General features: G+C 45.5%; 2 protein-coding genes and 1 long non-coding RNA gene across 12 annotated transcripts in view; 2 read left to right on the top strand and 1 right to left on the bottom strand.

Moving 5' to 3' along the window:
* The first annotated feature begins 66,240 nt into the window (after window positions 1-66,240).
* TNFRSF19 (TNF receptor superfamily member 19) lies at window positions 66,241-185,028 on the top strand. Of its 7 annotated transcripts, none has more exons than XR_007154420.1 (11): window positions 76,364-76,670; window positions 86,477-86,569; window positions 88,343-88,453; window positions 102,710-102,888; window positions 113,416-113,501; window positions 146,942-147,106; window positions 147,552-147,677; window positions 151,377-151,479; window positions 152,054-152,459; window positions 156,689-157,151; window positions 184,980-185,028. XR_007154420.1 is itself a non-coding variant. In XM_047868908.1 (11 exons), the coding sequence occupies exons 1-10, from the start codon at window positions 76,632-76,634 to the stop codon at window positions 154,912-154,914; spliced, it is 1,347 nt and encodes a 448-aa protein (XP_047724864.1). In that variant the 5' UTR covers window positions 76,364-76,631; the 3' UTR covers window positions 154,915-154,923; window positions 156,689-159,594. The 7 variants fall into 7 exon arrangements, 6 of the variants coding, with proteins under 6 accessions (XP_047725100.1, XP_047725175.1, XP_047725026.1 ...); XM_047868908.1 differs by lacking the exon at window positions 184,980-185,028 and adding an exon at window positions 154,876-154,923 and having other exon boundaries at window positions 156,689-159,594; XM_047869144.1 differs by lacking the exons at window positions 76,364-76,670; window positions 184,980-185,028 and adding an exon at window positions 66,241-66,780 and having other exon boundaries at window positions 156,689-159,594.
* Window positions 185,029-201,604: 16,576 nt separating this feature from the next.
* The window catches only part of MIPEP (mitochondrial intermediate peptidase), a 159,742-nt gene continuing 72,988 nt past the window's right edge, over window positions 201,605-288,358 (bottom strand). The window contains exons 15-20 of one of the 4 annotated variants that reach the window (XM_047868678.1): window positions 274,425-274,499; window positions 271,504-271,623; window positions 231,224-231,345; window positions 228,096-228,169; window positions 207,399-207,483; window positions 201,605-201,872 (exon numbers count right to left, since the gene is read on the bottom strand). In XM_047868678.1, coding sequence (XP_047724634.1) covers window positions 201,845-201,872; window positions 207,399-207,483; window positions 228,096-228,169; window positions 231,224-231,345; window positions 271,504-271,623; window positions 274,425-274,499 — 504 coding nt within the window. In that variant the 3' untranslated portion in view covers window positions 201,605-201,844. Of the gene's footprint in view, window positions 201,873-203,819; window positions 206,883-207,398; window positions 207,484-228,095; window positions 228,170-231,223; window positions 231,346-271,503; window positions 271,624-274,424; window positions 274,500-288,358 lie in introns of those variants that run through there. The other 3 variants (XM_047868685.1, XM_047868744.1, XM_047868804.1) reach the window with 3 other exon arrangements.
* On the top strand, window positions 211,315-212,172 carry LOC125171970 (uncharacterized). Its single transcript, XR_007154529.1, has 3 exons — window positions 211,315-211,512; window positions 211,713-211,838; window positions 211,990-212,172. It is a non-coding gene; the product is annotated as an uncharacterized LOC125171970 (long non-coding RNA).

Consider the following 288,358-nt stretch of genomic DNA (forward strand, 5'->3'; position numbering starts at 1 on the left):
CCATTTCTATGAAATGTCCAGAAGAAGGACATCTACAGAGACAGAAAAATAAAATAGGAATTGCCTGGGGCTGGAACTGATAACGTGAAGTGGCTGCAAATGTCTAGGACGGATCTTTGGGGTGTGATAGAAATGTTCTAAAATTAGACTGTCGTGATTCATGCAATCCTGTAAATTTACTAAAATTCATTTTGTTGTACATTCAAAATAAGTGAATTTGTATGTACATTATACATCAATAAAATTGTGTTTAAAAGAAGAATTGTGGGAATGCGAGCTGGTGCAGCCACTCTGGAAAACAGTATGGAGGTTCCTTAAATAACTGAAAATAGAACTACCCTACGGCCCAGCAATTGCACTACTAGGCATTTATCCACGGCATACAGGTGTGCTGTTTCGAAGGCACACAGGCACCCCCATGTTTATAGCAGCACCATCAACAGTAGCCAAAGTATGGAAAGAGCCCCAATGTCCATCGATGGATGAATGGATAAAGAAGATGTGGTATATACATACAATGGAGTATTACTCAGCAATCAAAAAGAATGACATCTTGCCATTTGCAACTAAGTGGATGGAACTGGAGGGTATTATGCTAAGTGAAATTAGTCAGGGAAAGACAAAAATCATATGATTTCACTCCTATGAGGACTTTAAGAGACAAAACAGATGAACATAAGGGAAGGGAAACAAAAATAATATAAAAACAGGGAGGGGGACAACACAGAAGAGACTCTTAAATATGGACAACAAACAGAGGGTTACGGGAGGGGTTGTGGGAGGGGGGATGGGCTAAGGAAGTAAGGGGCACTAAGGAATCTACTCCTGAAATCATTGTTGCACTGTATGCTAACTAATTTGGATGTCGATTTTAAAAAATAAAATTAAGGGGCGCCTGGGTGGCGCAGTCGGTTAAGCGTCCGACTTCAGCCAGGTCACGATCTCGCGGTCCGAGAGTTCGAGCCCCGCGTCAGCCTCTGGGCTGACGGCTCAGAGCCTGGAGCCTGTTTCCGATTCTGTGTCTCCCTCTCTCTCTGCCCCTCCCCCGTTCATGCTCTGTCTCTCTCTGTCCCAAAAATAAATAAACGTTGAAAAAATAAATAAATAAATAAATAAAAATAAAATTAAAAAAATTTTTTTAAATAAATAAATAAAAGAAGAATTGATAGGCGCCCCGGATGACTCAGTTGGTTAAGTGCCCGACTTCATCCCAGGTCATGCACCATCTCATAGTTTGTGAGTTTGAGCCCTGCATTGGGCTCTCTGCTGTCAGCACAGAGACCTCTTAGGAGCCTCTGCCCCCCTCTCTGTCTGCCCCTCTCCCATTCACAGTTTCTCTCTCTGTCTCTCTCTCAAAAATAAATAAACATTGGGGCACCTGGGTGGTTCAATCAGTTAAGCAGTGGGATTCTCTCTGTCTCTCTGTCTCTGTCTCTCTCTCTCTCTGCCCCTCCCCCATTTGTGCTCTCTCTCTGTCTCAAAAATAAACTTTAAAAATAAATAAACTTTTTTTTTTTAATTTTTTTTTCAACGTTTATTTATTTTTGGGACAGAGAGAGACAGAGCATGAACGGGGGAGGGGCAGAGAGAGAGGGAGACACAGAATCGGAAACAGGCTCCAGGCTCGGAGCCATCAGCCCAGAGCCCGACGCGGGGCTCGAACTCCCGGACCGCGAGATCGTGACCTGGCTGAAGTCGGACGCTTAACCGACTGCGCCACCCAGGCGCCCCTAAATAAACTTTTTTAAAAAAAGAATTGATAAAAAAATTAATTGGTCAAAGCATAGACATGTAGACTTCTGTAAGTAACCAACAGGAGTGAAAACAGAAACGTTCTCAAGAATTATCTAGGAGCAGTGGGACAGGCTGAGGAAGAGTGAGACGGGACTGTTGTTTATCCGTTTTGCCTTTCTATACCGTTTCGATTTTTTTAAATCAATGCACGTATTACCGAACACCTTATGAAAGTTTTTAACAAATAGTTAGATTCCCCGATGCAGAAAAAAATGTCCTGCTTGGAATCATTTACAATTTAAACGCGAGCAGTGATGTCATCTGGGCGGATGAGCAGAATTTATTTCTTCTCCTAATGACCCAGGCCAAGCGGCAGACTCTCGTACAAGCCGCTGCTCCCGACCCGAGGGGGCGCGGGCTCCACGGAGCGGAGTCCAAAGTGCACTTCGCTCCCGAAATAGAACAGGGTAAAAAGGAGACACAGCATGTGATCGTCCCGGGAACAGCATTTGCTAGGGCTGTGTTGGTGGCGGCCATGGATTAACGGTTGCAACGTAAGTACTTTTCGGGGAAGCGAGCGCCCTGAGCAAACGAGACGGCAGAGTGAAGTCGCTAACGTCACCAGCCGTGTTCGTCTGTTGATGTGAGAACAGTGCCAAAGGAACCGGCTGTGAGCCTGGGTGTAAGCCTCGGGAGACAGCCCTTGTAACGTGAGCCGAAACCGACAGGGCGGCCCTCGAGAGACTGTTGACAGTGGAAACAGATACTAAGGACTTTTTGAGACAGGAAGTGATGGGGACGATCCTGAGGCCTTAAAGCTCCAAGCTGATGGCCTCGCGGTCGGTTCGGGGACCAACACACTCAGCGCCCAGCTGGCCACAAAGCGTGGGTGGGGGGGGTAATTTCTGTATCATTTCATCAAGTAGCCAGAAACTTGAGACACGCGTTCCCCTGAAAACTAAGCACTCCGTGCCCAGGGGTAACAAGAAGCCGATCCGAGTGACTGCGTACAGCCAAGCAGAACGTGGCTTACATGGTGGCTCCAAACGCGAGACCAAGAAATGGGAATAGGCCTGCCTTTCTGCCAACTCCACCCGATCCAGTATTTCCCTGGTGAAAGTGAAACCAGACCTTCCAAGGGCCTGTCTCTTGCCCTGAACTGGCCTCAGGAGTTGGCACATTACCTGGATGGGCCCGTGGGGAGCCCTATAGGCACTGAGGATAAGGTTGGGTTGCCCCTGCCATCTGCACACTCCCAGGTCCCTGCTCCAGGGCAGAGCGAGCAAGAAACCTGAGGAGAGCAGTGATGGTCAAGAGGCACCTGTCAGACACAGTGAGGGTGGAAAGGGAAGCATGATGTATGAGTCGGGGAGAATGCCGTACTGCCCACCCCCCAAAGGTAGAAGCAGTCTCCTAACTGTGATTCTGACACCCGTTCTGACTTGTGGGCCCTTTTTACCACACCACCAAGCAATCCACTCAATCCGGACACTATCTACCTGGAGACGGCACCCCACCCCACAGGTTGAGGTTCAGTCCCACTGGACTGTCCCCTCCCCCACGTCAACTTCAGATGCCAAACAGTCCAGTTTACCACTTGCGCTTCTGACCGACTGGCTATGGAATGGAGGGCCCGCCATCTTCTCCTTCGGTTTGACCAATCTTGCTACAGCAACTCACAGAACTCGGAAACATGTTGCTTACTAGATAACCAGCTCACTATAAAAGGAGGCAACTCGAGCGCCTGGGTGGCGCAGTCGGTTGAGCGTCCGACTTCAGCCAGGTCACGATCTCGCGGTCCGGGAGTTCGAGCCCCGCGTCGGGCTCTGGGCTGATGGCTCGGAGCCTGGAGCCTGTTTCCGATTCTGTGTCTCCCTCTCTCTCTGCCCCTCCCCCGTTCATGCTCTGTCTCTCTCTGTCCCAAAAATAAATAAACGTTGAAAAAAAAAATTAAAAAAAAAAAAAAAAAAAGGAGGCAACGCAAGAAAAGCCCGACGGGAGAGATGACTAGGGCAAGGAACGCAGGAAGGGGCACCACGGCCCCCAAACCTCCATGTGCTGACCAGCCCTGAAGCCCTCCGAAGCCCATCCTTTTTTTAGTTTTTAGGTCTTTAGGAAGGCTACGTTACCGAGGCACGATTGATTAAATCATTGACCATTGGCGATCAACTCAAGCTTCCCTCCCTCTCCTTTCCCCAGAGGTAGGGGGAGGGGTGTAGGACTGAAAGTTCCAACCCCCCTTCTCAAGGTTGGTTTCCCTGGCAACCAAACTCCATCCTTAGGTGCTTTCCAAAAGGCCACCTCATTCACAGAAATTTAGGTGCAGTTGACAGGAACGTCAAGACACCTTGCTCATGCTTATCACTTAGGAAATTCCAAGGGTTTTAAAAGTTCTGTGCCAGAAGGGTGCCTGGTGGCTCAGGGGGTTAAGCGGCCAACTTTGGCTCGAGTTATGATCTCGCAGTTCATGAGTTCAAGCCCCGTGTGGGCTCTGTGCTGACAGCTTGGAGCCTCCTTCAGATTCTGTGTCTCCCTCTCCTCTGCCCCTCCTCTGTTCACACTCTGTCTTTCTCTCTCTCTCAAAAATAAATAAACATCTCAGGGCGCCTGGGTGGCTTAGTTGGTTAAGCGTCCAGCTTCAGCTTAGGTCATAAGCTCCCAGTTAGTGAGTTCGACCCCGCATTGGTCTCTGTGCTGACAGCTCAGAGCCTGGAACCTGCTTCAGATTCTGTGTCTCCCTCTCTCTCTGCCCTCCCCTGCTCACGCTGTCTCTCTCTATCTCTCAAAAATAAAGAAACATTAAAAAAAAATTTTAATAAATAAATAAATAAACATTAAAAAAATTCTTTTTAAAGTTCTATGTCAGAAACTGGATGAAGACCAAATAGTATATTATTATAAATTACAATATCACAATAATCCTCTCAGCTCCTATTTATATCATGCAAAAACAAATCAAACCCAGCAAGTGTGTATATTGCTGTCCATAGTTGCTGATCAGTCGTCACCCAGATGAGTCAGATATAAATCTGTTAGGTGCCACTTACTGTGGATGGCTAAAGAATGCTGCAGGAAAGAACTTCTTACCAATAACTGAGTCCCGATTCCTAAACACTTCTCATTGTGTCCAAATATACGCTTTAAAAAAATGTTTATTTATTTGTGAGGGGAAGGGAGGGACAGAGAGAAAGGAAGACCCAGAACCTGAACCAGGCTCCGAGCTGTCAGCACAAAGCCAGACGTGAGGCTCGAACCCACGAACCGTGAGATCATGACCTGAGCCGAAGCTGGATGCTCAACCGACTGAGCCACCCAGGCGTCCCAGATATTTGCTTTTTATAAGTTGAAATATAAGCCAGATTCCTTTCATTTCCGATATCATCAGAAGTTTCTGACAGATGCCTCACGGCGATCAGATTCAAGCAGCCCTCCCCGCGGCGTAACTGCAGATCACAGAACCCTTGAGCCTTCTTGGGGCGGACCAGTGGTCGAGTGGGCTCGTACTGGGCTCAGATCCAGTCGGGGTTACCTCGCCGCTCTGGGATCTACTTGCTGTCCATAAACCTGGAAGGTTTCATCTTTTCCATCTACGTAACTTCCGGGGATGCCGTGAGCTTAAGTGTGCGCACACGTGTAAAGCACATCGCATGAAGCTTGACGCCGATAATGGTGAATACTGTTACAATTACTCGTGTTTTACAGTGGAGCGAACTGGGGCCCAGGGAGGTGCAGGGGCTCGAAGTCACAAAGAGTCAGGTGGCAAAGCGGGGATCTGAAACAAGGCTCTCGGTAGTCAGGCCGCTGTACATATCCCATGAGCGAATGTAGGAAAATCCGGGTTATGAGAAAGCACTGCAACAGCTCTTTCGTTGCGACTCCATCTGCTTTCACACTATCTAAGCCTTTCCCTTTATGTCATTCCAAGGAGAGGCTCGTATGTATGGGTATTCACGTAGTCTTCAAGAACGATGACATTTGGGGGCTCCTGGGTGGCTCACGTCAGTATCCAACTCTTGGTTTTCAGCTCTCACAGTTTCGTGGGTTCGAGTTCCCCCTCGGGCTCCACGCCAGAAGTGTGAGACCTGCTTGAGATTCTCTCCCTCTCTGCTCCCTCCCCCTCCCCCACCCCCACTGTCTCTGTCTCTCTCAAAAGAAATAAATAAACTTAAAAAAAAAAAAAACAAAGAGAATGGTGACATTTTGAACTAACTGCGTATATACGAACCAGGCTTTTGAGAAAGCTGTATTTTGTGAAGGGTGTGAAATAGAGACAGCAGGTAGTGGGAATACACAAACCAGAAAAACTTTTCCAAACAGGTGAAGTCATTGGTGAAGGAGTAGATTCAAACCTTTATAAGCCTCCTGGGCATTCTAGTGGCTTCCTGAACAGTTTTTATGAAACTTGATAGTAATTATTACATTTCTGAGCCATCCCGCCAAAGTTGTGGAGCTGTAAAACCACCCAAATTATGCACCCTGTAACGTGGGAGTAATGATGTAAGGAAATTTAAAACCAGAACGAGAGCCTTGTTTTCAGTCCGAGCACCGGCTGATCTCAAGATTTACATAAATGCCGAAAGGAAAGAACGCTGTCCAATTGGGTATGGAAAGGACAAGGAATTCCTTTCCTCTTTCTGTCACCACAGCTGGGACACAAGTGCTGCTGTTCCCCGCTATTCTGGGAGGAGCCATGAGGAGGGAATCGGGGATGCGTCATGGATAAGTACGGTGGGCCAGTCCTGCCTGTGGCCCCAGCTTCAGCAGTTCCTAAGCGTCGGGACTTTGGGCGAGTGTCCTCATCTATAATATGGGGGAAATGGTAATACCGATCTAAGTTTGTTTTGCGGGACCTTCTGTTTGTTTTTGCTTTTGTTTTTTAAGTATAGTTGACCCACATTGTTACGTTAATTTCAGGTGTAGCACGTGGTGATTCAACATACTTGTACCTTATGCTGTGCTCCCCACAAGCATAGCTGCCATCTGTCACCATACGACCCTGTTATAACATCATCCCCCACGTTCCCTGGGCTGCGCCTTTCATCCCAGTGACTTATTTCGTCCATAACCGGAACCGTGTATCTCCCCCTCCTTACCCACTGTGCCCATCCCCCCTGCCCCTCCCCTCTGGCAACCATCCGTTTATTCCCTGTACCCGTGGGCCTGTTTCTGCTTTTGCCAACCTCCTAACTTTGTGTGAGGATTACACGGGATGTGAGAAAACATTTGAAAACTGCCTCGTCCAGGGATGGCACACTGCCTGTTCACAGTCGTCCAGCGGTACCCTCTTTTTTCAAAGCAGCGAAACGATACGCTTTTACGTTTGAAAAGATGTGGCCACCGTGAGGCGAATAAAGCAAACGGGAAAAAGTGGATGGGACCCCCAGGAACCCCAGCAGCGGGGGGCAAGGCTCTGTGCTCAAACCCTAGCTCTTCCCCGGGCGCCCGTGATGCATCAGCTTACAAGGGCTGGCCATCGAGTAGCAGCAAATTCCAGGTCCGTTATCTCCATGTCCTTTGAACTCGAATTTGGAACACAGTGCTATAAACTTTCTGAAACCAAGCATGTCACATTAAAATGGTAATTGTCTTTTTGAAGCTACTTTTGAAAATGCTTATTTTCTTCCGGGGGGGGGGGGGGCAAGAAAACAACACCCATTTTAATGTGGTTCCAGTGAAAGAGCAGAGCTTTGTTTGTTATGAAACCATCTGAATTAAAGAACAGTGTTCAATTATGATACATCATTTTGCCCAAAACAGTCTTTGTTTGCTTATTTATTTATTTTTGGAATCCCATTTCTATTTAAAATTGTCCTCCAACCAGTTGGAAATGGAATTCTCAGAGAAAGCCAATTGTGAACCAGAGGAGCCGGGAGCCTGATTTTCTTCTGGCTCTATTCATGAGCGCTGGGGGGCCTGCATTCTTTTCCCTTCTTTCCAGGGCCGGAGCTCTGTACACAGTGACTCCCTTGGCTTCCCGACAAGCCCCTGGAATGCAGGCATTCAGCATCTGCTGCTGTCACTGACAACCCCCGCTGGCCCTTCTGGCTCACCCCCACCTCTCCTCCAACTGCCTGGGTCACTTTTTCTCCATATTTAACTTTCCACAGGGAGTTCTTTACCTACGCCGCCTCTCAAAATTGTTTCCTGAAGTCACAAACTGACTAGTCTGTGAGGAGAAAATGCAGAAGGGACTGTAAGAAAATACTATGACAAAAGGCATGGGAAATCTATCAACTCACTTTCTGCCCTATCGTCTATTTAACAACATTCATGCAGCTAGAAGGCACTTTCTCACTTACCTTTGGACCCCAGGTTCTGCTCCCCGTGGCCGACCGTTGGGAAATCTGGTTGACATGCAAACTGAGCATGACTAGCTCCCTCTGATTTTCTCTCGGGCATAAGGGGAAAGTACATGGGATCATCATCTACTACAAAGGCTTGTGGGCACATAAGGGGAGCGTGCCTGGTGAGGCAAGATGCAGAGCATTTTATGGGGCACAAAGTAATTACTTTGCTCTCAATGGCTTACACAGGGTACATTAATGAAATAATAAATAACAACAGAAACCAGCGTATTAAGGGTCAAATGTGTGTGTGTTGCTGTATACATATATAGATATGTGTACACTAAGTATGGATGATGGGTTTTGTTCAGTTTCACTTTGACATTGGTTACGTGAGCCCATCAGCACGTGTGTAGGTGTGCGTTGGAGAGGATGCTAATGACACAGAACATCTTAAACACTGAATTAGGAAAATATAAGAATAAATGATCGGTGTTGCTTTCTTCTCACTCATTTATCTGCATTTGTCCAACCCAATCTGCTGACACATCTCTTCGTTTTAAGCCCCAGGTCAAGGTAATTGTTGAACTCCAAGATTTAGTTAAGCTCACCACAGACAGTTCCAGAAGGTTTTAACTCCCTGACAATTCACCAAACCCAGCACCACCCAAATTCCCTGCTGGGACACATATCATCTGGCTACTCAGCCCCAAATACAGATGAAGGATATGGTTTGCACCTTCACTCCTCTGTGCCCCAACAGAAAGTTACAGAAAGAGACTAAACATTCCTCTTCACCTTTATTTCAGCCCATTTTATTCCTCCAGAAAGGAAAAGAATTGGAAGAATTATCATGACTTTCCCTGGCCCTATTTTGTTGCTGTTGCCGTTGCCTTTCATTGAACATACATCTCCTGTCCTATTATTTCCTTTTCTTGACATAGCCAAGCAGCCAGACTGAAGAAGATATCCAATAAATCTCCTTTATTCCCTTTACTTTAAAAGTAAAAAATTGGAGATCTGTAAAAAGCCAACGGAAAATGGAGGAAGGAGACCGATCAAAGAAATAATGCAAGAATCTTTCTCAGAGCTAGGAGTCACTAGTTTCTGCATGGAAGGGGCCAACCAAGCAGTCGAGAATTAAAAAGCAAAATCGTATCAGAGCACATTATCAAACATTTTCAGAATCCCAGGACAAAGAGAAGCTACAAAGATGACAACAAGAAAATACCGTATTACTTCAGCCGTCTCAACAAAAGCAATGGAAGCCAGAAGGTGATGGCGAAATGCCTTGGAAACCCTAAAGGAAAATATTTTCATCCTAGAATTACATATCAAGCCCAACAACAAGTCAAGCAGGAGCCCATAATAATCATATTTTAAAATATTTAACTTCTCAAAAACATTTTTTGTGTGCTTTATAGCCTCTCACAAAAAACTTATTTCTTACCAGAAAATAAGTTCCACCAATAAAGAAGATCTGGAATAAGAGAAATAAGAGAAGAACACAGGAAGAGGTGAGCAATGGTTAAGAGAGATGCCAGGATGACAGCTGTGTACCAGGCGTGGAGGACAAGCAGTCTAGGTCAGAGGAAATAGGAAGGTTATAGAGGAGACTTGTCCAGAAAAATGAAACTGATAGAATGCCTCCCGTATCTGGAAGAGGCAGTTTGTGAAGAATCTGGTTGAACTAACAAGAGGACAGAAAGCCCAGGGGAAAGAAAAGATCATTCGCTCTAGGAAAAATAGAACTCTGCATAGAAAGGAAAAAGTAACCATAATCCCCCACATAACTCGGCTACAAATAACATTTACATAGTCATAATGATGTAAATACAAAATGCTGAGCTCATTGTTTCACAGCATAACTATTTGGAGAGTCCAGAGACTAGGAACAAAACATGGCTAATAGGGGGAAGCGGAGTTAAATGATCATCTTTTATAGGAGGAAGGTAACCTACAATACAAAGACAGAAAAGGAGCCATGCCATTTAGAGACACTGAAGGAAAGCAACATTTACCTAAAGACGTAGAAGTGGTTATCTCAGAAAATGAGGGGAGAAGGAAATGAAACCTATTGTTTTTCACAACCAGCTCATTGGCTTCAGCTATGGGCATGTATTATTTTGATAAAAATTAAAGCTAAAACAAATATATACAAAAGTAATCCAACTAACAAAGGGGCTGCACAGGGGATTTGCTTCTGATACCATAAAACCATGGAAACCTGGCATTTCCATTGACAAAATAGTGATCCAAACTGCCTTCAATTAGGATTTAAAAAAAAAAGACTTTAGACCTATATGTTTAAAGTCATTGTAGTCAGAAATCACTGGGATTTTCTGGAATTGTCTAGAATTGTAAACTTCTGGCACTAATAAGAAATAAGAAAGAGTAGAAGTAAAACAATAGAGTGGCTCACATTCCGAAACAGAGCTGAGTTATTTTATGAAATACATATCATAATTTCAGGTTTATGGCTTCCGCGTCTATACAAAGAGTTTTCTCATAAGATAAAGCAGGCTATAGGTGACTTCTACCCAGGGCAACAATGACCTCTGCCTACATAATAATGGGTGATGTGGGAGGGAGTCACAGACTACAGGGAAGTTTCAGGAAGAGCTCATCGGGGAAATGCAGTCACCTGATGGGTGAGAAGAAACTGTCAGTACGAAACTGGAATCCAAAATAAAAGATCCGATTTGAGTACCTTACTATGAGGCAGCAGAAACCTGAAACAAATGGCGTAAACAAAAGCTGAACTTACGTGGCCTGACCGTGCATTCCGCTCCCATCCGTTTGGGTTTACTGAATGGTGCTTTGCCAGCAAAGCTGGGGAAAGGCATAAAAACAATCCCATCCCTTTTCAGGCAAGTAGTGTAATCAGAAAGAAAATATAATAAACCAATCCATGGCAATGGTGGGGGTGTATCCCGTAAAAACTCAAAGCCAACATATCCAAGCCAGGATTGACTTCTTCAATAAAATACTGCTGAGTTTCCCAAGACGGTACGTCTCCTTTTTTTCTCCCCAGAAGCATCCCAACCCAAAAAAACCTCTGGAAACAGTATCCTGGGCCAATTTCCTCACTCCAAAAACTCTACTGCAGATTGTCCTAAGATAACGTCATTAGAAATGCTAGACTAGATTCCTGGTGGATTTCATTATAAGTCTGATATAAAGTCATCTGCAATTCTAAAATAGAGCAATAAATCCTAATCTTGCCCCCCGAATAGTGGGGGAAAAAAGGGGGGGGGGTGGTGGGACTGGATGTTTTTATTTATTTATTTTTTTTTTTTCCAACGTTGTTATTTATTTTTGGGACAGAGAGAGACAGAGCATGAACGGGGGAGGGGCAGAGAGAGAGGGAGACACAGAATCGGAAACAGGCTCCAGACTCCGAGCCGTCAGCCCAGAGCCCGACGCGGGGCTCGAACTCATGGACCACGAGATCGTGACCTGGCTGAAGTCGGACGCCTAACCGACTGCGCCACCCAGGCGCCCCTGGATGTCTTTAATAAAGCATGGACTTCTTAGTCTTTCACAAATCATAATGCGCGTGCTCCTTAATTAAAATAGGAAGTTTTTCTGTTCTTCCTTTCACCCTACAAGCCATGGAGGCCTTTGCAGATAAAAGAGGTGATGCTAACCTCTTGTGTATCAGTCAGAATCCCAGCAAGAAACAGGGGTTCACGCAGAGGGCTCACTTCATACAATTTCAGCGCGAGGACTTTTCAGAGCTGTGGGTCTCACGAAGGGACCCATCAAAGACGCTGAAACACCCAGAGGTTAGCAACATTAGGGAGCCATCATGTCCCTGGCCTTGAAGTAACAAAGAGAGGAAGACGGTGACCAGAGGCCAGTAGCTGCAATCTTTGAAGGGACAGTGATTACCTGCCTTGCGGGGCGACTCAAGACAGCAAGGGGAAAAAGATCCTCACCTCCCTGCCTTCCTGCTGTCCATCTGCTTGCCATGCATCAAAGCTACCTGGAAAAAAGCTAGAACATGAAATTTGAAGGGGCCAGTCTCCCAGGATTCAGGCAGAAGAGTAGAGATGGATGGGGGAGATAGGGGGAGGGAAGGAGAAAATGGGGAATGACCAGCACCCCTTGTGTCTAAACCAAAATGGTTGACTTAGTACCACACCTGAAATTCACTTTTCAGAAGCTCTAAAAGTATGTATATTTATGTGTGCATATATGTATATATAAAACAAAGAGATATTAATAAATATATGATACACACTAACAATCTCTGTATCTCTAAAGTGATCTCAGTTTGCATACAGTCATAAAGACACAAAATACCTTAGGTTATAAAATTTCAGATGTCATAGCATTTCCCTGCCCCCACCCCAAGATTCTCCTTCAGTCAGGAATAAGGGGCCCTGGTGTTTGTATTTTCAACAACTCAGTGATTGATTCATTGCACATACAATTCTGAGAACCATCCATTTCAATAGACTATTATCAGTCATTCACTTCTTTTTTTTTAATTTTTTTTTTAATGTTTATTTATTTTTGAGAGAGAGACAGAGCATGGGCAGAGGAGGGGCAGAGAGAGAGGGAGACACAGAATCCGAAGCAGGTTCCAGGCTCTGAGCTGTCAGCACAGAGCCCGACAGGGGGCTCGAACTCAAGAGAACTGTGAGATCATGACCTAGGCCAAAGTCAGATGCTCAACCCAGCTGAGCCACCCAGGCACCCCAATCAGTCATTCACTTCTAAGGAAAAATTCATTTAAGCAGATTATTTTCCTCCTAATGACTAGGTTAGACCTTCACTAACTGGGAGGAAAAGGGCAAGAAATGGGGGGGGGGGGGAGTATTAAGAAAGGGAGAGAAGGTAAAGAGAGGAGTTCAAGTGAGCAAAGGTATTTTATGAAGGAAACAGAGAAAAAGAAGGGAGAAGCTTGGGCGGGGGGGGAATGGGTTCATAATAAGAAATGGGAATCAGAAATATGTATTTATATTAGAAGACTTATCTAGGATCAATTTAAAACCTTTAAAGATTCTAAGCACTGAAAAGATTATGACTTATCTGCTGAGAAGTTCTAAAGATGTTGACACCCTGGTGGCAATGAACATTCCCAGGGCCCTGACTTGGGTTTGTAAATACCATTCTGCAATAAAAGAAATAGGGTTCCTTGGAGCTGATTCTAGGGCTGGGGCAGGGAATATGCAACATGTGCCTGGAACACCTTGTAGCATCAGAAGGTAAGAGAGAACTCAGAAGAACAAAGAATGGAAGTGTGTGAAAGGGACACAGGATCTAGCCTGAAAGAGGTCCCAGTGGTCAAATCTGGAATAAGGAGAGCAACAGAATAACGTAGATTGGGATTATAACCCAAAGTATAAAATAAATACGCATAATTATATAAGTAACACTGAATAAATAAATGAGGGAGAAGACACAAGGTTTTTGTACAGAAGAATTCCAAACAATACCAAGGAGGTGGAGTTTAATTGCCCTCCTCTGAGGATGGGCTGGGCTTAGTTACTTGCTTTCAAAGAATGAAGAACTGGAAAGAGAAAAATAATAACTTTGCAATGGAGACATCTGACAAACCCTACCTGAAGCAGGTGGGGAAGGGTAACGTCACCAGCAGCGTCCCGTAGATATCACGTGCCCTCAATATGACACATGAAAAAGACACCTGTGATACTCTTTCCAGAAATCCGCAATTCCAGTGCGATTATGAGAAGGACATCAGAGAAACCCAAATTACGGGACATCCTAGCAAATACCAGACTGGTACTCCTCATCACGTTCAAAGTTGTGAAAGATAAGGAAAGGCTGAGAACTGTCACAGACCAGAGGAACCAAGGAGACATGACAACGAAAGCAATGTGGCCTTTGGGATGGGATCATGGAATAGGAAAAGTGAATTAATGAGAAAACATATTGAAATTTTAATAAAGTCTGGAGTTTAGTTAATAGTAACGTAACGATGTTAAATTTGAGTAATTTCAAAATTATAACGCCTATAACAAATAAAAGATCACGTTTCTAGTAGGACTACTGATACTTTCTATAATATGTAAAGCAAGGCATTTAAGACATTGGCTTGAGTCCTAACGTAATTAAATCACGAGCCATTTTTGGAAAACTAATATTGCACAAAACTACGTAAACCTTTCTGCTTCATTTTATGCACAGTAAACATCTGGATGTTTCCATTTACTTTACTGAATGAAAACCAGCTCATCCTCCAGGAAGCACAAAGTAACTACCATATGCACTCACTAGCCAAAAGTTGCGTAAATGAAAGCTCATGTAAAATTTCTGAAACTTTCCTTGAACTAAAAATAAGCAAAATGAGTTATTGATGACTAGATCACTGATAAATTCACCCCAGGAGACATTCCAGAAGCTCTGGAGATAATCATCTGCTTCCACAATAAATGTCAGACTCTTGGCCCATGAGAAATTTCACTCTCTAAAGCGGTAACAGGTTTTGATTAATGCAAAAAAATTCTCTTTAAAGGTTCCAATAGGAAGCAAAATTTGGATAACTCAAGATACTCTGAGAAATTAGGTATTGTAATAGATAAGATGTTCATAAGATGTTCCATTTACAGGACCTTCATTCTTGATAAGTCCCACGGTCCTTACACATAGCAGTGACACACTGTATACTTTTCTTTAGACACCTCCCTCTGGAGACAATTAACTGACTCAGAATCATTCTAGCTAGAGATTATTTATCCAGGGTTAACATTTGGTTATGTCTTTTTCTTCCTAGAATTATGAGATACTAATGATTCTCTGCAGCACCAGTTTCAAGAAAATACGCTAAGCCAGATACTTTCTGAATGTTTCTCATGGATTGGCAAATGATTCTGGGGTATGGGGGGAGACACTTCCCTGGGCATCAAGTCCCACATAGTGACCAAGAGCACTTTTTTCTTTATACAAGGCCTTCTGAAGTAGTAAAGGGCAGAGAGGAAAGGAGAGGGAGAGCACAATTACATAGAAACATTCGCAGCCGATTCATCCTACTAGGCGACCTGGAGTGCAGAAGCAGATATTCCCCCAGGGGACTGTTAAGTGTTTTACCTATATAAATGACTGGTGCTGTGGACAAGAAAAAGCTTCCGGGTGGCTGTTCTCTTTGCCATGCACAATGGCAGGAATTCTACCGTGTCACATGAATCTGTGCCTAGATACTTGGATGAGTTCAAAGCTTAACTTTGAGGAAAACTCAACCTCTGCCCACAGCTGCCCAACCTTCCTAGCCCACCTTGAGTTGGGATTGTCTCCTTTCATTCCAACCCTGGCCAGATTTCTCAATATTTGTAAAAGGAAGACACTCTTACTCGTCTGGTAGCCAAAACATATGGATTCTCTTAAAGACTCCATTGAAAGTCCCTAGAGAACAGGAACTGTGTCTTGTTATCCCCAAGTCTAGCACATGGCCTAGCCTGATGAACAATAAATATTCATTGACTGATGAAATACTATGTTATCACCCAAGCCCCTTGTGTAAAGTCTGATGCTCTCCACTCATTACTGATCGCTAGGAAAAGGTTGTCTCTATTAAGGAATTTATGAACATCCAACATTAGAATTCTTTAACCCGTTAAGCTTACGTTTTTGTCCTGGCTGCCCAGTCAGAACCAAATACAGAGGCCCTCCCTCATCCCTGCTGGGGAAACTTCCGAGCCCCCGGTGGATGCCTGAAACCACCGATAGAACCGTACCCTGTATTTACAGGCAGTCCCCTTACTTATAGTGGTTTGACTTGGGATTTTTTGAGTTCACAATGGTGCCAAAGTGACATGCGTTGGGTATGAGCCATACTTGAATTTTGCATTTGGATCTTTTCCCGGGCTAGCGGTACGTGGGAGGGTCCTCTCCCGTGATGCTGCGGCTCCCAGCCAGGCACACCGTCACCAGGCCCAACAACCGTTCCACACCCAGACCTCCACGGTACCTGTCACTTTCAGGATGGCATTCGATCAGTTACGTGAGCTACTTAGCACTTGGTGAAAAAATAGGCTTTGTGTTCGATGATTTTGCCCAACTGTCAGCTAAAGTCAGTGTTGTGAGGTAGGATAGGCTCGGCTGTGACGTTTGGTACGTTAGGTGTATTAAAGGCATTTTGACTTACAATATTTTCAACTTACCGTGGGCTTATAGGGATTAACCATAATAAGCCTCTTCCATCTTCCATCATAAGCTGAGGAAGATCTGTACTATGTTTTTTTCCTATAAAAACATACCTATGGCTCAGTCGGTTAAGCACCCAACTTGAGGTTTCGACTCAGGTCATAATCTCACGGTCGTTCATGAGATCGAGCCCCGCATCAGGCTCCACACTGTCAGCAGGGAGTCTGCTTGGCATTCTCTCTCTCCCTCTCTCTGCCCCTTCCCCGCTTGTGCACACACAGACTCCTTCTCTTTCTCTCTCAAAATAAATAAATAAACATTAAAAAAAATACCTATGATAAAGTTCAGTTCATAAGTTAGACACCATATGAGATTAACAATAACTAATGACAAAATAGAACATCTCTAACGATATACGTAACAAAAGTTACGTGAATGTGGTCGCTCTCGAAATATCTTAGTGTATGGCTCTCACCCCTCTTGTGACGACGTGAGATGATAAAATGCCTCCGTGAGGAAATGAGGGAGGTGACCCAACGTTAGGCTACTACTGACCTTCTGATGATACAGGTAACTAAATACGGGTAACTGAAAACTGCAGATAATGGGGTCACAGTAATGAGACTAACCAGATATTTTCCTTTCTCATTTTGATTAAACTTACTGTTTAATTATATTCTATCCTAAGCTGCCTCAAATTTGAAAAGCGAGTCATCATTAAATAAATTAACCCATGGAGAGCTGATCCATGGTTCCAACAAGGTGTCCTGTTCTCCTCCAGGAGCCGCGTGGAGACTTAGTTCCTTCCTCCCCTGTCCTGGGGGCAGGAGAGTTTTCCATTCTTCCCCTAGGGCAGTCAGGTTTTGTCTTTGCCTCTTCGGAAGCAGAAGGTCTTGCCTGTAGACTGTAGAGACTTTGCTCTCCTCCCTTAACCATTAAGGCTTTTGCTTTGTAAGAGGAAAGGTGTGTGGGTGGCATTTGTGCGGGTCCCCAGAGGCAGCTGCTCACTTCTGTCACCCTGCCACTGACAGGGGCTCCTCCTGCCCAGTCTCCTGCATGAACAGCCCGTGAGTGAGTGTGTTCTCCCTTTAGGTCTAGGCCCCCAGTTATTCCAGACAGACACGCTCACCCCCGCTTGGGCTTTAGGAATCTGTCAAGATTGTAACCGATTCCTTCTTACTTGCTTGTAGGGTGGCCGCCTCCCTTTACGCGCTGCCCAAGGTGCAGCAACTCACAGATCTGGGCTCTGCTGGAGGGGTGGTCCCTCTTTGAAATGCCATTCACTCAGTGGCCTTGTGACCTCAACTTTCTGACGGGCTTCTGAAAAGTTACCATGTTGTAGACGATCCAGCCTTTTGTCATCGGCAGGGTGGGAGCGATGCCTTTGGCGGTTTTCTACACGCTCCGTGGAAGCAGAACTCACCAGAAGTGGCATTTTCCACCGCCATTGGGGTGTGTGCATCGACTGTTTGGCTAACTCCCTCTCAGCTGTAGATTGACATTTCTATTCCTTGAGGCCAACGGCATCCACTGGGCCAGGGATCTGATCCTTTGCCAGGGCTCCCGTACCAATCAGACCCATGACTTGAGTTTTATTAGTTTCCTTAGTACCGTGCCCACAGCACTTGGGAAACCAGCCACCCTGATGTGAAGTCAGATTACACAACAGGGGCCGAGAATAGGTGCCTTGTACACAGCGATCGTTTATCATAGCAGGCTTCTATTGGGGCAGGATCTCATAAATTCTCATAACAGGATCTTTGGCTCACGCAGTACAAAGAGAAATAGAGATGAAGTCTTCTAGTAATTAATATTTGGTAACTTGATCAACACAGTCCATCCGAATAATTTAAGCCTCCGTGATACTAGCTGTCTAAAGTTACAATGAACTCGGTTTATATGAATTAGCCCATGCAGAGTTATACTTTTTCTTAAGGTTTATCATTTCAGGAAAATCTGCAATGAAGTCCGTATGGAAAATGAAGGTTTAGTGCCTTCCTAAAAGTTATTTTTTCAAACTATAGAGGCCACTACAAATACATCTTCACTAATAATCAGCTTTCTTACTGTCTTTATGTTTCTACGTTAACTTGTCCTTGTATGGTTACTGTTTCTGGCTGGTGTTACATCAGGCCTGGTAAAAGAAAGCTAAATGTCCATTTGAGCGATCATAAGACTACAGTGTGATTAACACCAACTTTCATGAAGTTGCCTGAAGATCATACCCCCCAAAATTGTATTGTTTCAAGTTTTGAAGCAAGTAGTCTTAAGTCCAAATAATGGCAGATGACCGTTGGTTTCCCAATAAAAAGTTAACAATACAGTTACACTATTACGGGGGCCCATGCGCTCCAACGTTTTCTGAGGCAATTTTTTATAGTTTAAATTACAAATACCAGAAGTCAAAGGTTTATAATCAAAGCCTTACATTCTGGTTTCACGAATCCCAGACAGGGAGCCAAACAGGGAGCACATACCTTTTTAATTGAGTCTTCTAGTCAGAGCCCCCGGCAGAGCTGAGAGTGAGACTTCCAGTAACTGGGGGCAGGGGTAGAGTCTTCCGGTGGGATTCCCCAAGGGATCCTCCAAGGAGTGGGCCTGTGCCCAACCCAGAGGTGATAGATTATTTCCAAAGAGCAGCATGGGGGCGATCACGTCTGATAGAAAAAGCATTCACTTTTGAATTTATGACGCTATGCTAGTTGAATAGAGCAAAAGCCTGTCTGACTTTCTTATGTACCCAACTTAGTAAGTTTTCTTTTGCAGTTAAGAATGACAGAGCAAGCCCGTGTTTCTAGAAGCCAAACCAGTCCAAACTTTTCTCCGGAGAAGAGACAAGGCACAATACTATATCTAAAATGAAAAGCTTGGCCAATCACTTGTTAGATCAGAAACACATGTAGAAGAAAAAAAAAGCCAGATACACAGGTATTTTATCTCAACCAAACGATATTTTAGACAAGGATATCAGCTTTCTTTAAGCATTTATAACAGATCACCCAATTTCACAATCTCATTTCTTAGGCTGTCTCTTATCAATTAGCTGAATGTTTATTTATTCTTTAATGATAAGAGTTATTTGGAATATAAACATTTTCAAAAAATTAAAATCCTCTTCTAGGCCTGTCCTCAATTTTTTCACTCATTAAAAAAAAAAAAATTTAAAGGTTTTATTTGATCGGAGACTTTCTAGCCGATGGAATAGAACATGTATTTTGCGAGAAAATATGCTCTTTGCAATCGCTTAAGTCTAGGTCCAAAGCTATTGAGATTTTTCCATCACCTTGCTTTGTTCAGATTTGTATAAGCTGTTGCAAAATACCACCGCCTTTCATATGAGTTCCTTTGTTTTCAAAGGCTATGTTTACTTACGACAGAATTGTAATTGATCTGAATTGTAATTGATCTAAGCAAGATCTAAAACTACAAGCCAAAGCATCGTTTCCAAAGGAGCCACTTGTGCTCTTGAACGTGGCCAGTTCACTCCACAATGGCATCTCTTCAATATCGTTTAGCCACATCTGTTTCACGGATTTATCTGGAAAACAAAAGGGTTATGAGAGCCTGCAAGACATTGATGTGGCCACCAAACATGAATTCAATTCCTCTGTCTTTGAAATAGCCCTCCCAAGACACGTTCTATGCATTTGATTCCATGTGGAACAGCTTAGGTAATTCAAGAGGACTTCAATATTAGATCAAAAGTGTATTTCCAGATGCCACTTTAAAATAACAAACAGAGCTTTGTAGCTTACATCCCAATAGAGGCAACATTTGGAACAACGCTTATCATCAACAGCACCAGCTTTTGCTGATTAAAAACGTGAATCTGTTCTTTTGAAAAGGCTACCAAAATATTTTGTACCAATCAAAACAGAGTTTAACGGAGTCTATTAAACGCCCACCGTCCCTTGTCCCTCTGTGAAGGCACCGTGCCTGTCCTGAGGAGAAGGAAACGCGTGACAGGAACAGGTAAGAATTTGTGTCTGGAAGAGTGACTTTCGTTAGAAAAAAATCAGAGAGTAAATGGAAGTCAGTGAAAAGAGAGAATAAAGATTTCAGGTGTAGAGTTTCCTCGTCAGTATTTCTGCCTGGTTCTTTTTCTAGGCCCTTCTCTAGTTCACTCAGCCAACGTCACCCACCTCTCCTTGACGTTTCCAGGCACTTTTGTAAGTGATCCTCTGAGGACAGTGATATCATCGTACGAAGGGGATTTCTCTCCCAAAGTAGGCACTAGGTTCTTTGAGCATCTGCACCACACCTTCAGATTTGTGCGTCCCCTACCATCTTCCAAGTACAGATCTTCTACGTAGTCGCTGTTGACTGAATGTTGAGTTGAAGCAGAGGGGACGGAATGGAGGAAAGGGACACTAAAGAATAGAGATGGAAGAAGATGTTTCTTCAAAATCAAAAAAAGTTCACAAAAACATTCTCCAAGAATAAAGAAATTTGTTCCCATTATTCAGAGCCACTGACATAGGGAATGGAAGCACTATTCTTCTAAAGGAAAGTCTTTGCGTTCCATCACATGTCCTGATAAACCACTTCTCCATCTTATACACTAAGGGTGCACGTGGAGCGGGGAGGAAGGGAACGCACCTGTTCTGAACACCAGGTGCAATCAGGGCTCCATTTATGGTCCTGCTCCCCAACCCAGGTTCCCAGCTGCAGAACATCAAGGAGCAGTGATGGAGATGAGCTGAATTTGACATCGTCATCAGTGAAGACTTCAGTCTGTCTTGCCTCCTATTAGCTTAGCTCAGAGTTTTCATCCATCCCTCCAGGAGAGGAAAGGAGAGGGGAGGGGAGGAGAGGAGAGGGGAGAGAGGGGAGAGAGAGGAGAGGAGGAGAGAAAGAGGGAAAGAGAGGGAAGAAAGAAAGACCAAATTCTTTCCAAAGTGGCAAAAACAGCACAATGAAAATGTCTCCATATATTCTTCAAAATCTCACCCAGAAAAGCCACTTCAAACACTCAAGGTAGAACATGATACTCTTGGATTATTCCCGAAGTGTGGCTCAATCACAAAAATCTAAATGGCTCCTTGGCAATAGAGAAACAAAAATATGAATAATGCTGCTTCAACGTTTCTAAATGATAGTAGCCTGGAAATGCTTCCCTCCCCCAAAAAGATTAGCCTGTGTGTCAGACAGGCGTATTGGAGGGACTGTCTCTCTTAATCACTGAAAATAATATTCCCTTTCTCACTAACTTAATCCAGAATAATCTCACATTATTATGACACTTTTAGAAAGAAAACACCTGTGTGTATCACCTGGCACAATTTAAAACTTGTTAACAAGGTGGTGACAAGGAATTGGATGCCATTTAGCAGTGGTAGCTACATGTTTCCAATAAACAAAGTTGAGTTTGAGCTCCCCAACGCCTTGCTTGCCAACAGTTTAAATACGTGCCTTTCCTTCAGTGAGAGGTAGGTCTTTGCCAGCAGGTGGTGCAAAAACCATATTGTAGAAAATATCCACAGAAGACAATAGGGTATCCCTAGCTGGGTATTCATGGTACCCATGGGCATTCCTTTTGGAAGAAGTGATGGTAGAGTTCCTGTTTTATCATCAATTGATACGCTATTGCCATAATGCGTCACCTCCTCCCAACCCGAGCCACCTTGCTGATTCTATACATTGGGGTGGACCTCACGCTGACCCATTTTAGCCATCAAGACAAACGTCACTATTGGTTCGCGTTCGCCTCATTTCTTCTTCTTTCTCCAACTGCTTAAGGTTAACGCCAGACCCGCACAAGCTCATCGGCTGTCCCCAAGGGACACAAGTTATTTGTGATGTGACTCCAAGAGTGCCATACTCTTCTTCTCACTCCGCCCGGTAGGACTCACGATGAGGGACAGGGTCCTGAGATCTGATGGATCTTGTCTGCTAACTTGAGTGTCCCTTTCCCTGCCTCAGTCTCTGCTTCCACTCGGCGAAGAGATCCCATACAATCAAGGCTGGTCCAAAGCAAACCTATTATTACTAGTGAGTGACAGAAATACTGAATCACGGGATGCGTTATGGAGAATAAACAAAATCGGCCTAAAATGCAAACCACTTGGTAAGTTAAAATGAGCATAGAACTTTTGAAGAGTTTAAAATCTGATTCTTTCTTCTCTGACCTCCTCCAAATTCTTTAACCTTTCTGCACTTCAGTTTATTTCTTTACTTACTTATTTTTGCCACCTGAAAAGGGAAAACGTGAGGTAAGTCTAGAGAAAAAAGTCCAGAGAAAAAAGAATAAACTAGACCCAAATTTAATTCTTATTCCCTGTTCCAGGCACTGTGCTTTGGACTTTCACAAACATCAGTGAAACAGCTACGGAGGTATGGTTCTGGAATTCAGATCCAAGCCTTGGGTCTTCCAGTGTGTTTCTTTTCATATACGGATCCATAAATGCTAATTCAATCCCAGGTTACAGGCTCTAGTATTCAGACCCAAGTGATCCCACAGAGTGAAAGTGACGGTGGATGTATGGTTCTCCTTCTAAGGATGCCAGTGTTATAGGGACACTGATCAGAGGAAAAGCCCCCTCCCAGACACACACACACACACACACACACACACACACACACACACACGGTTCACTTTATTATTTTTTTAAGTTTATTTTTATTTTTTCTGAGACAGAGAGAAAGACAGCAAGTGGGGGAGGGGCAGAGAGAAAGGGAGACAGAATCCCAAGCAGGCTCCACAATGTCAGCACAGAACCCACTGCGGGGGTCGAACTCACGAACCCTGAGATCATGACCTGAGCTAAAATCAAGAGCCCGACGCTCAACCAACTAAGCCACTCGGGCGCCCCTACAGTTCACTTTAAAACGGACTCCAATCTTACACATGGTCGGATGATCCTAGAAAACCTAGACATCCTGCCATGTGTCACGGAAAAGGCTTTCTGCCAGTGAATCTACTTCCTTTCAGCTTATCTCAGCGTAGGACCAAGTACTCCGACCCAAGTAGGAGAGTAGACAGTTTCCCTCATTCCCCACTCTTCCGTGATAGTCAGAGATATCCTTGGGTAACCTGGACAGGCCTTAAATGATCTCACCATTTGGATGGCCACCTGGACCACTTCCAAGCTCTGCCCGTCAGCTTTCACTCCCTGAGAGCACCTGCATTCCACAGGGGCCGGCTGCGTCCCACAACCCTGCTCAACCTGCCCTCCTCCACGTCTCTGTTCTCACCACCAAGCCCTTCCAGGAGCCACTCTGGGGACCTAACAGTCTCCTGCCCCCAACCTATAAGACTCTTGGGTTCTCAGACGAACCCTTACTTAGTTACGGTTGCGTTCAGTTGCATTTACCTGTCACAAAAAATTTAGGGCAGATCTGATTCATCCCCACCCCTGCCACCAAATTATTTTCTCCAACCTAATTCTATCCAAACACAGAACTTTATATGCTCCATAAATGCAGGGTTTTTCTTTACCTGTAGTGAAAATCTAGGTTTTCTATATAATTCTTTACACTTGCATCAGATAGCATATTTCATACTGATTCCCACTATCCACCGACTCTCATTATATTTGCAGACGTCTTACCTTAAGACACATTTTGTTCCTAATATGTTCTAATGTCACACATAAGAATGTAAATGTTTGGTACAGGTTTTATCCTTTTCATTGCTAATTCTACTTGGGCCTATTTTTTTCTACTCAACTTTTGCATCAAGTTTATCAAGTGAATGATCCGGATGACAGAAGAGCCCATATGTCATTTTTCATATTACCCATGTTATTCAGTACGTATTTACTAAACATCGACAAAAATGCAAGACACAAAGCCTAGCCCCAGGAAACAAAAAACAGTTGAAAAGTGATACGCTCAGCCCTGAAGGAGTCTATGACCTTGAAAAGGGGAAAAATTAAGAGTGTACATACAGCTCCACTAGGAAGCAGAGTGAGGTAAACCTGTCGCAGAGGCATAAACAAAGTGGTCTAGAAACACAGGGAGGGGGGATTTTTCTGGGAGAGTGCAGCCTCTGCTCTCTATCAGAAAATGAACCAGAGAGGGGATGGGGCGAGCAGTCTGTGCCATTTGAGGATAATGGCATTCACACGGCCAAAACGAACAGAGGAGACGTTCCAGGCAGGGGGACAGCATGCCCAAATCAGAGACGACCGGGCATGCTGGGGAGACGCGGTGAACTTTTTGCCAAAGCCCACCTCTGGCAACGGAGAACAGAGACAGATGACACCCGTAGGCACCGAACTGAAAAGGAGGGTGTGGGTTCAAGAGATATTTGAGCCAGGGGCACCTGAGTGATTCAGTGGGCAAGCGTCCGACTTCGGCTCAGGTCACCATCTCACAGTCTGTGAGTTCGAGCCCCGCGTCGGGCTCTGTGCTGACAGCTCGGAGCCTGGAGCCTGCTTCGGATTCTGTGTCTCCCTCTCTCTCTCTGCCCCTCCCCGGCTCATGCTCTGTCTCTCTCTTTGTGTCAAAAATAAATAAACTTTAAAAAAGATTTAAAGAACAGCCTCCGGAATTTGGCATGTGGTTGGGTAGGAGAGCCCGAGTCCACAGAGTCCCTTCTAAGCAAAAGGCAAAGTTTTAAGTCTGCAGCCTTTAGCAAATTGCACCGCATTTGTTTATACACATATCTTATTCCTTACTTACGTTTTACTCCTAAAGGATCTTTTTTCCATTTTTGCACCTATGTTCAACCGTATTTGGTTGCATTGAGAAAGGGCTATAAATATCATCTTTAGAGCATTGCTAATTCAAGTCAGGGATCGAGAGGTGCCAAGGGAGAGAGGAGAGAGAAGACCAAAGACAGATCTCCCCTCTAGGGAACACCTCCATTGAAAGGATAGGAGAATGTGGGACACGTAGTTGAAGGAGGGCCCAGAAAGAGCGAGATGCCAGAGAGTGGAGGCCACTACATCTCACAAGCCATGAGGTCAGTGGTGCCTTGTGTTGACAAAAGGGAGGGATGAGAAACTCTCATAAATGCCTAAGGGGCCCCAGGATGCTGGGCATTGGCTGGGTGAGCTACAGCAGGGAAGCAGGGACCCCGGTCTCATCTTATGGGGAGCAGTCCTCAGCTCGAGGGAGTGTTGACTCGGCACATTCAAATCTTCCGAGGTTTGGGGGCGCCTGGGTGGGTCAGTCGGTTGAGCGTCCGACTTCAGCTCAGGTCACGATCTCGCAGTTGACGAGTTCGAGCCCCGCGTCGGGCTCTGGGCTGACGGCTCGGAGCCTGGAGCCTGCTTCGAATTCTGTGTCTCCCTCTCTCCCTGCCCCTCCCCGCTCAAGCTCTGTCTCTGTCTCAAAAATAAATATATTAAAAAAAAAAACCCAAAACATTAAATCTTCCGAGGTTTTGACAAAAGCCAGAATGCAGATAGACATGCAAATATTAAAGCTTAGCAACTAACTCAAGTTTAAAAACTAAACTATGATAGTCAACACTACGTGGACCAAACAAGTCCCACCTCACCTGGAGGCAGCCCGCGGAGGACATCCGGGCAAGGGCGGTGACGGTGGGGAGAACAGGCACTGGAAGTGGTGTTCAGTGGTTAGTGATCGCTGAGACCAGACAGGACGCAGATCACGCTGCACGGGGTTAGCAGTGAGTTGAGAGTTGAGCAAGTGGAGAGACAACACATGAAAAGCCACACTCCCTTGCCGGCCTCTTGACGTCCTGAACTGCGCAGAACAGCCATCCTGGGAAAGCCTGGGGCTCAGGCACCTGCTCAGAGCAGCTCAGGTGGTTCCTTTTTCTCATTTATAGACAGCTTAGCACGGAGGGAAAATAAAAGTTATTGTTTCTCTAAAATACCTGCAGGGGCCCGAGAGCTGAGGCTGGATTTAATCAGCGAAGGTCATGCCCATTAGCATCCATTAATGTTGCTATCTGTGGTGCCTCTCGAAGCTCCGCCCGGTCCAGCAGATTCTTTCAAACCCTGAGGCGATTGTGTTTGGGCTGTTGCGGGCTGGGAAGCAAGATGAGAGCCCCAGGAGACTGAGGATACGATGCATCAGCTGGGTTCCTGCCATCACTTAGCAAACCCTCACAGCAAAAGGACTCCCAGTGAGGTGAGTCTTGCCTTTCAGAAGGCCTTTGCTTGTCAGCACACCTGGATGTTAGCTTTCCAGTGAGGACCGAATAACGAAGGCTAGTTGTTTATCTCTTCTAGAACTTGGTTACCCCAACTATGAAATAGAAATAATGATCGCAAGCCTCCCGATCCAGGAGGTTTCCTGTATTTATCATAGTGCAACATGCAACTGAATACGCGTGTGTGTGTGTGTGTGTGTGTGTGTGTGTGTGTGTGTGTGATTAATGGAGAAGTTCCATCACAAGTGAAAAAGGTTTTTAAACTGAGGTTTTTTTCTTCTTTTGGTCCATTATCTCCGAATCACAAAATAGACACACACCCCATGAGCTATTTACAACCACATCCGTCATCTCGTTGGACACATTCATAATTGTTCCATTTCAAAGAGTGCTATTTAAAGTTTATGAAGTATCTTGTTGGAAAGCTCCAGTAAACATACCTTACTTCACTGAGCATTTCTGGAAAGTTACTTCGGAATTGTCCAAGATGATACAGAGCAGTTCTGGCTCACTCAAAAGAAACAAAGGGTAATTTAGTAGCTGTGAGTTGAAACCAAATAATATTGCCAAAACAGTGTGGAGCCTCTTACTCAAGGCCTTGCTTTAACCAATAGTGATAATTCTCATTTTCATGAAAGCTAAGTACAAGTTAGGGTTTCTGAAGTCCTCCCTAAATGCACAGTTGGCTCACTTAATGTTTGATCTTCCCCATTGCTTTGATGTATGGCTTTGTTTATTTTGTGATCATTTCGTTTAAAGGCACTCTGTGATTAGTTCACTGCTATGTCCATTCTTGAAATCCTTGGGATTTGAAAAAACTACCTGTCACAGTCAATCGCTAGGAGCATTCTGCCAAAAGAGAATAATGGGATTAAAACACCACACACATGCAGGGAATATCTAGGAATAGACAGGAGTCAATTTAAATATATACTAAATAGAGCATAAATCATCGGATACCGTGCAGGTACAAGTTCATTCACACTCAAGGCTTGGGAGCCTCTTTCCTCCAGCTAGTGCTGCTGGCGGCAAAGAGCTGGCTTTTGGGTGGCCCCGGAGACATCCGTCTCCTTTTGGACAATTCTACTTCAGGGCAAAAGCGGGGCGAGAGAGGGCTTCGGGCAACAACACACTGTTTTAGCTTTCCACACATAAAGAAATATTCTTGCAGGCTTAAGAGGAAAGTGACCTGACATGCTTCCTCAGAGCAAAACCTTTCTGCCCTTGGGACACCATTTCCACCTTTACTGGCCCCAGTTTGTCTGTCTCAAAGCGAGGGGATGCCCTCGTGGTGACTGATGGTACCCCAGGTAGGGGTATTGCCGAAAAGGCACATGGGAAGCCAGTGACGTTTGCCCCTGAGACTGACTGTCCTCGGGAACTTTACACAGGTCTCATTTTGCCACGTTCCCAATTGAAATGCTGGCTATAGACCAAATACTTGTGTTCCCCCCAAAATGTGTATGTTGAGATCCCACCCCCCGAAGGGATGGTATTAGGAGGTGGGGTCTTTGGAAGTCATTAGGTCACAAAGGTAGAGTCCTTGGGGCGCCTGGGTGGCTCAGTCAGTTAAGTGTCCGGCTTCGGCTCAGGTATTGATCTCACTGTTCGTGGGTTCGAGTCCAGCATCAGGCTCTGTGCTGACAGCTCGGAGCCTGGAGCCTGCTTCGGATTCTGGGTCTCTCTCTCTCTCTCTCTCTGCCCCTCCCCTGCTCATACTCTGCCTCTCTCTGTCTCTCAAAAATAAATAAATGCTTAAAAAAATTTTAATATCGAACAACAGACATACATGACTGAGCACGCAAATATGTCTCTTTCATGACTAAACCCAGTGTCCACAAATTTGGTATATTTTCCTGCTTCTTACTGATTTGCATGCCTAGGCTGAACAGAAATCCTCTCTAGCAAGCTGTGGGCTACATTTTGAAGCTGTGGTATGTCCCTGCCATCTCTCATCACTGTCTTTGTTCTGTAATGTCTTTGCCTCGGTTCAATGATTTTACAGTATCACTGATGTGATTCTTTACTGAGCTGCTTCTTGAAAAGCAAACTGCCCCGTGTATGCTCAGGAAAACAAAAAGTAGCCAATGGAGTGGCTGAGCCAGCATAAAGTTCTCCAGGGCTGATGGCTTCCATGAAGGTTTCTTGAGCTCCTGTTGGAGCAGCCATACAGCTACTTAATTACGATGTTGTTTTTCTTGGTTGTCCCCCACAACAACCCTCTTCCTTCCGTAACTCACGGTTTCCTTCGTCCAACAGTTTGGAACCATGATTTTATATTCATTCTCTTAATAGAACTGGCTCAGTTATATTATTTCATGAGCCTAACCTGATAGTTGAGGAAGTTAAAGAGCGGGATCGCCAACGATCCTTCCAACTCTGAAGATTAACGCCATCAGGGAAGCGAAGGTACCACGTATGATTTGAAGTTGTTCATCTAGAGGGAAAAAAAGGCAAAGGGATTGCTTAAGAATGATTTGCAAGGTCTACGAAGCATGGCGTGCCCTTAGTGATGACGATTTAAGAGAGAAGAGGATGAGAAGGTCAAAATCGATGGCTCTCACAACCGAGGGTGCTTTTGCCCCCCAAAACACGTTTACGGTGTTTGGAGATATTTTTCACTACTTCAGCTGGAGCTTGGGAGTGGCTGCTACCCTCACGTAGTGGGTAGAGGCCAGGGGGATTGCTGAACATCCTACAATGCTGGGGACGGCCCCACCTCCAAAGCAAAGAAGGTCAATAGTGTGAGACCCACACTCAAAGAGACTTAAATTAAGTGGAAGGAACAGCCATCCGACCACCACTTACCGGACTGAACCACACGATGGGGGGGGGGGGGGTTCCCAATCCTCTTTTGTTCTTTCTTTTTTTAAATATAATTAACATGCAGTGTCATATTAGTTTCACGTGTACAACATATTGATTCAACCATCCTGTACATCACTCTGCGCTCACCACGAGGAGTGTGGTCTCCATCTGTCACTAAACGACGTTATTACCACCTTACTGACTATAGTCCCTGTGCTGTACTGTTCACATCCGTGACTTATTTATTATTTTCTGGAAGTTTGTACCTCTTACTTCCCTTTAGCTATTTTATCCATTTCCCACCCCACCCCCACTCCCCTCTCCTCCGGTAACTACCATTTCTTCTCCGTGTTTAAGAGTCTGTCTTGTCTCTTTTTTTCTTTGCTTGCTTGTTTGTTTTGCTTCTTAAATTCCACAGAGGAGCGAAATCATGTGGTATTTGTCTTTCTCTCCTGATTTAGTTCACTTGGTAGGGAAGATAGGGAAGCAACCCCACAGGGATGGAGCCTGTCCATCCATAGACGAAAGGATAGGAAGATGTGGCATATAAGACAACAGAATATTCCTCAGCCACGAAAAGGATGCCATCTCGCCATTTGCAACAACATGGATGGATGTAGAGGGTATAATGCTAAGTGAAAGAAGTTAGACAGAGTCTTCCCCAGTCTTCTGACCTCGAGAACATGAAGAGAGATTTCACATTCTTCCGTCGCCAGTTGCTGACGCTGTAAAATCATTATAAACCAACAGAAGCATCTTGACGTCATGTACGTGTGCATACATCAATCCCTACACATGTCACTCTTTGTCAAGATTTGGGGGGAAACTGACCTGTACGTGGTTTTCTGAAGACCCATCTCACTAGACATTCTGCTCTGGGGTTTTTTTTTTCCCCTCTTCATTTTCTGAACTGATCTGACTGTGCATTAATGTTATTTTTACTCTGCTGTAAACTCTCAGAAGCCCTTTAGAGCATAACGTGTCATTTAGGTTAATAACCACAGTCGTCATTAGATGTGCAATGTGTTCTATGTGCCCACCATGCCTTAAATTATAGACTCCGTAATAACTAAATAACTAAACTATAAATAACTAAATTTAACTTGGAAATGTTTTCTGTTGAGTTTATATAACACGTTTTGACCTGCTCTGTCCACAGGAAGCCAGAAGAGAAAATGGTAAATAGATTTGAAGAAGCTTTTCAATTCGGTGCAAACAGTAATCCACATTCAGGGTTAAATCTTGAAATTCCAGAAAGATTTGAAGGTTTTATTACGTTAACTTCTTCTTCTTCTTTTTTTTTTTTTTTTAGTATCTACCTCATTCGATTTGAAAGACAATTATCACAGTGAATGATTTTTTTTAAGCCAAGATTTTGCCAATATACATAGCTTATTTCACTAAGTGTCAAATATTTGCTGCCTTTGGGGGATAATATCTTTAAAACTAAATCAGCAGTAAATCTGCCAGGATGCTGTCTTAGATGGAGAAGATTTCTTTGGTGGAACCAATTATCTAGGACACTGTGTGGTGTAGCATCTAAGATCCAGAACCAAAGTCAGACTGCTAAGGTTCAAATCCCCCCTCTGGGGGGATGGTGGGTGTGCAGCTACATTATTCATTTTCTCTGTCTCAGTTTCCTTGCACATAAAATGGGAATAATAACAGTATCTCCCTCAAAGGTATTTGTCAGAATTAAATGAGTTAAAACAGTGATTTTCTTTTTTCTTTTTAATGTATATTTATTTTGAGAGAGAGACGGAGAGAGAGGATCCCAAGCAGGTTCCATGCTGCCAGTGCAGAGCCCGACCCAAGGCTTGATCTCACAGACTGTGAGATCATGACCTGAGCCAAAACCAAGAGTCGGCCGCTTAACCGGCTGAGCCATCTGGTGCCCCAAACCAGGGATTTTCAACGTATGATCCACAAATCAGCAGCAACGGCATTATCTGGGGGCTTATTAGATGTGCCAGTTTTCTGGCCCCACCCAGACCCATCAGAAGCCATCCAGGTAGTTCTGATGCACACAAGAGTTCGAGAAACCAAGAGTTCGAGAAACCAAGACAAACTGTAGAATGTCAAACAGTGCCTGATACATGATAAGCATTCAGTATATGCTAAATATTGTTATCAGCAAATCTGTGTAAGCTTTCCTAAGATACTTCACTAACTCCTTATTTATTTTAAAACATCTCTTAAAAACATCTATTTTTAAAACACCCTGGCTTTCGTATACTCTTGGTTTTTAGTCGAGCACAAAGTGATTCATTCCTCCCACATCCCTCTGGCTTTCTAGACTTCCTGATCGCTCTGTGCCTGCCCTCGGAGACCCTCATCTTTCCTCTGTGGGTCCCGTACGGGTCTTGTCGCTGTGGGATGAGTTCTTGTTGCTTTCTCCAGTCCCTATGATTATGTGAGAAAGGGAATGTATACCCTGATGCTAGAAGGTGCACATACATTTTAATAGTTTCCTTCAGGAAACAGATCACCCCTTTTGTAGTTTATCCCACGGCACAACTCCAGGGGGCATCATTCATACTATATTGTATAAAACCCTGCCCAAAGTGCCATCCCAAAGGACAATTTTAGGACAAATAAGGAGGAAAGATGATGCCCCGATGGCACTGACACGAATATTTTTGGTGAGGTCGGTCCTCTTGACGCTCCTCCTCGAAGTGCTAACCTTGCTCATGCAGCCGAGCTGGAAAGACTCATTTGGGACACAGACACCAAAGCAAAGAGGCAATGTCATCGCTTAGTGAAGGACTTCTGATGAGAAAGCCTTGTATGGGGGGGCTCTGATACCAATGGGATTCCTACCCTCGCTAGGTTCACAAATCAATTTAACTGACAGAAAAGAGAAAAGCAAGCTTCCTTCCAAAGGGTATAGAGGGGCGCCTGGGTGGCGCAGTCGGTTGAGCGTCCGACTTCAGCCAGGTCACGATCTCGCGGTCCGTGAGTTCGAGCCCCGCGTCGGGCTCTGGGCTGACGGCTCGGAGCCTGGAGCCTGTTTCCGATTCTGTGTCTCCCTCTCTCTCTGCCCTTCCCCCGTTCATGCTCTGTCTCTCTCTGTCCCAAAAATAAATAAACGTTGAAAAAAAAAAAAGTTATTTGTCAAAGGGTATAGAATAGGGAGGGGGAGGGAAGAAAATGGCTTTACAGTGGAGAAACCTCCCAAACACTACCTCAACCAGGTGACCTAGGTCAACATCAACAGTCATAGACCACATTGATAGCACACACCCTTGATTCTGTAGCCGTGTATTCTAGATCCAGCCTACACTTCTAGCTTTACTTCTATTTAAACCTTATATGTTGGGCAACATGACTAGAATTTTCTTAAGATCAGGTTTTACTACATTGATTCTCCGCAGAGTCTCGTGTTCTTAATTCTTTGAGAAATTGACAGAAGGAAAGAGAGAAGAAGAAAGGGGGAGAAATAACCTTTTGGAAAAATAAATGGATTTTCCTAGTTTCTTAGAAGATACAGCAGATAGGGGTGCCTGGGTGGCTCGGTCAGTTGAGCATCGGACTTTTGATTTTGGCTCAGGTCATGATTTTGTGGTTTGTGAGTTCAAGCCCAGCATCAGACTCCATGCTGAGCGTGGAGCCTGCTTGGGATTCTCTCTCCCTCTCTCTGCCTCTCCCCTGCTCTCTCTCTCTCTCTCCTTCTTAAAAAAAAAAAAAGATTTATATATATATGATATATATATTACCTATATATATATGTATATGTATGTATATATATGATATCTTATAATTTCTAAGTAAAATAATCATTAGGATATATTTTTGTTAATAAAGACAGAGAAATCATGTTCTTTCAGGCCATGGACATTTATGGACTTCATGTAGGATTCTCAGTAGTTGTGCCCTATATTTGGAACTTAGCTACGAAAGGACATAGAAATAAGCTAAAATAGCAAGGTAGTATTATGAAATCTATATTTTAATGACTTTGAAAATGAGCACAAAATACAAGCCACTCTAGAAGATGATTCGATTGACTCAAAACTTTTATAAATCTCAAAAGAAAAACCTTTATAGTCATTTTCAAAAGTCAAGTCAGTGGGGAAACAATAAAAAAACAACCATGACTAGACCAACAGGCCACCCTTAGACTGTTTTACAAACAAGTTTACTAAATTTTGGAAAAAATAGCCTTTTTAATGAACTAACTCTATTTGAAAAAGGAAGTGGAGAGCACATCATTTCATTTTGTGATGCTGCTATAATCCTAAAAATAATCAAATAACAGTGTCTCAGAAAGAATAACTGCAACCCAATCGTTGTTTAACACGGATGTAAAAATTCTGAATATTAGCAGACTGAATTCAACAATGCAATGTTATATTTCTCTGTTGCTTAAAACTGTTGTCTTTTTAGATCAACTTTAAGGGAGTATAAGTCTAGACAATAAAGTTTATGTATGTAATGTATATGTATATACTAAATATTATCGCTCCCTCTGTGGTTACCTTTTCATTTTTTACAATACTTGGAAGAACAGAAGTTTTAAATATTGTTATTACTATTTTATTTTATTCTTGGTGTTTTGGTGTGCTAACAAATTTTTGCTGTCCCAAAGTCACAAAGGCTATTTCCTGTGTTTTCTTCTAGAAGTTTTGCAGTTTTAAATTTATGTTTAGACGTATAATCTATTCTGAATTCATATTTTCAAGCAAGGGTCATTCAGAAGTGAAATCCATCTGTTTTCCATGTGCTGAAAAGACATCCTTTCTCCCATTGAATTGTCTTGGCATCTTTGTTGAAAATCAATTGACCATACATATGTGGGTCTATTTCCAGACCGTGTATCTGTGAATGTCAATGTGGGCTAAGATATGCCCAGGTAGCTGGTAAGCCATGATTTCTTGATGTGTCTGCAGAGGAGATTAGCAGCTGATTTGGTAGACAGAGGAATGAAGATTGCACTCACCAGTCCAGGCAGGCCTTATCCCATCTGCTGAGGGACTGGATAGAACAGGAAGGTCAAGGAAGGGCAAATTTGTACTCTTTGCTTGAGCTGGACATCTATCTTCTCTTACCCTCTAACGTCTGTGCTCCTGATTCTCAGATTTTCACACTGACCAAGACTCACACCATCAAGCTTTGCCACACCTCTTCTCAGGCATTTGGACTCTGGCTGGTCTTTCCACTTTTAGCTACCTGGGTTCTCAGCCTTTGGATTCAGACGGCACCACACCATCAGCTTCCCTGGTTCTCTAGCCTGCAAATGGCAGATCATGGAACTTGTTGGCCTCCATGATCATGTCAACCAATTCCTGTAATAAATCTCATATGTAGACAGATATATATATCTGTACATATCCTATTGAGAACTCTGAATAATACAGTATTCTACCCCCCTGATTTCTACCTGTCTTAACATAATTCCACCCTGTCATGATTACTCGTTAGCAAAACTTGACATCAGGAAGGTCAGTTCTCCAACTTTATCTCTTAGTGTTCAAAATTGTTTTGACTATTCCAGGTTATTTGCATTTCTGTATACTTTTAGAATCCGCTTTTCAATTTCTACCCCAAAAGCCTGCTGGGATTTTGACTGAGCTTACATTAAATCTATAGATCAGTTTCAAGAGAATCATCTTTTAAAAAACACTGAACCCTCTAGGAAGTTCTGACATACGCTACAACATAGATGAACATTGAGAATGTTACGCTGAGTAAAATAAGCTAGTCACAAGAAGACAAATACTATATGATTCCAATTATGGGAGGAATCTAGTCAAATTTATAGAAACAGAAAGTAGAATGGCGGTTGCCAGGAGCTGTTGAGGGAAGAGAATAAGGAATTATCATTTAATGTATATGGAGTTTTGTTTTTGCAAGATGAAAAATGTTCTGGAGATTGGTTGCATAACAATATGAATATACTCAGCACTACTGAACTGTATGCTTACAAGTGGATAAGATGGGGAGGTTTTTTTAATGCATATTTTACTGCGATTAAAAATTTAAAAACACGCATTGAGTCTTCAATCTGTTAATACAATGCATCTCTTTATTTAGATAGTCTTTCATTTCTCTCGGTGAACGGACCTTACAAGATTTTGTTAAATTATCATTAGGTAACTTTATCTTTTTATGTCTTTGATGTCATTGTAAAAGGTATTGTTTAAAGACAGTTTCACTACTTCCCTTACCATTTATATACCTTCCTTTTCCTCTTCCTTCCTTTCTTCCTTACCTCTTTTCTCTCTTTTTTGGCAATGTTGAACTCAAGTGGAGAAAACCGACATCCTTGCCTTGTTCCTTAGAGAGAAAATGTTCAGGCTTTTTCCATTAAGTGTGTTGTTAGCTCTGAGTTTTTCACAGATGATCCTTATCAGATTGAGGAAGTTTTCTTTTATTCCTTTTATTCCCAGTTTGCTTAGATTATTTCATATTAGTGGATGTTGAATTTTGTCAAAGAGTTTTCCATGCATGTTAAGATTCTGGTGGTTATGTGTATTCTGTTAATATAGTGAAGTATTTTGGTTGATTTTTTTTTTTTTAAGGTTGAGCCAGTCTTCCATTCCCAGGGCGAAGCCCACTTGAACATGATACATTAATCCTTTTTATATATTGATGGAGTTTGATTGGCTAAATTTTTTTTTTTTAATTTTTTTTTTTCAACGTTTGTTTATTTTTGGGACAGAGAGAGACAGAGCATGAATGGGGGAGGGGCAGAGAGAGAGGGAGACACAGAATCGGAAACAGGCTCCAGGCTCTGAGCCATCAGCCCAGAGCCTGACGCGGGGCTCGAACTCCCGGACCTCGAGATCGTGACCTGGCTGAAGTCGGACGCTTAACCGACCGCGCCACCCAGGCGCCCCTGATTGGCTAAATTTTTTTAAAGTTTTTATTTAAATTCCAGTTAGTTCATATACAGTGATTGGCTAGAATTTTTATAAGGATTTTTTTTAACTCTATGTTTACAATACATAGATAAATAGTTTTCTTTCTTCTTTCTTTCTTTCTTTCTTTCTTTCTTTCTTTTCTGGTAATGTCTTTCTGGATTTGGTATCTGGTTAATGTTCACATCAAAAAATAAGTTGGAAAGTGTTTTTCTTTTCCTCTGTATTTTCAAAGATTGATGGGAAGACTTGTGTAGAATTTGCCGATCGAAAACTACCTGGGTCTGAAATTTTCTTCATCAAGAGATTCAGTAACACATTAAAATATTTAATAGCAAACTATTAATATTTTCCATTTCTTCTTGGATCACATTGACAATTTGTTTTTAAATTTACTAACAAAAGGTCATTCATAATATCTTCTTATTATTTTTTCGTATCTGTATGACCTGTAGTGATGATCCACTCTCATTCCTAACATTGGTAACTTGCCTGTTTTTGTTTTTTTTAATTTTTTTTTTCAACGTTTATTTATTTTTGGGACAGAGAGAGACAGAGCACGAACGGGGGAGGGGCAGAGAGAGAGGGAGACACAGGATCGGAAACAGGCTCCAGGCTCTGAGCCATCAGCCCAGAGCCCGACGCGGGGCTCGAACTCACGGACCGCGAGATCGTGACCTGGCTGAGGTCGGACGCTTAACCGACTGCGCCACCCAGGCGCCCCACTTGCCTGTTTTCTTAACCATTCGAGTGTACTTCCCTTCACTCCATCTCATTGTTCGTGCTACTGCTGTCACGTATTTTCCTTCTACGCTTATTACAAGATCCAAAATAAAATGTTATTCCTACTTCTTTAATTTTTCTTGTCTGTTTATTTATAATTCCAGATAATTGACATACAGTGTTATATGGGTTATTACTTCTTCTTTAAGCTGTTGCATTCACTTACGTATTTACCATTTCTGGTGTTTTTCGCTCCTCTTTAAGACCCAACTTACTAGTATGATTTTACTTCAACCAGAGGAATTTCTTTTAACATTGCTTATAGTAGAGGCCTACTGGGAAAAAAAAATCTTTCCAGAGTTTGTCTTCAATAAAAGTAAATATTTTGCCTTCATTTTTGAAGAGTATTTTCACTGGACATACCCTTCTATGCTCTCACTTTTTTTTCAGAAATGTAAAGATACCATTGTTTTCTGGCTCTCACTGGTCCTAAGAAGTGTGGGACATTCTTAATTTGTTCTTGTGAACGTAATGTCTTCTTCCCCGCTCTGGCTGCATTGAAGATTTTTTCCTGAATCATTGGTTTTTAGTAATTTGAGTGTGATGTGCCTTGGTGTGTCTTTATTCATGCTTCTTCTGGTTGGTAGTTATTGAACTTCTTGGATCTATTGACATACAGTTTTCACCAAATTTTGAAAAATATTAACTCATACTTCTTTTTTTTTTTTAATTTTTTTTTCAATGTTTATTTATTTTTGGGACAGAGAGAGACAGAGCATGAACGGGGGAGGGGCAGAGAGAGAGGGAGACACAGAATCGGAAACAGGCTCCAGGCCCTGAGCCATCAGCCCAGAGCCTGACGCGGGGCTCGAACTCACGGACTGCGAGATCGTGACCTGGCTGAAGTCGGACGCTTAACCGACTGCGCCACCCAGGCGCCCCTTCTTTCTTTTTTTTTTTTTTTAAATTTAACTCATACTTCGTCAAAAATATTTTCTGCCCTCTTCTCATTCAAATGACATGTTGAACCATTTGATATTTTCCCAAATGCCACTAAGGCACTGTTCATTTCTGTTCAGCCTTTTTTTTTCTCTGTGTGTGCATCAATTTGGATAGTTTCTAATGCTATTTCTCCAATGTTACTGCCGTTTTTCCTTCTGCAGCGTTTAATCTGCTGCTAATCCCACTCAGTGATTTTTCTTTTCAGGTATTAGAGTTTTCAACTCTACAAGGTTTCAACTCTATAAGTTATACACACACACACACACACACACACACACACACATATGTTTATGTATAATTTAATATCTTTTTTAAGCATATTTATTTATTTTGAGTGAGAGAGGTAGGGGCAGAGAGAGAGGGAGAGAGAGAATCCCAAGCAGGCTCCACACTGTCAGCACAGAGCCCTATGCAGGGCCCAATCCCATGACCCTGGAGATCACGACCTGAGCTGAGATCAAGAGTCGGATGCATAACTGACTGAGCCACCCAGGCGCCCCTAATATGTAGTATCTTAAATATATATAAGATTATGTAATTATATATTATAGATAATTATGTATAAATTATATATTATAAATACTTATATATGGTTATATATAATACATATAAAGAAATATATATGTGTCTTCAATTTCCCTTCTGGTTCTGTACACGTCTTCCTTTAAATCCTGAACACAGTTGTGAGTTCTTCCAGGTCTAAAGCCAGGATGATAGTAAGTCTCACCCTATCTGTTCCCTTCCCTCAGGAATCGCAATCCCACACTCCCTGTACTGCAATGTATTCAAGCACCTATTTCTTGATTTTGTCCACTTGTCTAATTGTTGGTGGCAGAAGGGTGAGCCCAGTGACCACAACTCCAACGCGAAGGAAGTGGAAGGTATTTATAAGCTTTTAACACACAATCTAACTTCATCTTTACCCCCCACCCCCCACCCCCACCTCCTTTTATTTGGTCTCCCTTACCAGAATGGAAGTTCTATCAGGTTGGGGACTTTGGTCTGTTTCCTTCCTGCTATATCTCCATTACCTAAAATATACCATAAATATTTGTTAAATTATTAAAGCAATTATTTATTTTATCTGTAATCTTGTAATTCTTTAGCCAAGAAAGAGTGATAGCATATTTGTTTCAGTAAATTCAAACTTCAACACGGCACAGTCAACTTTTATAATCATAAGTCCACATTTAAGGGTGTTTAGCCAGCACATGAAGAATTATCAATTAGCATAATGTGTGTGAAAAATGTGCTCTCGGGGCGCCTGGGTGGCTCAGTCAGTTGAGCATCTGACTCTTGATTTCAGCTCAGTTCATGATTTCACAGTCATGAAGTTGAGCCCTGCATCAGGCTCTGTGCTGACACCACAGACCCTGCTTGGGATTCTCTCACTCCCTCTCTCTCTCTCTCTGTCTCTCTCTCCCCCTCTGCCCCTCCCCAGCTCACGCACACATGCACACATGTGCTCTCTCTCTTTCAAAAAAAATGCCCTCTCATTGATGGAATTAAACATATTTAGAATATGGGGATAGGCAAACGTATTTCAGAGGCATTCCTCACCCTTATAGGACATAAGAATTCAATGAGTCTATCGTCTGAACCCACAGAGATGCTTTGAGGGCTTAATCTTTAAACAAAATACACTTGGAATCCAGCCACCGGTCGAAGCAAATATCTGTTTGCTTGACACAAATCATGGAATGTTGTCATGCATTGCATGCAAAGTGCTGCTCAGAAGACCCAAATGTACAGAGGGCTGGAATTTCATCTAGAGTAGAGGACTGGGTATACGAACAGTTTTATATCCACTTTTGAATCAATATTGGTTGAGTACATGTTAGTATGTGTACAGAATTTTGTCTAAGATACGGCTTCATTATACCTGGCGGAGAGATTGTGAGGCAGCAGTTAACCTGCTCCCACCTCAAACTTCTCAGAGGCTCCTGCTGCCTACCAGACAATAACTAAGAGTTATGCAGTCCCCAATTTACATAGGCTAGTTTGCGATCGACCGAGGTGGGTTTATTCTCAAGAAATTTAACTTCAGAGAAATCTGTTCGTGTGATTCATCCTATTAACAGACAAAGTGAGGAAAATCTTATAATCATGTTGGAAGATGTATCATAGTTCTGATATATAATTTCAAACAAATTCATAATTAAAAAAAAATAGCAAACAGGAAATGGAAGAGGCCTTTTCTTAAACTTCAAAAATGTTATACCCAAATCTAACATTATTAAATGGGCCTATGGAATAAAATGAAAACCAAGGAAGAGTTTATTTTATGTATAACATATACGCAACACTCTAGAGACAGCGTTCCGGGTGGGGAAAGTATGAACTACTCAACAAATTGTGCTCCTTTTACTACCTGGAAGGAATTTGACCTTGGTTGGTTTTTTTTGTTTTTGTTTTCTGTTTTTCCTGTGGTAATCTAACAGTCCTAACAACCTTTGATAATATGTCTGAATTATTTTTTTTTTTCAACGTTTATTTATTTTTGGGACAGAGAGAGACAGAGCATGAACGGGGGAGGGGCAGAGAGAGAGGGAGACACAGAATCGGAAACAGGCTCCAGGCTCCGAGCCATCAGCCCAGAGCCCGACGCGGGGCTCGAACTCACGGACCGCGAGATCGTGACCTGGCTGAAGTCGGACGCTTAACCGACTGCGCCACCCAGCCGCCCCTGAATTATTTTAAAAGAGAGTCAAAATGAGGGCATCTGGGTGGTTCCGTCGGTTGAGTGTCCAACTCCTGATTTTGGCTCAGGTCACGATCTCATGGTTGGTGGGTTCGAGCCCCAGGTCAGGCTCTGTGCTGTCACTGCAGAGCCTGCGTAGGATTCTTTATCTCCCTGCCCCTCCCCTGCTCACGCTCTCTCTTTCCCTTTCTGGTGCATGTGCTCTCTCTCAAAATAAATTAATTAATTTAAAAAAAGAAAGTCAACATGACTACGTACCTAATCTCTTACGAAAAGTATTTCAAATACAATCTTTTTGTGTGCAATTAGTTTTATTGCATATACTGGGACACTTAGCTATTCTCTGTGGGGGATACACTGCATCTATTTCACTCCAAACACAAAAATAAATTCCAAATGCATTTAAAAATCTAAGTGTGAAAAGCAAAACAGTGAAAAATAGGAGAAAAATTACAGAATATCTTTGCAACCTTGGAATAAAGAAATATTACTTAACCAAGACAAAAGAAAGCAAATACCTTATAATTCATCAAAAAGATATATAAATTTGGGGGCACCTGGGTCGCTCCATCAGTTAAGTGTTTGACATCGGCTCAGGTCATGGTCTTGCGGTTCATGGGTTTGAGCCCCGTGTCAGGCTCTGTGCTGACAGCTTAGAGTCTGGATCCTGCTTCAGTCTGTGTCTCCCTCTTTCTCTGCCTTTCCTCTGCTCATACTCTGTCTCTCTTTCTCAAAAACAAATAAACATGAAAAAATTTAAAGAAAAGATTTATCAATTTCATTATGTTAATATTTAACTTCAGCATAAAAAATTTATCTGAGACAAAGATAAAAGGTGATCACTGCATGTAAAATCAGCCACGAATTAGTATCAAAATGTGCATGTGACATTCAGCAATTCAATAAGTAAAAGATAAACCAAGGTGGAAACCGGCAAAGTACATGAATGGGTAGTTCAAAAAAGAAAAAAATATAAATGGTCAATAAGCATTTCAAAAGATATCCAAACTCACTAGTAATCAGGAAATGGAGCTAAAAATAATAAAATATAATTTCACACTCATTAGCTGGCCAAAGTTTAAAACCAAGCACTGGGTGGGGTTAGTGGAGGAATGAGAACTGAGGGCTCACTGAGAATCAGAACAACCACTTTGGGAAACAACCTGATAGCAGCCGGCAAACCCCTAAATGCTGCATTTAAGGTATCCTTGTAAAAATCGCACATATACGTATACACTAGAGTTGTATACGAGTTCAGTGATGTCCTTTGCAGCATTTTGAAGTAGTGAAGACCTGGAAACAACCTAACTATGCATCACCAGGTCAATGAACAAACACTAACTGTTAACATCCATGTGACAAAGATGTTTGTCTCTTGCTTTTTCCCGATGCTCAGCACCTAGAACAGCGCCCGACTCTTAGTAGACTCTCAACAAGTTCTTGCTATATATACGAATAGATGAGTGTTCACACCATGTTACAGCATACAGCAGATAAAATAATCTACGTGCCTTGACACTGATGAGTCTCGAAGAAAAATGACCTGCCAGAGAATTCGTGGGGTATAAATCCATACATGTAAATTTTCAAACGCACACAATAATGTTATATTGGTGGATGGCGATGTAGGCACTTTCCACAAATTCAAAATCCATCTGGAATTCAACCAGTCCTGCCCGCATCCCTGCTAACTAGCCGGGCCAAGCCACCCCCAACCCCGCCCCGGATTATTATTGCTTCACTCCCCTAACTGGTCTCCTTCCTTGTGCTCGAGTCCTGCCTAGAATCGACGCTCCGCACGGTAGCCGGAATGATGCTGCTAAACATTTGTCAGGTCAAGCCACCCTTCTGCTCAAAACCCTCAAATGGCTCCTACCTCAAAAACTCCTTACGACGGACTGCAAGGCTGCACCTCACCCCAGCCCTCGGCCCTCTGACTCTGTTCATTGCTCCAGAGCCGCCCCAACCTCACTCCTTGAGCCTGGGTTCCCTTGGCCTGGTGTGCCTGTGGCCCTGATGTCTGTGTGCTTTATTCCTTTTCTTTCTCCAGATCTTCCTAAAATGTAATCCCGTCACTGAGTTGCTCCGTGGCGATCTTATCCCAAATTGAACACGCCCCTACCCCTCCCTGTTTTCTTTTCCTGTTTTATTTTTTTCCTTAGCACGCCTTCTCATCTAACATTCCACGTGTTTTGCCTAGTTTTCGCTCATTGTTTGTCCCTACATTCTTTCAAATGTCAGCTGCAGAAGCACAGGGACATTTGTGTGTTTCATTGCTTGCTACATCTCCAGGAACCAGAATATTGCGTGGTGCAGACTAGGCTTAGATTGAGACATAGGGGTCAGGATACAGACCTCTTTCAGAAGACTGAGTGCCTTTGGGGACTGAGAAATGGAGGTAGAATGTGGAGACAGTTCCAAATATATTGTATTGTTTTGTATTCTAAAATTTTTTTTTCAACGTTTATTTATTTTTGGGACAGAGAGAGACAGAGCATGAACGGGGGAGGGGCAGAGAGAGAGGGAGACACAGAATCGGAAACAGGCTCCAGGCTCTGAGCCGTCAGCCCAGAGCCCGACGCGGGGCTCGAACTCCCGGACCGTGAGATCGTGACCTGGCTGAAGTCAGACGCTTAACCGACTGCGCCACCCAGGCGCCCCTGTATTGTTTTGTATTCTAATCAACAACAACAAAAAAAATGAAGCAGATATGGCAAATGTTAGCATCAAAATATATTGGATGCTATAGATAAGGAATAGATGTTGTCTACTATTTTTCGTACTCTTATTTAAATTGATGGATATCTGTATAATAAAGTACACCAATCTTAAGTGTACAGATAATCACTATTCTTTTTTTTTTTAATTTTTTTTAACATTTATTTATTTTTGAGGCAGAGAGAGAGCATGAACGGGGGAGGGTCAGAGAGAGAGGGAGACACAGAATCTGAAACAGGCTCCAGGCTCCGAGCTGTCAGCACAGAGCCCGACGCGGGGCTCGAACTCACAAACTGTGAGGTTGTGACCTGAGCCAAAGTCGGACGCTTAACCGACTGAGCTCCCCAGGCGCCCCGATAATCACTATTCTGACTTCTATTATCAGTTACGTTTGCCTGTTTCTTGAAATTCGTATAAACGGATTTATACAATATATATACTCATGTGTCTGCCTTCTTTCACTCAACGTAACATCATTGAGATTTATCCACGTTTCGTATGTACCAGTAGATCACTTTTTAAAAGTTAAAGTAATAGTAATTACTATAGTATAGTAATAGTATTCCACTGCATGCATATACCGCAATGATTTCCCTCCACGGCACCCTCCCATGGCGGGCATTTGATTTTTTTCTCAGGGTTTGGCCATTATGCAGAAAGCACCTATAAATTTCTGGAACGTATTTGTTTACAAACGTACGCCCCCATCTCGCTTGCGTATATTCTAGAACTGGACCATCCGAATCTTGTATATGCCTGGATTCAGTAAAAATTGCCAAATAGTTTTCTAAAGTGGTTGTACCATTAACACCAGCACCAGCAATGTCCTAACTGCAGTGGCCCCGATCCTGCCAACACTTGTTACTGTCAGTCTTTTTAAATTGCAGCCATTCTGGTGGGTGTGTGGTGTATCTCAGTTCAGATTTTAATTTGCATTTTCCTGATGAGCAATGATGTTAAGCCCCTTTATTCACTTGTTGGCCATCCGGACATCCTCGTTTGCAAGGTGCTCCCTTTAAAATTTAGGTTTATTGTCTTTGCTTACCCTTTGTAAAGCTTCACCTGTTCTGGACAAGTCTTCTTCAGATACACGTATCGTGAATCTGGGGCTTGCTTTTATTTCCTTCCTGATGTTTTTTGATGAAGAAAAATGTCAAGTCTCGATGAGATCCAACTGCATGCTTTTGGATATTTAAAATATTGTGTAATTAAGGGGCACCCAGGGGGCTCAGTCGGTTAAGCGACCGACCTTGGCCTAGGTCATGATCTCGTGGTTGACCACGTTGAGCCCCATGTCAGGCTCTGTGCTGACAGCTCCGAGCCTGGAGCCTGCTTTGGATTCTGTGTCTCCCTCTCTCTCTGCCCCTCCCCCACTCGCTCTCTCTCTCTCTCTGAAAAATAAATAAAAACATAAAAAAAGTTTTAATATTGTGTAACTAAAAATGTTTAGTTAAAAAAAAAGAGAGAGAAAAGGTCTTTCCCCTTCCCTTGCGGTTACACAGAACATAAATGGTTGGAAGACTTTTCCTTTTGCTTCTCTTTCCTTCTTCCTTCCCTTTCCACCTTTTTCTTTCTTCTCTTTCTTTCTTTCTTTCTTTCTGTTGTTGTATATTGTATTAACTCATCTAACACCAAGACCACCATGGGGGTTAATTTTTAAATAGGCACGAGCCCTACCCCCTTCCGGTTCTCCGCGGCTCTTACCTCCCACCCGTGCCCCGTCCCGTGCGCGCCTTGCCCGCAGCGCCGCCCTGCGGCCGGAGCCAGCCTACCCTCCCGGTGGCCAGGGACTGGTGGCACGCATGCGTGAGAGGGTGAGGGGCCTGGCCCTAGCCGGGGAAGGAAGGGAAGCCTTGCCAGCGCGCCGCCGGATAGCAGGTGCTGCTGGAGTAGAATCGTGAGCCCCACGGAGCAGGCTGCAAAGGTTTGTGGGGCTCCTGCTTCATCGGGTTTCTGGAAACTCCACCTGGCCAGGGCTGCCATAAACGTGCTGTGGATGCAAGGCGCGCCCAGACACACTCGCGTTCTGGGATAAATAGTTGAGATTCCACTTGAGACTAATTAAGTCGACTCTGCTTCATCAGCTTCAGGAAGAACGAAGGGAGTGAGACGAGCTTCTCCTGTTTGATCAGTGTGCTGAGAAGCCTGCCGCTCACCCAGAAGGAATAGGGAGGAAATGAGCGTTATGGTGCATGAACTTCATGGGCTTCGCGTTCGGCCAGATTTCCAATCTCAATGATCCCCTGCACGACACCGGAGAGCTAGAGATTGCAATCGTGTTTCATGAATGCGGGGGAAACGTCTCGCAAGATGAAAACAATACCTCCGACTACCTGGCACAGCCACCACTTGGTAGACTGGAAGCTACTGGAAGCATTTCAGTTTGGAATCTAAACCCTAACTTAGTCCACGCGGAGCCTTCATCTACACGCTTTCTTCCAACTCCCTATGTCTGCTCAGGATTATCTGGGTACACATCTGTCTCTGTCACCAGATATGAGCTTCCTTAAGGTCAGGGCTATGTTTTATGACCCTCCCCCCCCCCCCACCCCCTGTGTCTAACATAGTATTTTGCTTTTATAAAACATAATAATAATAAATATTTTTTAACTGACTAAACTTCTGGCCGTCTAGACAAAATCTATTCCTAAACATTGTAGATACAAAGAAAAACAAAGAAAGTTTTTACCACTTCTTTTTTTTTTTAGATGTTGCACCTGCTTCTATTTGTTTGTTTATTTATTTATTTTCAAATGTTGATGCCAGGGGCGCCTGGGTAGCTCAGTCGGTTGAGCGTCGGACTTCAGGTCAGGTCATGATCTCAGGTTCTGTGCTGACAGCTGGGAGCCTGGAGCCTGCTTGGAAGTCTGTGTCTCCCTCTCTTTCTGCCCCTCTCCCGCTCATGCTCTGTCTCTCTCTGTCTCAAAAATAAATATAGACATTAAAAAAAATTTATGTTGATGCCAGTATAGGTAACATACAGTATTGGATTAGTTGCAGGTGTACAATGCAAGGATTCAATAATTTTATACATTACTCAGTGCTCATCGCGATAAGTGTATTCTTAATCGCCATCACCTATTTCACCCATCCCCCCACCTCCCTCTGATAACCATCAGTTTGTTCTCTATAGTGAAGGGTCTGTTTTTTGGTTTGTCTTTTTTTTTGTCTTCGTTGCTTCTTACCACTTTAAAACCAAGGACCGATTCCTTGTGGAAAATGTTCCAGAGATAGCATATGACATTGCAGAGTAAATAGACTAGAAGGAAAAAAAAAAAAAAATAGGTCCCTAACTTCAAAACTTTTTGAAGTGTGAATCTGCTAAAACTCCTATTGTAGATGCCACCATGGCATTGGTCCCTAAGCAGTTTCCAGCAGGAACATTTCTTTGGGAGTTTTTTGGCATCTCACTCACAAACTTCAACAGCTACCTCGAGTGGCAAGGTCTGCTTTGGAAAGCCAGCCACGAAGAATTCTGGAAAATCTGGCCTCCAACAGAAGGTTTCTATTTTACTTCTTGAGGTAACGCAAAGGGGCTGGTTTTAATCTACAAAACTCTGTTGTCTAGGTAAAAATTCCTTAGAAATCTCTGCATTCACTTACACACTTTTCCCTGTAATTAAGGTGCTGAGTTGTGTTACTGCTTATAATGCAAAAATACGAATTTCAAGGAATGTGACGTTTGGTCTTGGAGAAGACAGTATCCTGTTAATAATCCCTTTATTAATTCACATTGGATTGAACAAGCACAATTCTGGATGACATGGAATCTGTCTTTTTTGGATGATGAAAAATGGAACTAGGTGGGATAGTGAAATTTTCACAGGAAACTGAAACATCACACGAAAAAAATAGATTTGGAGAATAATGCTCACGAATTTATAGAGGAAAAAAAAGAGATAACATATTACAAAACAGGGCATAACTTAGAAAAGAGACTATGTACTCGTCTACCCAGTGAACGAGTAACAGAACCAAAGAGATAACAGATAATTCCTAACAAAAACTAGTCATTTAGTTATTCAACCCCTCTTTCTTGGCCGTCTTCTGCGCCACACCCCATACGAGGGGCTAAATATGGCTTCCAATTTGTACAGGGCACTGATCCAGTCCCCAAAGGAGCCCTAAGAGCAGGACTGGCCCTAAGGCAAATGATGAAATCTACAATATAACATTTACCTGAGTTTTTCTTCTCTTCTTGTTGCAAACTTCTCCCTGCCCCTTTCCCTTTCTGTGGTTAATTTTCTAATTCGAGGCCCCAGAATTAAAAACGTTCTAGGAGGGGCGCCTGGGTGCCTGAGTCGGTTAAGCGTCCGACTTCAGATCAGGTCATGATCTCACAGTACATGGGTTCGAGCCCCGCGACAGGCTCTGTGCTGACTCAAAGCCTGGAGCCTGCTTCGGATTCTGTGTCTCCCTCTCCCTCTGCTCATGCTCTGTCTCTGTCTGTCTCTCAAAAATAAATAAACATTAAAATGAATTTTTAAAAAAAGTTCTAGAAAATATATGTAGTCAGTGTGGTTACATCTTTGTGGAAATTGAGGTCAATGTATCCCCTCACAGTGGTATTCGTATTTTAAAGCTTATCTATTTCAATTGAAATGCTCGACCAATCAGGAGAAGGTGGACCCAAATTCATCAGCAGAAGATGGTGATAAACAGCCCTTTCTGTTACCCCACGGGTAAAGCCACCCCACATTTTATTATTGTGAGAAACCAGAAGGGCTAGCTTGTTTAACTGTAAGCTTGAAATGACTTTAGTTATAGTCATAGAGAAAGTCTTGAGCTGGGCCAAATGCTGCAGAGATTTACATCATGGAACAGTAAAGGAATATTCTCTCTGCAATCTGCTTCTCCAAAGACTATAGTTGGACTGCTCGGAGCGATATTTGTTAACAGAAGTAAGTTGATACAGTGGAGAGGATCCCGAGCAAGGCACCAAAATGATCAAAGGAGTAACTTGCGTGTTAAGATCAAAAGACCTGGCGGTGTGTAGATTGGCCAAGTAACGGCGGAGAGGGGTACCTGGGTACTTGATAAGCGTCTACAAATATTTAAAAGGTGTTAACTTTTTAAAAGGTGCCTCCTTGCTAGAGGACGCAAGTCCTTATTTTGCGTGCTTGGAGGTGAAACAGAAAAAGGTTAAACTAAAGAAAGAACAGCGTACCTAGAATAGCAGGAAATAGTCCCAAAAATAACAATCGAGGCTTTTGCAAAATGAGACCATGGGAAGCGTGAGATCCGCTACGTCCATAGCAGAAACTAAGCCTGAATAACTCCCTTTGGGAATCATTATATCTCACTGTACTTCTGGCCTCTGTTACCCCTCATTTGATGGGCTCACTTACCTTCTCCTACCTGCTGCCCAACGTCTTTCACATCCTTTCACATCCACCAGTGACATTACATCTACTTTTTGGCAGAGTATGACTTATGCGGCAAAGTCATATTGACGTATACAAATAGGAAAGCCTTTGAATAGTTGCCGTCACCGTATGTGTTCCCTACATAGCATCTCTGTTAATCAAACAATGCCCAGTTTAGGACGACAGAATTTTAAAAGCCAGAAACAAGCTTGAGGTAACCATTGTCATCGGAGAGGCTGAGTGACTTCTCCAAAAGGCACAAGACTGGTGACCAAACAGGGGCTAATCCCAGGTCTTTGCCACAATGGGACCTGATTCCCACCATATGGCAATACCTTTATCTTTAAAAAAAAAAAAAATGGGGGGGGCGCCTGGGTGGCTCAGTCGGTTAAGCGGCCGACTTCGGCTCAGGTCATGATTTTGCGGCCCATGAGTTCGAGCCCTGAGTCGGGCTCTGGGCTGACAGCTCAGAGCCTGGAGCCTGTTTCAAATTCTGTGTCTCCCTCTCTCTGACCCTCCCCCGTTCATGCTCTGTCTCTCTCTGTCTCAAAAATAAATAAATATTAAAAAAATGTTTTTTTTAAATGCAACCCTCTCTGACTCCGTGTGACCATCTCAGTTTAGTGATTAGCAAATTCTAGGACATTTTTTCCTCTGCCAGACTTCCAAATTTTCACATTGTTATTCCAGCTTAGAATAGATTCGTTCCAAATCGCAAAATAGGTTCGTAAACAGCACAGCTTTTGTCCTAGCGGAAAAACGACGTTGGAGCCGGGCGTCCCTGAAGGTCAACCCACCTGTTGTCGGACACAGTGAGGTGCTTAGGCTGAGGGGCAAGGCCTTCTCCCTCACACACAAATGAGCAGTCCTGCCTGCTGCAACCTCTTCGCCTAGCTCGAGCTTCACATGGGGCCCACCGAAGTCGGAGATGAGACCTTGCGCGGCCAAGGGCCATGAGCGCATTCTCGCCATAGTTCGTGACAACCCTACCAGATGAAAGTCGGGACTGTGTCGTTTCTTTTTACCTACACCCTTCACCAGCCATAAGATGACTGTGGGGGGTGGGCTGCATCGCAAGGTACCGAGTGACGTGTTGCCGGCCTGATCTCGCTCTTCATCGGCTGCCCGGTTGGTTCTCAGCTAGACTTGAGGGTGGTGGTATGAATGGGTACAACGTGGGTCCTGCCTTCAAAGGGCCCAGGGTCTAATGTGCACAGTGGGAGCGGAAACCACTTTGTAAGACTGAGAGAAATGCTACGACAGAGACAGTAGGGGTTGAAATGGGTCATTCAAGAGGGAGAGACAAGGGGTATCCATCCCCGGTGACGTTAGGGAAAGCTTCCTGAAAGAGCAGGCTATTCTGGTTGTCTACCACTCTTCCCGTTTTATTTCTCTCTGCATGTATGCAAATGTATACCATGCATATGGAGAATTTTTAATGGGTTTATAGCACAGATTGCTGTGCAACTTGCTTTAAAAAAAAAATCAACAAATAGCATAGATGTCCTTCCGTATATTTCACGTCATGTTTTCAAATAGCTAGAGAGTGTATTTCCACCATCTACTGAACCGTTGCTCGGTTTTGAACAATTGGGTTGTTTCTAATTTTCACTAATTCCTAAGGTACTCTAGATCACAGCCTCCCCCTCATTTTGGTCCCACAGAAGGTGGCTGTGTGCCCCCTGGGGGCAGGGGGGTGGACCCGGGAGGGCGCGCTTTAGTCCCTGGAGTTGGGGTCCTCTGCTGGCTGGCGTTCCCCTCTGCCAGTGCACCCCAGCAAGATGACTGGTGCTTCTCAGAAGGCCCGTAGCTGAGGGGCTGCGCTCTTGCCAAAAATCAATACAACTTCCCATCTTTTTCAGATCAAACACACTCGCTTCCAAGAGCCCTGTAAGTAACACTTCCCCCGGAAGAATGAGCGAGCTAAATATCCTAAGGTTTTTCAGCTTGGTGGGCAGGATGGGAGGAAATTGAGTGAGGTGATGGCCAACAATCGCTCCTTTGTTCACCTAACTCCCTCTGTCGTTCCAGCCAAGATGGGCAATGTGCCTCTGTTTAGTTCTGGAGAGGGCGTTCCAGGTGCCCTGATTCCCTGGGCCTCATCTCTCAGTCCTCCTAGGTTCTGACACGAAAGCCCTCCACCCGCTGCCCCCACCCCTCGATCAGGAAAGTTGGCCCCCACTAGAGGGTAACGGAGGAGGCCTTCACCAAACTTCCGTGGAGCCTCTCTGTTAGGCTCCCATCTCTAGAGAGGTGGCCAAGCCCTTGTCCCACAGACAGAGGACGGACAGAAATGGGCAGCTCTTGATGTCTCTCCACCAGCGAAGCTGAAACTGATTAACCCCCTGAGGTACCTGAAGAAAACATAACTCATCACAAAACCATGTGAGGAGTTCGTGATCAAGCCTGTTTCTCCTATTACCTTGACTCTGACCCTATTCCTTACAAAACAATGACCTTGGCCGAACTGTGTCAAAGTTGCATCAACCTCTCTCCTGGCCCGATTACTATTTCTAGTTCCTCCACATTAACCAAGAATGCCTCTGCGTGAGTCATTAGGGCAAACGGCACCACGAGCAATAATTTTTCTTCTCTGATCTCCAAAAAGCGCAGGGGTGAAACTATCATTTCACCTGCCACACAAATAATGCGGAGATGCCTACCCTTGTCGGTGGTCCTTGCGCACACACATGGGTGCGTCCCCGGAACTAGACTAGATCAGTACAGCCGTGTTGCCAAATACAAATTTACAAACCTTCCATCAGGGTACGATAAAGATCCCTTTCCCTCTGCATCGCCAGCTCTTCACAGGCGAAGGAGGAAATGCAAGGACAAGACAGAAGGAGGCAGGAAGGAGAGCAAAGGTAGGAGGAGCCCAGGAGGTGCCGTTGGACAAAACAGCTTTGAGAAGAAGACACAGGAAAGTGGAAGTCCCACATATGAGAACTAAATTCATTCATCCATGCGCCCCCTCGTTTATTCATTCAATGAATGTTCTTTCAGAGCCTGCTACGTGCCAGCTTTGGGGATTCGGTGTGCTGGGCGTATGCTGGGCATTGGGTATGCATTGCCAAACAAAATAGGATTTATGCTCCTGGAACCCAAAGTTCAGACTTTTAAAGGAATTGTGTGGAAGCTCACAGAAGGTCAGATGACCCACTGTCTTAGGAGGAAGCTCTGTCTCCATCCTATAGGCAAGGGAAGTGACATGATGCTGGAGACTGAATGTTTGTGTCCACCCCGCCCCCCACTCATATGTTGAAAGCCTAATCCCCAATGTGATGGTATTTGGAGGTGGACTTTGGGGAGGTAATTAAGTCACGAGGGCGGAGCCCTCAAAGTGGGATTTGTGCCCTTATTAGGAGAGACAAAAGAAAGCTTGCTTCTGTCTCTGTCTCTCTGTCACTTCCCCTACCCTGACCATGTGGGGGCAGACTGAGAAGGCAGCTGGCTGCTGACACCCTGATCTCAGACTTCCAGGCTCCGGAACGGTGAGAAATAAATGTCTGTTGTTAAGCCATCCAGTCTATGGTACTTTGTTACACAGCCCGGTTGACTTAGGCGCATAATCTCAAGGGAGATTTTGGACCATCCATATAGATCCAAATAGGCTCAAGGAAACCCAGACTTCATGGCATGGTGAAGAGAAACATTTGTCTTTCTTCTCGTGGAAAAGGTGAGGAGCCAGCCCACTTATGAGGGGAAACTGAAGAATTTTTCCCCGTGTGTAAATTTAGGCTGCACTGTTGCAGAAAGAGACTATACCTTAAAAACAGTTGTCCTAAAAATATTAACATTGTAAGACATACAAACACTGAAAACCCTTTAGTACGTAAGCTAAGTATTCTGAAGGTGACTTGGGGGCTTGATATTGCTGTTGAAAACAAGGGTATTCTAACTCAGAGGAGATAGCCTTTCCTAATCATAACACAAACTCCAGAAATCCGGAAGAAAGAAAATATCAAATTGTTTCTTTGTGCATCGAGGTACGGTGTGCATACTGGGGAAGGGGGTAGAAAATGAAATTAGAAATGAGGATAGGAGGGAAAATATGTAAAATAAAATGAAATGCAATTCAATAAAACACAATAGCGCAAAATAAAGTAATAAATGAGCAGAGTCTCAGATAATAGTACGCCACAAGCTAAAAATAATCGATTTGATTGATTGTGTTGTGTGCACATACGATATACGAACACAGACAAGTTTAAAACACAAGTAAGCAGATTTGGCAACAATATTTATAACATATGTAATACATAAATTGTTATTTATAATATAAAAATCATTGTTTCAAATCAATCAGAACATGTTAAATAATAGATAAAGACAGCAAGTCACAATAGTGGAAACACAATGACCAATAAATTTGTGAAAAACTGCCCCTCTTCACTTCGACGCAAAGAAGGAATGAAAATTGAGGGGGGCACTTGTTGGGATGAGCACAGGGTGTTGTATGTAAGCGACGAATTATAGGAATCTACCCTTGAAGCCAAGAGCACACTGTATACTCTGTATGTTAGCTAACCTGACAATAAATTATATTTAAAAAAAACAGTGAGATATATTTTTCACCTATCTAATTGGCCCCAGAAAGAAAAATGCTGATCAAATTCAATGTGAAGCAAAGCGAAAGTTGGAAAAAACAGTCCGTTTTCATATACTCCTGGCAATAATGTTAACTAGTATGACCTTTTTTTTTAAATTTTTTTTTTAACATTTATTTATTTTTGAGACAGAGAGAGACAGAGCATGAACGGGGGAGGGTCAGAGAGAGGGAGACACAGAACCCGAAACAGGCTCCAGGCTCTGAGCTGTCAGCACAGAGCCCGACACGGGGCTCGAACCCACGGACCGTGAGATCATGACCTGAGCCGAAGTCGGCCACTTTACCGACTGAGCCACCCAGGCGCCCCTAGTATGACCTTTTTGAGAGTAATGTGGCATTACCATAAAACTATAAATGCATGTCACTTGACCTAACAATCTTCTAGAAATCTTTCCTACAGAAATATAAGCACATTCTGACAAAAATATTACCTATGGTACATTTATATTAACAAAATAATTGGAAATATCCTACTAGCCACTAATAAACGAATATCACGCTAGCATTTTGGTATGCTTAGGACAAAAGTAAGTTTTAAAATAATACAGCAGATGGGGAGCCTGGGTGGCTCAGTCGGTTGAGCGTCTGACCCCCCCATGTAGGTTCAGGTCACGGCCGCGTGATTTGCGAAATGCAGCCCACGCCAGGCTCTGCCCTGACAGCAGATTCTGTCTCTCTGCCTCTCCCCCACTCATGCCCTCTCTCAAAATAAGTAAGTAAAACATTCCAACAATAAAACATGAAACAATACAGCAGAATGCAGCACGGTCGCCTTTGTGTGTGTGTGTGTGTGTGTGTGTGTATGTGTGTGCACAGTGCATGGTGTGTGTGTGTGCATGTGTGTGTGTGTGCACGTGCACAGGAGGCATGTGTGTTGCCCCCCGTGTGATGGATTTGGATTGGAAGTAAGGAGGGATCCTCTCCAGTGCACACGTCTCTGTCTTTGAGCTCTCGTTACAGACTCCCGGACCGATGTTCTCATCTCTGAGTCATGGTTCTCTTTTCACGCTAGACCTTCAGAGAGGACAGGGTGCAAAACCCATTCAAATTCCAACACAAGCGACCTTTTTCTTAGGAACCTCATCTGGGGACAGTGTCTTACTTTACAGTCTCTCTCCCGGTGTCAGAGACCTTCCCAATAAAGGGACCGATTGTCAGAGGCATCTGTTTCATAACGCTTTGCGCGCAGATACAATTGTGAGATAAAGCAGCAGAACGCATTTCCTGTATTAAATATCACACCGAGGCGGTACTTAGGGTAGCAACTGGAAGGTTAAACAAATAGGAGACGAGAACACGCTTGGCAGAAAACGGCACGTTCGCCACCTTCTCTAGTCGGCGTCCACCAGTAAGGAAAAGGGCAGCGGCGCTCGAGGCAGCAACTGGGAGTGGCCTCGAATCAAAAGGATATCTGTTTAGAAGTATGTTCGGTGAGCTGTTGACCGGGGTCACTTCTGAGAGCAGGACGATACTTTTACTTCTTGCTTTAATTATCAAAAACTACACAGCTTTTCAAAAAAGAGAATAAATTAGAATTATGGGTGATAGGAGTGATTTTTTCTTACTTTGTTTTTCTTTAATTATCCAAATTTCCATAACTAATACGTGTTGTTTTTGTAATCGGGGGGAATAAATCCCAATGCTGGAAATTTAACATTTTTTCAGAGCCCGACACATAAGCCTCCTGTTGGGGATTCCTATGGCGCGAGAAGCCTAGATTAATTTACAGAGGCTATTAACACTTAGGTTGGCAGGGCTCCCTACTCGTGAAAACAAAAACAGCGTTTTAGAGAGATATTTAATTAACAGAAAACAATAGTGAAATAGTGTGATCTTGTAACAGAGCAGAGCTGTAGAGTCATATGCTCTTGTGGTCGATTTTAGCCATGGGACCCTGGAAAGTGACATAGCTCTCCTGACCCTCCCTCTCGTAGCCTTCGAACTGTGAATCTAACAGAGTGCCAGGCGGAAGGGGGAGAGTTAACTGGGAGCTCTTGTCAATAACTGCAGAACGCATAAGAAAGCAAAGTGCCACCATGTTGCCGACCCGTTGGAGACCCCAAAGGAGCTGTCAGATCATCATGGAGACATTTGAGGGAGGGCTGGACACTTCACTGTCTCTGATGATAAAGGCTCTCCCGCCAGGTCCCATGTGCATGTGGCCCCAGAGTCCTTCACTTGTGGTCACTCTCCGGACTTTTTACCAGTTGGATTCCTCCACCTTTTACTGGCTGAAGTCCTCACCGTTCACCCATGTCATGTGCAGCCTTGCAAGACCATGCCCTTAATCTTAGCACAAGAATTCTTGTTCCTTCCCAGTACCAAGTTTTTGCCCCTCTCGGTAGAAGCCCACACCGCACCAGGAGAGCAGAATCACAAAATGCTGCCCCCTCCCTCCTCCCTGACATACACAGATCACCCCTGCTGTGTTCCCAGTTATTCCTCCCTGCCTCCATGGACAGTCTTGCCCTCCTCCATACGCTCAGCTTGGGCACTTATGAAAGGCCAAACGTCCTTCTCTGTTTTGGGGGACTCTGCCCCTCTGAGACCGGAGGAATCACTCCCTGTCTCGCTGTACCTGTATATGAAAGTCCTACCAGTCATTGAACTTGGTACACACTTCACGTATTATTTTGAGAGAATCTTAATTATAATCTTAAACATTCATCTAAAGAATGGCGCGTCCTCGACCTTGACTTCTAACATGAACAGGAATGAAGTATCCCCTTTAAAAACTATCATGAGGGGCGCCTGGGTGGCTCAGTCGGTTAAGTGTCCGACTTCAGCCCAGGTCACGATCTCACGGTCCGTGAGTTCGAGCCCCGCGTCGGGCTCTGGGCTGATGGCTCAGAGCCTGGAGCCTGTTTCCGATTCTGTGTCTCCCTCTCTCTCTGCTCCTCCCCCGTTCATGCTCTGTCTCTTTCTGTCTCAAAAATAAATAAACATTAAAAAAAATTTTTTTTTAATAAAAACTATCATGATACACTGAACTTTTTGTTTGTATAATACTGAAACGTCACAGCAGCAAGTTCTAAAACTCAAAGTTATCCACTTTCAGATTCTATAAAACAAGTTGCCTGCCAAAATGCAAAATATCTTTTGGCTTCAAGATGAGAAATGCTTTTAAAAAGAGGAATACAGAGTGCTTTCTCTCCCAAAGAGGAACAACTTTTTCTCACTTGTTACAGTCAGAAATAACATGTCTTTTTTTTTAGCAATGCTTAAAATAGTCAAGAGTTAACATGTGTTCCATACTTACTACGCAACAGTACTATTCTAATGTTGACAAGAACTAAGGAGCAGGGTTCTTATTATTCTCATCTTAGAGAGAGGGAATCTGAAGTTTAAAATGACTTGTTCATCCTCAGAAGTGTATGTCAAAGTACTGGACTTCAAACCAAGGGAACCTCGTGCGAGAGACCATCCACCTAAGTCGTATGGTTCTAACTAGGACATTGAAAGGTGGTAAGTTGTCTAGAACAGTTTCCTTTTCCAAACTCTTTACATCTCTTACTTGCTTTCAATAGTCTATGAAATTAGAAAAAAAAAAACAATACTAAACTCTGAGACTCGTACAATTCATATGTCTTGACTTTGAATCATGTTAGAAAAGTTCTAATGTAGTCATTTTTTACAAATTATAAATGGCAACTATGCCATGGTACATGCTTTATAAAAAGCTTTATGTGCTTTATAAAATAGTAGACGAAGTAACTCATTCCCAACTCATTTTAGGAGGCCAGCACTGCCCTATACCCAAGCCATACACCAAACAAAGACATTCCAAGAAAAGAAAACTAAAAATCACTATGCATCATGAACACACAGGCCAAAAAACATCAACAAATCGAATCCAGCAATATATATAAAGAGCTCATATATCACAATCAAATCCCAAGAATGCGAGACTAACCTAACATGTAAAAATCAATCCATGTGGGGCGCCTGGGTGGCGTAGTCGGTTAAGCGTCCGACTTCAGCCAGGTCACGATCTCGCGGTCCGTGAGTTCGAGCCCCGCGTCAGGCTCTGGGCTGATGGCTCAGAGCCTGGAGCCTGTTTCCGTTTCTGTGTCTCCCTCTCTCTCTGCCCCTCGCCCATTCATGCTCTGTCTCTGTCCCAAAAATAAATAAACGTTGAAAAAAAAATTTAATTTAATGTTTATTTATTAAAAAAAAAAAAAAAATCAATCCATGTAATTCCCTATATAAACAAACTGAAAAAAAAACATGATCGCCTCAATAGATGCAGAAAAATCATATCCTACAAGTCACCATCCATTTATGATAAAAACGCTCAGAAAACTAGGGATAGAGAGGGCTTTCCCCAAATTGTTAAGCATATGAAAAAGCCCTATAGCTACTATTATACCTAATGGTGAAAACTGTGTGCTTTTTCTTTGAGAGCAGGGCAAAGACAAGGATGTCTTCTCTTATTATTCTGATTTAACATCTAATGAAAGTCCTAGTTAGTGCAATAAGGCAAGAAAAAAGAAACAGAAGACATGCAGATTGGAGAAATAATAAAACAATCTCAACTTGTAGATAGCATTGTTTGTGTAGAACATCCCCAAAAGCTTTTTAAAAATCCTAGAACTGGGAAGTTATTCAGGCACGGTAACAGGATAAAAGGTCAGTATGCGAAAATCAATTGTATTTCTCTAGATTCGTAATGAACAATTGAAATTCAAAATTAAGAAAACAACATAATATACAACAACACCAGACAATTAAATACGTAGGTGTAAGTCTAGTAAAATATGTGAAGAATATTTATAGCAACAGATCTAAAACACTGATCAAAGAAAACCGAGAGAGAGAGAGAAAGAGAGAGAGAGATCACATTCATAGATTGGAAGCTTTTGCAATGTCAATTGTAAGACCCACACATTCAACACAATGTTAGTTAAAACCCCTGAGAGATTTCAACAAGCTTATGCTAAAATTTGTATGAAAATTCACAAGAACTAGAATAGTCAAAAAAATACTGGAAAAAAAAAGTTGGAGCATTGACACCACCTGATTTCAAGACTTATTATAAAGCTACGGTAAATAAATGCAGTGCGGTACTGACTAATAAAGACACGGGTCAACAGAAGGGAATAGAATGCAGAAACAGACTCACACAAAATATAGTCAACTGGGGTGTCTTTTGTTTTTTACAAAGGTACAAAGGCGGAGTGCCTGGATGGTGCAGTCGGTTAAACATTCGACTCTTGATCTACTCAGGTCATGATCTCGTGGTTTGTGAGTTCAAGCCCCGCATCGGGCTGTGTGCTCATTGCACCAAGACTGCTTGGGATCCTGTCTCCCCCCTTTTTTTTTTCCAATACAAGATTTTTATTTTTTTAATTTTTTAATTTTTATTTATTTTTTTCCTTTTTTTTTAATTTATTTTTTAATTGACATCCAAGTTAGTTAGCACATGGTGCAACAATGATTTCAGAAGTAGATTCCTTAGTGCCCCTTACCCATTTAGTTCATCCCCCGTCCCACGACCCCTCCAGTGACCCTCTGTTTGTTCTCCGTATTTAAGAGTCTCTTATGTTTTGTACCCCCCATTTTTATATAATTTTTCTTCCTTTCCCTTATGTCCATCTGTTTTGTCTCTTAAAGTCCTCATATGAGTGAAGTCATTTGATATTTGTCTTTCTCGGACTAATTTCGCTTAGCATAATACCCTCCAGTTCCATCCACGTAGTTGCAAATGGCAAGATGTCATTCTTTTTGATTGCCGAATAATACTCCATTGTATATATATATACCACATCTTCTTTATCCATTCATCCATCGACGGACTTTTGGGCTCTTTCCATACTTTGGCTACTGTTGATAGTGCTGCTATAAACATGGGGGTGCACGTGTCCCTTCGAAACAGCACACCTGTATTCTTTGGATAAATACCTACTAGGGCAATTGCTGGGTCATAGAATAGTTCTATTTTTAATTTTTTAAGGCTCCTCCATACTGTTTTCCAGAGTGGCTGCACCAGTTTGCATTCCTACCAGCAGCGCAAGAGAGAGCCTCTTTCTCCGCATCCTCGCCAACATCTGCTGTTGCCCGAGTTGTTAATGTTAGCCATTCTGACAGGCATGAGGTGGTATCTCCTTGTGGTTTTGATTTGTATTTCTCTGATGATGAGTGATGTGGAGCATCTTTTCATGTGTCTGTTAGCCATCTGGATGTCTTCTCCGGAAAAGTGTCTCTTCATGTCTTGTGTCATGCACTACTAAGTATTTATCCAAAAGATATAAAGATGCTTGATTCAAAGGGGCACGTGCTGAATGTTTACAGCAGAGCTATCGACAATAGCCAAAGAGCCCAAATGTCCATCTACTGATGAATGGATAAAGAAGATGTGATAGGTAGATAGATAGATAGGTAGATAGATAGATAGATAGATACGTAGATAGATAGATAGATAGATAGATAGATAGATAGATATACAATGGAATACCACTCGGTAATCAAAAAGAATGAAATCTTGCCATTTGCAACAGCATGGATGGAACAAGAGTGTATTATGCTAAACGAAATTAGCCAGGCAAAGAAAGATAAATATCATATGATTTCACTCATATGTGGAACTCAAGAAACAAAACAGATGCACATAGGGGAAGGGAAGGAAAAATAAGATAAAAACAGAGAGGGGGGCAAACCATAAGAGACTGTTAAATACAGAGAGCAGACTGAGGGTTGATGGAGCAGAGGTGGGTGGGGGGACGGGCTAAATGGGGGATGGGCATTAAGGGGGGCACTTTCTGGGATGAGCACTGGGTGTTATACGTAAGTGACGAATGACCGGTTCTACTCCTGAAACCAGAACCACATCGTATGCTAACTAACTTGAATTTAAATAAATTTTTTGAGAATCCCAAAAAATAAAAACAAAAAAATATGCAAAAGATGTGAATAGGAACTTCACCAGAGAAGACGTACAGGTAGCAAGTAAGCACATGAAAAGGCGTTCAATGTCATAGGTCACGAGGTAACTGCAAATTGAAATGATGAAATACCATGACACATTCTGCTAAAATCCAAGAAAACTGACACCACTTGACAAGGATGCAGAGCAACAGAAACCCTTGCTCACTGCATGGAAGAATGCAAAATGGTGCAGTAACTTTGGAAGACAGGCAAGTTCTTTCAAGCTAACCGTAATCTCATCATATGATCCAGAAGCCATGCTCCTAGGCATTTATTCACCCAGTTGAATTGAAAACCTACATCCACACAAACACCTGCACAAAGATGTTCAGCAACGTTTTTCACAACTGCCCAAACTTGGAAGAGACCAAGTTTTATGTAGCCAATATGTCGACGTAGTTATGCGATATGTAAACACACCATGGCACATCCATACAATGGAATGTTATTCGGCGATGAAAAGAAAAGAGCTACTATGAAGCCATGAAAAGGCAGGGAGGAGCCTTCAATGCATATCCCCAAGTGAAAGAGGCAAATCTGAAAAGGCTACGCACTGTACGATTTCCATTATGTGACATCCTGGAAAAGGCAAAACCGTGGAGACATTAAACAGATTGCTGGTGGCCAGGAGTTCAGGGCATTGGGGATGAACAGGTAGAGCACAGAGGATTTTTAGGGCGGTGAAGCTCTTCTGTACGATACTGTAATGGTAGATACATGACATCACGCATTTGTTAACATCCATAGGCTGGTACCACACAACGAATGCGCTTCAGTGTAAACTGAGGACTTCAGTTCATGACAATGTATCAATACTGATTCATTAATTACAAGTGCACCACACTAACGTAAGGTGCAAATGATACCGGACAGTGTGTACAAAGCCTAGGGGTTCCGTGGGAAACCTCTGTATTAACCACTTGATGTTTCTGTCAACCTGCAGCTATGTCATAAAATGAGGCCTATCCGTGTAAGAAAAGTTAAGCACTGGCATCAGCAAATCGCAAATTCACACCATCATCAGGCCCCAGTGGGCTCCGTTTGAATGGCTACAGTTATAAAGACTGTGTTATCAAGTCTTATCAAGGATGAGTGTTATCAAGTGTTATCAAGGATGTAGAGCAAATGGGAATCTCACACCTTGTGGACAAAAATGTAGAATGATCTAACCACTTGGGGAAACAGTTGGGCAATTTCTTTTTCCTTTTTTTTATTTTAAGTTTTTTTTTTTTTGAAAGAGAGTGAGAGAGAAGGAGAGAGCTATGCCCTATAACCCAGAATTTCTCCTTCTAGGTGTTTACCTAAGAGAAATAAAAATTTATATCCACTCAAAGACTTGTCCACAAGGGTTCATTAGCAGCTTTATATATAACAGCCAAATTTTGTGCTTTAATTCCTGTCTTCAATTACTTTCAGCAGTGTTCTGCTTCACTCAATAGTACCCCTGAACTGACATTTTGGAGACGAAAGAAACTCTCTGCCCATAGGGGAGGAAGCAGTCCAGCCAGAGTAGGGGGTGCCCACAGGAGCCAAGAGAGGTTTCTAGGAAGTGGATAGGAAGCTTTCTGGTGAGAATATAAGACTTTTGAAGTGTCGGGGGGCTCTGTCTCAGTTCCTAGGACTGATGTAATGTGGTACCTATTCTGGACTGGGCGGCTTAAACAGCAGACATAGACCGTCACAGCTCTTGGAGGCAAGAGGTCTGAGATCGAGATACTGACAGAGTTGGTCCTTCTGAAGGCTGCAGGAGAATCTCTTCTAGGCTTCTCTCCTTGGCTGATACATGGTCGTCTTCTCCCTGGGTCTATTCACGTCATGTTCCATCTGTATGTCTCTGTGACCAAATTCCAGCCTTTATGAGGAAGCTGGTCATATTAGATTAGAGCCCACCCTAATGACCTCATTTTAGTTGATTACTCCTGTAAAGACCAGCGTCCATTCTGAGTTCCTGGGGGTTAGGGTTCCAACATACGAATTTGGGGGCTACAATTCAACCTCTAACAGGCTTGAAACATTTCTTTTTAAGGTCATGTAGAAGATAAACAGATAATGGAAGGGTGGTCCCTGGCCTCTAAAGGACTTGAGGACATCCGGGCTCACCTCGGACTCACATTAACCAGACCCAGGACAGGGTGATGTTCTGCGCTGATCCTTCTGAAGATCGAGCCCAACTCAAATTTGAGTTTGCTCTCCAAATAAGTGTCGGTGTTTCACTATCATTCTTTAATCGTCACAGGGAACAAAAATGAAACTTAGCTTCTCTGTTGAGAGTTTTCTCTGCTTGATTCTCAATTTTTCTCCCTCTTGAAATTCTTGGTAAAGTACACTAACATTAAATTCACCATCTTAACCATTTTTAAGCGCACCCCTCAGTGGTACTAAATGCATTTATATTTTTGCGTGACCGTCACTGTCATCTCTGGATCTCTTTTCGTCTTGCAATACTGAATATCTGTCCCCATTGAACAAGAACTTCCAATGGCCCCCTCCCCTAAGCCCCTGGTAACCGATGTTTTTTGTTTTAATCTCCCCTTTCCCCCCACACCCCAGCTTCTGGTAAGCACCACTCCACTCCCTGTTACTATGAGTTCAGTGGGGCTTTTTGTTTGTTTCTGGTTTAAGATTCCACGTATAAATGAGCTCCTGCAGTATCTGTCTTTCTCTGTACGGCTTATCCACTCCAGGTTCATCCACACCGTCAAAAATGTTAACTTTTCCTTCCTCTTTAAGTCTGAATAATACCCCATTGTGCAGATATACCACATTTTCTCTATCCACTTATCTGTCACCAGACATTTAGCTTATTCCTCTCTCTTGGCTGTAGTGAAAGCTGCTTCAATGAACATGGGGACACGGAGCTCTTCCCTCTTCGATTTTATTTCCTTTGGATATACACTCCAGTGGGACCGCTTGATCGGCTTTACAGAAGCTGGTGGACGCAGATGCTGTCATCTTCTTGCGGTGTAGGAAAAAGAAGCTTTGTGTCTCGCCCACATCGTCCAAGCTGTCATGAAGTTACGGATTAAAAAAAAGTCAGACTCCAGTACCCTTGCCCCTCCCGCAGCATCGAGCGGCCCCCACACACGGAAAGCGGGTCCATGAAATGAGTTCTAAAATCATTTCTCCCAATCTGTGTACCTACAACTATGTTAGCTGATGTATAACCCAGGATGTGGCGAAACAAAAAGTTGAGAAGAGACGGCGTTAAAAAAGAGGTCCAGGTAACTCCAAGAACTTTGAAACTTAGTGGGGGGGAAAAATCTGTCACCCGAAACTGTATCTCGCCATCGCAGGAGTGTATGTGATTCTCCTGTCAAAGCAGAGAAACCAAGAAGCTTGTGTCAGCTGTTGGGAAGAAAATAGCAGTGGGTGGTGACGGAGGGGCATGCGAGGCACCTGCTCCAGAATCCCAGGAAGGCCCCCCCCCCCATCCTTTGATATGACAAGTGGAAGCTTCCTCCGTTTCAGGTGCAGTGAAACTAGCAGGCAGCTAGCTCCTCACCCGGGATCCGATCGCGGTCCCCGCACCACTCACAGCCAGGTGGCTGAAACGCCATTTGGGGAAGAGTAACAAAAGCCGCTCACGGGTGACGTGGCACTAGGAGTCATCGATAAAACGTTCTCCCCTCGTGTTGTTGCAACAGGTAACGACGTAGAGTGGAGTGACGTATTTCTTATCACCGTGGCACCAGACTTAACGTCACCCGTCTAAGTTTCTTGGAGGGAAAGAAAAAAAGCTTTGCTTTCAGGGTGCTGGTCACAAAGCACAATGGTCCAGGCCACATGTCCACAGTGCAGGGAGCTCCGTGGGGCCAAAGCACAGCACTAATGAGCCCCGGGTCAAGAGGTCCCTCCTCATTCCAGAAGGGCCTTCAGCCACACTCTGCTCCTGGCGACAGATGGGGCCCTAACCTCAATTTCCTTTCATCTCACACGTGGGGGGCGAGGGGGACGGGTCTTGGCCCCAGGAGGACCAATTCATAATAATGTTCAGTGACTCGGGGAATTAACCCTCCCATCGAAGACGGTACTGCATTGCTAGGCGTGTTTTGCACAGCAAATCTCGCTCGATGAGATTTGTGTACATCAAGGATCATTTGCCTGGTTTTCGTGTGAGTCCCTGCTTTCAAACGCCTCCTGGAAGCTCCCGGTGAAACCGTAAGAGTCCTCGTTCAGTCAGTCCCTCACCTATTTCTGCCGGTATTGAACTCGGGCAAGACCCTAGGATTACTCGCCGCTGCAACCAACCGTGCAGAGCACCAGGTGTTCTGACTCCCTGCGTCAGCTTCTAGGGAGGCCCTATTCCAGGGGGCAGGGGGATGGGATAGGGGTTTCATGCTGGTTGCAGGGGTGGGTGGCCTCCAAGAAGAAATGGGCACATGCCCACTCGGAACTATTTTGTCTTTTGAAATGTTTTCATTGAATTTGCCTTAGCATCGCCAGAAATGTTACGCGGAGTCCAGGGATCCCAGGATTTTTTTCCTGCCCTGCTTTTAAGAAGTCGTAAAGAATGACACCTGCACTTCAAACACCATTGGCGCTCTGGGCCTCTTCGAGCAATGATGTGTGCGGTAGAAAAGTTATAAAAGAAGTGTTGAAAAAGAAACGTGACTATTTAAATGTCATTTATACTGAGCTCAGTAGCTGTTCAAGCCAATGTTTTGCTATTAAATTTCGTTCGAGATTCACAGAACCCACTATAAAGTACACTTTCAGGAAAAATTAGACGAAACAAATTAGGGAGAGAAGTTACATAAAGAATGATTAGATTCTACTGTGTTCTCAGTTTTGCAAAAATGTTTTCACCTGACCTTCTAAAAGTTGGCAAATTTCCCTTAGAAAATAGAACATTTTCCTTCATTCCATGAAAGAGTGGTCTTGGAATTCAGAGATGCCCTGTACCCCGGACTGTGATGAAGACAAAATTTCTGATGATCTTCTGTTTTGATAAACACTAAAAACAAAATCATCTTGTTGTATCGAATCGGCCATTGTCAAGAACCGATCGTTAAGAGAACTCTAAATAATGTGCAACAGGTCTCATTTTAAATTACGGAGAATGAGACCAACGTGGTGATTTTTTGTGAGTTACAAGTGCAAACTATGCATTTAGGAGAAACAATCCCGAAGGCACGGATAGCTTTGGGGTTAGCACGGGGCAACGGCTTTCCTCTACCGAGTCCTTTTCTTTTGTGAATTTAAAAAATGCTCAACAGGCGTTACTGAATTACACCTATCTAAGAACTACAGGGGCGCCTGGGTGGCTCAGTCGGTTAAGCATCCGACTTTGGCTCAGGTCATGATCTCGCGGTCCGTGAGTTCGAGCCCCGTGGCGGGCTCTGTGCTGACAGCTCGGAGCCCTGGAGCCTGTTTCAGATTCTGTGTCTCCCTCTCTCTCTGCCCCTCCCCCGTTCATGCTCTGTCTCTCCTTGTCTCAAAAATAAATAAACGTTAAAAAAATAAAATAAAATAAAAACTAAGAACTGCATGTTGTTTTAAAATATAGTTTTCAGAATCCCCGATAAAGACCAAGAGTAAGTCTCTGCCCTCAGGCTTAAGGGAGAGGGTGGTACATATTTAGCCAGTGATTAATTGCTGGTTATCCGCGGAGTAATTACTTTAATTGAAACACCACCGTTTCGCTGGTGTTCAACCTCTACTAATTTAAGTTTCCAGGAAAAGACAGTTTGCTTTAAGTCCTTAAAGATGGGTCACGCTTCAGACAAAGACGACATTTTTTTTTAAATTTTTTTTTCAACGTTTATTTATTTTTGGGACAGAGAGAGACAGAGCATGAACGGAGGAGGGTCAGAGAGAGGGAGACACAGAATCTGAAACAGGCTCCAGGCTCCGAGCCATCAGCCCAGAGCCCGACGCGGGGCTCGAACTCCCGGACCGCGAGATCGTGACCTGGTTGAAGTCGGACGCTTAACCGACTGCGCCACCCAGGCGCCCCAAAGACGACATTTTTAAAATGTTCCCCTCTCCTTGCAGCAGAGCCCCTGGGTGTTGTCTGGAATGGTCTTAGAGTGCTATTTAACTACTCTGAATATTTGACACCCAGGCTTTGTGAAAAAAATTGTGATTCTTATCAACGAAGAGGCAATTAAAGGCAGTCCTTTGGAACCCAGATGGATCAGGGATCTTATCACCTCCCGCAATCGCTGTCCTTTCCAACTGGGAAACAGATAACAGAAACTGTGCTGCGTGAGGCACACTAGCCTAACGTGATTGGAAATCAGGCAGACTCTGGCTTCTCCGGAGCTCTGCTCCCCCACAGGCTGAATTATAGCTCTCCTACCAGTCCCACGGCGCTGAATGATGTCATGGGATCTGCAGTTCAGCGAGATGAAAGGGATCAAGCAGAACCCGCTGGCAGTAGGCAAAGCCTCCAACACACAATCCATAACACGGCTTGGGAACCGAAAAGGCTACGGATCCAGCCACTCAGCTCAAGCTTGGGAGAGCCACGGGTATCGCCTGGTTGCAAAGGGGAAGGGGGAAAAAAAAGAGAGAGAGAGAGAGAGGAAAACAACGTGATCCGTGTGAAACAAAAGAATTTGTGGACGAGGAGGGGAGGGCAGCTACCTGCGGAAAGGGAACTTTCTTGATATCCATGCATATATATAAACTTAGCCCTGCCTTTGATGTTCTGCAACTGATCGCCGATCAGATTACGGCATTTCATCTCCCTGCTCGTCTGCCTTTGATCTGCATGGTTAATTTTATTTTCCTGGATTTGAAGTTTCGTCCGGGCTTGTGCTGACATACATTTTTGGGAAGGTAGCAGCACTTGGCACAGAAATGCTGCCACGGAGAAACTGAGTTGCCGAAAGGGTGAGTCCTGGAAAGAGTTCAGCACGTTTGCAGGTACAAATTTTATGTTTTGTCGTAGCTTTCACTTCACTTTTCCTGTGTGCTCTCAGGAAACGACGGCTTCAGTCAATTAAAAGCGGGCATTTCTCTGCTTGAATACCACATTGTGTTTCCTGGGTGTATCAGAGTAACTATGATTCTCCATGCCGTTTTTAGAGGTGACACAAAAGCGTTGGCAATGGGTCGTGCAAACTGCACTTGGAAAGGAGTTGTTCAAACAGGAGAAAACAGAGCGCTAACTTTAGCATACAACCCGCCTTCGGAGCCTGAGATCTGTAAGCTGTAATTGCGTTGAGTGTTTACAGGTTACTTTATTTAGTAAACAGGCCGAAGAACTTTCCTAGACGCCCCAAGGCTTTCCTTATTTTCTTACCTAAAAGAGTATACTGCATCTTTGGCAAGACTGTTCCTTAGTTTATTTATTCTCTCACCTCCAAGACGTAAACCCATCAACTACATTTCCTTATGCAGTTTGCATCCTCAAGGGAATCACTGAAAAGGCATTCAAGTACGATTAAAGCCTTTTGGGTGTAAAAATGAAGGACTTTTAAACCAGAGAGGGTAAAGCTGTGCCAAGTTTTGTCTAAAAAACTCTCTAGTGATTTTCTGTAACCTTTGGAAATAGCACAAGCCTTGTTTACAGAAACGTTCCCGCCGTTGGTATTCCTAAATTAACATTTACTTTAAATTTATAGTGACAGCTGCTGCCAGTTAAAAGTTGCCAACTGTTTATGAAAACTATCTGAGTAATCAGCAGTTGCCATGCTCCACACAGGTTTTAGTCAAATTCTCACTTTGGTTTATACTCCACTTGGCAAAACCAAAATATATCTTGCAGTGGGTGCCAAATCTGAAAGTTAACTGTTGTTTTTTGTCAGTTCAGCGATCACACACACACACACACACACACGCACAACTCACACACATACAGAGAACTCTTTACATGGAGAGGCAAGATTTTAATACAGTGCAAAAGAGTCTGTGTTCACATTAGTTCACTTTAGTGTTCTAGTCTTTATTTGAGTAAAATAATTATCATCACAATGGCATATTTTATGCTAGCTGAACCACAAAGAAATTATAAGTGATAAGATTAGTTATCCTTTAGTTTGAAATTCTGATGAAACAGGAAAGGTCTAATGAGCCTCATTTCATATGTAATTAATTTTTCAGAGCCAATTAATTTAATTACTTTCTAAACTTTCCTCCAGACATTAGAAGGAGGGTAATTAGCACTGTTTGTTTAATTTTAAAACTGTGATAACTGTTAAGAGGATATTATTTAAAACCATACGAAGCTGACTATATTTTAGAGATGTGTCGGTAAGAATTTAATCTAAGAGATTTAACCGTTGGTTTTTAGTCACGACGCCAGGAGAGGCATTTAAATTTTTGTTCTGCTGACAGTGTAACAAAGCCAGTTCAAAATATCCTGGGGTATCAGTTTAGGTCGATTCTTTCAATTGTTTGCTGAAAAAAATCCTCTTTAAATCACAAAAGCAGTATTCATGTTCACATTCCAATAAAGAAAATTAAGCTTTTAAAGTAACCAGTGGAGAAGATGCCTGAAGAAATAACACGCGGAGGAACTTGATCATTTGGTTTACATTTGGGGTTCATAAAATTTCTTAAATGATTGCTTATTCTACTAGGTTCATTTTAACAGATACAAACACTCCTCAGCACTAAACAAAAGGGAGAATCAGCAATTATCTGATTCATTTCGGCTTTGTAGAAAACTAGCTTGGGCAAGTCAAGTCCTTGAAAATCCACTTCAGTTTCTGAATTAGTTCAGTTAATTGTTTACTTCTTGAGAAATTTAACAGATTGTATTTGATTTTAAAAGGAAGATGGCTGGGGCGCCTGGGTGGCGCAGTCGGTTAAGCGTCCGACTTCAGCCAGGTCACGACCTCGCGGTCCGTGAGTTCGAGCCCCGCGTCAGGCTCTGGGCTGATGGCTCGGAGCCTGGAGCCTGTTTCCGATTCTGTGTCTCCCTCTCTCTCTGCCCCTCCCCCGTTCATGCTCTGTCTCTCTCTGTCCCAAAAATAAATAAACGTTGAAAAAAAATTAAAAAAAATAAAAGGAAGATGGCTATTGCTGAGCTACAGGTATGGCGTCGAAAGGCATTTCTTAATTAATTGCCGCATGATGAGCTCAATCGTGACTTAAGGAGCCCTGATCCATAATACTTCCATGAAGGACACCCTTGTATTGCATTTTTTTCAAAGCACTCCCCTATCTATCGCTTCAATGGCAGCGTTGTTACTGTAGAAGGACCAAGTCTTCAAAAGAATCTTCTAGTCCTGATTCGCTATGTGACCTTAAGAGAGTCACTTCACTACTTGTTTTTCTCCAGCGTTAAATGAGGGAGTTGACTATCTCGTTGTGAAATAAGCCGGTGGAATTTTTACAGCCATTTTGCAGATGAGCAGACTGAGATTAGAGAAAAGTTAACTTGACTCTCCTAACCAAGGTCACATGGCTGGTTTTTCAAGTCCTAATCCAGTGTTCTATTTCACCACGCATCGTCTATTTTCTAACAACTGCACAACAAATTCAATGCACTATGTAGCTGAACAGAGAACAATGTTAGTCTGAAAGATAAAGAGTAAGATAGCCACTTCCTAATGGAGTATATATTTTTGTTTCCTCAATAGATGTCAGTTAGCTGAATTCGTCTGGTTATGTTCTACCTGTTCCTTTTGCTTTTGTATTTTTTTTTAACTTTTTTTTTTTATTTATTTTTGAGACAGGGAGAGACAGAGCATGAACAGGGGAGGGTCAGAGAGAGGGAGACACAGAATCTGAAACAGGCTCCGAGCGGTCAGCACAGAGCCTGCCACGGGGCTCGAACTCATGGACCGTGAGATCATGACCTGAGCCGAAGTCGGACGCTTAACCGACTGAGCTACCCAGGCACCCCTGCTTCTATATTTCTAAGCAGTCTGAACACATGCTGGACCATAATGTTTAAGATGATTTTTTTTTTTTTTGAGAGAGAGCGAGAGAGAGCGCACACGCAGGCAGGGGAGGGGCAGAGGGACAGGGAGAGAGAGAATCTTAAGAGAGAGAATCTCCATGCCCAGCAAAGAGCCTGACGCAGGGGTCAATCTCACCACCGTGAGACCACAACCTGAGTGAAATCAAGAGTCAGACATGTAACCTCCTAAGCCTCCCAGGTGCCCCTAAAATAATTTTTACCAAAAGTCGAAGTCTCAGCGCAATGTGCAATTCTATATATTTGTGTGAGTCTGCCTGTGTATGTGTGCATATACAAGTTGGGCATCATATAAGTAAATCTTTATGTGTTTTCCAGGAATTCATATTTTCCGAGAAGATGTCCCTGAAAAGTTTAATAATGAATGAAATGTCGTTATTCGTTGAGGGAGATTCCCTGTGGGATTTTTGTGAGATTTTACTTTGCAAATTTCATATGGCTTGTACGTGATCTGTGTTCCGTGCCACGTTTGATTACATTAAGAATCCTTGAACAAGTTTTCTTTAACTCTTTCTGTTCCTTTTTTCCCTTGAGAAAAAAACATTTCTTGCGAATAAATTCAACTTATTGATTGACTATAAAGCTTGAACGTAGATACTGCTCTTAAGGCCACATAGCCATCCCCAAGTCTTATCATCCTCCTAAAGTTTTCATATAAACCTTTACAGATTATTATTCCATAACAGTCGCTAATATTTCTTAATTCACTAATTATTAATTAATTCACTGATACGTATTGAGGACTTGTGTGCCAGGCACTCTCACAGTGTTTTTTCAAACACTCTCTCATTTAAATTTATAATTGTCTCCTTCATGGTACAGATGAGGAAAGTGAGTCTCAGAGAGATTCATAGACAACATGTGCGAGATCACAAGGCTAATTAAGTGGCAGCACTTGAGTGTATCTGATTTCAGACCCTGGGTTCTTTTGTTTTAGGGCTAGACCGTTAATTGTTTCCATCACAAGAATTATATAGAGCCAACTTGATTTTGCCCAAAAAACAGGTTCTGTAGTTTACTTTCTTTTGATATATTTTATTTTATTTTATTTTTAAATGTTTTTATTTATTTTTGAGACAGAGAGAGGCAGAGCGTGAGCAGGGGAGGGGAAGAGAGAGAGGGAGACACAGAATCTGAAGCAGGCTCCAGGCTCTGAGCTGTCAGCACAGAGCCCGACGCGGGGCTTGAACTCACAGACCATGAGATCATGACCTGAGCCGAAGTCGGACGCTCAACCGACTGAGCCACCCAGGTGCCCCTCTTCTGATATATTTTATAAGAGCTATTAGAAATTTTTGATAGAGCTTTCCATCAGTTAGCCTAGAATCTATAGCTATAAAGGATCTCAAGACATAAACCATTCTCCCTCTGCTTCACTAGACAGAACTCAGACATCTGCCACCTGCTTGGTCAGACTCTCTTCTCTGTGATGGCAGAGACAGTCCAAGTCGCCCTGGAAAAATTAATAATTTGGTGCCCCCTTGAGAGGATGATGCTTTATCATTTTGTCAGCCCAATTTAGAAAACTGGCCCTGAAAGGGAGGGCAGGGGAGGCTCCCTGGTGGCGGTGCTTAATTTTCCCCTCTACTGTCACTCGCCATTCAGCGTGGGCCCCTGAATTGTTCCTCAAACCCACCCACTGGCTGGAATCACCACTGAGAAGTTACCAAGTCTCCCATCCTTAGACTGACAGGTGGTTTCACAGCATCCAGGGTGAGTTCAGTTTGCTCTTTGATGAAAAGAGGGAGGGAGAGGTGAGATGGGCAGGTGGGGCTTTCCAGCAACTGTATCAAACCATTCCTTCCAGTATAAACCACCCTCTGCGAGAGGCGTGCTGATAAGTACAGCTTTCTGCATCCTGCTAAGTGTCCCCATTCTTGGGCTGTTCCCAGCAAGCCCGGTCTTTCATTCAGCCACATGCGGAGGAGACTGCCATATTTATCAGGAAAGAGAGGAGGAGAGTCCAGGGCCATTTCTTTTCTCATTAAACACATGACAAGTCTAGCCAACGGGGGATGCCATAAATTCACAAAGATCACCGCAGCTGCTATTCACTCATAACGGCTTTGCTCTAAATAACCTCGTTGGCCTTTGCACGTATATTGGCTCATGTAGTGGTATGGTGAACATTATGTTAAGACTCAGGGGGCCTGGGTTCTGGCTCCAGCTTTATTATGAACTTGGTGTGTGACCTTGAGCAAGTCACAGCATGTCTGGCCCCAACCCGGCACTGATCATCCAGGATTGGCAGCAATGGGTGTTGCGAGTTACTTAAGTAGCTGCATCTTGGTTATTTTTTCCCTCGTTTTCTTAACTATATTTGACAAACTTTATTCATCTTTGAGATCGTCACTCCCACTTGTTAACTCATTCAACAAATGTTAATGAGCACCTACTATGTGCCAGGCACTGTAAATTAAATTCCACTGACAGACAAAATTCAGTACCTTCATGTGGCCTGCATTCTGTTGCCTTTTCCCAAGGACTAGTGATCTACACTAGAAATTACTAGGAAGTCAACCAATTTTCCTTGAACTTTGCTTTTAGTGAGCTGACTGGTCACTAAAACTATTTTTTTTTTTAAAGTTTGTTACTTCACTAGTTTAAGTGGAGGGGGGGAATAGCCTCTTGTCTTCCAGCATCTGAATGAGTGTGGTAAAGTGGGCAGTATTTACTGAACTTAACCAGCCTCTTCTTTAAGGATAAGATGCGTGCAATAGCTAGACTGCAGAATTCCAGTGCTCTTTGCCCCCACTGTCAAATATCATTTCAATTATCATTTATTTACTGCTGCTAGGCTTTGGATGCCCTACAATAGATATCCTGCCATCGTAATAATGGCTGCCACTTAGTGAGCATTTACTCTGTGCCAGGCATGGAGCTGAGTGCTTTAAATGCCTTGTTTTATTGAGCAACCACCGATGAGACAAATTTTACAGATGAGAAAAAAAAAAAAAAAAGGAAATTTAAGGAGGCTAAGTTCCTTTTCCCAGGATATGCAACAGTGGATGGCAAGTTGGCATCCAAGACCAGATAATCTGATGCCAAGGCCGATGCATGTCAAAAATAATGTCTCTCTCTATAGTGAACTAATAGGCTAACCGGGCAGATCAATCATACACACATGAAATGACGCAAGAACTAATGGGCTAAATAATGTCTTACTGTCTCCAAGTACAAAAGGAGGCCAGAGAACAAAAGAGCTTTTAGCTGAAGTCACAGAGGTAGTTCTCAAGTTGGCAGATTAAATTCCACTGAGAAAACATTTATTGAACATTTGCTTGGATGTTTGATATTATCAGAGATACAAGTTTGAACAAAATACACCCCTTCTCTGTAAGCATTTTTAACTCCTTAAGGCAGAAAGCTAAGTAAGTCCCACTTGGATGCAAGTGCTATCATTGTAGGAAGCCCACGAATCTTGGATAGACTCGTGAGAGCTGTGGCTTTCCAGCTGGTTCTGAGATAGAAGTCAGGTGTAAGTGAGGAGTCAGAGCAGTAAAGGGGAATCCGTGAGTATTAAGAGGAAGAGAAGGGGAAGTTCGGGGCACATTTGAGGCAAGGCGAGCCGACCAGTTTGGCCAGAACAGAAAGTGTGTGGTCTAGAGGAGAGAAAGATAAGGCTGAAAATGTGGGCAGAGCCCCAAACACGGCAATCTTTGAATGCTAATTTAAGGAGCCGGAAAGCCGGTCTTAACAATGAGGAGCCTCTCGTAAACCTTTTAATTAGACACTGCCAGTGATGAAAGGCGGGAGGAAGCAGACCGCTGGACAGAGCAGGGGAGAGAAAGGTTGACTGCGGCAATATCCCCGGGGCAAGGTGGGGAGGGCCTGTACCTTGGTGGAGTTAGTGGGACAAAGGGTTTTCCCTTCCTCTTTTTAAAGGAAGAAAGGGTGACTGTGTGAGACCTCACAAAGGAAGAGGCAACAATTCAGCCTCACCAAGACGCTGCGTGCTCTAGGTGCCAGACCCGGGGACGTTAAGGAAGATGCAGAAAGCTGCACGTATCAGAACTCCTCTCAGAGAGAATGGTTTGTGCTGGAAGGAATGAATGGATTGATAAAGTCGCTGCAAAGCCGACCCCTCCCCCCCCCCCCACCCCCGCTCTTTTCATCAAAGAGCAAATTGACCTCACTGTGGATGGTGTGAAACCACCTCTCCATCTAAGGATGGAAGTCTTGCCGTGAGGTTCAAATAAGATGGTGCACATCATTTGTAAGTTATTTACAAAGTCGATGTTGGGGTCTGTATTCAGACTGGGTTAGATTTGAAGTAGGTCATCTTGAGGTGTGACCCTTGGGAATGCTCTTGAATGTATTTTTCACGAGCACCTGGCCTAGCACTATGGTGTGCTCAAGGTCTCAAGATGTACTCTCAGAAATTAACTAGAACAACTCATTCATTTATTCATCAACAAACATTTATCGAGGGGCTACTATGGGCTTTAAGGTATCGTAAAGAAACACAGGCTATGGTTCCATCCAAAGAGTGGTGTCGTTGTGTCAGGAAAACAAAACCAACAGACAAGAAACGGTGGATGCCTCTTTTTACCAAGGTCATGAACGTATCTTGTGTTTGAAGGAAATTTCCCCTTTTATTTACCCGCCGCACAGATGAAACAATAGCTGCTTACGTTTCTATGGCATTCTACTGCTGAAAAGTATTTTTTAGGTACCTCATTCTTCTACTCCAACAAATTTGCAAACTGGGCACCGTTAGCTCCGTTTGATAAGCGCATAAACTCAAGTGCATAAGTTTCAACACCTTCCACAAAATACTTTGTTAAGGCGTGGAGCCAGCACTCTGTGCTCCCCCACATGGCCAGCGGCTTCCAGGTTATGGAGCGACCTTAACGGTTGGATTGGGCTAGTGCTGGCGTGGAGGAGGGGGACCCAAGCGGATGTACAAGGATTCACCTTGTTAACTGATCCTTAGAGGTTTCTGGCCAAGGTGGGGGAGGGGGCGCCTTGGGTGAGTATCTGCTGGAAAAATGTATCAATGAATGAATGAGACGATTATTGACGAGCCAGGTCATCATGATTTTGATCGACCAGAGCAAACGTGCCACATCGTTTTCGGGGGGGGGGGGGGGGGTCTTTCCTCCTACGCAGAAGCAGGTGCTGGGTAGAATGCGACCAGGCAAGGGAAAGGCACAAAGGTCCTGAGAAAATACGTCCAGAGTACAAACGGCGGCTCTCTGCCTTCGCCAAAGGTATTTCCCCTCACACAGCCAAGCTTTTGCCGGTCTCGGGGCCCCGCTCTCCCCCCACCTCCCCCACCCCTGGCCCCAGTTAGCCTGCGGGACGCATTCGCCAGCTCCCGCAGCCTCAGGGGTCAAGCCTTCGGCGCCTCTGACCTCGGCTCGGCAGTGGGAGGGGAGCCGGGGTTGAGCACAGCTGGGGCGGCCCAGGGCCGGAGGCGGGGCGAGGGGACGGGAGGGGCCGGCCCTGGGTGGGCGGGGCCGGCCCTGGGTGGGCGGGGCCGGCCCTGGGTGGGCGGGGCCGGCCCTGGGTGGGCGGGGCCGGCCCTGGGTGGGCGGGGCCGGCCCTGGGTGGGCGGGGCCGGCCCTGGGTGGGCGGGGCCGGCCCTGGGTGGGCGGGGCCGGCCCTGGGTGGGCGGGGCCGGCCCTGGGTGGGCGGGGCCGGCCCTGGGTGGGCGGGGCCGGCCCTGGGTGGGCGGGGCCGGCCCTGGGTGGGCGGGGCCGGCCCTGGGTGGGCGGGGCCCGGGAGGCGGCTGCGGTTGCCGGGCTACCGGAGAGCGCGCAGCCCGCGGCGCAGGGAAGCGTCCGGCTCGCGCGCGAAGAGGACCCCCTCCCCAGACCCGCCTGCGCGCCCCGTACCCTGCACCCGGCCCTTTCCGCGCGCCCCTTTGGCCTCAAGCCCGCCTGGACCTGCAGGGCGCGACGGGGAGCGGCGGCCGGCGAAGCCTCCCGGGTCACTGGGAAGGTAGGTGCCCGGCTCCGCCGGGGGCCGCGCGGAGGTCCCTCGCCCTCGCCCCCGCCCCCGCCCCGGGTGGGTCCCCGAGGCTCGGCAGCCGGGGAGGAGGCGGCTGCCTGAGGCGAGGGTCGCCGGCGAGGGCTGCTCCCGCGCAGCGGAGGGGGGCGGGCGGACCGAGCCGGGCGAAGGTGGCCCCCGGGCGGGGTGACAGCCAGGGGAGGAGGGAGGACGCTCTGCAGATGCCGGAGCTTTGGTCGCGACCGCGAGGGGGACGCGGGAAAGCGAACGCCTCCGGGTCTCCGCCGGCGGTGGGAGCGGCGGGACTGGGTCCTAACATCCAGGGATCTTGGAAATGGGAAACGGCTTGTGAGGCAGACGTGTGCGCGCGTGTAGATGAACCTGCGGGAGGCTGAAGCCGGGCCCGGAAAGGTGGCGCTGCAGCGTGTGCCCCGGGCACCTCGCAGCCGCGCGGCGCCCCTGCGTGGACGCGGCGCCCCTGCGTGGACGCGGCGCCCCTGCGTGGACGCGGCGCCCCTGCGTGGACGCGGCGCCCCTGCGTGGACGCGGCGCCCCTGCGTGGACGCGGCGCCCCTGCGTGGACGCGGCGCCCCTGCGTGGACGCGGCGCTGCTCGGGGGAAGCGGGCGCGGGCCTGGCCCGCCCGCCCCGCCGCCGTGGGGCGGGGCAGAGGGCACTCACGGCCCTTACGAGTCCTCCGTAAACAAATTCTGTGGAAGCGGAATCTCGCAGACCTCGGACCATCTGTCAGGAAGGTGATGGGCAGAGCAGGTCGTAGATGAGGGAGGAAGGTCAATGCTCGCGGCCCTCGTCTGGGTTGCGTCCCAGAGAAATTTACTGATCAACTCTCGAGGATGAAGTTGGGGAGGCTCGGCGTTCAGTGATCCGTTTTGATGGTAGCAAACTGTTCATCGGACGTGGGAGGAATCCATGTGAGTCTTTTTTTTTTTTTTTTTTTTTTTGCATTTTCGCCAAAGGACTCGATCTGCAAACACGACCAGAAGCCTCGTGCCGTATTTCTTTAGCTGAAATAACTCAAAATATTTATGCAGGTGTAGTTTTCTACTCCATTGACGGTTTTCCTTTACTAGAAGACAGTTTGTTCACATAAACAGGAAACAGTTATTGTTAAACATGACTTATGCAAACGGAAGATTTTAATACGCTGTTATTTCATGATCCGGTGCTGCTCTGCAAAAGGGAGGATTATGTTGCATTAGTTCAGGATTTGCTCAGTATGTTTTCTGTTGTGCAGTTTCACCTCGGGCATTTTCGCCAGTGCTGCTTTCGTGTAGTTTACAAATATTTTATTGCAAAGCGCTGCTTAGTCTCTAATTTAAAGATTGGCAACTTGAAGGGGGTGAGAATGGAGTCCCACTGAGGAAGAAGAACGTGTTCCGCATTAATCATCATTCGCAGAGATGTGGGTGCTTAAAAAGAATTTATCTTGGGTGGTATTTATCGAGTTGTCCTGAAAATAATACAAAACCTAGAAATGCATTTCATTGCGAAAATAATACCTTGACATCAATGCATAGCTCTGTAAGTTCTTTATTTTTTGATCTATGAAATGCCGTAACATCTACCCTCTTACCAAGGCCACATGACTTGATGGACTTGAGAATTTTTTTCCACAGTAAGTGCTGACTTTGAGATATTGTGTTAGTATTTTCTGGGACATTGATGGAAGTTACCATCCTTGACGAGAGTGTCTTTTGACTGGGAGTCTAGGCTGCATCTTGAATTTGAAGTTAAGGACATGTGAAGACGTTTATGCACTTGAAATTGCAGTCTTAAAGTACCTTTCCTATCCGGAAAATTGAGTAAGGAACACTCCTAATATAAGCTTTTTAAAAGAAAAGAAAAGTAAATGAAATGTCTTTACTTCAGGTAATCACTGGATTTCCTTTGTACCTACCTGCACACAACATGTGAACGGAAAAATGGAGACATGTGAGGGTCACGTGTTGTCCTTGATATGTTAATTGAATTTACTGGTTACAGCTCTTAAAACGTGAATCGAGGGCATGTTGGGAGTTTTCGAAACATGAGTGAAATATTCAGCTAACACCCACGAAGAGAATTTGATTCTCCTTTCTCGTGTATTTAAATCTCCAAGCTTAGCCCAATCCCCTGTGACCCCTTCCATCATTCAGAAATTACTAAAACACAAAAAAGCTGCAGGCACCGTGAACATATGAAGAAAGCAAGTCCTTTCAAATCTGCCGAGTCAATATTTAAAGTCAAGCATTTAAAATTCGGGGAAAGGCCAACATCCCCTATCTCTGTCGATGACAGGTTGAATAAGAATACCCACCTTGAATAAATGTACACTCCAAATAAATAGACAGCTGCTTATGTGATAAGAGCCAGGAGCGGTTCCACAGTGAAGTACATTTGTCTCATGGCAGCTGATTATTATGAAACGTTCATAGCCTTTTTAGAGTAACTTTCTAACTCAAGAAACAACAGTAAAGCAGTGTGAACACAGTTTCTTTTCGTGATTTACGTTGAGCAGTGAGTTCATTCATTGTATTTCATCCACCTAAAATGTTTACATTTAAAAGCAAGATGTTTAGACAGTATCGGGCTATCTTTCAGTCCACACATCACAGAATATGTACCTTTCAAACTGAGGTTTTAAAACCTGGGCTTTACAAAGAGAACAGGCACCCATCAGCAATTAGATAAAACAAAGGAACTTGTGTATCTGGAGATTAAATATTACGGAGCCCCTCTTCAGTGGGCTTGGATAGGTTTAACACGAGGAGATCTAAAAGAATGGATGCCACTTATACTGGAAAAGAACCCTTCGAATGTTTCCAAGAGAAGTTTTGGAACCGATCCAGACTTCTAAAATAAAAATTGAAACAGCTGTGTTTTAGAAATGGCTATGCGCAGTTCTCTGAAGATACGCCGTGTCGGCCTTTGAGGCCCCCACACTCCTTCATGCTACCGTTGTTCTATTTGCGTTTTGAGACAGAAAAACATTTATGAATTGCAGTGAGGTGGGGGGAGGTGCCCTAGTTACAGTATGCCACATTTCTCGAGAACCCTGACCGTGATTTTCCTAAGGCAAAGATGAGCGAGTCCACAACTCAGAGAAACCAAAAGAATTCATCTTCAAAAACCCTGTCCTGGGTTAAGTTCTTAAAAAAAAAAAAAAAAAAATTATTGTAGAAGCCTTGACAGTGAGTGGCCCCTAATGTTTTTGAACTTTGGGGGAATCGAAGGTATTGTGTTTGGCAACAGAACGTTGTAAAGCTTGTGGAGTTTTTAGTAGAAACTATTTCATGATCTGAAAAAGGGAAATCTTTCTCATTTCCCAGCCAACAACAATATGTATATCCTTATTACCGCATGCCTTTGTGAGGCTTCCTAGGCTACAAAGAGGCTGCCCACTGTATGATGTAGGAAGAATGATTTTCAGAACGTAAGGAAATGGAGGGCTAAGGTGGGAGGAGGCCAGAGGCCGGGGTCACTGTCCTGCTTGGAAATAGCCGTGCCCTACATTGCTAACTAGTTTTTATTCTCTCAGCATCTGGGACTGACCTTATTTCTAAGCCATTTATGACTATGGTCCACCATTAAAAAGGCCGTATGCATAGCACTGGCTTTATTTCAAAGCTGATTTTTATAAATTGTAAGCCTGCCAGTTTACTTTAATGTTGATTTTTTAAAAAAATATTTCAGTTTATTGCATATTGGAAAAACGTATGAGTTGAATGTAGCCTTATTACATAATGGTAATACAGTTTTATGAGATGAAAACTGTTACCTATTGCGGGCACTGTGTGTTGGATAATAAATCAAATAACCGTAAAAGGATAAAAAACTAAAATTAATTTATTCTGGAAAAAATATCCAGGTTATTCGAATTACTCTGAAATGCGTGCGTTCTGGTCATTTGTAAGACAAAAAATAAAGGTCATTCTCAGAGAGAGTTAATGGATTGTTAAAATTAGAAAAATAAATACCAGATTCTTTGTTAGTGATCTTTGTTAATATGATAGCACGATATTCAAGAAGTGGGGTCCTGAACTGAATCGTGTTCTACCAAAGCAATTTATATTTCAATCTCAAGTTACAGCTGCACATATTTTCAACACATATTGTTTTAGTCCTTATAACAATCATAAGAGCTAAAATGTTACAGCTAATTAGTGAATTTCTCCATTCAATGTGTACTGGGCACATATTTTGGGTTAGAGTTCTACAGCGAAATCAGTTAATCTTGCCATTAAGTCCTCAAACCATAATTGGTGGTAAACTCAAATGGGTTGGTTGGTGCTGAAGTGAAGGGAGGGTTCTCAGTGTGCATTAGGGAGTGGTGGAGACTGGGGCGCTAGGACGCATATGTTCTTCTGTGTAAGGGACAACTGATAGCTCAGCTCCAGCTCATGCTGCCTTGATGTGGGACTCATGGTTGCCAGATTTTCTAGTTTTTCGAGAGAATTCTTTATTTTTGATATTGGAAACTTATTTTAAAAAATTAGGGGCGCCTGGATGGCTCAGTCAGTTAAGGGTCTGACTTTGGCTCGGGTCATGATCTCACAGCTGGTGGGCTTGAGCCCCGCGTTGGGCTCTTTGCTGACAGCTCGGAGCCTGGAGCCTGCTTGGGATTCCGTCTCTCTCTCTCTCTCTCTCTCTCTCTCTCTCTCTCTCTCTCTCTGCCCCTCCCCTGCTCACACTCTGTCTCTCTCTCTGTCTCTCAAAAAATAAACAAACATTAAAAAAACAAGAACCACCGTGACTGTAGAAAATAATGCTGCTGGCCAGATGCAGTAGCATCGGGCTGCAAAGAGAGTGGACTAACCGGGTAATTATGCCGCGGGGTGGAGAGGAACCCAGGGGGCGGGGGCGGTGCCGGGGAAGCACGAAGGAGAGGTGTCATCCCAGATTCAGGGAGAGCCCAGAAGAACTTTGACAGATTGTGGGCCAGGCGTGGCAGATAGAGTCACAGTACACGTAGGAAGGACCCAAGACAAAAGAGGGGCGGTCCCTGAGCCAACTGCAGGTGGAGACGGCTGCCGTGGTTTGGGATCCAGTGGTCTGCCCGGCCGATGGGAGGTGGCGCCCATAACTGCTCCTCGCTAGGGGCTCCTGTGAACAGCTGCTGGGGGCCTGGTTTCTTGGCCTGAGGACACAGCAGCGTAGGTTTCCGTGATCTGGACAAGGAAGCAGAGGGCGTGTGCGTTGCCGCGCCCCTTGGATCTGCCCCCGTTAGCGGCTGGCCAGCTAGGACATATCGTGTGAGTTGCCCTTCGTTCGAATGAGCAGGCCGAGCAGCTTGACTCGATAAGCAGCCCCTTTCCGTGCCGCCGACGTCTGCCAGCTCTGCCCCTGAGGCCTGGGTCTCCCAGCGCTGCCGCTCTGTTGGGTGCCGTTGATGCAGCCGGTGGGGCAGAAGGGCCAGACCCCTCGAATACAGTAAACCAGGCGTCATTAGGCTTTTCCTCATCGCTTAGCGATAGCCAGCTTCTCTGCACACGTTGTGCGAGAATGGTGGCTAGGTGGTTAGTAGGCCCTATCTGGTCTGGATTGTTTCGGCAAACTGTGAAAACCCATGATCCCGGTAATCTGTATGTCTCGTGGCTGCTAAGTCATCTCCAAATAAGCAGAACACTGAAGTCGTTTTCTGTCTGGGCCAGACCCCGAATGCTCAGAAGCTAAAAGCCGTTTCAGTGAATACCTTTTTATTGCCTTATTTTTATTTTAAGTATCATTCTTTGAACACTTGTTATTTCGTTACGTTTTCCTTCTTTTTATGAACGCCGAAGCGTTTCACAAGGTATTTCGCTTTATTCCCGGAAGTGCAAAGTCACACTTACAACACCCTACCAGCTAAGTTGTTTCCAAACAGCCCTTTGCCAGGCTAGGCTAAAGGGTGCTTAGGAGATGTCCCCGCCCCTGCTAAGCTATGAGCTTCCTCAAAGTGCACCTTTGTACTGTCCTGCCCTAACCTGATATTGCTTCCTTTCAAGCACCTAATAACCGTTTAATCAAAGCGTGCTGAATAAATGAATACATCGTTACATGTGTTATTTGGTTATATAGTTTTGCTTTTGTTGATCAGTTTTGCTGAGGCACTCCTGTGCCAAATGACCATTTGCCACGGTGTATGATGATCTAACCCTGAGTCGACCTGGCAGGGTGGCCGCGAGCCTCGCTTTGGAGTTACCAGGCGTGAACTCGATTCGGTTTTCACCTTTCTATCACGTGTCCTTGACCCCTGGTCTTCTCTCGTATGGGGTGGGAATAAATATCTACTTTACAGTGTGGGAGTAAGGGAAAAAATTATACTTTTCGTAAAGCCTTACTGCAACCCTCAACATATAAGTGCTTAGTGCAGACTTTGAATTGATTCTTAGTGTTTGAATGTTTTCTGCAGACCTGTGGGTCTAGAGATCTAAAGCATCACCAGCCACCGGACTGTGGCCATCTGAATAATGTCGCCTGCCTGTCTAACAGGTTACAGTCTTCAAGAACTGTCACACGCATTGGATCATATGGCCTTCAATAATAACGTCATCGACGACAGTAATCATCGCTAACACCGATGCAGCACTTACTAGAAACAGTTTGTATCAATGAACTTTCCCCAGAAGTGCTCTTTAAGTGCTGTTAAACTCACAGGAAGTTCAGGAGGTGTTGTCACTGTGCCCTATTTAGAGATGAGGAGACTGAGACTCAGATTAAGTAACTTGTCCAAGTTCACACGCTAATGAGTGACCTTGGCAGGAACAACTGCAGTAGTAATGACATCAGCCCCAGTCATCCGTTAAGCGTCTGTTCTGTTTTAGGTGCTGGGCTAAGGGCTTTATAAACATCATCTCAGGTAATCCCCACAACTCCCCTGTGAGATAGGTTCTGTCTTTATGGCTATGTAGTTTCAAAGTGACATCGCTAAGAAACGGGACTGAAAACCCACGCGTTCTGGTTGCCGTTTTCCCTTGACAGTTTCCCCTAAGACCAGGGTGTTTTTACCCGTGTCGGGCTTACGTGCAGAAAACTGTTTGAACCTGGATTTTGGATCATCCCAACTGCTGTCAGAACAGTCGACCCAGTCGAAATTATTTCCCAGCCCCTTGGTATAAAAAAAAAAAAAAACCAAGCTAAGAGAGAAGTCACAGAAAAGAGAAGTGACATATTCCAACAGCACATTTCAATCTCTAGCTCCTGGAAACCTGGAAAAAACAAAACTGCTCACATTTTTTAAAGTGAATTAGGATTTGTAGAGAGAAAAATCCTCCTTCAGTCCTGCCTTCTAGTCCAACGCACTTAATACCCCATAGATATTATGAGATAGTAATAAGATATATCTGAGATGGAATGTTTATTCTCGTTCACCCCAGAATATGCGCAACCACCTCTCACCTGTTTTCCACAACACATTCATCGTTTTGTGCTTCTCCACGCATTTAATCCAGCAAACATTTGTGTGCCTGTGTGTGCCAGGCAGTATTCTAGGCAGCGGAAATACAGAGAGTAATGATGCGTGCTCCCTATTTTCAAGGAACATACGATCTGGTGAGCGAAAATAAGCGTAACTGCTAGGCCGTACGATCGGTACGGCGCATGGAGGCAAGAAAGGCCTCTAGGGCCACAGGGAGCAGATCTCTTCAGTGTGCTTGCTCGTGGACAGCATCTCGGCAGGGTGACAGTTGACCTGGTTCTTGGAGGGATTGAGGGGGGACGTCTGTCAAGACCAAAGTCACAGTCTGTGCAACAGGGCAAGACCGCGGGCGTTCAGGAAGAACGTGGCTATTGGGCTGTGGCGCAGCCAGAGGGGCGTGAGAGCAGTGACCAGGCGGGCAGGCCAGCAGGGGAGGCTGTAAGGGCCTAGGTCCAGGCTGAGGAGTTTAAAGGATGATTTGCAAATGTAAACCCACTCAAGCTACTCAGTTTAGCATATGTGTTGGGAGAATAACACAAGTCAGCACATAGGCTATAGTTCCATTCAGTTTCTACCTTAAAAAAAATCTGTCTTTCTGAGGCACAAATCATAGTACTGTATTTAATTTTGTTTTTTCCTTAATAGTGTTTATGTGATTTTTATCTCGTCACTTGTAATTTGTAGACTTTTCAAGCAGGACTCTGCAGTTTATCTCTTTGCCTGAAGAACATTATACGTGTATTTTTTTCATTTGCTTCATGAACAATGAAATACACTACAAAGAAGTTTTAGGAAACAGGGGAAAACGTTCAGCCAGGATGCCACGATATGAAGGAACCTAACCGTTGATGGTATCCTGGCTCCTTTCTTATTTTTTTAAACTTTTTTAAAGTTTATTTATTTATGAGAGAGAGAGAGAGAGAGAGAGAGAGCGAGCATGAGTGGGGGAGGGGCGGAGAGAGAGGGAGACACAGAATCCCAAGCAGCCTCCAGGCTCCGAGCTGTCAGCACAGAGCCCGACGCAGGGCTCGAAGTCACAAACCGTGAGATCATGACTGAGCCGAAGTCGGACGCTCAACCGACCGAGCCACCCGGGCGCCCCTGGCTCATTTATTTTTGTACATAAAACAGGTGTATCTTCTGAATCGTATTGCCATGACTTCTCACTTGGTGTGCATGGTAGTGATCGCCGCGGCGGGAAGATGCTAAGTATTTGTGTTCCGCCCCCAGCAGTGGGTACGGTATCCCAGTATAGCGATCTGTCCAGACCAGTTGCCTGATTGTGCTGTACTCTGACTCTGTCAATCTCTTTTCTTCTCATGTTTTGTGTAAATGCATGGGTATTTATACCCTCTTTTCCATATTAGCTAAATCCGTACGGATTTTATGCTACTACTTTTAAAAATTAGCACATTTTTAAAAATCAGGACCATGTCGAAAAAGAGATAACCTGAAGCATACTTTTTAGGGAATGTGAGTTTATCTCACCCCAATCCCGTGTCTGCACAAGCAGGAAGCCGCATGGTTGGGTAATTGCTGGGTCATTCTGAGATATGCAAGGAGGAAAAAAGATGTGACCAAAAAGCTAGGAAAGCAAAAGCGAACAGACAGACAAAAACACCCCACAACACTTGGAATTCGCTCAGAATGGGTCATTCATTCAGCAAACGTGTAAATGATTCCTTATTGCCCCGATAATTGGACCTACTCAGGCGACGGGAGTGACCTTGTGGGTTGTTGCTGTCCCGGCTTGTTCAGGTTCACCCCTGGCTGGCTGCTTGGCCAGCAGTGACACGGCCACCCGCCCAGCCCCGCTCCACTTCCTTTGTTGCTGTCGTTACTGTCTTTCTTGAGGTCTTTGGCCCACAGTTCTGGTTCTCTGCCCTGGTTTGTTTGTTTGTTTCTTTCTTTTTTTTAATTAATGTTCATTTTTGAGAGAGAGAGAGACAGAGACAGAGTGCAAGCATGGGAGGGGTAGAGCGAGAGGGAGACACAGAATCCGAAGCGGGCTCCAGGCTCCGAGCTGTCAGCACAGAGCCCGACGCGGGGCTCGAACCCACGGACCGTGAGATCGTGACCTGAGCCGAAGTCGATGCTTCACCGAGTGAGCCGCCCAAGCGCCCCTGCTCTGGTTTCTTTCTCAGTGGCCTGATTGTCTGCTCTGGGTGTCTGTTAGTTTTGGAAGATTCCACTTGGAAGGGAAACTGAACCCTTGCTTCTCTACCTGATGGATGGAGCCACCAGCTGAATGTTCACTTCTCCTTTTTTTTTAAAAAACATAAATCTCTTCTCTTGACGTTGTGTGGACCTGTAAGAAAGGCAACCCTGTTTGTTGCTACATTTTAGGTCCTTTCTTGCAAAGATGCAGAGGTTTGGTTTACCTTTTGTTGAAAGGTAAATGCCTCCAATTTCATCACTTGTGAATGATTTTTAGGTGTTTTAAAATAAATGCTTATTTTTCTGCCCGGAGATTACCTTCACTGTACTGGTTGGAGGAGGAACTCACGCGTGCCAGACAGTGGCCGTATCGGCTTCTTAGTGGAGCTGAACCCCCACCATCCAAGCGTCACGACTGTGTCGCCGGGGATAGTGACGCAGGGACACGGGAGCCAACCCACCTGGGTGTGCGCCCTGCCCTGCCTCTTACTAGCAGTGTGGCCTAGTGCAGTGTGATCCAGCCCTCTCTGAGCCTCAGTTTCCCCATCTCTAAAGCGGGGATAATGACGGTATCTCCCTTCTGGAGTACTTCGGAAGGTAAATGAGCTAATGCGCCGAAGACGGTACCTGGCGTAGAGTGGTCAGCACGTGTTTACTGTTGTTTGACCCCTATTATTCCCCTCTTGGCACTGACCAAACCCATCTCCATGGAGGCTTATATAGTCGCTGTTTGAATATACCTCTCTGCTGGGTGGAGTAGTTTGGACACTGTCGAGGCCTGGGTAGAAAATAAAGGCACGTGTGTGGGCTCCCGGTTGGCTCAGTCAGTAGAGCACGCGGCTCTTGATCCTGGGGTTTTAAACGCGAACCCCACAGTGGATGTAAAGACTACTTCAAAAAATAAGATCTTTTTTAAAAAAAGAAGAAAATAAAGTCATGGATAGCCCAGGAATTCGGAGCCAGAAAGAATTTTGGACCGATTTCAGAAGGACAAAGCTTTCATTCTCCCAACCGAAATTGTTAAAGGCTTACCTGTTGTTTGTCTGTGTATCTTTTACAGAGCGATTTCCTTTAAAACATAAATAGTATTACCTAGTATATCTATTAACGGGAAACATTCTAGGGTAAATACAAGAACACGGTGACCAGTGTTATTCCGGTTAACTAGATCTTCTTGTCTTTTAGAAAACTCTTCAACAAAAGGGAGCCATGACTTTCAAAGCGCACCTGGGACAAGAGAGGGCATTCCGCACCGTTGTGGTTTTACTGGCCTGTTTGGTAAGTCAGGTCTTTACTTTCATAAGAATGTGGGAAAGAATCGCTATAAATCGTATTGAAACTGTTTTGTTTTTCCAGTTCCATCTTTTCAGTTTTTCCTTCAAATTGTGTTTTATCAATGTCGCGTGTAATTAAGAAGCAAAGGTTGCTGCCGAGTCTTGACATTTGTACTGATGGTTACAATTATTTTCTTCTTTTAAGTTTACTTATTTATTTTGAGACAGAGAGCGTGTGTTGGGGAGGGGACAGAGAATCCCAAGCAGCCTCTGCATGCACTGTCAGCACGGAGGAACCCCAGGAGGGCCTCGAATTCACAGAACCGTGAGATCATGACCTGAGCCGAAACCAAGAGTCGGACACTTAACAGCCTGAGCTACCCAGGCGCCCCTAAAATTATTTTGCTACATTTAGATGAAGCAGTCAAATCACAGCGTAACTTATAACCCCGTGACAATGGTGCTCCCTTGGGTTTATAGGCAGATGCCTCTACAGTACAGCCTAGACCCTGACGAGACCAGATTCTAATTGGAGTTCGTGACTTCCATGGTGTGTGTGTGAAGACACTAGAATTGACTTTCAAAAGAGCTGTTACTTTTATACGGTTACTTATATCCTTCTTGGTCCCAAAAAGGATTAAAGACAGTTGGAGAGTTTTAATGTTTGAAAACTTGACGCAAAGACCTATAAGATGTTCACGAGAATTGAAATTCATTAAATCTGGAGATAGGATCATCACCTGCAAGTGTGAAAAGACTTATTTACCCGGAAGACGGTACCTGAAGTCTTCTTGAAAGACAAAGTAAGGGGAAATGGGTCACATTGGATTCTGAGGTTCAGGTACGGCAAGGAAAATTTCCTTTCTTTCAGCTGGGGCTGTTAAACGTTCGAATGACTGGTCTAGGAGGGAGGTCGTGGAATTTCTTTCGCAAAGCCATTGCAGTCTCTTTGTGGCGGAATGGAGTCTCGTACCTCTCTTGAATAAAATCAGACTCCTTAAGATGGGTAGTCAAGGGGAGTTAAGAGAGGCGGGAAGATATATTAGGCCTTTAGCCCCAGATCATTTTCTAGTGCTAAACTCTGCCTTGAATCCTCCCCTTCTGCCTGCTCAAGAGGTTCAGGCTTTGATTTTATTCAATTAGTTTGCAGGACATCGTTGTCGACACTCTTGTGTCAAGGTGGAGGCAGTTTGTACCAAATAATGGCTCATTATTACGACCATCAAAAACAATTTCCGATACCCCTGTGTGTGACAGGCATTCTACAGAGCAACAGTCTGCTTGCCCAGTGCTTCTTACTTAGAAAAGGGAATAGGCCATTCATTTAAAAAAAAAAAAGACCTCATTCAGGGAATACAGAGGAGAATCAGGTTTATTGATTTATTTGTCCACTGACTTGTTCAGAAAGTGATTTTTCTTCCTAAAGTGAAAATTAAATCGGCCTCACTCCACATTAACATTGACATTCAGTGCTTATATGAACAACACTGATAATGTTGCTGCTTTCTTGCAAAAAAAAAAATGTGATGAACTTACTTTAAAATAACGTTTTTGGGAGGCACCTGGGTGACTCAGGTGTCCGACTTCAGCTCAGGTCATGGTCTCACGATCTGTAGGTTTGAGCCTTGCATCGGGCTCTGTGCCAGCAGTTCAGAGCCTGGAGCCTGCTTCCGATTCTGTGTCTCCCTCTCTCTCCCCGTCTCCTGCTCACCCTCTGTCTGTCTCTCTCTCTCAAAAATAAAAAAATACAACGTTTGGGAAACTTTTCTTTTTTCAGGCATGTAGAGTGATTTGCGAAACAGGAGACTGTCGACAACAAGAATACAGGGATGGGTCTGGAAATTGCGTTCTCTGCAAGCAGTGTGGGCCAGGCATGGAGCTGTCTAAGGTAGGTATCGGATGCATGGAGAAGGGGTAGATCTGTGTTTTTAAAATACATTCTTCCTGGCTAGATTCTTTTAGTTAATTACTAGTGAAGATTTGACACCATGAGATAATTCTTGGATCATTAGGTTACTTTCTTTTTTTAATTTTGGGGGGGGGGTGTGTGTGTCTGGTGGCTCAGTGGGTTAATCATCCGACTTCGGCTCAGGTTATGATCTCATGGCTCCTGAGATCAAGCCCCACATTGGGCTCTGTGCTGATGGCTCAGAGCCTGGAGGCTGCTTCAGATTCTGTGTCTCCTCCTCTCTCTGCCCCTCCCTGCCTCACACTCTGTCTGTCTCTCTCTCAAAAATAAATAAACATTTACTTTTATTTTTAGTTTATTTATTTATTTTGAGAAAGAGCTGATGAGCAGCGGAGGGGCAAAGAGAAAGAGGGAGAGAGAGAATCCCAAGGAGGCTCCGTGATGTCAGCACAGAGCCCGACTCGGGGCTCAGTCTCACAAATCGTGAGATCGTGACCTGAGCCGAAATCCAGAGTCAGATGCTTACCTGACTGAGCCACCCAGGCGCCTGTCCCTAGGTTACTTTAGCCAAAGACTGCACAGCTCTCTTTCCAATACCTTTGATTCATATGTCTTACTGAGATAAAGGAAGTAGGTTCCAATAATTAGAATTTAATACATGTTTTATGTAATTTGTGTTATCGTATTTCGTTGAAAGAATAGAATGATTAAGGTGTATTTGCATTAATTAAAAAGAATCGATGTTTACTAAAGATTTAAAAAGAAAGGAGTGATAAGAGAAAATGCTAGTGATACCTTCTCTTCCTGGACCTTCTTTTTCTTAAAATGAATATTCCCATTGCTGGTCCAAAAGTAGCACCTACAGTAACCACGTCCCATGGTAGCAGTTACTTTCCAAACCAGGGTTTTTCACATTCTTTTGACAACGTGCATGATTGTTAGTCTCCCCATGTTGGGTGTATGTTACTCCCAAGATCGTTTTAAATATATTCACCTTGACCACTGTGTGTTAAGAAGCATATTTCAGAATCGTGGGTATTCTCACTGCCTTCCTCTTTTATGGGCATGTTTGGAGCTAAACATCCATTTGCTTTATTTTCTGACCTTTTGAAGATGTTACTAGTTGTGGACAATTGGTATCTCATTTTGTTCTAAATCATCAGTCTTCCTCGCAGAAAAGGAACAAAAGGTTTTTCTTTTTACTTAGAGTGATGTTCCAAAGAGAAGTCCTTTTCCCCTACAGACTGCCCTCCTTTAGTGTGGAGTCTTGTCACGCATAGAGTTTTGACCAGTGATCTACAACCAGCAGGAAACAAAGTGTCATGCGTTCCCCAACTGCTTCCCGGTGGATGGCTTTCCTCTGCTTGTTGTGTTAAGTAAGTGGTGCCTTTTAGTACCCAGGGCATTTACATTTGGATTGAAGCTGGCCGACCTTCGGATCCTGTGTTATGTTGACTGTAGCATTTCCACCGCTGGTATTTTTCAGTCTCTGTTGATTGTAGTAAGGTGCATTTTCAGGTGGGTTTTGTTGTGTTGGGCGGACAGGGATTCTTTGGAGCTGACTGAAGGTCTGGGATCAGTGCATAACGTAGTTACAAAGGCAGGCAGTGCCCAAGAGGAAAGTAGATGATGAAGTTGCTACCCCTCAGAAGTTCCTCTTTTCCCAAATCTCTGGGCAAATCTGAGTGAAATGTCACAGATGCTGAGAGACGTATAAAACATTTTCGAGAGGTTGCTTCCTTTCCTTCATCCTTTGAATTTAGAAAATATAACCTCCAAGTAATTTCTGGGGAATCAGACCAGACGATGAAGGTTCTATGAGTTCTAAATTTTTTTTTATTTAGTATTAAAAAAAAACTTTTTAAATGTTTATTTATTTTGAGATAGAGAGAGCGCGTGCGAGCATGAATGGGGGAGGGGCAGAGAGAGAAGACACAGAATCCGAAGCAGGCTCCAGGCTCTGAGCTGTCAGCACAGAGCCCGACGTGAGGCTTGAACTCATGAACCGTGAGATCATGAGCCGAAGTCGGACGCTTAACCGACTGAGCCACCCAGGCACCCCTTTAGCATTTTTATCTAAGCTGTTTTATTAAAAATTTTTATTTAAAAACACCTGACTTTCTAATTGAAAAAATAGGATGAAGGTCCTATCAACTCTGATTTTTTTTTTTTAATAATCCATCTACTGAGATGATCTGGTGATAGTTTTTCTATTTCATAATTTTTCGTGGATTTCCAGAGGAAATGTTTTTCTCTAGGTAGTAATTTCCCCCAAGTGTTGAAATAGGCATTTAACCCTGTGACACTGGAATCAACCAAAGGGAAGCCATCTGAATAGTTCTGCCTTTATTACTTAGTGTATTTGTTAATATTTCTGTTTCACTATTTACTATCATTTTCTTCATTTAAAAAAGACCAGGACAAACTGAGTGAGAAAGAATAAAACTAAAGGCAATATGTCACTGAAAACTTAGGGTAAGACCCACACGGGTGCATAAATGTTACAAATGTATACGCCATGTCCCTGTACAGCCTGGGGTGTCCACCTTGAGGGTAGGCATCTGGAGCTGACCTTGGCTTCCACCCCTGCTTAGCTCCTAGCAGGCAGAGTATACCTTTGCTAAAGGAGTGAGCAAGTCAGTCAACCTCAGATAGTTTTGGGGAGAAAAAGTGACACTTAAATCTTGTATTATAAAAGTTAGTGTGTGTGTGTGTGTGTGTGTGTGTGTGTGTGTGTGTGTGTGTGTGTGTTAAATTATGTATTTTGCCAAGTGTCTTATCTTGGTTTTAGCTCCTAGTAATTAAAGTTCCCAGCTTAGCCTTGCTTATGGCCTAAGGGAGCAAAGGAGTCAAACACGTCATTGGAAGTATATATATTTGTTTCCTAGTTAACTAATCAAGACAAAGAGCTTGAGTTTTTAATAAGCAATCACCTTGGAGCCAGAAGTTTCTAAACTGTCCATTCGTGATTTTACAGTTTCTTCTTTCCGGGCTGCCCTGATTAGGTCTTCTGTAATAACATACATCTTTCAGAGGAAAAAAAATTAAGTTCTGAGTATATTAAAATCAGATAAATCACTTAAATTAGCAAATATATTCAACAGGTTAGTCATGATGTCCAAGTTTTACATTTCTGGCTAAGAGTAAGCTTTTTTTTTTTTTTTTAATTTTTTTTTTTTTTCAACGTTTTTATTTATTTTTGGGACAGAGAGAGGCAGAGCATGAACGGGGGAGGGGCAGAGAGAGGGAGACACAGAATCGGAAACAGGCTCCAGGCTCTGAGCCATCAGCCCAGAGCCCGACGCGGGGCTCGAACTCACACACCGCGAGATCGTGACCTGGCTGAAGTCGGACGCTTAACTGACTGCGCCACCCAGGCGCCCAAGAGTAAGCTTTTTTTAAAAAAAATAGTGAAGTATTTATAAATAATTGAATTGTTTTTTACTTCTTTCACAAAATATAAGTTTGGATACCGGTTAACTGTAATGAGATGACTAAGTTCAGTAGTCCTTAGCTTTTTAACTGAGGGTTAAAATGTTGGTTACCTGTGGTGCTTGAAATTTTGAATGCCCAATAAACAGTAAATATTTTAAACTGAGTTATTAAAAAGTACAAAAGCTGAATCAAATTACTGATAATCACAACTAAAGTTTTCTTTACATTAAGGGTAAAAAAAAAAAAAGTGCATTTTCACCAGACAGGAAAGCTTTCAAATAACTATTATTCTAACATTATTAATTGTTTTGCTGTAGTAAACATAACTTAAACTTGATGTCCATTTTCTAATATCATTTGTCTCTACCCAAAATACCAAAAGACTGGGTCATGAGGTTCTTCAAGTTATAAACGTGTTTATGTCTTAAACCTGAAGCCTGGAAATACTCTGGGTAAGCAGGTAGAGTTAATATTTCCATCTGTGGCTTTATTACTCCTAATGATTATTTTCTTTGGAATGCATTCAATTCTGGTTTGTTTTTTGTTTTCCTCAAGATGCCTGGGCTGACTTTCCCATTGTCAGGTCTCTGCCATTTAAAACATGTAGTTGGGTTTGGGGGAAGTTACCGGAATAGCATTCCTGGAGACAGTATGCTTTTTGGTACACCTGTCATGTGTGGTCAGTGGTTCCTCTGACCTCTTTTCACTTCCTTTCAATTATTAGATAGTAAGAAGTCTGCACAGAAGCTCCAGGTTCAATAATAACTATTGTTGCTTGTTTAGATTGAGACCCTTCCCTTTGCTACCCACTTTTTTTTTAAGTTTATATATTTGGGGGGGGGGGAGGGGGGGGGAGAGAGAGAGAGAGAGAGAGAGAGAGAGAGAGAGAGAGAGAGAGAGAATGAATCCCAAGCAGGCTCCATGCAGAGCCCAACGTGGGGCTGAAACTCACAAACCACGAGATCATGACCTGAACTGAAACCAGATGCCCCCAATTAGCCACTTTTTAAATGATTACCTAGTTTGACCTTTCACCCAGGATGCTTTGGGTTATGTGCATGAAAAGGATTTCTTGTAACAAATATGCACTGCCTCTCAAATATGCTTTCGGTTGTTATTCTGCAATACATATCATGCAACCAATAGGTATTAGCTAACGTTTATTATAATGAGCCAGGTTCTATGTGATATTTATATATTAACTACTGGAGTCCTTTTAACGTATGTCTTAAATAGGGGGTATAACGCCTCCTGTCTTATAGATGAGGAAACAGACACAGAGACGGTTAGTGGATCAGTCCATTGTCACCGTCAGTAAGTGATGTGCTGGGAGAAGGCGGTGGGGCCACATGGGAGCAATGGTCTTTTTCTCATTTTGAATAATGCTCGAGTACGGTGCTACGGTCGAATTCGCTGCGATGACGGAATGGTCTGTGTCTCCACTGGCCAACACGGGGGTTACTAGCCACCTGAAATGTATTCGTGAACACCTGAAAGGTGGCTTGTGTCACCGGAAGCACTGGGTTTTACATTTTATTGCGTTGTAATTGATTAAATTTGAGTTTTGCCACACGCAGTTGTGGCTGTCGTATTAGACACTGCAGCTCTAGAGTGGTGAACGTTCCTCCCAAAATTCTGGCCCAGGACCGACTTCTAAAACAAAGGGATCTCCAAATCATGTTGACCTCATGCTTGTGCATTCCAGGAGCTGCCTTCCTGGTCAGCCTTCTTCCTCCCCTTCCTCGTCTGAGCAGCCCTGGGCCCGGCCACCGCTCTCCAAACACCCACCTGCTTCTGCTTCTGTTTGGTCTGGCCACATGGGCGTCCTGGGTGCGGCTCTTCACACCGGGTGGTGCCCTCTGTGTCCCCCTCTTGTGCCTTCTGAGCTGTCTTCCGGCCTTAGCTCTTTTGGTTTCCAGTTCTTTCCCTGAAAGGCCCAAGCATCCTGGCTACTCAGTCAAGTTCTTTTTAGTCATGCAGGCTCGCGGGTCGTGTTTCTGTGTCTTTGGGAAAGTGCAGGACAGGCCATGGAGCCGAGCGGGGTCGGCTTTGAGGACGCGCTCCCGTGGAACCATAGTCACTTCCTCTTCCGTGACGGGGCTTAGGTTTCAAAAGTTTATGAGGAAGAGAATTGACAATGCCTTCTTCCTATTTCTGAGGCAAAAAAATACAAACTGTTGTTTTCATAGCTCCATAAGCGGTACGTGCTGGACGTTTGGAGCCACGAATGTGCACAGGAGAGCCACACGGCTGGCCTTGCGGCTCACGAAAATAAGCAGCTTGGCGATATGATATGTGGGAGAGGACGACTTTTGTTTTCCCCGAGTGACCACATTAGCCTTTTACTTCTTACCGTCTAGAATCTGCGCGGCCACAGCCCCTCCTCCTCACCGAGTATTATTGCCAACAATGTGCTTTTAACACGATCGCCTCCCAGCAGTCAACCAGGAAACTAGTTTTTGCATGAACCACTTGACATGGTCTTCAAGCTTCTGGCACGGTTTTCAAAGGAAGCCTTTCTAACCAATTATTGGGAGGACTTTGGCTAATGTGAAAAAATTAATTCTCATAAACAACAACACACTTTGCTCCCCACGGGTGCGTGCCTGGCTTCCAATTTTTGAAGACATCTACTTTTTGGAAAGCTGTTTTCATCCCCATGAAGAAAGTCACACATGCACACAAAAAAAATGAAAGTAATTTGCAAGCATGAAAAAGATTCATTTCTGCCATTTAATTACAGTGTTGCTCACTTTATTTCTGTTTAATTATACCTAATCGAGCCCAGCGGTGTTTGGCAGATATTAGCAAGCTCTAGCTTGTAATTTTTCTTTAAAAAACTCAGTTACAGATTTTCATAAACTGGAAGTTGGTGGAGGTGGGGGGGGGGCGGGAACTGTCTTTGGTGTTGTTTTATTAAAGGAAATTAAAACGCTGATTTCTAAATACCAGGCACATAAATCTAATTTGTCATATCCATTTGCATGCGCTAGACTTTCTCTACGAATAACTTCTTCTCGGTCCAGATTTGAGCTTTTAAAGTTCAAAGAACCAAAGTTAATAACTTACTGGCTTGCTTTCCAAGTGAATAGTGCTTTCGACCCGAGGCCCCCCGAATGTGCTTCCTGGCCAGTCAGTGGTCTGTGAGCGTCTCCCCTCTGGTCTGGGGAGCTGCTCCTGGAGCGTGTAGGTGGGATCCACTTGTGTTTTTGCTAAGTGTTGAATTTGCAGAGGGCGAAGAGAGAGAAGGGGATTTGAGGACTGTTTACTCTGAGTCGTTTTGCCACTGGAAAGCCACCAAATGTGGCTTAAAAATATTGGGCAGGGTGTCAGAGCTCCCGCTGCCGCCAGCTTGGGTGGAAATGGCCCAGCTGGACGCAGCCCTTCTCCTGCCTTGGAACCAAGATAAGGAAGCCGCACACACACACACACACACACACACACACACACCCCACACCACCCACCTGCACCAGCCCACACGGTCTACGTGGCCTTACCACGTGGGACACTGCCGTGGCCTCTGTAGGCTAGCGCTGCCTACAATAAAGCAATAATGATACTACTAATGAAACAACAACAACTTAGGAAATGGTGCCTTCAACCATACTCGTTCATCCATTGTTTGGTCAGCAAACATTGCTGTGTTACTCACCGGCCTGGTATGCGTTGTTAAAGAAGAAGGTATTCCATGGCACTTTTTAAGGATGGCAAAGGCAGGCTTTAGGGATGGAGGGGGACGGCCACAGTGGGATCTTACAGTGGAGGGGGGAGCCAGGGGGCTCCGTCCCCGTGCAGCATGAGCTCACGGGAATGGATCGCCAAGGAGCAAGGGGCAGCGGGTAGAAGATCGCTGAGGGGAAGCAGCCGGGGGCAGGGGGGGCCTGGCCAACGCAAATGTAACAATTCTCTGCTGGAGATGATAAGCCAGGGTGACCGAGCTTCAAACGGAGGAGGAGGAACGCGAGCAGATGTTAAGGGTGGGTGGTTCTGGTGCAGCTGACGGAGCAGAGCATTTGCTAAGGCGGATTTTGTAAGGAGGTACACAGATGGGCCCAGAGGAGGGTCAAGGATCCTGGCTGAAGTTTGGTCAAGCGAAGAAGCTTCATAAGTACCACGTACTCTGAGAGGCTCCGGGGAGAGAGTGGTGGAGGGAGGCGTCAGATACAGGGGATTGTTCTCTTCTTGTAGAATTTGGGGAAATAGGTAGGACTCCTATAGCTGTGCTTTATTTATTTGTTTATTTATTTATTTGCAGTGTTTTTTTTTTAATGGGTTATTCTTCATGTGTATATTTTCCCACCTCCAAGCTCACTAATAAAAAAGGTTCCCCAGGGACTCAGGGACATCGTATTTCCTCAAAGGTACCAAGTCGTAATTTCAAAACTAAAGACTCTAGGATTATGTTAAAGGCTAAATGCATTTCTACCACTGATATGAATGGCCAGACCGCGCGCCATAAAAATAAAAGTCGTATCTCTAATGCGGACACCCAGGCTGATGACTAACGCCCCCACTCCCATCCCGGTCCCCTCCCACGTATCCTCCCTCACCAAACACACATGTGGTCCTTCCAAGGAAATGGTGAGAGGGAGAGCTCTAGTTGTGACCTGGGAAGTTTCAGAGAACCACAGCAGGACAGAGGGGAAAGCCGGAAAAACAGACCTCGCTCAGGAACTATCGCAATAGGGAAAGAGAGGCCTCAGTATGGAACCGGGCTCAATTCCAAATACAACATGGACAAGAGGGGATTTTAGCCAAGGGGCCAGGTGGGGGGCAGTGGACGGAAAATTCCTAAGAGGAAACATCAGGGGAAAGGGGATTGTGGCTAAAGCAGACCTAACGGGATTCTTGCTGAAGGCAGGCCAGGGTGGCCAGAGGGTGGAGGGGCAGGAAGCAATTTGACCAGGTATGGAGGGTGAGCAGAGAGGAGGGTAGGGGATTCTGGCTAACCAGGCACAGGAGTCTCAGACAACGGGCTCTCGAGCACAAGGCCCGAGGTTGGCCCTAACTGGGAAGGCAGCTCCCGGGAGCCCGTGAAGGCTGCTCAGAAAACTCAGCGGGACCCCAGTCAGCACGGCCAGCTTACTCTCTTTTCTGAGGACTCTGTTTTCCCTCACCACAAACCCATTCCTACCATTTCTTTTCTTCCCAGCGGCAGCATACTAGCCTGCTGGGGAAAACCGCACGCCTAGGGGAGGTGCCCCCTTCTACCCAAAAGTAGTGGAGGGAAGGCCCAAAAGATGGCATGCTGTTGTCATCCGCGGCACAGTGAGGCCACTGACCAGGGCCCGCGTACTTCAGCAGACGCCCACGGCTGCCCCCTCCGTCCCGGCACTTGGGGTGCAGGGTGAGTGGGCTCCAGCGGAATGGATTCAGCTGTAGCCGCACCATGGCGGGCTCTCCATATGCAGACGCGGAGAGCTCTCCGAGACGCACCGAGGGGGGGAAACTGAAAAACTAGCTGCGGAACAGCGTGTTAAAACACACGCGCGCGGGGGCGCCTGGGTGGCTCGGTCGGTTAAGCGGCCGACTTCGGCTCAGGTCATGATCTCACGGTCCGTGGGTTCGAGCCCCGCGTCGGGCTCTGTGCTGACGGCTCAGAGCCTGGAGCCTGTTTCGGATTCTGTGTCTCCCTGTCTCTGTGACCCTCCCCTGTTCATGCTCTATCTCTCTCTGTCTCAAAAATAAATAAACGTTAAAAAAAAAATTTAAAAAAACACACGCGTGCGCACGCGGAAGACATTGGGATGTTTCCAGGAGGTTCTCCCAAAAGCTGGTGGCAGTGTTTGCCTGTGTGGAGGGAACGGGACGTGAGACCAGGGATGGGAAGGAAGGTGCACTGTTTGATTTTTTTTTTTTTTAATACAAATCTTGTGTGCAGTGGAAGTTTTTCAGCATAAAAAGGGATGAAAAGGCAGCAGAAACAGTCACTGGCCCTAGGGGAGTGGACACAGGGTTACAAAGGCACAGTCTCAGTGCTCTCTCAGCAGTGTTACTCTGGGCGGGAGGCTGGGGGGCCATTCTCTACGCCGGTTGGCCTTTTTCCTTTTTCTCTCGCTAGTTATTTATTGAACTTAATGGGAAAGGTTTCAAGGCATTTTAACCACCTACTTTTACTGAATGAAATAAAAACATCAAAGTAGACATTTATATTGGGGGGTAATTTAATGTTTATATGCTGTTTACTTTATAGCCTGGATTTCAAATAATTGCAGGGTCTCTGTGTTTATGGTGCTTCAGAAATAAGACAATTAGCTCTAAAAGCGATTGCTGCCATGGACACCATGCTATCACTTAATTCCTTGGAAATACCTTCTCTGAATTTCTGGTTAATTCAATGGTTAATTCAAGATTTCTGGTGGTTGTTTTTTGTTTTAGTATAATTTATTGTCAAGTTAGCTAACATACAGAGTATACAGTGTGCTCTTGGCTTCGGAAGTAGCTTCCCATGATTCATCGCTTCCATCCAACACCCAGTGCTCATCCCAACAAGTGCCCTCTTCAATGCCCGTCACCCATTTTCCCCGCCCCCCCCATCAACCCTCAGATTGTTCTCTGTATTTCAGTCTCTTATGGGTTTGCCTCCCTCTCTGTTTGAAACTGCTTTTCCCCTTCCCTTCCCCTATGGTCTTCTGTTAAGTTTCTCAGATTCCTCTCAAATACAGAACGATCGCTTCATAAGTTTCTTAGACCATCATGAAGTGCAAGCATGTTTTAAAAGTTTAAAAATAGGGGCGCCTGGGTGGCGCAGTCGGTTAAGCGTCCGACTTCAGCCAGGTCACGATCTCGCGGTCCGTGAGTTCGAGCCCCGCGTCAGGCTCTGGGCTGATGGCTCGGAGCCTGGAGCCTGTTTCTGATTCTGTGTCTCCCTCTCTCTCTGCCCCTCCCCCGTTCATGCTCTGTCTCTCTCTGTCCCAAAAATAAATAAACGTTGAAAAAAAAAATTAAAAAAAAAAAAAGTTTAAAAATAATATTAGGTCGGTGTTTTAATGTTGTCTTTCAAAAAATGACAAATACTTTAGAGAAAATATATTTTAAACTGAATTCCTTCAAATAATCAATCTCTGTATAAAGGTTCCTAGGAGACCATACGGTTCACTGTACCTGTTCAGTACATTTAGGTATTATTTTGTGATCAACCTCTCACCTAAATCTACTCCAAAATTACTGTTGTTGCCAGTGAAACATATAAAATCTAAGCAGAACTAGTAAGTTAATATCCAGACAATGAAGGCAAAATTATGATGCATTAGGAGCCTGGCTTTGTTGTTTTTTTTCATATGTAATTTGGTCCAATATAGAATGGACTAGAAAGGAGCACCTGGCTGGCTCAGTCCCTGGGGCATGCGACTCTTGATGTTGGGTTCATCAGTTCAAGCCCCACACTGTGTAGAGATTACTTAAAAAATAAAATCTTGGGGTGCCTGGGTGGCTCAGTAGGTTGAGCGGCCGACTTCGGCTCAGGTCACATTCTCGCGGTCTGTGAGTTCGAGCCCCGCGTTGGGCTCTGTGCCAACAGCTCAGAGCCTGGAGCCTGCTTGGGATTCTGCGTCTCCCTCTCTCTCTGCCCCTCCCCCATTCATGTTCTGTCTCTGTCTGTCTCAGAAATAAATAAGCATTAAAAAAATTTTTTTTAAATAAAATCTTTAGAATGGACCAAAAAAAAAAACTCCACGAAATCCTCATTCTATGAAGTATAACGACATGTAAATGACACACAATGGTATATGGCAGAAATACGGGGGTCATAACGGTTCCCGTGTACCATTATAAACTCTGGAATCCAGTCAGGACTCAAAAGTATTTGTTGTTTTTCAAAAGAGATGAGACCCGTCAAAACACCTACTTGTAGTTCTTTCAAGTTGGCGTCCACTTGGCTGTCTGTCTAGTTCGTTTCTCAGGATGGAAGAGGAAGTGAACTGCTGGAGGCAGAGATACTGAGCAGGAGCAACAATGATAGTTCACTGCCCGGCGGGGGACTTAAAACCGCAAACTGCCCACCCAGCGCACGCCCTTGACCCAGGCAGGTGCGGCTAAATTGTATTCCACATACCGTTGTTAAAAGACGGATAATTCCGTTTTAGACCTGTTTTATTCAACGAAAATAATTTAGGTGGAAAGTGGTCTTTCTGGTAACCCGGCAAAACACTGGAGCCTGAAGGTCCCCAGTGGGGCTTTATCATACTTAAATCGGAACAGTTGGTTTGTTGGGCCGTAGAGAATCTAAAAGGTATCATTTATCTGGTGAGCGCTCACCCTGTGCTCGATTTATAATTTACAGCTTGTCTATGTTTTTTTCCCTTTTATTCCTCAAAACAGCCCTGGAGGGCAGGCGAGTACTGACCCCCCTCTCGCAGATGTAGCGACTGAGGATCAGAGTTCCCCAAATAGCTTAGCTGACCAGTGGCAGCGTTGGCCTTCAAGCTCATGTGTCTTTGGCTCCGTTGTCAGACATACTTTTTCTTCCATATCAGCCTCGCTGGAAAAACGGCATTTCATGTATTCCCAGCTAAGACACCTTTCTTGTCTTTCTCATTTCTCTTTCCCTTTGTTTTGCCTCTTCTGCCCTCTTCCTTTTTCCTTTCTTTCTTTGTTGGGTTGTAACTTGTATATGAGACCCTTCCAGTCCCAGCCGCCTGGATCCAAGTGTGATTTTGAAACTTGGCTCTTGCGTGAACCTTTGACGTGGAGGTGCCGAACCTGTGGACAGCGAGGTCCCCACGCCCCTACCCAAATGTCACACCTGCCACCCTTTGATCCCGGAAGATTGTGACAGGGCGGCTCCCATCTACACTGAAAGAGAGCCTTGGGATGCACTCGGCTCTCTCGGCAACTAACGTACTCGGCAAAAACCCACTTCTGCCCCCGTGCAGAAGCACAGCGCCCACGTACAAAGCACCAAAACCAGCAGGGACCTCCCTGCAAAGACCTAGTGTACCCCCCAAGAAATTCTTTTTGAATACGTATCTTTGTTGTTTTCCCGGTTGCCAGAGTCATAGATGCGTTTTGCCAAAGAGTAAATTATCAGAGAATTATGAAAATTCAAAACACCTCATAATTTCACTATCCCCCTCTCCCCCCCCCCCCCCCCCCCCCCGGCCCAAAGATAATCTCTAGTGAATCCATTCTTCAAGTCAGATTTTTTTTTTCCTTCTGTCTGTGCCTTGGTTTAGGACACTAGGGATTAAGAAGGTTGTTGACCTTCTGCTTTCTTGGTCCCCTACCCTTTGTTGTGCATGTTCAGGGCTCACATGTGAAAGGCGAGCTGAGTAACTGAAATGAGGAAGGAACGTACTGCTCCTCTAAGACGTGAACGAGTTTATTAGCCAAAAATATTCTGAGTATTTTATTCAGTAGCTTATTGAGTACAGGGACACTACCCTTTGTGTTCGTTTTGATTTCGTTTTTGACCGATAAATACCACTTAGCTGACTGTGCATGTAACTACAGATCAAGGATTTTAGGCATGTAAGTTTTATAGGCAAATGGGCATTTTGAATGAGCAGGGATTTGCATTCTGCATCCAAAGTTTACAGGGGAGGGGGCCAAGAGATATTGGTGAGGCTCTTCTCTTCTGCTGCATTGAGCTGTGTTTGTGGGCTTGCTCGGTATGCTCTCCAGACGGAGAGAGAACGTACCCGACAGATCCCACAGTGTCGTGGTGTGGAATCTGATTCCGGAATTCAACTGGGTAGGTTCAAATCCTGCTTCTAACATTAGCCATGTCACCTGGGTTCAGGTACATACCTTCTGGGAAGCTCCCTACCCCCATTCATGAAATGGGAATAATGATGGTGGTTCCCTCATCGGGAAGAAGTACGAATTCATGAGACAATGTGCAGAGTAACCCAGTCGATGTTATTGATTATTATTAACCAGCTCAATGTCACTGAGTATAATAATGACACTAATTGTTAATGCTTTTGTAAGGGACGGACACGTACTTCTCATTCTGTGTTATAACTTATTTTTAAAGCGATCGTGAACACGTGTCTCCGCCATTCTTCGTGTTGTTGCATCGTATTTGCGTTACACGGCCGGCTATGACTTATTTGGTTCTGGACCTTGTGGAAATGAACCATGTGTGCTGCTCATCCTTGGACCTTTGGTGTCACACAGTTGAATCCAAACAAGAATTCCGTATTCTTCTAAGAAATAGGGAGGAACCTTCCCTACTGTCACACAGCCATAAACGGCTGAACATTTCGAGGTGCCCTCTCCTGGGCAGACCTTCCAGATCGTCAGCTTAGGAAATTCCTTACCCGGTTAGCCTCGGTTTGAAAATATCACTGTTGTCGTATGGAAAGCAGTTTGACAATAAATTTCATCGTGATAAATAAATAGATGAATAAAAGTGGGGGAAAAAAAAAAAAAAGAAACTATCACCGTTGCTATCAGAGCCCGTATTTCCTGCCCTGATAAGTGAGTAAGCCTCTGAGTTTTTCTCTGACTTCAGTTTCTGAACATGCACATGACTGGCTTAATTGGAGAAGAAGAAAGGGCCATAATTCTGCCATAAACTGGCCATAATGCAGCAGCGGGGGGGTCCCGGAGGACCTTTCTTATGCAAATGCTCGTGGCTTCTTGAATAAAGTGGATGACTAAGAATACTTAATGCAGTAAGAGAGATGATTAGCAGCGGGAGACACATTGGAACTTGCCGGAAGAGCTGCCTTTGTGTCCAGGAAAACCCACTCCGTAGTTATTAGACCAGCTCTTCCTTTTATCCCCGCTGTCTTTTTCGTCTTTTTCACGCTTGCGACGTCTGAATAGCGTTCTGGTGCTTGTGAATCCCTGCAGGAATGTGGCTTTGGCTACGGGGAGGATGCCCGGTGCCTGACCTGCCGGCCGCACCGGTTCAAGGAGGACTGGGGCTTTCAGAAATGCAAGCCGTGCCTGGAGTGCGCGGTGGTGAACCGCTTCCAGAAGGCCAATTGCTCTGTCACCAGCGACGCCGTCTGCGGGGACTGCTTGCCAGGGTACGTTGCACGATTTCTTTGCCTCGTAATTATTGGCTTAAGTTTTTAAAGGCTTTTTTTAATGTTTGTTTATTTTTGAGAGAGAGAGAGAGAGAGAGTGTAAGCACGAGCAGGAGAGGTGCAGAGAGGAGGTGGGGGGCGGGGGGACAGAGGATCCGAAACGGGCTCTGAGCTGTCAGCACAGAGCCCGACGCAGGGCTCGAACTCACGAACCATGAGATCATGCCCTGAGCGGAAGTCAGACGCTTACCCCGACTGAGCCACCCAGGCCTCCCTGGATTATTTTTAAGCGGGCTTTTCCCTTGTTCCCCCCCAAGTGTGAACCCACACCGATGGGAAGCGGAACACATTTGTCGCATGGTCGTGACTCCATCCTTGCCCGCTGCGCACTGTGGCAGGCGCTGGCTATAAATAAAGTGAATAAGCACACTAACAAAGGATTAGCGTCGCGAGACCCTAAAGCGTTCCCTATAAATCGATGAAAAAGAAAATGTGGACAAGTGGACAAACGAGCGGACGGGCAGTTCACAAAAGAGGAAACACGTGTGGCCTGTGATCAGATGGCGATGCTCATCCTCGTTCGTGATCAGAGAGATGCGGATCACAGGTGTTCGCTCATTTCCGCAGGTTTTTGTGAAGCGGCTTTGGGGGAAGCGAGGCGTTGCTGAGGTACAGAGGCCGAGCGCCCTACCCGCGTGAAGCTTGTGTCCTAATAAGGGATTTAGAAAGGGCCAAACAGTAAATAACACATAAGTGAGTTCTGTTGTAGGAGAGGAACCTGGAGCGGGTGAGGCGAACCAGGCGTGCCCGGGGTGGGTGATGAGGGCAGGGGGCTCTGAGCAAGACTCAGAGCAGCTGTGTTGGGGAGGGGCACTGCTGCGGACACAGGGGATGCGGAGACAGGCCCTGTCGTGGACATGACCCTGGAGTTCGTGCCCCCGAGGAGTCTAGGCTCGAGGTCGCTGCAGAGCGCGGCTCTCGCTGGACATAGCGAGAGCACGCCACAGGTCACCGAAAGGCACCGTGGCTCTTGCTGAGGTCAGAGGGAAGACAGACCTGTGGGCCTAAAGGGCAGAAACGGGGCAGGAAAGAGCCTTACGGGCTACGTGTGATGCTACGCGATGATTGAGCATCTGAACCGGTGCAAATTGTAATTGTGTAACACCGGAAACACGGGCAGTGGAAGGATAACCAGCTCTTGGCCTCCACCCAAATGAAAATCTTTTGTGCTCCAAAGGATATCATCAAGAAAAGGAAAAGACAACCCGCAGAATTAGAGAAACTATTTGTAAATCATATAGGTGACTAGGGACTGTCTCATCTAGAACACGTAAAGAACTCTTACAACTCACTCATGAAAAGACCAATAACCCGATTAAAATATGGGTGAAGGATCTGAATAGACTTTTCTCCAAAGAAGACATTCAGGCAGCCAGTAAGCACATGAAAAGATGCTCAATGTCAGGGAAATGCAAATTAAAACCACATACTTCAAGCCCACTAGAATGGCTGCGACCAAAAAGACAGACAATGACAAGTGTTGGTGAGAAGAAACCGGAACCATCCTTCCTCGATAGAGACAGAAATTCAACTAGTGGCTTCCTGGGGCTGGTGGCTGGGGAGCGTGGGGAGGAGTGAGGGGTGACCACTCAAGGGTACAGGCTTTCTTTTTTTGGTGTGATGAAAACGTCTGACACCGATCATTCCAATGGTTGCATGCCTCTGGGAGGACACTCAAGGCCGTTTAATTGTGTGCTTCACGTGGGTGGATTATAAGCTGTGTGAATCAGGTATCAGTAAATCTGCCATTAAAAAAAAAGGAATGGCCTGTAATCTCAGACGATGCTGATACCTATGAATATCGTCAGCCGGAGTTCTGACCTTGTGCAAACCTGACTGAGGAACACAAACCCGACGTCTGACGCGTCTCCATTGTTCCTCTGCTACGAGTCTGATGAAAGCACGTGGGTGCCCTTCATCTTTGGGGCGGGGAGAAGAGGTCCTGAGGAGATCAGGGGGCAGCGGGAGTGCGGGAAAACACAGGACCCAGGGTCTCGGTTTTTACAAAGAAGGAGCCCACGGGGATATGCCGTAGAGTCTGAGACAGGACGCACTCTCCCCAGGACCTCCCACCAGAAGTGCTTCCTCGTGCTTAACCTCAGTCGTTGTCACCTGAACCCACTGGCTTAGCTTCTGTAGTGTTTGCTCATTTTTTTTTTTTAATTTTTTTTTTCAACGTTTATTTATTTTTGGGACAGAGAGAGACAGAGCGTGAACGGGGGAGGGGCAGAGAGAGAGGGAGACACAGAATCGGAAACAGGCTCCAGGCTCCGAGCCATCAGCCCAGAGCCTGACGCGGGGCTCGAACTCACGGACCGCGAGATCGTGACCTGGCTGAAGTCGGACGCTTAACCGACTGCGCCACCCAGGCGCCCCTGTTTGCTCATTTTTTAAGTAAATGCTTAGATGTGGGCAAGTCAGATACAAGGGAGTAGACATTTGAATGATGTTTCATAGTTCATTTATATGATTAGTTTACAATTACATCCTTTCTAAGCCAGCATGAATGTATGAGGCAGGCAATAATTATATAGTGACTTTAACCCAGGCTTTCCAGAGTGTTTTAAAGTGCTCACCCAGGTTGACTATATTTGTGTGAAGAAGGTAAACAGCTGGGACCCGTTTTATAGATAGGAAAACTGAGGCAGAAAGAAAATAAGCAAATGGCATATTGCTCTCAGAAAAATGATGCCGGGGCGCCTGGGTGGCTCAGTCAGTTGAGCGTCCGACTTTGGCTCAGGTCATGATCTCACTGTTCCCGGGTTCGAGCCCTGCATCGGGCTCTGGGCTGACAGCTCAGAGCCTGGAGCCTGCTTTGGATTCTGTGTCTCCCCCTCTCTCTGCCCCCTGCTCCCCTGCTCATGCTCTGTCTCTTTCAAAAATAAACATTAAAAAAAAATGTTTTTAAGAAAAGGAATAAAAAGCAATAATTAAAAAAAATAAAAAAGAGTCCTCTGCTGTCCTAAGGCTCAGCCCCAATAGGATAGCAGCTGCCTTTTCCCCACAAACAGTAGGGCGTGGAAATAGTGTGTCTCCTGTGCCTCGGTGTGAGTGATTGGAGCCTCAGTGCCCTTGTTCCCAAATGTGTCCAACGACTTCAGGCCAGTTCCTTAATTTCTCTGACACCTGTTCTTCTCACCTGTACGTTGTCATCTGATAATACCGACCTGCAGCATCGCTGGAAGGATCGAGGATACACTGCATGTAAAGCGCCCAGCGGAGTGCCTGGCCCCTAGTAAGCACTAAATACGTATCTGACATCCTCACCAATTGGTGTTACTAGAAGCCAGGGAAAGCTTTATTTACCTGACTGCTTCTTTTTTGGTTTTTTTGTGAGGTGTTTTTAGAGTGTGGCCAGTGGGCCTGCAGCCACCTTCTCTGTCTCCCGTGTTCCCATCCCTTCTCTGCCAAGGGGACACGGGCCCCCGCCTGGAAGGATAACCCAGCCCCTACCAGTTCTTTGCTGCTTCTCGTGACGACGATAGCTGACATTTATTGAGCATTTATGATGAGTTGAGCGCTGTGTGCAGGTTAGCTTATTTAATCATCAAAACCACTCCGTAAACCAGGGATTAATATCAAACCCCCTTTTCCAAGGGAAAATTGATCCTTGGAGGGGATAAATGACACGCCCAAGGTCACCCGCTTGTCATGCTGCTGCTGAGCCCCTATGCCTAACCACATGTCTGGTGTCACAGGGAGCCCTCCCCTGGAGCCTCTGTGACTGAGGCTAACCATGCGGCCTGCCACAGCCCTTCTGTGCCCCAGCCCCAGTACACCCTGGTGCCCCGCCAGCCTCCTTGCTCCTGGAAGCTGCCCGAATTGCCTTGGCGGGCTCTCTCATCTTGACATTGGGCCCCCCTTGCCCATTCTCAGAGTGTGGGCAGAGTATCCAGCGTGAGATCACTAAGCACCGCACTGTTCTTGGCCCTGACCCTGATGGTTCATCTCCTCGTAGGTATTTGTTCGCTTTCAAGGGGCCCTTGCTGTCAGTTGCTAAGGAACATAAACAGTAGGCTGTCCGTCGGTAGGAAGCTGGGTGCCGGGAAGAGAATGGGAGAGAACAGAGTGGTCATCCGGTACGTAGAACATCCACTGCAGAACGTTTGACCGTGGCCTGACTGTAAGACACAGGACACGGTGACTGCCTTCCGGGCTGTATTGAGCGAGCTCAGTATTAAACGGGAGCTGGACTGCGGTGTGTCGTTCTCCCTGCAGAAATGCTTTCATTGATTGAACAGTTGACGGTTTACAACCAGGTTTTCTTAAAATGGCCCTTTTCAAACATGGCGTTCGTCAGGCAATCTGGTGTTATTTGGATTGAGTTCAATTAAAAATTCTTTTCGAATTCAGTGTTGGAGAAAGTTTTGGGTCTAAAAGATGTATGTACTGTGATTAGGTAAAGTCCAGCATGATTTCCTTTTTCCGTGTGCATTAGCCATGTGAACGCCCAGAGTAAAATTCGAAGTTCCCCTATGGATCCCACTTTAGCCAAACACCTGTATATGTCCTGATCCCTTTTATTTCATTTTATTTTTCAAATTTTTTATATGTTTTTAATTTATTTTTGAGACAGAGACAGAGCATGAGCAGGGGAGGGGCAGAGAGAGAGGGAGACACAGAATCGGAAGCAGGCTCCAGGCTCTGAGCCATCAGCCCAGAGCGCGACGCGGGGCTCGAACTCACAGACCGTGAGACCGTGACCGGAGCCGAAGTCGGACGCTCAACCGACTGAGCCACCCAGGCGCCCCTCATTTTATTTTTTAAAATTTGTGTCCTTTCTCACTTGGTCAGAAAGCAGAGTTACCAGTGTTTCTGTGTCCCTAAAACCATGGCAGTCTAAGCAAGACAAGGTAAAATATTTTTAAAAGATTGATACGTTTCTTTATCCACTTAATACTTTCAGTTACATATTTTTTAAAGATTTTTATTTTTATTAAATGCTTATTTATTTTGAGAGAGAGAGAGAGAGAGAGAGAGAGAGAGAGAGGAAGAGAGAGAATCCCAAGCAGGCTTCACGCTGTCAGCACAGAACCCACGTCGGGGCTCAGACTTACAAACCATGAGATCATGACCTCAGCCGAAATCAAGAGTCGGACGCTCAGCTGACTGAGCCACCCAGGTGCCCCTTCAGTTACATAGGAAAACTCTAATTTCTATACCTTCATCTTCAAATTGGAGGATAATTTTGAGGCAACTTTTCTAACAATTAAAAGCACAATGTCTGTGATGGCGAGTACATAACTGGTAGTTTAGTAACTACTCGTTTTTAGAATTCTGAATTAATCGCACTTTGTACTAAACAGAAAAACAGGAGAGTCGGTGGATGGTTTTAAACATTTTGCTACATTTTTTTTGGTTGAAAAGTTAAATTAGAATTAAAAATTAAGTTTAAAAAACCTTAGATTCTGCCATTACGCCATTGGAATAAAGAAGCTGGCAGGGCAGATTCTGAATGCTTTTGTGTAATCTCCGTGCAGCTGCGGATAGGTGCTCTGGGTCACGTCCAAGCATCATCTGTCCGTGGGTGCAGCGGTTACATACGTGGGAGCCTCATGAATTGGTGTGTCCACTCCACCTCATTTCTAGTCAGCTTTTCAAGCTATTTCTGCTTAGTGTTTAATGGTCATTTAAACATGATGTGATTGGGGCGCCTGGGTGGCTCAGTCTGTTGAGCATCCAATTTTGGCTCAGGTCACGATCTCACAGTTCATGAGTTCGAGCCCCACGTCGGGCTCTGTGCCGACAGCTCGGAGCCTGGAGCCTGCTTCGGGTTCTGTCTCCCTCTCTCTCTGCCCCTCCCCTGCTCACGCTCTGTCTCTTTACCTCTCAAAAATAAATAAACATTAAAAAAAAAAAAACATGGTGTGATTTGCTTACCTTCTAGTTTCATTTCCATAATGGCCCTCAAACTCATAATATATTTTCATCAGTATATTTTGGCAAATATATGTGATTCATTTGTTAGGGAAAGCTCAGACCTCAAAAGCGTTTTGTCACGAGGAGAGGTCCTTGTTTTAAAAACATTTAATGACATCTGCATTGGATTCTCCATGCTTTCCATTTCCTTAGTTTTTAAGAAGTTTTAAAATGTGTGTTTCAGTATCAAAATGCGATGTTGAAAATGTTGGGTGTAACATTTTTTTATTTCACTTTCTGTTCTGCTTATTTACAAAAATGAGTTTTCACATGTAAAACGATTTTAGACTGTGTCGATGTTTACTTGTAATTTGGCAGATTTTCTGGCCGAGAGGATAAATAATAGTAGTCTGCATATATTACGATGTTTAGTGAGAAATACATCTGTAATAATGCCGTCTTACATTACGCTACGGTTTTTGCCTTACTTCACAAATTTTTATGCATTTTTGGTTGTGAAAAATAACATAAGGTTTATCGTCTTAACCATTTTTAAGTGTATAGGTTACTAGTGTTAAGTACATTTACGTTGTTTGGAACAGATCTCTAGAACATTTCCATCTTCCCAAACTGAAACTCTATACCCAGTAAACAACAACCTACCCCCCTTTCCTGCTCCCTTCGGCCCCTGGTAATCACTGTTTACATGAATTTGATTACATACCTAATCTGAGTGGAATCATGTAGTATTTCTCCTTTTGTGACTGGTTCGTTTCACTCAACATAACGTCCTTAAGATTCATCCGTGTTCTAGGATGGCACTGGGACAGGATTTCCTTCCTCCATCCTTTTTTTTTTTTTTTTTAATTAAATTAGAGCAGGTCTGTTCTTTTTAAAACAAAATTTTTTTAAGTTTATTCATTTGTTTTGAAAGAGATGGAGACAGCATGAGTGGGGGCAGGGCAGAGAGAGAGAGGGAGGGACAGAATCCCAAGCGTGCTGCCAGCACAGAGCCTGATGTGGGGCTCGAACTCACAAAACCGTGAGATCAGATCGTGACCTCAGCCAAAACCAAGAGCCAGATGCTTAACTGACTGAGCCGCCCAGGCGCCCCCCAGGGTTTCCTTCCTTTTCAAGGCTGGATAATATTCCATTATATGGCTACGGCTCATTTTGTTTACCCTTCCATCTGCCCCGTGGATATTTGGACATGCACCTTTTGGCTGTTGTGGATAGTGATGCTAGGAATAAGGGTGCAAATATCTCGTCTACACCCTGCCTTCCGTTCTCTTGGAATCAACCCAGTAGTGGAATTGCTGGATCACATGGCCGTTGTGTTTTTCGTGTTTTGAGGAACCTCCTTACCGATCTCCGTGGCACCATCTCACTTCCCCACCAACAGTGCACAGCGCTTCCAATTCCCCCCCCACCGAGGCCTCCCCGCACTTGATGATTTCTGTGTGGCTTTGGTTTGCTTTTCGGAGCCGTCCTGATGGGTGTGAAGTGATACTTCATTGTGGTTTTGAAGTGCATTTTCCTGATGAGGAGTGACGTTGGCTGTTGGGCCGTCTTTTCATGTGCTTATTGGCCATTTGTATACCATCTCTGCAGAAATGTCTCTTCAAGTCCTTTGCCCATCTTTTAATCAGGTTATTTGATTTTTGTTGTTGAGTGAACATCCTAGACATCAACTCCTTACCAAATACAGGATTTGCAAAGATTTTCTCCCCTAGTGTAGGTTCATTTTTCACTCCGTTGATTGTCGATCGTATCCCTGTTTTTTTTTTTAATCCTGGAAAAGAAGATTATTATTTTATTATCATTTAAAACTTTTTTTTTGATGTGACCTACTTGGTTTTAACCAGTTTATTGAGGCGTAATTGACAATTATAAAGCTGTACGTATTTAATGTATACAACTTGATGAGTTTGGGGATAAGTATACGTTCATTGTGTCCTTTCATGCAGAAAATTTCACGCAGCCCAGGGTATCAGTTTTTGCTTTGGTTGCCTATTTCACATATGCCTTTTGATTGCATTTTGACGTCATATCCAAGAAATCATTGCCAAATTCAAAGTCATGAAGTTTTTCTCCTGTTTTCTTTTAGGAGTTTTATAGTTTTGGGGTCTTATGTTTAGGTTTTTAATTCATTTTGAATTAGTTTTTGTATAGGGTGTTAGATAAGGTTCCAACTTTTGCATGTGGATATCCAGTTTTCCCAGCACCATTTGTTGAAGACCTGTCTCCATTTAGGTGGCCTTGGTACTCTTGTTGAAGATCATTTGACCCTATATGTGAGAATTTATTTCTGGGCTGTCTTGTTCCATTGGTCTACGTGTCTGTCTTTGTACCAGTATTGATTATTGTAGCTGTAATTGGCTATTATACTGTATTGTATGTGGTACACTGTGTTGTGTATTGCACTCTGTTGATTATTATAGCTTTGTAATATGTTTCAATATCAGGAAGTGTTACTCCTCCACCTTTGTTCTTTGACTATTGCTTTGTGCATCACAAAATAGATTTTTTAATTAAAACCAGGTGGGAAGTCACCGTATTACAATATGGACATATTTTCATAGTCAAATGAAAATGGAAGGTTAGGCAAATACTGAGTGTACCTTAGCATTTGAGGTAATTTACCTGCTTTTAAAGAAAAATTTTGCAGGGGCGCCTGGGTGGCTCAGTCGGTTATGCAGCCGACTTCGGCTCAGGTCATGATCTCACACTCCGTGAGTTTGAGCCCCATGTTGGGCTCTGTGCTGACAGCTCAGAGCCTGGAGCCTGTTTCAGATTCTGTGTCTCCCTCTCTCTGACCCTCCCCCGTTCATGCTCTGTCTCTCTCTGTCTCAAAAATAAATAAACGTTAAAAAAAATTTTTTTAAGAAAAAATTTGCTTCAACCATAAATCATACAGATTTGCTACTACAATATCCAATTTCATAAAATAATTTCATCTGTCTTGCTCTTTATAACCTCGATCTGCATATTGATTCTCCAAATCACTATTTTGTCATAGAAAAAATATATTTTGAAATACATTTACAAGTAATCACTGTTTTCTTAAAATTTTCAAATGTTTATTTGATTTTTGAGAGAAAGAGACAGAGCTTGAGCGAGGGAGGGGCAGAGAGAGAGGGACACAGAATCCGAAGCCGGCTCCAGGCTCCGGGCTGTTGGCACAGAGCTGGACGCAGGGCTCGAACTCACGGAGTGTGAGATCATGACCCGAGCCGAAGTTGGCTGCTTAACCGACTGAGCCACCCAGGCGCCCCTAAATAATCACTGTTAATATTTGGCATATAATATGCTTCCACATTTTTTCAGTGCAAATACATGTATGTAAATTATTTTAGCTGCTTTGGTAAAAAAAAAAAAAAAATCTAAAAGGATCTATACCAGAGTGTGTGTGTGTACAAAATAGAATTATGTTATTCTCCTTTCTTTTTTTCACCTACTGATATTTCATGAGTTAAAAAAAATATGTATACTAGATCTACGTCGTATTCCATTGCCTCGGGACTACCGTGGCTAGTCATATCGACTGTTATGTACTGAAAGCGTGCCTAACTGGGTTTTTTTCTTTCATAAATAATAACACGGTTGCATTGTTGTAAATACCGCGTCACCCACTTGGTTGTTTCTTTAGGAAAAATTTCAAAAAAATGAACCTCCTGGTTAAAGGATACATAAACTATTTTATTGGGTTCTGATGGCGTATCGCTGAACTGCCCCTCCCTCTACAAGTGGCCTTTATGATGCCACTGGCATCCAGACATGTGCTATTTTGTCTGTACTCACTAGTGTTCTGAGTAAAAATGGTACATTTTCACCGCAGTGTGCATTTACTTGATTAGTTTCACAGGGTCTAACATTTCAATGTTAAATTTTTGTAACATTTAATTGCATCATGCTTTTTAGTTTTCACTGAAAGTTTTAAATTATGAAATGTTCTTCTTTTGGGGAGTTAATGTTCTTTGCCTGTTTCTATTGCAGACTGAAATTACAGACAATGCTATGATTAGGACTATTTTTCAGGGTTATTTTGCCCGTTAACTATGTTGATGGTGCTTTATTTCTTTTTGCTCTTCAGCAGTATTTTGTGTGTGTGTGTGTGTGTGTGTGTGTGTGGTAAAAGCTGTTATCTCTTCCATTCCAACTCCTGAGTTTCTTGTCATGCCTACAAAAATAACCCCGTATGAAAGTTACATAAGTATCTCCCTACATTTTTCCATTGCGTTTATGGTTTGCTTGGCTCTTTGGGGGCTCTGAATTTCGGGTGTTTAAAAACTAGCACTTGATTTATGAGGGGTTTTGTCCTTTAAGTTACAATAGAATTGCAAAAGGCCACTGATTTCCTATTCCCTCACCAGCACGACCATCTCAGTATAGAGGGGCTGAGTAGAATTTACAATGTCTAGTGGAATTGATATTTCTTAAATGTTCACCGCATCTAAGGATGTGTCTAAGATACTGCTGTGTTTAAGCCTTTGAATTGCTTTTTTAAAAAAGTAGAGCTGGTAATTTGTAAATTATCATGAATCTGTTAGCTGCAACTTGGAGCTTAGAAGGAAGACCTAATGAGGATTATTTTTCTTTCTCTTCTAGATTTTATAGGAAGACAAAACTCGTCGGTTTTCAAGACATGGAGTGTGTACCTTGCGGGGACCCCCCACCCCCTTACGAGCCACACTGTGAGTGAACTCCAAAGGCTTTTAGAAACCTTTCTACGGTTAGCAAATGGAGCACAGTCTTTCTCTACGGTGGGGCTTATAATGCGCATTCTTTTGTCAAGCCTCCAGCAAGATATAAAGTCCTTTTGTTGTGCGCCCCAGTCAGCCAACTGTGTCCCTTGGTTTGACTCTCAGAGGGAAATACAGACGCTTTGCTGCCTCTTGTTTCATTCTAACTCTTATCTTCATTCTGGATATGGAACTTGGTCAACTCCAATTAACTAGGTGATCCAAATCCTAATGCGTAAGGTCTTTGCCTTGGCCCCACGAATTCCTGTGTTTTCCCTTCTTAGTCCCCAGGCACTGTCATGTGGCCACTTCCCTGCCTTCCCAGAGACATTCCTGTCCGTGATTCACCACCCTCATTAATATATCATTAAGTTAAATACTGGCTCCTTTCATTCACTCCTTCATCTTTCTCATTTCACAGATAAATAGAAAACCCATTGCATGGCAGAAATACAACTATGAATGAGAAATTTTTGCCTTTTCTTCTCTGTATTAACATGGATCTTTTTCTATCATATTTTCCCCTTTGATATAAAAAATATTTGTTAGCAGTTCTCAGTTCGCATTGATTTTGAATAGGAAGGAGAGTGGCTCCTGGCTTTTCTTAATCCCACATACAGATCTGGCCAGTGGACACTCACAGGTGATGGGCCAGGAAAGAAATCGGCAGATGGTCTCCCCCCGGGGCGGGCGGGCTCAAGGCTTGTCTTTGCTGAGCAGGGCTCTAGTGGGTTGTGCTTCCGTGTCCAGGAGGGAGAGGGTGGGAGGTGTTGATCCTGTGTATAGTCGCTCATGCCTTTCTGGGGAGCGTTGGTAATAGACATGTATATATTTGGGGTCTCTTTGATGTGTTCTTGCTTCTTCTGTGACAAAAGCACCCTCCGAACTAACTGAAAGTGACTGTATTACTGATAAGGCCACATAGTGCTTGTGTTTTCAAGAATGTCACGTAATTTGCAATCCATATTATTATGTCCTTTACCGAAATGCATTACTTTCTATTCTTTGTTTAACGTAGTAGAAAGGCAAAAAAAAAAGGCAAAAAAAAAATTCTGAGCTTTACAGAAATGCATATTGGCCCTGTTTTTATAATATGCAAACATTGGCCAAATAACTCATTGCATTTAACAAATGCAGTTTTGACTGTTATGTTTCAGCCATAATCGGGAAACCGTTGTTTTCCTTAACTTTCCCGCTGCCCTATCACCAGCCTAAATTTATCGATGAGGACACCAGGTCCAGAAAGAAGAATCATTTTTCATGGTTGGCTGGGAAACAGTGGAGACACAATTCAGACCCTAATCTGTCTGTCTAATGTCAAACGTTGTGTCCTTACCACCACACTCTGCTGTCTCCCTAAGAAAAAACAAACATGTAATCTACGACATGTTGACTTTTTGTTTGCTTTAATATTCATCATTTAAACCAAAACTCTAAAAACCTAATGTAGAGGACATGCTTTATGCTACACAGCCCGTAAAAGGACATGTCCTCTTGCCAATTAAAACAGGGCGGCGACCTGGTCAGGCCTGTGGGTCAGCTCAGCCATCATTTTGCCCAGAAGGCAAATTAAGATCATGTATTTCATCCCAAAGAACCATTAAAAGATTTAGTAAAGTGACTGCTATTGCCCAGTTTAGAGTTGGAAAGTACTTGGGTTATTTTTTCTCTTTAATTTACTCGGTTTAAATTTAATATGATCTGGTCATAAGTCTGAGGCATTGGAATTTTTTGCCTTTGGGGATCTGGCTAAGCTCGGACATCATAAATTAGACTTGCAACATAGTTTTCACATTTAACTTCTAATGTGTTGTAAAGTCCTGAGTAAGTTACAACTTGAAGAGAAAGTTAACTGGTTTAATGTATGTGTACAGATCGATTCCTCCATAAATGCCACTTTTTAGAAAGCAAGGGAAAACAAGTTATTTTTCTAAGTGGGAAATGCCGTGTGCAAGGTAATAGCCTTCCAAATCATGAAACACTGGTCTGGTGGTCTTGAGTGAGTGTTAATCCTTATCTCTGTAAAGGAAGGTTTGCTGCCTTTGGCACAGTTCTTGGGAATAATTCCAGGGCGCACACAACTAATCTCCTCAGAAGAGATCTTGAAGTCTTTTGGGGGGTTTCTGTAAGGTACCTTATGTTTTCATTTCTTCTACTTCGGGTGTTTCAACTCATCCACAAAGAACTACTTCTCTGGTGACTTTTTTTTCCTGCTGAAGAGTTCCTGTTTTATTTAGAGTCAGCTGTAAGAAAGTGGCACCACTCAAGCCGCCTCAAATAATGGGGTTTGTTTTGAGGCTCTACATGGTAGTGAGAGGCTGGAACTTCCCTGAACTTGGGGCCTGGGGCAGCGCTGGAGTGTGGGAGCTGTCGCCCCCCTGTGGCAGGAGGCTGTGAGTTCTGCCCTGGGTTCTGGTCAGCACCACCATGGTTTCTCAGCCAGTGGGGACTCTGTTTATGTCTCCTCATTTCCCCCCATGCTTCCAAGGGGCCGCTTCGGTCGGTACTTTCGGGTCATGCCTCTGAAGGAGAGACTCTGATTGGCCAAGTGAAATACCATTGCCCTGTGAGACAGAGCCTTGTTCATTTAGCTGTTGAACAAATATCTGAGCGCCCAATGGGAGCCAGGCCCACGATGATGGACCAGTAGACCCCGATTCTTATTGGAGCTTATGGTATAGTGGGGGGAGTTGTCAACTGACTACCCCACATGCAACAGTATTCACATCCTACCCACATGGCTGCAAAAGTGTGACGGGCCGGTCCTGTGCCTGGAGGGATCTGTGGTGCTCTAAGAATGTATAGCGGATAATGATGTAGGAACATTAGGGACGACTTTACAGAGCTATGACTTTCAAGCTGTGATCTAAAGGGTCGGTTAGAGGAGGATGAGCCAGGAAGTCAGAAGAAGCCAGGAGAGTATGTAGAGTCCCGCAGCCATAGGATGCTGTGTGCAAGTCGAGTCGGTTGACACTGGAAATGTCCTTTGCACTTAGGACCCTGCAGGTCTGTGGTGACATCGACATCACCGTCTTAGTGAGTAATGGAGATGCAACCAGGTGATAATGAAATAAGGGGAGGGGTCGAGACAGTTCTGGACAACTGTCCAGAGGTTTGCCTGCGAAGGTGACACGGGAGTGTGCCACCAGTGAAGGGTTCTGTTTAATTTCGTTCCTTAGGTGAGCAACACATTTGCTTGTTTGCAGGTTGAAGGCAAGGGTTGAGAGAGGTTGACCATTTTATGTGAGAAAAGACTGGAATGAGCAGTCGCATGAGGGCTGCTGGAAGAGGACCCTGAAGCATAATTGTTGGGTTGGCCCTCTCTGGAAGGAGGGAGTGCTCCCTGCTCTAACGAGAGAAGAGGGGAGCGGGGGCGGTGACCATGGACTTCTGCCTTCGGTGGCAGGAGGTGGGGGTGGGGGCTCATAGACTTGGCTTCTGTGTGTGTGAAGTAGGAGGCACTGTTTTCTGCCAAGTCAGGCAGGAGCCAGGGAACTCAGAGGCTGGAAAAGCACAGGTCTTTGAAGTTCTCATTACGGAGCGTGGGAGGGAAGTCGGTCGGAGAAAACAGTGGCTTTCCCGGTGGCACCAAGAGTCCAGATGAAGTTCGCGGTCATAGCAGGGCGTTGTTTGCTTCTCCGGTGACGTCTGTAGATGCTTCTGCTACAGGGGTGACTCAGGCCACCTCTGAAGGTGCCCCAGAACATACGTAAGTGGTGCCCTAAATGTGCAGCTTATAGCAAGCTACAAATAAGTCTTGAAAATACAGCCCATGTTAGTAACACAAGAGTACTTTGAAATAAATGTTAAGTACATTTTCTTATATTGATGTAATACCTGAAGCATACCAAAGTAACGACTTAACAGAAACGCAAGACTGAAAACTTCCCACATTTCTGTCAACCACGTTTTCTTTATTCATCCATCAGTGGACACTTAAGTTGTTTCCTGTCTTGGCTATCGTAAATAATGCTGCAGCGAACATGGGGTGCAGATATCTTTTTGACTTAGTGTTTTCATTTTCTTCAGATAAATACCCAGAAGTGGAATTGCTGAGTCGTATGGTAGTCCTATTTTTAATTTTTTTTTTTTTCGGAACCTCCATACTATTTTCTACAAACTGGCTGCACCAGTTTGCATTCCCACCAACAGTGCCAAGGGTTCCCCTTTCTCCACATCCTTGCCAACATTTGTTATTTTTTGTCTGATAGTAGCCATTCTAACAAGTGTGAGCTGATATCTCATTGTGATTTTGATGATGAGTGATGTTGAGTTCGTGTACCTGTTCATGAGTGATGATGAGTTCATGTACCTGTTGGCCATCTGTATGTCTTCTTTGGAAAAGGTCTATTTAGACCCCTTGCCCATCTTTTAATCAGATTTCCTTTTGCTATTGAGTTCTGTGAGTTCTTTATATATGTTGGATATTAACCCCTTGGGATATATGATGTTTCTATCTTCTCCCATTCAGTAGGTTGCTTGTTCACTTTGTCGATGGTTTCCTTTGGTGTGCAGAAGTTTTTTAGTTTGATGTAGACCCACTCGTTTATTTCTGCTTTTGTTGCCGTTGCTTTCGGTGTCAGATCCCAAAAATCATCACCAAGAACTGATGTCAAGGAGTTTACTGCCTCTTTTCTTTTCTAGGAATTTTATGGATTCAGGTCTTACATTTAAGTTTTTCATCCATTTTGAGTTAATTTTTGTGTATGGTGTTAGAAAGTGGTTCAGTTTCACTCTTCTGCATGTGGCTGTCCACTTTTCCCCAACACCATTTATTGAAGAGATTGTCCTTTCCTTACTGTATATTTATTGTATACAATTGTAGACAATACATTGTATATTTCCTCTGTCATAAATTAATTGACCCCCTATCTGTGGATTTATTTCTGCGTTCTCTATTCTGTCCCATTGATCTATTTTTATGCCAATACCATACTGTTTTGATTACTATAGCTTTGTGATATAGTTTGAAATTAGGAAGCATGTTACCTCCAGCTTTGTCCTTTTTTTCTCAAGATTGCTTTGGCCGTTCAGGTCTTTATGGTTCCATACACGTTTTAGGAAGGTTTGTTCTATTTCTGTGAAAAATGCCATTCAAATGTTGATAGGAGCTGCATTGACTCTGTGCATTGCTTTGAGTACTATGGGCATTTTAACATTAATTCTTCCAGTATGTGAGCACGGAATACCTCATGCAGATTTTCGATAGAACTAAATGAAATCAGATCCAGAAATCAGATCCACCTGCCACAGAGTTAGCCCAGTAATGACCGTTTACCTGCCGGCCTGCTCTAAGTGATGACCGCACCTGCCCTACATCTCCCGCCGTCCCACCCCAGCCCACGTGTGCTCCTTGGAGCATATGGAGGTTGGGAGTTGTCCCACATGGGGAGGATCTCAGGGTGCAGCTGGCTTTGATTGTTGTCTTGCTGTCTTCCACCCCCACTGGCAGGGGAGCAACAAAGGACACCCAGAAAGGGGCTGCGGTGGATTTTGTGTTTGATGACCGGAATGGCTAGAATACCAGGCTGCAGCAACCCTACATAGGCTGGTCTCTTTCCTCTCTGTCCCGGCTGCCCAAGGCCCCGAGCCACCTGCCTGACCAGCGGGAGCTAATTTCAGCTTCCCTCCCCTCAAGCTAACACTGATGGGTGTGTGAAGGCAATTGATTAATCCACTGGTCACCTCTTTGTCAGCTCACCAATAGCATTGATTTGTGACCAAGAGCACTGGGTTGATTGGTGACATCAGTGTAAATTGCAGATCAATAAAAGGCACCATTTACATAAAAGTCCCTGCTTGGGGCTTTGTTCCTCGTTGCTTTTATCTTCACTTCCTAAAAATATGCACCCATTTAGGGCATTAAGGAGAAATGGCAGGCGGGGGGAACACACAAGAAATTTTAGAAGAACTACATCCTGCCCTGGGTCTGATAAGAAATGCAGATTTTGTATGATTTCTTTGAGCAGTGTTTACTTAATTTGGAACAAACACTGTGGTTGGAACAAATGGTTTTGAAAAAATTCAAAGCGGTTTTTCATCTGGCGCAGCTTTATTTAAGTGTGTTTAACCTAGATGTTTGCTTTGTTCTTGGGGGCTTTGTAAAACAAGCCACGTGATTCCAAAGAGATAAGTGACCAGATAAGTCTCTGTGTGGGGGAAAGAGAGAAAAGCCGGAGCTATGCTGGCCTGCAACTATTTAGGAGTTTTGCATGGCTTACCCGTCTCTAAACACAGCAGGTCTCTGTACCAATGCGTAATAAATGACAGCCTTAAAAAATGATTAGTTTTCAAAAGAAACTTAAGATACCTTCCAAATTAACAGAGAAAGGTAACATCGAAATAACCTTTTAAAAGAAATACTTGCTCCTTAAAGATAACTTTTAACGATTAGTAGAAAACAAGAAGGGAGAATACCGTAAGCAAAGCATTTCCCGCATTAGCGCATGCACACAAAACAAGCCAGCATCTGGGTGGTTTTCTCTCATCCTTTTTCGATCTTTACCACTGATGTTTGAAAATTCGATGTAATTATGGTGTTCGTACTGCTTTGCCTTTTTCTACTTACGCTATAATTTTTTTCATATACTATCTAAGCATTATTTTAATGACATTTTTTTAAACGTTCATTTATTATTAAGAGACAGAGAGAGACAGAGCGTGAGCAGGGGAGGGGCAGAGAGAGAGGGAGACACAGAATCCGAAGCAGGTTCCAGGCTCCGAGCTGTCGGCACAGAGCCCGGCGCGGGGCTCGAACCCGCGAACCGTGAGATCACGACCCGAGCCGACGTCGGACGCTTAACCGACTGAGCCCCCCAGGTGCCCCAGTTTTAGTGGCATTATTGATTAAAGTACCATTTAGGTATTTGGGCTACAGTTGGATTGTAAGGCTGCTGTGTTACACGCATCGTTGCTGTTCACATCGCTGTGCAGGAAGCAGTCTTTCCCCACGATCGCACTGCGGATGGGTGCCCACAGCTTCTGGGTCCAAAGGTATTCATGTGCAACTATCGTGAGGTTATTGTAAAGGTAGGGTGCCTGGGAAAAGCGTCTTTTAAAGAAACCAGAAACAAGCTTAAAAGGAAGGAAGTTGCAAGTGTTTTGGAATCCGTGCCAATACGATGCGTCTTCAGGTTTTCTCTGAAAGGGGAGGGGGCAGAGGAAGAGACCTTGGCGTTCGGTGAATCGCAAGCAGACTTCAGCTTTTTTTCTGGACGTTTTCGGCACATAAACTGCTGAGGTTAAAAGCCCAGTTCCTGGCATGTACGGTCTAAAATAGTAGCGGCTAAAGGTTGCTTACGTGGAGACCCAAGAAACAGAAATCAGCCAGCGTCCCTGCAGAATCCCCGCACAGCAGAGCACCTTTCCAGCCCTTCCGTGGAATCCACCCATTGTTTTCTTTTTGTCCTAAGCATTGCTGTGCCAAGTGAAGCAGCCCCAGGGGAGGGAGGAGGGGCGGGAAGGATCTAGCAGAGTCAGAGATGGAGAAGGCGAGAAGCAGAAGGGCAGCCTGCGGTCCAGCGGGGAGGAGTCCCAAACATGCACGAAGCAGCCACGGGAGCTCCGAGCCAGCTGAGATGTTGTGCCATTTAGTGCAGCGCAAACAGACCTACGCGTCCCAGCGCCGGACCCCTGAGGGTCCTGGTAATACCACTCCTGCCAGCCGTAGCTCTCCCTCTTCTTCCTGGGCCCCGAAAAAGAGGTGGGGAGATGATCCACTTGTATTTGTTGAAATCTTTTTAAGAAAGCAGAAACCCACTGTAATGGTTTTCGACGGATTTCCTTAGAAAATGATGAATCCTTTGTGAAGCTCATTTGCTTACGGGGCGAACAACGGGCGTCTGCAAATAGGTTGAAAATGGGCTAGAGCAAACTCCTCCTTTTCCAGGGACGTTGGAAAAATAGCTGGAGAGTCTAAATGGGTTGGCCTCGTTAGAGGAAAAGTGTGCTATAAATGCTACCGCTTTGTATGATCAGGTAGCTATTTCAAATATTTGTCTTAGCCCTAGCCTCATGCAAGTTATAGAAATCAAGACTTCTTCAGGGGCGCCTGGGTGGTGGCTCCGTCAGTTAAGCATCTGACTTTGGATTGCAGCTCGGGTCACAATCTCCTGGTTCATGAGATAGAGCCCCACGGTGCTGGGGTCTGAGCTGACAGCACGGAGCCTGCTTGGGACTTTCTCTCTCTCTGTCTCTCTCTGTCTCTCCCCCGCTCGCGGTCTCTCTGGGGAAGTGCCTGTTTGCCTGTGACATCTGGGAGGCAGGGGTGTCCTGAGCTGGAGATACAAAAGGAACCCACAGGCTTTGATCCCGGTAGCTGTTGATTATTACCCAGTCAGCTATAAATCGGACTTCTCTGCCCTTTATCTGCAGTCTCTTTGAAACATTTAAAGTCAGTGAGCCGGTTTAAATATTTACTCATGAAGAAACAGGTTGTGGTTTGTTAAAGGCCATCACTAAATTAAATGAATGTTAGATTAAGTACAGTTTATTTAAAAAATGTAAAATCCAACAGGCCTGTTTCATGAAGTTGTGGACTTTTGTAAATGGAACAGTGATTTGTGTGTGTGCCCATTAAATGCTTAGCATCTAAATAAACGTGGAGAAAGCATTCCAGCAGTTTGTGCCACACCTGCAGTGGAAATCCTCAGCGTTTAAACTTAGAAAAGCTTCCCCTTCCTACAGGGGGACAGGAGACCAGGGTTTGGGCCCCTGTGGGCTCACGTTCCAGAAGGGACTGGAATATGTCACCTTCACCAACGGATGGAGATCCTTTTTTCTCTTTAAACAAGGGTAAATGCCTCTGGCCACTTCCCCCATCAGCTGGAAGGGGATTTAATTTGAGGCACATCATTTTGAGGAGGGAAAAGAGGGTTTCAACCAGGAGGGTTGAAAATAGCAAAGCCTGAATCCTGAAGGGGACCAGACCTCTCACCTGCCTTTCCCAGCCTGAGCTTGCACTATTTCTCTGTGCTTCTCCAGTGCCTTCCCTTCACAGCCAGGCATCAGGCACAGAGAAAAGGAGCCAGGATTCGATCCCAGGTCAGCCTGACGGCATAGACCTGCAAGCTGTATATTCGCCTCTCCACGCGAACTCGGAAGGACCTCTCTTGTGCCTATAAGACAGTTTAAAAATAATCGTTAAATTAAGACAACACTGTGAAACTATAAATGAAACGTAATTGAGTCGCTCTACGGGAAGAAAAAGCATAAAATAACTCCAATTTGGAAAAGGTGGTCGAAAGTAAAAATGGAAAGGCCGAAGTCCTGTATCAAATAGGAATTAGGGTTTTTCAAGATAATATCCCACTTTGGGGGCTTAAAACATTACTTTGACTGCTTTTTAAAATTATCTTGATGATCTCAGAGAAATTGTTTTCAGTTTTCTTGGAAGTCTTATCTATGTTGTTAATCATGTAGCCATTTTCTTAAATATTCAAGAAATATCTTTCCTTGATACTCACACAGTTATAATTAAAGGGAGGACAGTGCCTCTTCTTTTTAACTGCTACAAAACAATTTTTTAACTTCATTGAAATGTAACTGGCATGCAAGCAACTGCACATAATTCGGTGAGTTTTGACAGATGTATATGCCCGTGTAATCCTCTCCCTAATAAAGATGTAAAACGTTGCATCCTTTCTCTCAGAAGGGAAGTGCTGTTAACTGACAACTTTGGTGGAGTAGCCTCAGAAGCGTTCTTTTTATCTTACTTACCAGCTGCCTTGAAGATACGGTTTGGGCATCTTTTTGTTCTCTTGCATTTTCAAAAATTTATGCACGTATATATTAGTGTTTTCTGACCATGTTTAACGTTTCTACCATGAGACCCAAGCGTTATGGCATGAAATGTTGCATTTTGTCTTTAAATGAGCAAAATCTATCAGACTTGAAAATGTCATTGAAAATTAATCATTTTTGGAAGGCTTTCCAGTGGTCACAGGAGGCATGCTTTTCTTTAAAATGAAAAAAAAAAAAATACTTTTTGGAGTTGGGCTCTTGAACTCAGGAAGCGTGTCGGGGAAGACTTTTTGAGTGCCTGATGTATGGATACAGCGGAATCATCCTCAGGGCATCTCTGGGATGTCGCGAATGACCTGTAGATCAGTCTGCCCTCTTGTTCACTGACAAATATGTTGAATGCCTTCCCTGAGCACTGACGTGGGTACTGGGGACCCCACAGTGAAAAACAGATGAAATTCTCAGTCCCCAAGCAGTTGGCATTCTAACGCTCCAGAGAAGGGGTATCATTTAAAATAAGGTGGCCAGGGAGAGGCCTGTGTAGAGTGATCCTAGGACAGAACCCTGAAGGAGAGAGAGGAGGAGAGAGTGAGCTGGGGGCTGCGATTTGGGGCAAAGCCAGCAACACACTTGGCAGAGGCTGGAGCCCAGTGAATGGGATGGATGGGCCTGGGGAGAGGGCGTGGGCCAAGTAGAGCTGGTAGGCCATTGTAGAGACCCCAGTGTCCCCACAGGAATGACACGACCTGACTTAACTTAAAAAGCCCTTCTGGTCGCGGTTCAGACTAGACTTCAGGGGGGCAAGGGAAGAGAGGAGACTAGTGGCACACGGTATGTTCAGCTGATACAGCAAATAAACAGGCCTTCGCCCTTTTCTCAAGATTTAATTACTACTTCATTTAATTTAATAAATTTCAATGCGTTTCATTAATTTAATTATTAGTTGTATTAATACTATAATACTTGTTACATTTTGCCGGCTCCCTGTGATGCCACAGCATTTGATTTCTTCCCGAAAGTCGGGGAGGTCACAAATTGGGAAGAGGTTCGCTTCAGATGTCACATCAGTATCATTAGATTTTAGTTCATCATAACTGTCGTCTGTTATTTTAGGGCCTCGGCAAAGATCTGAACCGTAAAGTCGGGGGAGTTTCTCTCTGACGTCTAGAGCTAATTAGGACCGAAAGGACACTCACGTAACCACCCGCTTTGATCATCCCAGGACCAGTACGGACCAGTACCCGCTTGATGCGTCTTACACTTTAGCTCACGTAACCTTCCCTGGGAAGAGGACGTGATTTGGAGTCCTGGTCCTTGTACTCACTTTCAAACCAGACCTTTAGATTTTCTGTGACCCAGGTTTCTTCGTGTACCAAACGAAGATGCTGATAATTTGAAGAGAGGAAATAAAGCATTGGTCGAATTCCTGAATCTGCTCCATGTTCCAAGTCCGCAGAAGAGTGGGCTCTTTCCAACTTCACCCAGGGTTTTGTTCGTTACCATAAGTTCTGTCGACTCTAAAATTATATATAAATTCGTAAGTAGCAGAATCAATTCTGCTAGACTAGGCGACACCAAGAAGCACAGCCTAAATCCCGATTTCCTTTTCAGTGTAGACCCAGCCGCATTAAGCTGTGCATAAATGTACATGCCTTATTTTTCCGTAGTTGGAAGTGAATGGGCAGAAATCATTTTGAGTTTCATCATCTCGGGGTAATTTCACAGGAGATTACTTCTTTAAATGCTGCAGCGAGGTAAATAAAAATTATCCACTTTGCTAATAACAGAGAAGCTCACAATTACAGGAGGCAGCGTCCTTAGGTAAAAGCTTGCCTCTTTGACCCTGCCTTCTCCACTCTGAGGCAAAATGAACAAGGTCATGCTTTTACAAGGATATGGAGTCCAGGCGCCGAAATGGACTCTGGCACCCAAAGGGTTAAGCGCGCTGTTTCGTAAGGCCCAGTTTCGGATCTTTGTTCCAGTTCCCAGATGGCAACCCCGTCTGTTGGTCCCAGTTGAAGCAAAACTGTCTTTGAGCCTGTGTATCCTTCGGCACAGATGTTTAAGGCCGTAATGATGTGTTTCTTCTATGGTGTCCTCTTTGTGTCCCGGTGTGGGAGTTTAAGCGCTCCATCGTTTCATCGGTCCGATAAACACAGCAAGACCTTAGAGAGGACTGTGGGATAAGAAGAAGAAGAAAAACATCCTCGGAGGCGGGAAAAGTCGCTTCGCTTTACTGTGGGCGCGGAGAACTGCCGTAGACAATCCGCTGCCATTCTGTGGCTTATGATGTTTCCGGCGTTAATTATGGTGTTTATCACGATGGAAGCACCAAAGAGTCACGCTTGTAGTCCACCGAGTGCCCAAGGGAAGGAGCAGCGAGCTCGCCGTGGGCGTGACAGGCTTTCCCGGAACGGCACGTGGCGGCGACGGTCTTTAGTTGACCCGGCGGTCTCCACTGCGGGCGGCCAGCGGCTGTCCGTCACCTCCCTGCCCGGCCAGCCACTCTCCTGTGAGAGCGGCCTTCTCCGCCTCTCTCCTTCTCTGTTTCTTTTCTCTCAGAGACACGCGTGATCGTTTCCGTCCTGTGTTCCCTGGCGGGACACAGACCTCTAGGCCCGGGGATCGGAAGCCAGATGACGAACGGCAGAAACCAAGCCTAGTGAAGTAATTCACCGAGTCTCAGCCACTGCGACATCAGCCTCCAGCGACAGGGCCGCCGCCTGGGATTTTCTCCCTTCCCGAACGCTTCTTCACGTCCTGGGTGAACTTTGCCATGCTCTCTGACCTCCAGCCCCGCAGGTCACAGGTCACGCTCTTCCTGCCTCCCCGGCCTTCACAGCTGCCTTTCTGTCTGTCGCCAGACGGAATCCCTCAGCCAGCAGCCCAGCCCTTCTCTCAGCAATGCCCCTGACCCCTTGGTCTGCTCGGCCCTGCGTCGCACCTGCTCTAGTCCTGTCACCGGGCTGCCCGGCGCCCTTAGGTCCCAGGTCCCTTTACTTTCATTGCTGCATTTCTGATAGCGCGTTCCATGACGTGTGCGTCTTAAAGAGCAAAAACTCTTTATCTTGTGCATCTATGATTCTCTTTTGTCCTGTTGGAAAGAAATACAGCTGTTTGGTTAAAACGTCTTATAAATACAGTTAATTTTCCTTTTCTGGGTAGAAACATTCACATATTGGACTAATAAGTAAAATCCAAAGCCGCATGTATTTATGTATTGTACTTTTTTTCATGTTTATTTATTTTCGAGACAGAGCGTGAACGGGGGAGGGGCAGAGAGAGAGGGAGACACAGACTCCGAAGCGGGCTCCAGGCTCCGAGCTGTCAGCCCAGAGCCCGACGTGGGGCTCAAACTCACAGACCGCGAGATCATGACCTGAGCCGAAGTCGGACGCTTAACCCACTGAGCCCCCAGGCGCCCCTAAAGCTACATTTAAAGAAATTTTTAAAAATCTTTGCCACTCACTGTCGGTAACAGTCAGCCGTGATGGAGTGAGTGCTCAGCCACGTCCACGTGCTGGGTTGATTTGTCCCCTTCTTCCCCTGGTGTCTCCCTCCCCCCACACCCAGTGCTGGGGAGCAAACCATGAAGGGTCGTGGGTCTGAGTCCACACTTGTGTCTTCACGGCTTAGGCAGCTCCCCAGCCAATACTGTGTGGTCCAAACAAGACAGGCTCCTGCGTCCAGCCCGTGGTCCACACGCCTGGCAGGACGCAAACCGCTTTGGAGGCCGTGGTGTGCAGTTGAGGAAGGGGTGACAAGCGAGAACCAAGGTGGTGGCTGTAGGGGGGACGAGGAGAAAGACCCAAGTATTCGGAAAGTCGATCTTTGAAAGCAGCGTCGGTGCTGGATGTAAAAGGGTATTCTAAAATCAATGTTTCCAGCAGTTTAAATACAAAGCACTTACCAGAGCGGTCAGCATGAACGATGGTACTGTGTGTTTCCGGCTCAGGAGCAAAACTAAACTACATTGGCACGATAACAACCCTTTGCACTTACGAAGTACCATCACCTCCCTTTGCGGCGTGAGTCGGCGTCTGCACCATCCCCTGCGTCGGCGCGGCGATGCCTGGAGCAGTGGAGAGGGTTCTGGGTGGCGCAGCCTGAGAGGAGAGAGGAGCTCAGCTGCCCCAAAGACTCTTAAAACGTGCTGTCAGAGGCCGTGTATTTAGTCGGAGGAGGTTTGCATGGAAAATAATGGTCTGCATTGAATAGGGAACCAAGCCCGAGTCTATACGCACCAACCACAGACTTGGCGGCTTCTGCCTCAGCTTTTTAAATCAGGTTTTGTAAACTCCCAGGTTAGCAATTCAGGTCAGCAAATGCACTGAGCCGTGCTGATGAGAGTTCGAAACGAGCAAATCCCTACTTTGTTTCAAATGCTGTTGCAGACTTCCTTGACTTCTGCAAGGCGGCCAACTTTGAGGGAGAGCAAAGAGGCGCAGGATGCACAGGATACAGTTTTCCACTGGCCTCTGTATCTTTCTGCTCACGGCTGCTCTGCTGGGCCAGCGGGCCTTCCGTTGGTCTTTCTCCTCCTTTCTCTTCCTTTCTTTCTCTTCCTTCTCTTTACTCCTCCCAACAGTGAGTCCTTCTCTTCCCGTGCCGGCAGTCCTCCACGTCGAAGATGTTCACCTGAGTGTCACCAACCCACCCTCATGAATGAACAGAGTCAAACTACCCTGCCCACGTAACTGGTCCTTTTTTCCGCCGTAATCTTGCCAATTAAATATTGGCAGTAGAACCAGACAAACGAGGTGTCCGTGAATAGACATAGACTTCCTCTCTGCGTCTTCCTTTCAGACATCATTTCTGTACCTCTCTCCCCCTTCCCTACCTCCTTTTCTGCATGTGATTTAAATGTGTACCCTTGTTTCTCCTTAGCGCTTCTCTGGTTCTGTGTGTCTGTCACTATGTAGGTAATCAGTCCTGCTCAAGGAGCGAGGGAAGAAAGAGGAATCATTCTTTTAGTTCATTCTCTCCAAATACCTATGCCAGTAATAACTTACTATAAGCCTTTGGAAGAATTTGGAGACCTTGTACCAAGATTGCCAATCTCACTCGTGGTCGGGTCAGCCTGCCCCTCGCCCCTGCAGAATTCTCAACAAGGTGTGTTTGAGGAAAAGTAAGTACAGGTCCGGGACTTCGTCTTCTGTATCCCTCAAGTGAGAACATGAACCGTAGGGGTTGCCTTCAACTCTTGGTGGTTACGCCCGAGTTCTGGATCGTCAGAGGTATCACTGTAACTAATAGGTAATTAAACTTTCTTATTTGCTTATCGGAGTTTTTTTGTTTGTTTGTCGCTTTTTGAGAGAGAGAGGGAGAGAGAGAGAATCCCAGGCAAGTTCCACACCCAGTGTGGAGCCCCACACGGGACTCAGTCTCATGACTGTGAGATCATGACTTGAGCCAAAATCGAGAGTCAGACCTTTAACCGACTGAGCCACCAAGGTGCCCCTTGGATGTTTCCTTTTTCTTTCTTTCTTTCTTTTCTTCCCCCTAAAGGATTCTCTTAGTAATGGTTTTACCATTTTAGTCCCAATATTCCTTGAGGTTTAGGTATTTTGTTCGTTGTTGCTTACTGTTACTGAACATTGCGTAATGTTCCCAGTTAGATCATATTGGTGAGATTCTGAGATACTTCCATAAAAGCAGTGGGAACTATGTCTTTTATAAGAAATGCATCTAAACTTCTGGGGGGAACTATTTTGGTTTGTTTTATGGTTAATTTTCTTTCTGAACTTTCCAGTGCTTTAGGGGTGTGTTATGAGGACACATTTATGTTCACTCCACCCATTTATTCAACAGCCTATCTACTATGTAGGTGGTTTCAGCCTGCTTAAAAGACAATCCAAATCCTGACATCATAATAATTACAATATAATGTCCGATTCTGAACGGTCTTGGGGAAAAGCATGGTTCACACAGAAATTTTACTGTGCGTGAGGTACTCTACTAATAATCCCTTTAAATGCATTATTTCATTTAGCTCTCACAAAAAGTCCCGTGAGGTAGCTATTATTCTCTCCTGATTTTATCCACGAGGAAACTGAGGCAAAAAGTTGTCATTGTGGTCGTAACACTGCTGCTAAGTGGCCAGGTGGGGATTCGAAACCCAGACTGTTTACTACAGAGTTCTTAACAATTACAATGTGTAGTGTTTTACAGTAAGTTCTAAAAAAAAAAAAAAAAAAAGAACCAAACATGTTTTTATTTTAAATTTATTTTTTTGAGAGAAAGCGTGGGGAGGGGAGAGGGGCAGAGAGAGAGGGAGAGAGAAAATCCCAAGCAGATTCTACACTGTCAGCGTAAAGCCAGGTGTGGGGCTCAAACTCATGAACCATGAGCTCATGACCTGAGCTGGAGCCGAGAGTTGGATGCTTCACCGAATGAGCCACCCAGGCGCCCCTTTACAGTAAGTTTTAAAACGAGGAAAAGACAAAAGGAACAAAGGATGAACACCTGTTGATATACAGGTATCACAACGGACCAGTGGAGGCAGGTTTCTGTCTTAATCCTTTTGAAAGATTTAATCTGTGAGCCTTCAGAAGCAAAGTGCTTAAACTGGTCAACAAGCAATGCCTCCAGTTCTCGTAGTACCTTCCCACAGCAGAGCCCCCAGCAGAAACAGCAGATCAGGCCTTTAGAGTACGTGCGTTCGCTGTTTCAGCTCTCACTTAGTAAAATCAGTTTCACGTACACACAATGTGAATATGCTGTGCATAATATGAGCTGTTTACCAGTAGAATCTGCCCATTCAGTTTGTTACTAGGTGTATTAATATATCTGGACAGTCATTGGTACCATTTTCTGCTTCATCAGTGGGCCTAATGGAAAACAACAGTTCTACACAATTAAAATATGCTGCCACCTTATCTTTAACCCTTTGACTCATCATAGTGTGGTGTCAGTACCAAATTATTAACAATCAGTTGCCTTTGTTTTACTCTCTGAGAGATGATTTAAAGCTACTGGCTTCAGTGAAGGTTTAAGAGCGGAGATAAGATCGCAAATAACTGATGACCTGTTATTTAAAGAACTTTATACTTTTCCAGTTACACATCTGTTCTAGGAAATTGAGCACCATGTTTTGGCGAACGCCTTCCAGAATGCAGGATAAAGCTTTGGTGGTCGTAACTAATGTTGTAATTGCAATATTTGCACCTCTCCTTCTGTGTGTAATTCAGACGGTGGTAGAGCCATATATTTTTAAGTGTCTTACAGCAAGGAGTAATGTGTGTTACGAATCTAAGGGAAATTACTGTTTAAATGTCTTCATATAAGGATATGAGAATAGACATAAGTGTGGAGTGCACTCCTTGGTGCTTTAAATTTAGGAAAGAGTGCAGTTCTATTTCCCCCTCCCTTCCCGCTCCCCCAAGAAGGGCATGTCGCATTTTCTTCATGGCTTTCTCCCAGCAAACATGGTAACAGGCTGACAATGGCAATAAAACCGTGATGGGCAGGCAGCCCAGAGGAAGAAGAAGTTGATCAAGTCAGGGCCGCCCACTGGGGAGAGGGTTCAAAGAGTCTTAGTGGGAACTCTCAGGGTCACCTGCTCCACAACGCTCTAAAGAACAGAATAACCTTCATCCCATAATGCTACAGCTGCAGACCTTGTCAGTGCCATCGCAATAGACTGGGTTTCATATACGTGGATCGTTGGCATTCCAAGGACATCCTTTCACGTTCCACTTTCTCTATATGCAGTGGCCCTTAGATACAACTTGGCCAGGTGGGGAATCGAGTGCTAAAAGTTAACTTCTTAGGGGTGGGCTCTGTTTATAATATAGCCATGTTTGTGAATCATCTGCCCGAGTATTAAAAGCAAGCAAGCCTGGGGCCCCTTTGGGATTCTGCCTGGATTCACTTGCATTTAAATCACGGAAGAAATGGTAATTAGTGTGCTGGCTAGAAGGGAACTCACAAGGAGTGAAGCTCAGAAGTTCTTTATCAACAGACATTAGTTACAATGTGGCTCCACAAAGGAGAAGGGCTTGCAGAGCTGTAGTGGTTTGGATGTGCTCTCAGTTCAAAAAAGAAAATCCGTAAAAACATTTAGAGCACTAACTTGGAAACTTGGCACTCAGAACGTGTTTGAAACCTGCAGACGTGGTGAACTTTTGATTGTACACACACACACACACACACACACACACACACACACACACACACAACTGTCTGTCCTAGATACAGGAGTTAGAAGATACTCTGGACAATGTTTACTCGTCTCAGATGCTGGTAAACAGAGATGTTAAGCTAAAAATGTACGTATTTGGGTGATGCTTCAAAGTCAAGTCAGAATGACTCCTTAGGAAAAAGATGCAGATATCGGTCTGATCTTTCTAGCATTCATTTGAAAAATGATAACTTTTTTAATGTAAATAATCTTGCATAAGCAGTGGGATCTTGCTTAAGTCATGATTACTATTTATTATGAACTTCCACCATGCTTTGCTTGTATAATTTTACTTGGTGACATCGTATTTTTAAATCACATTTTGGTTTCATCTTAGTTCAAAAATTTATTCAACAGTAGCTCCAATGAGCAAGGTCACTAGCTTTTTAAAATCACAAACCTGCTTAGCTTCCTGCTGGAATGTTAAAATTTCCTTTCTATAATTAGTCCCTAAAATAAAATACCGTGACGTAGCCTGGTTATTTAAGAATCAGAAGAATGGGGCGCCTGGGTGGCGCAGTCGGTTAAGCGTCCGACTTCAGCCAGGTCACGATCTCGCGGTCCGTGAGTTCGAGCCCCGCGTCGGGCTCTGGGCTGATGGCTCAGAGCCTGGAGCCTGTTTCCGTTACTGTGTCTCCCTCTCTCTCTGCCCCTCCCCCATTCATGCTCTGTCTCTCTCTGTCCCAAAAATAAATAAACGTTGAAAAAAAAAAAAAAAGAATCAGAAGAATTCATCCCAGTAAACTTTGGTTTACCACTTCCTTCTTGAAACACATTCTTTTCCAGGCTTCCTTAACACCGTTCCTGCTTATTTTTCTGGTCTGAGAGGCTAGCTCCTCCTCTTCCATCAGATTTCCTAAATTCACAGCGTACCTGGGTTCTGTGCTAGGTTCTTATCTTTGACTACGTTACATATGGGGGCGGGTTGGGGGGGGGGAGGATTTTACCAGCCCTTTGGCTTCAGGTGTTATCCGCGCACTTAGGATTTTCACATTTGTGTCTCCGGTTCCTGTCTCTCCTCGGTCTTGTTCGTCCAGCCATCTGCCAACTCCACAGCCCCACACGGGTAGAGAATAGGTATCTCGAACGTGATAGTCAAAACAGAATTGTCTATTCCTTACCTTCCTGCCACCTCCCCCCCCCCACCATCCTTCCAAGTTTTCACTCTCCCCAAAAATTAGCAAATGGACTATGATTTGCCCGTGTTCTTCAGACACCTAGGCACCATTCTGGATTCCGTCCTGCCTTGCATCCAACTGCCATTCAGTGTATCCAGCTGCTCTCACAACAAGTCTTTCGCAAATACAGCCGGTCGACAACACCGCCCTGGCTATGAGCTCAACCCGAGCCGTGATCCTTGTCGTCTGGACCCCTTGTGGTCCCTCCCACCAGATGTCCTCTCTCCCTCTGCAGGCGGCCTTCTTTCTAAAGTATAAGTCAGAGCCCGTCACCGTCCACCCTGAAACCCTCTAGTCACTTCCTCCTATCCTTTTCTATGGTGATAGAACTCGCCATTTGGACATGTACAGTTTGGCGGCATTAACTACGTCCACAGTGTTGTGCTGCCCCCCCCCCCCCCCCATCTGCTTCCCTAACCCTTCGTCAGTCCGGACAGAAACCCTGGCAACTAAGCGGTACCTCCCTGTTGGCTTTCCGTCTCCACCCCTCGTGAGGTCTGCTCTGCTTTCTGACTCTGTCAACTTGCCTAAGCTGGGTATTTCATACAAGAGGAATTGTATCAATATTTGGCCTCTGGTGCCTGGTTTGTTTCACTTAGCATAATGTTTTTACGGTTTGTTCACGTGGTAGCATGTACCAAGTTTTCACTCCCTTTTTAAGGCTGGGTGACATTCCATTTTATGTATACACCACAGTTGTGTTACCCAGTCATCAGTTGATAGGTGACGGGGTTGTTTCCGCCTTGTGGCCATTGGTGTGAACACTGGCGTGGAAGGATCTCTTTGAGTCCCCGTTTTCTATCCTTTTGCGTATATACTTAGGAGTAGAAGTGCTGGTTGTATGGTATTTCTGTTTGCCACATTGTAAACAGAATGGTAAACAGAACAGGTATTTCTGTTTGCCACATTGTATCCTCCAGTGGCCATATCACTGATGTTCCCACCAGCAAGGTGCACGTCTTTACCAACACTTATTTTCTGTATCATCATCATCCTGGTAGGTGTGAGGGGGTATCTCATTGTGGTTTTTATTTGCATTTGCCTAATGATCAATGATGTTGAGTATTTTTTTCTTGGGCCCTTTGGCCGTCCATATACCTTCTTCGGAGAAGTGATGTTTAAGTACTTTGTCCATTTTGGATTGCTTGCCTTTTTGTAGGGTTGGAGAAGTTCTTTATATATTCTGAACACTGAACACTTCCCAGATATGTGGTTTGCAAATATTTTCTCACACTTTGTGGCTTGTCATTCATGTCCTTGATGGTGTCCTTTGAAGCACAAAACTTTTTCAATTTGATAAAGCCCAACCTATCTTTTTTCTTTCATTGCCTGTGCGTTTGGTGTATATTTAAGGAATCATTGCCAAGCCCAAGGTCATGGACATTTTCCCTTACGTTTTCTTCTAAGAATTTATAGCTTTCAACTTTCAGATTTAGGTCTTGGATTCATTTTTTTCATTGGTCTTTTAATACGATGAGATACATAAGAACTTCATCCTTTGGCACGTGGATATCCAGTTTTTCCGGCAACATTTGTTGGAGACACTGTTCTTTCCCGCATTGAACAGTCTCGGTACCCTTGTTAAAAATCAGTTGACTTGTATGGGCTTATTTCTGGACTCTTAACTCATTTCCCATTGGTCTGTATGTCTATCCGTATATCAGTACCATACTTTTCTGAATACTACAGCATTTATAGTAAGTTTGGAATTTGGGAAGCGTGAATCCTTCAATTCCTTTTTTCAAGATTGTTTTGGCTACTTAGGGTTCCTTGAAGTTCTATATGAATTTTAGGATTTGTTTTCATTCCTGCAAAAAAAAAAAAAAGCCATTGGGATTTTGATAGAGATCGCATTGAATCATGCTTATCACTTTGTTACTTTCTAGTGAGTTTTTAAATTTAAATCTGTACTTTTTTTTTAAAGTAATCTTCAGGCCCGGGGCACCTGTCAGTTAAGCGTCCGACTTCAGCTCAGGTCATGATCTTGCAGTTCGTGAGTTCGAGCCCCACGTCAGGCTCTGTGCTGACAGCTCAGAGCCTGGAGCCTGCTAAGGATTGTGTGTCCCCTTCTCTCTGCCCCTCCCCCACTCGTTCTCTCTCTCTCTCTCTCTCTCTCTCTCTCTCCCCCCCCTCCCTCTCCCTCTCCCTCTCCCCCCCTCTCTCTCTCTCTCTCTCCCTCTCTCTCTCAAAAATAAAGTAAAACAGGGGCGCCTGGGTGGCACAGTCGGTTAAGCGTCCGACTTCAGCCAGGTCACGATCTCGCGGTCCGTGAGTTCGAGCCCCGCGTCGGACTCTGGGCTGATGGCTCGGAGCCTGGAGCCTGTTTCCGATTCTGTGTCTCCCTCTCTCTCTGCCCCTCCCCGTTCATGCTCTGTCTCTCTCTGTCCCAAAAATAAATAAACGTTGAAAAAAAAAATTAAAAAAAAAATAAAGTAAAACATTAAAAAATAATAATGACAAAATAAAGTAAGCTCTATGCCCAGTGTGGGGCTTGGACTAATGAATGGCCTTGAGATCAGAGTCACATGCTTTATTGACTGAACCAGCTAGGCACCTTGTGCGTGTCACTGTGGGTAGTATTGTCATTTGAGCAATACTAAGTATTTCAATATATGAAGATGGGATGCCTTTCCATTTATTTTGCTCTCCTGTAACTTCTTTCAACAGCGTTTTGCGATTTCCAGTGTACAAGTTTATACCTCCTTGGTGAAATTTATTCTTAAGTATTTTAATCTTTTTGATGATATTACAAATGGAATTATTTTCTTAATTTTGGGGATTGTCTCTTGCTAGTGTATAGAAATACAGCTGATTTTTATGTGTTGATTTGTCTCTAAAACTTGACTGAATTTGTTTATTAATTTGTCCTATCTTTTTGTGGAATCTTCTGGGGTTTCTACGTAGAAGACCAAGTCGTCTGTGACCAGAGGAAATTTTGCTTCTTCCTTTCCACTTAGGGTGTCTTTTGTTTCTTTTCCTTGCCTAGCTGCTTTGGCAAGGACTTCTGGCACAAGGTTGAATAGAAGTGGTTAAAGCAAGCATTCTTGTCTTCTTCCTGTTTCGGGGGGGAAAAGCATTCAGTTTTTTATCATTGAATATGATGTCAGCTACGGGTTTCTCACATATGACCTTTATCATGCTGAGGAAGTTCCTTTGTCTTCCTAATTCATTCAGTATTTAAAAATTTTTTTTCTTAAATGTTTCCTTACTTGCTTTTGAGAGAGAGTGCACATGCACAAAGGGAGGGGCAGAGAGAGAGGGAGGAGAGAGAGAATCCCAAGCAGGTTCCACACTGTCCACACAGAGCAGGACACGGAGCTCGATCCACAAACCATGAGATCATGACTTGAACTGAAATCGAGATTCAGACGCTCAACAGACTGAGCCACCCAGGGGCCCCTTTTATTCAGTACTCTTATCATGAAAGGGTGTTGGATTTCGTGAAGTGTTTTTTCAGCATAATTGAGATGATCAGTGTTGTGTTTTTTTTCTCCCTTTCATTTCGTTATTAAGTATTTCACTGACTGATCTTTATTAGTCATCACTGCCTTTCTGGGATAAATCCCACCTGGTCATGGTGTGTGATCCTTTAACATGCTGCTGAATTTGATTTGCTGTGATTTTGTCGAGGGTTTTTGTGTCTACAAAGGATCTTGATCTGTGGTTTTCTTTCTTTGTAGTGCCCTTATCTAGCTTTGCTATCAGGGTAATGCTGAACTCATATAAAGTTTGGAAGTAGTCTCTCTTTTTCTTTTTGGAATGGTTTGAGAAGGTCTGATGTGAATTCTTCTTTATTTTATTTATTTATTTATTTATTTATTTAGTTAGTTAGTTAGTTAGTTAGTTAGTTAGTTAGTGAATTCTTCTTTAAATGCTTGGTAGAGGGGCACCTGGATGGCTCGGTTGGTTAAACTCTTGGTTTCCAGTCAGGTCATGATCTCAAGGTTGTGAGATCAAGCCCCACATCGGGCTCTGCACTGAGTATGAAGCCTGCTTGGGATTCTCTCTCTCCCTCTCCCTGTACCCCTTCCTCTCTTGTGCATGCAGTCTCTCGCTCTCAAAAGAAAAAAATCATAAATACATACAGGCATACTTGGTAGAATTCACCAGTGCAGCCATCCAGTCTTGGGCTTTTCTCTTTGGGGAGGTTTTTGATTTCTGAGTCCATTTCCTTACTTCTAATAGGTCTCTTCTGATTTTCTATTCCTTCTGTTTCGGCTTTGTTGGTTTGTACGTTTCTAAGAATTGTCCTTTTCATCTGGTTTATTTAATGTGTTGCTGTACAGCTGTTCACGGGATTGTCTTAGACTCCTTTTCATTTCTGTAAAGTCCGTAGCTGTGTCCTCCCTTTCAATTCTGATTTTAATCACTTAAATCCTTTCCATTTTTTTTTTGTTTTGGTCCATCTGAAGTTTTTGTCAATTTTGTTGATCTTTTCAAAGAGTCAACTGTTGGTCTTATTGATTCCCTGTATTGTTTTCTATCCTCCGTTTCATTTATCTCTGCTCTGATCCTTAGTATTTCCTTCCACCTGCTTTTGATTGAATTTGCTCTTCTTTTTCTAAAATTTTTTTTTCCAACGTTTTTTATTTATTTTTGGGACAGAGAGAGACAGAGCATGAACGGGGGAGGGACAGAGAGCGAGGGAGACACAGAATCGGAAAAAGGCTCCAGGCTCTGAGCCATCAGCCCAGAGCCCGACGCGGGGCTCGAACTCACGGACCGCGAGATCGTGACCTGGCTGAAGTCGGACGCTTAACCGACTGCGCCACCCAGGCGCCCCTGCTCTTCTTTTTCTAATGTCTTAAAAGCTGAAAGTTAAGTTATTGACTTTAGATCTTCTTGTTCTCTTTTTTTTAATTTTTTAAAATTGTTTTATGTATTTTTGAGACAGAGAGAGAGGAGCAGGGGAGGAGCAGAGAGACAGACAGACAGACACACAGAATCCGAAGCAGGCTCCAGGCTCTGAGCTGTCAAGCACAGAGCCTGACGTGGGGCTCGAACCCACGGACCGTGAGATCACGACCTGAGCTGAAGTCAGACGCTTAACCGACTGAGCCACCCAGGTGCCCCTAGATCTTTTTCAATGTGGACATTTACTGCTAGAAATTGTCCTCTAAACATCGCTTTTGCTGTATCCCTTAGGTTTTGTTATGTTGTGATTTTGGTTTTGTTCATCTCAAAGAATGTTTCTAATTTCCTTTGCAGATTCTTCCTCAACCTACTGGTTATTTAAGGGTATATTTCTTCATATTTGTGAATTGTCCAGTTTTCCTTCTGTTAGTGATTTCTAGTTTCATTCCACTGTGATTATAAAAGGGACTTTGTATGATTTCAACTTTTTAAAAAAATATTTTTAAGGTTTATTCATTTTTTTAGAGACAGAGACAGAGTATGAGTGGGGGAGGGGCAGAGACAGAGGGAGACACAGAATCCGAAGCAGGTTCCAGGCTCCGAGCTGTCAGCACAGAGCCCCATGTGGGGCTCGAACCCACGAACTGTGAGATCATGACCTGAGCTGAGGTCGGGCGCTTAACCGACGGAGCCACCCAGGTGCCCCACATGATTTCAACTTTTAAAATTTATTGAAACTAGTTTTGTGACCTCACAAATGTTCTGTCCTGGATAATACTCCATATACACTCGAGAAGAGTATATATTCTGCTGTTGTTGGCTATGTCCTGTTATTCTTGGGATAGAATCCAAACTCCTCCCTACGCAAACTAACCCTGACCAGTGTCCCTACTCTCCGTCATCGTCATCCTCCACTGTCCTCTTAGTTCTTGCTCAGGAAATACTCTTATTTCCTGAGTCATTCGTCGACTTAATGCTTTAGTGTGATAATAACGTGTCTTTTGATAGCATGTAAAACAGTGCATCTTTGTGAAAAGTTTTAAAATACATGGGAAAAGCTGATATGTGAATCTTCATGGCGGCATTATTCACAGTAGCCAAAAGGTGGACACAACCCCAATGTCCGTTATCTGATGAAAGGATAAGCAAAAGCTGTATGTCCATACCGTGGAATGTTACTCAAGTGTGAAAGGAATGGAGTTCTCGTAATAATACAAAACGGTTGGGCCTTGAAAACATGACGCTAAGTGAGAGAAGCCAGACACAAAAGGCCACATAACATTGCATGATTCCATCCATATGAAATATCCAGAATAGGAGAATTCATCGAGACAGAAAGCAGATTAGCGCTTGCCAGGAAGTCGAGAGAAAGGAGAATGGGGATTGAGTACTCAGTGGGTATGGGGTTTCCTTCCGAGGCGATGAAAACGTTCTGGAATTAGTGGTGACAGTTGCACAATGTTGTGAATACATTCAATGTCGCTAGTGGTAAATGTTATGTATATTTTACCACGATAAAAAAAATCAGTCCAGTGTAAATATACATACATAGAAACACATAGAAAAAGCTCATTTTGGACTAATATTCCCATCAGTTACTGCAAAACAAACCACATAGTTCTAAAACCCAGGTCTAAAATGAAAAAAATAAATAAATATGATGACGTCTCACTCTTTTGCATTTATCCAGTGTCAGAATGCTTGGTATAAAGTGGATTAAAAAAATCCAACTGTTTTCGTTTAGTGGCCGACTCTTGTGGTATATCTGGAATTCATATGTGAGTGCTAACAACGATAATTTTGTTTAGCCAGTTTAGATTAACAATATAAAGCTTGCACTCCAAAACTGTATCCTTGCCTCAGTTAACGTTGCAAAGAGCTCTTTGTTAATACATTTTTTTTTTTAATTAAGAACATTGCCAGAAACAGATTCACTGGGCTTTAATCTCGTTAAACCTTCATTTGGTGTGGGATTTTTATTGGTGATGACAGGAGAGCACAGAAAGCAATGAACTGAACTGTTTCCTTGGAACTAGAATGACCTGTCTGTCATAGGGCAGAAAACCTGATGTGTTATTTGCATGTGCTAAACCCTCTGATGGAAACACAAGGTATTAGTGAAATCTCGAAAATGGAACTTAGAAAGCATAATTCGTTTACAACTTGCTCTTCCCTACCATACCTATTTGCTACTCATCTAATTATATCCTAAAGACCTTAAAAATAAAGTTTAAAAAATAATGCTTAAAAAGGGCATAAGTTATTTTTCCCTGCAGTAAAATGCAACAATAGCCTCTTTAATCTTGGGGATAAGACAGTTTGAATTTTTTTTAATGTTTATTGAGAGAGAGAGAGAGAGAACATGAGTGGGAGAGAGTCAGAGAGAGGGAGACACAGAATCGGAAGCAGGCTCCAGGCTCTGAGCTGTCAGCATAGAGCCTGACATGGGGCCTGAATTCACGAACCACAAGGTCATGACCTGAGCCAAAGTCAGATGTTTAACTGAGCCCCGCCCAGGTGCCCCAAGACAGTTTGAATTTGTGAAGCTAGATTTGTGTTTTGGATTAGGTCAAGTTATATTGTATATGTTAGTTAGCCAATTAACTAGAATTTACTCGTCTGTACAAAATTTGAGCCAAGAATCTTTCACACTGTAATATATTTTTTGCTCTAAATGGTTGGGGAAAGCATAGCATAATTTACCAAAAAAAAAAAAAAAAAAAGCGAGCGAGCATAAATTTGAGTGTCAGATAAACCAGGCTCAAATCTAGATCCAACCACCCAATATTTGTTTGAAGTGAAAAAGCATACATATATTTCTAGCGATGTATAGCCTTCTTCATCAACGAACCCTCACTGCAGAGGATTATTATGACATTTCGAACGTGAGTAAGTAAGGGGCCGGCCCGCTCTAGGCGTTTGCCCTGCAGACACGACGTTTGGCCTGTAGTGTTGATAAGCCGGGTAACTGTCTCTAGAAAATAATCACGGGTTCCTGTCATCAACAGTTCTCTAGATGCGCGTGTCATTTTCTCCACGCTTCTGCATAGTGGGGGGGGGGGGGGCAAAAAAGTGTAAGCTGAGTACGTTTGGTTTGGTAAAATGTTGAGAGTGCCTAATTGTTCCCTTTATCCGGTTCAGCTTAGAATCAGTTCTGTTACCCCCGCCAGAGGGGAGAAGGATGATGAATCAAACAAATACATCAAGTGTCAGATGGCAGTAAGTAGTGGGAAGGAAAAGCAAGCAGAGAAGGGGGGTAGGGAACACGGAGCGGGGAGGCACTGCAGTTTGAAAGGGCTCGGTGGGGAAGCCTCGCTAAGCGGGTGATGTTTGCAGAGGGGCAGCCGAAAGAGCGATCCGCGCGGCCCAGGACGAGCCTTGCGGACCGGCAGTGATGGGCGGGAAAGGTCTGTGGGGAGGGAGGGGTGTGGGAGGAAATGAGGGGGTTGGGGCTGTCGGAGGTTGTCAGAGGTCTTGCTCTGGACTCCGTTTTGAGCCCGAGATGCATCTCCGTTGGCGCAGAGATGTCCAGTAAGCTGTTGGATAGATGAATCTAGAGTTCAGGGAAGCCGTGCAGACTGGACGCACAAATGCGGGGGAGGGAAAGACAGCATCCTGCTTCATCTTGTTCTTTAATGTCAAGGCCACGGTCCTTCACGTAGGAAGAAACCGGCCAGGCTGCAGATAGGTCACGGGACTTTCGTGATAGCGAACGTGTCCGAGGGCGCGCAGAAGCTAGCACCGCACTCACCCGGCTCGAGAGACACTCTCAGTGAGCCCTCGGCCTCCCTGCTGGTGGATCCTGGTGTCTGTGTGACCAGCCACTGACTCTTCCCTGGGAGGAAGCCGAGATTCAGAGAGGGGGCGAGTCTTGTCCGTGGCCAGCGCGGAGAGCCGTGAGAGCCGGAATGGGGAGACCAGTTTCCCTGCTCCCAAGCCAGCCCTCCCTGAACAGGGCCCTTTGTCAGGAACGTACTCGGGGAAGAAGGATCTTCTGTTCAGCAGGTTTTAAACAGCCCACTAGGAAGCTGGGGTGGTTAAGCAGGTAGGGACATCTGCACGGAAGAAGCATGGAAATGCACATGAGACCTCACGGAGCACACACACAAGCCTGATGCTTCCGACCCTTCCCGGGTTCAGTTCCCCTCCTCCCCGCCTCAGTGATGCCCAGGCGACGCCCTGCGCGCCCGCCTGCAAGACCCACACTGAGGCCGAGGGGCCCTGTAATATTCTCTCGGGGGAAGACGCGTCCGTGCGGAACTGGCTTCACGCACACCTGGACGGTCTGCTGTTCAGAAAGTCCCCCGATCCCTCCGTGGCCCGGCTGGAGTCAAGCTGCAGGCAAGAGCACATCCTTCACGTAGACACGAGCCACACTGTGCTTCATCTTTCCCTGGGAGAATGTGTTTCTCAGAAGCTGCCTGCATCCACAGACCAGTGTGGTCCACCCGAAAGGGTCCCAAGGCCTGGCTCCAGTTCCTGAGCTGTCCCCGCTTTGCTGTAGCACCTTGGGCAAATTACCTGAAGTCTTGGTTTTCTCATCTAGGAGACACAGGTTGTCCGCGCACCTTCCCGGCCCTGCCCAGTTGTCAAGGGAGTGAAGTCACCGGGGGGGGGGGGGGGCATTAGCAGCGTCCAGAGTTCTACAGGCACCCAGAGGTCTGAGAAGCACATTTCGGGGAAGTCGGCGGCCTGCACTTGAGCTCCCGATCTGCAGCTTCTGAGGAGTGTTCCTCTTCTAAGACTTTTCCATGAGTAGTCAGAGTCCGAGAACAGATCTCTCCAATATATGCGTCTCTGCAGCTACCTTCTGAGGGCAGAGTATCTCTGCGGTTTGGATGTTTTGCACCTTGGTCGCACTCCAAAGAGGGTAAACGTGGACTTCTCTAGAAACCCTTGCCAGACTTTCTTGGTGCCCTCCGTTTTCTTCTATTCAGATTGTCTTTCGGCTTATTTAATGCTTTGTAGGATTTCTTATTCACCGTAGATACTCAGCGCCTGTTAGTTGAGCTGCACGCCTACGGAAATGTAGATATGAAATTGCAGTTACCGAACAGTAGAGCAAAATTTCGGCTAAGAAAACAGCTCTCACTCTGAAGTAAATTGCCAGAAGGTAGTGCTAAGACGATAGTGGAATTTAATAGCTTAATTAGGGTAAGAGATGCCTTTGTATTCCAGAAGAGTTAAAACTTTCCAGAGACTGTGGACATTCCTGTTCCCAACTCTTCAGAATCCTAATAAGGCATGGGTGGAAGTCCTCACCGGCATTCAGTATGCTTGGTCAACTGTGGACGGGAATGTAGTCAAGGCACGCGGGTGGAAAGAATCTTTTCATCTCAGTATCACTGTGGCAATCACAGGTCAGCAAAGCGAAACTTTCAGCTGGTAGCAGGTAAAGCCTTTCCTGAGAATTTCTCAGCAATATCTCAATTAACCGGGACTTAATGTAAGAGAAACGCCCCCCTCTCTTTTTCCCCTCCCCCCCTTTTTTTTCTACTCAACTCAAAAAGAATGATAAGGAAACAGACTTTTACCAGAAACTTATGTGAATGAGTGTCTGGGTTCTTCTTCTTCTTCTTTTTTTTTTTTAGTTTATTTTGAGAGAGAGAGAGGGAGAGAGAATGCAAGTAGGGAAGGGGCAGACATGGAGGGAGAACGAGAATCCCAGGTGCGGAGCCCCACACGGGGCTCAAACTCACCAACGGTGAGATCGTGACCTGAGCTGAACTCAAGAGTCAGACACTTAACTGACTGAGCCCCCCAGGCGCCCCTGGGGTTGTTCTTAAATCAAACGCTGTGCGGCCCAGTCTCCCACAACGTCCACGTTTACGTCTGCTTTGCTATATGTGATGATGGAACTGAGAAGGATGAGCCCATGTCCTACAAAATGGCTTGTTTGCTGTAACCGTTGTCATCAACTTGGACATATAAACAAAAATCCAGAATGTGGTTTCCAGAGCCCTGCTTCCCATGGAGACCTCTCTGAGGGGGTGTTGGAGTTAGCAGGATACCTTTTCTTACGTCGATGTCAAACACTGAGAGGCAAAACTACTGTATTTTTCTTGTTCATCTTCAGATGCTACTGCCAGGGAAATGTTAGCGAGGGGGCTTACTGAGTTATTACGGCAATTCGGTGTCACTGAAATTACAGTATTAATACCCTACTGTGGAAAGATATGTATTCATAGGACCTTTATGATTAGCTTGGGGAAAATAGATCCTGAGTCACCAACCACCAAACTCAAAATAAAATCCCCACCGGGGGCATTTTAGCGTGTTTATAAGTTGGAAACAGTTGCTGTCAGATGAAGGCAAATGAGGTGAGTAACATATTTTAAAGGAGGTTAAGCAAGAAATTACAGGTTCTGATAGGGACTCCCCTGGAACCTGAAGTCTTAGTAGGGTTTTCCCGAATATCCAATACCGTATGAATCAATGCGCTTAACTCGGCAGTTACTACATAGTTAGGAACTCTGAGATCTTCAGCTCCAATCATGTGCCGCGTTTCATCCCGACAACAGCTCTTGCTAAAGCCCCGCGTCGTGTGGAGCTGCGTTATGTGATGAAGAGGCTAAGCGAGGGGACCTGATCCCGCTCTGAAGTCAAGCCCCTTTCGCACAAACACGAGCGAGGTGGCAGTTTCCCACCACTTCACCGTTTGGGCCAGATCTCCCAGGTCCCTTCCCCTGCAGGCCACCTACCCTGTCCCTTGCGTAGGATACGAATTCCTGTTCGGTTATCGATTGGTCAGGGTGGTTTGTCCAGCGGTTCCTGTGTTCGTACACCCTCTTGTGCACCTGTCCACCCGCAGAGGCTGTTTCAGATTCAGATTCCATCTCTGTCGGGTCAGGGATGTACTTTGCTGTGGGATAAACTTCAGTACCTGCTATTTGGTTATTATAGGGTGTCTGTATGGCTGTAAGTGGTAAGTATTTGTAGGAATATTCAACATGTTTATGAGCAAACATCCTTTAAAATGTCTGATCGGACTATGATTCCTAATCATCCAAGCCCAAGCCATATAGCTTAGGTGCCTTCCATCGGGCAATAAGAAACTTTTATCAGGGTGGCCCCAGAGTCTGAGCCTAGAAATACCAAGATTCAGTGTTCTCAGATGATCACCCTGCTATCACGTTTTTATGATTCAACATTACAAACCTAGAAGTTTCTGTTTCTACCCTCAAGTGTCACACGGTGGAAAACAATCTTATGGGGGAAGGCAGATGTGTAACCAGGGACCAGAAGAAAGGTACCAGCTGGGGCGCCTGGGTGGCCCAGTCGGTTGAGCATCCAACTTTGGCTCAGGTCATGATCTCACCATTCGTGAGCTCAAGCCCCGCATCGGGCTCACTGCTACCAGGGAGGAGCCTGCTTTGGATCTTCTGTCCACCATCCCCCCTCTCTGCCCCTCCCCTGCTCACGCTTGCTCTCCCTCTCCCTCTCTCTCTCTCTCTCTCAAAAATAAACATTAAAAAAAAGAAGAAAGAAAGACAGTTACCAGCTGATGAGTTGGCTTGCCTTTAGGGGCCATGCCGCACAAATACAGACGCCAACCCTTAACGTCTAGAGTGTTGATGTCCAGACAATAGCCATTAGCTGCAGGTGGCTATGGAGCACCCGAAATGTGCTTAGTGCAAACGGAGATGGGCATATCAATGTGAAGGCACACTGGGCTTTGACATTGTTGTACAAAATACACAGCGTAAAAGACGCCACTAATAATTTTTATATCGAATACATGAATACATATATTTTAAGGTATGTTGGGTTAGGTAAAATAGATTAATTGTACCTTTTTTTTTAGTTTATTTATTTAATGAGAGACGAGAGAGAGCACAGGGAAGGGCAGAGAGAGAGGGAGAGAGAACATCGCAAGCAGGCTCCGTGCTGACAGTATGCTCCATTGCTGTGGGGCTTCATCTCACCGACTGTGAGATCATGACCTGAGCCGGAACCAAGAGTCGGACGCTCGACTGACTGAGCCACCCAGGCGCCCCTGTGTTTCTTTTTTTTTTTTTTTAACAGGGCATCTAGACAACTTAAACGAACATGAGGGGCACGTGTTACGTTTCCCTCAGGCAGCAGTGGTCTGGAGTAACCCTCAGCCTCAGGGGGACTCCAAGGAGCTGAGAGCATCCGAAGGGACAGAATGAGGGCCCACCTCACTCAGGGGTCAGGTGCCCAGAGGAGGAGAAAGCATAATTGCCCCTCTGTGTAGGTTTCGGGCTCTCTCAGATTCTTGTCCGGTTAATTCAGTTACGAAGCGGCTGCACTACATGAGATGTTTGTTCATCCCCGTACCCTAAAACTGTGAGTGCTGATTATTATCATCATTAATAATGTTAGCAGTCGAGAGCTAATGATTGTAGAGCACCGTGTACAGGACGTGCTCTACACGCTTTCCCTGATAATGCATTTTGTCCTCTCAATAGGGGGGACGGTTACTAGCAACCCCTCCAGAGAGCAGAGGCGTGCAGGAGACTCCGACAGATTGAGTAATTGGCTCAAGGTTGCTCATCCAGAGGTTAACCCGAGCAGTGAGATTCCAGAATCTCAGCCCTTAACCATGGCGCAGTCCCACCCTCTAAAGCAGAATCTCGGGGCGCCTGGGTGGCCCAGTCAGTTAAGCATCAAGTCTTGATTTCGGCTCAGGTCAAGATGTGGCGGTTTGTGAGATCGAGCCCATGTCGGGCTCTGCGCAACAACGCCAGGCCTCCTTGGGATTCTCTCTCTCTCCCTCTCTCTGTGTCCCTCCCCTCCTCACGTGCTCTCTCTCAAAATAAATAAACATACAAAATAAAATTAAAACAAAATCTCTTTATTAACACTTTCGTACCACATTACAGTGCTGCCCAACCATAGTATAATAACAGGAATTGGTTTTTTTCCCTGCAAAATTTAGACGTTCAGTAATTTAACAGCCAGGCATGAAAAATATTTACTGTCTCAGAAGTTGGGGGTTATTATTAGGTTGTGAACATTCTAGCTCCTTGTTTTTCCCTGAAGTTGCCCCAAAAAGCATGCCTTAATTCAGGCCGTTTGAAAATCTAGGTCGTCCAGTTCCAATTAAATAACAATCGTGACATACCTACTATGTGCCAAATTCTGCATCAACTGCTGGGAGACACAGAAAGATGAATTCCAGCTGCCCGACAGCTCTGGCCCGGCGGGCCTAGAGGCACATTCAGACAACACGATGCGTTGAAGGTTGTGTGTCCACAGTGCTGTGGGAAGGCTACCGGGAGGAGGTGTAGTTTTAAAGAAGTCTCCCGGGAGGTGGGAACGCTCGAGCCATCTGGAAATCCCTCCCCCTGTGTTCTGGGCTCTTCCTTACCTTGCACGGAGGCCGTTCTTAAAGGCAACCACCATGTCGGGTGGAAACGTCAGAGTCTCCTGGGTTGTCGAGAGCCTGCTGATCCCCTTCCTCTGGTTTCCAGGTACCAGCAAGGTCAACCTCGTGAAGATCCCGTCCACGGCCTCCAGCCCGCGGGACACAGCCCTGGCAGCCGTGATCTGCAGCGCCCTGGCCACCGTCCTGCTGGCCCTGCTCGTCCTCTGTGTCATCTATTGTAAGAGGCAGTTCATGGAGAAGAAACCCAGCTGTGAGTGTTGAGCTCTGTCTGTTCCTTAGCATCTGGGTGAAGTGTGTTTCTCGTCGTGGTCACTCGAGCCTCCCCGAGGGCCTTGACCAAGACATCGGTCGAGAGCTGTGAAAGGGACGGAGCACACGTGGAAACGGGCTCACGGCCACCCGGCCCCCAGGGGCACCGCCATAGAAGGGCATTGGAAAGGCGGCCGTGTCCCGTGCCTCTCGGCAAAAATGGAAGGCGGTCTTCGTTCTGGCAACAGAAGTACTCTATGGCGTGAGCTTTGACAAACTGCTTCGTATTTGTGTCTCCGTGTGAGGAGAAGTAGTTTCAGATGGGAACGTAGCCACCTTTTTCTTCAGAAAGACAAGGGCCAGAATGGTGCATGTCTGCATACGGTGTTCATGGGCTCCTTTACGGAGGAAATGGTCCCCACTGACCGAATTCTCGCCCCCTGTAGGGTCTCTGAGAGCACAGGACATTCAGTACAACGGTTCTGAACTGTCATGTTTTGACAGACCTCAGCTCAACGGATCTGCTCCCAGACCGTGTTGTAAGTGTCACCGGGACTCGGCCCAGACCTGCGGTAAGTGCAGCGGGGTAAGGGGCCGTCAGGGGAACCCCGGGGACGCCGACCCTGCAAAGAATTGGCCCCGTTTGTCCCACAGCTGAGGAGCTCTGCTTCGTTTTCTAATTACAGCTAGTCTTGTTAAGTTATTCTCTGTCTCCCGATGATTTTGGTGTTTTGAGCCTTTTACATATTAAAAAGAAGAGAAGCAGCTCATTAAAATTCTAGAATTATTCAGCAACTTTGAAAAGCAAATTTGCCTTTATTGTTTTAGGTCAATAGAGTTAAAATAATGTCAACCTTCTGTTAATCCTTTTTTCAAAACGTTTATTTATTTTTGAGAGAGCACAAGCCAGGGAGGGGCCGAGAGAGAGAGAGCGCGAGCGAGGGGATCCTTGACAGGCTCTGTGCCGACAGGCTGTCAGCACAGAGCCCGAGGTGGGGCTGGAACTCACGAACCGCGAGATCATGACCTAAGCCGAAGCTGGACATTTAACTGACTGAGCCACCCAGGAGCCACTGACAGGGTCCTTTTGTAGAGTAGGAGTGTGTATCCTGTCTTGTCTGGTGGATTCAAGCCGAGCTTGGAGGTGTCCATGAATGTCTTTCAGGATTTCTTAAAGAACAGCAGGGAGGGAGACGGATGGCAGGGTTTCCCGCAGACCTCGATGGCCTTGGAGCCACTCCTTAAGCTGAGCGTTTCCCACTTAGACAGGGTTAGGGTTAGGGTTAGGGTTAGGGTTACCTGATTTTAGGGTTAGGGGTTCGGGTTAGGGGTGGGGTGGGGTTGGGGTTAGGGTTGGGGGTTGGGTTAGGGGTTAGGGGTTAGGGTTAATGGTGAGGGTTAGGTTTAGGGTTAGGGGTTAGGGTTGGGGTTAGTGTTGGGGTTAGGGTTGGGTTGGGGTTAGGGTTAGGGTTAGGATTACCTGATTTTAGGCTTAGGGGTTAGGGTTAAGGGTTGGGTTAGGGTTAGGGGTTAGGGTTAGGGTTAGGGGTTAGTGTTAGGGTTACCTGATTTTAATCTGGCACAGTGCCTTAATCTTTCTTTGTGTCATGACATCATTTTTTGTGACAGACACAGGACAGTGTTTGTCTGCTGTTTCCAGACGACTGGTTTCGCAAGTACCGCAGAGGCGATGCCGTGTCCTTCTCAGTCAGGGTTAGGGTTAGGGGTTAGGGTTAGGGTTAGGTTTACCTGATTTTAGGGTTAGGGGTTAGGGTTAGTCCTTAGGGTAGGGGTTGGGGGTTGTGTTAGGTTTAGGGGTTAGGGTTAGGGTTAGGGGTGAGGGTGAGCGTTAGGGTTAGGGTCAGGGGTTAGGGTTACCTGATTTTAATCTTGCACAGGTCCTTCATCTTTCTTTGTGTCATGACATCATTCTTTTTGACGGACACAGGCCAGTGTTTGTCTGCTGTTTCCAGACGTCTGGATTCCCAAGTACCGCAGAGGCGATGCCGTATCCTTCTCAGTGCCCCATATCAGGAGCCACAGCTTGTGCAGCTGCCCCATTCCCGGTCAGGTTCATTTGGGTCCCTTCGTTAAGGTGGCCTCGGCCAGGTTTTCGCTGCTGTAAAATTATTGTTGTTCTCTGTGTAATTGAGAAATACCTTCTGGGAGACTCTCTGACACCATGTAAATATCCCATTTCCCTCCAAAGTTTCACCCCGGAGTTTAGCATCCCCCAATGGTTCTTACCTGCATCAGTCATTACCATGATGCTGGTTTCATAATTCCATCATTGTCTCCACATTTATTAGCTGGTTTCCTATGGTAAGAAAGAACTTCTCCTTCCCCGTTTATTTATTTACACAAATTAGCATGGACTCCTGGACCCTCTTCCACGGCTGATGCTCCTTTGCTGCCATTACTTATCTTGGCGCTCGCAATTTCCTAGCCTAGGCCAGTGGAAGTCCCTTCAGGGTGGCTCATGTGTCCTCTTTACATGTCCTGATTATTCTCTTGGCGCTTTCTTAATTTCTGGCACAAAGTAAGTTCCAGGCTTATCTCGCACTTTCACTGCTTGAGCCCTAGGAAACAGCCATTTCTAAAAGGAATGGCAGTGCCTTTTACTTTCAAATAATTTTGAAACGTCTCACGGTGAGCATGACACAGACCTGCTGAGCTGATTGGCAGTGGGTCCGGGCGAGTTCCCTGTGCTCAGAGGAGCATATGCGCAGATAGAGGTCTAGGCAAAGGTGTGCAGGTATCTGTCTTACTGCGTGCTGGTTTGCAATTGCGTGTCAATACTTAACATTCGTTTTAAAAAAGGAAAACAGTAACTTCACAATATTTTTTCCTTTTTATAAAAGAGGTCACTTCTCATGAAAACTTTGGATACACGCAAAAACGTATAGATGTATATATGTAAACACATAATTTCTTCACATCTTTTTGTTTTTCTGTGTGCGTGTTTTTTTATATGCTTTAGTATGTTTGTGGTTCTATAAAAATCAGAATTATATTTGTATGTAAATAGAAGTGTAGAAGGCTGTTCACCAGATGTTGACAGTGTTCATTTCCAGTTCATAGGATGGGGTAATCTCTATTTGTAAATTTCTTATCTAATCCCACTCTTAGTTTTTTTTTTCCTGTGGGGCACCTGGGTAACTCATTCGGTGGAGCGTCCAACTCGATTTCGGCTCAGGTCGTGATCTCACGGTCTGTGAGTTCGAGCCCCACATCGGGCTCTGTGCTGACAGCTCGGAGCCTGGAGCCTGTTTCAGATTCCGTGTCTCCCTCTCTCTCTGCCCCTCCCCTGCTCAGGCTCTGTCAGTCTCTCAAAAATAAACATCAAAAAGGATTCTCTCTCTCTCTCTCCGCCCCCCCGACCAATCTCCCCTACTCATACTCTCTTCTGCCTAAAATAATTTTTTTCTTCAATAAACTCATATTATCTTTGTAACCAAAAATGTAAGCTGCCTCAGTGAACAAAATGGCCTGTAAAGCTGTGTACATACATATAGTTATTCCTTATGTTACATTCTCACCAGTAAAAAAATAATTGTGTGTGTGATGTGGATGTGTGTGGGGTGTGTGTGTAGATGTGTGTGGGGGTGTGTGTGTGTGTGTCTGTGTCTGTGTGTGAGAGGCCTGGAACATCTCTGTGCCCCTGTCCTGTACCGCCAGGCCACTCAACAGAAACGTGCTATTTCTTCCGTCACGCGAGTCCCATTTTCTTGTGGTAAAACGTACGTACCATAAAACGGCTGATTTTATCCTAGGGCCCAAGACCTGTATGTTCTACTGGGGCTAAACTGCAATGAAATAATGTAAATATGGGTAATACAAGACGAACAAAATAAAATATATATAACATAAAATCTATCAGTCCAACATCAACTGTTCGGTTCGGTGGCATTAAGGACACTCCCACCGCTGTGCCACCCCCGCCGCCACCCACCTCCGGAACCCCTTCCCAAACTGAAACTCTGTCCCCATTAAACAACGGCGCCCCACCCCCGGCCCCAGGCGCCCCCCGTGCCACTTCCGGGCTCTCTGGCTTTGGCTGCCCCTCCAGGTACTTCACAGAAGCGCTTGCTCATTTTTGTAAGGTAACAAAAGAGGGAGAGAATGAAACCTCGCATTTCCTCTCTCCAAAAAAGTCACCCAAGGGGGGAAATGGCTGGATTTTCCACGGCAACATCGAACTGGTATTAAAGAGAAAGTTGCCAGCAGAAGGCCTCGTGTCTCGTGTCTCACGCCCCCGCTGACTTTCCCAGGGCCGGTTCACTTGATTCCGTCCCTGTGCTGTGACGAGGCCTGCAGCATCGACCGGGTGACTCTGGGCTGTAGAGTGCATTCCAAGACCACTCTTCAGGAGAGGTAACTCGGTATTTTTAATCCGCGTGGTTCTATATCCCCTTGTGCAAATATGCGCTCTACTGATTTGCCAGTTTTCCCGCGAAACTACGAGAGATCATTGAAAGCAGGTTATTCGTGACACTCTGGACATCAGAGAGGGACAAGTCTTTGGCAAGAGATAAGTAAGTCTCTCGAGGCTACTGATGCCCAGTGCAGTGTCCTTCACACGTTATGCTCCATTCATTTCATTTTTTTCTCCTGTCCGTGATCTGTGACGCTTCTGTCATCCGTAAGTAACGGTTAGCATGTCGTTTACCCATAGAATTTTAGAATAGCCATCAAGAAACTCAGTTAAGACCAGGCAACCATATTTTAGACATCGGGTTAAGAATAACTATCTTGATTAGAAGTAGGTATGAAACTTCAGTGTTAAAGTAAGTTCATTGAAGCAAGTTTATGGCAAAGGAAACACTAGAATGCTGACGTCATAGGTTGCTGTTCCATCCAGAAAACTTACAAGCAGAGACAGCGTATTGCCCGGTAGTGGTGTTTTTTCCTCCCTATAGAGTTACAGACCTTTCGAATGTGTGTTCAGACACGCAGGTCCGGTGGGGGAGACCATGCCCACTTTCTTCGGGTCCCTTTCAAGGTCCATCTGTGGCGAGTTTTCAGATGCCTGGCCTCTGATGCAGAACCCCGTCTGTGGTGACGACATCTCTTTTTGTGACTCTGATCCTGAACTCACTGGAGAAGATGTTCATCCTCTCAGTCCGGAAAACCATTGCTCGTTCTCCTCGGATTCAGACAGTCGTCAGGATTCGGTTGGTGGAGCTGTTCCAATTCAAGCTCGTCCTGAAAACTTGACAGATGCCGCTGATTTCTCTAGACCTCACAGCTCACTGACGGAATCAGTGCTAACTCAGGCTACACTGCCTGCCAGAAGGCAGCTGCATCAGGAGAGCGGCGACATGATCGGCCTGACCGCTCAGACGTCCCTCCAGGTAAGGCGGCGGCTGGTCTCAGTAAGGACGTGGCATCGACTCGTGCCAGGCTCGAGGGATGGGATTCCTCTCACCGTAGAACGTGGGGGGACCCGATGAGAAGGTTTTTCCATCTTCTGGAACTTCTTGTTCCAGTCTGTTTGGAGAATGTGTTTTAAGTTGAATTTCAGGAGTCTTTTCTTGGTTTAACTAACAGCTACCCTCTAAGGCCATACTGAGCAGCTGTGTTCTCTTACTCTTCATAAATCCAGCTACTTACACGGCACCCCCTAGCTCCATTCCTGGCTGAGAGAGAGGAGTCCGTCTCGGAACGTCTTGTAAACCACCCCTCACCTTTATTTTCCCTGTGATGCTTTACTCCCAATACTGAAATACACTTCATTCACCGTCGGGTTGATGGGAACTTGGATCTCTCAAAGTTTCTCTCGTTCACTGTTGTGTTCGAGATCGCTCTGCTTTGATTGGTTTCGTTGGAAATTGCCGGTTGTGATCTGGGTCCAAATACTGCCTACGAACCTTCTAGAACCAAGGGTTTAAAATCAGGGTTGCAGGGAGATGGGCCTTTCAGGCCTGCTGCAAGGCTGGAGGCAGAGAAGCATCATGCATCCCCGGGCACCACCTCTGCTCTCCCCTTCGGCGAGGATGTCGCCTTTCCCGAGCGTGATTTGAGGTCTGCAAACATTTCCCTAATGTGAAAGCACATACGCTGTTGGAATAGTCTTCCGGAAAAATGATGCCCGCCTTCAAAAAAAAGGGCAGAATCACAGCACCAGCAAGGCCCCCAGGCCCCACAAGGCCCCGCCTGCACACGCAGCCTGTGGGAAAAATGCTCTGGCACGTGGGTGCACTCTCGACACGTGCCTCTGTTTCCCACGAGGTGATGTGTCCTTGTCTAATTACGTTAGACACAGCCTGAAGTCAAAGTGTGAATAGAGATGTGTTCAAGAACAGCACGTAGGTTATATGTTGATCTAAATCTGCAATACTTTTTTTTTTTTTTTCTGAACTACCAAGAAAATTCTATAGAGAATTTACAGGGAATTCTATGCAGGAAACACTTGTTGGCTTTGGAGAAAAACAAGGTGGTTTCTCTCCAAATAAAGGAAATACAGAAGAGATAAGGGAAGAAAAAGCAAACCAATTAGGCATTTAAAATGTAAAATACATACCTCTGTAGCTGAGGAAGGCGTTTACTGACCTTGTTCTTTTGAGCTGTCCCATCATTTTTATGACTTCCGTGATAATAATAAGAAAAGACTTAAGAGTTAGCCAAGTTGCATAGGTCCCAAGAATGAACCCCATGGCTCACAAACCTTCGGGGCTGAGCACACCCAGCTGCCCGAAGGAGGCAACAGGTCCCGAGAGCAGGTGACAGAGGCAGAGAACAGCTTGGAGAAAGAGACCCCGCCCCTTTAGCAACTAACCCCAACTTCCCAGTCGGATGCCCTTTCCAAGTACTCTAAAATAAAAGTCTTGGGATTCTTAAAGTATTAAAATGACAAGATGTCCAAGTTTCTTGTGTATCAGGTCAATTGGTTTTGATCATGAACTTGCTTGTGTGACCTTCACAAATGTCTGCTACCTTTCCCCACATATCTCTTGCCAGGGGCGAGATGGAGTAGCTGGAATCGCGCTCCCGGTGACTACCGCGGGTTTTCCAGAGCATTGCCAGCCAATAAAAGTACTGCTCAGCTTGTTGTGTAGCTCACGCCCAATTTTGTGATGTAAATTCGAAGACTAAGGAGTGAAGCATCCTGATGCCGAGTGGTGTCAGAACCAAAGCATTCTCTACCTTTTTTCTAATTATATTGTTGGTGAGGTGGGGGGATGCTGGTAAGCATTATTATTACAGCTACGTGAATGTAAAATGGGTTAGTGTAGAAGATTGGTGTAGATAATGGCACTGATTTCTTTTCAAAGGCCATTGTCAAGGTAATGGTGATCTACATAAAGATACTTTCAACCCAAATTATTATGAAAAGAAAGTTATAATTACGTATAAAATGAACGGGAAAATGTTACATTCCGTTCCGGTTGCACAACGTAATTTAGTGATGACAGGTTTTTATTAGCTTTCCAAGATGTGTCCCCTCACTGGATAATTTGGTAAATATAAGCGAGACATTCTGAACTCAAGAAAGGAATTGTTAAAACGTGAATCATTTCAGTTTTCGCCCTATAACCAAAACCAACAACATTTTGAGCCCATTTAAGGCATCATCTTTTCCAGGTTCTGGAAAGCACTTTATGTTTGGTTGCACTTACGGAACACGTGATGCTTAGTGAGTGAACCTTAATCTTCAAAAGCAACCAGGAGGGAGACACAACTGCGCATCTTTGGGAGGTTAAGTCTCTTAGTTTCAAGGGCCGACAAAGAAGTTAGCACAACTAGTTCTGTTTTTGTTCAATCCATTAGATTCCAGAAGGCAATTCGGATTTCCTCTTACCAGGCTGATTCTCCAAGGTAGGGAACATACTTACTTCACATAAAGAATTTTCGTTCAGCAGCTTGGTATTAATGAACCAGAGGACTTCCGGTTCCTTGAGTTTGTGTTTAGTCAGCTTGACTGAACACCTTGAGCCCATGGGCTCATTCGTAATCCAGCAAAGCACGGCATTCCTGTTTGGAAAACACATAAGGACAGCTGTAGCCATTATAGCCTCCCCCCTTTTAGTGATTTATTTCTATATCTTTTCAATGGAACTTGAAATTCTTATCTAGGAATTCACTCATATTTTCAGCTTTTTAGCCTCAATTCTCCCCTTTGCTTCAGCTGTATTGAGATGTAATTGACACTTAACATTGTGGAAGTTAAGACGTGCGACGTGACCATTGGATACACGTCTATACCACAGAATGCACAGTGGCACTTTTGTCTTTGCTTGGTGTGAGGCTCAGATTGCTAAGGCATGATGCATTTGTTTCCAGAAACTGTACTCTTACACAGTAGCTTTCTTGTGGGTGGTTTAAGACCACCCAGAATCTGATGATGATAGTTACGGTGCAGGATAAAGTAAATAGGTGTGAGAACCTTCTTGAGTCTGAATGACTCAATTCTAATCAAATTTTCCCAAACACACCTCCCCAGAAGAGGAACAGACTAAGATATTTGGGACATCAGTTGCTAGGATACTTGGGAGCATGAGGCCAGGCTGCTTACCTACAGGAAAAGCTTTTTTGGGGGTGATGTTTTTAGCCATCATTGGAAATGTCAACATAAAATAATAGGAGGAGTGGTTAAAAAAAAAAAAAAAGATACGACCTAGGATCTGGCTGCTCAATCTTTTAAACTTTTTTTTTTCCGTATTGGCAAAATGACTAACATTTGTCTCCCACAATAGTGTTAATGTGGTTCTTACTGTCATATTAACTGATAGATATATTTGATGAAACGATCTCATATTACTAAGAGTTCTTTCAGAAGTTTCTATATGTAGGTACTGTCCTTCAACTCAGGGGAAAAAATGTTCTCCTGTAAACGTACCTGATAGGTCACCAATGCCAAAATAGTGGTAAATAAGTGAATGAAAGGTTACAGCATAAAAGGAAGGTTTTATTCACTGCAGTAAAGTGCAGTTGGCCGATCCCTCCAGAAGTCAGGTCGCTGCCCTTCTGTGACAAGGGACAGATCTAATGGTGCCACTTTGCTGAGGATATCTACCCTGGAAAGAGTGTGAGCCTTCCAGGAAGATCATTAGAAGAGCAATCCTTTCTAAACCATCTCTAAACTTTCTCCAGTGGTTTAGCAGAAGTTTTAAATGCAAAGAATAAGAATGTCACTATTCACTAATCATCTTTGTTCTTTTAAAGAAGGGACTAACAGATCCTAACATCTTTACCTACAAATGCTTTACAAGAACACAACACAGAAACAAACTTTAAATATTTGAATGGGGTTGGAAATCAGCCAAAGAATCACATGTTAATACATGTTGTTGGCTGTGGGTCACATGATCGCCTCTGCAGTGTTGTTTGGAAATGCTGAGGGGCTGTGAGTTGTTATAAAATCTTTACTGTATTCTCAGAATACGTGGATACCCGGATATTCAGACACCATGAATGAGCTGCTTGTCTATATGTTATTAAGTTCGTGTGTACTCCTAGTTAAAAGTCACGTACAATAATTTTGAATGATTCCAGTTTAGCAGCTTTCGTTCGTGAGGTTGTTTTTCAAGCTCTCCTTCTGTTGCTGTTTTGGGAAGCTTAAAGGACTTGCTTCTTTCTGCAGGAGAAGAATACGGATGGAACCCAGCAGGCACTTACTCCTCCGCTTGGGCTTATGGACTGAGCACTGTCTGGACCTTGCATGGCTTCTGGGGGGAAAGAAAATAAATCTGAACCAAACTGATGGCGTTTTAAGCCTTTCAACCAGTTGCTTCTGAGCCAGACCAGCTGTAAGCTGAAACGTCAAGGAATAACAAGCAAAGACTCCAGGCACTCACGATACTTTGCATCTTTCCTGAACAAGAAGCTTCTATGCCACAAGCGAGACTTCAAAGACTGATGGGTTGAGTTTGCAGCCTACGAGATTATGAGCATGTAACAAGAAACAGAAGTGCATTCATGCGTATTTGCATGGCGAATGTGGTCTTACCAGACTGAAGACCCAGGGTGTAAGTTTTCGCTGACGTTTGCTCTCCAGAAATAATTTCATATAGCCGCTGATCCTGTTAAAAGTCAATGTCAGATTGGTTTCCTTAGTTTTTATGGAGAGTGGTTCCAAACTGAGCACGCGTATTTGAGGAAGCTCACTTTTCCGTCGTCTGATTAGTTTAGGAGGTAAGAACGGACTTGCACGCCACCTGCCTACATCATGGGTCTGTTAGGTGAAGTGAACTGGCCCGACTAGGAATCAGAGGAGAGCAAGTCTTTGCTGGAGTCGACACGAGTAACCTCGGCCACTGGTCTCAGGAGCCCTGCTAGACCCAGTATCGAGAGGGCCCGGGCTGGGAACGTGGTCTTTTCACTGATTACCCGCCTTGCAAACCACTGAGCACATCTATCCTAGAGACTTGTGTGCACTGATTAACATACTTCTGCGGAAATCAGTCGATCGGAAGCATTTGTTACTTCTGTCCCTGTGACTGGGCTCCAAAGATCCAGAAGCTGTCCTTTACACAGAAGTGGTATTTGTAAAGATAATGTTCTTTTTTTTTTCCTTCCCATCCTCCTCACCCACCAGTGTCCTGCCTCTGACAACCACCAGTCTGTTCTCTGTACCTGTGAGTTGGGTTGTGGTTTCGTGTTTGTTTCACACCCTGACACGAAGGGCTTTAGAAACTACATGTCAGGTTCCCCTGCCGCCAGGATGGAACACCGTGCGGGTAGTCCCATGATACTGCACTACCTAGTAGAACAAAAAGAAAAAGCACAATTTGTAGACGGCATGTAGGTGAACAGTTGGTGATTCCCCTTAGGCAGTCTGGCCAAGTACGACGGTGCTCCCTCCGACCGTGTACATTTCGTTCCCACCGTGATCTCCTATCTCAGCCACTGAGGCTGGGTGTAAGTGCTTCATTCTGGCACCCCATCCCTCACCTGCTTGGTAGTTACACACCAGAATTCTCTCTACAGCCAAGATAGAAATGAACCCAGTTCCGCCACGAACCAGGGGATGGCTTGTTTGCTGTTACTCTTCGTGCCCTGGGGAGGAATTACCAGAAGAGGATTGATTTGTTTCCTACTTGAACCTGCACGATCAGCTCTGGCCTTTGTCTTTTCACTGATTACCGTTGGCTCTGTCACACTTGCACTTAAAAGAGAAACAGAACAGCATTGTGTTTGAGTGCACTAAAATTCTTCTGTTTCACAACTGCCCCAACCAAAGCAGTGTCTTTTACCTAACGTTTAAACTGCATTAAAAAAAAAAAAAATCTTAGGACATACTTATCTTCTCACTGCTTGAAACTGTGTTTCCACTCTTTGCAAGGTATTTAGGAAAATCTAATGAGTCCTCTTCCTCGTGGCTGGGCTAGGTTATCTGGCTGCAGTTTTAGGTTCAAATGTGTGTGGATTCTCGTGACCTCGGTTCCTTTATCCAAAATAGGAAATTGGAGTCGTCTCAGGGTAACCCATAGCCTTCTGTGTCTGTTCAATACCCAGCCATAACTGATTGGCTTTTCCTCTTCTCCTTTTTTTTTTTTTTTTTGTAGCATGAACCAATGGTTTTTCAACTTTGATTAACTCACCAGCTCTTATGAGAGTTGCTTCAGGAAAGTCATGTACAATATTTAGGATTTGACCACAAGATGTCCATGAAAATGCACACTGGAGTTCCCTTGAGTGGTTTCCCTGTAATTCACATATGTGTGCCATTGTTTGCAATCTGATCGTTTTGTTTTGACAGAGGGATGATCAAAGTAGGCCAGGGTTGTGCTCCTTCTGGTGACCTGAATATATTTTCCACATGTAGAAACCCTCCTCGACTTCAAAGACGTATAGTTGCTGGAGAGAAGGCTGGATCGATGGGAATGAGACTGTGGCCCCCAAACCCTGAAACATGACTTTTGATCAGTAGGGAAATACTGAGGGTTAAACATCAATTTCATCTGATGCTGCATTTGGAAAATCCTGGGTTATTTTATCAAGATGAAGACACTTGACCACCAGTGACTACAGAAACATACAATAATGCTAGATTCTTCTATACTCTGGGTAAACGCTTGAGAGGAAAATCCCCCTAGCACCCACATGGATTCCCCACGTGGGTGCTGGGAAATCATCATCGGGTAACGAGACTGGGAGTGAGAATCGGTGTGACGTCTAATGGTGCAGAAACCCACCAACAAGAATGAGACGAGGATTTGGGGAACAACCATGTAAAGGCATGGGTTTTCTCATTTTGTGTATATGGAATATATTTTTCCAGTATAGATTTTTGTACTCTAAAGTGTTCATGTTGCTATTACCTAGTTAAGCTCTACTGTCTGTGCTAGTAAAAAAAAAAGAAAAGAAAAAAGAAGAAAAGAAAAAAGAAGAGAGTCTGTCATTGCTTGAAGGTCGCCAGCTTGAATCAATTTAGATTTCATCATTACTGTTTTGCATCCTGGAATTTACAAATTTGTAAATTTTCATTTTCTTACACAAATAGTTTTGTAATACCTTTTTATATGTGAATAAAATTGTTATCTGGTATTCGTTCATACTTACATGTCCAGTAAAAAAAAAAATGGTGATGGGAATACAAATTTGTTTTCCCCTCTTGCTCCCCGCGTGGGGGGTCTCCCTAAGTTCTGATCTTTCCAGTGTAACGCTCCCTCCCTGGCCCCTCAAATGTCATGAGGGAGATTTGAAATCCTTCCTGGTGACCTGGTTCTATTTCTCAGGCATGTCAGACTACTGAAGAATGCTCTGAGTTATTGGAGAAGCTTTGGCATCAAGATTTTATTACGATCTCTTCTTTTGCCTCCTTCATTTCCTGACATAAATAGGGGAAAAATAAAGGAGAAGTTTTATACTCATTCTTTCCAGAGGTCAGTAGACTGTTTTCCTGCAGAGGAGTGGACTAAACTCCCACAGAGCAACATCGGTCACTGTGAGAGTTTCGTCTTGCCTTCCCAGCTTCTGACCTTCCTTCCCTTCAGTAAAGCTTTTAAAGCTATTATTAGATTTTGAGAGAGGACTTTAAACTTCCTGGAAAAAATTAGGTTATTTGAAAGTGACGCCATATTCTCTCCTCTGGTTAGTCCGTGGTGTCAAACGACACTACAGATTCCCTGAGGGAAGGACATTAGCTGCTGTCCCTCTTCCATACCGCCACCCACACACCAGTTCCTTGGCTCATGGAGACGTTTCCTGTATCCACGCGTACTGGTTGAGCTCGTGGGTGCCCTCAACTCTCTGAGAAAAGCAACTCAAAGCTTGTGAGGTTCTAACAGGAGGTCTGAAGGATCCCGTAGCCACACAAACAACTTATTTTCACTGTCATCACTATAATGAAGGTCTCTTTGCAGCTGGCTGGTTGTCATTCTGACTTTGTCCCATTTTAACTTGAGAAGATATTGTCTGATTTTCTTAAAAAGGATTCGGCATAGGCAGCTTAAATTTATCATTCAGTCAGGTTGAAACTAAACAACACCGAGAATTCCCCAAACCTTCTAGAACACCTAAGAAACTTCAGTGTGACCTAGTAAGTGATTCTAGACATGTAATTATACAGAATGAAGTCAACAGCTCACCATGATGGTGGTTATGTCACATTTCAGCCCGAGGAAGGTCACAGGGCGTCTCCTGTAGGGATCAAGCAGATCAGGGTCAGGTCTGTCCATAAACCACCAGAGGCATTTGAATCCGTGTGATTTATGGCTGCTTTCACATTAGCCTCTCCGAAAGACTTGAATTCTCAAAACCACTTTCTCTGGGACCATGGGTGGTCTCATGAAGCGGGCTTCCATTGTTTGCCCATAAAGGCAGGATTTTGTCTTATCGTGATTTCCCACGGCATTAACTATTTCTGTTTAAGACAGAAAGAGCTGTGTTCTGTCACTTTTGTTTGGTGTTGAACTGAGCCGGCAGGACTCTGCAGAGGGATTTTCCCCACCGGGGTTGGCTATTTACAGTCAACAGAAGATGTAGGGAACCGTCCATGGCAATCCTTGAACAGCAGGTTAGGGAGGGAGGCTGCCTCTCAGCCAGGCACACATCACCCCCTGCGCGGATCAGATACGACCGTTTCCCTTGAAGTTCCACACGCAGATTTAGCTCCTCTCAGAAGCCTCCATCTGAGAAAACCCTGCTTCCTAGGTCAGTCCTTCCTTCCTGCCTTCACCCGTCTGTCCATTCGTTCAGCATGCACGTGTATAAGCAGTAGCACAGAGTTGCAAACGCAGTGCCAGGGGTGACGCAAACAAGGGAGTGTGAGGGAGACAGACCTTCGAAGTATTTATAAAATAGGTCTTTGTTGTAAAGACGTAAGGGCACATTCTTCTGAGGCATGGGGAGGGGGGCAGTGGTGTCGGGGAAAGTCAGGACTGGCGCAGAAGCTGGGTGAGGACCGAGGCAGGCCAGCGGGGAGCCGGGAAGGGTGGAAGGTGCTGGCACGTGGACAGGCCCAGCTTGTTCTGGGAGTGCAGAGAGGTGCAGGGCGGCGGGGGGAGCGAGGGGGGAGCTGCTGAGGCCCGGGTGCCAGCTTGACAAGTGTCTGGAGTTCTCTGCCCTGGGCTTTGAACTTTACCCCGTAGGGCATTTACTTGCCTTCAAACAGATGAGTGACACGGACGTGAAGACTCCGAAACGTCTAGTCTTTCGGAAGCTTGGAGGTTGCCCAACCAGGGCGAGGTAGACCCTTTCCAGATTCTGAATGGCCCCGGGCACGGAGGGCACGTGGCCACCTGGAAGAAGGGGCGGGAAGTGGACAGTCGGCCCCTGGTTAGGAAACTCTGAGCCTGAGGTCTTTTCTCCCGCCATCGAGGTCGCCTTGGTCCTATTCTGATTTCGAGGGGGTCGGTGCTGACCCCGGGATCTGTATTTGGGACTTGGCTGCACCCCCTGCTGACATCTCAGAAAACGTGGCTGCTTCGCTGTGTGTTCCCCATGTGGCCGACCGCCTCCCCCAGGGAACCCAGAAGGAGGCTGGCCTCTGGCTTGGGGGTGGCGGCAACGCTCGGTGGCCCGCCCTGGACGTGCCACCACGTCCGTGGCCGCAGCCCCTCTGTTCCCCGGCTCCGGGCATGCCTGCCACGACACAGAGCTGTGGCCGTCTCGCCGTGGATGCTTCAGCCCCAAATCCACGCACAGGGACCAGCTCGAGATGGAGGCCGAGCGTCCAGTCGAGAGGAGCCGGAGGACCCCAGGGCCTCCCCGAGCCCTGTCCTCACCCTCGAAGTTCATCCACGTGCTCTCCAGGGACCCAGAACTAACCGGCCGCGGCTGCTGCGATAACACGATGAAAAGTGTGCGTCTTTCTGTAGAATGGAGGGTTCGTGCCAATGTCGCTAAGGCCCAGCCTCGGATCTCGAGAGAGAGAGAGAGAGAGAGTGTGGGATTTATGGTGTTTTTTTCAAACGCAAGATTTGAAAGATTGGGAAGCAGGTGCCAATGTGGGGAGGGAAGATTAGAATTCATAACTGTGAAAGATTAAGTTTCTCCTCCTTCGATCATTGCTTTCGTCTTTCCTTCGCGTCCCTCACCACAAGACCCAACCTCTTGGTCTCCAGCCTTCCAGCAGATGCGGAGGCTGCTCCCCCCCTTTGCCCGACAGTTCCTGGCTAGATGACAGAGGAGAACGAGGAGAGGCGGCCCAGGGCTGCACTCAAGTCCTGTCTGACTGGAGACTTCGCATTCCCGCGAGGAATCTCACATTTAATAAATCTGCCAGGGGAATACCTGAGCTTGGCCGTCAAATCTGATGACAAGGCACCTTTGCAGACGCCCTTTCTTGAAATGAAGTGTCATGAGGAAGCCACGGAAGGCCAGGTTCCAAGTGACGCCTCTGTGGAGAATGTCTTCCTCTTTCAGCTTATAAACCGGTCAACTACCCACGACTGAAGATCCCAGGTCATTCTCTGAGCAGATCCCAATTGGACGCTGTGTCGGGGAGTGTGGTGGCTAATTTTACGCGTCGACTTGGCTGGATCCTGAGACCCAGATGTTTTGGTCCAACATCAGTCCAGATGTGGCCGGGAAGGTGTTTAGATGAGATTGGAACCAGTAGACTCTGAGTAAAACAGTTTACTCCCCATGCTGTGGTGGGCCTCATCCAATCAGGTAAGGTTTTAAGAGAATAAACTGAGGCTCCCTGAGGAGGAGGGAACGCTGCCTCCTCTCTGCCTTCAGACCTGGGTCCCCGCCTGCTGGCCTGCCCTGTGAATTTCACACTTGTCAGCCCCCACAGTCTCTTGAGCTAATTCCTTAAAACAAATCTTTTTACACACACACACACACACACACACACACACACACTGACACTGGCACCCTATTGGTTCTGTTTCTCTGAAAAGCCCAGATTAATGCAAGAACTAACCAATCACTCCATCCCCCCAACTAAATAGACACCGGTGACCAAACATAGCAAAGTGTTCTCTGTTGGGCAGACCGGTAGAATCTCAGGGGACTCAAGGCTTTCTGAAAAGTCAGAGGGGGCGCCTGGGGGGCTCAGACGGTTGAGCATCCGACTTGGGCTCAGGTCATGATCTCACAGTTCATGGGTTCGAGCCCCGCGTCAGGCTCTGTGCTGACAGCTCGGAGCCTGGAGCCTGCTTCGGATTCTCTCTCTCTCTCCCAAAAATAAATAAAGATTTTTTTAAAAAGTCACAGAACCCAGAAGTCATTGGTCTGTCAGACAGAAAATACAGAAAATACTGCGACTTCTCGACTTTGTCTTCAGACAGCTCCTCTGTGCTCCTCCTTCCCTTCCGTTCCACCAGTAACACAGGCTGAGGTCCCCACCCCGCACTCTCCACTCCTCTCTACTCTGCCTCTCACCACAGTGGACATCCCACATTGAGGGAAAGGCCTGGCCCCGGCTGGTTCGAGTGCGATGACTACATCTTAGCTCGGGGAGCGCAGGGGGAACAAAGGCCACGGTCCCATTCTAGAAGAATGGCCAGATCGATTCCCTCTGAGGGGAGCCTTTGCATGAAAGCCCCCGGCTGGCCTGTATTGTTAGACTTGCAAAAAGGTCTACAGTGTGTGATCTCAACCGGCCGAGAGCCACGGGGTCCTGTGAATTCGCCTGTCTCCTTGGCAGCCGGGCAGTGGGAAGTACTGGAGTGCAAGAGGGTGACGCACAGAAAGAGCCCGAGGTCCTCGGTGACTCAGAGACAGCGTCCGAGCAAGAGCCTCGTCTTCTACGCTTCTCAAGTATCGTTTCGGTGACTCCAGTAGAAACTTGTTCCCCAAGACCCAAAGCAAGAAGTCCCTGCAGGCCAAACTTCTTCCAAAGAGCCGGCCCCACCTATGTAACCGTCTGAGTCCCTCCCGGGGGAGCTCTCTGTTTTCATTCTGAACACAGGCTCTGCATTGCTCTCGGACTTGGGGACTTGGGGTCCTAGGAATGGCATCTCCAGGACGTTTCTCTCACTGACTTAAAGGTGCAGCATGCCGTTTCTTAGGTCAACAAATTCAGTTGCTGATTTCCAACGCTTCTCGAAACAAATGATTGATTTTGTTAGTGGAGACCGTGAGGCTGAATTTTCGAAAAATGATACAGGAAAAAGTACAGTGGAGAGGCATCTGGGTGGCTCAGTTGGCTAAGCGTCCGGCTTCGGCTCAGGTCACGATCTCATGGCTTGTGGGTTCGAGCCCCGTGCCGGGCTCTGCACTCATAGCTCAGAGCCTAGATTCTCTCTCTTCAGTTTCTCTCTCTCTCTCTGCCCCTCTCCTGTTCATACTTTGTCTTCCTCTCTGTCTCTCTCAAATAGACAGAATAAAAAATTTTTTTTTTAAGTAGAGTGGAATCTGTCACACAAAACAAGCTCATAGCACATCCAAGGTATTCCTCGCTTTTTTGAGAGAGAGTGGGCCGTGGGTGCACATGAGCAGGGGAGGGGCAGAGAGAGAGAAAGAGACAGGAAATCTTAAGCAGACTCCCCACCCAGTGAGGAAACGGACTCGGGGCTCGATTTCAAGCCTGAGATCATGACCTGAGCTGAACTCAAGAGTTGGACCTTTAGCCGACCGAGCCACCCAGGCATCCCCAAGGTATTTCTCATTTTTAAACATATTTATCTGGCTTGCTGTGCCCCTATATTCACAATCTATAGCTTGCTGGGTATCATTACTAGTTTTTCACCAAAATTCAATCCAACGAATAAAGAGTTACCACCACAAAGGATATGCCAACTTTGGAGACAGCTTCAAAAGATACGTTTCAAAGAAGTCTTAAGTAACAGTAACATTATCAGAATAACAAGTTGCCCAACCAAGGGACGTCTTTGAAGTTAATGATACTTATCTGGATATTCAAGGCTTGTTTGTTTGTTTGTTTAAATCCTAATACTTGACAGCTAGACCTTGTACATTGGATGTTTCTGTCAGGGTGATGAATAAACTCAAAACCAGATTCCTCACTTGGAGATCCGCTGACGATAGTGTGTAACATTTGAAAACAACTCGTCTCTTACTGAGCACTTTGACACCATTATTCCATTGGATTTTCACATCTTCCCATGAGTGCTGTCATTAGCTCCATCTTCCAGATGAACAAATGAAGATTCAAGGAGATAAATAACCAGCCTTCAAGTTAGGAAACAGTAGAAATTGGTAGAAAACACGTTTAAAAAAAAAAAAAAAGAGTTTTCAGCCAGCAAGTGGTTGGGCTGGGATTTGAACCCTGGACTTCTGACTCTGTAGGCCATGATCTTTCTGCCGTACAATGCTTAACAAGCAACTTTCCACACTCAAGTGCAATGAGAAGAGATTCCACGTTTCGTGAGCATGCTCGTGCAGAATGAAGGCATAAGACTGAAACAGCAGAGCCCAAGCGAGGCTCCTTGCTTTGCCTTATAGCCCTAACATAGAGCCGGAAGGAACCTTAGCAACTGTCTGGACTGGCGGTTCGGCGTGGTGGTCTGTGGGTCCCCAGATCCAGAGCTCTGAGGAGGCTGCCCAGGGAGAGAGAGAGAGAGAGAGAGAGAGAGCGCGACACCTGGGCTGGGAAACTGGCGCTGCTCTGAACACAAGACGATTCACCTCTTCGGTGTGCACATGGAGATACACGGACCCAGAGAATCTCAACTTCATCCTTGGTCTCCTGGCTCCAAATTCACCGATCTTCCTCCTCATCCAGGCTGGACTCCACCCTAACTTCTCTCTTTTCGGGCAGGAGACCGAACTGGAGAACCACACCACCGCTGCCCATGGCTTGCTAACGACTATGCTATAATTACATCCCTCCTTCCCCAACCCTCCCGTGCCTCCCAGCCTCACAATGCCAAGTCCTGACTCCTCAGCAGGACAGCCAAGGCTCTTCAGGACCTGGCCTCAGGTCACCAGCTCAGCTTCATGTCCCTCGGTCTCCTGTGCATCTCAGTCTCTCCCTCCGCCCCACGCCCCAGGTCTCAGCTCTGGGCTCAGTGAGGCGGCTGAGCTCCCAACGCGTCGGGTCTGCTCTCGGACCTTCGCACGGCACTCCAGCAAGGTCGCGCCTCCCGGTCTCCTGGGGAGTTCAGACTTCAGTCTGAAACCATTAGCGCATCCCTGGTAATGTTCCTAAGCTCCTTGCACACTTTGAAATGTTTCCCCCTAAGGATTCCGTTGTTCTGCCCTGATTTTAGCAATTGTTACATTACTTCATGATCGCTTGCGTGAATTATCTTTCTTCTCACTAGGCTGCCAGCAAGGAATTTGGTCTTTCCAGTTCTACAGTTCTAGCCTCGAATAGTGTTTGGCACAAGATGGGCGTTTATGTACCCGTTATTTACTATGATGCATATTTATTTTTAATTTTTGTCAATTTAAATAATTATTAATAAAATAATAAATGTTATAATAAATATTACACCAATAGTTACGGATAGACAGTAATTGATGGATTACTTCTTAATTATGAAACTAACTATAAATGTTAATCAATTAAGTACAATTTTCATATCTTTTCATAAATATGCATTTATTGTATATGGATTAAATAAATAAGTACATTTACTTCACGAATGAATGACTCTCAGATGCCTGAAAGCCCTACAGCCCTTAGAATAAATTACAAATGCTTTATCCTGGCCTTCGAGGCCCTTTCTGATCCAATCCTCGCCCACCCCTCAATCATCTCACACTACTCTCCCTCTGGCTCCCTTCTTCTCTACGCCTGGGCATTTGCACGGTTCTTCCCTTGAATTCTGATGGCTGATTTAGACTTATCCAAGGACTCACCTCAGGTGCACTCCCCCGCAAGAACTTTTCCCTGATCACTCTCATCTAAAATGCATATACCCTCATTACACACACACACACACACACACACACACACACACCTAATTTACTTCCCTCCTGATGCTCAGCGTTTATTAATGTACAACATTTACCGATTTTTTCATCATCTGCTTCCCAATATAATGATCAAGTCCCAAATAGGGAAGAGCATTGTCTTTCTCATTCATCATTAAATCCCAAGACTGGAATATCATGGGCACATAGTCAATGCTTAAATGTTTGTTGAACAAATGATAAATGGGGTCAAGCATCTGTGTGTTTTATACAGTTGCTGGCTTCCTGCGACCTCCCCCTGACTTCTGACTCTGACCTTCGGTTCAGCATCAGACTAGACATCATGTCGCGGCTCATATTTGGGGATGAGGCAGTGACCTAACAGACTCATGGGGCTTTTTCCCCAGAAGAAGGGATAGATTTACAGAGGCAATACAATGTAGTGGTTAAAAGCCTGGGCTCTGAAGTCAGACTGAAAAGAATCCGACCCCCACACTCAACAGCTGTTGAGTGTTACCTGGTCCCCAAGCACCAGGTTCCTCCATTACCAAAAGGAGACAATAATTGTCCCTACCTCACCGTAGAGTCATGAGAATTAACTACGAGCTTAATGCACAAGAGCCCAGAGTTAATATTCATCTATTATTATTATTATTTCCCAGGTCCCCCAAAGGCTATATAGTCCAGATGTCCAAGAACAGAGTCAGTGGCTTGATGAAAATTGACACAAAGACAAAAACAAAGAGACCAGATCCTAATCTGAGTTTCGCCACCCTGGGCACATCCCTTCTCTGGACCTCATTTGTCTTATTCTGTAAATAAATGGATCTGATTTCATAAGCTCCTTCAGGCCCTCGGGTTCTGCGATCTGAGACCTTGGCTTATGGAGACTCTAACGTGCCACGCGTGCACCGGGGTGGGGAGAGCTGTGACGTCACCCAGCTGTCCCTGCCGTCTCCCCCCGAGCTCACTTCCACACCCGTCATGTCCCCATGGGTGGCAAGTGTCCAGTTCAAGCCCCAGCATCCCCTCCTCCCTCCACGTCATCTCAGGAAAGTAGCAGGACCTGGCTGTGACCACCCCCACGGCCTCCCGCTGCCACATTATTTCTGGCTGCTGTTGGAGCGGACACACCCCCCAGAAAAAGTTTGTAGACCACAGAATGCAGGAGCTGCCACGGGTCTCTGGGAGGTCATCTAACCCCTTTTTCCTCTCTCAAAAATATCTATCCATCCACAGATAAATGGGCAAGCAAGATGTGGCAAATATATCCCGTGGAATATCGTTCAGTCGTGTACAATACGGATGAAGCTGGAAGACCCCATGCTCAGTGAAATAAAGGATAAATATCGTATGGTTCCATCGATATGAAGCAGACCCAGACTGGGCAAATCCATAGAGACACAAGTAAAGTAGAGCGCAGAGTTTCTGCTGGGGAAGACAGGAGAGTTTTGGGTGTAGACGGTGCTGATGGGTATATGACATCGTGGATGTATTTAATGCCGCGAATTGTACACTCACGAAATGGATAAGATGGTCAGTTTTATTTTATAAATATTGCACCACAGCGATTTTTTTAAAGTTTTTATTTTATTTTGTGAGGGGGGGGAGAGAGAGAGAGAGAGATTGAGAGAGGACAAGCTGCGGAGGGAAAGAGAAAGGGAGAGAGAGACAGGATTGCAAGCACAGTTTTTTAAAATTTTGTTCATTTTTTAACCCCTAAGGATTTAAACCCCTAGAGGGTTTATTTATTTTTGAGAGAGGGAGAGATACAGAGCATGAGCAGGAGAGGGGCAGAAAAGGGGGGGGGGGGGCGGGCACAGAATCCGAAGCAGGCGCCGGGCTCTGAACCGTCAGCACAGAGCCCGAAGCAGGGCTCGAACTCACAAACGGGGAGATCTTGACCTGAGCCGAAGTCAGATGCTGAATCAACTGAGCCACCCGGGCACCCCACGGGCACAATTTGTAAAACCTTAGTCTATTACCAATATCAGGACTCCCAGGGGCTCAGCCCAAACCGTCTGAGACTCCCAAAATGGGTCCCAAGAAGTCGGGACAAGCCTCCAGGCGATTGTAGCAAAACAGGAGTCCGAGGACTACTCATCCCATCTGCTCATTTCACAGCTGGGAAGACTGAGGCCCAAAGCCCACCCCCCTTCTGAAACCACATAGCTGGTAGGAGAGGAAGCACCCACTCAGCCACAGCATGTTGTCCCCAAAGACCCTTGTCACAACACGAATGGCCTTGGGGACACTCTCCAGGAAGGAGCAGGAACAGTGGGAGGTGGAGTGGAGCCACGTTAGGCGTGGCAGTTAGACTTCAGCTCAGGCCGCGATCTCGTGGTTTGTGAGTTCGAGCCCCACGTCGGGCTCTGTGCTGCCAGCTCGGAGCCTGGAGCCTGCTTCGGATTCCGTGTCTCCCTTTCTCTCTGCCCCCCCCCCCCCTCACGCTCTGTCTCTTTCTCTCAAAAAACAAATAAACATTAAAAAATTAAAAGAAAAGAGAAGAAAAGAAAATTAGGGGACTGGAAAGTAGATGTGAGGAAATGGAAGAGACCTATGAGAGAATGCATGAAAAATAAAATGAGAAAGCCTCCCATGTAGCTAATTAGGAGTTCCAGAAAGAGCGAACATAGAGGAGGAGGGAAAGAAAATGTTCAGAGACCATTTTCCAGAACCACCTGTTATATCTACAGTTCCAGCCTTAGACCCAGGTGAGCAGGTGCCCGGCCGTGGGTCCTGCACCTCAGGGAGCATTTGTGCTTTGAAGTGCGTTCCTTGAGGTTTTCTATGTTCCCCTCCAAAGGCAAGGTCTGAGCAGGGCTGGCAGTGTTCACACAGGTGCCCAGAGCCTGGAACAAGGCCATCCGTACCCTGTGAGGCACTCTCTATCTGGTTTAGGGGGTCAACCAGATGTTCCAATAGACCTCAGGTCTTGTCCCTGTGGATTGTCCTGGGGTCCCCAGGGCCAGATCCTAGAGCCATGGTGGCAGCCTCGTGAGTGGGATCCCTCCCATTTGTCAAAGCAGTGTATCTTTCTGAGGATCACACGTGACTCAGCTGCCAAAATGACGCTGACATATGATTTTGTTGACACAAATGGTTTCTAGGGACTAGGACCCACAAAAGTTATTTGCTCCGGGCCCTACGCATCTTATCATTTATCAGCAATGAAAATTGCTGTGAGTAAAACCGTGAGTGTGAGCCTATATACTGCAAAAGACAGAGAACATCTTTAAAGCCACCAGAGAGGAAAGATGGCTGGCCACAAAGGCACGGCAGCAGCCTGAGCCCGGAGCATAGAGGTCATGGGCTTTGGAAAGGTATTTTCAAAATGCTGAGGAAAACCCTCAATTCCGTATGCAGATTAAAATCCTGTTTAAATGCAAAGCTAAAATAAAGACATCTTAAGACAAAACAGAGAATTTACCCACTAATGGAGCCTCACTGAGGAGCCAAAATTTTTTACTCAAGAAGAAAAAAGGGATGCCTGGCTGGCTCAGTCAGTAGACCATGAGACTCTTGATCTCAGGATCGTGAGTTCAAGCGCCACATTGGGTATAGAGGTTACTTTAAAAGGAGAAGAGAAGAGAAGAGAAGAGAAGAGGAGAAAAGAAAAGAAAAGAGAAAAGGAAAGAAAAAAGAAAAGAAAGAAAAGAGAAAAGAAAAAAAAAGAAAAGAGAAAAAAAAAGGAAAGAAAAAGAAAGAAAAATGGTGGCCAAACAAAAAAATAATAAAAATAAATATCTGGACAAATCTGTTATAAGATAAAAATGATAACTATGGTTGAGAAGGGGGATTGAAAACAAAATGGGTGGTTTTTTTCCTCTTCATTTTGGGAAGTGTGTAAATGTATTAAAATATATAAAATTTTATACTTTCTATGTCAATATTATTCTTGTCAATTATACCTCAGTAAAGCTTTTGAATAAAGAGAGAGAAGTAGAACTAAAATTCACAATGGTAAAAACATGAAGGAAAAGGAATCAGGGCTAAAGCTGTTTGTTTTCAGAAGATCTCCATGTTTTTAGAAGGTTAAAGATATTCACACTAGACTCTAAGGCAAATATGTATTTTTAAAATGTAAGTGTAACCCACTTAAAAAAAAAAGGAACAGATTACATAACTTCCAAACCACTAGTGGGAAAAAAAAATTGGCATGAAGAAGACTGTAAAAATTTTTCTTTTGAAAAACCCAAGAGAAGGCAGGAAGGAGAGAAAAGAAAAAAGACGGTAAGTAGAAAGCACAAAATAACACGGTTAATATCTCAGTGACCACAATTAACCTAAATTGTCTAAACTCGACGGTAAAATGCGTAGACTAGCAGACTGAATAAATAACAAAATCCAGCTATGGGTTTTTTCGTTAAAAGAAACATGCCTGTAATGAAAGAAGGAAGAATAAGCAGAAGGAAAAGATACCCAGGTACGTACTGCTCAAAGAAAGCTAGGATAAGCGATATCAATACAAGATCAAATGAACTTTAACGTGAAAATAAATGTATGAGTTACAAAAGAGGACCATTGTATAATCAGAAAAAAACAACAGGAAATATAGCAACATATAAACCTAATGGCATAGGCTCAAATATATAAGTGGACCAATAAAATATGGACAAGATATAGAATATGGACAGAATTACACAGTGAAATTATTTTTTAATAGTTTTTCGGGGGGGGCGCCTGGGTGGCTCAGTTGGTTAAGCGTCCAACTTCAACTCAGGTCATGATCTCGCGGTTCGTGAGTTCAAGCCCCGCATCGGGATCTGTGCTGATGGCTCAGAGCCTGGATCCTGTGTCTCCCTCTCTCTTGGCCCCTCCCCCACTCGTGCTCTGTCTCTCTCAAAAACAAAGAAACATTAAAAAAAATTTTTAAAAATAACATAAAATAGTTTTGTTTTGTTTTTAATTTGAGAGACAGAAAAAGAGAGAGAGTGCAGTGGAGGAGCAGTGAGAGAGAATCTTAAGCAGGCTCCACTCTCAGCACAGAGCAGGACGCAGGACTCAATCTCATGACCCTGGGATCATGACCTGAGCTGAAGTCAAGAGTCAGACGCTTAACCGACTGAGCCACCCAGACGCCCCAACAGTGAAATTATCGAATGGACCTTTCCAGTGGGAGATTTCAACACATTTCCCACAATAAATTCAGTGATGGTCCCATCAAAATCCTGACAGTTTTTTAATTGAACTTCATTGTGCTGATTCTAAACTTTTTCTGGAAGAGCTAAGGGTCAACAATAGCCAAACATTTCTGGAGACGAATAAAGCGAAGACACTGTAAAGAGAAGGGAATCATGCCAGTGCAGTGGGCACAGCAGAAACCAGAAAGAAGTGTAAACCAGACGTGAGAATATGACACGACAGGCAGCACTGAGGGTCACGGGGGGTGGGGGAGTGCCCAGGACCATCCGTTATCTGTAGGAGACTTTTAAATAAAGTCGGAGACCTAGCTGATGCCACGCACAAAAATAAATCCCATGTAAATTAAAGATCTAAACATTCAAAACAAAACTCGAAACTTTTAGGTTAAAATCTATTATGGTCTCGGGTGGGGAAAGATTTCTTTAATGAGACATAAAAAAGAAAACCCACAAACCATAAGGGGGAAGATTGATAAATTTGACTGTAATAGACCCTTGAAAAACTTGGGGTTGGGGGCACCAGCCTCCCAGCCCCGAGCGGTCGAAAACCCACGTATAACTTTGACCACACCCCAAAACTTAGCCTACCATTGACCAGAAGCCTTACTGATATATACTGTATTCTTAAAATAAAGTAACCTAGAGCAGAACAAAACCCCAAAAGCCAAAAACGATGTTATGAAGAAAACCATAAGGGAGAGAAAGAGAAAGTACATCTACAGTCCTGTACCTATATTTCTTGAAAGAAATCCTTGTAGGAGTAGATCTGTGCCCTTCAAACCCATGTTGCTAAGGGTCAGCTGGACATTCAAATTCAAAACTATTCTATCAGGGAAGTCACCAAACACAAGTTGATAAACCACATCACAGGCAGGGAGAGAGTACCAATCAAGGATTGACTGGTAGCCTGATTGATGAGAAAAAGAAAAACTAAGCTCCTACGCGATGGGACCGCGCTCAGAAGGGCCCCCATCCGGTTTCGTGGTCTGCTTGCAGTCGCCCTCTTAAAACCATCAGTCACTTTTTAACAAGGGCCCCCATGTTCCCATGTTGAATTGAGTTCCCCCACCCTGGACCTGAATTGCAGTGTTTTCATCGCATGGCAAGGTGAGGGGCATGACGAGACAACGGGAGGCAGAAGGGATACAGGTGAAGTGCAGGGGGTCCTGGGAGCAGCCGAAACATGGCTTCCCCTCCTGGCCTCTCCTTCCCCTGCGTCAACCCTGCCTGCAGCTCTCATTACAAGATCCCCGCCCGGCCTACTAGGACCCGCTGTCTGAAAGCCCTGTCCTGTGAGCTGAGTAACCCCCTGTTCAGGGTGCCAGGTAGTGGACACCTCTGCCTCTGTTTTCACGGGGTTAGAAGCATCTCGAATCACTGTAACTTGAAGAGGAAAATGAAGAGGAAACCTTCAGAAACCCTGCTGTAACTGATCAGAGAAAACCAAACGCCTTCCTAAGTACAGCAAAAGCATCTGACGGTGGCTTTAAGCGAAGAACCGGGTGGCATTTGTCATGCCCTGGGGTCTGAGGTCCAGGTTCTCTTGAGCAAGCCCAACTGGTGACTTCCTTTCCCTGGTTGCGGATCTATGGTTATGTCCATTTGTGGAGAAGAGTCGGCTCGTCTTTACTTCCTGTGCTTTACAAAGGGGCTCCGACGATCTGTGCTCTGGGGAGCCGTGGTGGTTCTGGAAGGGAGGTATGGAAACTGGGGGAACCTCCAAAAAATAGCCAAGGGAACACTAGATTCTGAGCTCTTTCTCAGCCCTTGTGATGCCTTAGTTCATTCTTCCTCAAACTTTTTCTATAAAAAGGCTGGAAAAGTAGCACTTTAAAGAAAGGATAGAATTTTGACCAGTCGACCCCATTCTATGAAAATCCACCCAATTCCATGAGCCTTGGTTGGGCAGGGGTGAGGTGTTCTGCCTCACCATCTCAGGCCTGCAGAGTCACTGGAGCTGAAAAGAACCTTATATGTCACGAAGTCCTGACTATAAATATATCAATATGGGAAAAGTGTGACTCAGGGAAAACCACTGACTCGGGCTCATTTCTGTCATCACGTTATCATCCCCAGAAACCACCGCCACGTTGCTCCCCCACTCAATCTCTTTCAAGCACTGCTTTTGCCAGTTGTCCCACCACGACCGATGCAGGTAGCAGGCCACTGGGCGTCACGGTTAAGAAGCATCAGCAGCGTGGGACCCAGTTCACGTGGTCCCACAGCCGAGCCCCCTCCCAGAGTTACTGACTGCCAACATGATGGATTCTGAAGCCATCAGTTCGAGGTGGGGTATGAGATCCGAGCTGAGCAGCACATGTAGGCCCTTTACGTGTAAACCATTTTCAAAGTGTGAGATGAGGTTCATGGAGATCAAATGAGTTTCTAGGGTCAAGAACGCCTATTGTGAACCTGCTCGTTTGCAGGTTATAGCATGCTCCTACACCCACAGATAACGGAGGAAAAATGGTTCACATAGAACAGAAGGAAAGACCATCACTGAGAACCACGTCCAAAGGACTAGAATCAAAGCCAGGAGATGTTGAGAGAGTTTAATGCACCAAGAATCCGCTTTTGTAAGGGCCAGGCTGGAGCCCTTCTGGGTAGAACAATCCCCGTTTTATTTGCAGAGATCATGCAGGAGGAGACTCTTGCCACCCCCGGCTCCTGCCCTTGAGAGCTCTTTCTTGGCCCTTCTCCACCCCACGCCTCACGATTAGCTACGCAAAGCGTTTTCTCGAATCTAAATGCAACCCGTTCTTCTAGCACTAACCCACTGGCATCATGTAAAAGAGACGGAAAATAGAGCTAATCTCTGTCCTTAATAGAGTAATGCCTCCCCCACAAGAACCCTCAGGTCGTTGGGTCTGGGTCCCCGTGAAGAAGTCCCAGTTATTTTAGGCTTTCATCACAGGTCGCATCTCTGGAGTCTTTCCATCAACTGCCATGATGGGCCCTGGTCGGCCAGAGGAGTCACTGAGTAAGTGACAGTCTGTGAGGCGGGAGGAGAAGGCTGAGCGCCGTCGGCTACGTGAGAAAGTTAATTCTCTTTGCCGTCGCCTCCCTGGTGAGAAGACCAGGGGAGGTGGTGGCCCATTAACTGAAACTAAATAAGCCTCCCACTCAAGGATGAGAATAGGATACCAGTAGCAAGAGGTGATAATTAAGGGCAGCAAATAAAAGGCGGTCCAATGTGGAAAAAATGCAAGCTCTTGCACTAAGGGGGACGGGAATCCCACACATAGTTATTAATGGCAAAGCGATAAAGTATTTGGAAAATACAAACACTGAAGGAGACCTCAGGGGAGTGAGAAAAGGCCAAGAAATTATATGTGAGCTGGTAACGTGATACAGCCGAAACAACCACGCAAAACACAAGTCATTCTGAGCCGCATAGTTGAGGTATGAAGTCAGGGACCGAGGAAGGGAGAGACCGCTCCTTGAGCCCTCGGAGACCACATCCAGGGCCCTCAGACAGTAGGGAGATTTCGAGGAGATGGAGGGGATTGGAAGGCGAGCAACCACAAAGGGCAACGAGTGGGAGGGACTGGTTTCGGAGGGACAAACCCACAGCTTGTGCAAGGGGCCACTGGGAACAGTGAGGGCCAAGCACCGGGGCCACGGACGGCCCTGCTGAGGGCGGGAAGGCCAACTAACTGAGGCATGCAGGCTGCTGGGAGCCAGACAGCTGTGGAGACAGCCGTGGGGCAGCAGAAGGCCACGGACCGTTGGCCGAAGCGGTTCTTCTGAGCGTGCAGAGGCCAAGCGTATCACAAGCCATCAGAGCGTCTGCGTGGCCGCGTGGCACGGGTCCCCAAGAGCCTTGGGTGTGCTCAGGGGGAAGGCCCTGGGCGTTTCCTACCAGCCTTTCCAGAGAACCAAAGGGTTTACACCGTCAAAGGGCAAACTTCTCAAGGAAGAGCCTGCCTGTTCCACCTCCACTCGCCAAGACCCTGACTTCTGTGAGAGGCCACATGATAGAGATCAGCTCTCACTGGGTCGCCCTCCTGCCATGCCTGGCCTTTCTCTAACTTCTGGTGACCTATTTCCTGCCTGCGTTTTCACAAAAAGCCAAGGGAAGAGCGAAAAGCAGAGGGGGACAGAAAGGACCAAAGCGTGTGGCAGAGAGGGCGGGGAGGCTCCTGGGGCGGCCGCGGGCCCGCGACGGCACGGGAAGCCGAGGGGGAGAGCCATGTGGGAGGGCAGCCCTGCCTTCCAGCGCCCACGGGTCAGCGGCCTGCCGGCCTGGGGGGCCCTGGCAGAAGAGCCAGCTCCCCAGCGGCCTCCAAGGGCACCAGACTGCAGGCTGCAGGCAGGTAACCGTGACCGGGGGCCTTTGTCAGCTGTATGACGCACATCAGTCTGTCACGCTTTCAGCGGATGTTTCCCGGGCCTCATGGGCCCAGCGCTTGGCTAGACCCTTACATGCAGAATGAATGGCGTGAACTTCAGCGGGACGAGGACACGGAGGAACTGGAAGTTGAGTCGCCGCTCCCCGATGTCATATGGTTTCAAATCTGTAAATTAGAGGGGCCCCCGCGTGGCTCAGTCGGTGAAGTGTCTAACTCTTTATTCCGGCTCAGGTCATGATCTCACAGTTCGAGAGTTCGAGCCCGGCGTTGGGCTCTGTGCTGATAATGCAGAGCCTGCTTGGGATTCCCCCTCCCCCTTTCTCTCTGCCCCTCCCCACTCGCATGTGTGTATATATGTGTTCTCTGTCTCTCAAAATAAAAACACAAACTTAAAAAAATCTATAAATCAGAAGTCATTTCTCCTCTGATTCTCTAAAAGTCCCAGGGGCTTGTACCTCTCTGGTGGTGCCTTCAAAGGCCTTGGCCTTCCCGTCAGAACCCCTCTTCCAGCCCTTCTGCCACTGGGCTCACTGTCTCCCTCACTCCGACATACTGAATTTTCCCAAGTGCTTTGAACCCATGATGGAAAAGACAATCACTCATACTTAGGAAGTACTAACTCTGTGCCGTCCAGGGTTCTAAGGCTTTACTCACATTAACACGTTTAATCCTCAGAATGACTCTGGGAGGTAGGTATTCTCTTTCATCCTTATTTCATGGATGAGGGCACTGGGGCACAGAGAAGTTAGGTAGCTTCCCAGAGGTCACACGGAGCAAATCAGCACCCGCGCTATTCGTGCCGTGGGACTCTCTCTCTCAAAAGTAAAGATTAAGAAACACTTTTTTGAAAATGCAATACATCTTTTTCCATCATATGTGAAACCATGCTCCCATCACATGACCTACAAAACTAAATTGAAAACGCTTTGGTGTTTTTCTATTGCGTAATTCAAGAGCTATCGCTTAAACATGAATTTACTTGTGGCTAAGAGACCAAACAAACAAAAAATGTCAGAGACTAATTATTTGGCTCAAGAAAATACATAACGCTGGGGCAGCTTGGGAGAAAAGAAATGAATTCCACAAAAAGTGGTTTTACCAAAAATCATAAAATTAGTGATCGAAATAAAAATAGTTAGCATTTGATGCTTATGGGGTGCTGCCCCAGAATGAAATGCTCCAGTGGCCGACCAGCCTCTCGGGCTCTCGGTCTGGAAATTTACAGTAAAAGGGCCTTTGAGGCCCCAGGAGAAGAGTGACCGGGTTCCTACACTCAGGGGATCTCAGTAAATCTTTTAGGTGACGAGAGAGCCACTGATTTTTAAATTAATTTATAATGCCATCACCTGTGTTTCTCAATCTTTTTACAATGTTTATTATTGAGAGACAGAGAGAGACAGAGAGTGAGAGGGGGAGGGGCAGAGAGAGAGGGAGACACAGAATCCAAAGCAGGTTCCAGGCTCTGAGCTGTGGGCACGGAGCCCAAAGTGGGGCTCGAACTCACGGACCGCGAGATCACGACCTGAGCCAGAGTCGTTCGCCCCAACAGACAGAGCCACCCAAGCACCCCAGTCACCTGTGTTTCTTAAAAGACTATATATCCCTTGGGGCACCCAGGTGGCTCAGTCAGTTAAGTGTGTGACTTCAGCTCAGATCACGATCTCACGGTTCATGGGTTCAAGCCCCACATGGGGCTCGCACTGAGCACTGACAGGAGCCTGCTTGGGATTCTCTGTCTCTCTGTCTCTCGGTGTCTCTGCTCCTACCCCCCTTGCAAGTGCTCTCTCTCCCAAAAATAAATAAATAAACTTAAAGAAACACACACACCTCCCCTCCCCAGAAGCTCCATTTCTACAAGTGAGGGATCAAAGGGCAGGCCTGGGCCTCCCCAGGTCTTGCATGAAGGAGCAGGACGGCAGGTGGGGCCAGGTCTCTGTCGGGTCACAGGTCCTGGGGAGCAGGGTGTTGCTGTCCGAAGCCCTCCACCTTCCTCCCGGGCCCTGTCCTGTCCTCATCCCTTTCATTTATCCCACTAGCTACGATTTGGGGTAAGGCTTGGACAAAGGAAGCCCCATCTGGCCCGAGGCCTCAGCCGTGTGCTTTCGCCCGGTTTCCGGAGTCTTTCGAAGCCTAGCATGCAATGGCGTGTCACTTTGGCTTACCTGGCCGCTGTAGTTTGGGTCGAGGCCTCCATGTCAGAGTCCCTGGAGCCCGGACAGGGCTCCGTATTCCTCTGGCCATGACAGCCTAGAAACCACCAGAACCATTCGAGCTGAAGGACACCTAGGTCCCCAGTCACAACTGGACACTCCAGCACTGGACAGGGTCCCTCTCCCATTACCTGAATGCTCACAATGGGGACGCGAAAGGGACATGGTGACTGGGGACCCAGACTCGAGCACCGACCGGCACCCTCTCTCCTCCGCCCCAGACCAAGTGCTTCCGGGACCGACCCAGAGAACGCAGCCCTGCCCTCTGACAACCTTCTAAAACTTGGAGCCAAAGCACTTTCTAACGGGCCAGGAGTATCACGAGGCATCACGAAGACGAGTAAAGGGTTCTGAACACAGGAGGAGTGAGACAACGGACATTCTCAAGGCCTGAGGAAGGACGGTTCTCACCAGGGGCCCAGGGCGGCTTCGGCCCAGACCCCACGGAGTCTCCAGCTGGTGCGACAGTGAGAAGCGGTCCCCAGGCCTCCGGTATAAGCAACGTGAGCTCCCTCGGGCCTCTCCTGTACCACTTTCCACACAAGCTCAGGCCTCATAAAAGTTATAAGCTACTTTCCCAGGGGTTGCTGGGAAATTCTTGAGGCCTCTTAAAACACCGAGGTTGGGAGCCGGGACTCCAGAAGAGCGGGAGGTGTCTGCGGGAGTGATTATCAAACCGGTGACCTCCAGGCAACGATGCTGGCCGTCCTGACCACCTGCCGGGTAGGGGGACAACCGAGGAGCGTCCCTCCTTTGACCGCAGCAGCCGAGATGTAAAGAATTAAGAAGAAAAGGCTCAAAGGTCAGGAAATCTGACACTCGATGGCAACAGCGGGAAGACTGGAGACGCTCTTCAGCACACACACACACACACACACACACACACACACACACACGCAGCCGGCAAGGTGACCAGTTGCCCTGTGCCCAGCTCTCTGCTGAAGGCCTGATGCCTGCTGCCCGCGCAAGCGCTGAGGATACAGCGAGAGAGAAAACAGCACTTTTCCACCGGAGGGCTCGTGTTGCAAGCGAGGGGGGCGGGCACCCGGGGAAAACCGGACTCATCCGTGCCCGACGGGGTCGAGTCAGGGGAAGCGTCACAGGGGGATCGAAACCCGGCGCGGGGTCAATCACGTGCCGGGAGGCGTGTGACAACCGGTCCCTCGCGATGAGGCCCCGGTCTGTGGCGCGGCTGACTCCCGGGGCGCGGACGCTCCCTCCGTGGCGGATCCCACGTTACCAAAGCGAGGCCACCGAAGGTGGGGCTGGGAAGAGGGGCACACAGTTGGCTCCGTGGACTGGGTCTGAGCCGGCTCAGGCTCCCCACTGGGAGGGGAGGTGTCCCTGCGGGAGGCTGCACAGGGCGCAGCCAAAAGGGATGAGCCCCAAAGCCGGACGGCCGGGCTCAGATCGCGCCTCTGAGGTTTATGGGCTCTGTGATCTTAGACTCCCTGTCCCTCGGTCTATCCCCCTGTTAAATGGGCACAACAAAAGTATCTCAGGATGGTGATGGGAATGAAGTGAGTTTTATTTATTTACTTACTTTTTTTTTAAGTGTATTTACTTATTTTGAGAGAGAAAGAGCGTGAGCGGGGGAGGGGAGGAGAGAGAGAAGGAGAGAGAGGATCCCAAGCAGGCTCGGCACTGTCAGCACGGAGCCCGATGGTGGGGCTCGAACTCACGAACCTCGAGATCGTGACCTGAGCCGAAAGCAAGAGTCGGATGCTTCACCGACTGAGCCACCCAGGAGCTCCTTATTTACTTATTCTAGAGAGAGAGAGAGAGAATGAGCAGGGGAGAGGGGCGGAGGGAGAGAAAGAGAGGCTCCTCGGTGCAGAGCTCGACATGGGGCTTGATCCCATGACCCTGGGATCTATGACCTGAGCCGAAATCAAGAGTCAGGGGCCCAACCCACTGAGCCACCCAGGCATCCATGAGTTTATACATTAAAAGTGTTTAGAAAACATCTAGCACACGGTAAACGATAGGTAAATATTTTCCAAATAAAACCCAGAAGGAACAGGAGGACAGGGGTCCGAGTTCAGGTCGTGGTACCTTTCTGAATCCCAGAACCAATCACAAACAGGGGGTGTGTCCTAGGAACAGCAAGATGTCAGACAACAGTGTGAAGGAAACTTTTGGGTTTTGAAAACTGTACTGTTAGTCTTTAGCAGAGCTCAGTGCTTCGAGATAGACATCTACAGCCTTCAAAGGGTCAGGCTCCTTTCTACCACAGACCCTTTTCACACGCTGTTTCCTCTGCTCTTCTCATAACTTTGGCTCCTTCACTGTCCTCTTAGAAGTCATTTTCCCAATGAGCCTGCCTGTGACCAACCCGATTTCAAATTGCGTGCTTCCCCAGATCCCGCCTTCCCTTCCCTATTTTCCCATAGAAGTTGTTGCCCTTGAATCTATTGGCTGCATATTTTATTTTCTGTCACGTCCTACCAGAACGTAAGAGCCATGAGCGTAGAAAGCTTGGACAGTTCTGTTCGCTGTTGCCTCCCTAGTACCTAAAAAGTACCAAAGCAGGAGCTTAATAAGTATTTGGGAAATGAACGGAGGGCCAAGTCTTGTTTGGGCTCAAGCTAAACTTTCAGGGTTATTAACTTCATAATATTCATGCCAAACTGTGCCAAAGTCTCGGCTGTAAATTTTAGCAGTGTCAGTCTCAACCCAAGTGTCAAGGTAGCTCAGTGAGACTCATCAGTAGGCGTCCCCTCGTATGATACACCCATTGCTTCGACTCGTGACCCTCCATCTGTGTCACACGTTCGAACATTTTATCTCACAGACTTTTCTTCATGCCTCCCCCTCCCCGCTGGACCCGGACAGGAGGTACGGAGAACTGACATACCAGGCAGGCACTGAGTAAATAGACTTTCTCTACCTGTGAAGGTGGGCATCACAACCCCAGTGTTCTAGACAAGGAGCCTGAATCCAGCGAGGGTGGCACAGCTATTAAATGGCCGATCCAGGGGCGCCTGGGTGGTGCAGTCGGTTAAGCGTCCGACTTCAGCCAGGTCACGATCTCGCGGTCCGGGAGTTCGAGCCCCGCGTCAGGCTCTGGGCTGATGGCTCAGAGCCTGGAGCCTGTTTCCGATTCTGTGTGTCCCTCTCTCTCTGCCCCTCCCCCGTTCATGCTCTGTCTCTCTCTGTCCCCAAAAAATAAATAAAACGTTGAAAAAAAAAAAATTAAAAAAAAAAAATGGCCGATCCAAGAATTTGCTCAGACTATCGAGCTTCTAAACCCGTGCTTTGGCTGATGCGTCATGTGGCCTCCGAGTGAGTTCTCGCTTTCTGGCTTATTGGCTACGCGTCCTTCTCTTCCACAACCAGGCTGAGTTGATATACTCAGAGCCCAGTGTAGATCTAGTCCCGGAGATGATGCATTTTAGGCACTGATATCAATTAATTGGGGAGATGTCATGCTCCTCTTTTCTCCCATTTTTCATAGAGCTCGTGGTCTTTCGGTCTTCATATTTTAAAAGTTTTCTATTTTTCTCGATCACTAGTTTATCTGTCCCCATCACTCACCCGAGTATAAGTGCGTGCAAGGCATTGTTCTAGGAAGGAGGCAGGCGATAACGAGCCACACAGCCAAGTTCTTATGGCGCTTTCGTCGGAAGGTAAACAAAAATTTCCCTAACATTCATTCAACAAAGTTTCGCTGAATGCTCTTGGTGGGTAAGACGCTGTTAGGTAGAGGAGCGACAGAGATATTCTCTTTATCCTCAGAAGAGTGAGTGCCCCACCCAGCAGGAGACGTATGTGCGAAGATTTTAACGGCATATTGTAAAAAATTCTGCAGATGCCCAAATCATCACGTTGATAACAAGTGTTAGGTCATTACTTGCCACTTTGGTAATGTTTTTTCTGCAGCAGAGTTCTCGGGCAGTCAGAGCCCCTGGCTTTGAGCTAACAGGAACACTTACACACACACGCACACGCACACACGTGAGCGTCCCAGATTAAATCAGCATTTCATTGAATCAAATGAACCATGTGCACATTACACGTCTGCGCGTATGCTTTCTGCTAACACTTTCTGAAGACATTTACAGTGTCCATAAAACACTGTGGCTGTTACCCTAAGATGTACGTGAGCTATGATGAACTCTTTCCGTAATAACCATGGTTAATTCACAATCATCATAACTCATTCACGACTTCTAAGAAAGTCAGGCTCACACTCTCCACCGTACGTTTCAGGATGCTTTGGCAAGATTCGCATAACCTAACACGACAGCCACACTTAAAAACCAGGACCTGAACGGAAAGCATACCTGACTGCTTAAAATGATGGAAAACTCTCACCCCGACATCTCTGTCCTGGGTGCGTTCGGGCATTAAGAGATCCCTATCTTTGCACTGGCGCCCCTCAAATGCAAGAGTTCCAGGAATCGCTAACACATGGCTGGGTGGTCCTTTTTTTTTTTTTTTTTTTCCAAGGTTTAGGCAGGGACGGGCCACCCCCCTCCCTCGTCCTCCCACCAGGTCACCTAAGGGCTGCTGTCACCGCCACAGCCTTGCTTGGCTGTAAAGGGGCCCTGAACCACTCCTTCGAGAGACTTTTAACGGCAAGAGCCACCTCTTTTGTTCTTGACAAGCCAATAGGGTTTTTTCTAAGAGTTATCCAGAAACTAAGGTTAATTAAACATTGATAGAATTGCCATTGTGTCCATAACTCGTATGGAGGGGGAACATTTCAGGACAGCAGCGTTTGGCAAGGAGATGGAATGATGCTTCGCAAATAACTCCTGGCCCGAAACTGTCCTACTATGTTCAGAGCTGGTGGAAATTTCCAGTCCAATTCTAGGTATGAGGCACTCGACTGCGCCACTGTCCCCCCGGGGATCTTGCCTTGCCCAGGACCTGTCACCCACCCCAGGACTTGGGCGTCCTGTCTGTCCGTGTCTATAACCTGGCTTCTCTGTCATCCAGTCCTCTCCAATCTGACTGGTGTGTCAGAAACCCAGTCAGGCTGGTGTCAGGACGGTTCAGCCCCTCCGTGGTGGCTCACGTCTAGTCTACAAACCTCAGCAACACTGGAAGTGTCACTGCCTTCGGCTTCCAGAGGCCAACTCAGGCCCTCACCTTAAACCAGATCTCTCAGTCCTCTGGTCCACCTCTAAGTCAGGACTTACGACTCTCCCATCATCTGCAGGGGACAGGAAGGCACGTGCCTTGTCCTGAGCTCGGCGAAGGACCTGTCCTCCGGCTCTGACCAGCGGCCCCCATCCCCTGCCTTGGTTCGTTCTGATGTCCCATCCCGCAGGGAAAGTAACCACCTCTCCTTCAGTACCTTGATGCACATTCTCACACTTGATGAGTGTTAAATACACACAGAATAGCAGCCACACATGTGTTTGTCCCACCACGAGAAAGAGTACAAACACTTTGCACAGGAAGGTCTCCGAAAGGGCTAGCTCACAAGTGGCTTTATTTTTTAAATTTTTCAATGTTTACTTTTGTTTTTTTTTATTTATTTTTTTATTTAAAAAAAAATTTTTTTTTCAACGTTTATTTACTTTTGGGACAGAGAGAGACAGAGCATGAATGGGGGAAGGGCAGAGAGAGAGGGAGACACAGAATCGGAAACAGGCTCCAGGCCCCGAGCCATCAGCCCAGAGCCTGACGCGGGGCTCGAACTCCCGGACCGCGAGATGGTGACCTGGCTGAAGTCGGACGCTTAACCGACTGCGCCACCCAGGCGCCCCTCAATGTTTACTTTTGAAGGGGAGAGAGAGAGAGGGTGAGAGCGAGCGAGGGAGCTTGAGCGGGGGAGGGGCAGAGACAGAGGGAGACATGGAATCCGAAGCAGGCACCAGAGTCCGACGCGGGGCTCAAACCCACAAGCCTCGAGATCATGACCCGAGCCAACGTCAGCCGTTTCACTGGCTGACCACCCAGGCGCCCCTCAAATGGCTTTATTTAAAATGAATGTACAGGGGCGCCTGGGTGGCACAGTCGGTTAAGCGTCCGACTTCAGCCAGGTCACGATCTCGCGGTCGGTGAGTTCGAGCCCCGCGTCGGGCTCTGGGCTGATGGCTTCGAGCCTGGAGCCTGGTTCCGATTCTGTGTCTCCCTCTCTCTCTGCCCCTCGCCCGTTCATGCTCTCTCTCTGTCCCAAAAATAAATAAATGTTGAAAAAAAAATTTTTTTTAATAAAAATTAAAAAAATAAAATAAAATGAATGTACAAGGGAGCACCTGGGGGGCTCGGTCGGTTAAGCATCCGACTTCTGCTCGGGTCATGATCTCACGTTCCCTGAGTTTGAGCCCCGTGTCGGGCTCCGTGCTGACAGCTCAGAGCCTGGAGCCTGCTTCGGATTCTGTGTCTCCCTCTTTCTACCCCTCCCCTGCTTGCACTCTGTCTCTCTCTCAAAAAACTAATCATTAAAAAAAAATTTTTTTTATAAATAAAATGACTGTATAGGGGCACCTGGGTGGCTCCATCGGTTAAGCATCAGGCTCCTGATTTGGGCTCAGATCACGATCTCATGGTTCGTGGGAATGAGCCCCACGAGGGGCTTGGTGCTGACAGTGCAGAGCCTGCTTGGGGTTTTCTCTCTCTCTCCCCTTCTGCCCCTCCCCCGCTTGTGCTCTGTCTTTCCAAATGAATGAACATTCAAATAAAACAAAACGAACGTCTGAAAAGGTCTGCGAATGATCTAGTAGCAAGATACAAAAGTTCTTACACGATGCATAACGTGAAAGCGAGACAATAAAGAGGAATGCAAGCTTGTGGTCGTGATTTCATACTCTTTGCTTTATGGCGTCACAAATCCTTGTTAGGTAGGGCGCAAAACTAGGCCGTATCTTAACCCCGTCGCCCTCGGAAACGCACTGCCCACTTGTTCTGTCCCGTCCCCCCTCCCCAAGCGGAGACTCTGAGGAGCCGCCAAAGTGAGTTAGAGGCGCAAAAGGATGAATTCGACACGCTTCTACTTACAGGGGCGAGCCTCACGCCAGGCGGATCCAGAGACAGCAGACCTGTGGCCTCCGGGGCCCGGGAGGGGCTGGGGGTAGTCAGCCAGGGGTCTTCGCTGGGCAAGAGGCAAAGTTCCGGGGGTGGGGGGTGGGGGCGGGAATGTCCTTAAAGCCACAGAACCTTACACCGAGAAATGGTGACAACGGTACATTTTCACGTTATGTATATTTTCCCGCAATTTGTCAAGAACGAGAAAATCGCGCTCAGAACTCAGAAGGGTTCTCTTCCAATGGACCAAGCCATTTATGTCATTGATTTTACTTCAGCTTAACAAACAGCTGAGGCTTGTTTGGATGAGGCGCATCCTCACCGGATGCAGAGCTAGGTGAGGGTGGCCAGGTGCGTGGTGTTGAACCAGGTGCGTGGTGTTGAACCCCACTGAGTCCCTGGAGTGTGATGTTCCCCGGGTATTGTCGCCTGCGTCACAGGCCCAGGCACCACTGCTCACCCTGACCCCCTGCACCCATCTCTACTCCCTACCCCCCCCCCCGCCCCCACCCCACCCACACCTCCACCCCACCCTTCCCTCTTACCCCCCCGCACCCTGGCTTGCGTGGGCCTCTGAGCTGGCCCGTGACTTAGTGGGCGGCAGAGGGAGGCCCGAACCCCACACACCCCAGACAGCCCCCCGCCCTGATGGCGTCTGCTTGCAAATGTGTGGTTCACCTTTAGCTTTCCTTTTTCTCCTATCCCCCAACATTCATCTCAAGGTAAGGCGTGTTGGGCCAACTTTACTCTTTAAAAAGGACTGACTACCTTAAGTGGAGAATATTTTATTTAATTTCATCCCCAGTCTCTTTGAGGGAAAAAAGAAAGCTGGTACATTTTTATTATGGGGTTTATATTGGAATTATCTGAAGACCTGCTAACATAGCAAATGGTTATGGTTAATAAATTTGCTTTTGGAATGCTGATTGTGTTCATGGGAAACGCCCAATATGGGGAAAATCTGTTTATATTCGAACATTCACCATTTTGTACGCAAAGTCCTTTGAATTTTACCACGAAAAGCCTCCCCACTTTTTAAATGAGTAAATAATTCAAATCGGAATGTTATCACCTTGGAAAGAAAGAGTTCTTTCTGAGTTCTACGAGGCAGCGCCTTTGACACAATATTAACGTTCTTGGAAAGGACATCTTATAAGTAAAAATGTGGTTGTGACTGTGTCTGTGGAAGTAAAAAAACCTGCTTGAAATCGATTAAGACGGGTTCAATTTAGGAGCTCGTGGACCCCGTGAGGCCCATGCACCAGAGTCCCTGCAAACTGGTCTCCTTTGATGGAGCACCTTCATCCTGGGCTGCAGGTGAGACACGTTCGAAATCAGTCCTCTGAGCAAATACCTTCTGGGCAATCGCCATGAGTCAGGTTCTCTTCCAAATAAATGCTGGGGATTCAACAGGGACTCCGAGAAGTCCACGCCATTAGAGACCTTCCATCTTAGAGGGGAAGAGACCACGGAAACAAAGAAATGGCACGGTAATTTCATTCTGATAAAAGAATGAAAAGGCGATGCTGTGAGTGAGACCATGTCAGAGCCCCCACGGGCACAGGCGGAGAGGACCTCTCCAGGAGATGGCATTTGCGCTGATACCTCGGGGAGAGAAGAGCTGACTCCTGGCAGAGGAAGCCGCAAGAGTGGAAACAGCTGGAGGGAGCTGGTTAACGAGAAAGCAAGAAAGCCATTGTACCTGGGGGGCCTTGCTAGAAGGCACGCTGGAGGGGTTGTGGTTTATTCCTAGTTTAGAGGGTATGTCTGGGTCTGGGGGAAGGACAGGAGCACCCTGCCCCCAGGCACCCACATAACCAGCCCAGTGCCGGCCCGTCCCTGCCGCCCTATTCGGCTTTGCTCCTCCCAGGGGGCACCTCCCTTCTGCCGGGAACTGGCCTCATTCTGGTCCGCGTCTTCTCTCCTTGGAGGGGAGGCCGCACCTCACCTGTCTGTGCGTTTCCCATGGGGCTGCACACAGGGAACCCCGTCCATTCCTGGTCCCCAGCAATGTTCGAAAGAAAGCAGCCCGCATCCATGCGGCCCAGGCCTTTGGCCGTGTCAGGGCCGGAGTGACTTCTGAGCAGCTGAGGTTGACCTCAGCTTACTTTACCTTAAGACGAATACCAAGCAAAGAGCCCCGCTCTCTATATGGGCCCCCGAAGGCCTGGCTCTTTAGTAGGTGATTTATTTACGGCTGTAGGGGGCGGGGGTTTTAAACTCATGCTTGTGCCGGGTGGTGAATTTCATAAGCCAAACTTATTAACTATGCAAACCATTAAATGCGTAAGAAAATAAACATTTAGGGCTACTTGTGGCAGAGATTCGTCATTTTGGGAGATGAAAACTTTGCTCCTGGCATTTATGAAGATCCTACCTGTGGCCAGGACATTTCTCTCCATTTTTCTGTTTCTACCTCTGTCTCTCACACACACCTCTGTTGTTGATGGAGAGAGCACTGACCGGAGGACATCAAATGACATGGAACAACTCAGTGAGTCCCTGTCCCGGAGACCAAGGCTGGTTAATTCTCTGGCTTTGCACCCTTTGCTTTCAGAGGGTGGCCCGACACCTTAGCTGCTTTGATCTGCCACCTGTCTTGGTGCTGGTCTTCCAAAGGGACAGTTGTATGCTGGTTTCCTATCTTGTTTTCCTAACTTCCGGAAAGAAACAGAAAGGATTCTAAAACTCTGAGCCAAGCAGCTCCCAGAAAGAGGTGTGCCCAGAATAATGGACAAGGTGCCCGAGGCTGGCTCTGGGCCTAGGCCTGCCTCCTGCCACGGGGACGCCCATGGGCCACTGGCGGTGGAATCCAAGACCTCTTCTAGGGTGTCTGTCTGAGGACAAAGGTGAGTTGTAGGTGGGGAGTCAAAGTCAAACAGAGGGCAGCAAGATGGCCGGGCACTCCCTTCCCTGGCTTGGCCTTTACTGGTGCGGGTGGGGATGAGGAAGAGTTCACTTGGCAAGAGTTCACACGGGTATGGGAGCACACCAATCGATGGGAGCACGTCGATTTAAAAAATAAGATCCTGAGAACATCTCTGTCAGCTCCAGGTGTGAGGGATATAGGGCATGGAGAGGCCTGGGACAGGCTGATGGGCCGACCACCAGCTGCTAGAAACCCCGGTGGCTCAGGAGAGTTACCAGAATTCAGAATACCCGAATGCGGTATTCTGGTCAGAAATCCTGGGCGTGCCCAAATCGTTGGGTCCATCACCCCTCTTCCCTGCGGTTCAGCTGAGCCAGATATATATACGGATGAGAGGCAGAAGGGGCGTTGCTATCAGATCGATTCACCTTCCACCCTCACCCCAGATGCTGTAAGATGATTCCAGAAGGATTACAATTCATTCATTGCCTACCATGGGCCAAGCAGCGTCCATGTGACTGTCATTCAGAAAGCAGGTGCTATTTCGTCCCATATTATGTTGAAAACACTTAGGCTTCTCCTGCCCCAAGCCCCAGAACTATTAAGGAATTGTATTTTCCCAGAATCATCCTCTCATGACTTCACTATGATGCCCCCAGGGTTGGAAAATACTATCTATGTACAGGATAGGTGTAAGGATCAATTTCAGGGGTCTATGCCTCTGGAAACATTGTCCAGTCTATTCAAGAAGTTTCTCTCACTTTCTATCCCCTTGTCCACCAGGAAAACTCCTCCATTAAGATGGCTCAAAATTGAAATAGCACTGAAACTACAGATATGTTGCCCAACAAATTCTCCAAGATCAACACAAAAGGACTAATCCAGAATGGGTACACGTTAAGGAAATATGCTCTCACATGCAGTTGACCCTTGAACTACGCAGGAGGTGAGGGGTGCTGACCCCTCCCCCTTGCAGTTGAAAGTCTATGAATAACTTGAAACAAATTTTTTTTAATGTTTTTATTTATTTTTGAGAGAGAGAAGGGGAGATGGGCAGAGAGAGAGGGAGACACAGGATCTGAAGCAGGTTCCAGGCTCCGAGCCATCAGCACAGAGCCCGACACGGGGCTCGAACCCATGAACTGCGAGACTATGACCCGAGCTGAAGTCAGACGCTCAACCGACTGAGCCACCCAGGCGCCCCGGTCCATGTATAACTTTGACTCCCCAAAGCTTAACTACTAATAGCCTACTGTTGACTGATAACATAGTCCATGAACACATATTTGATATGTGTATTGGATACCATATTATAATAAAGTGAGCCAGAGAAAAGAAAATGTCAAGAAAATCACAAGAAAGCGAAAATATATTTGCAGGCATATTTGTTGAAAACAGTGTGCATGTAAGTGGACCCACACGGGACAATGTGTACTGATACAAACTTTCTAGAAGGAAATGGGGCAAAATGCACCACGAGCTTCAATCACGCTGATACTGTTGGGCCTGGGAATTTCATTTCTAGAACTTTGAATGAAATCACCGTAAGTGGTCACAGATTAATTAGCAAGGTATTTAACTTCAGTGTTGTTTAGCAACAACCTAAATGCCCAATAAGGGTACTTGGTTCAATGAGCCAGGACCTTCTCTTGTCAGCAGGGAATGTGTCTTCGCAGTTATAGAGTTGTGGGCTTTCCCCCAGTCCTACCCACTGCTTTCCCTAGAGTTGTGGGCTTCCCAGAGAGTCCTACTGGTTGGTGAGTTACAGGCGCTGGGGGGTTGCGGGGGGCATCAGAGACCCCGTGCTTGGAGCCATCGTTTCCTTTCTTCCTCACTGTCCACCTGGGCCAACGCAGGAGCTGGGGACCTGGCCGGTTGTCTCCTTTAAACTCTCCCTGAGGTGGGTTCTTCCAGTGTATGAACAGAGCGATAGAGTTGGCCAGCCCAGTGTGTCTCTTATGGTGAATTATGCCTCCCAATTTAGCTTTAATTAGGAATGGGGGAGGGGGGTGGTGAGATCTCCACAGCAGGTGGAGAACCAATCTCAACTGATTGGGGTGGGAAAGATGGGCGATGCTTACTGACTTCTCTCAAAGAGCCTCAGACACATTCATTACAACTATATAGCCATTAAACTGGTATGGAAAAATACGGAGGACTCAAATGGTTGGATTTTAAAGCAAAAAAAGCAGGTTACAAAACAATAGGTAATATGTCGCTGAGAAAACTGAGGGGACACCAACATCTTGTGGTTATTTTCTTCTTATTCTGTGTTCTCTAGTTTTTTTTTGTTTTTGTTTGTTTTTTCACAAAGTGGTGTCGATTTAAAAAACAAGGATAAAATCCAGGGCCGCCTGAGCGGCTCAGTCGGTCAAGCGTCCGACTCGATTTTGGCTCAGGTCGTGATCTCACGATTTGTGAGATCAAGCCCCACATCAGGCTCTGCGCTGACAACCCGGAGCCTGCTTGGGATTCTCTCTCTCTCTCTCTCTCTCTGCCCCTCCCCCACTCACGTGTCCACCCACACTCTTTCAAAGTAAATCAATTAAAAAAATGTAAAACTAAAAGTAAGAATAACATCTATATGTAACAATTTACTCTGCGAATCATGATCTCTGAAGCCCTCCTCATGCTCCTCCAGGCTCCCTGGCATCACTGTGCCCCTCACCATCCTCCCAGCCCTCATACATCCTGTACCAGGGCAGTTCTGGTACCTCACTGTGTATGATAATCACTTATTTACGGATCTCTTTTCCACTCAATTTCAAGCTCCTTCGGCCAGGGAGCACGTCTTCTCCGTCTCTGTGGCCACAGCAACCAGCAGGGCACTCGGCTCATAATGGACACTCAACAGATGTTTGACCAACGTATTGCTGAACGGAAGGATAAGTGACATTTTAATAAGGTTCCCGGTACCTCAAGGGCAGTGACGGGGGAAACAGTGAGCAGCTAGGTGTTCTTTCAAGACTGAAGAAACGGAGGTGGGTTGGATGAACTCGGGAAGGCCCTCTCTATCCTAGGATGCCAAGTGAGACCTCACTGCTCCATCGCGGAGCAGCCCCTGCCTTCAGCCTGCACCACCTCTCACACGATGGCGAGCACCTGCGCCTGGGGAACTAGCGATCTTGCAGGTAAATTGGACAGATGTGTGTGGAATCTTGCACCTCCATTCTCCTCCTCTGCCAGGCTCTAGGGGGGCTCACCACCTTTGTCTCAAGGGTACAGAAGAGCAGCTACAGTTGGACAGCTGTCCATTCTGGTGGACTCTGGCTTCCGGCCATAGCTCTTAGCACCTCACTCTGCCCCACAAAGCACCATAATCCCTCCTCGGTGGTGGTTCTTCTGTTGTTTTCATCTGTCCAGGATCCTCTTCTGCTGACAGTCGGCCTCCTGTGACCATTTCCCTCTGTGTAGCTGCCCTCCTTCTTGCTCAGACCATGCTTCCAATTGAGTGGCCCTCTTCCACGTCCCGGGTTGACTAATGACCCAGACTTCATGTGATCCTCACATGACCCATGCATCAGAGCTCCCCTGTAGCTACAGTGCCTAGCTCAGGGCTGAGCATGTGACCAAGATGGGTCCAATCAGAATCAACCCGGGGACGTGCTAGGGCCATCGTGAAACAGGTGTCCTTTCCCCATTGGGGTTACTAAGCTGTAGCTGATTCTCACTGCTGCCGTGTGGGACGGGGGTGACCACCAGGGAGTGAAAACCACAGAACATAGACAGCTCTTTGGGAAAGAATAGAATTTGGACGTTGGTAACTTCTTTTTACTGGCGTTTTGGTCTTGGACAAATTTAAATTCTGTAAGCGTATCCTTGGTTAAAAATAATTATGATGGGGCTTCTGGGTGGCTCAGTCAGTTAAGTGTCCACTTCGGTTCAGGTCATGATCTCGCGATCTGTGAGTCCGAGCCCCGTTGTGACCAGATTTTCCCCAGTCCCCAGCACGGCATCTGTTTCACAGCGGGACACAGAGAATTGATGTCTGTTAAATGAGATGCCAGGCAGAAGGACTCATTGCAATAGCACAATGCTTTCTCTGAAAATAACTTCATGCAAATTTGATGGGACTGTCCGCGGTTTCTGTGGGCGCTGTGGAAATGTACTGTTTAGATCTTCCTCGAGAGAGCCTGCGCTGGGGATTACAGTTGACTGACAGCACCAGTGGCTAAGCCTTGGGGTCCAGCACAGCAGGGTTGGTGGGCTGGGCTTCCCCTGGGCAGGGGACTCCACTCAGTGACGGACCGTGGCGAGGGTACTGGTGCTGGACCGTTTCTGGCGCTATTTTTAACAGCCTAACTGAAGCGTGATTCATATGCCACAAAATTCACTTACTTAAAGCATATACTTCAATGGTTTTCAGTATCGTCACAGAGTGGTGCGACCATCACCACTAATTCTAGATCATTTCCATCATCCCCAAGTGAAACCCCACACCCGTGATCACTCACTCCCCATTTCCTCCAGCTCCCATTTCCGAGGTGATCACTAATCTACTTTCTGCCTCTCTGTATTTGTCTACTCTGGAGATTTTATATAATTAGGATCATACAATTCTTGGTCTTTCGCTCAGCATCATGTTTTCAGGGTTCATCCACGGTGTAGTACGTAACAATGCTTTGTTTCTTTTTACTGCTGAGTAACATTCCACTCTGTGGCTATACCACTTTTGTTTCTCTGCGTATCACTTGATGAACTGCGGGTAGTTTCTACTTTTTGCGTATTATGAATAAAGTTTCTATGAACATTCATGTATGAATTTTGGGGTTTATGAAGATTTTACATTCACATATGAATGTGTTATATGAATATATATTCAGATAAATATCCAATAGATCTAATATATTTAATATATTCCTATTTCATTTCACGGGTATATACCCGGGGGCAGAATTGCTGAGTCATATGACAACTGTATGCTTAACTTTTTGAGTCATAACCAAACTGTTTTCCAAAGAAGCTGCACCATTTTATATTCCCATCAGCAATGGGAGAGTTCCAGTGTCTCCACATCCCCACAGGGCTTGTTACTGTCTTTTTGATTTGCATTTCCCCAATGGTTAATGACGGGAAGCATCTTTTCATGTGCTTCCTGGCTGTATGTGTATCTTCTTTGGAGAAATATCTGTTCAGCTCCTTTGCCCATTTTTTAATTGGGTTATGCTGCCCTTTTATTGTTGAGTCATAAAAGTTCCCTATATTCAAGTCCCCTATCAAAGATAGGATTTGCAAATATTTCCTCCCATTCTGTGGGTTGTCTTTTTGCTTTCTTGTTAGTGTAATTTGCAGCAAAATGGAAAAGTTTTACATTTTGACGCAGTCCTATTTATCTGTTTTTTATTTTGTCTCTGGTACTTTTGGTGTCCTATCTAGGAACCCATTACTTAACCCAAGGTCATAAAAAGGTACACCTATGTTTACAGTTTTAGCTCTTATACTCAAGCCTATAATTCATTTGTAGGTATATGGGGTGAAGAAGTAGAGGTCTAATTTCATTCTTTTGTATGTGACTATCTAGCTATTCCTGAACCGTTAGCTGGAAAGAGTATTCCTTCCCCATTGGAAGGAAATCAGCATTCTTGTCAAAAGTCAATTGACCGTAAATGTAAAGCTTTATCTCTGGACTCTCAATTTTATTCCAGTGGCCTGTATGTCTATCCTCATTCCAGTACCACACTGTCTGGATTACAGTAGCTTTGTGGTATGTGTTGAAATTGGGGAGGGTGAGTCCTCTGATTTTGTTCTTTTTCAAGATGGCCTGGGGTATTGTGTCGTTTACATTTCCATATGAATGCTGGATAGTTTCTGGGGGGGGCAGGACCCCTCTGGTGAGCAACTTTGACTTGCAGACTCCCCACTGGCCTGCCCAAAACCTTCTCAGAGTTCTGAGTTGCTTCTTCTTGCCTGATATTCCTTCCCCACCGCTCTCCTTTCACGGCTGTCTGACCTTCATCAGTGTCTAAGGGCTCTCCCTGCAAACTTTTCCTACCTCCTCTTTATCCTTCACATGCATTTCCCCCAATTAATCTCCTGTGCATCTAAGCCTGTCTCACCATCTGCTTCTCAAAGGACCTGAACTGGCTCTGTTTCCCTGGCTTGGATTTTCTAAATCCCCTTTCAAACCTTTCTGATACACTTGGAGTTGTATCAATCCCCAAGCAGGACTTCCTTCTGAAGCATCCCTGCTAGGCGCTCATCAGCTTCCGCTCGAACATTTCCAGTAATGGAAGGGCCCTGTGTCATTGTTAGCAGCTCAAGTTATTAGCAAGATATCCTTTATACTGAGTCAAAACTAGACGGCCTCTGTGGCTTTAGGTCACTGATAGTTTTGCCTTTCTGGGGACTGTAAAGGCTGTCCCTCCTCCCACATAGCAGTTTTTAAAAATGTCTGCAGTCAGCCAGCATGTCTTTCCTCCAGGCTCTGTCCAGTTCTTTTCCTTATGCCTCACTTACCATGACTAATAGGCCTTCCATTTGACTGTCTCCCTTGGATGAGACCTGCCTTGTTAAAATCTGAAATAGGGTTCTCTAGGGAAATAGAATAAAAATACACTGGGGGTCAGGAAGAGAGAGAGAGAGAAGGAGATTGATCGTAAGGAATTGGTTCACATGATAATGGAGGTTGGCAAGTCCAGATCTGCAGGGTGGGTGGGCAGGCTGGAGACCCAGGAGAGCCGATGTTGCAGATGAAGTCCAAAGGTAGTCTGCAGCAGAATTCATCCTTGCTTGTAGAAGGGTAGTCTCTTGTTCTAGTCAAGGCTTTGACCGATTGGGTGAGGACCACCCAGATTATTGATTAACCTAGACATTAATCTCATTGAAAAACATCCCCACAGAAACATCCAGAATGATGTTAGGCCACCTATCTGAGGGGGTCCGGCCAAGCTGACACATAAAATTAGCCATCACGATGTCTATCTGGAGAATGTGACGCATAAGCCAGCCACAACACTGCAAAGCCCTGTGATTGGTGACGGGGGGTGTAATACATCATTTCACACTCTTCACACACCTCTGGGGACAATGTGGACTCATCCAACTCTACGTTCCTCAGAGGCATGTGATCGTGAGATCTGATGCCATCCCATCGCCCTTGCCACTATCCTGACCAGGTTTCTTGACAGAATGACCTACACTCGTTGCTTCTGGTTTCATTTTTCATCTGGTTTCTCTCTCCGCTCACATTCTCTTAGTCCCCAGGTGTAATAGGAGCTATGGCCCGCCCTGCCCCTGACCCTCTGTGGCCCTGGACGCTATCACTATCCCCACTCTGGAAACCCTTCCCTGCCTTAGCCAACATGATCCACACTCTCCTCCCATTTTGTTCAACAATTGGTAATGGCTGTGTGTCACCCACTGCTGGGTGCCGGGGACACAGAAACTGCTCAGACCTCCTTTCCCCTCAGTTCTCTTGACTCTCTCTTCAGGCTCCTCCCACTCACGGTATAGAAGAAAAAGCACAATAATATATGGATTGCGCAGAACTCCACAAAACACGCAATATCCATTAGGTAAATACTGAGCTACTACAACGTGCAAGACGTCGTGAGGGACCCACCCCAAAACAACAAAAGATGTAGCCTTTCCCCTTGGGGAATTAACAATCTAGCAGCAGGGGTGATAAACATGTTCACAAACACATACATTATCAAGTAGAAAGCACTAGAGCTCTTTAAAAGATTTAATTATATGCCATAAGTTAAGATCAAAAAAGGGAAACCAGGTCTCAGGCAAGTGGCCTCGGAGTTGCAACCTGATGTGCGTGTAGGATTTGGGCATGTGGAACAGAAGGAAGGACGTTCCAGGCAGAAGCAGCTGCCTTAAGAAGGCACAGGTGAGGCGGAAGGCACACAGGGCCCGGGATGCCACCAGCTATCAGTTTGCCCAACAGTTTGCTTGGCATTTTTTTCAAACGTTCAACAGGGACTCCGTGCAAGGTTCTTTGGTAGCAACACGGTGTGGTAAGCAACACGCTTTAGAAGTGTCTTCTAGGGGCACCTGGGTGGCTCACTCGGTTGAGTATCTGACTCTTGATTTCAGCTCAGGTCACGATCCCAGGGTCGTGGGACCGAGCCCCGAATTCTGTGCGGAGCGTGGAGCCTGCTTAGGATTTGTTCTCTTTCTCCCTCTGCCCCTTCTCCCCCACTAGCACTCTCTAAAATATAAAATAAAAATCCCCTTAAAATCAGCATCTTGTATTTTGTGGGGGGAATGGATATAAAATAATCTAGGTTTCAGTCTCTCTGGTTCTTTTGGGGCGGCGGTCACCTCTTTGTTCTGGAATCCTTTGCTCATCTGTTTCACGGAGGCAGTCCTTCACTTCAGTCCCTTTTCTCATTTCGGTCCCTTTTCTCGTTCCTCCCTGTCACTTCCCTCAAGACCTCCCTGAAGACGTACTTGCTCTTACATTCTGGTCTAACCTGTAACCACACACTAGAAGTCCCTTCATTCTTCGGCACCTGTCGACTACACAGCAGTGTTGAGGGCAGAATTCAGATTTTAATCATCCTTGTTATTTAGAGCACCCATCACAGGGCTTACAAAGCTGTAAGTGATTCAGTCTGAACAAATACCAACCGTGCTGAGAATTCCCACATGGATAGGCGTGAGAGAGACAAACATACTACACGTCACACTTCCTATCGTGCATGTTTTTGTGTGTTCCAAGTGGTTCTCAGGACCTCGGCTACTGTATGTACCCGAGTGACTGCATAGTTGTGTCCCTCACCCCCAACAGGGTGCTGATGTTGCTCTTACGTAAGGAGACCAACTCATGTTGTCATGATTAAATTCCCCTGGCCTTTGACCTCTCAGGAGCTCTAGGACTTGCTAAGTGTTCTAACCGTGATGTATCCCAATCTTCCCTAATGCAAGTCCTTGGCTTTCCCGGTCTTATGTTGTAACATTGTATCATATTCTGCTGTGTCTTCTATCTGCCCATGGGCCCCTTGGCCTCCTCAATGGGTCATGTGACCATACAACACTGCATCCATGTCTATGTGTACACTTGAGAGCCTGCAGAAAACACGCATGTTCCCCTGAAGACGTGTATCAAGTGGGAAGGGTAGTGAAGTTGGCAAGGAACCCAAGAAGCTGGCTCTGGTCCTGTGTCTGCCAGTGACCGGCGCTGTGCCACCAGACAGGTCACCAAGCCCGCCTGCCTCAAAGGTGAGGAGCATCCCATGAGATAACTACACGACAAAGTTTTCCGTAAACTGAAAAAGGGCACACGAATGTCGAGCACTGTCGTCGTTTAGTGTTTTAGCTCAATCACTTTTACCAACCAGACTAGACCTTGGGTGTGAATACAACGTCTGTCTGCACAAATTGTTCTGCGAACGTCCCAGAGACGTTTTCTGAATTTGCTTCCAGCAGCCAAGCATTTCTTCAGAATTGGAAAAATTCTTTCAATTTGGCTCTCTCATGATTATTAAACTTTCTGTAAATGTTCAATGATTAAAATTAACATATCGCCTACTTTTTTTAAAGTTTGGGAATAGAAGAATGGAGAAAAATAAAAGGCCAATCTCCAAACACTAAAGATAACCACATTAACATTTTATTCATTTTCCTACAGTTTTTTCTACGTGATTTTTTTCGTGCTTATATATTCATAAGTACTTCGAATTGGATTTTTGGAAGCTGGTGGTATATCATGGTTACAGGAGAGAATTTTTCCCCCGAGGAATTGCTGTGCGCTTATGGGTTTATTCCCATCATAAGGAAAAGCATTCATAATAAAATAATTTGCTTTTATGATTTATCCAGCTGTTATTTTGAAAGAGGCAGTGACCCCTCTGCATTCTTAGAAGCTCCATAGGGATTTCCTTTCCTTTGATGCTTGGCTTAAAGTATTTTTTCTTTTAGCAATTTTTAAAGAAAGGTACAAAGCTTAGATGTTTCCTGAGCCCTTATATATCTGAGAATGCTATTCTGCATCTCAGACTTTACCTCTCAAAACTTTTTTTCGTTGTCCTTTGGCATTTAATGAAGATGAACAACTGCATTCTGGGATCACCGTAATTTTTTGTTCCTTTATGTGTAAGCCTGTTATTTCCAGCTGAATGTTTTTAGTAGTTACTTCCCAGCTTTGTGAAAAATGTCATCCATAGGTACTCCAAAAAAGGGGGTGAGGGTCCTATGATCAAATGTGTTTGGGAAATACTGGTTCCTATATGCAATGCTAGAGATGTTCTGTAATTGCAGGATTGCTAACTTTCCACACTTAGTTAGCATTTCCCAAATGTATTTCACAACAGGACCCTTCTGAGTTCACAAGTAACAGCTACTGGGAAGTGTTCTGCAAAGCCCAATTTGGGATACGCTGGCTTAGAATTTTAATTATATTCGTAATTAACCTCTCAAAGGACAGGCAGATTGCGTCTATGCAAGGGTCTCTTTTCACTGTTTTATTTGTTTTGGTCTGGAATGCAGGATTCTTTTCTTTTTTTTTTTTTAATTAAAAAAACTAAAATGCACTAAGGTATAATTTACTGTTTTAACCACTTCTAAGTGTACAGTTCAGTGGCATTAAGTACGTTCACATTTACTGGGCAAACCATCAAAATCCCCTTGTTAAACTGCACACTTATTTTTTCTTCCCATCTCAAAAAAGTTTCCTTAAATCCCCGGAATGGCATGTATCCACCAGAGCAACTCCAAAGTGCTGGAGGCTGTTTTGAGCCGTGGGAATGCAGAAGAATTGATCTTTTGCTCTTGCCTTTGTTCCTCAGAATTCTGTCACCCAGAGGAGGTGGCGCCCCTCTCGGCCACCTGGCCGTCGGTCTCACCACATCTCTTTGAGCTGCACCCGGAGATGCTTCTCAAGGTTGACCTCGACAGTCTTGCTCTTTTCTGCTTGGATCACGTTTTAAATCACTGCACTCACGTCTCAGTTTCTCTGCCTTTTTTTTTTTTTAGCTTATCCTATTACCTTATTTTTGCTCAGCTTTTCTTTTATGGCTTCATTTAATAGTGTGTTTTCTCAAATCTCATTGAGAATACCAGAGAGGTTTCCTACAATGTGCTTTATTTACTTCCTTTAAAAAATAATTTTCAGGGGCGCCTGGGTGGCTCAGTCGGTTGGGCGTCTGACTTCGGCTCAGGTCAGGATCTCACAGCTCGTGGGTTCGAGCCTCGCGTCGGCCTCTGGGCTGACAGCTCAGAGCCTGGAGTCTGCTTCGGATTCTGTGTCTCCCTCTCTCTCTGCTCCTGCCCTGCTTGCTCTCTCTCTCTCTCTCTCTCTCAAAAATATATAAACATTAAAAAAAGTTTAAAATATAATTTTCCAAGTTATTACCTTCCAAGTAGTCTTTCCCTTTCCTTTTTCTTCTGTTTGTACAGAGGCTCCACACAGAGTCTCCTCCTCCCTCGCCTTGGGCGAGGAAAAGACCCAGAGGCTTCTCTCTGGGTTTCCCAGGGGCACCGTTTCTGACCGGCGGGTTGATGTGTCTTCAAGTCCATTCCCAGAACGGAGTTAGCGTTTGTGTACTGTGAGTTTGTCCGGTAAGATCTTTCCTTTCCTTGGCTCAGAGACTGAATAAATGGGGTGGAGCTTGGACACAGTTGCATTCCTCCCTGGGCACCAGGATCGGGGCTCTTCCTGTGGCCATCACCCTGCCAAGCCTAGCCCGCCCTTCCCCAGTGTTGTTCTGGGTATAGAGACGGCTCCCCTGGCAGGCTTGCCCTATTCCCTGCTTCCTGCCCAAGTATTCGCTGTGAGATGCAGTTTCCAAGTGTTCGCACACGGAGAGATTCAAATGGGGAGGAGGTGGAAACGCGATAAATGGCAGCACCCTGGCCAATGTAAGCGTCCCGCCCTGGTCGTAGGCCAGCGGCTCTGCCTTCTGGCAGGTGCACACTTCGGGTTTCTCAGCACAAGCAGGAGGTGGGGGCAGAAGGGAAGGTCTGTCAGCCTCGCGCCCAGGGGGATCCGGGACGCGTGGGCCACTGACATTTCTTCATCCGGTCTCATCTGTTTCCGAGCTTGTAGAAATTCCTCCAGATCCTATGAATAGGCTGGACATGTGTTCTAGCTGTGGGAATTTTAAATCTTGCCGTTTGCATCATCTTTGGTCATTTAGTGAGAAGCAGAAGAGGGTGTTAGCGGATGCCATTTTCAGCTCAAGTCTATAATTAAATTCTTAACTTTGATGGTAGGAAAAACCCACTGAAGAATTTCTCTCCTATTAGTAACAGGCAGTGATACAATATGCAAGGATGCAAAGCAGACGGGTTCAGGATGAAGGCAGACGTGGCCTGAATCCCACTTTCCTTGTTTACCAGTTGCTGGATCTTGGCACATGGCTGGTTGATTGTCCTTCCCTTTCTACCTTCATAATCAAGCCCGAAAAGCATGAGTTCAAGTCCTCTCTGTCCTGAGTCTACCTGTGCAGTGCCCAAGCACTCAGACGAACCCAGTGCAGTCAACTACAAGTACTTTGGAAACCATAATTACTCCATGTGCATTTTCAAGTGGCAACCATTCAAAAGAACTACATGTATAACTCTTCTAAAGACTGTTTCAAACTAAAATAAGTTTGCTTTTAATTAAGTCTCTAATTGAACCAATTAGAGATCAATGCAAGGGGAAAAGTTCAACAGGAGACTGGTTGGATTAAGGAAATGCCCATACTTTGCATTTAACAACGCTAGGCTCTAGTTTTTATTAGCTCATTGAGTAGATTTCCGTATGTTCAAAAATCTGCCAAACAGGCTAAAAGCCAGAATAATTAAAACAAATTATTTATTCCCAGTTCCATCCATTTAAGCTTTTCCAGAAGTTATTACAGAAGTGAATACTGAAAGCAGAAACGAGAGTTCATAGCTGTAACAATTTACAGCAAAGTTCATCTCTACAATGGCCTTGATTTAAAAGGTCCAAGGTGCTTCCATCACTTAGAATCCATGAGGAAAGTTTCGAAGTCCGGATCCAAGTCAGAAACAAGGGCACTTACAAAGTCATCAATGGAAGGACATTTCTGAAGCATACCTGCAAACAAAGAAAAGATCAGCCAGCACACCCACCTGCAGACAGTAAAGAGGAACAAAGACACTCTACACTAGGGGAACATTCTGGCTTTTTGAAATGAGAGCTTGGCTCTATGACCTATGTGAACATTACAAAAAGTCATAAGTAAAAAAAAATTCATGGTCAGTATGTGGGTCCTGAAGCTATTTATGATTTTAATATATTTTTACGATCTAATCAGCAGTTAGAATAGAGATTTAGGACCAAATAGGTTTCCTCAGAGTTTAAAAAACATTTTTTTTAACATTATTTATTTTTGAGAGACAGAGAGTGGCAGAGCATGAGCAGGGGAGGGGGAGAGAGAGAGACACACACACAGAATCCGAAGGAGGCTCCAGGCTCTGAGCTGTTTGTTAGCACAGAGCCCGATGTGGGGGCCCAAACTCACGAACTGCGAGACCATCATCTGAGCCGAAGTCGGACACTCAACCGACTGAGCCACCCAGGCGCCCCTCCCAAGAGTTTTTATATTGCAGATATTACTATATACTTAGAGTGATGTTAGAAGACTGAATTGTTAGTTATCTTTGAGTGCATTGGTTCAGAACTTGAGACGTTTATTTGCTTATCAAGTTTTACTGTCAGGTTCTATACACTTTAAAATCAATCAAGTGTAACTCTTTTGTAGAAATCTCATATCAGAGTCAAGTTATTGGCTTCCCTCCAGATTTTCCTATTTTGGAGAACTCCTAGATTTGCAACTTTCTAATTGTATAATGAGGAATCACTTAAAATATCTGGTACTCAGATTTCGTCATTTAACATTTGAGGTGGCTATAAATATAAAACAAGAAGATGTAATAGAAAACAAGGAGGCATCGTGTCTAGCATGTCTTAACAATTCGGTAAAAAGCTAAATTTATCACCACTCTTCACTCTCAAAGAGGCCAAGATTCAAGCAATCAACGTTGTTGTTTTGACCATTATTCTTGGCAGATAATTCTTGGCTAACTCAAGGGTTGAGCAGGGCTCTATACACTGGCCTTTAATTTGGGGGTGGATCCCATAAAACTCATTCCAAAACAGAGACATTAAAAGATTGACAGAGTCCTCTATTATCATCTCAGTCTTTAATGCAATTCAATTAAGATGTCTTGAGTATTTACTGTGTGTAAAGGATGAGGCCAGGTCACGAGCATTCAAAGACAAGCAGGCTAAGTCACAATATAACTAACTGTGAAAGCTAAAATTATGAAGGGTGTAGAAGAAAATACCTTTGTGACTTTGAGGTAGGCAAAGGTTTCTTAGACAAGAAAGTAACAATAACCATAGAAGAAAAAAAACGATATGCTAGATCTCATCAAAAACAACAACAACAACAACAACAACAAAACAACAAGAAACTTCTGTTTTTTAAAAGAAACCATTAAGGAAATGAATAGGTAAATGACAGAATAGGGGAAAACACTCAACATAATATATATCTCATAATGGATTGGTATCCAGAATATATAAAGGACTCCTTCAACTTATAGAAAGTATTTTTAAAAGGCACCTGGGTGGCTCAGTCAGTTGGGTGTCTATTGATTTCGGCTTAGGTCATGATCTCCTGGTTCATGATATGGGGCCCCATGTCAGACTCATGGTGACAGCAGGGAGCCTGCTTAGGACTCTCTCTCTCCACTCTCTCTACCTCTCCCCTGACTCGTGGGCACTCTCTCTCTCTCAAAGAAATAAACATTTAGGGGTGGCTGGGTGGCTCCGTCGGTTAAAATTCCTCCAGATTCTCCTATTTTGGAGAACTCCTAAATAGAGCTTTGCCTCAGGCCATGATCTTGCAATTCATGGGTTTGAGCCCCACATCAGACTCTCTACTGTCAGTGCAAAGCCCACTTCGAATCCTCTGTCTCCCCCTTTCTTTGTCCCTCCCCTCCCATGCGCACATGCGCTCTCTCACAAATAAAAAATAAACATTAAATAAACAACCATTCTTAAAAAAAAATTTTAAAAGGGACAACAGGTTTGAGTAGACCTTTCACAAAAGAAGACAAGCAAATAAACACAACAGGCACTGAGAAGACACGTCATCATTGTCATCTGGGGAAAGAAAACTAAGGAACACAACCACCAGAATGGCTAAAATTCCAAAGACCAAACGTTGGCAAGGCTGTGGGCCAGCCTGCATTGTCACATATCAGTGATGGAGGGGTGAAGTGGTACAACCACTTTAGAAAAAGATCTGGAGGTTTCTTCTAAGATTCGCACACACGTACCCCACGACCCAGCCATTTCCTCCCAGGTATTTACCCGAGGGAAATGAAGGCATGCCAACAAAAAAGGATTTTACAACCCCCAACTAGAAACGACACAAGTTTCCATCGATAGGACATGGATAAACAAACACGGTATATTTGGAAAGTGGAATACCACTGAGCAACAAGAACAACAACCCACTGATGAGTGAAACAACAACATGGCTGAATGTCAAAAGCCTTCCACAAAGGAGTGCATCCTGTTGGATTTTATTCACAGGAAGTTCAAAGGTGGGCCAAAGGAGTCTCTGGTGAAAAAACATCAGAAGAGCTGTTGCTTATGGGCGTGGAGAGGACAACTGACTGAGAAGGGACACAAGCCAGCTCTCTGGTGTGATGGTCATGTTCTATAGATGGGCAGTGATTGGCGTTATTATGCGTATATATGCCTCAGAATTCATTAAACGGTACATTAAAGATGTATGCATTTCACTGTCTATAAATATTACCTAAAAAAAAGAAATAGTCATATAATAGTGTCTAGGGCAAAATGTACTGCTGTCTGACACTTGCTTTGAAAAATTATATATATTATATACACATGATGGCTTGAGGGGTGGATAGAGGAATGGATGGTTGGATGTGTGACAAAGACAATAAAATGTTCATTGTAGAATCTAAGTGGCAAGTGCGTGAGTGTTTACTGTTCTTTTCACTCAACTTTTCTGAATGTCTGAAAAGTTTCAACACAAAACGTTTGGGGAAAAAGTCAACTGTGGGTGTTAACAGCATGCAAAGTGCAGTTGGTGAGAGAAGAGAGGAGGAAGATGAATTCTGATGGAGAGATTCAGATGGCTTTGTGGAGGGATGGGATCTGAGTGGAAACTTGAAGGACAGGGAAGGGTCAGGGTCAAATTAGGCCCTTCTAGGTGGAGAGGACGATGTAGGAAGGCACGAAGGTGGGAAAAGGAAAAGAATGTATACTGACCACTAAGTGGTCTGCTGGGGTCTTGGAGGAAGGGTGGAGGCTCCGGGAGACATGTTTTATGAAGACTCTAGGGCTTGGAACGACAGTGACCAGGATGAGAAGGTAACTGGGCCAGAATGTGAGAGGAAAGCCAACAGCTTGTCACATTTAGGTGCCGGGCTGGGGGGCGGGGGAGCCATCAGGCCTCAGTCGGCTGTGAGAACAGAGAGTTTGGGGGGCGGGTCCGGGACGGGACACATGGCCATGGTCATTCCCATCAGGGGGAGCGGCCGCGTGGGAAATGCCCAAGGACTGGCTTGCGTGGCGGACATAAAAACAGTCGTGCCAAACACATACTCGTAAGCCACGGACTAGACCTGCAGTAGTTAAGAAAATAAGAATGTTGTAATGCTTTCAACTGCAGATCAAAATATTCTCATCCTCATCCAAGTTCAATTCTACTATCTTCACCCAGGAAATATCTGAGAAATAAGGAGAAGCTACTGAGGGGGAAGTTCACTGCTTTGTCTTTATTTACAAAACTAAAGTTCAAAACATAGTTTTCCTTTCCCAGTCAAATAATCTCTACGGGGGAAAGAAGGCCTTTCCTCTGACCCAAGGATGGAAATGGTTGAGTCTTTGATGGTTGCTAAAGTAGCCCATTTCACATTAGATCTTTAGATGTAGGTTATTGCTTAAGTAGAAGCAATCTGATTAATAAATCAGGTTTCGGGCACTTCCTACGCGCCAAGTTTCTTAATGCAGAGAACAGCTGTAGGGAAAACATCTAAACGTGGCTCTCAATCAAACGTGTTAACCTATTACACCCTTTTCTTCCCTCTAGTATGTGAAACATTCTATAATTAAATGACTGGTCATTTATAATTAAATGCCTGGGCCTGTCAGAAGGTAAAACCCAGTTATTCAGAGCCAAAGTATTCAGTTAAGCATAGCCTCCTGTCCCTTTGAAGTGGTTCACTTGAACTCGACAAACTGCCAATATAAATATGACCTTGCTCTGTCCTTCGCGGGACATAGACCTAGCTAGCCCATGTCCTTCTCCAGTCTCTCATCCTCCACCGTGCCTGCGTCTCAAGGAATGGCAATTCTAGCAACAGCAAAACAAAAACACACACGCTCATGGCATTTTTAAATAAAATCTGGTCAGAAGTGGTTTGGTCATTTTTGTATGTCATGTGACTGCTAGAGACGAAGGTCCCCAGAAGAGGAAATCAGGACTCACTGGGATAAAGAATAGTCCTGAGGCAAGAATTCTCTTGGCATATCGTGATGGTATCCTTGCTTTAATTAGATTTAAATGTTTGGCAAGTGTCGACATGAACTAGCTTCTACACAGAGAATTAAAAGAAAAATGCGACGTTTGCAGGCAGTTCCTTAAATAAGAAAAATTGAAATTAGCTTTCATATGTGTGTATGGTCCAGAAAGTTCCAGGAACTCTTTGATTTTTTAAAAAGCTGACAAAGACGTCCCCCTTGTCTTCAAGTCGTAATCTTAAAGGGTGATGATTAGACCCGCGGTCTCTTGGGAGCCCCTGGGAGCCAGGTTGGAGCTGTTCAGTCCCGGAGTGGAATTTCCAAACGTGTTTCACCGTGGAAGTTACCTAAACTGGGGGCGGTGGGGTGGGGGGGGGGGGAGAGGGACAGACGGATTTTGCCAAAAGAAGACTGAAACCTCACAACTAAAAAGAGGGAAGTGTTGACAGCCATGTGAGAAAGACAAAGTTGCGTTAGGACAGACTCCGCACATATCAGTTCATAAAAAGGCAAAGAGGGAGTTGACTTTCATCTGTCCTAGAGGAAGAGACAATACATAATGAGTAGTTGAAGAATGATGATTTAATTTATTTTTCTCATTTTACCTGAGGGGCAAATGGGCTAATAAAAGTCGGTGCAAGCCAGGACATTTTCGTCTCGACCGCTCCGCTCCAACTAGCGTGTTTCATAACCTTGCAATTATTCTGGGCCCGACTAAGATAAATTATGATATATCAAAAGGATTCCAAGACGGACTCTTGAGGCACTGGGGGTTTCCAAATTGCACTCTGTGCTATTCTTTCCAGTGCCTGTTGGCATAGAGCTGGGAATAAGTGAGGGTGAGGACAGCAGGCATGAGGACCTGACCCCACACACGGCTGGTCGAGAAGGGGTTCATCAGAAAACAAAGCGCTGATAGCAGGTATCTGCCGATCATTTACTATGGGCCAGGCACCTCGCTAAGAGCATCAACTCATCGGAACCTTAAAGCACATCTGTGAGGAACCTACCTTGCTAATAAAGCAGAGCAAAGAGAGATCACACGATTCTTACTTTTTTGTCGTTGTTGTTGTTGAACCCCGGAAGCCTGGTGCCAGAGCCCACGCTCTCGGAGCGCGGGGACATACTGTCTCGTGCCCTGGAGTTTTGTAAAACAACACATTCTCAAAAGGTCCACATTTAAATACCGGCATCCCGGATACGACAAAACCCGTATGTGTGGGGACATTCTGGACGGGTGGGGGGAGTCTGATAGCTGCCTGATGCCACCGCGGCTATACGGACCCAACCTATTAACCGTCCCCTCGCTGCCTGGAAGACGGAGCCAAAATGTCCATTGTCTTTTGGGCAACTCGGTTTTGGCGCCACAGTTTACCCTTTGCAAATGGTCACAGCTACTTAACTCTCCGTGGCGGTGGAGTGCAGAGGACCCTGGGAGCAGGCTCTACTGAAAAGGCCAGCACGGGGAACGCGGCTTTGCCCGGCCGTGACCGGGACCCGAAGCTCGGCCGTGCTTGGCCGCTGCTGCTGCAGTTCGAGGCGTGACACTGGCAGAAGGAAGTGCCTAGGAGCGCTGCGCTTAAGGACGTCTTCTGGGTGGCCTCCAAGTATCTGTGGTAACTCCTTGCAAACAGAAGCCCTTACGTGTTTAAGGGGCTCCCAGCTCTGCATATTTCTACGCTTTTACCGAGAACAAATTCTGTCAGTTCCAAGATGAGTTCAGTGCGTGTACAAAACTGCCAGTTTACGCCCTGTTAGTTTGTAATGTAGAATACATAATCTAACCAGGCCATTATTTAAATATCAACATATTCTTGGCAGGAACTCTTTAACCTCTTGAGTGCCCATCCGGATGTCCAAGTAATACAATTGTTTGGAAAAAATGACAGGGCAACTGGTTGCCATGTCGATTATGCCTCTAAGACAACCTGGCAAAGAGGGAATCTTGTTATGGTGCCCTTTACTAAGTGCCCCAGGAACACGGGAAATGACTGGGGCACTTGAAACCACTGTATATATACATGGAGCTCCCAACACGGGGCTCGATCCCATGACCCTGAGATCACGCCCTGAGGCGAAATAGAGAGCCAGATGCTTAAATGACTGAGCCACCCAGGCACCCCCGGAATTATTCTGAACCTTGGAAGGGAAGAGTTAACGCCTCCTCTTTGGGTCTATTCCACATCCTGCTTCACACCAACCAAGGGTGCCCAAATAAAGCTGTGGCTGAGTATGACCAAAGTTTAGTGAACGCAAAGCAGGGTGACTGAAGTAACTATAAATAAAATCTTTGTAGGGGCGGCTGGGTGGCTCAGTCAGTTGGGCGTCCGACTTCGGCTCAGGTCGCGATCTCGCGGTTCTTGAGTCCGAGCCCCGCGTCGGGCTCTGTGCTGACGGCTCAGAGCGTGGAGCCTGTTTCCGATTCTGTGTCTCCCTCTCTCTCTGCCTCTTCCCCACTCATGCTCTGTCTCTCTCAGAAATAAACACTAAAAAAAAAAAAAAAAATCTTTGTGAAGTTTTTTTCTTTCAGTCATTCACTTATTCACTCACTGTGTATCTGAGTGCCTAAAGTCAACTGAAGGCAGGCAAAAAGATCACACAGTTACTTACTAGGAAGGTATAGTATATACACTATGTACAAAAATGACTAAGAATCTGTTTTCTAGGAATATAAAACGGCATAGTTCTCAGACAAACATCATGGGTATTACCTGGGAACCTGCTAGAAATACAAATGTTTGGTCTCAACCCCAGACCTACTGAATCGGGAACCGGGAGGGAGCTTGGCAGGCAGTGATTCTGATGAAGTGTGAGTGCCGCGGCCCAGATGGACATGTGGAAGCTGAGGAAAGTGGAAAATGCGATCGGGTTTCTCTCCGTTGGCAACTCTAACTCGCACAGTACGGGGCAAGGGAGATGTATTCCTATTCTATTCAGCTAGCCTAGAAAAAAATATTTGTTTCTCAAGTGACATGGGAAACAAAAGCAGGATTGGCTTGGGACACCGTTCAAAGTTATGATTGCCAGGCCTCAAGAGAGAGGACACAGCTGGCTGGACAGGCCCCTGAAAGGATCCAGTGGACTTGGCATGAAAACAGTCTGAAAATCTGGGGGCGGAGGAGGCGGGAAGGAAGCCGAGGGGAGCCGTGGCGCAGTGGGAGGGGGGTGCACCGGACTGGCCTGGCTGAGAGGGGTCCCAGACGGGAGGCGAGCTTCGGAGGCGGGAGGCAGGGTTTTTGTTTTAGGAAAGGAAGCAGAGTGTACTTTGATCCCTAGCAACTCCCTGGGAGACAGCGCTTGGTGTTTCTCGATGACTGACTCTCTGGTGAGGACGGCTCAGAACACATCTCAGAGGCTTCCTTCACGTAGCGATTCTGACCGTTCGGAGCTTGAGAACTGCAATCAGTTCTGTCCTTGAGAACTGTCCTCCGTGGACAGGAGCCCAGAGGGCCCAGCAGGGGCGCCTTCTCCAGGGAAAAGACAGGGAGGTCTATACAGGAGCCCGTGGTTGGCAGGAATGTCGCGAATTCTGTGAAAATGGGGTCCTCCTAGGGTGACTCAGAGAAGGGGGGAGGCGGGGGGAGCTGGATGTTGGTGAGGTCGACTCCCCATAGACTTGACAAGCTCCCTCCTTGAAGGGGTTCGGAAAGGACAGCCCGGCCTGGATGTTCCACGCCCCACGGCAGGGAGCAGGCGTCCTACTCAAGACGGAAAGTCTGTGCAAACATTTACAAAAAATTAAATGCTCTGAATACCTGTGTGCTAGAGACACTAGGCACACGGATACGAGTGGGACATGATTTCTGTTCTTGACAAGTTCATTATCTGGGGAGAAAACCACGGAGATACGTAATAGTGAACGTAGAACAAAAGTGTATATAAGGTACAGACAGAGTCAGCGCAAAGGCGGGAGTGATTGAGTCACGAGCTCATTGTGGCGAAAGCCCCCTGGGACCATGTCGTTCCTTCTCCCGAGACCCCGGACACTGCACTTTCTGAGCTCTGCTGTGACTTCCCCCTTCGATTCTGTGGCCACCTGCACAGTATTCCAAAAACTTCTGCTTTGGTAAGCCAGGGTGGGTTCTATTTTTTCAAGAAGATTCCTACTTGATAAGAAGATCAGTTCACAAGTTATTAAAAGGAATTTAGGGACGCCTGGGGGACACTGATATTTTTGTTTGATTAAGGACCAACTTTCCAGACCCAGGGCTTGGACTAGAGGCAGGGTTGTTTGGGTTTTTGTTTTTGGTTTTTTTTGCACATTTAAATAAGTCTGTCTTTCCTCAGATTCAGAAAGCCTGAGTGATACACAGCAAGCTTTATGTCGGATTTCCTCTCTCCAAGTTCACTGGGGAGGAAAGGAGAGTCTTCCTGGCCAAAGAGGAGAGACAAGCGTCCCACTGTCTCACAGTCCTGGCCAGGTGTGCTGGGAGGCGTAAAGGGGGTCTAAGAAGTAGGTAGGATTGTCTCAGGAGTGTTTGGGTCCTCCTGAAGCGGGTTCTCTCCCTGTACAATCAAGGGAAAAAAATCGCCTTTACGTTTGTGGGTTTCAAAGGTGCAACGAAAGTTCAAGGATTGGCTGTTGTCCGAGGCTGGCCAGGAGAGATGAGGCCTGGGTGGTCCATATTCGGGGGCCAGGTGGAGGTAAGCCCGACACCTATCGGACTGGCCACGTGTTCAGAGCCCAAGATAGCCAGGGAAAAAGAACTCCTCAGTTCTTTGAAAATCAAAGCTAAAAGGCAATCATATTCTGACCTTTCAGACACTGGTATTTGGCTTAAATGATATCAGTCAAGTTTACAGTTAGGGCCTACAGGTACCATTTATTTAGGGGTCAGGCTGGTGGACCAAGACAAGCCGTAGGCCCCCAAAAGGGAATGTGCTGGGGAACCCCTCCTGGGAACACAGCCCACTCTGTAAAAACCAGCCAGGTAACTACCATGTGGTCTGATAAACAACCTCGCGGGCAATGTGCAGGTGCAGGTGAGGATTCTAGGCTGAATGGACCATTATCTGGCTTGGCATAGCGTTCTATAACTTAACATTTCAGGGTAATTCTCTTCTTCTGACTATACCAAGGTTCTCCTTTGCAGGATGCCCAGGGGAGACAGAGAGGAAAGATAAATTCTTCCTTTTGTAAACAAAGCTTCAGAAGCCTCTAAACAAGGTACTATATTCTGATGGTTAAAGCGAGGGTTTGGTGAGCGACCACCTGAATTAACCAACGGGGTAAGGGACCTTAGACCAGTCCCTTAACTTTCCATACCTCGTTTCTGCTCACAGCAATCGGAAGTAAAGGTAAAATGTTAGAGTGGAATATAATGTTTGAAAATCATAAACCTGACAGAATGTCACCTTCTTTGCTAGACTGTTGCAAGAATTAAATAAGATAGTGCGTTTCCGACAGAAAATGCTCCGTAATTGGTAACAATAACAACCAGATCCAAAGGTTTATAAAGACCTACTTCCCAGTTCAGTGAATTGAAGAATGAGGTAGGTTGCTTACTTATTTATTTGCACAAGGTGAATCCAAAACATTGGTCTGTGATTAAGAATTTAGGATAAGCTCATCAAACTCACAGTCCCAAGCGAGTTACCCAACTTGGTCTACTTTTTTCTACTTTTTGCCGTATCTGCTTTTTAGGAGATAACTGTTTCTCTGCTAAATGAAGAAAACTAAAAAGAGGGAAACAAAAGATGCAACAAAAACCCTTATTAGGAGCTGTGAGAAGAGGTTTGTCAAGAAGAGATCACCGGTGGGGCGCCTGGGTGGCGCAGTCGGTTGAGCGTCCGACTTCAGCCAGGTCACGATCTCGCGGTCCATGAGTTCGAGCCCTGCGTCGGGCTCTGGGCTGATGGCTCGGAGCCTGGAGCCTGTTTCCGATTCTGTGTCTCCCTCTCTCTCTGCCCCTCCCCCGTTCATGCTCTGTCTCTCTCTGTCCCAAAAATAAATAAACGTTGAAAAAAAAATTTTTTTAATAAAAAAAAAAAAAAAAAAAAAAAAAAAGAAGAGATCACCGGTAGGGGTGCCTGGGTGGTTCAGTTGGTTAAGAAGAGATCACCGGGATGATGGGAAAGTTCTGGAAATGGACAGGGGTGATGGTTACAGGATCGGGAATATAGGACATTGTGAATGCCCACTGAAATGCATATTTAAAATGGTAAATTTTATATGGTATATACTTTACCCTAATTTAAAAAACAGTTGAGGACGAGGGCCCAACGTACTAAGATAGAGCCTTTGATTCCCCCAGACGGTCAGGTGGCCCTGCCACCTCGGGGCTCTGTTGGCAAACACAACAATAACCGGGACGTGCCGACAGGCAGCTGAGCCCTCCAGATCTGAGAACGAGGGAAAAGGCCGGTCTGCGTCTGTTCTAAAAAAAACCCATCGTAACAGTAAATGGCCGTCTTTCGTGAAATCGTCACATGTGCCAAACGCAGCTCTGTCTGATGAGGAATTACAGTACAAAGGCTGGCCTGGCAGTTTGAAAAGCCCGAAGTGAATTTTATGAGATCAGAACTCTAATTCCAGATCTGGCTCTCCCAAGCCTGGGGCAACCGCACTGCTCACCTTGTGCACTTTGAAGTTTTTCTCTGCTACAAGGCTGTGGTTACCCACACCTTTCTCTAAAGGTGGATTCCCACTATCTCCGATCAGTTCCTGGGAAAATCAGAACATCAGCCAGAAAGTGAAATTCCTTTCTTCCTTTGAACTGAGAAAACCCGATGCCCCCCCCCCCACCCCCACCCCCAGCTCGGTTAATATCTGTCTCTGGTCAAACGGGAGGTTCTGTCTACGGGGCCGCTGACTGGACGGGTGCAGAGGGTCTGAGCTTCCTGCTGGACAGACGCCGATCCAGCCGGAGCCCCACATCCGCGCTGTGTTTACAAACTGGTTTCTTTTCACTTTATCGTCAGATGGAATAATTCCATTTGCAATTACGCTTCTGGGTCACAAAACATTTTGCCTTTTGAAGCTCCACGTCTTCCTTAAACAAACACACCCACATATTAAACGTACACACACCCTCTTCAAAAATCAGTGCGTTTACAAAAGGGAGGTCTTAGCCTTGAGAACGCAGGTGCTCTCTTCTCTTCCAGCTCTTTCTTCCAAAAAGCTCTCAGCTATTTCAGAGGCCACGTTGAGTAAACAGCCAAACAAGCCAGAGATTAGGGATTCTGTTTCCTTGGCTCTCATTCAGGCTTGCCATTTACCTCTATTACTGCAACTATGTCATAATCCTGGAGCCACTAAATTCTAAGTCTGCTTCCAGGACATGCTTCCCTCCTTTATCCCTGTTACGCTGTGCAAGGAGACAGGGTTGCTGCCAACGAGTGTGTGGTGAAGCGCCAAAACCTGCTGGGCGTTCTCACTCGACAAAACTTATTTGGCTACGCGCAAGCCAGTTGATATCTCACCGACTCTGGTTAGCACACGTCACCTTTCGCCACTGTCCCTGGGGGGGGATCTCACTCTGAGACCTCAACGGTACCTTCCTTGAGCATCAGTGTATTTGTGCCCAACATTACAAAAGAACGAACGGGAAAACACAGTGGAAGAGGCACACAACCACTTCTCAAGCCGAAGCTTCCTGGTAGGACCTGAAAAATCAGTGGAAGAGACTACCGGTCCTTCCGAGACCCGTCCGTCCGGGTGCCTGAACCGGAGTCGCACCCCCACCAGGTGCTACGCTGTGACCTTGGGCAGTAAACTTGGGGAGCACCACAGGACTGCTCAGTGCGTGAAGCGGGGGCGGGGGGAGACACAGGACAGCGTGCTCAGCACAGCACCTGGCACGTCAAAATCTCCCCACCGATGTTTCTAGCAAGTAGTTACGGGTATAGTTACGGCTATCGCTCTCATTCCTGTGGTTGCTGCCACTGCTACTCTCTCCAGTCCACTCAACTCCAACAGTGTAAAAGCAGGAGAAATTAGTCTGAGCTGGTTAATGTCCAACATAAAGCACTACTTATCTTAGGAAAATCAGCATGTGAGGCTCCTGCAGCCTTTTAATGACATTCCTATCCTAACGTGAAAAAGCACGTGCATCAGAAGGAAGACCCAGGGGATGGGGTGCTAGAATTCCAATTATTTTGAGGGTGTGATTTAAGACTTCAAGGATTTTTTTAAAGCTCTTTAAAAATTTTTTCAAGGTTTATTTATTTTTCAGAGAGAGAAAGAGAGAGGGAATGAGAGGGGGAGGGGCAGAGAGAGAGGGAGACACAGAGTCTGCAGCAGGCTCCAGGCTCTGAGCTGTCGGCCCAGAGCCCGACGCGGGGCTCCAACTCACAAACTGTGAGATCGTGACCTGAGCCGACGTCGGACGCTCAACCGACTGAGCCACTAGAATTCCAACTATTTGGAGGGTGTGATTTCAGATTTCAAGAATTTTTTAAAGCTCTGTTTTCTTAAACTGCTTGAAGGGAAAACATAAGTGGAGTTTAGCTGTCCTCCTGACCCTACAGCTTATTCAAACTGAACATACCTTTAGTTGTGCACGGAAAAAGACTGAAAGTGAGACATGTGTTACTTGACATTCCCTACCTTGTATGATGAGGTAGAAAAAGAACTCGATAATCTTATTCAAATATTTGCGATGTGAAGTCTGGGATGAAAAGGGATCGATCATTCCATATTTAAAAAAACAAAAAAAAAAAACAAAAAAACTTTAATGTCAACATAAACCAGTAAGTAAAAGAGAAAATTAGGTTTTGGCTTGATCGTTCCTTGATCTAAGTTTCGTCATTAGTAGTGTTCCATAATCATTAAAAGGAAAAAGCTTCTCTTAGAGATAGTCAAAAACACTCAAGTAAACACTGGAAGATATCTTGTAAAACGATCTTGCAGGAAACGAGCCAATTAAACCAAGAGACATCTTCCTGTCTCTGCGCTCGCTGGCAGCATTTCAAACAAGAGTTGGTTAGCAAATGCCAGTTTCAACTGCCCCCCTAAAACCTGCTCTAAATCTGTGCCGCTGCTATCATTACTTACCTTTTATCGGTATTCTTGCTAGATGGAAACGCAGCAGTGCACCCCGATATCAGTCCCGCCTGAGGTTAACTGAGGCCTCCTAACTTGCTCAGCCCTTGATGCTTGAAGCCTCCGGGTGTCACGCTAAAAATCTAGATCAAGAGCTTTGGGGCAACGACACCTCCTTTGCTAGCCTGTCTTTAGCCCACTGCCAACAGCGCACGTTTGTAACCGCACGTTAAGAACACCATCCATAATGACTATCTTTAAGGAAGCCTTTATAACATTTCCATTAAGCAATCAAAAAGAGCTGAAAGAGTAGTATCTACATTCTTTTTAGAAGGTAGTGCGGTTGATAGCATCTAAAAGTGGAATTGCTGGTGTACTTCCTGGAAGGAGTCTACCACAAGTTATTTACTTGGGAACAAAAAGACGCTCACATCTCAAGTAAAGCCAACCTCCAGAGGCACTGTCTCAGACGGCGACACAAATGGCGGGGGCTCCGTCACATTTACACAGCAAGGAGAGGTTACGTGAACGCAACTCGCCGAAAGTAAAAGGCCACAAAATGTGTATCAAGATCTATACCTTCAAGAGCACAGGGGTGGAGTGTCGTGAGCCGGCAACGGGCCCCTCAAAGGCTCTGAAGACACAACGGCCTGGGTCAAATCCTGACAATGCCATTTAATAGCTTTGCAACACTGAGTTAGTTCCTCAGGGTCTAGGCTTTATGTCCCATATATGCGAAGTGCGGATAACACCATGTATCAAATTAATGTTATGTGGATTACAGACACTGTGTCCGCACCTAACACACTTTCGTTAATGTCACTGTCCCTTGTACTTCTGCAAAACAAATCACCTTCCTGCGTGCTGACTATCTGAAACCATTGAGTAGGAACTTGGGATGCCCAGGGTTTAAGAAGAGGTGCTCGGGGCGCCTGGGTGGCTCAGTCGGTTCAGCGTCCGACTTCGGCTCAGGTCACGATCTTGCGGTCCGTGAGTTCGAGCCCCGCGTCGGGCTCTGGGCTGACGGCTCAGAGCCTGGAGCCTGCTTCCCATTCTGTGTCTCCATCTCTCTCTGCCCCTCCCCCGTTCATGCTCTGTCTCTCTCTGTCTCAAAAATAAATAAAATGTTAAAAAAAAATTTAAAAGAAGAGGTGCTCTCCACCCTGAACGCCAGTGAACACGCAGGGCCATGGTCTTTTGTCTAAGGGGATTCTCCACCCATCCCTTCTATCCAGTTGTCGGATTATCAATACTCACTCGCCCCGTAGGTAGAAGCAAGGAAGTGTATTGAAATGAAAAGTGCCACAGATATATATGCAAGTGAAACCATGGATTGCGAGTAACTTGTTCTGCGAGTGTTCTACCAGACAAGCAAACATTTCTAATAAATTCTAACTTGATACACGAGCGATGTCTTGCAATACAAGTAACACATGACTCCGAACAACACATGATCACAGCGGAGCCAATGGTTCCTCTCTCTCTCTTGCTGTGGGATTGTGGGCAATCACCTCCCACGCTCGGATGTAGGTCTCAGGCGTCGGTGTTTGGCAGAAATCAGTGATTTTTCAGAACGCTTGGAAGGCGCCCACAACTGGCACTAGTCTATTTTTTGTCACTTCAAAGCACCTAGAAACAGTCCTTTGCTTTTCCAGACAAGAGAAAGCTTAGGAATGCTTTGCTTCATTCTAGGTCAAGCGCCTGCAGATACAGACCCTTTCCTCTGCTGCCTTATTGCCAGTTACATTATATACAGTGAATGACAAGAGTTTATGAATACTGCACTGTAGTCAACATCTGTTGGGCACATACAATGGCCCCCATGCAGGAAAAGATTCCATTGGGCCAACAGATAGCGTTGATTCCATTAGTGATAGTGAAAGTCGTCCCACACAATAACCCTCCTGTCTCTTGTCTCCCTTGTACCAACCATGAAGGTCTTCAAACGTAAGTGCGGGTTAACTTATTTTTCTTTACGTTTTGTATTTTTTTTATTATTTTGTATTATATTACAGTATTCTAATCGTTACAACATTTTAATCAACATGAATATCTTTGGGTTGTGGAACGAATCATCTGACTTTCCATTATTTTTTATGGACAAATTCACTTTGATATATAAGTGCTCTGGATTACAAACATGTTTCTGGAATGAATTAAGCTCGCCAACCAAGGTTTTACTGTATGTATGTGTATGTATGTACACACACACACACATACACACACACACAAAGTATACACTGATAGGTTAAAAGTTAACATCCTGAAAAAAGTTAAAATTCTATTTAAAAGTTACTTCCCCAGAGGCTTTTCATCCTCTTTGCTAGCAAAAAATTATGTTGCTGAATTCAGTCACTGGAACACTGACAATAAAATAGGGGGGGGGGAATCCAAGGGTAGGAGATGCTTCTGGGTTAAGTTTTGCAGAAGAAAAGATCTGTCATCTCCTGGTAAAGGCTGACTTCTTTTTATTGGTATAAAGAGATCAATATGCCATGTGGTTTCTATTACCCTACACTGTAAACGTTAGACAAAATGCTCATCAGTTTCTAGTATGATAGTATGCAGTTATCTGCCTGATACGTTAACAAAACACTGTAACCCACAGGAATGACTTATTCCTGGTGCTCCAAAGTCAATTTATTTAGAAAGTAAAAAAAAAAAAAAAAAAGAAAAGAAAAAACCCCCACTCTTTCCATGAAGGCATTCCATTTACAACACCTACATATTTTCTCTTTTGTTTAACTGTTTCACTGGAACGCTGACCTTGTCTTTTTACACGCAAAGAGCATCCGAGTGGCTATTCCAAGGGTGGGTGCCTCTGATCGTTATAAAACGCTCCAGGAATAGACTCGGTATATTTTGCATGAGAGCATCTGGTGAAATCAGGCTGCGGATCCCCAGACGTGCTGCCCATTAATACGACAGGTGTGGAGAGAGCGGAGGGTCAGCATCGTGTCACATTTACTTACGTTTACACCTTCAGCCTATCCCCTCCCGGGCCACCTCACCTGGCTGGCCAGTCGGTGCCCGGTGTGCAGGTAGCCGGCCGGCGGGAGGGTGGGGGGCAGGAGTGGCTGAAGCCCAGGAACCCTGCAGGCCCCCAGCCTTGTGTCCCAGGGTGGGCTGCACAGCCCCAGCGTGGGCGCCTGTCTACAACTCCGCCTCCCAGAGGGCGCCTTCCTGTAAATCTGACGGGATGCTCCAGGGTCTGTAGTTAGCTTACTGGTTTATTTCTGTGTCCCTCAAGTGCCTGCTTAGCAATATTCAGTAAATACTCACTGAGCTTGAGTGAACTAACAGCATCAACAACGAACAACACTTTCCTTCATTCTGTCAGATTGCTTACTGGTCACTACCCTAAGGATATTAAAATAATACATTTTCACGAAAGACTGTACAGGGACAGCTCCTCAGTCTTACGCTACGGAGGTTGGGTGGCTAAAAGCAAAGGGGCCTGGCTGCCAACACACACGAGGTGGCTGTCAGGAGGGAGAGATGTCGGAGGGAGGTGGTGGTGAAGGCCAAGGCCTCTGGGACCCCCTGTTCCCAGGGCGAGTTTTACTTCGAGTCGGCCCTACTTTAATGAAGCCCCAAGAGTTGACTCACCTCGTATAACAAAGCCCGCTACTTACTGCCGTAAATCAAGTTGCGGAATTTATCTCTGACCTCCCACGGCAGTGGAAACACATTCCACTTTAATGCCTGTTTCTTAAATCACTGCTAATTCACCAGACTGACTTGGTCGTGCATTATGAGAATTATAAAGCACAAGGTAGGATCTATGTTCTTCTAACCTTGTAGAACACCGGTTATGCGGTGTAATAAATATACGTAGTGCATAGCGGAAAAGCTCTATGAAGAGCACAGATATGACGAGGAGCCAAATGGATGGCGGTCTCTTAGGAGCCGTGGCTCCCTTCTCCCTCCCGACGAAGGCTCTTTGATCAAAAAAGGATTGAGGCCAGCGAAGCTAGGGTCCCGGTGCGGGTACGGCCGGTGGGGCAGGTGGAAGCCAGAAAGAGTGGCAGGACTGACAAAGCAAACCTGATATCCGGACAGCTGGGCAGACACGGTGACACGAAATCAGAGAGGGAGACGCTGAACAAGCAGGGGATGAAACTTTCACTGCCCGTCTTTCTCTTTTATGTTAGAAAACGGCTTCCGCCAAAATATTTGGGCCCATAAATCCCTTAGAAATAGCTCTGTGATATAAAACTTCGCAGACAAGGCGAATAAAAACCTGTCCCCTTTCTAACAGTCCCCACTTTTTTATGGCACAAGAAATAGTTCACCTTTTCAGCATATTTCAAAATGTATGTATTTGCTCATTTAACGTATCCTTACCGAGTGCCTGTTGCAGGCACTGGAGACATGGCAGGTGCAAACATCAGTCCCTCTCCTCTGACGGGGCTTAGAGTTTATGCGAGAGTGCAGACGGCAAACCGAGAAGTGAAATAATACGTTACACGTTATGTCAGGAAGTAAATACGTGCTATGGAAAGAAAAAAAAAAAGACACAACAAAGCACAGAAAGCAGGTACCGAGAGACAGGGAAGGGCTTCCTGACAGCGAGGGGGAAATAAAGATCTGTATTTTTAAACATCTGAGCAACCCATGCAAATCCATCTGGTTTACTTCAAACAGCATAGTTTTGCCTGGCATGCCGGTAGTTTTAAATCGTCTTACCTTCCGATATTTCATATATCTGAGGGCTTTCCTCACAAGCCACAAATGGAAAACACACTCTGGGGTGGGCACTCGTCGGCCACAGCGCACGTCTTGCGAGCACGTCCTGGCATTTCTTTACCCTGAGCCCCTACACGCCCAGGGGACACGGGCGTCAGCTAAGTCAGGCAGCACCTGGCACGTGTGAATCTCTCCCTTGAAAATCCCACTTAATTAGAAACAGAGAAAGCAAAGAGGCACATTTACAACAACGACGACGACGATGACAACTCAGGAGTAAGCATCCAACGTGCCCGTACATCCGTTCATTCTCCCACAGCGTCCAGCCTGCCAGCTTTGTGCCAGGCACGGCCACGTTCAGGGATTAACCGGACGGCACGATTAGAACGGCAAGTGACAACCACAACCGGTTGTTAGTTCCACGAAACGATGCAAAATGCCTCCTCTCGCGAAGTCAGCGTGGATGCGTTTGGACAACAGGGGAAGGCAGTCAAGCGAGCGTCAGACAATGCGTGCCTCTGTAGCCTCCTGGCTTTTGTGTGTCAGCTCTACTTCGGCCGACAGATAGCGCTTACCGCTCCCGGCGGCCGTCGAGTTCGTATCGCACAAACAGCCAACGGGAAAGCCTCCCGCTAAGCGAGAGGGGCTTCTGGACACCGGGTCCCCGCGGTAACCCTGGAATTAAATCCCCTGGGCTTGGGAGCTTCTAGCGCCGAATTCCACACGTGCGCTGAGCTGTTCCAGGGCAGCGGGGCTGCTTGTCGGGCCTGTGTTTCTCTCGTCACCTGTCTTTAAAGTTTATGGACGTGTTTTGGGAGAGACAGAGAGACAGCGCGAGTGGGATAGGGGCGGAGAGAGAGGCAGAGAGGCAGAATCCCAAGCAGGCTCTGTGCTGTCAGTGCAGAGCCCGACGTGCGGCTCGAGCCCCCGAAACCGCGAGGTCACGACCAGAGCCGATCGATTCCAAGAGCCGGACGCTTAACTGACTGGGCCCCCCAGGCGCCATCTCGTAGGCCTCCTGATGCCTTACGCTGCAGTCAGCCACGGCTCCACCGCTCTCCTCAGGGGGTCCCCTGGGCTCTCGAGAGCACGGCCACCTCTCCTGCGGCCAAAGTTGGGAACTTGGGAGTCATCTCTGGCATCCCGCCCACTGACTCACTTCCACACAGAATCGACTCCACGGCCAGCGGCTCTTACTTCATAAATGGTCTTAAATCAGAAAACCTCTTATCATCCCGACTGCCGACTCTCTCAGGCTGGTCGCCCTCGGCTCTCACCAGGATTACTGCCAGCAAGGGGCCTCTTCGAACCAGGCGGCCCCTCGTCAGCAGGCGGCGGATACCGGAAACCATAAACCTGATCTTGTCACTACCTGCCTTGCAAACACTGTCGGTGCTTTCTCTGGTCCTCAGAGTAAATGCCAGAAGTCCTTCACAGCATCTACAATGCCCGCGTGATGCCCATTTCCCCTGACCGCACGCTGTGCCAAGCAGCCCCTCCTCCAACGGTCCCCATGGGCTCCCCCCGCACCTCCCCCCCCAGGTGACAGTGGCAGGAGAGCAGAAAAATACGGCAAATGGAGTTGGGGAGCAGGGAGGGGACACCGCGAGCAGCAGCGTCATTACCAGGAGGCTTACCAAAGTGGCTTGTTCGTGTACTGGTAATTTTAGGATAGTTTTACATTTACTGAAGAATTGTGAGGATAGAGAGTTCCCACACACCTGCCCCAGTCGGTCGCTGCGTGTCCTCCACTGTTAATGTCTTCCCTTGGGTGGGCACGGGCGTCACAACTAGTTAACCGATATTCCTTCACGGCTGGTCACTGAAGTCGGCATTTACTCACATTCCCTTCGTTTCTACCTAATGTCCTCGTTCTGCCCCAAGGTCCCAGCCAGGACACCACACCGCACGTAGCCTGTCACCCCTGCTTAGCTTCCCCTGCACACCTTGAAAGTCTCTTCAATTCCCTGACCTTGACACTTTTGAGGTGGGCCGTTTGGGTATTTTGTACTCTGTCCCTCGGTTTGGGTGATGGGTTTGGGAAGGAAGCCCACAGAGGTGAAGAGCCTTTCTCGAACATCATCTCAAGGGCACATCCTATCAACATGGCTTCGCTGTCGATGCTGACCTTGAACACCCGACCGGGGGAGTGTTTCTCAGCTTCTCCTCTAGAAAGTTCCTGTAATTTCTCCTGCCCCTTTCCACACCGTATTCCCTTGGAAGGAAACCACCCTGCACATTCACACTTAACTTACGATCAGTTTCCTGGAGAGCGGAGCATGTGTCTGCATACATGGTTGAAATGCTTCTGCACGGGAGGTTTGTTTATTCTCCCCGTTGATTTATTCAATCATTTACATCACTGCGAACTCAAAGGCAGAAATTCTATACTTTGCGTTATAGTCTAGTAACTGCCTTATTTACTCGGTTGCTCAAATTGTCACCACTTTGGCCACTGGGACCTCTTTTCAGTTCGCCTGCCTTCGACATATACACCCCTCCTTGGATGTGTTTCTGGGCACTTTCTTATTTCCTGGAGCTTCTGGCTCGTACTTGACACTCAGCCCTGGAGCCAAGCGTCTCTCCGAGGAGCCTTGCTGTGAGTTGGCGTGAAACCGAGATCTGAAAGCCGGCTGTGTGCACAGCTACTACGACCGAGGTGGTTTTTAAAGAAAAGAGGAGCCATCACTATAGATGGTTTGCATGAATCTCCTCGGGGCACAGGGATGACCTTTTGGAACAGAGACCACGATTCTCTGGGTTTTTTTCTTGGACAAAAATGGTATGTAGCAAGTTAGCATAGATGACACAGGATAATTATGGCAAAAACGATTGTGCCTGGAAAACCATAAAGCTCGGCAGAAATGTAAGGTATTATGATTTTCATCAGCTTCAAGTGAGGCCCTGTGGGCTCCTAGACTTTGGTGTCAGGAGTCAGTTTGGCAACACATTTACCTAGTAATTCTTTCAGTCTTCTCTGATGTTTGGTCCTTTTAAAAACTCTGCCAGGTTAATACTTTGTGTCTCTACTGGCATGACGGCTTTTGACCACAGAGACATAAAAATGAAGCTAAGGGTTTCTCCTCTGGCAACAAGCACAGAAGTAAAGTGGTTGAGTGTTCGCAACAGCCTCCTGGAATGCGAAAGTCTTGGACTTTAACCTTTCCTTCCCCCCGCAAAATTCTTGGTGCAAAGGTTGAGGCAGAAACACGACACTTACTGGGCATCGAGCTCACTGGGCTGCGGCGGGGACCTTTTCTCTCGGAACCACCATGACTCAGAATGATTATAAACTAAGTTGATAGCTTTACCACAAAAGTCTAAAGGAGCTCCTACAAAAACAGATGAAGGGAAACCTTATTGCTGATGGCTGCATGGCAGGCAGGCCTCTCCGATGTCAAGGGGAACAGTTAGGACGTGAGGTTAGAAACAACAAACCGCAGACTCCTGGGGATCGTGCAGGCCTCAGGGCTCACTCCACTGACATCTCCCATGTCCTAAGGAGCAGCTCGATCTCAAGTCGGAATTTAGAGGTCAACCGAGGAAGACGCGGGAGTCGGGAGGAGAGGCGGCACAGAGAGAGAGAATGAACTCTTGACGGTTTCGTTATCTGTAAAAATGGGGACCATCTGACCTACGCTTTGGGGACTAAATCGGGCAGCGCAGCGGAAGGTATCGGCACGTAGCAGTTTCTGCAAATGTTAGTTGCTGCTGTTGTTGTCTTTCCTGATCATCGGAATGATAAATCTGAACCTAAAAACTTAACAGGGGCCATTCACCCAAGCTCGTAGAGGACATAAAACACAGAAATACGGCGTGCAGAGGAAGCTATGCGTGAGGACTCCCTCCGTCATCCACAAACTGCTGAAATCACGCAACTTCTATCCCGCGGGGCCGAATCATTCCACCCTCGTGTCTGGTGTGGTACGACACGATCGTGCTGCCCGGTGGGTACAAAACGGCGCTCCCTTGATACGCACAAGCCTTCCTGCATGTTTGCGTTCTAGCAACCCGTACATTTTCTGGAACGGTTGTGACGGACACTGAACCCACGGCACCCTTAGAGGCATTCTAGTCTAGCCTTTGAAAAATAAGAAAATGAATGAAAATGTCACGCTATCATCGTTTCTTTCCGGCAAAACCTTGACGTGCTCTTATTACTCAGAAGTGGGGTACTTAACATAAACCAAAAAAACGCTGGCGGGTGGGCGTAGCATATGGCAAGAAGGGGAGAAAAAACTCACCACCGGCAACTGAATACAAGGAGTTCAAGCTCAGCCCGGAATTCTTGGCAATTAAGAAAGTCGGTTTCCATCAGGTGTTGCCAAACGGTTGAGTGGCGGGGGGCAGGGGGGACGTTAAGTAAACGAATGCTGTGCTTATAACCTGTATCTTTGCATGTGCCATGGATGTGTTTAAAGGCAGGTAAGGACACACCGAGGGAGGGGAAGTGACTTTCTCCTGGAAGCCAGAGCCAGCAAGGGCACATCCTAGTACAGTAGGCTGTGGTACCATGTGACCTCTTTTCTTCCCCGAGGGGGGACATGCCGTTTTAACTACTATTTAGCCACCAAGTTGTTCTCAAATGGTGTTTGGAGTGTTGAGAGGAAACAACTATGGGCTCTGACTCTACCAAAGCCTCCTGTTGCCACGGTTGCACGACTTGGGATTTATTTCCCCGCGGGGCTCCCTCAGTCAGGGATAGAGTCCCTGACTCTATTGGGCGACAGCCACTCCCTCGGGCTAGAGTCAGCACCGGGACAGGGCTGCGTGGCAGCACCCTTTAGCTGATGAATGGGGGGCGACCAGTGGGAGACAAGAAAGAGGGATGCTGTGTTCTCTGGGACTTCCTTCAGGCCGGGCTCTGGCCACAAGGAGGCTCATCCGTCAGTGGGCCCAGAAAAGGTCAAGGGATTCGGAGCCGATGACGACTCATTCTAAACACAGCTCACCTGTGTGGTTTTTATTATTCAAAGGTCAAAAGCATGACGTATTTGAGTTCTGTGACTAGGTATCATTCGGAGAGCATCAGTACGAGGCAGAGGTATTCTGACTCTAAGGAATGGCCTGAAGTTCATCCGCCATAGAAGTCTTTTTTTTTTTTTTTTTTAAATTTTTTTTCAACGTTTATTTATTTTTGGGACAGAGAGAGACAGAGCATGAACGGGGGAGGGGCAGAGAGAGAGGGAGACACAGAATCGGAAACAGGCTCCAGGCTCTGAGCCGTCAGCCCAGAGCCCGACGCGGGGCTCGAACTCACGGACCGCGAGTTCGTGACCTGGCTGAAGTCGGACGCTTAACCGACTGCGCCACCCAGGCGCCCCCGCCATAGAAGTGTTAAAGTAAGGAGTTAACAAAGTTGTCATTTGGCCAGGGAGGAACGTCATTTGAAGGGAGGTGTTCTCCTCATCTTTTGCTACTTAATATAACTCTTTACGTTGACCTAGTAAGTAGTTAAATAACATTATTTGATAAACACCTGGTAAAAATTACACTTCCAAACAGGAATAATGCCTCCCAGATCATCTAAGCTTTTATATCGCAACTCTTAACAATTTCACCAATCGCTACTCCTAGGGGTACCCTAGTGTTCGGCTATGAGACGTCCCCTAAGACACTGTGTTTTGGGGTACAGGCTGGCTGCATACAAGAAGATGAGAAGCCACTGCTGGTCTTGTCTTACAAATCCAACCCTATAAAGCGACGACAGGCGTAACTTCTCCGCACGTCCCCCATTCATCTTTGACACGTAACAAACCATGTGAATTAATGAGATCAGACAGAACCACATTAAGACAAATATTGAGGTTTAAAAGCAGAACCATTCTATTGTTAACTGGAATCCGAACACTTTCTCATCCCTGGTTTGAACCACAATCTTGTTTTTCTCTCCCAAGTGTGCGAATTCCAGTGTGGGAAATATTAGGTTTCTTAACACAATGACGTTTCATATAAAGAGCAGAATTTTTAGAGAGGTTTCTTACAACATTCCTGGAGGCAGGGTAGACCAACACACCAGCCAAAAGACAAACACAGAAAAGGATTTACTTTTTTCCCCCCTTTGATGGAACCACATGGAAGCTAATATTTATGCGCAGACACCATTTAGACCTTGGTCCCAAAAAGGAGAAGCTGAGCACGGCTACTGGGAGAGTATACAGAAGAGAAAAATCTACGGGAGAAAGCCATCCCACAGCATCTCTTCTTGGAGCACAGTGGGCTTTTCGTGCAGGACCACAAACCACTGGCTACAAGCACACAATTTAACCTCTTGGTTGCTTACTATCATGAGCCAGGTAATCTGCCTTTCACGTGGGTCCGTAGGAGACCCTTACCCCAGTGTCGTGTTCCGCAAACACGTGACACAGCACAGACTGCCGACGACCTCGGTCCCCGCAGCCAGAAGTCACAGGTTCAAATCCTCACTGTTCTACTCACTGCCTCTAACGTGGACCAAGGACTGACCTGTTTCAGCCTCGGTAAAGTGGGAACAACCATCATTCCCGCCTCCTAGGGTTGCTAGAAGATCGCATCAACCAACGCATGCAAACCATTTAAAACCATTCCCTGCACCTGGCACAGTTCACGAGGGGCCAGTAAGGCTCAAGTGGGAACTGAGGCGCCATCAGCGTGCCCTCTGCACCGCAGGACGGCTCCGAGGGCAGTGCACTGATGGAAGAGCAAAGCGTGGCTGTGGCGGACTTTTGTCATCTCTGGTTGGGCGGGGCCCCATGAAACTGCAGGCTTTGCAGGCGGGCAGATTTGTTTTCTAAACACGCGGCGGCATTGGGCGGATTGTGCCCATGAGAGCGCCCCCTCCCGGCAGAGCTGAAGGAGCGCGAGCCGCACAAGGACTCGACGTTCCTCTTCGCCTCTTCCGCTCCTGCCCTCCGCACAGGGCAACACAACACACAAGCACAGCGGTGCCCCGGGCAGAGTGAGCGCTCAGCAAGTACCCGCTGAACACACAGCTAAAGGGAAGGACCTGGGGCTCCGCGAACACCCGCAACAGGTGTTAGACCGAACAGATCTAGGCAAGGAAACCTTGACGTCAGACCCACTGCGACCGTATTTCTCCAATACTGGATGGTATTTCCTAAAAGCAATTTTTATCAGCTAGTTAGGGAGATCAGCTGCAAATAAGATTGTCAATACATTGACATCCAATAACATTCGCATGTTCCTTAAAATATTTGTGAGAACATTTTATGAAAAACCATGATGGTCACTTCCATTTACAATTAAATTTTCAGTGCAAATACTTAAATGAAAAAACGAACCTCCCAAATTACATAAGACAACAAGCACTGTAGTACCTCAAAGAGATTTACTTAGGTTCTAATTTTTCAATGGGTAAAAAAAATGCCTTGGAATTTCTAGCAAAGGCATAGCTAAGCTTTCAGAGAAAGCTTACAGGACTTCTTTAAGCTAAAGAAACACACTGGGACCTATGAAAACCAATTTTTTTGATAATTTATGACAAATTTATAAATTTCCTACATTTTAAAAGTTAAAACCTGAAATTTTATCCTGGCATCTAAATACATCACAGTAACTAAAAATTAATTTGTTTGGGATACAATGAACTAGATACATGCTCAGAACAAAGGACACAGCTGACGCATCATCTCTAAAGGCAAAAAAAAAAAAAAATGTATGGAGGAAATATGAAACAGCTTTCACTATAGACGGTGCAAAAACATAACTCCAAGAGCTAATATTAAAACCTAACCCATAAAACGGGAGGGTGGTGAGGGGATGGGCGAAATCGATGAAGGGGACTGAGGTACCAACTGCCAGCTATCAAATAAATAAGTCACAGAGATGGAAAGTACAGCATAGGGAGTACAGTCAATAATACTGTCATAACAGTGTTCGGTGACCCATGGCAGCGACAATATGCTGGTGACCCTGGCGTAACGTACAGACCTGCCCGATCACCGTGCTGTGCACCTGAAACTAATATAACGTTGTATGGCAACGTTAAATTATATTATAATTCAAAATACATATAACCCATAAAACCTTGAAAGAAAGAAGGTCGCACAGCAAAGTTCCCAACCCTCGTTTTGTTTTACCTTGCACCATGAGCATCGGTTCCTTGCCCCCGCCGTGTGCCAGCATCTCCCTGCGATAGCGCTCCCCTGCCGTCCTGGTGGGGGGGAGAAGAAGAGACCGTTACAGGCACTGACACGGGCAGACCGCCCAGCCCCCGGGCACCCGTGTCTTAGTTTCTTTCTCCAAATGAAGCCACGCTGACAGAAAAGCCGCCACCACGAGATAGCTCAGCCCTCGATTTTCCTGCTTCTAAACATCGACTTCCAATTTTTGAATTACTCTCATAAAGTCAAACTAGGTGTGAAATGTTTACTGTAATAGGAGAAGTGTATTTTTAGCTTTGTTTCACAGCAAGCAATCTCTCTTCAAAGAAAGGATTATTTCGTTTATGGATCATATACTGAGTGGAAGCTATCCTATTCTCCATCGTCTTTGGGATTATCTTAAAGTGAGGTTTTGGAACTATTTATGCTGAGATGAAACAGAGAGAGAAAAAATAAGACTGTGAAAGAAAAGCGAAGGAGAAAAAGCTGGCAGGAGAGGGTTAATTACACCCGGAGACCTTGGCTTAGGGTAACAGCTAATGGAACAGGAAACTGACTCTTGAGTATACAGGTGGAAAGGGCAAAGTTCAGAACGGCCCGTCTGTATCTTCTGATGCTCTTTGTCTGCTGGATTCTGCAGGGAACACCGTCTGTGATGATACTCGCAGGCAGATTTTGGAGAACTTTTATAGACAGAAATTCTCCAACTTAATGGCACCCGGACACAAGGCTATTTAGAGCTACTTTTGTGTATTATGGAAAATGCAGTTCCTTTAATGCCAGATGCTGACACCCATGATGACATAAGTTACATAAATCATGATGTTTTCATTGCACTATTTCTGGAGCATCTTCGCATACGGGCAATTTTGCAAACGTGGTTTCTAGTCAGAATTTCTGATAGCGTCACAGTATCCAACATAGGTTGATGTCAAACACGAAGTGGGTGCTAAGCCAAAGCGTGTCCTGATTTAGGAAACATGGACAGAAGGCTGGGCCCACCCAGGGAGGGGACAGGGTGGCTGAGAGGCCCTGCCTGACCTCTGGCCTGGGGGAGGGGTGTACCTCCTCCTGGCCCCTGGCTTTCTGGTGAGGCATCCAGTCTGGTGATTTTTTTCAGGAGTGGGATCAAAAGGGATCTTTTCACATAGGTAAGAAATTTTCTAGCCTTATGAGTATTTTTACTAGCTTACTTTTACATGTCTATAAAAGTGTGGCAAACTACATGTCTAGGCAAGAATGCACACATAAACAAGATATAAATGCAAGAAATATATGTGCTTAATAGTATGTGGCCTTCTAGTAAAGTGCAGTTCCTTTAAACAAGGTAATATTCTGCCTGTTTATAGAAATCTCCAGGGAAGAATCGTAATTCCCCGAAATGATTTATTATAGTCAAGTTTGGCTTTCGGTCTTTTGAAAATAACAAAATCTGAAAAGCAGACCGAACGTCTGCAGCATGCAAAGGGCAGGAGACAAAAGAACATGTGGCTACGAAGCTGCAAAACATTTCAACGTTCTATGACATCAGACTCAAGTTCCAAAGACTTTGGAACTGAATGTGATTATGAGATGCTAAGAAAATCCCAACCTGCATCCAGCCGCACGGAAAGCTGGAGTTGTGCAGGAGACGGGGAGGGGGAGGGGGCTAGGAACCGGCAGCCCTGTTTTATCATCTCACTCCGTCTGAACTGTGAGGCCTCGGACAAACCACTTGCCCTCTCCGAGCCTCAGTTTCCTCTCGTAAGAAGTACGTGCTCTGCCAGGACAACCGTGAATGCAAACTAACGCGCCATACGGAAATTTCAGGGCACTCCGAAAATCCAAGGTGCCATTCATCTTCAACCACATGAAAGCGGTGAAGACGCCAGTCATCATCCGCGGCTGCCTGACAGGTATTTGGAGATGCGTCTGTGTGGTGAGGAGACAAGATGTTTTAAACGAGTATGAGACCAGATCATCATTAGTGGTTTGCTTTCAAGGAAGCACCTTCCAAGGACTCTGAGACCAGAACTCAACTTCCCCAAGGTTGCGGTCGAGAAGCATCCTGTGGAGGCCCACTGGGGGCACGACAGGATACTCCTGTGCTTCTGATCTGGGGATGCGGGGCTGCCCAGCCCAGACCCCGCTCTCCGTCCTCTTCCAGCCCGCCGCCACCTTGCATGGCCTGTCTCCACGGCGGGGAAGGGGTTGGGCATCGTACGTCCCTACCTGAAATCCACCTGCCCGGATTCCCTCACTGAATCACTACAGGCTCCCACGGTCACCAGCTAGCCTGAGGCCCGAGACTCAGCCCACAGTCATGTTCGTGAGCCTTCCGCTGAGTCAGCCGCGGATTCTCCTGTGTGAACCACTGCCCATCCTGATGGTGGAAATGGTGAGCAAGGCTACTCGAGAGGGCACCCAGGAGGCAGGCCGTGGGAAGCGATGTGGGGGAGGGGTTCTGCAGCTACCGATACTTAAGTGGCGGTCAGCGGCCCCCATGAAGGGGGGCTGTGGAGGAGCCGTCAGGGGAGCGGGTCCCCTTCTTCAGACTGCCACCGTCTTCCACGGGAAGAAAGCGTTCCAAAGTCGGGCAAAGGGGGAAACTTCCGGAGCAAAGTGGACCCTGGCATCGAGAATCAACGCTTCCAATGGTGCTGCTCCCAAATGACTGAGAGTAGCGAGTCCTTCGTTGGGCAACAGAGAGGAAATCAGGTGTTCCGTGTGACTGACTCCTCGGAAGTTTGTGCTGAAAATAAGGAAGGCCGTCTCAAGTAACAGGAAGCACAGAGCAGTGGGGAACAGACAACAAGACAGGCTGGAACAGCCACGCAAACCCACAGGGGACGCACGGGAACACAGCAGTCTAGGCCCACTTTGGAGGCGCAAAGAGCCCTCACGCAGAGGTCCCTGCGGGCGTGACAGGAGGGTGCCACACCATCTCCGGTGTGTGACAGCCGTGAGTGCTGCGGGGCGAGGTGGAGGCTCGGGGCCCGGCCTGGTCGGAAGGGCCTGGCAGTGGCCTGCGCTGCGGGGCGAGCGGCTGAGGCTCCCGGCCTGGCTTCAGACGCAGGGGCGTGGCAGATTACTGGTGTCAGAGAAGAATTCCTCCCCCTCGTTACCTGTTAAAAGGGTCTCGTCGAAAACACTCCTTCCAGACCATGGAAGCTACCGCCCTGGACATGAGGTAAGAGTAATACTTGGCACCGTAGCCCACGAGGTGGCTGAATCGAAGCTGCCAGGCCTGCCAACACGGAAACAGCACAGGAAATAATTACGTCTTTGTATCTCCAGGTATCACGCACCAGAACACAATGGGAGCACAGGAGGAAATCCGCAAATGTCTGGATTTAAATTTAACCCTCGAGGGCCACGTCGCTCACCATATTAACATTTTTCCATATTTTATACACTGTTATGGACTGAAGGGTGCCCCCCCCCCCCCGCCCCAAAATTCGTATGTCGAAGCCCCCACCCCGATGCCGCAGAATGTGACTGTATTTGGAGATAGAGCCTTTCTTTTAAAAGGGTGGCTAAGCTAAAATGGGGCTAATGCAGGGGGACTAGAGTCCTTCTAAGAAGGGAGAGACACCAGGGTGGGCTCAGAGGAAAGACCACGTGAGGACACGGCCAGAAGGCGGTCGTCTGCAAGCCGAGGGGAGGGGCCTTGAGGAAAGCAAACCTGACACGCTGAACCGTTTTGTACAAGTTCGTCACTGCTGGGGCTCAGCTCTGTGACAGATGTGGAAAGCGGGCAGCCCGAGCTCAGCAGGAGAAGTGAGGATCGCAGAGGGGGCTGGGCTTTCACACCCGTCATGGCCTGCGGATGCCTGGTCATCCACGCCAGAGGGAACCATGGGTCTGGCTCTGAGTGCCTCCGTGCTTTTTGAGGACAATCGTGTAGCTCTTAGAAGAAAGGCCGTGTGAGTTTTCATGGAAGAGCGCTCTCCCACTGGAAAATTCTCTTCCTGCCAATACCGTTCTTTCTTGGGACCTAAAAGCTGAAACACCTACCTCCTGATTGGTCAGTAGGAGGAAGGGTATCCAAGTGCCAACGCATAAACTTACCAGGCCATACATCACGACGACAAAAGCTAGAATTCTAAAAACTCCTCAAAAGACGGATTTGTGACTTAAACATGACATCCACTGTCTTCTAATGTATGCTTTAGTTGAACATTAAAACTTTTTGAGGAAAAAAAAAAACTGCAGCCCACGTATTTTTTAACGATGTAACCAAAAAACTAAGCCTTATTCGTGACTGACAGATGGATATGTTATACTTTCATTCATAATTTTTCAACAAAGGCATAATTGATATATTACAGAAGTTTTAGGTATACAACTTAATGATTTGCTATTTGTATATATTGTGAAATGATCACCACAATAAAGCCTAGAAGCCTGTTTTTTTTTTTTTTAGAACTAAGATGGTCATTAACAAATCTTTTAATTCCCTGGGAAATAAAGTATAAACTGTAATCCTTACCACAAACCTATAAACCAGATAAGCAAATTCTACCTGATTGAGAACAAACACTGAGAACACAGACGGTTCCTTGATCACAGAGTGTGGCAAATTTTCGAGCATCGTCTAAGTCTTGTAGCTACGCCACAGGGGCTTATGATGAGGTCCCAGTGCTAGTTATTCTCTGGGCGTGTCCGACACTTTCAGACAAATAGTTTCCCTGGATTGGGCAAAGGAGCTGTTACAAAAGAGGGTGTGCTAACGTGACACTGTCAGCTATGCTTCGATGTTTTAGGAGCACTTAAAAAAAGGAAGAGCACAAATAAATGGAAAATGGCAAATGGGAAAAAAAAAGGAAGGTACGCTGAGGCGTCCCAACTAATTTTGAACGTGAGGTTATCACGGCAGAGAGAAACAACTACCCTCCGTATCCACTCTCCCCATTTTTCAAAATGGCTATGCTGGGAAGTAAAGTGAGCACCTTGTGAGTCACGTTCTTAAAGGAAACAGATGTGCCCCTTGCTCCCGAGGTCTGTCACGTCGGGCCATCTGTGAAGGTGAGCCCCCGGCGAGGGGGAGCCGCAAGCCGGGAGGGTGGTTTCGGACTCCACGTGGCCACCACCAGCACCGGGAGGGTGCGTTCACGAGGCTGCCGTCTGGGGTCTGTTACAGTCACCGGACCTGGATCCTTCCTAACTTGCCCCAGGCACAGGTGCCAGCACCATAACAACATGAAGGGCAGCTGGACTGAGGCCCAAAGGCTCAACCGTGGCCTCGCCCCAGATGGGAGAAAGGGACTGCACACTGCCCAGTCAACAGGTACCCTCAGGGGGACGTGGGGGACATGGAAAACTCAGGCTACCTTTCGCATCCCGTTTCTGTGCAAGGGGTACTGAAATTGAAGGCAAATTGTCAAGGACCATCTATGGGTCAAAATCCATCACGATAAACTTTGAGTGACTAAAGTTTGAGTCAAAGGGTTAGGTCTTTCAGAGTTCAATCATAACCCATACAGTTCTGGATACTCTGTCTTACTAAAAAAAGGGGAGGGTCTATGTCAATTTTTGTGGTATGCTGGCATCTTAATGGGCCACTGGTAATCTTTCTCACATGAAGCCGCTGGGATGCGATGATACCTCTCGTAACGGAGTACGGCCTGCTGTTCTAATCTGGCTCTTATGCGATGGATTATATAAGCCTTTCTCAGGGTGGAAGTCTCGAGATCAGAAGCACACAATTTAAGGTGCCCCGTCTGAAGCTTCTTCTCGGTGATCTGTCGTAACTAGTTCGGTAGCCTTTGTAATGCAGAGCCAAGTTTAATTTTGTTTAGATTCCAGCTGGACACGCTTTCGTGTTGCCTTGAATGCAGGCCTACTTCCATAAAGGCATTTGATTTGAGCCAAGGGATTTCTAAGTTCGTTCACGTTATCAGCTCATAACTGAGTCCCCCCATAAACAGAGTAATAAAAATCAGACCTTTCGGAAGTGTAGAAAGAGACATCGGGATGCGTGCAATGCTCAGCTTCCCGAGCTGTCATGGTGTCTGCTGAACAGCAACACGCCCGCCGGGATGCAGACGCTCTGGCACAACGCACACCTCGTCGCGTCTTGTCCTTTAATTACAGGCTTGAGTCTGGTACTACACCCTTCTCATACCCAAACATTTCACACGCCAAAGAAATTGCACCCACCTGCCACCTTTCATCAGAGGCCTGCACGTTTATGGTAGACTAAGACCTAGGGTTCCACTGCTGTTTGACCACAAATAGTGAATTCCTGCTGATTCAACCTCATATTAAGACCTTATTATAATTTCACTCATTCATCAGGAAAAGGAAAAGGCAGCATTTCATTTTAAGCTCAGGAGTTAACGATATGACTCTCCCTTTGAACTCGAATGTTTCATGTCCTAAGGGACAAGGTCAGATGGACAGAAGTTTCTACCCTTCCTTTGAAGTGTAATGTGCGGATCTGGTCTTAAAAAACAAGGGCACCAACCCCTTCGCTGCTTCTCTTTTATTCTGTGCAGACCTTCTTCTAACCCTGCCCCTGTCCCACGGCTTGGTTATGACAAATCTCTTGGTCAGACACGCCCAGGGATCCCACATAAAAGACAGGAACGTGGAGCAGGTGAAGAGTGAGTGTTCCAGGAACTCTGTGGAAACCGCCACTTGCTTTAGAACTCAGGGAAGCGGGGCCCTTTGAGGCTTCTCATTCGCTGTAGCTCCTTCCTAACAGCGCGACTTTCCTCCGTCCGAGTTAGAGACCGGACCGGGAGGCCAGGAACAGAAACAACAAAGCATCTGGTGACCTACTATCTATCTCGGTTTCGAACCCAGAAGAGGGGCTAGTGCAGAGTAAGCACTCATCAACTACACGTTAAATGTTCAATGATTGAACTGATCACCTCTTAAAAAAATTTTTTTTTCATATTTATTTTTGAGAGACAGAGTGTGAGTGGGGGAGGGGCAGAGAGCGAGGGAGACACAGAATCCGAAGCAGGCTCCAGGCTCCGAGCTGTCCGCACAGAGCCGACGTGGGGCTCGAACTCACAAACCTCGAGATCCTGACCTGACTGGAAGTCGGACGCTTAACCAACAGGGCCCCCCCCCAGGCACCCCTCATTTCTCTTAATTATACTCTCAGCACACCATTTCTTCATTTCTAGCTACATGTGTCTAAACGTGTTTAGCTAAAATTTATTTGAAAACAATCTTTATCGGTGACATTCGAAGTTGCATGAGCACAGGAGCGACACCCACGGCCTCCTTGATGTATGCCGTACGAACCGAGATTTCCTTCAGAGCAAAGACCACAGTGCAGTGTCTACGTCTGGGCTCAGCACGGCATGGGGACCATGAAAGGAAATCAACAGCTGTCTGCTGGCTGGCTGAACGGGTGGACAGATGGACAGATACTAAAGGCTTCATTTAGGATGATGCTCAATGTTCCTGAAAAATTAGCCTTTGATTTCAAGGAGGAGGCGAGGAACAACATTTATATCACAAACAAGAGGATATCACAGAGCTAAAAGCAAATGTTGGATCTCATGCTGACTATTAATAGTAGGTTTTTTTAACCTACATTTTTTTTTACTATTATCTGAAAAATGACATAAGATTTTTGAGGCTAATTTCGACACCAGATCTCCAGGTCTGGACTCTGTGTAGTGTTTTGTCTTCACGGACAGACCATTCTGACTTTTCACATAAGGCACAATCTTGCTGGTTTGTGGAGGAGCTCTTAGGGTATCAAATCTGTGCCATCCCAAAGTGTTTATTTGGCCGCCACGGAAAGCAGAACAGCATAGTTTCCCATCTGCCTTCTCATGTTTATATTCTCTCTTAACGTATGCATACGTATACATTTTGCATGAATCAATGTGGACTAGTTTTTCTAGTTTGATAAAAACTCCCCATGGACACTTTACCAGAACCTGAGAAATGACAGTGCCAAACAAACTAGAATTCTCCACTTGAAATACAAAGGGATTTAAATTTTTTTTAATCTTTCTTTTTTTTTTTAATTTTTTTTTTTTCAACGTTTTTATTTTTGGGAGAGAGAGAGACAGAGCATGAACGGGGGAGGGGCAGAGAGAGAAGGAGACACAGAATCGGACACAGGCTCCAGGCTCTGAGCCATCAGCCCAGAGCCCGACGCGGGGCTCGAACTCACGGACCGCGAGATCGTGACCTGGCTGAAGTCGGACGCCCAACCGACTGCGCCATCCAGGCGCCCCTAATCTTTCTTTATCTTAGAGGGAGAGACACAGCGCGAGCAGGGAGGGGGCAGAGAAACAGGGAGACACGGGATCCGAAGCAGGCTCCAGGCTCTAAGGTATCAGCGCGGAGCCCGACGCGGGCTCAGACCCACGAACCGTGAGATCATGACCTGAGCTGAAGTCAGACGCTTAACTGACTGAGCCACCCAGGAGCCCCAATACGAGGTGATTTTATTTTTATTTTTTTAATTTTTAATTTTTTTTTTTTTTTTTTTTTTTTTTACTTTTTAGGTATTTCAGCTATACGAGGTGATTTTAAATGAAACACAGCTATCGTGCTTGACACACCCCCAGGTAGTCCCTATGTTCCCGTTCATGCCTTAGGGAAACCTCCTCCCCTTGAGTGTGGGCAGGACGTGTGCCTTGCTTCTAACCAACAGACTATGGCAACGGCAATGGGATGTCACCCTCATCGTGAGTTGTGTTAGACACAATGTCTCGTCTGATGAGCAGACTCTAGAAACTCTCCGTGGCGGCCTGAGGAACTTCAGCGGCTATGTTGGGGAAGCCCATCCGGCAGGAAGCCAGGTGAAGCCTCTAGGATCTGGGAGGAAGGATTTCAGACACAGGGGTGGCCTCTCGGGCAGCGGGGTGTCCTACAGTTGACGGCAAGAAGTTGGGGCCCTGGGTCCCACCACTGCAAAGATACGAACGCTGCCACTGACCTGGACAAAGCGGTCGGGCCCCAGCTAAGCCTGCAGCCAGCCGACCCCCTGGCTGCAGGCTTGCGAAGGCCCCGGGCACAGGACGCAGCCACGCTGTGCTCTGCCTCCTGATGCACAGAAACTGTGAGTGCACTGGTTTGAGCCAGCAAGCCTGCGGTAATCCGGTCCACAGCAACAGAAAGCGTGCGTCACTATTTATACCAGAAAGTGAGAGCTGTACTCAGGAACGCCACTGAGAGGAACTAAGAAAACATGGAAGGGATACCTATATTTATCAAGTGTCTCTTCAACAAAATGTTGTGAGGGGGACGTCTTCAGAGTGATTTCATTAATTTTCATGAATAGTTACGTTTTACAAATAGAATCAAGCAAGAGTGATTTGGTTGGGGCCGTGGGCGCAGATGGTTGAATAGCCCCTCCTCATTCCCCTCTTCCTCCTAGGAACAGAACCACACCCCTTCCTTAACGTGTCTGAGCAAGGCTGCGGTCACGGCGGCCGAGACACCATCTCCCAGGCTTACATCCGAGCAAGCACAGGTGACTGGAAGAAAGGTGTACAACCATGGCCTTCATAACAAAGCGGTTCATTCTCCTCCTTCTCTTTCCCCCAGCCTTGAGAAGCGAACACCAGCCACCGCATCAGACCCTGACTGAAGCCGTGTGTTGAGGGACCACCAGCCCAACAGCCCTATCTGCCCATCCTTGCCTTGTCAGGCGGGAGGAAACGAACTCTACCGTATTGAGGTCACCGTATTTTGTATTTCCAACTGATGACCACAGAATCCAAAGCCAGGGGTCTTTCTAAATTCAAAGCACATGCTCTCGGGCTGTTCCATACCACACATCCTAAAGTATCAGATTATGGGACCTACTTGCTTTCCACAAATGGGAAAATTATAATCACCCTGATTTCAAACTCTGGACCCTTGAATCATATTCCTGTGCATGATTTGTGTGTATTTGACACCTATGACTTAGAACTTAATTTCTATCGTACTAGCTTAAACACATCAAAACATACCACACAGCTACTTTTATAGCTAAAAAGGAAAGACCTTTACAAGTGATAGTAAGTGCTACAATTAAGTTAAAATGTTAACAGTGCTGGACTTGGGGAGGCCTCTGGGACCTACGGGTGGCTTGACAGCCAGGGGAAAGCCGGCTCATGTATATTAATACTAAACCTAAGTATAATAATAAGAGTAAGTTAAAACGTTAACACTGCTCTCCGATACGTAAAAATATTTATCCACATTACATAAGTCCTTCTCCATACGACCGTTCAAACCTGAATAATCTCCCAAAGTGCCATTATGAGAATTTTCTAACCCCAAAAAGACTCCTATGCCATATGTGTGTGTTTATGACACAAATCCTAATGACAACTAGAAGAAATTGTCTATGCTCATGGCAGAATTATGGCGTATTTTAAGGAGACAAGACCGTGTCAGAAGAAAAAAAAAAAATCATTCCTAACAAACGGACCAAAGGTCTTCAGGCAGTGAACACTGACATCAGGCAAACCACTACGGATGCACCAAATATTAACTAGGAGTGCGTCTCTTCAGTATGCCAACCTCAATTATCAGTTTTATTTATAGGTGGACATTGCGGGGGATAAAGCTTTCACCACACAAAAACAACATCCCTGGAAATGCTGGACTGTGCCTATCAAAGTCAGTCTACTGGCAGACAAAAGGTGTAACTGATTCAGATGTTTAAGTTGTTAAAGTGTTCGTTAGATGAAATATGGGTGGTGACGTTAATCTAAGTAGATGAAATAATAAATGAAAAACAACAAGCATGGAACTGGAACCAAGACAGGCTAGCTTTCTTCTTCTTCTTTTTTTAAATTTTTTTAAATGCTTATTCATTTTTGAGAAAGAGAAACAGAGTGCAAGTGGGGGAGGGGCAAACAGAGAGGGAGACACAGAATCCGAAGCAGGCTCCAGGCTCCGAGCTGTCAGCACAGAGCCCGACGCGGGGCTCGAACTCATGAACTGAGAGATCATGACCTGAGCTGAAGTCGGATGCTTAACTGACTGAGCCACCCAGGCACCCCTAGCTTTTTTCTTCTGAATGAAAGCTCTTTTACACTGCTTCTCCCCTTGCCTGTACCATCTCAAGAGAAAAAGTAGGTTCCTCTCCACTCTAAAGGAACCCGGGGTCAAGTAATGAGGACTGCCATGAGATGGGAGGGCTTCTGTGATCAGGAGGGCACCCAGGAGAGCAAGAGGGACCCCTGTAGGAACAAGACACCATCTCTGGTGTTAATACAGCCACCAAAAGAAGAGGGATGTTAAAACACCAAAGCGAAAACCAGAAAACAAATGACAAAAACGGCAATAGTAATTCCATACCTATCGATAATTCCTCTAAATGCCAATGGACTGAATTCTTCAATTAAAAGACACAGAGGGGCACCTGGGTGGCTCAGTCGGTTAAGCATCTAACTTCGGCTCAGGTCATGATCTCACGGTTCGTGACTCTGAGCCCTTCATTGGGACCTCTGGTGTCAGTACAGAGCCCACTTCAGATCCTCTGTCCTGCTCTCTCTCTCTCTGCCCCTCCCCTGCTTACACTTTCTGCGTCTCTCTCAAAATAAATAAGTAAACTTAAAAAATAAAAATAAAAACACAAAAGACACAAGGTGGCTGGCTGGATTTTTTTTTTTTTTTTTTTTTTTTGAGAGAGACCCAACTATATGCTGCTGACTAAAAAGTCACTTCAGCTTTAAGAACACACAAAGGCCTAACGCGAAGGGATGGGAAAAGATATTCCATGTAAATGGGAAGCACAAGAGAACAGGGATAGCTACACTCACATCAGAAAAAATAAACTTAAGACAAAACAGTAACAGAGACAAAGAAGGTGATTACTTAACATCAACAAAGTCAATTCATCAAGAAGACAGAACAGTTGTAAATATACATGTACCCAACATGAAAGCACCTCAATACGTTAAGCAAATACTAACCATTCGGAAGACTAAAACACACAACCATACAGTAAGAGCAGGGAACTTCAATACCTGACTTCCAATAATGGACAGATCACCCGGACAGAAAATCCACAGAGAAACCTTAGACTTGAACCATACCTTACATCAAATGGTCCTAACAGACATATATATACAGAACATTCCAGAGAAGCCTAAGTGTCCAACTTTTTGATTTCGGCTCGGTCATGATCTCATGGCTGGTGAGTTCAGGCTCCATGTTGGGCTCTGTGCTGACAGCAGGGAGCCTGCTTGGGATCCTCTCTCTCTCCCCTTCTCTCTCTGCCCCTCCCCCACTCACGCTGTCTCAGTCTCCCTGAAAATACATAAACTTAAAAAAACCATTTAGAACATTCCATCCAACAACAGCGGAATACATATTCTTCTCAAGCACACACAAAACATTCTCTAGCATCGATTGCACGATAGGCCACAAAACAAGTTGTACTAAATTTAAGAAGACTGAAATCATACCAAATATCTGTTCTGACCACAATGGCATGAAATTAGATGTCAATAACAAGAAGAAAGATTGAAAAGTCATAAAGATGTGGAAATTAAACAACACACTTCTGAACAACTACCAGGTCAAAGAAGAAACCAAAAGGAAAAATCAAAAACTCTCTTGAGACACAAGAAACTAAAACTCTACCAAATGTAAATCTATGGGATACTGCAAAAGCAGGTTGAAGATGGAGAACCTCAAAAAAGAAAGAAAAAAAATCAACCTATATTTATACCTTAAGGAACTAGAAAAAGAGGAACAAACTAAGCCCAAAGTTAGCAGAAGGAAGGAAATAACAAAGATCGGAGTGGAAACAGATGACATAGTGACTAAAAAGACCATAGAAAACATCAGTGAAACTAAGAGCTGTTTTTTTTTTTAATTTTTTTTTTAATGTTTATTTATTTTTGAGAGAGAGAGAGACAGAGCATGAGCAGGGGAGGGGCAGAGAGAGAGGGAGACACAGAATCCGAAACAGGCTCTAGGCTCCGAGCCGTCAGCACAGAGCCCGACGCGGGGCTCGAACTCACGAATTGTGAGATCATGACCTGAGCCGAAGTCGGACGCTTAACCGACTGAGCCACCCAGGCGCCCCGAGCTGTTTTTTTTTAATAAACAAAATAGATGAACCATTATCCAGATGTACCAAGAAAAGAAAGTGAAAAGATAAAAATTAGCAATATTAGAAATGAAAGAAAACATTACAACTGATACCACAGAAATATAAAGGATCATAAGAGACAAGGAATAATTACACACCGACAAATTGGATAACCTTGAAGAAATGGAACATAGATCAATGGAACAGAATAGAGAGCCCAGAAATAAAACCACTTGGAGAAAAGTGGTATATCCCCACTTCTCGGGATATACCCAAAGGAAATGAAAACATCATCCTGAACAGATGTCTGTACTCCCACGTTAACTGCAGCATGATTCACAAGAGCCTAGGTATGGAAATGACCTAAGTGTCCATTAACGGATCAATAGATAAAGAAAATCTGGTATGTATACGGAATATCTGGCCTTCAAAATCAGGAAATATTTGTTCGTGACAACATGAACGAACCCAGAGGGCATTGTGCTGAGTGAAACAAGCCAGACGGAGAAGGACATACAGGATGGTATCACTTATATGTGGACTAGTAAAAAAAAAAAAAAAAAAAAAAAAAGCCAAACTCACAGAAACAGAGAATAGAAAGTGGTTACTCAGGGGTAGCAGACACAAGGGATTATACTTTGCATAATAAAAGAGTACAAACTTTTATTATAGGATTGATAAGATCGGAGGATCGAATGCATAATACGATGACTATAGTCATACTCGACTCTATAATTGAAATTTGCTGAGAGTAGATTTTAAATGTTCTCACCAAAAAAAAAAAAAAAAAAAAGACAAAGGTAAATATGTGAGGTGATGAATGTGTTAATTAACTCGGGGGAAAGGGATCCTCTCACAATGTATACGTGTATCACATTACCATGGTTTTATACTTTAAACGTCTTACAGTTTTGTTAATTATACCTCAATAAAGAGAGAAAAAAGAGCATACACATACTTTGAAGGAAAAAAAAAGAAGGGATGCTGCTTCTGTCTTCATTGTGGTTGTGAACAGTTCGAGAAAAGAAGTCGGTGTCTGTACAGCGAGACAAAAACCATGAAAGCAAGCCCGGAAGACATGAGTGCTCCTTGTAGACAGTGGGGTTTTCTGCTCACGCGTAAAGAAGTGATGCAGAATGGACGGCAGCTTCTCAACGTGGGAGAAAATCCAAGAGCAGGTGCATCGCCCACGGATTCCACATAGGAACTCAGAGGAGTGAACGCACACAGTCGGGCCGTGTGGGCAACCGCTTGACTCTCACTTCCCTCCTCCAAGGGACCGGCTGGTCTACAGGTTTAGAACCAACACGTCCAACCTACCTTCGAGCAGGCAGACAAGATCCCCAGCCTGGGACGTAAAGGTCAAACACGGGCTTGTCTACCTCTGGCATTAAACAGACAAGCAGAACCCTGGAATCTCTTCCTCAGAGCCCTTACCTGTTAGATTTCAGGCCAATCACTCTTCCCTCCTCGCTCTGCTGCTTGGCCCACCAGAGAACACAACAGGGAATATCCCGCTCCTCCAAGTCTTTGCCCTGGCTCTTCCGCTTGCCTCAGACACTTTCCCCAGAGATATGCGTACGGCTCAAGGCCCGCACTTCTCTTCAGTTTCTGTGCAAATGATCTTTCACTGCCCAGGGCTTTTCTGAGGTTGAAAAAGGGACATTTGTCACTCAGTGCTGATCATGGGCACAATCAGGAGGCTGGCAACGAAGGCCACTCCTCAGTTGTACTGCTGCCCTCCTGCCCCTGGTAGCTCTGGGCCCTCATGGCCGGAGGGGCCCGCTCGCCCCCTGGGTCCCTGCTCATCCTAACGCCCAACATGGAGGTCTTTGCTTGACCTTCCACGACACGCCCTCGCACGTGGTCGGGGCCCGGTTCCCCCCTGCCTGACGCCTCAGCCTCACCCCGGTGCCTTCTGGGGCGGCGGATCTCCGTGAGGTTGGACCCAAGGGCTCGGCCACAGGGCCACTTTCCCCCCGCGCCACAACCACACCTGGCCCTGTCCTCCTTCACTTCACTGGTCAGCACCTGGGAGGACTGCCACTGACACCAGGAAAGGCGAAGGGGAGAACGGTTTATGGAGGTGAAAGGTGAAAACACACGTGTTTAATATTTTCAAAGTATTATCCCAGGTACAAACGAGTTTTTATTGTGCTTTTAAAGTCTTCATAGAGAAACCTGGAGAGGCTGTGTGTGTTTCCCTCCCTGAATCCCCAGAGCCCTTGGGATCTGTGCGAGGAGCAAGGGTCCGCATCACTCCTTACAGACGCCCACATTCCTCTCCTCCTCACCTAGGGCACAACACCCAACAGTTACGCACACAGGCTGGAAAATCACCTATCTTTTCAAGGTTCCCCGAACGCTCACGGCATGCCAGGGACCGCTATGAAGGGGAGCATTCGTGGACACGGCCCCCCTGGCCACACGGCCTACTGGAGAGACAGACACTAAATAGTGTCATGGGAATGATTACAATGTGACAAGGGCCATGTGACTCCAGGCCAGGCACCGACCAGCCGTATGGTTATCGCCCAATGCTATGACCTCCCTAAAGCCGCATCTTGAGCACATGACCGTGATCACATCTGCCTCATGGGATTGCTGTGTGGGTTAGATGAGAGAAAGTAAGGACAAAGTCTGGTGCTGGCCTTCATGGATGACTCCGTCTGTCAGCGACTAATACAGGCCTTCGCAAGCAGGGACAATACCACGGACCTCTTTGCATCTTGTGCCTAGCACAGTGTCCTCGAAAAATATTCACAGAAAGACGAGAAAAAGAGTAGGGAAACTAGAATCAAGCTACTGTAATTTAGACACAATTAACATCAGTAAGTCTAAATTCTCTTTCTATAATTAACTAGTTTCAATAAACACCAAAGTCATAACAATGTCAACAAACAGGTAAAAAGTCATTTACTGATTACACACACACCCCTCTGAATTTCTGGAGCGATAAAACACAATTAAGATTGCCACCAAAAAAAAAAAAAAAAAAAAAGACTGTCACTAGCCTTTATTAACTTCTCATAGGATTGAACCAATGGATATAGTTCACACTGAAGAATTCAGGACCCTTATGCAGGTAATGCGCCCCAAGACCTAATACTTCATCCCTGAAATCTGTGAAGTCTTCCGTCCGCACAATATCATCTTCATTTCACTGGCGTTTACCTATTAGCCCTTACCTAAGAACTTCAAGTGATATTTACTCGGCCTCCTGGATTTGAGTACCTGTGGCCTTCCAAACATATCTTCTAATTCACATGGCGGAAGATCCCTACAGATCACATGAGAAAGGGCATCCTGTGAACTTTATGTTGCCTAAGATGCACACAGCTAGACACGTTCAATGAGGAAATGTGTCTTACTGAGGGCCATGCTCCCGGTAAGGTGAAAGTGAGTTAATACAGTTGGTGAACACCTGCACCTCCAGGAACACACGGTGGCCACCTCCCGCGCCCCCTGTGCAGATACCGTGAAGGCACCCCAGCAGTTCACAAAGTGACGGCATGTTCGGAAGTGTAGCCCAGGGCCTGGGATAGTACATCTGCGGCAGGGTCGTGTTACTACCTGTGTTTTGTTCAGAATAACTGACAGAAATAAACGCATGGGGGATCCACTGAAATTGCGAGGGCTGCCTGCTATCGACATGCCGTCAATCCTCTCTGATGATCTCGTCTCAGGAATTCCCAAAATTCCTGGCTAACAGCTTTTAGCAATTTCTTACAAAAAAGGAACTGCCAGAGTTATGGCTGAAACATATGGAAAACTTGGGTAATGACAAACAGTACATATCACTGTAGTTCAGAAAAAGGGTTCGATACAAAGAATCGGGTAACCGTTAATTAAAAGTTGTAGTCACTATAAAAAAGCAGCACCTCAGTATTATTATAACTTCGTATAAAAATAGCATGAACTAGCATTATCTTATAATGCTATAATAACAGGAGTTATGTACTGACTTTCCTCTTCTCACATCTCCCAAGGTTGAAAGTTCAAGGTGTAATCTTCAAAAGGGCCGGCCCGAAGTGACAGCTTAAGGCTGAAATGAACTGATGGCCTTCTATTTCCTTCTAAATCTACACGTTACTAAGTTAACCCTTACTCCATATAACAATAGCCAGAACACGTGTTGGAGGCAAGCTGGCCAGTTCAGTCTCCTCCTTCCCTGAAAGGACTAGAACCCATCTGGTGTGACCTTCGCAGCCCTTCCCTGCTCCAAGGCTGCATGATGCCAACACCCACTCTTCTCTTAAAAATTCAGGTAAAATTTGGGGCGCCTGGGTGGCTCAGTCGGTTGGGCGTCCGACTTCGGCTCGGGTCATGATCTCACACTCCATGAGTTCGAGCCCCGCGTCGGGCTCTGTGCTGACAGCTCGGAGCCTGGAGCCTGTTTCAGATTCTGTGTCTCCCTCTCTCTCCGCCCCTCCCCCGTTCATGCTCTCTGTCTCAAAAATAAAAACATTTAAAAAAAAAAACAAACAAACATATAGGTTAAAACATACAAATAACTTGAGTGTCTGATTTATTTCTATCTACCCTCTAATTCAGATGCTAAAAGACTCCAGGGCTATTGCTTAGAAATATGTAAACTGGGTTAAAACTATTAAAAATATATTGGGGCGCCCGAGTGGCTCAGTCGATTGAGCCTCCGACTTCAGCTCAGGTCATGATCTCACAGCCTGTGAGTTCGAGCCCCACGTCGGGCTCTGTGCTGACAGCTCGGAGCCTGGAGCCTGTTTCGGATTCTGTGTCTCCCTCTCTCTGACCCTCCCCCGTTCATGCTCTGTCTCTCTCTGTCTCAAAAATGAATAAACGTTAAAAAAAAAAAAATTTTTTTTTTTAATTCAGGTGAAATTCACACACCATAAAATTCATCCTTTTGAAGTGTACAGTCCAGTGATCTTGAGTATATTCAAAGCTGTGCAACTATCACCACTAATTCCAGAACATTTTTATCACCCCCAAGAGAAACCCTTACCCATTAGCAGTCACTCTGCATTTCTCTCCTCCCCCCGAGCCCCTGATGACCACCAATCTACTTTTTTTTTTTTAAGATTTTATTTTTAAGTAATCTCTACACCCAACATGGGGCTCGAACTTACAACCCTGAGATCAAAAGCTACTCCACCAACTGAGCCAGCCATGCGCCCCACCAACCTACTTTCCGTACCTATGGACGAGGCTATTCTGGACACTTCATATATATGGAATCATACAATAGATAGTGTTTGTGCTTGGCTTCTTCACGTAGCATAATGTTTTCAAGAGTTATTCATGATGGGGAGCGCCTGGGTGGCTGTCGGTTGCGCCTCCGACTCTTGACTGTGGCTCACGTCATGATCTCACGGTTCATAAGGTGGAGCCCCGCGTCAGGCTCTGGAGCTGCTTGGGATTCTCTCTCTCCCTGTCTCTCTGCCCCTCACCTGTGCGTGTTCTCTGTCTCTCTCAAAATAAATAAATAAACTTTTTTTTTTAAGTTATTCATGTTGTAGCATGCATCAGTGCTTAATTCCTTTTTATGGCCGGATATTTCATGGTATGGATATACAATTCTTGTTTATCCATTCACCCAAATGTCAACTAAAGGACACCTGGGTTGTTTCCACTTGTAGCTATCATGAATAATGCTGCTGTTAATATCTGCCTACCAATTTTTGTGTGGACGTGTTTCCACTACTATTGAGTGTCTAACTAAGAGTGGCATTGCTCAGTTACATGGTAACTCTGTTTAACTCTTTCGGGAACGGCCAAACTGTTTTCCAAAGTGTCGTACCATTTTATATTCCCACTAGAAGTGTGCAAAGTCCCAATGTCTCTACATCCTTGGTAATACTTATCATTGCCTATCTCCTTTATTATATCCATCACAGTGTGATTAAAGAGTATCTCATTGTGGTTTTGATTTGCATTTTCCTAAGGACCGATGATGTTGGGCATTTGTTGTCTCTTGTCTTTTGGTTGATAGCCACTCTGACAGGTGTGAGGCGATATCTCCTTGTGGTTTTGATTTGCGTTTCCCTGATAATTACTGATACCAAACAACTTTTCATGTACCTGTGGGCCATTTGTATGTCTTCTTTGAAAAAAGTCTATTCAGATCCTCTGCCCATCTTTTATTTATGAAAAAAAATTTTTTTTAATGTTTATTTATTTTTGAGAGACAGAGAGAGAGACAGAGTGCGAGCTGGGAAGGGGCAGAGAGAGAGGGAGACAGAATCTGAAGTGGGCTCCAGGCTCTGAGCCTTCAGCACAGAGCCCGATGCAGGGCTCGAAGCCATGAACTGTGAGATCAGGACCCGAGCCGAAGTCGGACACCCAACCGACTGAGCCACCCCGGCACCCCAAGATCCTCTGCCCATCTTTTAATAACATGGTCTTTCTATTGAGTTATAGGAGTTCTTTATATATGTTGGATATTAACCCCTTATCAGATATATGATTTACAAATATTTTCTCCCATTCTGTAGGTTACCTTTTCATTTTGTTGATGGTCTCCTCATGTGCAGAAGCTTTTTAGATTAATGTAGTCTCGCTTACTACTTTTTGCTTTTGTTGTTTGTGCTTTTGTTGTCAAATAAAAAAACTGTTGCCAAGACCAGTGTCAAGGAGCTTTATCCTGTTTTCTTCTAGGAGTTTTATGATTTCAGTTCCGATGTTTACGTCTTTAATCCATTTCAGGTTAATTTCTGTGAGTGCTCTAAGAGGATGGTCCAATTTAACTCTTCTGCATGTGGTTATCCAGCCTTTCCAATATCACTTATTCTTTCCTCATTATTGACTCCCTTGTCAAATATTTGTTGACCATATATGTGGAGGTTTATTTCTGGGATCAATTCTGTTCCGTTGGTCTATGTGTTTGCTGTTATGCCTGTATCATACTGTTCTGATTACTACAGCTTTTTTGTTTGTTTGTTTGTTTGTTTAGAGAAAGAGAAAGAGAAAGAGAAAGAGAAAGAGAAAGAGAAAGAGCGACTGTGAGCAGAGGAGAGGCAGAGGGAGAGAGAGAAACTTAAACATCATCCATGCTCAGCACGAAGCCCGACATGGGGCTTGTTCTCACCGTGAGATCAAGACCTGAGCCAAAATCAAGAGTTGGACACTCAATCAACTGAGCCACACAGGTGCCCTGATTACTACATCTTTGTAGTATAGTTTGAAATCAAGACATGTGATGCCTCTGGCTTTGTTCTTTCTCAGGAAGAACTTTGACTATCTGGGCCATTGGAATTTTCACAGGAATTGCATTAAATCTGTACATGGCCTTGGGTATTTATAGACATTTTAATGATATTAATTCTTCTAATCCATTCATATGGTGTATCTTTTCCATTTTTTCTTTGTGCCTTCTTCAATTCCGTTCATCAAGGTTTTGTAGTTTTCAGTATATAAATCTTTCACCTCCTTGGTTAAACTTATTCCCAGGTATTTTATTCTTTTTGATGCAATTAGAAATGGGATTATTTTATTAATTTCTTTTAGTTCACTATTAGTATATAGAGATGTAATAGATTTTTGTATATTGATTTTGCATCCTGCAACTTTACTGAAGTCATTGATCAGTCTAACTTTTCGTAGTCTAAAGACCGGCGAGGACTTCTAGTATGTTGAATAAATGTGGTGGGAGTGGGGTATCTTATCTTGCTCCTGAGCTCAGAGAAAAAGCTTTCAGTTTTTTATCAAGTATGACATTAGCTGTGGGTTTGTCATATATGGCTTTTATTATGTTGAGCTGTATTCCCTCTATACTCCTCTATACTCAATTTATTGAGAGTTCTTACCATCAAAGGATATTGAATTTCGTGAAATGCTTTTTCTGCATCTGTTGAAATAATCACATGATTTTTATCCTTCCTCTTGTTAATGTGATTTGTTACACTACTTGATTTGGGGATGTCAAACCATGCTTGCATCCTGGAATAAATCCCATTTGACTATGGTGTTATGATCCTTTGAATGTACTGGTGAATTCAGTTTGCTGAATTATTATTATTATTAATGTTATTTTACTGAGGACTTTTGCATCAATGTTCATCAGGCATAATGGCGTGTAATCTTCTTTCCTTGTGGTGTCCTTGTCTGGGTCTGTTGTCAGGGTAATGCTGGCCTTAAAGAGTCTGGAGTTTGGAAGTGTTCCCTCCTCTTCTGTTTCTTTGAAGAGTGAGAAGGATTGATATTCTTTATTTTTAATTGAACTAAAGTTGACATGCAATATCATATTAATCTCAGGTTTGCAATATAGGGATTCAATTACAGAATCCTCACCAAGTTACGTATAGTTATCATCTGTCACCATAAAAAATTATAACATTATTGCCTATTCCCTGTGCTGTATTTTTCATCCCCTTGACTTACTTTATGACTGCAAGTTTGTATCATCTATTTCACTCATTCCTCCCGTCCCTCACCCTTCTGGCAACCACCGGCTTTGATCTCTGTATTTATGAGTCTGTTTCCTTTTGTTTGTTTGTTTGCTTGGTTGGTTGTTTTCCACAGGGGCTGTACCAACCTACGTTCCCACCAGAAATGCACGAGAGCTCCCTCTTCTCCACATCCTCACCAACACTTGTTACTGTTTTTTTGACACTAGCCATTGTGACTGATAGGAGGTGGTATCTTCTTGTGGGTTCGATTTGCATTTTCCCTGATGATGAGCGATAGTGAGCATCTTTTCATGTGTTTGTTGGCATTCACATGTCTTCTTTGGAACAATGTCTATTCAGGTCCTCCTCTGCCCATTTTTAATTGGATTATTTGCTTTTTTGGTGTTGAGATATATATAAATTCTTTATATATTCTGGAGATTAACCGCTTATCAGATACATCATTTGCGAATGTCTTCTCCCATTCAGCAGGTTGACTTCATTCTGTTGATGGTCTCCTTTGCGGTGCAAAAACTTTCCAATTTGATGTGGTCCCAATTGTTTATTCTTGCATTTGTTTCCCTTGCTTGAGGAAACAAATCCAGACAAATATTGCTAAGGGTGATGTCCAAGAGCTTCGGGTGTATGTTTTCCTTTAGAAGTTTTAGGTCTTACATTTAGGCCTTCGATCCATTTTCAGTTCATTTGTGTGTATAAGAAAGTGGTCCAGGGGCGCCTGGGTGGCTCAGGGTTAAGCAGCCGACTCTTCATTTTAGCTCAGGTCATGATCTCTTGCTTCGTGAGATCGAGCAACACGTAGGGTTCTGCACTGACAGCACGAAGCCTACTTGGGATTCTCTCTCTCCTGCTCTCTCTGCCCCATGAACACACACTCTCTCTCTCTTTCTCAAAATAAATAAATAAACTTAAAAAAAAAGTGGTCCAGTTTTTCCAACACCATTTACTGAAGATTGTCTTTTTCCCATTGTGTATTCTTTTTTCACCATAGTTACATGGCCATATATTCTATGTGTTCTGATCCATTGATCTTTGTGTCTGTTTTTGGTACCAGTACCAACCGTTTGATCGCCACGGTTTTGTAGCTTGAAATCTGGAAGCTGATACCTCTAGCTCCGTTCTTCTTTCTCAAGACTGCTCTGGCCATCCAGGGTCTTTTGTGGTTTCATACAAATTAATAGGATTATTTGTTCCGGTTCTACCCCAGCCCATCTGTTGGCAGCGACAGGCCGTGGTTACGGAAGGAGCACTGGTGGGCCGGGCTGGCCCCCAGCAAGGCTGGCTCGGAGCCCCGGCCACAGCTGCTGTGGGCACGGTGGCAAGAGGGGCCAGCCCCTGGTGCAGCCGGCTGAGAGGCCCGGCCGCAACGGCTGTGGCTGTGCCGGTGGGCAGGCTGGGGGGAGGGCTCCCCCTCCCCAGGGCGGAGGTCACTTTGGAGAGGCGCCAGTCCTGACTGAGGCGGTCCACCAGGTGTGGCAGGGTGGGAGGCGGGAGGGTCTGAGGCATCTGCGGGGGCCCTCAGCGTCCTCAGTGGTGCTTCCAGATCCACACCGGCTAGGCACCAAAGCCGGCGGCAGCGGTGGCCCGACCCGGTGGCGTGAACTCCAGGTCACAGGGAGCAGCCGCAGGTGCGTGTGGTCGCGAGGGCCGGATGCGGACACGCGCAGCAGCAGGCGGCAGGGCAGGCAGAAGGGTCGGGGCCGGCTCTGGGCTCACGGGCAGCTGTGGGGGCCCTGGCCGCTGGCATGCTGCCCCCGGCCGGCCGGTCTCTCCCCGGGCACGTGCACCGCAGTGGAGACTGGTCACGGGGGCCAGGGGCACGCAGCTGGCGGCCCTGCGGGGGCGGCGACCTGCAGGTGAGCACGATCGCGAGGCCGGTGACAAAAGACAGGGCCCGGTCTAGGCCTGCGGTAGCTGCGGAGGCCTGGAAGTCTCACCCCAGGCAGGCGCGCACAGCGGAGGCTGGCGACGAGTGCCGCACACAGCCGTGGAGGTCGGCGGCGAGGGTCGGGGCTGGCGTGCTGCCCTCAAGTAGCCTCCGAGGTCCAGGCTGGTGGAGTGCTAGGGCTCCAGTCGGGGAGGGAAGGGAGCGGGGAGATTCGGGCGGCTGCTGTCCACAGACACGAACACCCGTGGGGCAAACGCTGGGGACATCTGCAGGGGGCCCACGTCTGGGCCCTGTCTTGGTGGCAGAATATGCTGGATCTGCCTGCAGGGAAGGCCACGGTTACCCACCATCGCTCCGACCGCCTGGCTGCTGTCGGTAGCCCGTTGTCCTTCCTCGGGCCTTGCCGTTTCTACACCCCTCGGTTTTGCCAGCGTAGGTGGGGAGCACCTGACGCGTGGCCTTCGTGTGGTGCCCCGCGAGGCGGAGGAAGCGGGCCGTTCACGCAGCTCTTGCTTCTCGGGTGTGGCTGGGGAGCTCCCTGCGGGCGCTGAGCGATGCCCGCAAAGCCAAGCCGTCTTCCTTCTCTTCGGAGGCGATTCTTCTCAGGGCTCTTTTGTTCCACTGCGTTGCCAAACATTCTTAAGTGGACTCCAAGCCTTTCCCAGGTCCGTTTGTGTTTGCGGGCGGCTATCTAATTGCTGAGATTTGTCTCTTACGCGGCCGGTCGGGGGAGGTCACTCCTGGAATTCTACAGCCTTGATAACTGCAGATTTTGTAGCAAGTTTGGAAACTGGGAAGGGTGAGCCCTCTGACTTTTCTCTTCTTTTTCAAGATCGTTTTGGCTCTTCTGGATCCTCTGCATTTCAGTATGATTTTTTTTTTTTTTTAACCAACTTTCAGTCTTGGTGCCCCCCCCCCCCAAAAAAAGAGGCAGTTGAGATTTCACGATTGTTTTGAATCTGTAGATCAATTTGGGGATTACTGCGTTCATGACGAGTCTTCCAGTGCATGAATGGGAGACGTCTTTCCATTTCTTTTGGGCTTCTTTAACTTCTTTCAATAATGTTTTACGGTTTACAGTACACAAATGTTGAACATTTTTGTTAAGTTCACTCCTGAGTTCTTTATTCTTTTTGATGCTATTACAAATGGAATTCTTTTCTTCATTTAATTTTGGACTGTCTGTTGCTAGAGTATAGAAATACAGTTGAGTTTCATTATTACTCTTCTATCCTGCAACCTTGTTGAACCTGTTTATTCGCTCGAATAGTTTTTTATGGATTCCTTGGGATTTTCTATATACAAGTTCATGTCATTTGCAACAGAAGTAATTTTATTTCCTCCTTTCCAGCCTGAATGCCTTTCTTTTATTCCTTCTTCTTGCCTAACTGCTCTGGCCAAAACCTCTAGTATAATATTCAATAGAAGTGGTGATGGCAGCCAATACTGTCCTGTTCCTGTCTTAGGAGAAAGCTTTCAGACTTTCAGCACTGACTGTGAACTGTGGGTTTTTCCGAGATGCTTTTGTTCTGGTTGAGGATCAGCTCTGCCTCATGATTCCTCATCTCCAGTTACCTTCGATATACCCTCAGGTCCTGAAAATTTGTATCTCAATAGATTTCTTGTATTTCTTCCCTTATGCAGATGCCTAACATCAATGCCTGGATTTAGACCTTTATCATCTTCTGCCTAGACTGTAAGACCTTTAAGGCAGGAGCTATGTGCGTGTGTGTGTGTGTGTGTGTGTGTGTGTGTGTGTGTGTGTACATACACATATACATACACTGACGAAAAGAACCACATTCGTTAAACAAGATCAAGGTGCTATGAAAAAGCAGCAGCAGCTACTGGCAATAAAACCGTAATTGTGAAAAGCAAAAAACAAAGCTAAAACTAAAATAACAGTAGTGAAAAAGGTAGCAAGGGAAAAAAACTGCAAGGTAATCTCCCAGAATGGAACACAGAGCAAACGCTGAATAGGAATAACTGAAGGAAGGAAGGAAGGGAGAAGCCGGACAGAGGGGCTTCAGTTTGATACTTCAAGTAACGGTCCCAAACGAAACAACTAAAATGCTGGGTAAAAGATATTAATGAAAAGATCTGTGAATGCACTGCTGAGGCAGGAGACAGTGAAATGTTATCGAAACGATCAAGGAGATCCATTTTTACAAATAAAAATGCATGTTTTTCAGTATCTTATCTGGTAAAATCCACGATATTTTTTGTATTTGTTCACATCTATTACTACCCCTGCCTTCAATGTTTCTGCCCTCCAACCCATGCTCGATACTGAAACCTTCACTCTCCCCTATAGCTGATCCCTGCCTGTGTCACTACTCTGCTTACGAACTTCAAACCTCCAGGGTCTCCCCTTTCCCTCCAGGATCATGTATAAGCCTCTGTGCAGACACACAGGACTCCTTAGTGTTTGATCCTAGTTTCATTTTCAACACCCAGCCCCCAGCCCCTGCTCCCATGCCTGTCGTCAGGCAACCCGAGACAAGCACATTCCCTCACCAGCCTCTGTCCCCATCATACTTCCCCTGTCCCCCTCTCCCTCCCCGCTACACTGCCCTAACCTGAGGTAAAACCTGACTTGGAGTGAACTAAGCAGAGATAAAATGCCATTTCTGACGCCAGGAGGCACGATTAAACACCTCTGTGTCTGTCTGTAACAGAGTTCTCACAGCATCACAATGCATCATTTTTCACACTAGCTTATTTATACATACCCTTCTCCCCCAAAGACGATGTCTGTCAAATGAGTTAACCCCCGTGAGGAGAGATGATACTGTTGGGATTAAATAGGAGCTGTAGTTTTATTTCTCAGTAATTTAGTTGCAAAATCTCTTGTTTCTAAGAAAGGTTTTTATGGTTGATTTGGAAAAGGAGGGTAGAAGAGGCAAAAAAGGGGGGCAAGATAAATGAACGTGGTGTTTCTCAAACTGTGGGGCCCTTATCTACTAGTGGTTTGTGAAACCAACAGAGTAGGTTGTGACCAGGATTTAAAAAGTGAAGATGCAGAAAAGAAAATACTGGACCACCATGCACATAGTTAGGATAGCTTTTAGTCCGCGGTACTTTGCTTCACTTTTACACACACACACCCCTAAACGTACGTACATGTATTTGTATCATCATCATAATACAATGCATTCCTTCCTGTGGGCTTGGTCAAAACGCTTGAAAGTCAATACGTTGATGGTTCAAGGACGCAGGTAAGGAAACCAGCACTACTCTAAGTAGAGAGAGAAGCCAAGGACACGCCAGCAGATGAGAAAGCTTAAGATGGGTGCTTTCACAGCCTATGCTAGATTTTACCTGCAGGGAAGTAGTTTATGAAGAGATAAATCACCTCTGTGCCTCTCTGCACTTAGCACTTTGATGTGTTTTCTAACATTACGTATAATCAGGACGCAGGCTCTCAAATGATGTGCCAGTCTCTACTGACTCTGCTTCTGTCGGTCCTGTGTTCAAGGAGCTCGCGAACTCTGCTTATCATCTACACAGAACAAAAGGAGTCGTAGGCTGTAGATTAAAATTATGAACTGCTTTTAGCTAACCACTCTGAGATGTCCCACCCTGAGAAAGAAAAGACAATAAGCTTCAGAGGTACTCATCACGAGCAAATACAGGATGTCGAAATAATTCACGACACGGAATAAACAGCACGGTGTCGGTACTCGTTTCTTGGATCCAACCATGTGCACTATGGTTATGGGGGATACCGTCCCTGGGGAAGCTGGCTGGAGGGCACATGAGAACTATGTTTGCCACTCACGAATATGTGGAATGAATATTATGAAGTTTTAATTCAAAATAAGAGGTTATTAAACATAATTAGGATTAAAGTGCCCTGTGGATTCTTAGGATCGGTGCCAGCAGACTAATCTGAGATAACTCCACCACAGTGACCGCGCTGATTCCTCACGATGGAGACAAACCCGCTCACGGCTGAATTCTCTTATTTAAAACGAGCCAGCTCGGCAGCGTCTAGCATTACTCTACTCATTTTCAATACCGTGCCTTTCTAAAACTGTGGCCATGTATTATTCTCCAAAATCTTTTTGTACATTTCTTTGTTCACTTTAATTTAATCTCAATATAGGACTGGCCGAACATTTCGTAGAATATACTAAGTTTTAAGAGGGAAAACAGGTTGCAAAAAGTGGTTGTGAAACAAATGTAAACTACCGTTTGATTTATAGACCTCCACTGCTCTCGTTTAAAGGACTTAGCAGTGGGGAAGGGTTGTTTAGACTGTACTTGGGCTTAAGTGGAAAAAAAGTTATTGCTGAAATTGTATAAATCATCTCAAATATTGTTTGATTTTAGCTTTTAAGAGTCTGAGTTTTCCTAAGTGTGCCGAGAAAGTTTGGTTGAGTTTTCACTCTCCATAAATCAGCAAGTATTTCAAAGCCTCCCCGAGACACATAAAAATATACACGTGTAAAAAGAATGACTACACCATCAGTAAGTTAAGGATCTGAAAATAACGCATATTAAAGCGAGCAACGAGCTGGGTCCTCGCTTCTGTCATTATTAAATACATAAAGAGGTGGAAAAGACATCAAGATAAGCTATTCTCACACGTCAATAACCACGTATGGGCATGGAGAGCAGCTAGAAGGGCACAAAGCCACCATAGCGCTACTCAAGCAACCAGCCGTGCCTTACCTCGGGGGGCCTCCGGCTGTCTTTCGGGAACAGGGATCACCCTCAAAAGTCACCGACAAAAGAAGGTGGCCCACACACGAGATTCCCATCTATTTTCATGGGTTCATTTTTGCCTTTCCTGTTACCCATCCTACATGCAAGTGATGTGATTTTCTTCCTCAAATGCCATTTTTGACCATTTAAATCCCTCCTTTTGAATAAAAAAGCCAACGAAAGAACACAGTCGATGGTACTCTCGTAGTGTCGTATGGTGACAGGAGCTACACCTGTGATGAGGACAGGGTCACGTACAAACGCGTCGAATCGCTGTGTTGTCGTACACCCGAAACTAACGTAACGTTCTGTGTCAACTACATCCAAATTTTAAAAAAATGTCCCCTTTCAGTGATCGCTTACTACACTCACAATACTAATAATGTTTAACATCTGTTTTGTATTTACTATGTGCCGGGCATTGGGCTAAGTGCTTTTGACAAATATTCTCTCACTCTTACGATAACCATAGTGGGTTCGATATCACCATCTTACAGATGAAGATCTGATGCTTAAGCCCGGCTCTAGGCCATCTGATCCTGAAGCCTCACACCCACCTTATTCCTGCACCATCTCCCAGGCAGAGTCAACCTGGCCCTCCACGGGGGAGACGCCTTCACTCAGACTCCTTCCCCTACACAGAACCTCAGCTGCGGACCTCCTACTTCCTCACGGAACCTTCTCACTCCTACCTTTGTAATCTGAAGATGTGACTATCCTGGAGTATTCTTTTCTCTGGCCCTCACACGCTCTGGCCCTCTTTCAAATCACAGGTGAAACCTAAAACATTCCGTTAAAACCATAAACCAAACAAGTATGCTCAACTTCCCTATTATTATTCACCATTATTTTGAAAGTTCAGCCACCGCACCAGTCAAGGACACACGGACGCATAAAAATTGGAAAGGGGCGGCAAAAATATTACTTACATGTGCTGTGGGATATGTATCTATATAAATATGTATCTATGTGTATATCTGTCTATGTCTATACAGATGTAGATAAATAGATAAACATATATAGACACATATCTGGAAAAGCCCTAAAACCTGGTAAATAAGTATTGAAAACAGTCAGTTGTTCATCAAGACTGTCAGCCACAAAAGTAAAAAACGAAAATAAATAACTTCTATGTACCAATGGAGACTAGCTGGAAAAAGGTGCTGGGGGATATATAATATCCATTCACAACAGAAAAAAAATCTTAAAACAGGAATTCATGTAATAAGATACAGGAGGGACTTCCAGTAATAATGTTATAAATGTGCAACATGGTGACGGGAATAGGTAGATGACGTAAATAGAGGAACAAAGGCATCTCTATTAATAAACAACCAACAACAAACACCCAAACTTCCACAAATGATTATCCAGTCTGGGCAAGAACCCCTGAAATGGAAAGCCTAGAAACAAACCTTGTCGTGCAGGAAAACTTCACATCTCACAGAGGGCATCTTTTCAAGTCAGTAGGGAAAAACGGGTTATTCAAAAACCAACCAGAGAAACGAAAGCCGGTTCCAATCTCATCCCTTAACACTGCCACAAACGTAAACAGTCAAAGACTGAAACATGAAAAATAAAACCACAAGAGTACGAGAAGAAAATGTGGACAGAAAGTTGAATGCAGTTAGGCCAGAAAGCTCTCTTGAAGTCTGACAAAAAACTGAAAGAAAAGCCTAAAAGATTTAACTCCAAACAACATTTATTGCCATCAAGCTAAGTAACAAACATAAAACCTTCTAAGTGTTAAAAACATCATAAAAGAAGCTGAAAGATAAATAACAAAATGGGAGGACAAAATTATGACAAAAAGACTAAAAGGCTGACGACCCTATGAAAACGAGTAACAAAAAGATGAACGTAAAGACGGGAAAAAGACAAAAATAGACAAAACTCAATTCCTACTGGATGGCAAGACACCACAGGGGAAGCTGTCGGTTTCACCGGTAATAAAAGAATTGCAAGCAAAAATAAATTAAAGTATGTGTGGTCTATCAGATTGGCAAAAATTAAAATCAAATCCATAACTGGGGTCATCAAGGAAAAGCCATCTGGATTTTAACTTTGCGACGTGTACCAGAACATAAACCCTACACGTATCTTCTAGCTACGCCATTTCACCCTTAGGGATTTATTTTAAGGCTACAATAGTCAAATGGACAAGACATACGCATCCATAGTTAACTGCAGTTCTTCTACAATATTGAAAACTGGGTTCAGAACCTTGAACAAGAGCTAGGGATAGGAGTTAGGGTTCTGGGGCACAGTCTCAGAGCCAAGAAGAGAAAGGGTGAACACCAGACGGAGCCTGGGAAAACGCAAGGGGCGGGCGCAGGGGAGGCCTCAGTTTGGCACGTAGATAGAAGTCCAGCCTACTGTCTGCTCTGCACGTAGGATCAACACATTGTGCCTGGCACACAGCAAGAAAGGCCCTTGGAAGATGATGAACAAGAATGAGCCAAGTCTAAACTACGTTTTATCGAGGATTGAATTTAATCCTAGTAAAGACACCTGGGACTTCAAGGTGATCTGGGAAAGTGAGAGAATCACGTTATGGACTCGGTTGCAAAGAAATCCATTCATTTTCATTTATTAACGTCCGTGTAACTTTTGTCCAGGTGAAGAACACACTTTCTCTCTCTTTTACGTTCTCTGCCATGGTACTTTCGCACAGTACCCTGCAGTGAAAAACTGCCCGGTGCTGGGAAGACGCTGGGCATCACCTCGAAAGTCATCTCTTTTAGAATGTACCTTTTCCGGGACAAGAGAGTCTGCATTCCCAACCTCCAAGATCTCTCGAAGAAGGGAGGGAAAGTATTCAGGCTCAGGTGTGGTGAATTTTATATCCAGAACTCAAGCCACGGGGAGAAGGAGCTTCTCTTCTGAACCTAATCCAGGCTCAGCCCTGCTCCTCGATCTCAGCTGGGCTCTGAGGAAAGGAAGGGCCATATGGTCACTGACATTTCAATGGCCTTTGTGTCTTCAATGGCACAGAAAGAACTGAATGAATGCCTGTGTCACTGGAAGCCAACTGAAGCTATGTGTGTCTCTGTGTGTGCATGTCTGCCCTTCCAACTTTACAAGGAGTCTGTGCTCCTTGAAGAAAAATCGGAATGAAAAATACAAAAAGGAAATTGACACTCACCCGTAATCCGTGACTGTGATAAACAGTTGTTAATGTGAAAGCTCCCTTCGGTGTTCAAAAGACAAAAATCACACTATCTATGATTTTATTAGATGCTTTTCACTAACCTGATATTAAGAATTCTTTGTGAACGTTAACGGCTGTATATTATTTCATCGTGTGGCCTCTATGAGTCAGGATATACTAAGTGACGATGACAGTAACATGAATCCTACCGTCTCAGTGGCTTCCAACAGCAAAGATCTGTTCCTTGAGCAGACGACACATCTCTCTCGGGTGAGCGGACTCCTCTCGGCAGCTGCTCCTAAGTCAGCAGCACTTAGGCACCCAGGCTTTCTGAGTCTCCACCACCCAGAAGGTCACTGGTTGCTGGGCCAACAGGGAGGAAATGTGGACAAGTGCGCAGTGGCTCTTACCTGCTGCAGCCCAGCAATGAGCCCCATCACTTCTGCCCGATTTCTTTGGCCAGACCAAGTCACGTGGCCACCACTAACTGCACAGAGCAAAGATGTGCAATTCTACCACATGTCAGAGATGGCGCAGTGCTAAGTGGGCAGGCCTGACGACGAGCACAGCGTACAATACGGTTTGCTTAACCTTTCCTCCAATGTTGGACTCCAATTTCTTGTAGATGTGCTAATTATCAGGTGTTCCTGCTTTATTGGGTTTTCTATGTATATCTTCAGAATAAATTCCTCAGTGCTACCTTAATGGCTTTTCTAGACTTCCATGTTCTTGATCCCTCCTGCCAAACCCATTCCTCCTCGTAGAAACAAAAATAAAAATATCTACATCGGTGTATCAATACAATCACTAGTGTTGTCTTTTAATAGAATATGGAGTCATATGATAAGTGAACGTGTCATTTTGCTGTTATTTCCATTTGCATACTTTTGCGCGCCAGGAAAGTCAAACAATTTTTTGTAGACCTATGTTCACTATTTGCATTGTCTTCTTTTGTGACTGACTCCTATGCCTATTTTCCTTCGGGGGTTGTGTTGGGATTTTGTTGTTGTTGTTCTGCCCGTTTTTTATTTGTATTTGTACGCGCTCTTTATGCAGCAACAATATAAACCATTTGTCATTAAGTGTTGCAATTTTTGAAAACCAGTATGCTTGTCTGTGAATTTCATTCATATTTCCTGAGAGAAATTAAAATTTTTGTGGTCAAATCCATTCATCTGTATTTTCATTTGTAATTTCTTCCATCTCTTTTTAACCTACTATCCTTCTCTAAACGGAAGAGAAGATAAGAGGAGCTAAAAGGAGGCAGATAATGGCTTATTTTTTTTCTATTTAAGTGTTGGCTCCATCTGGTATTTATTTCACGACAGTAAATATGCATAAAGTGACGCAATATGTACACTACTCTTGCTTGGAACATCTTGGGTAAATTACTTAATCTTCCCTCTTCTGTCCCTATAACACAACTCCAAAGTTTGGAAAGCTTCTTAGCTTCAGTACGAAAGTGAATGGGCATCCCGGCCCCGCCCCCACGCAGAGTCCCAGGAACAAATAAACAAACAGAAACACTGCCCGTCCATTTCCAAACTAATGTGAACCCGTGTCACATTTCCTACGCCCCGTTCATCAACTCCCAGGTTCTTCAGTACGACTGGATTTGAGCTTACCCCGTCCAACTGCCATACATTCCAAATGAGACCACTGGTTTCCAGGACAGCGTGCTCTTACATTTCCCTCCTAACTCATTGGTTTCTCTCTCTCCTTCTTTGTTGGTCCTTCCTCATTTTCCAGCCCTTTAAATGATGGCCCAGGGCTCATCACTCCTCAGGGTGATCTCACCCAGTCCGTTGGCTTTGATATAATCTATGTGTGGATAACTGCAAATCCCTACCTCCAGCACAGACTGCTCCTCTGAACTTTGGACTTGTATGTCCACCAGCCTACGTGACAGCTTCTCTTGTTTGACCAGTGGCATCTCATACTTAGTACGCCTAAAACTGGTTTCCTGATTGCCCCAAGGACCTAGCCTTCCCACAGTCTCCTCTCCATGTTAAAGGCAATGCTTTCCTTTTGGCCACTTGGGCCAAAACCCTCGCAATCACTCTTGACTCTTCTCCCTCTCTTATGCTCCAAATTCTATCTGACCTCTACCTGAAACCTTCAGATGGCTTCCTACTCACCCACATCCGAGCCAAAATCCTTACACAAAGAGGACATTCAAGCGGCCCATAAACATACGAAGACGTGCCCAGAGTTCTTGGTCATGAGAAAAGAACACATTAAAACCACAATGTGATAGGGCTCCATCCTCCCAAAGTGGCTAAAATTAAAAGGACTGACAATATCAAGTATTGGACAGGACGTGGAGCAAACGGTGCATCCGAACATTGCCTGTTGGTGTGCAAACCCCGGAGAATTATTTTGAAAAACTGTTTGGCGAGAGCTGCAGTAAAGCTGAAGTATACCCCAAATTACTCCTAGCTACACACTCAACAGACATGAATGCTTGCGTCTATCAAAAGATATATACATGAATATTCACAGGAACTTTATTCACAATAACCCCAGAAGGGAAATAACTCAAATGTCAGTCAATAGTGGAACACATTAGTACACTGTGGCATATTAAAAATGGAATACTTTGGGGCACCTGGGTGGCTCAGTCGGTTGAGCGGCCGACTTCGGCTCAGGTCACGATCTCGCGGTCCGTGAGTTCGAGCCCCGCGACGGGCTCTGTGCTGACAGCTCAGAGCCTGGAGCCTGTTTCAGATTCTGTGTCTCCCTCTCTCTGCCCCTCCCCCGTTCATGCTCTGTCTCTGTCTCAAAAATAAACGTTTAAAAAAAAAAAAGGAATACTTCAAAGCAATGGAAAAGAAGAGGTCACTAAACCACGCAACAAGATGCATGGATCTCACAGACACGATGCCGTATAGAAGACGCTACGCTCAAAAGAGTACCTAATACACGGTGGTACTTGGCTCAGGTTCGAAACAGGCAAAGCTGGTGGTTACCTCGTGGGGAAGGTATATTGAAGGAATACTGACTGGCAGGTTGCAGGGGCCTCCTAAAAGCAGGTGCTGAAAACGGTGTATATCTTGACCTGGGCAGCAATGAGACAGGTATACACCGATGTAAAATTTCCTGGAGCTGTGTACTGAGATTTGTGTATCTCATGTAAGTTCCACCTCGATAAGACGCTAACAAAACAAAACACCTTCTGTTAACATTTGTTGGGCACTACCATGCACAAGTGACCTGAAGGAATAATGAACGGATCAGAAATGGGCCCTGCTGCTATGTGAATGTCACTCCCCTCGGGAAGACAGAAAGTAATCAAATGACCTCGAGAAATCAGGAACCGGGATGATCGACACGCAGGGAAAGAACTGGGTTCTGTGAGGGTGTGCGACAGAGGAACCGGCGAGCTCTGGGGGAGTGACATTCCCAGCAGAGCAGAGTGAGAAGACAGGAGAACGTGCTCCCGGCAGAGGGAAGTGAGTGCCAAGAACCTGGAGCCAAAGAAAGGAGGCTGTGTTCAGCTGGACAAGGCTGGGCTGACCAGGCCCCACAGGAACCCGTGGGCGGCAAAGGTCTTCGGCCTTTGGCTCAAGAGCAGTGGGAGGCACTGAGGGGTTTTAAGGGAAGGGCTGTTATAAGCGAATGTGCATTTAGAAAAGATCTCCCAGATAGCTGTGTGGATTTGAGAGAGGGAAAGTCGGTCAGGGGACACTCGTTAAAGGACTGTAACTGCCCAGGCTAGCATCCACCCATCTGGGAGACAGGGCAGGAGACGCGGTGAGGGAAGGTCGCCACCGAGACTGCGGATTCGATGTATCTTTATATCTCACAGAAGCGATTTCCGTTCCAGGTCAGTATGTGAGAGACAACAGGAACACCAGGGACCCCTATGGACAGAGGCGGAGGGCCAGGGGGACGGGAGCACGGCCAGGGGGACGGGAGCACAGGAGGGACGTTACACATGGACCCTTTCACGTTTTTACATCTTACGGTTTTCAGGCATGTGCATAGACTCCTACTCAAAATATAATTAAAACGTAAAATTAATATCACTCAAGGGGAGCCTTCCTTACCTTACCAATGTTGCCCTTGGCTTCTCTGTTGGTCACAAGGCACAGAGGTAAAAAGACATTGTAGCAAGCCCCTCTGGGTACTGTCATTCCATGAATAATAGTGAGGTCCCCGCGTCCTGCTCACAGCTCATATTTGCCATGGATGAGAACATAATTTACTTAGAGAATCACCAGAGAAGCCACTTCCTGAAACGTAAACTGCCTAAAATCTAAAAGACACGTGCATCATTTAAAATATACAGTTTACTTGCTATAGGAAAAACTCCTAATATCCTGGATTTTCATTTCATTATATCTAACGCATGTAAATTTGCAGGGGGTTAAAAAAAACAAAAAAAGTATAGCTCTATTCGTGAAAACCAAGACAAAAATGAAAGCCGGTGACTTGGCCCAAAGAGCTCTATTATAAAAACAACCCGGGTAGTCCTATAATTTCCCCGTGTTTTAAATCAGTGAAATCTAGAGTTGCAGCTGTCCCACAGACTGAAACCATATAAATTTTTAGAAAATGAGTCAATCATGAGATTAAAGTTTCAATTTATAACACTTCTGTGTTTTAGTTACAAAGTCGTAAATAAATCTAGCATGACAGAGAAGGTAAATATTTTCTCAGTTGTTTATGCAGCCAAAGAGGAAAGGAATTTAACATGCAATTAACTACTTAGGTTTTTTTTTAGATACGTACCACATGGTCTTTGTATTCCAGATAAGCAAAAAATAAATATTGTTTTGTTTAATCTAACATTTGCTTAGCAACAACAAATACTCCAAACTAGTGTGATACCTGGCTAATACCTTCGCTTTCTGGAACTGTTTTTCCACTTCCAAAAGGGCTAGCGCTTAAGAAAAGAGAGGAAACAGAACTGCTTCCCCAGGAAGAAGAAGAAAAAAAAACTAAATAGGAGGAATGAAGGTTTTTATTAAATAAATGAGGTTGAAGTCTCTGGAGAGAGAATGATGGACTTTCAACCACTCGGGGGCTCTACTTCTATTGTTTTCAGGTAGTATTTTTTTTTCCCCCACATTAAAAAGAGAGACCTTTATGCCATTCTTTTTTTTTTTTTTTTTAATTTTTTTTTCAACGTTTTATTTTATTTTTGGGAGAGAGAGAGACAGAGCATGAACGGGGGAGGGGCAGAGAGAGAGGGAGACACAGAATCGGAAACAGGCTCCAGGCTCCGAGCCATCAGCCCAGAGCCTGACACGGGGCTCGAACTCAGACCGCGAGATCGTGACCTGGCTGAAGTCGGACGCTTAACCGACTGCGCCACCCAGGCGCCCCTATGCCATTCTTTAAACCAACCTCTGAACAGGTGTGAGGTTAAGAACAGGTCGAAAGCAGACCTCAGATTTCTAAATAAAGCCTCCCATATGATCAGTTCCTCTTATCGGCCTTACTTTAACGTTTATTTATTTTTGGGACAGAGAGAGACAGAGCATGAACGGGGCAGGGGCAGAGAGAGAGAGGGAGACACAGAATCGGAAACAGGCTCCAGGCCCCGAGCCATCAGCCCAGAGCCCGACGCGGGGCTCGAACTCCCGGACCGCGAGATCGTGACCTGGCTGAAGTCGGACGCTTAACCGACTGCGCCACCCAGGCGCCCCTTATCGGCCTTACTTTAAAAGTAACTGGAAAAAAATGTGACTGCCGTTTTAATCGAGATGGTGGAATCACTTACGAGTGCTATTCTTTCTTACCGTCATGATTTACCAATTTTTCTAAAAATTAAAGCTTTTAAAATAAAATCATGAACACTTGAGTCTATGTGAGGTCACTAAGCTGTAATACAATTTTAAATTAAAATTATGTAACCTCCTCTGGAAACTTCTGAAGTATACACTTCAAACTGGACATTTTTAAACATGATTTTTAATCTGGACGCACAAGTGTCAGCTATCCACAGGGACTTCTACACAAATATACCGACTCACTCACTTACTTATTTTGAAGAAAGAAGCCCTTCGAGACTGCCTATCAAGTAAACAGGAAAGAGAATGAACTCTAACGGCAATAAATCAGTCTTCACACCCAAACCGTGTGTAGCAAGGCCGTTTTCTCATTGTGTTTCTGCTTATTTTTCTTCTTTTTGAGACTTAAAAAAAAAAAATCCATACAGTAAAATAAACACGGTAAAAGTACTCTCAAAATCTCTCTGTACTCTCCCACTGTGTTGATTTCATGTCCTTCCACATGGTTAAGAGGTCAGTTTGAAAGTTCGTCTGGGATGAGCCCGTTGTGCGAACAAGTGGGTTTACCACTGGTTGGTTGCACACCATCTCCCAACTGGTAAATTACAGGTTACTTTCCTTTGCACGTATTGTCGTGACATCAGCAATGTCAGGGTAAGAATCCGCTCTAGAAATTGAGCAATTTCAGGAAGGGAAGCCCTCAAATTGCACATAAACTGTATGCTAAAAGTTCATTTATTAGCCTGTTTATTTGGGAATGCAGAACACACACCCAAAATAGATGTTCTATAAAGCATGTTCTAAGCTACTACAGTCAACGTAACCCTAAAATAATAGAAAAGAGCAGAGCATTATACTGTTTTAATAGTAGCAGAAACGGAAAATAGTACGTTTAAAATTTTGGTTTTTGCTGGTACTTGAAAAAAAGCTGTTCGGGGTGGGGGGGGTGGGGTCTGGGTGGCTCAGTCGGTTAAGCATACGACTTCAGCTCAGGGCACTGTCCCACAGGTCGTGAGTTCCAGCCCCGCATCGGGCTCCGTGCTAACAACTCAGAGCCTGGAGCCCGCTTTGGATTCTGTGTCTCCCTCTCTCTCTGGCCCTCCTCCACTTGTGCTCTGTCTCTCTCTCTCTCTCTCTCTCTCTCTCAAAAATAAACAAACATTAGGAAAAAAAAGCTGTTCCAATTAGAAGATCTTCTCCAAACACACTGGCTGATCCACTGTGTGCCCACTGCTTAAATATTCCCCTCAGTTGTCTTCTAAATTTCCCTTCATCTTACTCAGCAAATTCTCCCTGCTCAGTGCAGTCTGTGATCATAGCTTATAGTTCCATCTGTATCTGTATCTGTATTTTAACTAACAATTAATTTTAACTAAAACTAATTTTAACTAAATTTTTTTTTTATTTTAGAAAGAGAGAGTGCAAGCAGGGGAGGGGCAGAGAGAAACGGAGAATTTCAAGCAGGCTCTGTGCTGTCAGTGCAGAGCCCGACATGGGACTAGAACTCATGAAACTGTGAGAAAATGACCTGAGCCAAAATCAAGAGCTGGACGCTTAACTGAGCCACCCAGGCACCCCCCTAAAATTTTTTTTTAGAGAGAGAGAGAGAGAGAGCATGAGCAGAGGAGAGGGGCAGAGGGAGGGGGAGGGAGAGAGGGGGGGGGAGGGAGGGAGGGAGGGAGGGAATATCTTAGGCTCCACGGTCAGCATGGAGCCTGATGTGGGACTCGATGCCCCGACCCTGGGATCACGACCTGAGCCAAAATCAAGAGTTGGATGCTCAACCGACTGAGCCACCCAGGCGTCCTTTCTTTTCACATTCTTTGTCGGTGTTTGTTCTAACAAGAATAATGAGCGGATATCAACATGTCATTCAATCCCAGTAAGTGCTTTCCTAGAACAAGTCTTGTATATTTTAGCTTTATTCAAGATAGCGAACTTTAAATTATGAATGGACAAGAAAGCCAATCTCCTCAGATATACTTATTGTGACGTTTTCAGGTGCTCAGGACTTTCTTATTCTGTACTCATCACTGTTTTCAACATGAGGTGGTAAAGCACAAAGAAGGCCTCACTGGCGGCAAGAGTTATTCAGAGAATTCTTTTATTCCCAGGATAGCTGCGTGTGAGACACGGCTTCACCGACAAAGTCCACAAAGGTAGCTCAACAGAGCGAGATACAAACGAGTCGTTAACAAATCTTGGAAAACTGCGGTCTGTCAGCAGAGTCAGTTGTTCATGCTTTGAACTTGAAAAATACTCACAAGGACAGAACTGAACGGTCACAAGGCTAGAGATAGGTTTTGACCCAGACGCTCCCAGACATGACTGCCTCTCAACTGCTTCAGAGGGATGAGCGACAGTGTAAAAACATAAACTTGGAATCCTATAAAAATAAAAATGCAGCATCTTCCACTCTCTGATTAAATAACGGAGGTGATACACAATCACCTAGGAACAGAATGTTCTGAGAAGAGATGGTCATTAATATCAAAACCAAACATCAGGCTCCGAACAGTACAAGACTAGCCCGTTGGATACGCTGTAAAACAGCTCTCTGTTTACAACCAGCTTTTGGGCCCCTAGCAAACTACTGTTAGAATAGCAAGGAAATTACAAATCACATTTGTCTATACATTACATACAGCACTAGAGCTAGGTCGTAAGTATCAATAAATTGCTGACGTAGTAAGTCTGTTCACTCGAAAAATAAGCACCCGTTATTTATTGCGGGATACGGCTGGAGCTGCCCGTGTTCAATAATCGCGTTATCAGAAGAGCAGAGTTTGCCAAAACATGATCTACACGGGGCTAATGTCCAGAAATGAACCAGGCAGAGTTCTGTGGTCATTAGTAAGCTTTCAAACAAAGCATGAGAGACTCAATGTTCATTAGCACATCACAGATCCTGAGAAGCCCGCTCAACGTTATTTAAACAAGTATTCCTCAAACGTAGCTGATGGGACACTTTATTCTCAAGGTATTAATGCGCTTGGAGAGACACTAATACAGACACATACGTAATCACCGTCTAAAAGTTTAGACCACATTACATGCATATAATCTGTGCAGTTCTATCAATATTATGAATACTCTGTAGGTTGGTGTTCAAATTATATTCTCCTGTTCTCATGGTTTCATTGGAGGGAATAAAAGGATTCACTGCAGAGAAACATCCCTAGAGATAAGTCTGTAGGGAAACCATCCCTCTTCCAGCCTGCATGGCGGGATGCTCTCAAGTCCCCCTCCCGGGTCAATGCTCGTGACGAACTCACACTCATTCTCCACCCCCTGACCTCCGCGTCCAGCCGACCACTGCGCCTCGTGGAGCCTGCCATCTACACTGCTCTCACACCCGTTTCAATCTTTCCACCTCCACAGCCACTTCCCTGGTTCGAGCTACCCACTCTACCCCAGCACCTGAAAAATTTCCCAACTGTTCCCCCTAAATCCATTCTTTACCACATATGGCACAGCCAAAATAACCTCTTAACGTAGAGAAATCTTTTCCACATACCAATTTTCTACTATTTCTATAAACTACTAAGATAAGGAGAATGACAAAACTATCAAGGTTATATGCACTATCAGTTTAAGAAACAAGACACTTCCAGGACGTGTATCATCCCATTCCTTGTTCCAGAGGTTAGCACCCTCTGAATTTTGTGTTTACTGTTCCTTCACTTTTCGTTAGAGTTTTACTGCTTATGTGTTTACCTGTGAGAAGTCCATTATCTGTGCCCCTCAGTTTCAGCTGCATGAATTCCAGACAATGAATATGGCACAAATTATTTATACATTTTTTTCCACTGACAGTCACTTGGGTTCTTTCCCGAATCCCACCTCTTCCTTTTTTTCCACTTTTACAAACAGTGCTGTTATAAACCTTCCAGTTATTATTATTTTTTTATGTTTCGAGGTTTTTGTTTTTTTTTAACGATTATTTATTTTTTAGAGAGAGACAGAGTGTGAGTGGGGGAAGGGCAGAGAGAGAGGGAGACACAGAATCCGAAGCAGGCTCCAGGCCCCGAGCTGTCAGCACAGAGCCCGACGTGGGGCTCGAACCCACGAGCCATGAGATCATGACCTGAGCCGAAGTCAGATGCCCAACCGACGGAGCCACCCAGGCACCCTTAATGTTCCAAGTTTTTATTAAATTCTAGTTAGTTAACAGGAGTAGAATTTAGTGATTCATCACTTACATATAACAGCCAGTGCTCATCATAAGTGCCCTCCTTAATGTCCATCACCCATTTAGCCCCTCCTCCTCCCACCTCACCTCCAGCAACTCTCAGTTTGTTCTCCATAGTTAAGAGTATCTTTGGGGCGCCTGGATGGCTCAGTCAGTTGAGTGTCTGACTCTTGGTATCGGCTCGGATCATGACCTCATGGTTTGTCGGATTCTCTCTCTCTCCTTCTGTCCCTTTCCCCTGCTCATGTTCTCTCCCTGCCTAAAATAAAATTTAAACACAAAACACAAACAAACAAACAAACAAAATACAATTTACTCAAAGAGCCATAGCTACTGCCAATGAACAAGGGAGACAATCCCAGTGAAGACATAAGTCTCTGTATTTTCTCAAAAGGAAGTAGGACAAGGATAGTGGGCTTAATAACATCATCCTTTCTTTTAAATTCAAACAATTTACTGATAGTTGATTCAGAATTTGTTTGCCACTGTGACTTCATCTTTGTATATTTCATCATTACGCAGAGGAATCTGGACGGTAGGGAAGTTTGGGTTCTCTTCTAAGGACAGGTACAGCTACGTCACCATACAACTGGAGATAAAGAAAGGCAGAGGAAGCAGCTCGGCCAAGCTCAAGTTCTGCAGCTTTAGAAAGCTTCCCGCTTCCTAATTTTTGCCTTCCTATGATTTAATCACTTACTGATCACGTTATAACTACATGGAGTTCACATCACATCCATCTGTAAACTAAGCAAAGAATAGGGCGCCTGGGTGGCTCAGTCGGTTAAGCATCTGACTCTTGGTTTCAGCTCAGGTCATGATCTCACGGTTCGTGAGTTCAAGACCAGTGTTGGGCTCCGAGCTGCTGACAGTGCAAAGCCTGCTTAGGATATTCTCTCTCTCTCTCTCTCTCTCTCTCTCTCTCTCTCTCTCTCTTCCCCTCCCTCCCTCTCTCTCTCTCCCCCTCACCCCCACCGTCTCTGTCCCTCCCCTGCTTGTGCACACTCTGTTTCAAAATAAACAAACTATAAAAAATAAATAAAACTAAGCAAAGACTAAAAAATGAGCACAAAAAACACACGAGTACAACAGCACATGATCAGGCAGTGTTCTGCAAACTGGAAAAAGCTATTAAATCTAGGCAACTGTTATGGTTTGTTCCACTGATGAATATTCTCATTGCCACAAATTTTCACTAACACAGACAATCCAGGGCTCAATAATACACAGCATTAGAGCAGTAAATTACACATAAAGTCAAAAACAGGTACGTAGTATGCCTAGCATTATATACTGGAGCAGATGATTAAGCGTCCAGACGACCAAAACTATTGATAAGAAGTATTATGATGATAAAATACGCCATTACTTTACTTGTGTGGTAAATTCGAACTATTCCAATGTATGTTTGAGTGTCAGGACCTGAGCACCCCCTGGACAATTACGGTTCACTGACGAGCCTCTTAGCACGGGTGCTGGCACCCAATACTGTAACAACACGTGTTCGGCATTGTACAGATCACAGAGCGCCTCCAAATGTGCTCTCTATCAGACTGGCTAAGCCGGGACGATCTAAACCAGGCCCTCCCGGCAGCCACCGCCCCACCTAGTCAGGGCAGCCCGCCTGAGGACGAAATGAACCCCAAGAAGGACAAGCCTGAGAAATGGAAAGAAAGAGAAACTTTTCGAATGGTATTTTGTAAGCACTAACCAGATCCAACTTACCTGAAACCAGATATACCCTTGTATCTTTCAGTGATGAGATTCCATAAAGCCTCTTTTCTGCCTAAGCACTATGAGAGCGAAATCAGAGGTTCTCTTGCAAAGCAGCCAGCTGGAGTCCTGGCACCGCGTTCTCAATAAATGGCAACAATACCCCTGCCTTCTATGCTGACAGACCATACGCAAAACTTCTATCATAATCCCTGATGCAAACAAGGTACTCAATAAATGTCAATTCCCTTTGCAGTGAAGATGATTAGGGGCTGATAATCACATTCATCTCGTATCGCTAACCATTGTTCTCATTGTAGGAAAATGACAAAAAAGAACTGTAGACTAACTCCAATGACCTTTTTCACCGCTTACCTTCCCAGGCATCCAGAAACACATTGCTAGCAGGAAGAAAATAAGCATTATAAATGGATGGCTAGAGATATTAAATGAGCCAGGCAATTGCTAGCATTTGCCCCATACAAAACCTCGGCACAAATGTAGCGATTTCAGGTTCTGCAAGGGGTAAGGGACCACAACCTACTCCCTCTGACGGAGACACTTGCTGAACCATTCGATGGCACACGGCAGGATCAAAATGCGAGACTCACGGTATTTGGAACGTATGGTAAGCCATAAAATTTCTCCTGGGTTTCCCTGAGAATGTCTGTGGTCGATGCCCTCAGGGGGTGCTTCCCATGGTAGATCTGATCCAGGGCGGCATAAAAGACCTAAGAAAGATGAAAACGTCCACTTAGTTCTGGCAGTCCAGCCTTACATCTAAGACGCAATGGGCCAAAGGTGTTAGAAGTATACCAGAATAAGAAGTACATGTAAGTTACGTATACGTAACGTTCACGAATATAAACGTATATGGCTTGAAATGTAATTTGAACCACAATTCAGACCATGCTAATGATGAAAAGGAAAGCTGTCAACCTTTTCGTGATGAGGGCTATTAAAATTTTTTGAACTGTATCTATAAGGTACTCTTTACGTACAACGTAGTAAATTAAATTTGTGACCACAAAACTGGAAGTTGGCCCGTTGATATCTATAGATATACGCAAAGTATGTAGTTGGAAATCGGAGAAAAATAATAAAGTTCCAACTTGTGACCCTCTGGATCTAATGCATCCTGCGTGGTTTCTTCCTGGAATCCTGATATATCTTAAATGAGAGAAATGAAATGGTCCGAATCCACGTTTTGTGACGAGAAGGGACGGAACGTTAAACAGATGGGGCGAGGTGAAGGAAGAACGACTCTCTTGCGACGGGTGAGTGGGGACGTTACAAAGAATTCTGGCGCAGCTGTTGGGGAGTCTGGAGCCCGGGTCCAGCCAGCTCCCACACCTGGTGTCAGCAGACACCAAGAAAACAGCTGCTGTGCGCGGGCAGTTCTGGCCGACGAGGTGACCGGGAGAGAAGGCTCCCTCACCTCTGAGTGGAGGACACAGGCCATCGCAACACGACAGGAGAAGAAAGCGTTAGTTTGCACGTGAAGTCGGCAGCTCACAAAGTTCCGAAAAACTAAACTTCACGTAGAAAACCTAACATAAAGATAAAAGTGCTTTCTCCCCGGGACATCTGGCTCGAATACTAGTGTTTGCGTGGAGTTCACCTGAAGCAAGAAAGTAGAAAAGGCTTGATTTTAAAGGAAAAATTCTGACACGCAATTATGTTTCTGATATGTATCTTTCTGACTTGAAAACGGAATTTGCAGAGAATGTGCAGCTGTTGACTTAAAAGAACTGAGGATTAGTTTGGATAAAAGAAAAAATTTAAATGACCTCCAGCTTTTGGTTTCCTCTAGATATAGAATTATGGTTCCAAATTATAAGTCAAGCTTAAACCTCCCCTAGAAAAATATAGACATCTCCTAAATATAAATATTGCTTCACTCTAAGTGGTAATCTAAGCATATAGCTAACTACAGCTCTTTCAATTCCATATTCTATAATGAGTAATCATGCAGAGAGAAATCAGAGGAGCCTAAATTACTCACCCACGTCTTGTCCATATTCCAACAGAATAAATTATCAGGAATCGAAAGTTAAATTCTAACCTCCACTAAGGTGTGAGGGGCTTTTTTGGCCTCAATCTACAAACAAATCTGAATTCAGAAGGTTCACTCCTACAGCTATGCCTCCCACGGGTAAGTATGAAATGACTTTTTTTAATGACAAAAGCAGAGCAAAATAAACGCAATGCGCGTGTGTCTCACCTCACCTGCTGCTCACCAAACAATTTGAGAGTGATGAGTCTACCTGCCTACCCAGCGAGTCATGCTCTCCTGGGACCAAGAACCTCAGAGCCACAGAAAAAAACAGGAGCCCATTTTTAAAACAATGCGCAACATAAAAAAAAAAAAAAAAGAAAGAAAATTGCAATTTTCAGAACACTTTGTATGCCTCCCTAGACACCAGACCCAGTTCATTTCCTTTCCAGCCTCGTGTGTCTGCAGCGTGCAAGGGGACTGCTGCGGGACAGGAAAGCCTGCAGGGGCAGCTGTCTGGCAAGCACTTGCCTCCCTCTCTTTCTCTCTTCCTCTGCGTCTCTCGGTGGGGGTTACTCTCTTTGGAGGGTGGAAGGAGGGAAAGGTTGGTTTTCCTTTTGAAAGAAAACCCTTGGAACAATTACTCAGAAAGAAAGCCACAAGGGCAGAGCTCCCACTATAGATATCGGCAAATCAAAAGACTTGAAGTTGAGTAACGCAGAAATTTTCAAATAACTTGAAAATGTTTCGAATAACGCAGAAATCCTTTTAAAATTATACTGATAGGCATGGGCATTAAATAACGTTAAGTTCAAGTGTAAGGCCATGGTTTTCTCGATAGCATGCATTTTCTTCGAATGTATATTTGAAAGTGCAACATAAACAGAGTTCGTAAAGGCTGAATTCTACAAAGCCATAAAGCAATTAAATGGTGCCCGCACTTTGAAATAGGTAGCTGGACCATTATAAAAGTGAACACTGCCTGACATGAAAGACGGGTGTTTGGGTTGTGTTTATAGAATTCTCCACATCTGATGAAGAGCAAGAATGTGATAAACAATCTGAGCAATTAAAGTAACCTGAACATCTGGTATCGTGTAGACCTGACATCCAGATGGTTCATAAAATTTTTCTAGTCTCTATCTGGAAACCGAGAAGACTGCCTTTGAATATTATCTAAAACTAACAATCCTCACTGTTTAAACTTCACGTCAAAACCAAAAATTTTTAAAAAGACAAAGTGACTAAAAACGTAACTTGCAGGCTGAAATGTAGGAGTTAGAAGAAGTCACGCGACTCCTCCGCGCTTTGACTTTCCCGGCTGAAACTGGGAAATAAACTTATTCAACGTCCATTTCCCAAGGACAGTGCGAGGCCTGAATGAGTCAGTTTTGGTCAAGTTCTTTGAACTCAGGTGAAAGATGTGTTAGAAGCATAATTATTATAATCAAGGTGGAGCGCTGGCAAGAATTTCAAGTTACATATTTATTTTGAATAACTGCTCTGGAAAACGTGAGAACAAAGGGACATACATACCTGAAGTTGCATATCGGCTGCAGCACCCACCTTTTTGGACTCACAAAGCCGAGACACCATATTTTTGGGCAGTGCCTTGAAAAACAAAAGAACACATGTGTGAGTCAATTGCTTCCCAAGTCACCGCACTGGCTGCTTATCAGGCAAGAGAGTTAAAAATGACATCAGACGCAAAAATTCATAGAATTTAATCGCAGTGGCTGTCAAATCAAGGTCTGTACACGCAAAGACAGCGCCGTGGGCAAAGAGCCTGGTAGCGTCGACCTCTGAACGTCTATTGAAAGCCTTAGTAAAAGTTGACGCTTTCTCTGTATCGCTGTTACCAGTGGAAGCCTGTCCAAGTGCTCTGTTGGCTCTTAAGTGCATACAACAATGGATGACAGGAATACAAGAGTGAAGTGTCAAAAAACAGACGACAATTCTCGGGTGTCAGCCTGCACTGAAGCTGACTGGCTGTCCCAACAAATGACCATGACGGTGAATTGCACATTCTCTTATTTTCCAGCCTGAGAGAGGTGCAGAACTTGGAAGCTCAGTGTCATGGCCCTGTCTGCTTTGGGGCTTCCGGCCTGAGACCGATTAGGCCTCATCACACAGCAGCACATACTCACGTAGAAATAAAATAACAATCTGGTCAAGGAAGCACGTCGGTCAACTGGCTCTACTTGAAAGTCACTAATATTGACGTTTCCTGAAAAAGGTGACCACTCTGCGCAACTCTACTTATAATCTAAATGACGCGAGAAGCCTCCCTACAGAGAAACACATCAGGGAGGCACAAGGCGGGTTACCAGCACTCCAGCGGTGCACATGAACCCCCGAAGGAGGACAACGGGAGCGGTCTGCTGGCAGGGGCACCGGGCACGGCGAGGTAGGGGTGTGTATCTCCTCGGAGTGCCCGCCCCACAGCAGATGCTCAGTAAATCTTCCCGGAAGAAATGAACGAACACGAGAACAATCATTTAAAAGGGCTCCTTGAGTGAAAGACTACACCAGGACGAGACGGAGGCTCAGACAACAAAGCCTGTTCTCTCCTCTTTCTGTTTGGCCGTAAGAAAGGCAAACAAGGCAAAAGAAAGAAAAGAAAAAAGGAAAGTTTAAGGCTGTAGAGTACACATTCCAGTGCAGGTGAAAGGCCCGGGGCTTTCTCACACCAGGGGCGGCCATCCTGAGTGAAACAAAAATTTCCTCAGACGGGATTTTAAAAGGTCAAGACTCAGTTAAGTCATGTATGCCAAGAACTCGTACCAGAACGTTCAGGTTTCCCTAAACCCTTACTTTACGTGATACCTTCCGCTGACGGGACTCGCGCGACACTTGGGTTTTTTTTATGACTCACAAAGCTTGAAGAGTTTTGTTTCCATTCTCGAAAAGTCTATGTGGCAGGATGGCATTTTCTCATTTGCCCAAAAATGAAGGGTACTGTGGACGAGCACTGTATCAGGCATCGGGGACACAAAAGGGCCACCAGACAGGGCCCCGGCCCCGCAAGCTTCACAAGCTGGCATCACCCACGTGGGCACAATTTTTAGGAGTCACCGACCGGTGTGAGTGCCGAGGTGGAAAAGCATGCAGGTCGGTGGGAGAAAACGGCGCAGACAGGCTTAGATGAGCAACCCACGTGGAAGTGCAACGTGCAAGACGAGCGGGCATTAACGAGACAAGGGATGGGCGGCCGGGAGCAAGGAGCTTCCCAGGCAGAGAAGAGGAGGGCTGCCGGCAGGAGGTGAGAGAGCCGTGGGCAGGAAAAGCGGGTCCCACCGGGCCGGAGAGGGAGGCAGGAGCCAAGCGGGGACACTGGTCTCCACCCTCGGGAGTGCTCGGGGTAAGCCGCTGGGGAGTTTAAAGCAAAGGAGTCACGAGGTCAGGTTTGTGTTTCTGAAAGATCCCTTTGGCTGCAGTGGAGACACTGGATAGGAGGGCGGAAGTGGATCAGGAAAAAACAGGAGGCTATAGTTAGTGCCCCAGTGACGCACGTCAGCAACCTAAGCAACTGCCGGAATGACAGGGGCAGGGGCACCGCTCTAGACGGCTTGAGCTGAGTGGGAGGTGAGACCCAGAGACGGTGAATACATATGACCCAGCACTGTCTCCAGAAGTGTGCGGAGAGGAGCAGGGTGAGGGCCGTAGGGGCAGAGGGGAGGAAGCTTTTGTTTGAGGTTGGGAAATGCACAAGCAGGCTCAAGACAGGCTGAAGGTAATGAGGCCTAGAGGGACACAAACTGGAGAAGAGGCCACGGGAGCCTGAGGTCCTTGAAGAAGAAGGGGACGCTGCACAGACCACAGGCGAGAGGCCGCTCGGGTGTAGGGCTCCCCGGATGGGCGTCTCATAGGGGACGAGGTGGATTCTGAGGCTTAAGGAAGTTAGGGAAAGTTGGGGAGAGTGGTCCACTGAATCATCAGCCCTGGGGGAGCTCTGGGATCGCAATGGGGCCTGGGATGCGGCAGCGCCGGGGACGGGGGAGTGGACGGTGGATGAGAAGGAGCATCCAGTCAGCAGTGGGAGACGCAGGGGTGGCAAGGCCCATGGCGGGGTGCCCCCGCTGGAGGGGTGTGGGGAAACGAGGAGCTGGGGGCCCCACAGCAGGCCAGGCAACTTTGAAAGGTTTACTCCTTCTGCTCTCTAGACAATGATACGGAAATGCCAAGTTCTGGATCCCAGACCCAAACCCAACATACCCCTTTCCGTTCGGAAGTCTTGACAGGCCAACCCCTCGGGGACAAACCCACATAGAAATGGCACACGTTAAAGAACAAATTTAATGAGGCTTAATTCTTTCCTTGTTGGGTTTACAATAAAACAAACGATGCGAAGAAAGACACCATGTAAGAGCAAGGACAGCTAAAAACAGTTCGTCGAAACTTATGTAATAAAAAGGAGACACGTGGGCTGCTGTAGTGACACAAAAAGTCACCGCTTGAGGAAGTGAGTACCATTGCTGGTGAAGGTGACATGGGACCTGAGGGTCACTTTTTGCCGCTTCCCGTGAATCTGTGATTATTTCAAAATCAAGGGATAGGTCCAAACAAACCTCCCAAAATTATGTCTTCAAGGCCCACTCTGCACTCCGTAGTGAATTCAAGGAACGTTTTACCAAAAATGTAAGTAGAAGTTACGTACGATAGGGGTAGGCTGGTTCAAAGAAAAGAATCCTAAATCCACCAAGTCGCAAATTAAATAGTATGTTTATAGCACGTGAGGTGTAAACAGGTAAACAGATTTTTTAAAAACCTAGTTTGGGGGACTAGGGATTCCCTCGTAAGGAGCACTGGGTACTGGACGGGAGTGCTGAATCACTGTTTCATACACCTGAAACTCTAATACTACACTGTACCCTAACCAAGTGGAATTTGAATAGAAACTTAAAAATGAATAAAAATCTAGTGTGGCTCTTGATCAATGGATTTTGGCTCTTCATCTACTGAAATTAATCAGTGCATTTCAGCGGCTGGAACGGATGTAAGCTTGTCACCACTGCTGTATCTCCCGCAGTTTTAGTTCAGACCTCCACACCAAAGTGAGTATCACAATAAAGCCAGTTAAATGAATTCTGGGGTTTTTCCCGGTGCATACAAAAGTTACATTTACACTATGCTGTAGCCTATTGAGTGGGCAATACCATTATGCCTAAAAAAAACAAAACAAAATATATATACCTTAATTAAAAAATACTTCATTACTAAAATATGCTAACCGTCCTCTAAGCTTTCGGTGAGTTGTAATCACCGATCACAGCTCACTGTGACAAATTCACTAATAACGAAAGTTTGAAATACCGCAAGAATTACCAAAATGTGACACAGAAACACAAAGGGGGCAAACCCTGTTGGAAATGCGGCACCCGCACACCTGCTTGGTGCAAAGTTGCCACAAAACATCAATTTGTAAAAAATGTAACATTTGAAAAGCACAATAAAGCGAAGCACAAGAAAATGAAGCATGCCTGTTTATGTTATTCTCTTAGAAAGTACTTCCTTTTTTTCTTACAAGAACAAAAATAGGACAAAACTTTAAATACCATACAAATTGATTTTCAAGTTATATGAGAATCTTTTCAATAAAAATATTTAGAAGTTAAATCTTACATTTCAAATTAGAAAAATGTTTCCTGGGGGCGCGTGGGTGGCTCAGTCGGTTGAGCATCTGACTTTGGCTCAGGTCATAATCTCAGGGTTCCTGAGTTTGAGCCCCGTGTCAGGCTCTGTGCTGATGCCTCGGAGCCTGGAGCCTGCTACCGATTCTGTGTCTGCTTCTCCCTCTGCCCCAGAGTCATGATAATCAACATTGAAATCAACCAAATTTTGCTGTCCTTCTGGAAGTGGTTGTATCTACCGAGTAGCACATATATTTCAACGGTCTCCTAATGTGAAGACACTCACATTTGATATACTGAAGAAACAGAATACGAATGCATCCAAGCTTCAGGTAACGAGCAACGATATATAAATAAAAATGCATTTAAGACACCCGAACCTCAAACAGTACTGCAATTAGTTTGCATTACATTAAATTAAAAATTTATAAAAGCCCATAGCATCAGAAATAACTGTCTCACCGTATCATCAACTGCATTTTTTCTTTAATTTTTAAGTTTATTTATTTATTTTGAGATGACACTGACAGCACAAGTGGGGGAGGGACAGAGAAAGAGAGGGAGAGAGAGAGAGAATCTCGGGCAGGCTCTGCGCTGTCAGCACAGAGCCCGACGCGGGGCCCGAACCCACGAACCATGAGTTCACGACCTGAGCGGAAACCAAGGGTCTGACAGACACTCAACTGACTGAGCCACCTGGGCGCCCCTCATCCCTTGCATTTTTTAGCAGATTCTACTTCAATCTTCGTAATTTCCAAGGTAGGAAGTACGTTCATGGACCACTAAGCCTCTGATCCCAACGATGACATGTTATTCCCAGTTCTCCTTGGGATCTGGACACTGCCATCTGCATTCAAGATTGAAAGGAATCCTACTAGCATACGAAGAATGCTATAAATCAAGAATAAAGTTCAGATCGACTAATTTGGGTAAGCAATGATGTCATGAGACCCCTGGGTGGCTCAGGTGGCTGAGCACCCAATTTCGGCTCCGGTCATGATCTCATGGTCTGTGGGTCCAAGCCCCACATCAGGCTCTGCGCTCACAGCTCAGAGCCTGGAGCCCGCTTCGGATTCTGTGTCTCGTTCTCTCTCTCTCTGCCCCTCTCTGCTTGTGCTCTCTAAAAAATAAACAAATAAACATTAAGAAAAAAAAATTTTTTTAAAAGAATGATGTTAAGAAATGGCACAACTGGACGGCTGTCTTGGGTCTTTGAGGCTATTTCCGGCATCTTTTTTTTTTTTTTTTTTAACATTCAAGTTAGTTACACAGTGCAGTCTTAGCTTCAGGAATAGAGCCCAGTGATTCATCTCTTACCTATGACACCCAATGCCCATCACCCATTTAGCCTATCCCCTCACCCTTCCCCCATCCAGCAACCCTCAGTTTGTTCTCTGTATTGAAGAGTCTCTTATGATTTGCGTCCCTCTTTTTTCCTTCCCTTCCCCTTCGTTTATCTGTTGAGTTTCTCAAATTCCACATATAAGTGACATCATGCGGTATCTGTCTTTCTCTGACTGATTTATTCTGCTAAGCAGAATACCCTCTAGTTCCATCCACGTTGTTGCAAACGGGAAGATTTCATTCTTTTTCGCTGCCAAGTAGTATTCCATTGTATATATACACCACATCTTCTTAATCCATTCGTCAGTTGATGGACACTTGGGCTCTTTCCATAATTTGGCTATTGTTGAGACTGCTGCTGTAAACACTGGGGTGCATGTGTCCCTTCGAATCAGCATTTCTATGACCTTTGGATAAACTCCCAGCAGTGCAATTGCTGGGTCGTAGGGCAGTTCCATTTTTAATTTTTTGAAGAACCCCCATAGTGTTTTCCAGAGTGGTATTTCCAGCATCCTTAACTTCTGGCTGCTAAAATGGCTACTTCACATCATCCCATATCCAGAAATACCATTCCTTCCAGGAACCTTCTTCTTAGACTCGTTGGAGGAGAGCTGAGAGCATGGTCTGCCTTAAACCAACACCTGCCTCTGAACTCCCATTATTACGATTCGCTGGAGCGTAAAGGAAAGAGAACAGGTTTCGGAGCCAGATTAAACCAAGTGTGAATCCTAACTGCACCATTTACCAGCACAGCGGCAGAATGTTGGACGATGTACTGAACTTCTCTAAGACACGCTTTCCTCACTGGCAAGATGTTAATATTTTGGCGGAATTAGACGAGGACTGAACGACATAATGTAACTTAAAAACATACTATGTTAGACTAGATGCTGAATAAGCGGTAGGTAGTATTATTCCCTATTACACTAGCCCTGGGTAATACAATCATCATGGATTTCGACAAATTTTATTTATGTGTTACTGTTTTGTCTACATATCCTGTAAACACGGTCTGTTTTAGAGTCGTAAATTCTTCGGAGACAGGAATTTTGGCTGAACAGTCCTCTTCCTGTGGCACCCAGTGATCAAGTTCTTCATAAGGAAATGTACTCTCATAGTTTCCGATCTATATTTCTCTTCATTTGTGAACTAGTCCAAACACGTGTGATGAAACACACGTGCCTCCTCAGATTGCCCAGCTTGAGAAGAGGATACTTTCTCCACCGTGGTGATTATTTTAAGGTTTTTAGGACCCTGAAGTGCACCAACATGTCATCAGCCTATCTTCCAGATTTCAACGTCTGCCGCAAAACGTGGTCATCAACGCTCATTCGGAAAATCACTTTAGGTAGAACCGGTTATCAGACACTGAGTTCTTCATCTGTAGGGTTCAGCTCTCACTGAGAAAACACTGCTACTAATCAGAAAATGTTCCCTTGTCTGATGACATTTTAACCAGACGTATCTCATGCTATGGATCTTGATAGTTCAAACTTCCATAGTTTCTGGTGAGGAGTCTGCCGTAATTTCTATCTGTTGCTGTCTTTATTTTTTCCTGTGGCTGCCTTCGGAGTTCTCTCTTTATTTTTGACTATGGAGTCTCTAAGTGTGTTCTCTTTGTTACCCGTCCCACTTGGGGTTCTCAAAGCGTCCTGGATCTCTGGCTTGGTTTTCATTATTTTGGGCAAATCCTCAGCCGTTATCCCTTCAAACGGTTCTTCTGCCTTATTAGCTCTCTCTTCTCCTTTGTGGAGCTGCATTTGCCCCGAAGTTCTTGGACGCTCTGTTCTGTCCCTGTCCCTACTCCTTCCTTCCCCTTGTATTTCAGCTTGGGTAATTTCTACTGACCTCCCGTTAAGTTCATGGAGCTCACATTCTTCCCTCGGCTGTGTCAAGTGTACGGATGAGCCCCTCAAGGGAATTCTTCTCATATGACCTCATGGCTTTACTTCCTGCATTTCCATCTGGGCGGGTCGCACACTCACCACCTCCTGTTTCATCTGTTCATACAGGTTGCCCACCTTTTCCTTCAACAGACTGACTGAAATCCCTGTTTTCTGACAGTTCCTTTAAAGCTGTGCTAGTTCTTAGTTATTCTCAAGTCCCTGAGTCTGATTCTGTTGCTTTCTTGATCTTTGCCCAAGGAGGCAGGGTTCTGTGCTGTTTCTGCACAGCCGCCAGTCACCTCCTGTAGGCCTGCAACACTGAGAGTGGCCCCAGGTGGTCTCCCACCCCGCACCCACAGGTTCTCAGCACACCTGGTGACGGCCGATGGAAAAGAGCCTACAGTGGGGTGCGAACTCCCTCTATATCGGGGCCCTCAGCTCTTCCGGACTGACAGGCCAGCCCACACTTGGCCCCCAACAACCTGTGAAGATGTTCTCTGGTTTTTCCTTACCCCTCTGCAAGGCAGCCTGGCCTTCCGCCATGCTTTGCCACAGGTGAGCCAGTCTGCATCTCTGGGATTCAGGCCACCTCACGGGCCTGTGACCTCAACTCTCGTAAGAGCTCAAGAAAAGTTAGGGTTTTATCTTTTGCCTGTGGTTAGCTTGGAAGCGGTGCCCTGTGTACCTTCGACATGCCCAACCATTCAGACTTTCATCACTAATACCACTTAGGCTTTTAGCTCCCAAAGGAAAAAGAAAGGCAGTAGGGCTTTGTAAAGGGTGAACTACTCTCCACTAAGTCAGGCACAGACACCGTTAAAGATTATTATGAAGAAACTTGCAATGCAGGCATCTACGAGTATCAGTTAGTAGGTTTTAGCCGAAAGACAGTTCACTCAACAAATATTTATTCATTGCCCATCATGTGACAGGCAAAGTTGATATATCAGTGAATAAGATTGATAAAAATCTCAGTTCTCAAGGAATTTATATTCTAGGAGACCCTGGTAGTATTATTTTTACATTTTTTAAATGTTTTTTTAATTTATTTTTGAGACAGACAGAGAGCATGAGCAGGGGAGGGGCAGAGGGGGGGGGGGGGGGGGGGAAACAGAATCTGAAGCAGGCTCCAGGCCCTGAGCTGTCAGCCCAGAGTCCAACGTGGGGCTCGAACCCATGAACCGTGAGATCACGACCTGAGCCGAAGTCGGATGCTCAACAGACTGGGCCACTCAGGCGCCCCTTAAATTTTTTAATGTTTTTATTTATTTTTGAGACAGAGATAGACCATGAGCAGGGGAGGGGCAGAGAGAGAGGGAGACACAGAATCTGAAACAGGCTCCGGGCTCTGAGCTGTCAGCCCAGAGCCCAACGTGGGGCTCGAACCCATGAACTGTGAGATCATGACCTGAGCCAAAGTCGGACGCTCAACCCACTGAGCCACCCAGGTGCCCCCCTGTTAGTATTTTTTTTTTTTAGTATTATTTTTAAATTACCAATGAGGGGATGGTACCTAGAATGGCACCTTATACTAAGAATTTATTGAGTGAATGGATGCTTTTAACATATATTGAGTGATCATTATATATATTGGTGCTTTTAGTATATACTGAGATCATGTATTTGTGTATTTTACCATTTCCTTTCCTTTGGAAGTCTATGAATGTGAATCACATGCAGTATCTAACCCTCATTGACTATCTGTTGACTACTGCTGTTATTTAAATGTAAGGTAAGCAAACTCACAAAGGAACTTAAAGTGTATAAACGGCATGGGAATCCACGCAGTTCGACCCTTTTGGTCAACCTGAAGGAGATGGTGCTTTAAATCTCTGTCATTTTATTCTTTAAGCCACAGGATTTAAATTTACTTTCAGTTCACTTAGATATCTCTCCTCATTCAACACCGTAATTCAGGTATAATGCCGCTTGGCGGTAAAACTAACCCTGTGCAAAATTTTATTAACACTCCAACAAGTTCCTCCCAAAAAAGGGTGAGCAGTGATAATAAAAATTTCAGTGAATATTAATTAGCGTTTAATTAACAGATGATGAAGTTAAGATGGGGAAGGAAAGACAGGAAGATAAAATGAGGTCAGCATGGAGGTTAGGCCTGCGATCCCACAGTTTTAGATAGAAAAACGATGAATCTCTATGTGGCGTATATTTTGCCTGAGGTACACAGTGAATTTTCCACTGAAGAGAGAACAGATGAAAAAACAGACAAATAAAGCTTTTCATTCAAAGTGTCCCACAGACAGCACCATGCACATCTCTTCCTGAAGGGAATTATAGATGTGTCCTTAAAAATGAGTCAAATAGGGGCGCCTGGGAGGCTCAGTCGGTTGAGCGTCCAACTTCGGCTCAGGTCACGATCTCACGGTTTGTGAGTTCGAGCCCCACGTCGGGCTCTGGGCTGACAGCTCGGGGCCTGGAGCCCGCTTCGGATTCTGTGTCTCCCTTTCTCTCTCTGCCCCTCCCCAGCTTGCACTCTGTCTCTCCCTCTCTCAAAAATAAATAAACATTAAAAAAATTTTTTTAAAAATGAGTTAAATAACCAAACAAGTGAGAGACTCTTCCTACAGTCGTCATTTCGTATCTAGGGAATCCAACTGCGTGTGAAGTTCCTCGACCTTCGCTGGGCACTGGCCGAGTCCCAGGCCCGTGTTCACTGAGGGGAGGCCCTGCTTTGTGGCGAAAGACACAGTGATAAAAGCAGGTCAGATTGGTCCATGAGATTCCCCCCAAATACATTTCTTCCCTGCAGATTCCCAATTCAAATCAGCATATTAAAAGTTATGAGCAGTCCTCGCTTCTGAGGATAGAAATCTTAATTAATTTCTACACTCGTTTCCCCAAATTATTTGAGCACAGAACATGTTTCCACTCCCTAATACATCTTTACAGAAGCAAGAGATTTAATATACAGGACACCAGTTGGGAAATAGTTTGCTACGGAAATTAAACGTAAGCCGTATGTAAAAGAAAAGTTATTACAAATAAAGCTTCTTTAAAAATGCACAAATGCAGCTGTTATCATGCTCATTAATCTTTACATTTCCTGCTGATCCTAACTTTATACACTCTTTCTTCGGAAAGCTTCTTTTCAGTTCTTTAAATCCCGTCTTGGCACTCTCCTCTCCAGAGGCCAGCAGGCCCCCCAGGTTTTCTGGACACTGGTCTCCAGCAGCCCCCCGCTGCTTCCTCGGCCCCACCAGTTGAGTGCCTTGGTCCGAGCGGTGGTTTCGAACTCACGCAAGCTGATGGAGCTCACGAGCGCGAACACACTAATGTGCCAGGAAACAAACGGGCCCGGTTCCAGAGGGACACTTTTCTCTAGCGTCCTCCCTGCATTAGCACATCCTGAAGCCCCTCTGCCTTCTCGGCTGCTAACCACCTGCCGTTCTCCGCCAAGCCGCAGACGGAAGACGGGCCGGCCTCGCACAAGAGTCCACACTGGAAATGCCAAACAATCCCGGGCCCGAACCCCACGCTGCTCCCCTGCAAAATTCTTTTCCTACAGCAAAAAGAGGCAAATTTCTACTTTGCTCCTTTTCAGGTATGTCCTGCTCTCGGTACTGTTTTCACAGAGCCATTTTCGTTAAACACGACAGTACATCTAGTCGTACCCTTAACAAAGCTTAGCCGTCTGCAGCCTTTCGAGCGATCTTAGGGTAGAGCTGTTCAGACATGGTGTCCTAAAGCCATCGGTATCTCGACAAGGGCAGACTGTTTTGAACAAGGTTACAAAACACCAATGCAGATTGATTTCAAAATGACATTTACTGGATGAACGTTATATGTCAGATAATTTAAGCCCTAGCCTGGGTTTCTTTTACAGACACACCTGCAGGGGTTTTGTCTCGTATCGAGGGTTGCCAGGTCTGAAGCAGCCCCGGCTTGACGCTGGCTGATTTCCGCGTGTACAGAGCAGAGCCCCGCCCAGGGAAGCGGACAAAGCCGTGAAGACAAGTCAGGTTTGGGAGGGAGACCCACCCACTGGGCTCATCTTCGCCGAGCATCCCGCTGTGCGCGAGGGACCCTCCTAAGCAGCTGGGGACCCTTCCGGCTCCCGCTACCAGGAACAGGAAAAGGGATGTATGCGGACACCAACAATGCAAGGGGAAACGCCCCAAGAACCACAGAAGAGGTACAAACAGAACAAGGGAGGAATGAATTGAGAAGACGGTCATTACTAAAAGTGTCCAAGAGGGGGCGCCTGGGCGGCTCAGTCAGTTAAGCATCTGACTTCAGCTCAGGTCCTGATCTCATGGTCTGCGGTCCATGGGTTCGAGCCCCATGTCAGGCTCTGTGCTGACAGCTCGGAGCCTGGAGCCTGCTTCAGATGCTGTGTCTCCCTCTCTCTGCTCCTCTCCGCTACTCTCTCCCTCTCAAAATAATAAACATTAAAAAATTTTTAAAAAGTGTCCAAGAAGCAATTACTCTAATTATTATTCTAATTATGCCTCCTATACTATTAGTGTGGTGGTATTTCTATTTCAAAGATTCACCCTCGCTCTAAAATACACAAAGACACTGTGGGTATTTATCCCCGCTGGTAAAGAGGAAAACGGTAGAAATGTTGTTTCTACAACGGGAGCCTAAGATGCCAATAATTAGCTAAGGTGACCTAATGCATCTGAATAATTCAATGTGAGTTTTTCCACAACTATCTTTGATCTTTATTTAAAAATAAGAATCCTTGGGCGCCTGGGTGGCGCAGTCGGTTAAGCGTCCGACTTCAGCCAGGTCACGATCTCGCGGTCCGTGAGTTCGAGCCCCGCGTCAGGCTCTGGGCTGATGGCTCGGAGCCTGGAGCCTGTTTCCGATTCTGTGTCTCCCTCTCTCTCTGCCCCTCCCCTGTTCATGCTCTGTCTCTCTCTGTCCCAAAAATAAATAAACGTTGAAAAAAAAATAAGAATCCTTGTGTTATTCTGAAGAAATAAGATCTGGCTTGGCAGGACTACAACAAAGACAAAGCAGTCGCTCTCCTAACAAATGCCAAGCCCCCTGTAAAGTACAAAACTGTGGCCCAAGTCTCAGAGTCTGGGAGGCTACACTGCCTCACCCCAGGGTTCAGCTATGTATAGAGTTCCTATTTCTCGACGTTAGTTCATTCACTCATCCTTTATCCACTGATGCATCCGGTGGTTTAAATTGAAATTTCGGGAGCCCCAACCAGACTCTGAGGCACAGCCACCACGGTGTGAAAGTTCCCTTGAAAGCACCCTAGGGACCAGAGGGCCCATCCTTCTCTGTGCACCCAAAGCACACGGCTAGCCTAGAGCCTGGTCCCACACGCATCTGTTCTTTTTAATTTTTTGTTAATGCCAGAACAGAACCATGGCCAGGAAGAGAAGACCGTAAAATTGATCCTTCCTTCTGTCAAGAAGGTGAAGTCTAGTCTCCTGCTTATAATTAAAATTTGAATAATAAGAACAATAATTACCCAGCTCCGTGAAGCCCAAAGCAAGTAAAGACCAGCAGTCTCAGCATGAATCGGGAGCTTCTCGGAAATACAAATTCTTGGGCGTTCCACACCCACTGAATCAGAATCTACATTTCAACCGGATCTGCAGGTGATTTTATGCATGGTAAAGTCTGAGATGTTCTGACTTCAAAAAACACCATCACAATTAGCTGCGTGACAAAGGTGGGTAGAATTCAATCCTCCTGGTTTTACAAGCGGAACTGTCTACAGGGAGGTAGCACCACGAGAAAGAGGACCCCTCTGAGGCCGGGCACCTTGCATTCGCCATCGCAATTAGTAAGAAGACTCAACGCGGTAGGAGTTATTCGGTCCACCTGAGCACAGGATTAACTAACTGGATGAAATTCAAGTCACGGCACCAAACGCATCTGTCTTGCTGAGCGCGGTCATCACGACGGTGACCACGCACGCAGCGCGCGGCCCTGACAGTCCCGGGTTAGGCCGTCTGTTTGGGTGTGATTACGAAGGGCGCCCCTCTTCCCTCCCAGCAGTGGCTTGGCTCGGACAACAGGTTACATCATTGTCCCGGTAACAACTGAGTTCCTTGAGAGCTTCAAACACCATCAATTGTGCAGTGAGCCTTACCTACACCGCCTCCCCAGAGGAAGGAAGGCGCTTACTGTGTTCTCGGGATAGACACAAGCCACACTGACGGCTGACCATACGTGGAACAAAACTGTTAAAATAACAATACCTTTTCTGTTATATTAAGAAAGCACAGGGGCACCTGGGTGGCTCAGTCGGTTCAGCCTCTGACCCTTGATTTCGGCTCAGGTCACGATCCCACAGTTTGTGGGTTTGAGGCCTGCATCGGGCTCTGCACGGTCAGCGCTTAGGGTTCCCTCTCTCCCTCCCTCCCTCCCTCCCTCTCTCTCTCTCTCTCTCTCTCAGCCCCTCCCCCACTGGCTCATGTGTGCTCTCCCTCTTCCTGAAAAATAAATAAATAAACTTTGAAAAAAAAAAAAAGCACAACATTTTTGGAAGGTTTCAGACTATCATCAAAAAATGCAAATGTCTTAGGGAACTTGGCATTACTTGAATTCTCTGGATGCTTCTCCATGAGCTCAACTTGTAAGCATGTAACCTCATCAATTTGCCAGACGTTTTCTATCACTTCAC

Source organism: Prionailurus viverrinus, chromosome A1 (assembly GCF_022837055.1).
Source record: "Prionailurus viverrinus isolate Anna chromosome A1, UM_Priviv_1.0, whole genome shotgun sequence".
Classification (NCBI taxonomy): Eukaryota; Metazoa; Chordata; class Mammalia; order Carnivora; family Felidae; genus Prionailurus; species Prionailurus viverrinus.

Bases quoted from the DNA above. Each gene is read 5' to 3' on its own strand.
- TNFRSF19 (XM_047868857.1), top strand. From the start codon at position 76,632: ATGGTAGCAAACTGTTCATCGGACGTGGGAGGAATCCAT. The intron at 88,454-102,709 runs GTAGGTATCGGA...GAATCCCTGCAG, and splicing joins CAGGCATGGAGCTGTCTAAG to GAATGTGGCTTTGGCTACGG. The intron at 147,678-151,376 runs GTAAGTGCAGCG...TGACTTTCCCAG, and splicing joins GGACTCGGCCCAGACCTGCG to GGCCGGTTCACTTGATTCCG.